This window comes from Agelaius phoeniceus, chromosome 2 (assembly GCF_051311805.1).
Source record: "Agelaius phoeniceus isolate bAgePho1 chromosome 2, bAgePho1.hap1, whole genome shotgun sequence".
NCBI classification, from domain to species: domain Eukaryota; kingdom Metazoa; phylum Chordata; class Aves; order Passeriformes; family Icteridae; genus Agelaius; species Agelaius phoeniceus.
The window spans coordinates 53,120,232-53,408,589 of record NC_135266.1 but is presented as its reverse complement, the minus strand read 5'-3'; the positions used below and the strand labels follow the sequence as shown (position 1 = coordinate 53,408,589).

General features: G+C 35.0%; 1 protein-coding gene and 1 long non-coding RNA gene across 4 annotated transcripts; one reads left to right on the top strand and one right to left on the bottom strand.

Annotated features, from left to right (window-relative positions):
* Nucleotides 1–70,880: 70,880 nt before the first annotated feature.
* Nucleotides 70,881–263,397, bottom strand: KLHL1 (kelch like family member 1). Of its 2 annotated transcripts, none has more exons than XM_077173631.1 (11): nucleotides 263,227–263,397; nucleotides 204,813–204,995; nucleotides 195,164–195,300; nucleotides 179,830–180,026; nucleotides 143,269–143,481; nucleotides 125,603–125,789; nucleotides 110,256–110,480; nucleotides 97,871–98,033; nucleotides 84,377–84,589; nucleotides 80,071–80,242; nucleotides 70,881–79,073 (listed from the first exon to the last, which is right to left on the bottom strand). In XM_077173631.1, the coding sequence occupies exons 1-11, from the start codon at nucleotides 263,280–263,282 to the stop codon at nucleotides 79,014–79,016; spliced, it is 1,806 nt and encodes a 601-aa protein (XP_077029746.1). In that variant the 5' UTR covers nucleotides 263,283–263,397; the 3' UTR covers nucleotides 70,881–79,013. The 2 variants fall into 2 exon arrangements, with proteins under 2 accessions (XP_077029746.1, XP_054484218.1); XM_054628243.2 differs by having other exon boundaries at nucleotides 262,175–263,320.
* A 13-nt stretch (nucleotides 263,398–263,410) lies between these two features.
* On the top strand, nucleotides 263,411–274,602 carry LOC143693345 (uncharacterized). 2 transcript variants are annotated; one of them, XR_013180902.1, is made up of 3 exons: nucleotides 263,411–263,540; nucleotides 269,924–269,984; nucleotides 271,105–274,602. It is a non-coding gene; the product is annotated as an uncharacterized LOC143693345 (long non-coding RNA). The 2 variants fall into 2 exon arrangements; XR_013180901.1 differs by having other exon boundaries at nucleotides 269,924–274,602.
* Nucleotides 274,603–288,358: the final 13,756 nt, after the last annotated feature.

The window sequence follows — 288,358 nt, the reverse complement described above, 5'->3', positions numbered from 1 at the left end:
CTGGCTCAGCCTTGACTGTCTGCAGATCTGTCTTGTAACTGATTGGCATTGGCTCTGTTGGATACGGGGGAAGCTTCTGGCAACTTTTTAGAGAAGCCGGTCTGCACCCCAACCCCTCTACCAAAACCTGGCCACACAAACCCAATACAAGGAAAACCCCTGACCCCAAAACCTAGTTACCAGCAGTGTGCATTAATACCGAGGCCCATGCTGCTTAACATCCTCATTAATGACCCAGAGAATAGGATGGCATGCACCCTCAGCACCCTCAGTTTACAGATGACTTAAAACCAGGAGGAGTGACTGATATTCCCAATGGTTGTGCTGCCACTCAGATGAATGGACTGGAGCCTTGGATAGATAGGAACCAGCAAAATCAAACACATATTTCCCCAGGGAAATTCCTGTGGAGGAATAAGCTCATGTACCAGTAAATGCTTCCTGCTGACCATCTGGAAAGCAGCTTTGTAAAAAAAAAAAAACTGACCTGAGGCATTGGCAGACACTGAGTTGAAAAGGAGATGTCAGTGTGACCTTGCAGTACAGAAATTTAATGGTATCCTGGGCTGCATTAGGAAAAGTGTTGACAGCAGGGAGGTGATCCTCCCCCTCACTGTGGATGAGGCCACAATTAAATAGTGCATCCAGCTCTGGGCACCTCAGTACAAGAGAGATATGGATTTATTGGAGAGAGTCAAGCAAAGGGCTACTGTCTCTTGGTTTAAGTCATTGAGTAGAGGCTGGCAGACCTGGAACTGTTCAGTTTAGAGAAGAGAAGACTCAGGGGAATCTTATGCATATGTATAGATAACTGATTTGAGCAGGGGAGGAGAGCAGTAAAGAATTTGGAGCAAGACTCTTGTCTGTGTTATCTAGTAAAAAAAAAACAGAGGTAATGGACAGAAATTATGATATAAGAAATCCAGGGAATTTTTTTATATTATTGAAATCCCCCCACTTTTTATTGTAACAGTTATCAGCCTTTGGAATAGGATGTCCAGTGAGATTGTAGAGCCTCCATTTTTTGAGATATTAAAAAATTCAATATCTTGGACTTTTGCCTGGGCAACCTCTTGTTCTTTGAGCAGGAGGCTGGACAGCACAATTTGCAGTGGCCCCTTCCAACCTCAACCATTCTGTGATTCTTTAGCTTACCATTCCAGCCATCGAGACCATTGATGTGTGCTAAGCACCTTCTACTTCTAGCCTAACCTGAGGGTTTCTTTCCTGCCATAGGGTTTCTTTAAATTTTTAGTAAGAAGACAAGCAGAAGAACCTCAGAAACAAGCATTACACTGAAGTACAGACAATGTATTTAAAGAAGGATGCTATTAGCATCAGCATCATAATCCAGTTCAGATCAAGGTTCGGAAAAAGAACATTTTCTGATAATCTTTTCCACTGGGCATTTAACAGCTATCTAATTGAATGGGATTTGAATTGCAACTTTTACAGCCACAAAAAAAAAAAAAGGTAAAAGGAGAGAAATGCTACTAGAAGTCTTTAAATGCAATTATAATATGCAAGGTGTTCAGTTTTAAGATCTTTTGAAAATATAAGCCCTTTAACTTGATCTTTTTTTATATTATTGTTTTAAACTTTATCCCTTTTCCTTGTATCCCTCTTATAATTTTCTACCATGGTTAAAAATGTGACACAAGGGATAACTAACATAAATTGAATCTGCCTTGTAATAGATGCTTTCAAAAATTGTGAAATTCCCATATCTATGGGTAAACAATATTTTTTACGTTTCCATTGCCACAAAGAGAAAGAGGAGTTAAAGGGAAAGTAATTGCATGAAAATAGCATTGCAATTTCACTTATCAGGGTGGTAAATTCAATGTCCTGCTCAGTTTCTTTCCCAGCCATCTCTGTAGGATTTTAATGTGCATGTAGATGACTCATGAACTTTTGGAGCTACCTGCACAGACACTTTTAACATACAGGAGGGGATAATTTTTGGTAACACATTGCCTGAGTGTGCTAGTTTTGTCTGGGGTAATTTCCTTCACAATGTCTGGTATGGGGCTGTGTTTTGTATTTGTGCCAAACACAGAGTTGATAATACAGAGATGTTTCTGCTATCACTGATCAGGGCTTACACAGAGCCAAGGCCTTTGCTGATCTTCCTGCTGCCATGCTGGCAAGGATTGTAGGGGTGCATGGGAGGTTGGGAGAGACAGAGCTGGAACAGTTGGCCCAAACTGGTCAAAGGGATATTCCAAACCATATGGCATCGTGCTCTGTATTTAAAGCAGAGAAAAGAAAAAGGGAAGTATGGGAGGATGTTCAAAGTGATGGTGTTTGTCTTCCCAAGTCACTGTTACATGTGATGGGGCCCTGCTGTCCTGGAGATGGCTGAACCCCTGACTGCCCATGGAAAGCAATGAATTAATTCCTTGTTTTGTTTTTCTTGCATGTGTGGCTTTTTGTTTTCCCTATTAAACTGTCTTTATTTCAACCCATGAGTTTTCTAGCTTTTATCCTTCTGATTGTCTTCCTGATCCCACTGGTGAGGGAGTGAGAAAGCAATTATGTGAGGTTTGGTTGCTGGCTGGGTTAAACCACAACGTTCATGGACATGTGGAGATACCTGCAAAGACACTTTTAATATACAGGAGGGACATCTTTTTGGTCAAGTGAGCTACATAAAAGACGATGCTAGCTACAGAGACTGCAGGCACATAAAACCAAGATAAATATGCTGTGAGTATAAGACACAAAAGAAATAATATCAAATGCTAACATTGGAGGGAAATGTGAAGCAATCTTATTTATGATCATTCAAAAAAATATGTTTGTATTTTGGATTCATTTTCCAATGAAATATATCCTCAGAGAATGCTTCCAAATGATGGACAATTCTGTAGTGCCAAAACCCTCAGATTTGAGGGTTGTGTGGTGACCAAAATTATTATATTACAATGGGAGGAAAAACAGTACAAATTTCAAATATCAGCAAAGTCTTATACATTCTGAAGCAGTCTTAGGTGCTCAAAAATTATCTCACTATCCAGAACCCTTTGAGACATAAAAGGAAAGTTAGAGGGCTTTAAGGTCCCAGGAAGGGGTAGCGCTGCTAGCAGAATCACAGCAAAGACACAGAGAGATGAATGCACATCCCTGCAGCTTTACTGAAGAAGCAAACATGCCAAAGAAGATGAAAGTGCAGTGCTGTAGAGGACTTGTAAGTGTTTTGCAAGGAGTTTACAGGAAAAGTACATCATTAAACTATGTAGGGAGGAAATCTTCTGAAGGGCATTACCTAAAAGCTGTATCTCTGCAGATTAGTGAGTTCCAGTCTCAAGCTACTCAGCAACTTACACAACGCTCTTAGTTCCAAAAACAGAACAAATGAAATTCTCAGCTTGGTACCCACCATGAATGACCTTAGCTCTGTCAAGTGTTTGCCATGCAGTAGTGAATCTAATAAAAGTCAGAATCTTCCAAATGCGAAAAATAATTGTTAGAAGAGTCTGAAATGTATTATCAGCTGGTAAGCAGGAGCAATTTCTTCTAGATAAAAATTGTATGCCTTTCTTTGCACTGTAGAAGAGATCCTCTGTTCTTGTCAGATGTTAGGGAAAGTTGAAGTTACCACAGCAGAGATGTATTCGGCTCTACATTTAGCTCCTACAAAGGAATCTTTTAAGAAAGTTTGTGCCAGCTTAAGGCAAAGCGATGAAAATATGGTTTTGTGTTAATTGTGTGAAAAAAATATTTCTACCCTGTGAAAATACTGCATTTTCAGTTGCCCCAAGAGATTTTTTAAACTAAGCAGATATCTCATTCAAACATCCTCATGGCATTAACTTGGAATATTAAATATAATATAAAATAAAATATAAAATTGACAGGGGCCCAGAAGGCAGAACTATCTGTTAGAATGAGGGTTTGAGGCTTATTAAAAGGATCAAAATATTGAAAGTCAATAAAATGAAGACAATTGATGTATAAGTTCAATATACAATCTCTTTGTACTAGGGAATACACATATCTTGGTTGGCAGAGCTGCAAAGCTTTAAAAATTCTCTGAGCCATATGCACAGTTTTCTGATTCTTGCCTACAGTTACAGATATTGGATATGCTTCAGCTCAGTGTACCCAGGAGTTAGTAGACATACTAACTTTTTAATGGCATGCTTTTATAACTTAGGATGGATTTTAGGAATATGTTAAATGGATGGGTATAGCTTCCACTGAAGTTCCACTTGCTGGTTATTTTACCTGGAGCATAATATTAACAACACCTCTGGGTGAGGAAAGCTTTTTAGAAACAAGCTAAATAAGACCAAAAATAGGCAATAAAATAAAATAAAACAAAATAAAATTTTAAAAGAGGGTTCATTTCATACTATTCATATTGCTTGAAAATTAAAAACCATGGAAAAAAAGGAGGTGATTTAGTCTAAGGCTACCTATAGGTGAAAAGTTTTTCTTAGATCTCCTGTGGAAGAGCAGAGGATTTAATAACTGCAGTTTTCTTGCACACTAAGAGTTAGATTGATGAGAAAGTTATCTAGCAGTCTCAGGACATCCAGTGTCTACATTTACAATGAACTGTTTCAGGATGGCCCACTTCCCTGGGAAGCCTTTCCCCATGCCCAATCATCCTTTCAGTGAAGAAAAATTTTCCATAGTATCCAATCTAAACATCCCCTGGTTCAGCTTGAGGCCATTTTCTCTGGTCCTGAGAGGTTAGGAGGATCTTATCAATGTATATCAATATTTGAAGGGAGGGTGTAAAGAAGACAAGGTCAGGCTCTTTAAGGTGGTCTCCACTGTCAGGACTTTTGAACATCAGGAAAACCTCTTTTACTGTCAGGGTAACTGAGCACTGCTACAATTTGCCCAGAAAGGTTGTGAAGGGTCATCTGTGGAGATTCTCAAAAGCCACCTGCACACTCTCCTCAGCAAGTGTCTCAAGGTGTCCTTGAGCAGGGTGGTTACACCAGGTGACCTCCTAAGGTCAACTCAAACATTCTGTGATACTGTGAGTGTATGATCAGGACTGTTGTGTCTCAGAAGTTCAAAAAGTAGTAAGAAAATAAAATGAAGGGTGAAAAAGTTCTCCCCAGATCTATATGGAAAGAGGATGAAAACAGAAGTTGGACCAGAGTCTGTGGAGGGAAAGATCAGAAATGATGTAAGTGTTGCTAACCTAGTAAATACATGGTCTGTTCTTGTTTCAATAAGGATAACGATGTATGTAATACCAATGGAAATGTAATCTAAAGACAATAAGAAAGAGGAATTAGAAAATCATATGTGAGCTGTAAATTTTTGTCTACTTGTAAGGATTCTATTGAATATCTGAAAAATCTATGCCCAACTACTTAAAGAACTAACATACTAAATAAGACATTAACAGATCCGGGCAATATAGTAGGAAAAAAACATGTTATTCAGATTAAAAAAAAAAAAAAGAAGAAAGCAGAATGAGATAATATAGCCAGTTACTTTATTCAAAGGATCATGTTTTGGGTTCTTTTAATAGAGTTTTTATTAAGGACATCAGTATTATCAGAGACAGAAGGAAATGAACAATGATATAAAACATAAATGGACTCATTGAAGATATATCACATTAGAGTTATTAAACATCTCCCCAAATAGATTAATTTCCAGGATAAGGTTAATTGAAAAGACTTGATATCTAAACAGCATGATACTATCATAAAAAAAGTTCAAGTTGGAAATCTTCCATCAGTTAATAAAGAATTTATTAAATGGATAAAGAGACAATTTTGGCCATTATTAAAGGCACGTTACTGAAATGAAGATTGCAGTGTTTCTAGGGTTCTGTCTTGTAATAAATATTTATTATTCTCCTAATTAGCTGTGTTTTCAAGTATAGATCCTGAAGTCCATGCAAAACACAAAGTTCAAAATTTTGACCAGCCCTCTGAAAGGAAAAAATTGCTTTGACTATTGATATCACAGAAATTGTGTTGTATTTGAAGTATATATCTCTAAATCAGGGGTTGATTTTTAGGGACCATGAAAGATGGAGAGAAACTGTGATGACAATAATCTGCTGATTTCTCAATGAAGTCTTAGAACTTCAAAATAAATAAATAAATAAATGTCTGATAATCTTGGTAATATTTTTACAGAAGGTAATGTTAGTCTACCTGTAGTTGTATTCATTTCTGGTCACATGTCATCAGGAAGCACAAATTTGAAATTGAAGAAATGAAGATGAATGGAAAATATATTTTATAATATGAGAATAAAAACCTATGGCTAGCTTAGTCTAGTAAGATAAGTATTGAAAAACACAGTTCATCTGAGTGGGAAACACAATGGGAGGAGATCTATTTAAGTACAGGATCTGTGGACATACATTGCTCATAAGCAAATTATTAGCACTTATTACAAAACTACTTCTCACTGTAAAACAACTCAGTGATCTGTCAGCTATGATAGCTAGATGCAAGGAACTCATTGCTTCACATGTCCTTAGATTCACTTCCTGTAAATGATTTTGTTATTATTAATATCCAGTATATGGGGTTTCTTCTGGTTGCTGAACAGGATTAAGAGATGCCCTACTTCTTACCTCTCATAGCATAACTTTTCTTCTCTTTCATTGCACTTTCATCACCAGCTTCTACATTAACAAGAGGGAACGACCAATACGTGGTTTCACATCACAGGTTTTTGCTCTTGGTCCATATATTCATGTGATGGTTTACAAGTAGTCTGTGTCAGCTGTATGGTTCCCAGGAATGAGTGATACATTCTAAAGAGCCAGTCTCTGGAGGACCCTTCATCTGCAGTGCTGATGGTGCACTGTAGGTGTGTCCCAGAAATGACTTTGATTATGATTCCACCAGGAAGGAAATCACTTGTGTGCACCACTCCTGTGCTCAAACACCTACTGTAAGACTATAGATAACAGGTGCAATGCAGATTCACACCTGAAAACAACCTGCCACAGATGCAGCTATTGAGGATGGAAATTTCAGAGCCTGGCCATAGCTAGAAATTAATGAATACAAAATTCAGTAATGTTATTTAGAATTACTAAGAGCATGTTTGCACACATTTTGTAGGTAGGCAGGAGTTTGCTTGACTGGCACTCAGTGTTCTGAAAACAGCTTCTGCTGTAGCTGAAAAAGTACCTTGAAAGCAGGCACAAGAGAAGTGACTGGAAAAATAAACCAGGCCTTCTGTAACTGAATGTTTTCACCATAAATCTTAGTAGTTACCATGGTTTAGCCTGACTAGCTTGAAAGAATTTTACTGCTCAGTATTGGACCTATAAAAGGCTTAGGCTCATGTCAAGAGACTTTAAGTAGATGTGCAATTGCATTTCTGAAAAAGAAAGGTTGTTTCCTTAATTGAAACCCAAATGAACTTTTTTTTTTTTTATGTTGAGTATAAGGAAATATTAAAGTATTATAAAGTGTTCTGGGAGGAGAAAGGAAACCTGTAATATAGTTATGTATGTTCTATAAACTTATAGAACATAGATGACATATATAACAAGGTATTTTCTAAAAATACTTCTGATTAAATGTGTACTTTATTCATGTCTGTAGTTACTGGGTATCATAAGACATGCAGTCTTGTCTTGTCTGATGATTCCATCTGCTACTCAGTATTAGTTATGGATTGAAGGGTTTTATTTCCAGGCTTAGAATTTAGTGATCTATACTTAGTGTGAAGTCTCTATTAGGGAAAATGAAGCCTGGTGATGTTTTATTTAAAAGAAAGAAAAATAATCTCTTTTCTTCCCATTCAAATAATAAATCCCAGAAAGCCAGTGTATTGAACACAAGTGTAACTTTAAATACATTCATAATTACTGTGAAATTACATCATTAAAGAAAAACATCTGTTTAAGTACTTGGATGAATTGTAGCCACCTTGGTCCTAAAGGGACTGTTGACAATATCTGATCTGCAGATTAAAGGTGCAAAAGTCTTTTCTGTGTTACATCAAATGACAACAATTCTCCATCATTTCCATGCAAAAGGGCAAAACTACAAATTCATTCCTGTCTAGACAGAAGAAATAATGGTTTTTTATCTAAATTGTCTTGGGCCACTGCTGGGACGTTCATGGAAAAGCTCTACTACTAATGAATAAAAAGACAATTTTTTAACAATTAATGAGTCATAGATATTTTAAGCGCTGCAATTTGAGGACAGAAAGCTATTAGATTTAGAGAAAGAATGGAAGAAAATAATGAGATCAGAGGGGTGAGCTATTTTGGTACATGAGAAAGGTTGTTATTCTAATTTAATATTTATCATGCAGTAACAACTTTAAAATGAAGAATCTAAAGTAAAGATGCTTGAATCTTGGGTACCATCTGGGAAGTTCAGCTGAAGAGAATCAGGCATAAGGAAAGTAATAACATTAGTAAGTGAAAATATGTCTGTAAACCACATTTTTTTAATTCAAAACAGGAAAAAAAAAAAACAGATGGTAGAATTTGGAAGGGAAGATTAGAAATTAACATATTAATGGCCAGATCCTGCAGTGACTGGAATAAACAGAGCTTTCCCATTGATTTTAATGAGAGTAGAATAAAGTATGTCATCAGAAGTGGTGAGAAAAGGTTGTAAACATAAAAGACCACATTCTCCAGTTGAGGCAGTTTGCTGCTTTGAAAACACAAATTGAACTTCAAGGGGCTAAACATAACCACAGACCAAGCCCTCTAGTCAGGGGACCAGTTCTCTGGAAAACAGTTAACAAAAGTACCTTCATTTCTTTGGATTTAAATGATTTTTATGAGGCAAAGTTTTGACACAAGCAGATACCCATTTGTACATAAACTAGGGCAGCCCTATACTTAGTTCTTCAACAAATCTAGGCAGCTCAAATCAGGAAGGAACAACTAGCTCCCCTATAATCCTGTGTTCTCTCTACAAAGTTCAGTTTGAACAAGATAGGAAGATACAATTACTGTTGTATTTCAGAACTCCACTGGTATATGACTATGTGTGCCACGCTCTACTCTGCATTTACAAAACACCCTCTTCTAGGACATGGAGAGATATGTCCTCTAAAGACCCCAAAGGCATAAGCTTGTATTTAAGCACCTAACAAAAGGTGTAATTTTTTATTACACAAAGGGCATGAGGAAGATTTTCTCAGATATAAACCTTATTCAGTAAAACAAACGCATTACTGAGTGGAGATGCATTTTCATATTGAATTGATCTGTTTTGCCTCTAAGGGTCATTGCACTGTGTGAGCAAAGATCAAGGGATCAAATGTTAAAGAAAATATGATTGCATAACGTAGTTTGTTATTTCAAAAAAAATGTAGCCAAATACCTTATTTACTTGTTCTTGGCTTTAATTAAAAAAAATAAAAAGGTGAATATAAATGGAGTTGGGAATACTGTGCTAATTTACATCATTGTTTAATTTCCTGAAATACAATAATTAAAGTAAACACTAATTACTAAAACTATTTTTCATTTTTAAAGTGCAAAATGTACTTATTTCTCAAGTAGCCTTATGTTTTTACAAGAGCTCTCTCTTGTGGCTATAACTGTTTCTGCATTGTAACAAGTTCAGGTATTTCAAGGACCACTTTAAAAATAATTTTTTATTGCAATTTGAGGTAGTAGGAAAAACAATACCAGAACTTGGTCTGGCTGTGCAGCAGATAGGGATAATATAACTATAAATCTGGAGAAATAATTCTTATTCACCAAAATGTAGGCTATTGAAAATAATTTCTTCTATTTTATTCTAATAGGAAGGCTTAAAATAATAGCCAGCCTAGACAAGATGGCAAAAATTATTACTGCAAAGCAAAGATAGAACAATCAAAATAAATGTAACATATGATCAGGAGTACTGGCCACACCAGACTGAAGAACTCCTTAAAAATAATGAAGGAAAATGACTAAACTGCTATTGCTTCTGCTTCTTTTGTGCAGTGGTTTAGTCTGGTTATCCTCTGCATAACAAGGATATACTTGTAGCAAGTGAGAGGTGTTCAGAAAGGGATTTGAGCCAAGTTGTTCTGTGATGTTGTGTTCAGTATTGGTCATCTTATGGCAGGTGCTCACTTAAATGAACTATGCTGAGGACCTGCTCCACACCATCTACTGACTGCATTCATGCCTGACCCCAAAACTTTTACCTGCAACTTCTTTATTCTCATAAAAGGGGACTTCTGGGAATCCCTTACTGCAGTCCTAGATGACTGAGCAACCTCCCTTTTCTTCCCAAAATGAAGGGATTTTCAGTAGTACCTCTGCTGATTAGGAGAGAACAGTGCAAAACAGCTTTGGGAAATGGTGTACTGCAGAAAAGGTACTGTGATTGCTATCAAGGATTAGACACTTCATGTTTAATGCAGAATTTGGACATTTGAATATTGGAAGGTAAATCTCTGTTAAGGGGGAAAATAGATGTCTGGAGTTTAGTACTAATGGGAGTTAAACTCACCAATGTTTGGCAAGTAGATTAATTACTCTTTACTAACATGCTCTCATCAAATGGTGACGAAATGTCTTTAGGCAGGCTATGGGATTTTTGTTTGACATGGCTTTTCTGCTTCTCAGAGGCATGTACTGATATGTAGCTGCCATAATAATAAATGATAAATCCAGCTTTCAATTTTCCCCAGCTCACTGCTATGCTACAAGGTTTTACTGACTCGCTTATTAATGTTTAGGAATACTTTGAGATCCTCAGATGGAAGATGCTGTATCAAAAAAGGTTATTGTCTCATGAAAGATATCTGAAGAAATAAAATTTAAAATATCTGCAAGCTCTTGCATGATTTTTGTATGCTTATAACTTTCCATACAGCTAATAAAGGTTTTCCTAAAAAAAGCAAAAAAATTTACCCTTGAAATCAAAAAAGCTGTTCTTGCAAATTAGTCAAACTCTTTTTAAAGTACATCAATCTTTAGTTTGTATATTACCAGAAGAACACGATGGATGAAAATCTTCAATCTCAGGAGCTAAGGCTATGTCAATAGCTATGTCAGATTAAACAGAAGTCAGAAACCTTTCTGGGCATGGGGTTAAATTGAATTACCCAAATCTATTATTAAATGCTTTTAACAACAAAAAGAGAGTGGCTACACATAAAATGCCAGCTGACATTAAGACACAGTAGCTGGAATATTCAACTTTCTAAACCATATCTATGAATTAGTTAAGAGTTTACTATTTGTCTCAGGTCAAAAATATTCCTGAGAATAGTCTAAGAGCTTAAAAATACAGACAATTGCATTGCCTGCCTGGTTCTGTTTAAGTTACCAACATAAATGCAGTCTAGAAAGTGATTGTGCATGACACAGACATAAACGCTGAGGTGACTCAAGAGTGGAAGGAATTTATGGTGAGATTTAAATATTAAAGCTTATCAAACTAACTTGAAAAAAACATGTCATTACATTCTTGGATTACAGTAATTCCTTTATCAAAGTTGGAGCGAAAAAGACAAATGGACTTAAATATAACTATTGTTGAGTTTCTCAATATTAAAAAAATGACATGCAAAACAAGTAAATTTAATGTCACAGTTCTCAAAATACACTCTGATTCAACAATAAATAATAACAAAATGTCACCAGTTTTATTTGAATGAGTAGTTTAACTGACTTCAGAGGCTAAATTCTTAGGAATTTAACATGTTAAAAAAGTAAGACTGACAAGCCTTAGCCCTAGGCTAGGTGAACTCAGCGTAAAGCCATGGCCTTGTACTACCATGGGCATGACTGTATTTACTGCACTGCAGGACAATGCTCTCAGACTCTACCCTCTGGCCCTGATCTATCACTCTACTGCACCTCCATGTGGCACCTCCTTGGTGTGGGGAAATCGTTCATGGGATGTCCTCATCTCTACAGGAGGGCAATGAATAGATCCAAGCCCCTCTCCTGGCACACACAGCTTTTCAATGATGTTCTTTATTTCCAAAAGTGTTTCTGATTCAGTTTGGAACTGGACCATAAATTGGGGAATAAGAACTGGGAAAGAGCATTTCTTGTGAAGAAATTACATAAATTTTGAAGCTTGTTTTGGTTGCTGCCAGTAGTGCTTACATTAAGTCAAGGACTTCCAGTTTCCTGTACTCCATCAGTGGCCAAATGCACAAGAAGCTGGGAAGGAGCACAGCCAGAAATCTGACCTGAACTGGACAACATTATAATCCATATACTAGGACATCATTCCCAGTATATAAACTGGAGAGAGTTGGCCATAAGGGGCTGTTCACTGCTGGGGAATGGCCAGGGCATCAGAGGGTCAGGGGAGTAATAGGCTGGTAAGCAATTGTATTGTTCATCTCCAGTGTTTCCTGGGTTTTATTCTTCTCTCTTCTTTTTCTTTCTTTTTCTTTTTCTTTTTCTTTTTCTTGCTATTATTATTATTTTAATTATTAAACTGTTCTTATTTCAATCCATGGGTTTTAGCTGTTTGCTGGTCTCTCCCACATGCCAGTGGGGGAGGTGGCAGAAGTGAGCCAGCAGCTGTGTGGTGTTTAATTGCTGGCTGGGGTTAAACCACAAAAAGTCTGCTTATAGAGAGATTGAAACACAAGGTGGGGCATGGAAGGTTGATGTAACAACAGATCTGTCAAGAGCATGTTAAAACAATTTTTTATAAGTATTCATAAGTTGAATATTTGCTGGTTATAATATTTTATTTGCTCTCAGAGTTGTGCTTGTTCTCAGAGCTGCATTCAACTTTACTTGCAGTGTGTGTTCCTTATCACACTATTGTGCTATTATCACCTCTGGGTGCTGGACTAAGGTTATCACGTTGCTGAACTTTGTAACACTGTCTTATGATATGATGGAATTACTGGTCCTGAAACCGATCTGGTGCTTGCACTCGGCATTGCTGTCAGCTCTGTACTTCGGGAGCCATCTATCGGAAATGGTCAATAATTACACCTTTTACCTGCTCGGAGAGAGTCTGTAGAGGAGACTGCCTCCCATATCTTCTTCTTCTCCTGCAGGACAATTGCAATAGTGTTTAAGAATTTTGAAATTTTTGAATTTCCTTGGGATGTTAAAGCCAACATAGTCCTGTTGCTAGGAACTATGAATGTGCTTCAGATCTTATTTATGGTTTAGCAACTTTTTGTGACTACTCCAACCCTTGTGACAAGCACTGCAGCTACACAAACCCTGTGGTTATTCAAACCCCACTTAGGGAGGGGCACTGCAGCTACTCAGACTCTGGTGATGAGTGGTGCAACTGAACCAGAGAACCAATCCGTGCCAGCATCAGTAACATCTCTCTATAAGCAGAAATGGACATGAAAGTCAGCTTGCTGCTTACTAAGGAGAGCAAAACATGGTCACTACAAGAACAGGGGGAAGGAAGAACAAGAGTTAAAACCAAAAATTGCTATCTCTGAGTGTGTTATAGGATAAGTGAAAAAACTTCAGCATGTTATCACCTGGTTTGTCTGATGCTGTGCTAGCAAGGCTGACAGGCTGCCATTAGAGGATAGAGAGGTCAAACACATGGCAACACTTGCTAGGGAAAGATGCTTTGATAAGGCAGTTGGAAAAGGGACACAAGTCCTGAGTCTCTGGAGGCAACTCCTGCCAAGTGTGAAGGAAAGGAAAGTCTTTCAAGGAAAATATTGTTTCTCACACAGATAAATGGGCCACAATAGACAGAGGTATCTAACACCTGAGGGAATTAGTTGTGATAGAGATGATCTATTATGATTTAAACAATATGCAGTCACCTGCAGATCCAGAAGTCCAATGCAGATGAACCATGTGGTGGAAATTCAAACAGAGCACACAACAGTCACAACCCAACGGCAGTAATGACCTGGAGAGACAGAGTCACCATCAATACATGAATTGTCCCTCTAAATCTGGAAATACAAATAAAACCTCTCTTCTCCCTAAAGGCTGGCATCTTGGCAATGGAAAAATTGTCCAAAAAGTGGGGAAAACTATCCCAGGGGTTCCAGCAAATCAAAAGAGGATACGTATAGTAGAGGAAATGTATTTGAATATGTGTATAGAGGCTTGCCCCGGAGGTCCCGGTTGTCCTTGATGGGCTGCAGCTGTGATGTCCTTAACTGGGCTGCAGCTGTAACCAATGAAGATAACTGGGATAAAAGGGGGCGGGTTTAGCCAGTCAGGGAGAGCTTTGGAGGAGCCCTGACCTGAGAGAAAACAGCATGCAGCAGAAGGAGTCAGTGAAGATCTGCAGCCATGAGAATACACCAAAGAGGTATAGACTATTAGAAATCTGATAATATCATTATGGGACTCTAGAGAAATAATAGAACAACAACAGATATGTCCCCCTTCCTACCTGTATGCACATGCATCTCAGCTGTGAACAGTAAGTATTTTTTCCTCCAGGGCGAGGATATAGAAGGTACACGTCATACAGTCTCCTTCCTGTGTGGCCAAAGAGACAACATAAGGAGGTGGGATGGAAAAAATACCTCTGTCTTAGAAGTGTAGGTGTGGGAATCACAGGAAAAACAATCACAAATGGGAGTCCTTCCAGGGAAGTTGCTGCTCCAGTCTCCAGTGGGCAGCAACCCAGAGAGTGTAGAACTGCTGATATTGCTCCTGATTCTATGGGAAAAGATTCTAATCTGTTTTTACAAGGGGTAAATGGAGATTCCTATGATCAGTACTAGTGAGGCCTGGCCTCTAGCCAGGTGGAAGAGAGGGACAACCAGATTTGCTGGTATGCATGGATTTGATGGCCTGACACATCAGACTCACAGAGATAAAAGGGCCCAGTTATGTACTGGTGCACAAGGTACCCTTATGCCTCGAAGCTATACAGGAACAGGACCCATTTGTATTTCCAGGGTGACAGGAGGATCTCAACAGCTAAAACTATTGGAAGCTGAAATGAGCCAAACTAGGAACGAGTGGCAAAAGTATCCAATTGTGTTGGCCCAGATGTTCCATGCATCTTTGGCATAGACTAGTTATCTCAGCAAAGGGTACTTCAAAGGCCCAAAAGTAAACCATTGGATTTTCAGTATAGCTGCCTTGGAGATGGAAGAAAATAAAAGCTGTTCTACCTTGTCTGATCTCTCCCTTTTGTTTTGGGGTTGCGGAAAGCAAAAGGACCACAGGTGCCTATCATTACTAGCACAGGGCACCAGCAACATTGTTGCACCAACTGAGACTTAACTGGAGAGCCAAGGAATGATCAGCAGGACCTGCTCACCCTATAAGTGTCCCACATGGATGGTGAAAATGTCTTACAGTGTATGGAGTTTGTCAGTTCAGCTTTTGAACAATTAATCACCTCCCTTCAAGCTTGGCTTGAGCTTGGTAGTCCATCCAGCTTTCCATTCATATCATGGTACAGCTCTCCAGTCCTTTCTGCCAGTTTGTCCCCAAAGGCTATGTGGGATGTTGTCAACTAAGCAATTATTCACTCAATTTTGACTTTTTATTTTTTTTTATTCTGGAAGTTATTCTGTTGTTTCCTTTTTCATTCTTTATTTCAGATGGATACTTGGGGGCTGAATACTTCCCCATGAGAACTGAGTCATAGAAGACACAAGATGCCTCAGCCTTTTCCACGTCATTTTCTACTATCTTGCCAGCCGTGTCCAGCAGAGGACCTACATCTTCCAAGAACTTCCACTGAATTTCTGATCACAAAATATAGCAAATAAAAATGCAAAAATAAATGAAATGTACATATTGTTGGCACTTCAGGTTTAAGAATTCATGTGTGGGTTTTTTCCCTCCATGTGCAAAATAAAATTTTCTCATTGTCTCTCTTCAAAATACCAGATGTTTATAATTTCATACTTCAAAAAATAAAACCTTTGTTTTTATTTTCAGCTGTAATCATGTAATGTGATCATAGAACAATAAATAAAGACATGGCAAATCACAACGTTGTAGTGTTAGACCAAAGCTTTTTTCTGCAATGTAATTATATGTATTATTTCACTGAAATATTCTGCTTTAGAAGATATGTAACTACATTGAATTCCTTTTCATATAAAGAAAAATCAAACAAAACAGAATAATAACAAAAAGCTACTCAAACAATAACCGCCTCTTACATTCTTCAGAATATTTGGAACAGAATTTAAAAGTAATATGCCTGAATCAAGACAGTCAAAAGACATAACATCTTTTGTAGTCAAAGATATATATTCCTTGTAATTCTTATGACTTTAAGCCAAGAATGTCAACTCTCTAAACTAACAGTATAATTGTAATTGAATTTACGCATGGAACTGTAAAAACCAGTCTTCCCTTATTGTGGAAATGGACATCAGAATTTGCCAAAAAGGAAAGGCTTGTGAGTTGAAATTCTGTAAATGGAAATTCAGGACTTTTAAAATTATAATTATATAAGCTATCTCTTAGTCTGAGCAGTATATGTCTTCAAGGATAAATAATTTATTAGGTCCTAATAATTTTGCAATCTTTATGAGATAAAACTGTCTTTAAAAAGCTGATTCTTATTGCTAAAAAGTAAAAAAATCATAACAAGTTAAGCCATTAAAAGTGATGAGATATTTTTTCCATGCTATGTAGATAAAAACAGGCTTTTTTATGTTGTATGAATATCGTGAAAGATAAAACATCATCAGAAGTTTAATGAAGGGCACACAGTGCAATAAGTGGTAAATTATCAACTCCTCTACTTCTTACATTTTCTTGTTTGTTTCCTATCAAATATTCAGTAGATATTTAAAAATTCTTAATCATTGTTTTCTTGAAGCTACATAACTTTTTTAACACCCAGCCAGCTTATATAGCTTGTCTGTTCACAGAGCAGTTTGTGAATGACATATATCATCTGTCATCCTCTAATATGAAAACATTAATGGCCTTTAAAGTACATAGGCAGCAAGTAAGGTTTTTATGCTTCATCAGTGGTGGATGTTGCACTGATTTTATCAGTGTGAAGCAGAGCATAAGAGCAAAAAAGATTGAATATTAAGTCAGAACTTTGAAGGAATGGAGGTAGAAAATGAGAAACTCAGCAGTGATAAATGGAGAACCAAAAGGAAAAATTACTTTTGAGTAAGAAACTACACAACCCCCCCACATACAGATCAGACATTCAAGAACATGCAAAATGAAATTACAGTTGCAAAAATTCACTTTGTGGATTATCTCTTTGATCTGTTGCAAGCTGAGTAGAAAAAGAAGGGGAAAAAGAAAGAGGAGAGGAGAGGAGAGGAGAGGAGAGGAGAGGAGAGGAGAGGAGAGTTGAAGGGATGTACAGCAATGCTATAGTCCAGCTGCCTGACCTGTTCAGGGCTGACTAAAAGTTGAATTATGTTCTTAAGAGAATTGTCCAAATGCCTTGTAAAGACTGACACTGTTGGGGCATTGACTACTTCTCTAGGAAGCCTGTTACAGGGTTTGGCCACCCTCTCAGCAAAGAAATATTTCCTGATATCCAGTCTGTTTCTCCCCTGGGGCAGCTTTGAACCATTCTCATGCATTCTAGCCCTGGATACCAGGAAAAGCACCTTCCTCTCCACTTCACCTCCTGAGGAAGCTGTAGAGAGCTGTAGGAGCTGTGAAGTCACCCCTCTATGGTGGAAATAGAAATCTTGACATTGAAATCTTTACTGGGGTTTTATTTTCTCCCATAGGTGTTGTTGGAAAGATGACTCAGAACTAATGCAATGAAACCCACTCTAAGTACTTTCTTTGAATGAGCATTATGGAGTTGCAGTGTTTTATTGAAATGTTTGGTCAAATGTCCACCAGATGTCAGTACATACTTGCACAATCACACAGGTTGTGGAATGAAGATGTTTTACACAAATCTGGTCCTGATACATAGTTCAGAAGTGCAGCGTCGCATATCACTGATGCTGCTGCAAAAAAAGTGAAAATTAGTGCACTTTTAGAAATCCTTATACTTTCTAAATAACAGATAAAAAAATAGAATTTTGATTCTGAATTTTTTTATATCAAGCACTGTGGCTGCTCGCTAGTTACAAGTGCTCTGAGATTTCATTTGTGAAAACAGAAACTATGTGGCAGAGAACTGCCCTGTAGATATTGTAGCCATTAATATTCTTAAATATGAGAGATTAGGACAGAAAGAAAGAGCTAGACTTATTCAATCACAATAAATGAAGATAAAGGAATAATTTTATGGTTGCCTTCAAATATCTATACTGTCTTATAGTGTGGAAGAAGCCAGACTGTTCTTGGACAAGTACAGCTATAAGGTGTAGGACAAGAGATACCAGTTGCAATAAGGAAAATCATTATTTGTCAGGAAGAACCCACAACCCACAACTGGGTCACACAATGCTTGTTGAATCTGTCTTCAGATATGAAAAAAAATCAATCAAGGAAGATAATAAGCAACTTCATCAAACTTTGAAGTTAGATCCAGCTTCAAATTTGGTGTGATAGGGTTTGGAACAGGTGAGTTCAAGAGGTCCTCTCCAGTCTAAGTTGTTTTCTGGTTTTATTTCAGTGGTATTTCAGAAGCAGGAAATTTAAAGGTACATGAAATCTCATTAGGCTCCAGTCTGTTGTCAGATTTTTTTCTTTTTTTAAGATAGTTTGTGGAAATCCTGACTACAACAGTCAGCTATATCTTTACTATCATGTGGTTGGCAGCTGCACTGAGATGCCTCAGTGATTTTCCGTATTTTTTGTATGAAGCATCTCCACGTACAAAATTCATTATCATGAAAACTCTTCTCAATGACAGTTCAGTTTTTGAATGTCATCATTTGGTTTCATATCATTATAAATCTGACAAGTTTGTTTCATTTCCTGACATAGTATTAAATACTCCACATAAGTCCAGTGATGTTTGATGACAGCTTCAGTTAGGAAGTGTTTCAGGACATAGCTTGCATTGTTGGAAGAGCTTAATAGAATGCATTGCAACATCACCAAAATAGAAAAAAAGGGGGCCTAAAAATTTAAAGAAACAGGTATTTTCTGAGTTCAATAAGAACAATTAAAAAATAATTTTAATGAGAATTACTCTCAACAATCGAATATAATCTCAGTAATTAAATGTTTTTTCCGAAAATCTATAAACATACTACAGAATAATTGCATTGAATAATTTTTCTGCAAAGCTTCTCCTAAAAATTCTTCAGATAAATTTTCAAAACACAATTACTTTCTCATAATTTTCCAAATTTTTTGAATGATAGATGCCTGTCATCCTCAACAATCTTATAGTACCTAACATAAAAACTAAGACAATTTACTTATTATGGCTTTAAAAACAGTGGCACATGTTCCAAGAAGTTTGATAACAACATTTACCTTGGTTACAGCATGATACTACAAGTGCTTAGGTTGGGTGCTTGATCCCTGTATGGGCCATTCACTGGAGAGCTGGGCTTGATGATACTTGTGGGTCCCTTCCAACTCAGAATATTCTCTGATTGTAACATTCCTATTGCTTTCAGTTTGCCTTTTGTTAATTTTTGGGAATGAATGTTTCATGCTATACTTAAAATAAAGCTGCTATTTTGCTCACAAGATTAATCAAAACCTTACACGACCTAAGACCTGATAAAGGTTAACCCCCAACTGAAATATAGAAGAAACCTAAAGTATTTTCTTCTAGAAAGAAATGGAAACTGTGTTTCATATATTATTTCTGAAATAATAATATAATTTTCTAGATTCCCTGCTTTCTGATGATCCCTAGAGGCACAAAGTGATGTCCAGAGGCCTAAGGCTGTTCAGCACAGCAGTTAAAATGTTTAATACTGGCTGACAACAGTGTGTTGTACTCCAGGCATGTATTGATATAGCATCTAAAGGCTTTTGTTGGCAGGCCTTAGGCAAAAATTAGAGGTGTGAGGATAGTGTCCTGACAAAACCAGAATCTACTTCCCCACAGGGATGGGTCCCCACTGGTGCTGTATAAGATGAGAGCCACTGTACCTCATTTATCATGTTATGCTGTTTCTCAGGATTCCAGCTAGTGCCTATCTGCTGAATAGTCAGTAGCCAAAAGAAGCATGCTTGGGTATTCATATTTTATGGTTTGGAGATAGAAAGTGTTTGGGAGTATTTTTGTTTAATTTTCTGCAGTTTTTTGGGGGGGTTGCTTTCATTTTTTGGTTGATTTTATTTTTTCATTGTTTTCAGCACCAGGATAGTTGAAATCCCACATGATTACAGTTCAGGGCACTTCATCTCTGCTTATCTGTATAAACAATCAGAGCCTGCTTCCTTATTTCACCCTACAGATAGAGCAGTTAATGTTTGAAATGCTTTTATATATTTTACTTCATCCTTTATGTCAGATCAGTTTGCTTTTAGTGTTTCCAAGAATATTCTGCCACATAATAATACTCTTATTTTATAAATTCCATCACATCTACAATATATTTATTTTCTACCAAAAGGAGGTTTCTCTGAAGAATTTTACAGCAATTACAAATATAAAAGTCTAAAGAATGAAGTATAGTTTAGGACACAGGAATATTTCTTGTTTTTCAGGGATATCTTGTACCACACAGGTATATTTCATGTGTCTTGACCAGTAATTAAAAACAAATATGTACAAATAGTGCTCAAGTGAGATGAATTAGACTTAATAAAATAGAAAATCTAGTCAAAATATTAAAATTTGATAACTTCATTTTGAGAGGTAGCATAAATAAGTCAAAGATAAACGAGTCAGTTATTATAGTAGATTGTAATATGAAGACTTCCAGAGCCACATTATGGTAAATCCCAGTTTTATTTCCTATATTATAAGAATGGGAAAATGGGTCTGCATACTAAAGTAAGAAAGAGGCATTTTTTATTGGCATGACATTTAATGTCATTCGGCGTAAAAATAAAACATATCACTGTTTTCTGACTGCTGAAACTGGTGACTGCAATGGGAGGGATTGACAGCTCAAGTGAGAAAATATGCCTATGCTTTGGACAGTATGGGGAAAAAAATATATTGTTTCACAAACATTCTGTGCTCATTAGGATTCCAGCTGTATAACAGCCGATTAACATGAGTATTTGCTTGCAAACCAAAATATCACATTTCCAGTCTTCCGGGCAGAGAGACTGTAACAACGACCAAAGTTAAGGCCTTCCCAAACACCAGTGTGTCCTCCAAAACCTCTTTGTGTGGTTTAAATTGTTTGTTCTGGTTTCCTACAGACTCCATAACATCAAGAATTAACCAAAACCTGGTAATCATTAAGGATAATGAGAGGTCACTTACTGATGCTAGTAACAACCTGTCAAAAGGACATTTTAACATCGACAGATTTCATTTCCATTTCTAAATCTATGGGAGCAGCTACGAGACAGTGCTTGTTTACTGTTTCTCATTGAAGTGATTTTAAAGCCATTTTTGTATACCACATTTTGTGTTAAAAGAATTGCGGAGTGGAGAGGATTAAGTAATAGAATTGAATAATAATCATTCTGTATGAAAAAAGGAGAAAGAAAATCATGCGCAATTACTGGAAATAAAAATAGGATTTAATAGTACCATATTGGATATAACCATAAATGGTTTAAAAAATTAAGCAAAGAATAGGAAAAAATAGCTAAAATAAAATATATACGATAAAATAATATCCTTCATTACAGATAAAATGCAACACAAACTCTAGTTTCACAAGGATTTATGTAAACAGAGACATCTGAGTTCTCACATAGAACTCTTAATTGAATTGGCACATTATCCAAAATCAGGAGTACCTGTTCATAGGGATCTGGGATTTTTCCCCTTTAACCTGGAGAAAAAAAAACCAGAAATATTATTGCAAAAGAATAATCAAAAGCTATAATCATCGAATGGTTTTCATAGAATGCAAAAACTATCTCTGTGCCGTAGTCCTTTACCATTCCTATAACTCTGTAATTCTTCTTGATGAGCCTCATACTGCTCCTGGCTGTATCTCTAGTGCCTACACAAAAATTTAGCAGTGAGTAATAGTCAGAGAACTGTATGAAGCTTGGTATGCTCTCAACAAAATCCCTGAAACATGCCCCTGTCTCAAGTAAGCAGCACACCTCTTACACATCATGTTAGCAAGTAGGTGTAGGCACACAGTTTGTGGTAATTGGGTGTGGGGCTGCAGCCAAGCCTCAAACCTAATGGGCTACAGCTGTGAAAAGCAGGTGAGCAGCATTGAAGGTAATGAGACCTGGAGTGCCCCGGTGCACTGAGCCTCATCCCCAATGGGTTACAGCTGTGCAGGGCAGGTGAGCAGCATTGGAGGTAATGACACATGCAGTGCCCAGGTGCACTGACCAATCACGAGAGAGAACAGAGGGCACACAGGTATAAAGCATGTAAGAAAAAGGTTATAAAAGGTTGGACTAAGAATGAGGAGAGGTGATGTTTGCAGCTTTCTGGTGTGGTCTGGGGTTATTCTTGTATGGGCTGAAGCCTTTTAAAGTTGTGTGGTGGTACTTGGTGTATTGTGGCTGTCTCAGCTGTAGCATATGCTGAGATGGGTAGGTGCCTCTGTGACTCTTGGAAGGCAGTTGCCTGCTACTATCACTCTAATGATAAAACTAAAATAACTCTATCTATACATTTATATAACTCCATTGATTAGTGGTTTCATTGATTATGAAACCTAGTGACAGTTCCCATACCACCAATCCTCACACACTTATCTGCTGAATGTCTTGCCTACTAACACTTTTAATTTTTTCTCTGCATGGAAACATCAGAAAAGGTTTTCACTTACCAAATTTTCATCTAACAAATTCTCAGCTTGCTTGGACTGTAAGAATATTTGATGTTGTGGAACAAGCAAAAGCTAATGAGAAATGAAACCCCAAAAGAAATATCAACCACTTTGCAATGAAAAATAACAAAAAGTTCCGAATGTAGTTTTTTGCAGGTATCATTCTTCCTCTGAACAACTGTTTTGAGACAGATCTAAAGATACTGATAAGCACGTGAAATTCCAGAGATCACATACAGGGGCATTATTTCAAAGTAATATATATGTATGTGTTAAAAAAGAAAACAGTATTTTAGAATATTGGGTGAGAAGAGAGTAAAACTTAAGATCATAATAACAATAGCATCAACAGCAATAATGATAGTAGTAATAACTACCAGTTATTTGTAGAAACAGTGAGTATTAAACTGAACGTGAAAAAAATTCCTTCAAATGAGCTTTCACAGCCAATAGAGTCTCCTGTGGGAAATGAAGTGCGTTATTTCTCTTGAACATTTAAAACTAGATCAGGCAAAACTCTATTGAAAACTTGACAAGGGATAATTATGAATCACCAGACTGATGAACCATTTGACATAATACATCTTCTCCTCTAGTTAAATTATATTATTCTGTTACTTAAATTATGTTCTTCCTCATTTCTAAGCAGAATTTTTTCTTGTAATGAGTGTTTTATTCACAATTAAGATGCCAATCATTTTTGTTTGAAATGGCAGCTTTTCTTATGAAGTCACATTTTTTCATTTATGTATTTGGACTTGACTGAAAATAGCTTTTATCAGTCTATTCATTCTGTAAGGCTCAGCAGACATGAAATTACAGTGCTGTATCATGTATGTGTTTAATAGAAGTCACTGTTAAGTACACTATTTGACAGTCATACCTGCATTTGAAGCAAAGTGTTAGATATTTGTCAGTTTAAAGGAGAATTACAAAATAAGTTTTTGTTTTTGTTGGTCCTTTTATGCATTTTACTAAATCATGAAACAGGCATTAACTATTTGTATGGTTTAGAGATAATACTAAGTCATAAAATCAAAATAGCTGCAATATGGTTTTGTTCTCACAAAATCTGTATAATATACTACTAATGTTTTTTTTAAGAAATATTCAGGTTTCAGTGAAGTAGCAAAAGTTCTTCAGGAACAAAAGTTACTCTCAATACATTGAGAACAATAAATCACTGTTGACTCACTCCACCAAAAACTGAGCTCAAATTTTTGATTTTTCTTTGCATGGATAACTTCTGAAACATGAAGTCAACGGACTAAATTAGATCTTTCTGGATGGGGATTCATCTTCCTAGAGTTAAAATATTGTCAGTGCATATTCTACATTTAAAGCAATGGCTCTTTGTCATTTTAAATTTGTCTAATCTACTTTAGGATGAGAGGACTGGTATTTAGTTTCATTGACTATAAAAATCAAGTAAGGTAATAAGTTCTAGAATTTATATTGAAAGTAGCTGAAATTTAGTGAGAAAGTAGAAAACAAGTAGTCAGAGCTAAAAATGTTCTTCCTGTATTTTTTCATAAATCTGGAACATGTATCAGGAGATTAGCCTTAGTATAACAGGCAAAAAGGGATTTAAAGAAGTTTCTGGTCCAACCTCCTGGTAACTGCAGGCCAGCTGAGAGGTTCCATCAGGTTTCTCAGGCCCCAATTTAATCACAGCTAGGAATCCTTCAAGGCTGGATACTCCACAATATTTCTGGGCAATTTATTCAATTGGGAATGGGGGAAAAGATTTTCCTTATATGCAATGTAAACCTGACTCATTCAGATTTATGCCCTTCATCTCAGCTATTCTTCTCATACACTGCTGTGAAGAGCCTGGCTCCATCCTCTTGGTAACCTCCCTGTAGGTAATGGCAGGAATTCTGTGAGGGCCCGCCACAGAGTCCCTTCTCTGAGCTGAACCAGCTTCTCTCTCACAGAATCTTCTCATGGACGAGTTTCTCACCCTGACCAACCTCCCCTCTATCTGATAAACTTGCTTTACTTTGCCGATGTCTTTCCTGGAATGGGGGGGGTCCAAAATTAGTCATAATTTTCTAAATATGGTCTGAAGGCTGAATGCAGGAAATAAGCCCCTCTGGTTATCTGCTACCTAGGCTCCTGCTAATACACTCCTGGAGACTGTGGGCTACTTCTACAGCCAGGCCACATTGCTGGCTAACATTCAGTCACTGCCTGCCAAGGATTCCCAAAAGCTTTTTCCACTATGTGGGTCACTAGCCTTTCCCCAGTCTGTGTTGATGTCAGGGGATCTTCTCCCCCAGGGATGGGACTTTCTGTGCTTGTTGAATTTCATTAATTTCTCCCTCCTCTCTGTCCTGAAAGATAGGCCTGCCCTGAAGCATATGCATCCTCCAAGATCCATGTCACATGCAGACTTGCTGATGGCACACTGTCATCCCCTGCAGGTCACTGATAGAGATGCTGAACAGGACAGGCCCTAGCACAGGCTTCTGCAGCATTCTCTGACTACTGCATCCTAGCAGAGTGCAAACCATTAATGATTATCTGCTCAGCCTAATCATCCAGCCAGGTCTTTCTGAGCTTTCCCATCCATGCTATAGCATCCTAAACATTGTGGGAGGTTGTGTTGAAAGGCTTGATTTTTCAAACTACACTTTCTCCACTCCCTTCACCCACAAATTCTGTCATTTTGTCTTAAGAGGCAATCAGGTAATTCAGACTTATCCTTGGCAAATCCATACAAATTCTTCCCAGTCATTTCCTTCTTTGTTGCCACAATGTGTGTTTGAAGAGGCCTCACTCAAAGATTCTTCCAGGAAACAAAGTGAAGCTACAGAGAGCAGTGTAAGAACCAGCAAGAGAATGGTTTTACATCTCTGTCTCTTAGATATCCCATATCTACATCTGATCTAGAAATTTTTACAGCCAAGGCCTAGAAACAGAAACTCCAGGTGATTGACCGTTTACTTTGCAACACCTTAGAAGCAGATAAACTCCTCTCCAGAGCTTTCTATTACTTTCTGTTGAATAGGAAAGGACTTTGTTGTCTGTGTAAGGCAGCTGGTGTGGGATGCAGTTCATAGACTGTCAAAAGTAAGATTGGACTTGTCTCCCTGATTATACCAAATGAAAATTTAAGAAATCAGTATAGTTTTTCTCATGAAGGGGTATTGTGACATATAAGATGCCCTAGGGTATGTGGTTATTCATAACCATGTATAAGGCAGGACTTATTTTTGTATTTGTGTCCCTCTCATGTGGCAGTTGATGGCCAAGATACCCCAAGGCATCTCAAAAAATAATAAACAACAAAGTCTAGAAAATGAAAGGAGTCACTAATCAACAATTAAAAGGTCCAGAGAGCCATTAGCTTAGTCTAAAATTGAAAATTCTATATGCAGACATTGACATTTAAATTTCTAAAGTCTGAAGATGCTTTTCCACTCTAATTTTCTCATGTCAAAGTCAAAGCAGAGGTATCTCAACTATAGAAATCCTAAGGGCCATTAATGTCCCACATCAACCCTCAATACTTCTAACCATGACCTATCACTGAAAATAATATACCATAAAATATTGATCTTGAGATAAAATTCTTCCCCTTAATTCTCCCCCATTTGAGGGATCAAACTGACAATTACCTGGATCCACTGGATGGGGAAAACCATAATTTTTTGAAATTCAAAAATGGAAGATGTCATATAAAATCACAGAGTTATAGAATATCCTGAGTTGGAAGGAACCCAGAAGGATCATCAGGTCCAACTCCTGACCTTGAACAGCACCATCCCCAAGAGTCACACCAAATACTCAGGAGTGTTATCCAAATGTTTGAACTCTGTCAGGCTTGGTGCTTGTGACCTCTTCCCAGGGGAGCCTGTTCAACCACCCTCTGGGTAAAGAACTTTGTCCTACCATACAACCTAAACGTCCCCTGACACAACTTCAGGCCATTACCTCACATTCTGTTGCTGGTAACCAGAGAAAAGAGATCAGTGCCTGCCCCTCCTCTTTCCCTCAGAAGAAAGTTGCAGATTGCAGTCAGATCTCCTCTCAGTCTCCTCTTCTCCAGACTGAAAGACCTCAGCCACTCCTCATATGGCTTCCCCTCAAGGCCCTTCACAATCTCTGTTTTGTCTGGGATGCTCTCTAATAGCTTAATGTCTTATTCTGAAAGGCCCCAGCACTCGAGGTGAGGCCACTCCAGTGCAAAGCAGAGTGGGACAGCCCCCTGCCTTGCCTGGCTGTGGTGCTGTGCCTGATGCACCCCGGGACATAGCTGGCCCTCCAGGCTTTGTGGCAGTTTACATTTGTTTACTAGAGAACTGGACAGGGGCTTAAGACTAACAAACAAGTTGAGCAAACATCAGATCATTACCCAAGTAATGCTGCTCTTAAAATGAAAAAAATAATTTTCTCCTTCATTTTGGTGTGTGCTGTAGGGGTTTTTTTGTTTGTTTGTTTGTTTTTTTTTAATTTTTTTTATTTTTTCAAATAATGCTTTTGTGTAGTCTAAATGGTGGAGTTGCTAAGAATTATTTGTAACAAGCAAAAAAATATTTCAAAAGAGAGTGTGATTTAAAAAAAAGTCATAAAATGTAGACATGAGGAGGTATGTTCCTGAGATGTTATTGTTCTCCTAGAGAGGATGGATATGAGCTTTTTTTTTTCTCTTTTTTTTTAAAGATTTGGAAAAATGATTTAACAACATATTTTCCAGCTTATTGTAGACAGCAAAATCAATTAATCATAAGGCATCCTGAACAGAAGAGATTTATGGATCAGCATTTCTTGGGCTATGGTGGCCTAGAAAAAGCTGATATGACTGATGTGGAAGAAAACCTGTTATCAGAACAGTATCAATCTTTATGAATTTAGCTCTGCATCATGGAATATATCAGTGTATTCTGAATCTTAGCTTGAGCAAGCCTAAGTCACACTTCATATCTATGACAGAAAGTATGGAAGGCTGTTCCTCTATCTTCCAGATTTCCCTGAAGTAATTAGTAAGCGTGCTGGATAGAGCCCTTACCACAAGACCTGAAGAAAACAAAGTATGATGGGGTGAAATAGAAAATTGTTCTACAATGACTAGTGAAAAGACTGGAGACAAATTTGTAGGAGTAGATAGCAAGCTTCATATTGAAAAAAATTCATCAGTGGAATGCCATGAGGATGTTTGGGTGCTGAGTATGGGCATATCTGTCAAAATATGCATTTTATAAGTAATGTTTGGGAAGAGGACTACTAAAGACAAAATTTATGTATTTTGTCAAAGGCTAAAGAGTTACTGAAGGATTTAATACTAAAGATTTATCAGAAAATAAAACGGAGACAAAACATTGTAAATATAATTCCCAAGAAATTCATATTAAAAAATATAATCCGGCTTTCTTGAACATACATTGAGGAGCTCTAAATGGGGCTTTGCGACCAAAAAAAAAAAAAAAGTTACTTTGTCCAGGAAAAAAAGAAAATAAAATGTATTAATATGGCTATGTTGGTACATAATAAAGTGTATGCAGTTCTGACCCTCTACCTTGAATAGAATCCAGAAGGTATGAAAAGATATGAAAAAATATAAAGACTAGCAAAGATGAAAACAGACTTGGAAACTCTTCTGTAAAAACAGCAATTAGAGTAGAACTCTTAACCCTGAACAGTAACAACAATTGTGGAATCCATAAAAGCCCAAACAGAATGTTGCCATTCATTTTCTTGTTAAAAGTAAAAAAAAAGATTAGTTTCTATCAAGCAGAATAAATACTGTATGCCCTGGTATTCGTTTGGGATTTATTTTAGTAGTATGGTACAGCATAGTCACACCAAACATTTGTTGCTTTCATAAAGTTGGTTTCCTAGAGTAAAAATAATTGCCTTCCATACAGCTGCACTGTCTAGTTATAGGGATGTACTTACATGCTAAGTAAAACTGATAAGAATTAATTTGGCAAGTGACAAAGGCTGAGGGAAAGGCTGAGAGAAGTTCTTTATGCCTTCTTTGCCTCAGTCTTTGCTAGCAAGACCAGCTGTTTACTGGGTACCCAGACCTCTGACTACAAGTTAGGGACGGGGGCAGAATGGAGCTCCCAACACAAATTTGGGTGGGGTTGTTGATCTGGAGGGTAGGAATGCTCTGCAGAGGGATCTGGACGAGTTGGATTTATGGGCTGAGGCAATGGTGTGAGGCTGAAAATGACAAAGCACAGATCTTACACTAGGGTCCTAACAACCCCATGCTATGGACCTAGGAATGTGTGGCTGGAGGTGGTTGAGTCACCATCCCTGGAGGTATTTAAAAGACTTGTGGATGTGGCATTTAGGGACATAGTTTAGTGGTGGTTTTGGACAATCGTTTGACGTGATCTTAAAGGTCTTTCCAACCTAAACAGTTCTTTGATTCTATGTGGCAAGGTCAGCTGCAGATATAAGAAAACACAGCAACACAGAAAGGAACAAATCAGTAACAGAATACTCCAAAATTTCCTTCTGTACAATTTTAGGTATGTATCATACACACTTCATTTCATATTTCTATCAGGGGAGATTCACCACTGACATGGATATATTACATTGCACGCAAGAGATTTACGAGGGGCACAAGAGAGCTGCTTTCTGACCCAAATATAAGGGGAATATAAGTCTCTCCTATTAAAATGTCCTCCAAAGCCATTCTCATGCTGAAAACATAAAACAAAGTCTGATATATTTTTGTCACTGAAAGTACTTTTAGAAGCTATGAGTCACTATCCTTCACTTGGAAAAAAATTTTCTTGAGTTCACATAGCTTCTATTTCATATGTTTCTTACAGAAAACTCATTATACAAATGAATAATAATTTTAAAAAGTAGCAAAAAATAATTTTCTTCTTAAAAAAAACTCTTTAAAATTGGAAAAGGGAATTGGACTCAAACTTTTCTAAATAAACGGTATATATATTTATAACAAACTGACTTTTAACATAGAGGTTTTTCTTTTGAATTCTTTACAAGACCTTTAACAGAAATATTGCTGCAAAGCAGACCTCTCAACTTATCTAAATAATGATAACAAAACCAAATTCTGTTAGAATTAATTCATGTTTTACTTGTTTGACTGAGAAAAAGTATGTAGGAGCTGATTTCTTAGAGAGAACAATTATTAAATATTCTACTAATTTGTGATTGGTCTGTATCTCTGTGTTCTCACTGTAATTATTTGTTAAAACTTAATATCTTTTTCATTTCCTTTAGAAAGTAGAATCTTAAAAAGCTCCTGAAGAAAGGGCCTCTAGTAGACCATACTATCACAACAAGAAATATTACTGCGAAATTTTCTAAAGACTGAAATGCAAATGAAGACATCTAAAAGCTTGTAATTTTCTGAATGTCTCTATTAAATAAAACAAGGCACAACAACACGATCTTCTGATAATTTTGCATTTAAAAACACACTTGCACATTGTTTAATAGTTTCACATAATTGTATTTTCCTATCTCTGATCTTGAAATTTACTTAATATTCTTTCAAAACCACGCAAAATCATACTGCAAGATGGTGAACTCCACTTCAGCTAGGTAATCCTGCAATTTACATCAACCAAGTTCTATCTATTTCTCTCCTTTGTTTGGTGGTGGTTTGGGATTTTTTTGTTTGGTTTTTTCCCCCACTTTCTTGTTATTTAAGACTACTGGATTTTTGTAATTAAAATTGGCTGTGTTGACACAGTGAAAAAAAACCTTATCCTTTCTCAAATAATAACATAAATTGTTTAGCTAGTTATTAGTGTTTCTATATATCTGAGAAATACAAGACACACAAGGCTGCAAAAGCAATTGAATAATTTAATCAGTAACATTTAATGTACTGCTTTGGCATTCTTTAAAATGAATTTATTTCCCACACAATTGCAAATTCTGATGGCTCTACAGATTGTTCAACAGTATCTGTAAAGAAAAAGTTGAATCTAAAGTAGCAGCTGCTTTTTTGTAGCCTTTGAATAATTACTAGGATATGTATGAAGCTTTTTCAAATATAGTTCACAAGACAATCCATGTCTTGTACCTAAAGGCATGCTGGATAAATCCCTAGTCCTCCAGCTAGAAAGTAATAGAATTTCTTGTGTCTGCAGTCATCAGTTAAGGTCTATCAGGGTGGACTGGCCATATTCAACTTCAAAGAACTTTCCCAGAGAGTCTCTGTACCCTCAGGAGCAATCATCACTGTTTTAGTACTTTTTCAGTTAAGTGCTATATCACAACTCACTAGGACGATATACCAAAAAATGTACATCATATATCCTGAAATGACATTTGAGAGCATGTAGTGTTTTTTCAGGGCACATAATTTGCTAATCTGCATGGTAAAGGGAATAATTTGGGACTAGTTTTTCCATTTTGTTTACATGGAGGGTAATTACATGGAGCCTGGGGAAATGAGATCTGCAGTTGTGTTGTGTCTTAAAGATAATGTGATTCTTCATTAAAAATGACAGCTTAAGAGGAAATAAGCATGCACTGCAACTGACTGGGAAATGAAAGCCCAAGAACAGACTCCAGATACACATTACCTGATGGTATGGAAACCCACAGAATATTTTAAAATTCTTTTATGAAATATTAAAGTATTAATAAATAAATAAATGTTATTTTCTTTAAACACTATGAAATTATATATAATTTCAATTAAATTATTTAGACTATTTTTATTATGTTGTATTTTCCTGTACTTTTCCAATCTTTAAGTTTCACCCTACAGAAGTAGGATATCAAAGCATCTGGAGACTAATTGATAGATTTCATAATTTATGTCAGAAAATATTTATATTTCTGGGATTAATACTCATAATTGTAGAAAGCAAGATTATATTTCTGAGTTGTGTTGAGAAAACTCAGTAAGAAAATCTCACAACGGTATATTATGAAAGTATATTTTATTTTTTAAATATGTTCAGTGAAATTTAGTAAACTTCTACATTGCAAGATTAGACATTTAGTGTTTTAATTATGTCACCATTTCCTCTGGCAATACTGTATTAAAATTTTAAATAACCAAAGGGGTTTTATCCCTTCTGTTTTCTTAAATAAACAGCCGTTGGGAATTTCTACAAGATTCATCATTATCACTTTCATTTTGTGAAGTAAAATTATTATTCAGCACAGCAGGAGATGTAGAGCAGGAAAACTTCTGAAGGCTTCTCCTCAAAGAAGGAAAAACATTCAGCATGCCTTGCAGTCACTTGATCAATTACAGTGCTAGCTACATTGTGAAATGCAATTTGAAAATAGAGAAATAGGCACCTTAGAAAGACATGACAGAAAACTTAGTGCTTAAACATGATCAGATTTCCTCTCCAACTGAAAAACCATACCTCAGACTGATAAAGGTGAAAATTAGCTTATAAATTTAGATCAGCCTGACTATTATAGATAAAACCCGCAAAAGTAGCACAGCACATAAGACAACCCTCAGAATGACTGGAAAGTATACATCAATATTTGCTCATCTGGAACTTTTGTGCACGTTTTTTGATGAAAAGGACTCTAGATAAGGACTGGAAGTTATGGTGTATGCTAAATAATATGAAAGTATTAGGTTGTAGCAGTAAGTTTACACAAATGAAATCAGAAAAGAGAGTGTCAAAAACATGACAAATCTGAGTTCATTCAAACTTTATGGTGCAACCATGAGATCTTTCTGAATTTTCTTATTCTATGCTTAGATTATACAGAGATTCAAGGATATTTTACATGCAGTGTGTCACATGTGTGTGCTTTTTTCCTAAGCACCACAGTGAAATGGACAGCATGAATGACTTGCACTCATGGAAGGAAAAAAAAACAAGCTGAAACTTAAAATGCTCTGCAGCTCTTAACCATTTTCCTTGACACCTGCAGCTGCTTGGGATTCACAGATCTGCAGGGAGCCTCTCAGAGATGCCAGGATCTTCTTCAGTGCTTTTCATTTTATCATGACAAAAGAACAGGCTGAACAGATATTGCCTGTGTATATTTAACAGACTCAATAGAAGCACAGCTTACTTTAAATGTGATGACAGAAGATTGTCTCACCCAGCTGGTGAGATGGGTATGCGCATCTGAAGGGCAGATAACTTATGCCCCTCAAAGACTGTCATTTCTGTCTTCACTGCTCTTTTGGATAAAGGGTGGCAATCTATACATCTCTAAGGTACACCTTTCTTTATTTGTTGAAATAAACTCTTTGATTGGTTAGGGATATTAATTAGTATTCCTATGCAATATTCACTATAGCTACATCTGTACTGATAAATGAAGTGAATGCAAGAGGGACACACTCCCCTCACAGTCTGGCAGATCAGAGTGGTTTCCAGACATATTTCTCAGGTAACCTCTGAATTTAGATGATCAAAGTACTGGATATTTGGCCCTGAGTCCTCTCAGCCTTGTGGCATTCCTGGAACCCTAAGGCATAACTTCTTCAGTTTAAAATGTCTAAAATAAAGTAACACATTTCCTCCCTTCCTTGCTACCTTCCTACTTTGTCTCTGTCTGCTCATCTGCCTGTCTTTCTATCCACCTGTCTTTCCTTCCATCTTTCTTGCTCTCCATCTGTTTTTCTTTCAATCATTCTTTCTTGTCTTTTTTTCTTTTTGTCTTCATCTGACTGTCTGTTACCCTTTCTTCTCTTCTTCATTTTCTCCAGCCACTTGCTTTTCCTTGCCTTCTTTCTGCACAACACTCTTACTTGAGAGGTAAATCATATATTTAGTATCCTGAGGCAGTTTCTTAGTACAAGTCCATTTGTTTATTTTCTCAATGGCTTTTCTTAATGTATGTCTAGGAAATTGTGGGTAATATTGTAGAGACAAAAGCCCCTACACCAGGTTGAATTTCTTTTTTACTGATTTTAGAGAATAATTTTTGGTGTGAACTATATCCTCAAAGTCATATTTTTGTGATTTTTTTTGTCTTGAAGAAAACTACCATGCATGCAACATGGATGATGGATTGACATCATCAAGAAAAACAATTACAATGAAGAAATTTGACAGTGAGCATATGTCTAAGTTATCCCACCTTTGTTTCCTATAAGCAGAGTGTGATGTTGTCACCTGGGGCAGTTACAATGCTAACACACTGCAATTCTGGTTTTTCCTTTCATAGAATCTGGAACAGCGGAAAGAGAAATGGAGAATGAAGATGTGGAGTCAGGACATTACCAGCCAGTGGAAACACTTAATCCCAAACACCTGGAATTCCCATTTGGTTTGGTAGTTTTTGTACCTCAAGGTGAATTTAATGCACAAAACAGATTTACAAAGGCTATACTTTTTTTTTTCTTCCTTTCTACCAATAAAATCTTTGCTAGTAAATATCAAGTTGCTGCCTGAGGTAAGTATCTGAGATTTCAGCAAATATTAGAGGACTCAGAAGTTATGGTAAACATCATTCCAACATTTCCAGCTAAGCTGTGAGGTTTTCTGAATTATTTGATTTGTCTCTGAACATATCCCACAGGTAAAGTAGGGCTCAGGCACCTCAGCAGGAAAGATAGTGTAATATATTCACCCTGGATCATTAAAACTTTGAAACAGTTTATTCTTTTACCCACTCTTGGTCAGGGATTAGAAAATATATTATCACTTCTGCAGATTCCAAGCACTGTAGCTACTGTTCTATTCATACCTTGAAGCTTTCTGTCCCTAAGGATACCTTCTTTACGGAAACTATTGATTTTTTCCTTCTGATGTACAGTCACTCACAAAGTATTCCAGTCGTCGGTTTGCCTGCATGACTTTTATGAAGGGAACCATTGATTTTATCTTTTTTTGTAATAGGTTTTTAAAATAGTTCTTTTAAAAGTTACCTTTCTTCCTCTTCTGTGTCAGTAAAAAGAAGAAAAGTAAAGAATATAGAAAGGAACTGTGTTGCCATTGAATTTATGATGCATGTGGGATCCATATATACAGACTTTATAAAGCTGTTACACAAATTGGCTGCAGTTCTCTGGAAAACAGCCTATTTTTTGAGGAAAATATTCTTTATAAATAAAACTGAAGTTAATAGTTTGCAGGTTTTCTTTTACTTTTTTTTTATTGTGTAGCTTTTATAATGGCATAAATAAAAAAATCCTTTTGTATAGTTAGGACTTGCTCACTATAAATTTCTATAAATGAAGTTTTACATCAAGATTCTTGTTAGATAAAAATCAGAACTGTAAGCTTGTGTTCAAGTTCAAGTCAGGCAAACCACAATCTTTTTTTTCTTGTGGGATTTTTTCGCAACTCTCTAGAATGCCTCTTTAGAGCCAGTGACAGCACATTTGTTCTATTGATTTTATTCTCTCCTGACACAGATTAGCATCTTCTGAAAAGAGTTTACATGTACATACTATTTTGTGTACCAAAATAAATAAAGGCTTTTAATGTAATGATTTATTAGTTACTTTCTTACTTACATGCGCATGTGTTTACATGGCTGACTTAATTTGTACGAATTACTTTTGCTGATATATACAGACCTGATAGTTTAGCAATATTTTTGGTTATGAGTGAAGAGAAAGGATGAAAAGGCAGCTGTGTCATATTTCAGAATCAAACCCCAAAGACTAATTAAGTAGGCAGATCAAGCTCCTTTTATGCTTAACTCTAAGAGTTTTTAAAAACAAAAAAGTAGAGGTTTTATATATACACATTTACAGTATTTAAAAATTGCTAGTTATATATCGTAAATCTTTGCCTATCCACTCCAAAATGCTATAATAAACTTTGAAACAAGTAAAAATATCACCATGATTTTTTTTAGAGGAGTGCAATTTTAGATTATTTAGATGAATTATTGTGCTGCAGCAGATTGCTATAATTTACAACACAAGGCACTGACACCTAATACAACATTGTATTGTAGCACAGATAATTCACATAAAGTTGCCATGAACAGTATTCTTATTTGGAATTGTACTCCTTATTCTGTTCATGACAATGAGAGTTTTCACATAATTTGCTGAGACATAAGAGTTTCATTTGGCAGTTTGAGCCGCTGCTTGTTTATCCATTGGCTATGAATGTGATCTGAAAATTTTGTTGGAGTGATGCATATGACTCAGATAGTATTTCAGTTTGTTTGTAGAAACTGGTAAGTGTTCATATCTTCTGCCCATGTCACAGTTTCAACTTTAACTGCTAAAAGAGAACTTACCTAGTCACACAGAATTGAGGATTTTTTTCATACTTACCTGACTCTTTTATATGAGAATAGAAACTCAGAAATAGATTAGGAAATCCTTTAAAGTTCCTCCAAAGATAGGGTGAAATACTAATGAATGGATAATTTAAGTACAGATATTTAGTCTGTTTAAAAAGTGCTTAACTTTCAAATGTAGCCAAAGGAAAGAGGCAGGTGTCTTTGATGGTTTTTTTAATGGAAAAACCTACCTTCCTGTTTGATTCTTACTTTTTTTTTTTCTTCTCTAGGTTAGACACTTAGGGTCAAGGGAAATGGATTTTTATAATGGAAATTGAGTTAATTACAAATTTTTATCCACATGAAGCACTATTTCAAGCCTTAAATGTTCTAACTGAAACATTTATGAGATGTCATAGTAGAAGCAGTACAATAAATGCTAGTTTTCTTCTGGGAGAAACAATTGGATTGATATGGGTATGCAGTATTTTCTCTTTTTTTTTTTTTTTTTTTTTTTTTGGTACTAATAATACATCAAGGTTAAAATATACATAATTTGTCCTGTTTGTTTCAATGAAATTGTACACAGGTTTGAATCTACTGGAGACATTTCTGGTTTTTTGACAGTTTGTCACTGCCTTTCAAAAGACTTCAAAATAGATTAATAATATCCTAGGAAGATATGAGTGAAAGAAGTGACTGAATTTGTTTTAAAAGCCATGAACTGTGGAAATTCATCTGGGAAAGACAGCTACCTGCACATTTTATAGAAGGAGGCTAAAGTAATTTGCAAAAAGGCAATCAGAAACTCTTCAGTGAAATAAGCCCTACAGAGAATTCTTCAAGCCATTAAGACAACAGTAACTTAACACAATTCAGAGTAGAAAGGCCCTGCTGTTCAAGTTATTGTCTATCTAAAGTTATTTTAAATTGTAGCCTGTGTGGACTGTAGCCTTCTTAAAGATCCAGAGTCCTAACACACTGGGAGTTCTTGTGAAAATGCACATTGCAAAAGATGCAGAAAGAGCTGTGTTTAACAAAGTTGACAAATTAGAAAAGCATATAATCAAAAAATGAAAAGAAAGAGAAAAAAATTCAGACCTCTGTTTCTACTTTATTTTATGCCTCAAAAGGCTTCAACTTCACCTGTTAGGTATCTTTTTGTAAGTGCTTTATCTGTGCTATAGGGTTATTAATCTCTTTTCACTAATGAGAATTGTTGAAGTCATTTGGTCCAAAATCTTCACTGAACTGTAGAAAGGCTTCCTTTTCACAGAATATGTTGAATGTCCATGAAAATAAACAGGTGATGAACAATTTACCTGATGATTTAAGTTAGATTAAAGAGCTGTATGCAATTCACCTGCCATGTAGATAAATGAAAAATAGGTAGATGGTTAGAACAGTAGGTCTTCTTACTCACAGTGAACATTGCATAAAAGCAGAGTTCCATCCTGAAGTTTAGGACATTCTCATCCAAATTGCTGTGATTAGGGAATCATCACACAAAAGGCTTAAATATTTGCTCAACTTTCAGTGTGAAAATATTTACTCCTGACTGCAAAAAGAAGGAGATAAATTAAATGATGAAAAGGCCATAGTAAAACAAACCTAACGACTGAGTTCTAAAAATATTTTTTTTTTCCTTAAAATTAAATTGTATTTTATTATAAAAATAGTACATACCCTTCACTATGAGAAAGACACATAACTTTCTTTTTCTTTTAACTAGATAGCTCCACTAAGTGTTTTCCACCTAAAAAGAAGGGGACATGTCTCACAACAGTTTAACAGTACTTGTCTCATTGAATAACAGCTAAAAAAGACAGAATTAAATAGATTAGATGTCTTTTTTGTAGTTTGTTTGTAGTTTGTTTCTTGTGCATTAATTTTATGTAAGATGGCTTATACCTTGTCTCTGATTCTTCATTACTTCTTTGGCTTCTTCTGCTTTGTGGGTTCAAATGAAGTTTTTTCACACTATGCTCTGCATACTTAGTGTTTTATTTGAATTTCTCAATATTTTGCAGAAAAATCCTACTTTGTGCAATTTCTTCTTTAATTCCTACTTTCCTGACTGCAAAATATACGTGCACATGGAAGAGTTTCTTCCAGCAGACTTTGTGAAGGTAGAGCTGGGATATCCTGAATGGAAATACAAGGGAATTTTTCTAGCATGATTTGTCTCTGCCAAGGAGAAAACCTGAAAACTACTATGTTCTCATCTTAATGTGATCTTTTTCTTATGTTGCATTCTTCAAATCAAATATATTGGAGTTTTTAGAGTGGATGTAGCCTTGCAAGGTGTGGTAGATTTATCATTATATTTCTATAGAAAGAAGAAAAAGCTATTTACAAAAGGTAATCAGAAACTCTCCAATTAAATAAGCACTACAGATAATTCTTTGAGCCAATAAGACAAAGAAAATTTAGCACAGTTCATGACAGAAAGACCCTACTGAGGAAATTATTGTCTATCAAAAGTAATTTTAAACTGTATCCTGTATGTACTGTAACCCTGTGAAAGATCTGGAGGCATAGCACATTGGGAGTTCAGAGCATTTTCTAGTTTTTCCATGACTGAGGATTCACTGGTGCTCCTTCATGGCATGATATGTTATTTGAGACCTTAGTGTACCCAAGGGACATAAAATTCTGTTATTAAAACTCCCAGAGAAATATTCACTTGAGGCAGTTTGAGGAGGCAGAAGGGATGGTGCAATGGCTTCAGCAGAAACTGCATAACCTACACAACCTCCTCCGTACTCTAATCTCCGGCTGTTTTCTCTCTGAAAAATTGAATTTTCTGAATTTCACTATGTTTCCATTTCTACTTCAATGCCAGGGTAGTACATGTTTTCTCCTCCCAAAGTTAGAGAAATGGTAACAGTGAAAGATTCACAGAAAGGAAACGACATATAATGCAGTACACAGACATTAAATTAATGCCCAGTTCTTTATCTGAGAGTTGGATATAAGTCAGATGATGTTTCCCTAGACTGCTGATAGATGAGAATTCTGTCCCTTTTCTAGACATATAGATGAAGATATGAAAATTGATGCTTTTAAATATCTTAGCTGTATGGAAACCAGTTTGTACATAACCGTTCTAAGTCCTTTTTCTTAGTGGCTATATCAGTGTTGTTCTCCTCAGTGGGGGTTGGACAAGAGGGCTGAAAGGGCCTGAGGAGGTCACCTTGGCCACCACTCTCTTTCCAAGAAAGTTTGCTATGTAGTTTCTCTCCAATAAATTTTGTCTTTAGTCTTTGTGACAGTGACAAATGATGGCCAGGTGTTTGCGTGAAGTCTCGCGCACACACACCGACCCTGGCCCTTCCTGCCACCTCTAATGGGAAATGTGACTCCTTCTAAGATGAGAACACCCTCTGGGGATGGCACAAAAAACTCTCTGGCCACGCTCTTGCAGGTTATTACCTCCTTGTCTTTAAAGAAGTCCTTCTGTGTCACCAAAACTTTAGACATTTCTTGCATGTCCCCAAAAGGGATTAGTTTAGATACTTTTTAAAGGTTAGTGGTCTATTTCAAATCTGCAAATGCAAGGACTCTTTAATCAGGGACAGGATTCTTTAGTAGTTCTTTATTTTCCCTTTTGAGAAAACTTTTCTCTTTTTTTGCTTTTCATTTAAATGAGTGAAATCCTGTCTTTATCTAAGTAATTTTTCCTCTTGACTGTTGAAAAAATTCAAAGCTAATATACTCTAAGTGTTCTCCAGGTATAATTGAATTTTCTATTATCTTCCAAAGGTGAAGAATCAAGTGTCCATAAAGTATAATATATTTGATATAGCATTATTTCTATTTGAATTGATACTTAACATTATGAAGACCTTTCCCTTGTGTAGCAAAAACTACTGTTTGATTATAATTGCCATCCTACTGTGAATAATCACTTCATTCACTCATAAATGCAATTAGAATATTCATATTTTATTAGATGTTTGATAAGTAGCACTGGCTTAATTTCATATTCCTTAGGACAAAATCTGATAAATCAGACAAAAAGAGTAAATTAAGCAAGTTGTATGCAAAATAGTTTAGTACAAGTGTCAAAGTTCAAACATTAGATAGTATAATAACATGCAATCTATATACTATTTTTCATAGTATATAGTATTTTTCAATCTATATACAATTTTTACAGTGTCCCTATCCAAAAATTATCCCAAAGAAACTTTTTTTCTGAGGAGTAGGTATAAATATAAATAAACCAAAAGACTAAATATTAAATACCTTTTTGTTATCTTTGTGTATTCTGTTATTTCAGAACAAAAAACAAAATGGAGGCAATGTATAGACAGCAAATAGCCATATTGACAAATAGCAGTTCAAATATGACAATACCATAGATATCACTAAACTGGGTTTAATTTGTGTAAATTCTAAGATTTATTACTTAAGTGAAAGACTTATTTCAAAGGATATTTTAGGGAAGGAAAAAATGTGTTTTTCTGCGGATTTTTTTGGGGGTTTTTTTGGCATTTTTTCTGGAGTTTTTTTTTGGTTGAATTGTTTCTTAAATTCTGATTAAATCACTGATGTTTTTCACAATCACACCAGCTGCAGTTAAGCTTTTCTCTGGGCAGATCTTATTTTTTTGAAGATAGAGTCCACCATCATCTTTAAGCAATTTCTATTTTTCTGTTTAAGGATGTCAACTCAAATAACACTTCACATTACATTTCATATGCACAGCATTTCTCATAAGAATGCCACACCTCTAAGAAGAAAGCAATCTCTCAACTTGTTCCTGAAAAATTACTTTTGTCTGAGGAAAGGTGTGTTACATGGAATTCTGTAAGAGCTAGAATTCAACTTCAGAAGCTTGATATCACTCTTCATTTCCCTTTTTGGTCACAATTGTTCCAGTCCAGAATAGCTGAGAACATTTTGTCTTCATCTTTTTCTTTAGATAAGGAAAAATAAATAATTTTCTAAAGGATTAAAAGGATAAATGTTTTGTGGTTTAACCCCACCTGGCAACTAAGTCCTGATGAGCCACCTCCCACCCCCTCCCAGGTGGGGGAGGAGAATCAGGAAAAAGGTAAAAACTCTTGGGTTGAGATAATTACAACTTAATAATTGAAAATACACCAACAAACAATAGCAGCAACAGTAATGATGAAAACAACAGCAATACTACTACTACTACTACTACTAATAATAATAATAGTAGTAATAAAGAATGAGAGAGGAATAAAACCCAAGAACAAATAATGCACAAAGGAGTTTTTCACCACCTGCTGACCAATGTCTGTCCCCAGGCACCTATTGGAAAAATTATGGAATATACCTTTGAGTTCTTCATCCAAGATATTTGTGATGATGTTGAATGACCATTGGATCTAAAAATACTTATATATAGAAACTTTATTCACTAAAATGAAAAAATACAGAAAATTAGTGCCTGATGAAATTTCTTTGACCCAGTCTAGATCTTTATATATCATCTGAAAACTAGAAAAAATATACAAATCTCTATTTTTAAGCATTTCTGCTAAGCTAATTCTCTATAAATATCCCTTTACCTTACTAATATTAAAGAGTTTAGAGTATAACTGGACTTTAGTAAAACATTTGATACTTCTTCCAACAGCATGCTCCTGGAGAAACCGGTTCATCATGGTGTAGAGAGATGTACTCTTCAATGGGTAAAAAATTGGATGGATACCTGGGCTCAGAGTGGTAGTGACTGGATATACATCCAGTTGGTGGCCAGTCACCAGTGGTGTTCCCCAGGTCTCAGAATTAAGGCCAGTCCTGTTTTACATCTATATCAACCTGAAGAGGGCATCAAGAGCACTCTCAGTCAGTTTGCAGACAACACCAAGTTGGGTGGGAGTGTTGCTTTGCTGGAGGGTAGGAAGGCTCTGCAGAGGGACCTGGACGGGCTGGATTGATGGGTCAAGGCTGGTTGGTAGAATCACTATCCCAGGAATTGTCAAAAAAATATGTGGATGTGGAACTTGGTGAAATGACTTAGTGAACATGATAGTGCTAGGTTAAAGGTCTGTCTCAATGATCTTAGAGGTTTCTTTCCAACCCTAAAGATTCAGAGTGCTACTTATCTCAGAATTCCTCATTCTGTAATTCCTGAGTGAGGCAGGGCATTATATTCCCTGTGAGTATAATGCAAATTTAGGGTCTGATTATTTCTGCAATTATAGGTTATCAATTTCTGATGAGTAAGTTTATTTTATAGATACAAGCTAGTCCTGAACTAAATTTTTCAGTTATGGGTGACATATACTACTAACCTTCTTACTATTCTGGCTTCTTCATTTTTGACTTTCTGCCAAAATTTTCTCTCCCTTTTCTATAGACAATCTTTCTGTTTTTTACTATAAAACTCTCTGCTTGGTTTTATGATGTTTGTAGAATCATAGGACACCATATTCTTCAGCTGTGTTCCACATATCCATTTATAATGATGTTATGAGAGAGATATATTCTGTTGAAGACATCCAAAGGGTGATTTAATCCATCTAAATTAGCACTTCATCTGTCAGTAAGTTGAACATGCCCAGAATTTTTTTCTGGCGCTCGGGCCAACAGCCCATATCTGTTCTATTAATCTATCTTCACCTCAGAAAAAAATCTGGCAACACCCAAACTGAATGTGGAAGATGATCCTGGCTCATATCAGCTCCTGAGCTGTGCCCAGAAATTGTCAGGCAGAATGTTACTTGTTCCATTCCAAAACTATGCTAGGGTTTGTTCCACTTTCACCTAAAATATACATGACTAAATTACATTTCCCTAAAAATGTTCCCCTCTTCTGTCGATGTACTAACAGAGCAAATATAAATTGGAAAGAACAGTGTTTGTTTGCTTGCCTGGGAGGTGACAATGTTCAGAGTCCAGTTACTTGGATGGATAGCATATATAGCTACATGTAAAGGCTTGCTCACTGGCACCTAGACTTGGGGAAATTAGTTTCATTTCTTACCAATTAAATCAGGGCAGGATAATGAGGAATAAACCAAAATACTAAAAATACTTTCCCCTCATCCCTTCTTTCTCTCCAGGCTTAACTTCACTCCTTATTTGCTCTACCCCTTCCCCTCCAGTGGTGCAGGGGGATGAGAAATGGTATTTGTAGTCAGTTCATAACACACCTCTACTGCTCCTTCCTCTACAGGTAGAGGTCTCCTCACTTCTTTTCCTCACTTTCTCTCACTTTTCCTCACTCCTTTGCCAATGTGTAGTCCCTCACACAGAAAAGTGTAATCTATTAACTTCTCCAATGTGAGTCCTTCCTGTCAGCTACACTTTAAAAACTGTTCCAGCATGGGTCCCTTCCATGGTGTGCAGCCCTACAAGACAGAGTGCTTAAGTGAGAGTTCCCCACAGGGTCACAAGTCCTGCCAGATAACCTAATATCCATTGTGGGCTCCTCTCTCCATGGGACTACAGATTCTGTCAGGAGCTTGTTCCAGTGCAAGCTTCCCACAGGGTCACAGCCTCCATCAGGCAGTCTCTCCAGCCTGTAGTCCACCATGGGCTGCAGATGGATCTCTGCTCCACTATGGACCTCCATGGGTTGCAGGGGGACAGCCTCCCTCTCCATGATCTCCACCATGGGCTGCAGGGGCATCTCTGCTCCTGTGTTGGAGCAACTCCACTGACCTTAGTGCCTACAAGGTGGTTTCTCTCATATATTTTCACTCCTCTCCCTGCTGCAATTGCATAGTTTTTTTCCATGCCTTTAAATACTTTATCCCGATGGGCTTCTCCTTGCCCAGTGGCAGGTCCATCTTGGAGCCAGCTCTGTTGGACATCTCACAGAAGCAACTTCCATAGTCCCTCTCTACCTAAGCCACAGAAATTCAATTCAACCATACAGTATTGCCCCATAGGATCCCAGGTTTTGACAAATCTGTTCTGAAATCACCAGCTAAATAAAAGTTTAGTAATTTCTCCCTCTCCCTGAAAGCAGTGCTGTTGTTAATACACAGAAGTGAGTGGCAAATGTCAACTTAAGATAGCTCATGTTTTGAGTGGCAGCAGTAACAGATAAGGCATTATTCACACTATCTGTTTTGTGTACTTAAAACATGTAACTGAGATGTGAATGCGACTCGGAAATTAGTTCTTAATTCCCTATGTAGCTAATAGAGTGAAAGAGAATTAGCAGCAGAGGTGTCAGTATATTACAACTGGATGATTAAAATTAGATGGAATGAGCCTTATGATTTCTAATAAAAGTCAGTAGAAGTCACTAACTTCTAAACTTAGGGTGAAAGAAAAAAGATTTTCTACCAACTTTTAAACACAAGCCATGTTCTGTGAGTCATACTTCACTAAAAAGATGCTTACATTGTGTAAAACATTTTTTGCAACAGTTACCACTTATGCAAAAAGTGTGAGTTAAAGAGACCTAAATGAGAAGAGGTATTAATTTGGACTGAAAGATATCTGTTGCATGGGTATATTCCATGGAGAGCCAGAAAATATTTTGGAGCGAGGGTAATGCAGGTGATTTTTCATTTAGTGATGCTGGCTAAAGCCCTACAGCTTTTGTAAATTAGCTTTTTGCTGGAGAAAGAGTAAACTGTTTCCTCAGTTGGAAACACCATCTAAGAAAAATATGGTATTAAAATATAATTAAATTTATTTTATTGAATTGAAATATACAGGATTTCTTGGTGCTTTTCCTTTGCTGGAACAGAATTGTGGGATAAGAAATGGCAACACTTTCATTATAGGTTTGTCACTCAAGTGTTTTAGGAAGATAATAACTTTATCCTGGCAAAGACTAGAGTAAAGTATGATTGCATCCCTTCCCAGCACTGGGAGGCAACCAACTCATGTTTTCACTTTATCAGTGGTCTAAATATATGATCAGAATTAGTTCTGAAACTCAGAAATAAATTGATGAATTTTCTCAGAGTTATTCAAAAGATTAAGCTACCCTTCATATAATACCATAAAAACTCACGATCAGTGGAGAAGATTTCTAGGAAGGACTAGCTGATGAATCAACAGGAATTTATGAAGAAGCAAAACAAGAAAATTTTTTAATTTACTTTTTCAGGAATTGTCTATATGAAGTACAACTTCTACAGAAGTTTTCTTTATTAAAGGTGTTTTACCTTATTAAAAGTAATTTTCTTTATTAAAGGTATTTTTCAAATTTTTCTGTGCGCATTCAACTTTTAGTGAAAATGAGAGAATTAAAACCTTTGTTCATATTCTTGGTTTAAATACTTTCTCAAACTTACTTCTTACAAGCATTACTGAAATATTGCTACTAAAAATACTACTTCATATTAAGCCTATCCATAATTGTGGTGGTCTTATGGAAAAGATTTTCCAAAATGTTAAATGACCTTTTACCAAGTCTGAACAATATTTTTTTATAAAATATTATTTTAGGTATTACTTCAGTACAGGACAGAATTTCTAGGGAAGCTCATGCACCCCATGATTGGCAAAGCTGTTAAGGTAGAAATGATGGTAAAAAAAATGGGGGGTCAATAACACAACCAAAACTCTCATGAGGGTGTCTGCCAAAGACAGGCTTTTACACATGGAAAAGAAAGATGACCAATCCACTGTTTCAAACAGTAAGCAGTAAACTACCAAGTGACTTGTCAAACAAGGAGGAAATTTGAAGAAAAATCAGAGTTCAGAGACATTGTAAGGGATGCAGTAGCAGTCAAACCTGTCTCAGCAGTGCTGGAAATCACTCTGCAGTGCCCCAGCCCTCCCCATGGAGGACAAAACAGACCTGGGGCAGTTTGAGCAGCTGCTCTCTGCTGAGTGGAGTGGCACTGGAGGGTGCATCACTCAGGGTGATACTGCTTGAATCACACCTTGAGTGTGCAAGTATGGCTAAGCATGGCTGATTTCTCAGCAATATATCAAGGTGATGATGCCAGCAGAGGTGCATTTAAAAACAGAGCATCCCTTTTCTCCCACAGGAAGGGTGTACACAGAGATAAGTTCATTTTAGTAAGCTTCATTCTTTCAACTGCATTCGTTTGCCTGGGTAAATTTGGCACAAGATGATAAAGTAGCTGAGGTCTTAGGCAGGAACCTCCCAGCCCCCTCTAACTTACCTTGAGCTGTTATATAATGGGAGGTCCTGAAGGTAATGTAAATGGGGAGATAAGGAAGCCATGATTGTGATCAGAAGCACAACCTGTCCAGATAAGAAATGGATAATGATCTGCCACAAGACAGAGATACAATTCACTAAGGCATAAAGAAGACCACAGGCCAAAACTCACCACTCAATCAATAATCACGTGTAAGGTGCATGAAGTGTCTGTGAGGATCAGTAGTACAGACTGTAAGATTATAAAGGTCCAGGAATTTCTTTGTTCTCAGCCCCTCTCTGGAGGCACCCAGTTCAAGCTGTTCCTATTTCTGTACCACTAAATTATTAATTTTTTTTTTCTGGAATCAGATGTCTGAGAGTTTGCTTTGGGAAGCCTGGGCAAATAAATTTCTTTAACAAAAGGGAACCCACCTTCTACTAGTGATTAAAATTATGGTGCCAAAAATAAGAGCAAAACAAAAGTGCTTCCATTTCTAAATATCTATTGACACATTTTGAATGGGCTTTTTTTGCCAGTAACTGAAGACAAAAAATCATTAATATTTTAATTTTAGGGTTTATTATTATTATTATTATTATTGTTGTTGTTGTTGTTGTTGTTGTTGTTGTTGTTGTTGTAAAATAATTTGTGTTGGAAAGGACCACAGAGATCATTTAGTTCCAATCTCCCTGCCATAGGCAGGTATACCTTCAACTAGGCCAGGTTGCTCAAAACCCCACTCAGTCTGGCACTGCACACTTCACAGAGACCCAGAAGGAAAATATCTGTAGTTCTTCCTTGTCCACAGATACAGTCACTCCATCATAGAAGGCCACTGAATGATTCAGGCACAAATTGCCATTTCTGAAGCCTAATCTCCTCCTTGTCTTCCATATGTTTTGACATATCTTCCAGCAAGTTCTGTACCATGATACTGCTGGGTACAGAGGGGAGTTTGTCCTATCAGTAGTTTCCAGGGGCCTCCATTTTACCCTTTTTGAAAATGGGTGTATTGTTCCCTTTTTTCCCAGTTACTGGTGACTTTGTTTTACTGCCACAACTTTTCAAATATAATGGACAGTGAATTAGCAACTGCATGAGCCAATTCCCTCAGGACTCTGGGATGCATCTCATCAGTTCCCATGGACTTATGTATGTTTATATTCGTTCAGGTGGTCTCGAACATGATCTTCACTTATGGTGGGAGAGACTTCATTCCCACTGTCCTTGCCTTGAGGTTCAGGGACTTTAGAAGTATGAGGAAAGAAACTAACACTGAAATTTGAGGAAAAAAAATGCCCCAGCCTTATCCATGTTGGTTGCTACTTGTTTTTCTGTTTTATTTACCGAGGGAAGTATATTTTATTTAATTTTCTATTTCTGACAGATGTATCTTTAGAAGCCTTTATTATTCTTTGCATCCCTTGTCAAGCTACACTTTGGCTTTCCTAATCCCATCCCTACCTATCTGGGAAATGTCCCTATATTCTTCCCAGAACAAATGTCCCTGTGTATTTCATTCTAACACCTTAGTTTGACCAAGAGGTTCTTATTCAGCCATGTTGGTCTCCTACTGTCCTTTTCCAATTTCTTACATGTGGGAATTTAGAGGTCTTTCACTCCAAGAATAATGTTCTTAAAGACCTGCCAGCTCTCTCCAGCTCATATTATGGTGAACAGGTGAAATAAGATATACTGTTAAAATAACAAGCATAAGATGACAGGATTGTTCTATTTTCTTTCAAGGTTCAAATTTGCTACGTACAGATCCTGTTCTTTGTTCAGAAATCTAGAGTTTGTTTCTGGTTTGTTTTTTTTTAAACAGAGGAGTACATAAGGATTAATCCTTTGACTTGCTTTCAAATCCGGTAGTAATACCAATAAATCCCCTTGGATTGCTTTGGAAATTTAGCATCTAAACTTATGATATTAAAAACTGAGCTATGAAATAGGTAGCATCTGTATTCAAATACTCATATTTTACAGGTTCATGGTATTACACAATATATGCTTCAAATCCTCAAATTACTCTAAGCTTGTCATTTCCCCTCTCAAAGTACAAAGGAGTGCAAGTACAAAGTACGAAGGAAGCTGAAGTGCAAGATTTTTCTTCATTTGCTGAGCAAGCCTGATCTTACGACATCTGTCACTCCAAAACATGAAGTATGCTATGAAATGTGCTCTCAGAAGCAAGCACGCAACCTAGCAAGCAAAATAAATTTTAGACAAAAGTCTCTTGATATAAACTAGCTAATGCTAGTGATAAAAAAGTGTACTTGCAGAGTTTTGGTAGGCATTGCCTAGTAACTAAGGAATGTTTGATGCATTTGCTAAGAATTCGAGCATCTAATTATGAAGAAAATATATTTTATTTTATTTTATTTTATTTTATTTTATTTTATTTTATTTTATTTTATTTTATTTTATTTTTCTGACATTTCATTTAATATCCATACTTATTAGTGTTCTGTGCTTAAAACTATAATTTTTTTTATTGCATTCTTTTATTTGGAAATAAGAAACATCTTTTAAAATAAGTAAGATAAAATTTGCGCATAAACAATTGAAATTGGACCATAAATATACTTCATGTGGATTTGCCATTTTACCTCATAATCCAGGTGCCAGCATCAGCAACAGCTCTTCTGTAATTTAGGTGGAATATTGTGATGCTAAAATATTCTACTCCAAAATACATTTTAGCACAGGTGGATTTTGCCTGTTAAAATATTCTGCTATCTTAATTTGAGAGACTTCTTGAAATATAGAGAATACTGAATTAAAATTATCTGAATGCATTCTGCATTTGACACATCTACAGATACAGAAATAACTAATTATTTTTCTGAGAGAATTGATCAAGCTTGACAGAAACAATCAATTGCAATAAATTTTGTTTCCAAATTCATGTGTTGAAGGAGGCTAATATTACCTACCTTAGTAAAAAAGCAAAATATTTCATATGTTTGGCTTAGGGTTTATCACTAGTGAGCCTACTCTAAAATAATTTCTGCACTTGAAAACCTGAAGAATAATTTTAGAAAATCTTGACACATAATCCTACTAGAACACTGAAAAAATGAAAACTATGATGGCAATTAATTACAGTATTTTCACAGGAAAATTTGGTTTTCCATATTATATTTCTACATATTGCACTTCTGTATTTTATCACTGTAAATGAAAAACTATGATGACAACATTTATATTTACTACATTGTGTATCAAATGAAAGTGTTTTGTCGCAAGATTTCATTTGCACTGCTACAGTTTGGGATTTAAGTGTTTTCATCTGTTGAAGGAAAACTTAAACCACCCATTTTTATCTTTAATTTATGGTTCTTTCACGCTACTTAAATATTTTCCTCATAGCATCTACATTGCCTGCTTGTCTCTCTGGATTGCAGTAGCTGTGGATTGCTAACTATAGTTTGGCATCACTTCTAGCTCACTGGCCTAATCATGGATGTGCAGAGAGCAATGTTTGTGTCAATACTTAATATCAGACTGAATCTGATAGACTGCAGGGCCCAGCTAGCACACATCTCAGCCCATGGACTGATAAATTGTGGTGCCTTTACCGGTAGCACATTACACTTGCACCTCACTGCCATAAGGGTGAGCAGCAGAAATGGTCTGATCTTGCTCTTGCTGCCTGTCAGATCTCACCACCCCCTGAGGCACATATACAAGTATGGATCCCATCAATGTTGCCCTGTTTTTTCAAGTTTTTCTAAGCCTTCTGATGTTTACATTCTCGTAATAAACTTTCTCACGCACTTTAAGTAAATATTATTGTTTTACATTCATTTATGGAGGAGGAGAAATTTGATGGACTGTTGGTTTGTCCAGTGGCATTGGAGAGGTGACATTGGAGAGGTGGCATTGTCACTCTCCAACCCACTGTCACTTTTGGAAATCTATAAATGTTGGAGTCAGAAACTGAAAGCTCTCTTTTTACCTTGTAGAGTTGCGTGTCCACGTCGTTTCATTTTGTATCCTATAGCGACACATCAAGTCTGGCTGTGACTTCTGGTCTGTCCCTCCAGTACCCAGCGCTCAGACTCTTGCTCTCTGTGCAGATCTGGCTTCTCAAATACCACAGACACCTCAGTTTCAGGACAATTAGTCCTCTCTTGTACATTTATGTCAGCTAACACGTGCCATCAGTTCATGCCTTTGGTGTAACAAGGAGACAATTGCTCATTTATCAATGTTACAGAGAGATCAAATTCAAATATAGGAAGAAAAATTTGTTCTCAGAAGGGTTCCTCAAATGGCTCCCAATTCCACTTGTTCTCTAAGTGGCCACAGCCATAAACATAGCCAAGCCTGTCAGCTGCTAGAGGGATCTCACTGCAGACACAAGTATCTCAGTAGAAATCCTCTTGGCCACACTACTTACTCTTCAGTCTTGGTTATGACATACTCTTCCACCAGCATTGCTTCAGATGGTGAAATTTGAGCATATTTTCTGAGCTGGTCAGCTACAGCCTGGCTTGTATGCAAAGTTACTAAAGGATCCTGGGCTGTAAAGTCCTTGTTTGTGGGAATATGCAATTTTATCACATTTCAATCTTTCAGAATCTCACAGAGCATGTTTTCATTTAACAGCTGTGCATCATGCTGCCTCTGACAATGTTATCTTCACCTGCCACATCCTTTTCCCTACCCTTTCTGTTTCCCTTGCTGCCTGTTATAATGATCTGTCTCACTGGCAGAATGGGTAGCAGAAGAGGTTAAATGTACACTGCACACTTGAGATCCTTCTTTGCCTGCTCTGCAAACGTGATGGGGAAAATCACAGTAAGGTTGACTACACAAATAATCCATGTCAAATTTATTCCATTCATTCATTATCCATTCAAGTTTATTAAAAATTTGAAATCATGCAACTTTTCCTATTTTGTGCCTTTATTTTGAGTGGGCTTGTCAAAAAAAAGGTTTTTGGTCCAGGTGGTTCTCTTTTCCCTTGCTGCTCTGTACTTCAGTCAATGTAACAGATCTCTGCTTGGGGCTCAGTGGGTTCCTCCCAAGACTCAGGAAGATCACTTTTAAATACACATTGTTAATAAAAGCATGCTTTACCACCCCTTCAGAAGCAGCTGAAGCATATTAAAGCCAGCTACTTAAACAAAATGATAGTTAAATCTTAGCTGTGCCATAGAGGATTGGCATTTCCAATGGCGATGTGTCTTCAAAAGTACTGTATGTGAAAATTTCACTTCAGGGGGTTTGAACAGACCTGGTGCTTTCCAGAGATCACTCTTCCCATCACAAATAGTAGAGATCATACTACTTTAGATACAGCAAGTTTCCATAGGAATAAAGTATGATCAAAGACTTTTTTTTCCCCTAGCTTTTATAGTCCCTTTCTCTGGCAAATAAGAAGTAAAAGTGAACTGAACATTTGGATTGCCTGAGGCAAGCTTATGAACATAGCTCGACTCTTTTGCAGCTTATATTGTCTTCTGTTTGGATTTGATAACTCTTCAACTAAGCCTTCCCTTCTCCAGTGCAACTGTGATCCTCCCTGAACCGATTCTTTTCAACAAAAGAATTGCACAAAACTGAACGTTCTTCAGAGAAGAAAGAAAAACAGTCAATTCAAAAATTGAAAAAATGTATTTTGCATTCACTCTGTTAAATTTTAGCCTCTAATAATCCCTAAGTTGCAGGAAAAAAATCATAATCTTTCATATTAATTATCATATCATTGTGCAGTCTAGAATATTTATATTTGCTACAGACTAGAATAAAAGATTGTCAGTTTAGTTTCATATAGTAAATCCTCAGCTTTTTATGGAATGCAAAAAAGGGTGTAACCTGGCTATATTTTCAAGTCGAATATAAATGCAAGTTGAGCTAAGAATGAAGTTTTAATTAATTGAGGTTGCTGAAGGAATGGAACATTGATCACAAGGGTTAGTTTTTTTGTTTAGTTTTGGTGTCATATCTTGCAAGGTGAAGAGTTGTGGAAGGGTGATCACTTTAATAAAAGAAATTACAAAGAGGAAAATAGCTGGAAAAAAAATGAGTGAAGGAACATCCTACATAAATTTCCCTTTCATTATTAAAATGCTGTATTTATAGATATACTTACAGAGATATAGATGTACGTATAGTTCAATTTCTGTTCTTATATAACTATATTTCAATAGAGAAGTGCTTACTTTAGGATGTTAACAGAAATTTTAAAATAAAAAATAGTTCATAATACTAGAAACTTAAGAGGACTTTTTGTAACATGCATTTCTATCTCAAAAGCTACATGAATCCACTAGTAAGTATTTGGCAGTTTGTACTTCACAAATACCACATCAAGTAAAGGTCTCTTCCCAGAGAAATCTTTCATATTTTGCATTTTTTTCCAAAAAAAAAGTTTCACTATATATATTCTATGCTGTGCCAAACATTTAACATTCCCATTTCTTTGTGAATTAATTTTTATCTTCAGTTCATACGCTTTCCAACATTTTGAATTTCTGTGGCATTACTTACATATAAACAGTGAGAAGTACTGATTATGGTTTATGACAGTGCTACAAGGAGAAATCCAAAGTCTTGCACCTGTGGATGAACAACCAGTATATGCTGGGGGTCACCCACCAGGAAAGCAGCTTGGTAGAAAAAGCCCTAAAGATCCTGGTGGTCACCAAGGCATACATAAACTAGGGAATTGCTTTTGCTGAAAAGAAGGTTAATGGTGTTCTGGGTTGAATTAGATTAAATATTGCCAGCAGGGAATTTATCTTAAATTATAGGGCTTTCCATTAAAGAACACCAGCTTTTATCCCTATTAGATATTTACATATATGATTGAAAATAGAGGCTGTTCCTATATACTGCAAATGTCCTTTATGTCACTGGGTCTCTATTTCAGCAACTGCTTATTTAGTTCTGAAATTGCAATGTTTTCAGATAATCTATCACTGAAGATAGGTCTTTAGTTATGACAACAGTTTTTGACAGTCAGTATAATGGGCCATAACTTATAAAACTATGAAGGAGATTTTAAAATTTATTTGATTTAAAAGATTAGTATCTCAAGGCCTACAAAAGATACGCATTAAAAGTAGCTTCTCATTTAAGATTTTGTCCCTAATATCTACCAAGTTACAATGTACTAGACTTCAATACTTTGATATTTATTAATTAAATAAATAACTTTTTACTGAAGGTAGCAATTTGCTGTGATGAATGCTTTCTCATCAGAGAGAATTTTTTTCAGCATGAAAGCAATCAGCTAGAACAATAAACTTCTCAAACAGTATTTAGAGTTGACGAAGAATCAAACACAGTATTCCTGAGGTAAGAAAAAGATTGTGACTAATGACAGCAGTTGCTTATTCACCACACTGGTAGGCCTACAACCTTATAGCTTTCATTGGTGCACTCGAAACAAGCTGGTCTGCCAAGAAACATGACGTAATAATTTTTGGTGCAAGACAATGGTTAACACTGCTATTGTCTAAAGACTATGTGGAAAGGCTATTCCTGTTTAGCCTGGACTCTGCAGAGCAGTATTCTCATTCTTAATTGTTAGGAGATGCTGCACTTTTGGACTGCTTAAACTGTGCCTGCTTAACATTCTTTGTCTCTATGCTGTTTGTATCATAATCTTGTTTAACACAAAAAATATTTATATGGCAGGCTCTTTGACTTGGCATCTTCATCATTCTATTGGTAGTCACTATTTCTGATAATTACTGTAGGAGCCAATAGTGATTTTTCTCAGCAGCTTTGCCTTGCTGGTGTGTGTGGTTTATCAGCTTTACAACAGTTCACTTGCAACATGTAAACTGAACCATGTATATGCCAAAACAATGGGATTCAACTGATGAATTAAAAATAATATTACAGAATATATAGGATAAGATGTTCTATTCTGTTTTAGTTAAAATGGTAGGAAGAAAAGATAATAGCTTGGAAAGGTATTACCCTGTGAAATATATTTAAATAAAAATATTGTAAAACAATGCTGTGAAATGTACATAATTTTATTTAATGATAAAATTTTATTATATAATGATATTTATAAAATATCATTATCAGATTTTTTGCCTAGATATAGTAAGCTTAAATGATGTAAGAAATAAAAGATTAGCCTTCTAAAACTTGGATTGCAACATATCTTGTTAAGATAGTTCAACCACTACTTTTAAATATAAATTTTGAGGAGGGGATTAAGAAGAAAATTATATAAATAAGTATGTGGAAATGAGATAAAATTTAAAAAGTCCAGACCATTATTATTAGAAATATCCCAAATTCTTTACTTCAAGGTAATCTTATTTTACAAATCCATAAAAACCCCAGTAACAACTCAAGCCTTGCAGTATTTAAGCCTGCCTCTGGTGGATGTGCCTTTCTCAGTTAGGTTCACTGGCCCTTTAGAAGTTTAGATAAGTCCCTGACAGGACACAGTCCCAAGGTGCAAATGACTGCACACAAGTATGAAATGCAACAGCACATCTTTTCACACCAGGCTTTAATATGTCTAGTACAGTAAGTTTCCTCGATTCCTCAGCCTTTGCTGCATGTGGAACTGGATTTCTCTGAAAAACTGATGACCTCCACACAACAAATGAAAAAATATTGGAGCTTTACATTTTGGTAAGCATTTCTAAAACTGTGCTATATATTTTTTTCTTTTTTTTTTTTTTTTTTTTTTTTTGTTCGGGGGGGGGTTGGGTGGGGAAGGGAGATACCTGCATCTCTATACATATATAAATAAGATTTATGGACAGTTCTATGACTACTCTTTGTAATTCATTAGCAATAATACTAACATCTATTATTACTGCTTTTTTTTTAAAATTAGGAATTTCATTTTGAAATGAAGATAAAATCCTGAGCAGAAGTATATAGCCATGGAAATGAATTCTAACAATGGCAAAAAGAGATTTTGGTAAAATAGTTAAAAGAGTCCATTTAAACACTAGATTTCCAAAGTCATTAAATATTTAGTTCCAAATTCATTAAATATTTACTTATTTAAAGTATTACTATTTCTTTTTTCCAGTTTATGAAATTTGAAATATTTGAGAAAATAAAACCTAATCTTTAGTTGTAGCCTGCTTATGTGCATTTCCAGTTCACTGCAGATGCAAAGAAGATGTATAGATTGGCCAACAAGTATCCTGAGACAAACATAATGTATATTTTAGGGAAACAAATAAGTAAACAAACAAACATAAATTTCCTATCCAAGAAAACCCAAAACAAAGCAAAAACCCCAACTCTAAGGAAACAAAAGATTATAAAGAAAAAAATCCAGATATTAAATCCAGAAAGAGAAACCCTTTCCTGCTTTGAAATCTTTAGAAAATACCCAAAGTAAATTTATAGGAAAATAAGTTTGTTGAAGATTGTATAAATATTTTAGAAACATCTCAAGCAAACATTAAATTACTTCATAGGGTCAAGAGCTTAATATACTTGAAATATCAAAATTATTGTCACGTGAAAGCTTGTGAAATTTTAATTCACTCTTTTAGGGTCATGCTTCTGCATTAAAATACAGTCATACTAAATTTACTTCTACTTTCTTCAGACAGATCTTAAGACAATCGGAGGACATGAATGGTTAGCATGGACATGAAAATTAACCATTCTATTGTTTTTGTCAAACTGACTAATGATTAACATAATTTCAAATAATTTTTCCAGTCCAAATTGTGCATAGATATTGCTCTAAAAATAAACGACAAATTTTATTCTGAATTTTTCTGTCATCACCATGTGACTAGAATCTATTCATGTATATTAACTACACTCATTTATTGTCTTGTAATAGCATTATTCCCATTTTTACAGAATGGCAAATGAGCTGCAGAAAGATTTAATTAGTGAGTTTCCACTCAATTTGGGTGAGATTTGATAGAAGATGAACATTATTTTTTCAGCACATTTGTAATTAAGTGAACAAATCAATGCTTTGGCTTTCAGCAGTTTTACCTGAGATTGCTAAGAATTCAGACTCTACCAGAAAAGGAAGATCATTATGCTACGGAAAATTGATTAAGAAGTGTCTGGAGGGGCTTACGGCATATCTGGACAAAGGAAGACAGAATACAAATTAGGCAGCAAAATATTACACATGAAAACTTGGGGACACACAAAGCTTCTCTGAGCTATCTGTTCCAATGCTTGACCATGCTTTCATTGATTTTTTTTTTTCTTCTTTTTAATGTTTTAGTGGTATCTTTTATATTTCAATGTATGCCCCTTGTTTCTTGTTGTGTTGCAGGGCGCCACTGATCTTCGCTCTGCCTTCTTTAAACTCTTTTAAACTCTCCCACTAACTATTCATGCATATTAATAAGACCTCCTGAGCCTTCTCTTCCCCAGGAGAAACAGTTTCAGCTCGCTCAGCCTCTTCTCAGGTGACAAATGACCCAGTCCTTTGATGTTCTTGGTGTCCCTTCACTAGATCTGCTCCAGTATGTCCGTGTCTGCCTTGCACTGGGGAGCCCAGGCCTGGACCCAGTGCACCAGATGTGTCTCACTATTGCAGAGGGATCACCTCCCTCATCCTTGCTGATAATGCTTCTCCTTATGCAGCCCAGGATTCTGTTGGCCTTGTGTGTTTTTGGGGCACTGCTGATGCCTTATGTCCTGGTATCACCTTGAGAAAATACCTGATTTCTTTTCAATTCAGTTGCTCCCTTTGAAACACGGACAAAATGTGGGTGTATGGTTCTCAACCTCCTTCATCTTTGCTTCAAAAAACAGGTCTGACATTTTACAGGATTTCTTATTTCCTTGAATCCCCACAGACATTAAAATATGAATGATTAGTAATATATTGATTTCTGCAGCAATTTTTAATGTTGTAAGTGGATTTTGAACATGTTAGAAATGATCTTGAATTTTAACAATATGGGATTAGGAGATAATAATGTGTATCATTCATGTACATAATCATGTACTAATGTACTTAGCTACTAAGATGTCATCGTGATCTGAGTGGTGGAGAGTGTTTACACAAATATATTTATCATTTATTCAAATTTTCCAATTACAACACAGCAACAACAACAATGACAACATTCAAAACAAAGAAACAAAAAAATCTCACCTGGCATGAATACTGCTTTGATTTAAATAAATTATGTATTTTTAATATAGTGTCAGGGTATACATGGGGTCACTACCATCATATTGCCATTTAAAAAGTAAAACTTTATTATTTTTACTTCCCTCTGTCAAAGTGGAGATAAATTTTCCCCGCTAAAAGGCATTTTCTGTCTTTTGGGAGTTTAGTATTTGTGAAGATCTGATTTATATTAGAGAAACTCTGAAGTTGCACAACTGAAATGATCTTTTTCTTTCAGTGCATGACTCTCAATGTATCTCCTTCAAACAGACCTGAAGCATGGGTGTGGGTGTATTCCTCTGTGATGAGAGGTTTCTTTTCCAGTTGCTGTGTCTGAAAGCTTTGATGCACTGTCTATTGGGAAATCCTGAGACTAACCAAACTGCATTATGGGATGATGGTCTTTTGGTGTCTGTGATTGATTAATAGGAATTTGAATAACTTTAATAATGACAGAAAAGTTGTATTTTCAGAAATATAATTAAGAAATACTTACTCAGGTAATCATTAAAATTTTCAAGATTATTTTAAAAGTTTTTTTAATTTTTATAGTGCTATAAAGAAGAGGAAAACCACTAACATCTGAAGATCCATCAAAATATCTTTTTAATAAATATCAGCCACAAAATTATAGGAACCTAAAATGAGAAAATTGCATGCAAATATTTATTTGTAATTCTGTTTGCAAATCAGCATGAATAGTTCATTTCCAGCATGCATCAGAGAAAAATGATCATGGAATCATGGAATCATAGAATGGCTTGGTTTGGAAGGGACCTTAAAGATTATGTACTCTTAACCCCTCTGCCATGGTCAGGGACATCTTACACTAAATCAAGTTGCTCAAAGCCTCATCCAACCTGATTTTAAATCTTGCCAGGGATGAGGCATTCACACTTTCTCTGAGTGAACTTTTCCAGTGACTCACCACCATTATAACGGATTCTTACTTATGTCCAATAAAAATCTATTTTAATTTAAAACCATTGCCCCTTGTCCTGTCACTACAGACCCTGGTAAAAAGTACAACCAGAATTTTGTAGACAACTACCTTGTTTACTCTGCACCTTTTTTTGAGACACCAACATGGCTGCAGTATCAATATGACAGCTAATATCTTTATTTACTCTCCTGGTGTTGCAGTCCTTAAAAGAAAGAATTAGAAAGTCAGATGGAATTCCCCTGGCTGCTCAGGGAAATTCAAGGAAATTCAGCATGCTTTGGGAAAAGGTGTTTCCTGGGGTAGTGAAAGGAGAAATGGTGACAGTTTAGCATAGAACAAAGAGTTTGCCCCTCATGCACAAAGACATTGGTTAGGAGGGAGAGAGCAGACAGAAGTGCTTTGGACTAGAACTCACAACAAACAGAAGGTGGTTTCAAAGGAACCAAGTGGAACTGTGTGGAGTCAGTTTTCATTGATGGAGCCGCTGAGAGACTAACCTTAACCCTAGAGCTTGAAAGGTAGTCTGAAAATGGTGATTTGCCTTTCCGTAATACAATGAAATGCAAATCAGACTTTCTGCTCTGGGTTTGTTTTGCTTCTTTTAATTTATGTTTTTTGGTTTTTGTTTTTTTTTGTTTTGGTTTTTTTTTTGGTGGGGAAAGGGATATTGTTGGATTTTTGTTTTGCTGGGTTTTTTGTTTGGGTTTCATTTTTTTATTTTGTGGGACTTTTTTCTATTTTTGTTTGTTTGTTTGTTTGTTTCCTTGCTTGTTTTTTTGTGGGTTTTAGTTTTTTGGTTTTTGGTTTTTTTTTTCTTGGTTGGGTTGGGTTTTGGCAGGGAGTGACTTGGATGGGTTTTTATTTATTTTGTTTTCTTGGTTTTTTGGGATTTGTTAATTTTATTTTAAAGCCTTTCTGATAATTTTGTTACTCTGGTAATACTTTCTAAGAAAGAACCTAGACAGTTCTATTTCAAATGTTTGTGTAAATAAGGATCCCATTGAAATCACTCAAGAGAGACCACTGAAGGTTGTGTTACTGTTCTGGAAGATATGAGTCTGGCCATCTGCAAAGGTTCAGAAGAAAAATTAAAATTATGACCAGAAAAAGCTCTGCTTACATGTAGTTTGGCCAATCATCTAAATGGAGTCTATAATGGATTTCAGACTTATACAGCAGGAAAAAAAAATCCAACCTCAGTTGTCTGAGATTAATAGGCAGAAGAAGAGGTCACTCAGGATAAAAAGTAAAAATCTCTGACCTACTGTAAGGGCAGATGAGATGATCAAATTCTGCTAGCAGTGGAAAGGTCTGGATAACCTTTCATAAATTTGCAGTATATTTTGCTTGGAATAAAGATAAAGGTTTCTTCAGAGCACTTCATGCAACATTTTCCTGCAAAAGAAAAAGGCACCCAGAATAAAAGTTCATGAGGCAGTATTGTCAGACATAGTAGTAAAACCCTCCGCAGGAGTATTAATCCATCCCAGAAGTCATATGTTCTTGTCAAAGTAAAATTATAATGTTTAATCCTTCTTTTGTCTCCTCAGAGAATGTCACTCCTGTGGAAATATATGTCCAGCAATGCCAAAGTCATCACAGCAGTCTATGTAGGGAAAATTTATCTTTTCAGATGTTCAGTGAACTGCAGCTGTATTAAATCCACATTTATGTGTAGGGCTATGCCCCGGACAATCAGGAACTCACGGGGACTGTATTCAGTTTTTACTCCTTATTAACAGAGAATGTGCTCCTCTACAGAGATAAAGGTTCTGAAGGACAAAGGTAATAAAATGTAAATTTAAGAAAATTTATGGCAGAGAATGAAGGGAGATGAGGACAGAGCTGCAGGCAGTCCTTCTACTGAGGTTGCACTTGTTTCACTAATTTTTACTTAAAAATATCTATTTGTGAGCTATACTCCTACTGAATTCCTTCTGAGCACTTACTAAGAATAATACATACAAGAGCAACAGAGAAATTCACAAAATTAACAAAATCATAACTGAAGATCAGGTATTAATGTTGAGAAGTATATTACTCTGGCAGTTGCCTCATTTCAACACAACTTTTGAAAGACTTGTACACACACTTCAGTGTAAGTACCATAATTTACTTTTCTCTGAGTCACAGAGAATTATAGTATTCCTATAGTATTCCTATCTGACATTAGCAAATTTTTCTTTTTTTTTTTGTGTGCATTTCCTGAGTTCATTAATCTTCAGACAATGCATGATATAGATAAACCTCTTACCTTAGGATGGTTAACAAGAAAAAAACAACAACCTCCCACCCCCCCCCCCCAAATTATTAAAAATTTTATTTATCTTATTAATTAGGAGTACAGAAACGCTGAAATTTGTGCTGCTGGTGCAAATTTGTGCATAACTATTGTATGTTATGTGTAAGTGAACCCAAAAGATTGAATTTGTGTCATTATGAAAATATGGCCAGGTATTAAGTACCTGCTGAACAAGGTATTATAGTTACTCGATGTATTTGAATTAAAGGAATTCCAAGATAATTCAAACAAATATAGCCCTGTAAATATGTGGTCTTTTTCATAGTAGATACTAATCCATCAGTTTATTTACCAAGACAAAGACCAAGAAGAAAAAGTCAATCTTTAGATGAAGCCTTGGATCATAGCATTAAATTATTTTTCCAGAAAAGCAAGATGTGGTGCTTATGGATGATCATAGAATATCTAGCAGCAAATTATGTTCATTTGGTTGTGAGTTTAAAGACTACAAAAATGAAGATTTTCCTTAAAAAATTCTTAGGACACAAACATTGACTGCAACTTGATGAAATTTGAGAAAGAAATTTTTGTAAGACACAGTACATCCTTTTTAAAATACTTATGTTGTTCTTCTGCTAGATCTTGTAATCTGTCATGGCAAATTAATCAGCACAGTTTTATTTTCAAACTTATCACATGGTTTATGTTAGTGCATGGTCACTGCCAAAAGTGAGGTAAGTAGTCATGTGAGACTAGCCTGGCAGTACAGATATATCTGTCCAAATTTCATCCAGCAACTTGGAGTATCATCCATATTTGTATTTATATATGTGTATAAAGAGTACTTCTATTCAAAACAAATGAACATATATTAAAAAAAAGTGAGTCTCATCTTACCAAGATGGAAAAATATTTATCAAATCTGAAATACTTGGAATTGCTTGAAAGTACATACATATGCTTTTTTCCTACCAACCCCTATATTCCTATTAGAAAATTATTTCTATGACCTGTGTTTGAATTCTGCAAACAAATTACTTCAATTATTTTAACATTTGGCTTTTAGAGGTTGCTTCAGCAATGTTAGCAAACCAAAAATAATCCCAAATAATATTTGTTCATATTTGTTCTGAATTTTCAGGATTTTGCAAGAGTGGTCATCTGACCAATATTTCAAGCACTTACTGAAGAAATATCCAGGAGAAGCTCCTGTATTATGTTGCACAAAACTTTCATGGTTCTAGTCTTGTGGGCCTCCATGATATTACAGCAGTGGGGAGAATGCCTGAGACTATTACAATACCATTATAGAAAATTTGTCTCTGCTTTTCAGACAGTTTCACATAAAAAACATTCTCATTTCACTATTAAGGATGAGTAGCCTTGCTTTGAACCCTTCCCCCCTGATTGTCTTAATTCTCCAAGTGAAAACTGAAACTGTGGTAACCACAGTCTAAACAAAAAATTTCAGAGAGGGTCAAAGCTATCAAACTGAAAACTTTCAGTTTCCAATCAGTGTCTTCTTCCTTGAGTAAAACAAAGTTTCATGATTCTTCAGAACCTATGTGGATCTCATGCATCTGCATCTTGTAGGTTTACACTTTAAAATCCTAGACAAAATAATTTCCTTCCTCTTTCTTCCCAATGGGATTCAGTTTTGTTCCTTGCATGAATGTCTGTATATCAATTCAGATTTTCCATGTAGCAGAGTATGACTTTTAATGTCTATCTTGCAACAAGAAAAAGGAACTTTTTCCTCCTTTCTGTAACAAAGAAATACACAACAATGTTCCTGTTTTGGAAATGTAATAATTCTATATTCTAGTTTTATTTTTAAGGTATATGTCTACTATTTTAAATACTCCATTCTCATATAATATACTTGGTTGCTATGGAAAATTTTTCATCAGGAACATTTCTTGTCCAAGTGGAGAAGATGAGCCATTCATTACTTGGAAGAGAAAACAATATCAAGGAATACTGCGTATAAATCCTGGAGGAATGAGTTTAAAAATCACTGCACAGAAATTTCCAGTAGTCATTATCTTACTGTATGAACATTTCTAGACTAATAGGATGACTGTCATTTTTCATTACTGTAAATGACTGAAATCAGAAGCTGCTCTGAGTCAAGAGATCTGCTGTCAAATTTAACAAATTTAATTATTAAAGACTGCCACTATGTTGTTTCTGAATCTGAACCTTAGGATAAAAGCTGACATTTATGCAGTATCCCTCTCACTAAAGTTTAGTTGTATGCATCACACCTCTGTTTCTGAGCTATTTAATTAGACTCCCCTTATGAACAGTTAGACTGTTCATCATAAGTCTGAACAATTAGACTTGCCCTTATGAAAGAGAAAGAGAAATTTCTAGTATCATTTCTCTTTCCCTAACTCTCTAAATTAGTTCACCTTATGCAAAAAATCAGACATCCTTGAGGCATGGCTAGATTCTATGAAATATTCTTATTACTCCTTCCTTTTCAGCCTAAGAAAGTAGTTTGCTTTGAAGAATAGTTTCCCTCCATGCCTTAGCATTAATAAGCTGAAATATAGTTGAAGAGACTTAAAGTGAAACACTATAGAATGGAATAGGAAGAGGAGGGAGGATTATTGTGGAACATAGAGTTTCAGAGGAGAATATAAGCAACAAGGAATTTGAATACGGTAACTTTTTCTGCAGTGTTAAGGGGGATCAAAGAAATGGAAGACCTAAGAACTAGGAGAGGAAAGGAGAAATCATGAAGACAAAACTGAGAAGGACTGTGAAGAGGGGTGATCTGCTGAGGAATGTTTAAAGAGTGGAGAGAAAAACAGTTATTTAATAAAATAATTTCATTTAATTTTTTAGTATAATCATTTTTCTTTTTCAATAAGACTCTCACCATAGAATTTTATAAGTGGCAAGCACACATACTAATGCAAATTTAATTTATATTTAAAGTGCTTTATTATATTTATTCCTTTAACCTTCTTTTTTGGTCTATAAAAAAACAGTATCCCATGGCTGACATATCTAAAAGGTCTTAAAAAAAGGGAATTTTTTACATATTTCAAATAACCACATTTGATAGCTCAATGACAGTTCTACACTCCTATAATGATTTCTTTACTCTCCACACTTAACACAAACGTACAAGGAGGACTCAGATAGTCTTAAGGAAACACCATGCAGGAAGAATATTGGTTTTCCTAGATTTACTATGCTTTCCACAATAAGAATAAATAACTGTTCTAATCCTAAGACTTCTATTTTATCTACCAGACACACTCTCTGAACAAAAATGTGAGATATTTTAATTTTTCTCTGTTGTAGTAGCACCAGATATATCCCTGTCTGATATCTTACTATCCATTTTAAGAAAGTGGTCTTGAAGTTTTAAAAATACAAGCTCATCTTTATGGTCTTATGAGTTTTTATGTAAGCATACTTATTGAAAAGATTATGATCAAATTTACCACATACAGCTCATTTTCATGCAGAATAAGTAGTGAGCTTGTCTTTCTCAATTTACATTTTTCTTTTCTTAGTTCAAGGCAACTGACTAAAATGAGAAGAAAATTTCATATATTGTGTATTTCATGCATCAGAAGCCTGTTCAATATTCATTATTAACTTTGATAGCAAAGGTTGTCATACCACAATATTTGTCTTGTATTAGGGTTTAAAGCCTTCAGCCGTGTATCTATTGTTGGCATATTTTTAATAATTTCTGCTTAAATTAAACAAAATTATTTCTGCTTTTTGATACAAGGGTGTATGAAACCATTGTGACCACTACAATGTTCAGTCATTTGAAAGTAACATACCTGCTATTGAAAATTTTCCTATGAAATGGTAATTCCTATTGCAAGGATTAATGCCATTAATTGACACATAAGCTTCACATGATACATTTTACATTTCTGAAAATAAAGCTTAAAAGTGAAATATGAAATACTTGAAGCCATACAATATTTTCAAATGTTTATCATACCAACTTGAAGCAAGCAGTATCTTCCTAGTGCTACTGGAGAATTTCACCCAATTGAAAGAAAAAGAAAAAGAGTAACATGGACATAAAGACTCTATTATATGACTTCACAATTTGCATCCTACTGAGGAAATCTCAGGAAATGAATATACAAATCACCTTTTCCCCCACTTTTTGTTGACATTTCTTGCATGTTTCATAGCTCATATGAAGGACTATCCATTAGTCTTGGCATTCACCAGCCCTTTGTGGCAGAAGGAGAAAATAATATTTTAATAAAAGGCTTTGCAATGGCCTAGAAATGTATTAGTGAGAAGTTGTTATGTCATATAACCATTTTTAACCAAAGTGAAGTGAAACATATTATTAAAGAAACTGCATTGGCATCTCAGTGGAAATATTTGCCACTAATCAAAACCAACTCCAAAAAATTTAAATTGTTAGGAAAAAAAGGAGATATGTGTGTAAAGTAATAGAAATATTCAACTGGTAAAAGATACAATGAAACAAAGAAAACAGAAGAGAAAAATAGAAAACCTTAATGAAGATGGCCAGAAGAAAAATTGAGGATATACTTCCTCAAACTTATTAACAGAAACAAATTTAAATTTCTCAGATTCAGAAGAATGACAAAAGAATTCACCATGTGCACAGATGATAACTTCATAAAAGAACATGCAAGAATTGTGAAAAATGTCTACATTTGTAGAAAACTGAATTATTTCAGTAGTTTACATTTCTTATGGAGGAGTCATGGAAATTTGCCACTTTGAATTTTTCCTCTACTGAGATAGAACTTTCATTAAAGACAGGTGTCACTAGAATAGACCAAGTGCTAATCAATAAAGTAAAATACTCAGATTTCCAGGAGCAAATGGTATTCACCCCAGAGTGTTAAAGGAAGCCAGATACAAAGTTGTTAAATAATAATACTGGCTTTAATTTGCCTTTGGGAATTACATATGAATAGTAATACATGAGTTAATAAGATTTGGGGACATATAAGTATCTGCATACAATTAGAAGTGAGTTTTACATAACTGTAACTGTTGGAAATTGTGGTAAAGAATAAAATTATTAGCTTAACTTAAAAAATATCAGGAAAAGTCAATATCTTTTATTTTAAAGGAAGCCATACTGGAAAAATAAATTGGAAATCATTGAAAGACTTTTTTCAATGAAGTGCACCTAGATTTCCAAAACCTTTTAAGATGATGTTGTAAATCTTATTAAAGAAACTAAGCCATCATGGGATGAATGCAAGATCACAACAGGGATAAAAAAGAAAATGTGTGAAAGATTATTACATTTGAAACTAATAAAAAATTATGCTTTACAGTAAAACCAAATCCCGAATTGAATGTTCTAATAACTTAGTAAAAAGGTAAAATTAAAGGTCAATATATATAATCCTGTGTCAAAAATTAAATTAATTAAAACAAATTGTAAACATTTATAAATTATCTATTCTTAGGGGAAGGATCTTACAAATAAATCTAATGATCTTAATAAAAAAGGATTATATAATCTTTAAAAATAAATCTACAATATCATCGTCATAAAATGCAGCCATGTGAAAGGTAAATATCTCACAACTTTCTAATAAAATAAAGAAAAAAATCTTAAACATACTGATGGCACTGAACCTCCAGGACATAAATTTTAAATATGGGATCTAGTTCAGGAACCATGATATAATAAAATTGCCTTTAAAAAAGCAGTAACAGGTTGACAAAGAACTGAAGCTACAAAGTACAGTAAAATGAAAAGAAAATAAGTCTCTTTAAGCAGAAAAAAGATGCCATGGATGAAAGATAGTGAATTATGCAAAATAATGAGGAAAGTAAAATGAAAAGATATTGAGAAAACAAGGAAAGAGAAGTCACTCTTTCTTTGTTATATTTGTTATAACACAGGAATCTTTTTTTTTTTTTGACAATACAAAAATTTTTGTTGCCTACCCAAGTTTTCAGGTAGTAAGAGAAGCTAGGCAGGAGTAGGTGACAAACTAACCCCATGAACTTGTTTTCTGAAGCTCCTGGTGATGGTCACTACTCAAAGATAAAATTAGAGAGTCAATGGATCTTTCATCAGAAATAGCACAGCCATTTCTATGTTCTTACAGGCAGGTTTTCTTGTTCTTTTTGAAACATTTCAAAATAACTCAAAGTCTATCATGATATGTTCCCAACTAATTTCCATCAGGCAACTTATGCTTTTCTTTTGATACAGCAGAAAGCCCTTCATTTGATTCTTCCTTATAGACTGGAGACACCATAAAGGAATTTTGTTATTACTTTATTTTACCAGTAAAATCATCCACAGAAGCCCCTTGATGTTTAGCCTAAACTTTTTGTTCAACACAGGCCTGAGGTACCTAATGAAATTCTAGATATCTTTCTACTCTCATACTAGGGCAATCCTGAGATATTTTAGCATCACTATTTTGTTTATCTTATACAGCCATGGGATCCATCAAACTATTCAAAGGCAGTTTCAGGCAGGCTTGAGCTTTGTATTTGTTTTTGTAATTTATCCTTCAAATGTATCTTGGTGTAATGGTACCAGGCATCAGATGAAGGCATCTGTCAGACTCTGAAGAACTCTGCCTGTGGTCAGACAGCCTCTCTTTTATATTTGCCTCTTTGATGAATATCTTTGACTTGAAATATAATACCATCAAAAAGAAAATAAAAGAGAGATAGATTAGAAAAAACTACCAATTTTGTGTTCTTTAATGTTCTGAATTAAACTAATTTTCTATATTTTAAAACCAACACCAATAAAACCTGCATGAGTGAGGTAGGTAGCTAGAGGTAGGTAACATGGGAAGTTAGGCAATATAAAACACAACAAAAATGAAAATAATTCCTACAGTTGCTAAATTCTTTGACTCGCTACAGGTTACAGGCTGCCATTGCAGACAAGTGCCACCACAGGTTTTGATAGAAAGAAATTAACATTTTCTATTTTTTTTTTTTTACCTTCTAACCAGGTTTTATAATTCAAACATTTTTCTTTGTTTTAGAGATTTACCAGCTTTCTGATCGTAGTAGTGTAGGTTAGGTGATGCAAGAAAGCATACTCACGACAATATACTCCTATCTTCTAGCTTGGATAAAGTCAAGGAAATTTATTTCCATTGATTCAAAGATACCATCTTTGTCTTCAGAAATTTACCCACAGTTTTATTTCTTTGGACCTTTAAAATTCTGAAAATTCATTTAGATTCATAGTAGGACTTCTTGTTGTTAAGCTGCCATATTTTGCTGTGCTTCTCCATTTAAGAAATTGTCTGGCTACCAAATACTATATGAACTTTAAACTTCCCATCTATAGTGAAACTGTAGGGGGACGAGAGAGGGTCTACGCAATTATTTTAAGAATAGATTTATAAAATATGTACTGGTTATAAGTGAACTTCCTCTGATGAAGGGCACATCTGTGGCACTGTGTTAAAATTACTTGGAACTTATATTAGTAAATCTCCTGGAAGTTAAATATCTGGATTTATCTTCATCAATTTGCCCTAAGTAATTTAGAGAGGTAAAGCAGGAATATAACAGTACAGAGAGTGTAAATATAAGCTCATGTACCTAAAACTGCTCAAGATCAGGAATCTAAGCTAATCTAAGCAGGGTACCTAACCAATCAACATATAAGTGATTAGAACTACCTAAATTAGATGAGAGGAATTTCTGAAAATGGGAAGATCCTGGACTACATTTCATTGATGATTATTTTGCCTCATATCTTTTTAATGTTAAAGGATCATAAACTACAAAATGTAATATATGAAACATTTTATGCAGAGCTAAACCCCAGAAATTTTGTATGATGTATGTCCAGATTAATAGATTAGAAAGTCATATTCCTTCTCACACTGGTGCTCATGCTCTCTCTGGCTCAATGAACCTCTCATTCTTTGCTGCCTAATGACACATTTGCAGCAATGTGGAGATTGTGTTCTGTGAAATCCCCTCATCATAGCTGGGGCATCAGCTGCAAGGCTGATGAGTATAGCAAATGTAAAAATTAAGCATGAGGCTACAGAGAGAGTGCAGCATCATGAATTCACAAAGTAACACTTTTTACAGTCCTTCGGCCAAAGGAAATTGTAGATCAAATACCAACGTGATTTATTTCTGCACTTTTTTCCCAGTAAAAGTAATATGCTGTTGTAAAAAAAGGACAAGAGAACTATGTGGTTGTTATTAGAAAAGCTGCTATATTATTTAGAATCTTCATTTACGTTTACAATTTTCAAGGAATGAGATCAGCTTTGGGTACCTCCTATTGCCAAACTCCTTCTTCCAAAACTTAATTTTTAAAGATGCAGAGTCCTTTCAGAACAATTTGGGACCTTGCCAAAATGTGATAAAATGATCTGATATAGGAGTCATGTAGGTAATTTAGAGTTTGTTAATTTAGTAATTTAGAGTTTATTAATCAATTTTTGAATTAACTTCTAAGCACTTTTGTTAAAAAGTAGATCCATGAATTTAGTCTTCTCCAACTTAAAATTTTTTTTTATTTTCTGTCAACATTTTTTTTCTTAACTCCTTTAAAAGTATTTTTTCCTGCCCACTCTGACTCTGTAAATAATTATTTTCTCTTTGTTGGCTGCCAATTTTTCCTGACTTCTCTTTGCAGCTAGTGGTTGTAGTTCTTAATTTCACATTTCATTGTTCTTAACAAGAATCCCTTGTAGAGTCTGAATCCCCCTGTTCAACTCCTCACAGTTTTATTGAACACAATTACCAGAGGAAAATGAACACTAATAGCTTTTTTTTACATATATGAAGTCTTTCTGGCAGGGAAATAATGCAATGTGTTGTGCAGCATGAGTATATGAAGTTATAGTAGGAAGAATGGTATGAAGAAAAACAAAGCCTTTATGTCTGAATAATTAGCAATTATTTTCTTTTTTGTAGGTCAATATTGCTAATAATTCATTCTCATAAAAATAATTTCACAATGCTTATAATAGGACAAAAGGAAAGAATTTTAAAGCATGGATGGCTGTAATATAACAATTTTCAAGACAATGCAAGCAGGACTTCTTGGTTCTGTATGTGTACACATACAGAAATAGAGGAATTTGAAGGAAAAGTACTGAGACGGAGAAGAAATCTATGAGGTCCAGCTAAAAGGAGAGAGACATAGGAGATATTGGAACCCATAATAATAGGAATCAGTAAGAAAAATTAAGTTCCCAGAGATTAGGTAGAATGCTACAATAAGAAGAAAATTGGGAAAAGAAGGGAAACACAAAATAGTAGCATTTATTAAAAGGAAGAAAATTATCATATGAATGGGACAGAAAGCTGGAATTGAGAGTAGGATGAAACATGGGTAAAAAAAAAGGAGAAAAGTATGCATAAAAGAGTAAGCAGTAAGAAAGCAGAGAAGTCATTTCTTCACAGGTCTGACATTTTCATATGGTGATTCAAAACTGAATCTTGCACCATAAAGCAATAAATAATTCAATATCTCTGTTTATTAAATAAAAACTCTCCTCCTATTAGAGAATGGTTTTTGATTCTAAGAACCTTGTTATATTATCTTGTTTATGATCTGAAATACAGTGATCAGGGCTCAAGCTCACTGTATTTCTTTTGGAAAGTTATGTTAACAGGTCAGACAGGTTTGGCCATGTTCTGTATTGGCAGAGCAAAAGTTCCATGAATTAATATGATGTAGAATGTATGGCTGCTTTTGACAACCTCCTTTTCATCAATTTGAATCATAAATAATTACCCATTGTTTGACTGTATATTACTCAAGAGAAATGTTGAGACCATAGGAAAAGTAAGTTATGTGTCAAAGGTTCATTGTATCCAAAGTTAAACTCAGCTGAACACAAAAATAATTTCTTGCTTGAATGTTTCCTAGCATCTCTTGTAAAAAAGAATTTTGACACTTCAACCCTCATCCAAAATAGGTTAAGATAAATGTTAAAGAGAAGTACATTCTCAGCAAAGTTTCTGCATTTAAACTGTCCACCATAGAAAGCCTGATATCAGTTATTCAAAATTCGTGCTTATTGGTGCACTCATGTCTAAAGTATTTGTCTCTCTAAGGAGTTTGAAATTATTTAATGGAAATTCTAGTACATGCATTCTTTACGCTTCAGGAGTCTCTACTCAAATTTGACATTGGCAGAATTTTCAGCCTATCTGTCATGCATCCCTCTGATATCTTCTTCAACATAGTTTAGTGTATCTTCTCATGAATCCTGTACATTTGAAGTATATATGTTTTATATATATTTTAAGTATGATCCATGTTTCACAGAATGAGGGAATGGATTTAAAAAACAGAACACATGATTCTCCCAAATTACACATGAAAACTGAGAAAACGATTGAATCTCAGGCAATCTGAAATGCCTACCCAGACTGTAGAGTGCAGCTGGATCTCACTCTAAGATAAATTAAGAACAAATCTGGAATCTGGAGGTAGATTGAAGAAATATTAATTACTCCAAAGTCTTATAACAGAGATTTATTTTATACCTCAGGTTAACATTTTGGAAACTAAAACATATGTGATTCAAGAAAACTCTTCAAACACATGTGACTCAAGATAGCTGTTTTGCCTGAACATGTATATTTCTTTCCATTGAAAATTTATTTTCTTATTAATCATATTAAACAGCATATAAGATTCACTTGCAGCTCATGATACTCTACTTAAATCACATATCTCTGGATGTAGACTTCTTTTTCTTTTTGAGGGAAAGAACTTCATTTGTTGTTTCCAATAAAAGGTGATCAAAAAACTTGAAACTCTTAATTTTTTAATGATTTTATTTTTCATCCCATTATAGTCTTGATAGTCTGACTTAAGAAAAGTATAAACAACAAATAATAATATTTATCAGAGTCTTAAGATTCTTGCCCTTTGGATCTACACAAGTGAAACTGTATGGGCAAGTTTAAAATATGCAAGCTGAACCCCTAATTGTGTTATCATATTCACTTAAAAGAATCATCTCTGCAACACATAAAAACAAGCATGTTTATTTTTGCACAGTGACATTTTCAATATTCAAATTTCTTAGAAACAATTTGTGTGAAACAAAGGTTAAGAGTTTAACATTGTGCTCTATTGTCTTCACTTGCATTCTATACATACATATCCAAGATATAACGGAACCATGGTAAAAGCATAACATTCAGTAAACTGCTCTGCAAATATTGCAAAACTTAGGACAGCTTAATTGAATGTATTTACAACCATATTTATACATTTTCTTAATGTATTTATTGTCTTACATTCCGAAACATTGTACACTTATTTTGCTCTGTACTCCTTTTCCATACTAAGTAAACTCATATGCCAACATCCCAACATATTTCTTCAATACTGATTTTGCTTTTGACTAAAGCTTCAAAACTTCTGGCTGGATCCATTTGATGCAAAAAATCCTATAATACATCTGCAAACAGTTGCATGCTCTTATGACAGCACTGGAAAGTTTATATTTATGACATGCTGTTAACCACATCATTCCTGCTTTAACAATGCTCCTCTTGCAATAAAGACTCAGACATCATTTTCCAGTCTCTTCCTCAAAGCAAGCAGCCATAATCTGATAGAAGCTCTTTTGCTATGCAAGGTGAAGGCAGAAGCATTTTAATTAGAGAATGAGCCATCCATTAGCATAAGTCTGCTGACAATATGTGTTCACTAGACCATTCTAGAAAAATTAGTTTTTATTTCCCCAATTAATGATGACCTGCAATCTGTGCATAACAGTTATTTCTATGTCAGTTTGGTTGCAGCGCTTGCTCTAATTCTAATTTTACAAATAATCATACATGTATGACAGTATAAATTATTAAATGGACACTGAAATTAAAAAGGACTTAGAACTTATCTGGGGTTCTTTTTTTTATTTTTTTTTTTTATTTTTTTTTTTTTTTTTTAGTTATTGTTGTTGCTTTTTAGGAGGGAAGAGGAGAATGATAGCAGTCAAGCAAGTAAAGTTTATTCTTTAAATACTTTGGACAAAAATCTTGGTTTCATTTTCTTTATAAATTTTTTAAGAACTCGGAATCAGTTTCCTAAAGTCAACTAAACATAACCAAAGATATGTTAAGCACGTGACATAGAAAATGCATTTATAAAAGTTTGTGCATTTTTTAATCTCATTCCAACAGAATCCTGACATGTATTTTTCTGCAAGGTTCCAGACACATAAACATATGTTTCATAAAAATGTCTTATGTAAAATATAGCCACAATTTTGAAAAATGGAATAAAAAAATAAGCATCTGATTTTAAAGAGCAAAGAATATGGTCTGTGATTTTAGAAGGTGCTAAACATTCACAGTTTATAATGAAATGAACAATTAATCCAGTATTTTGCACTTTGTGCAGAACTGCACAAAACTATGGACTTCCATAAAAACAAAACTTCACCTACATTAGCTCTACAATGGATGTTATTTCAAAAGTTGATTTTGATCACATAAAATGTATCTCTTTAATTCTGTATATACATAGAGCTGTCAAAGAATATGGAGTATAGTGTATGCTACTTGTGAGATAAATGATAACATGGATAAATCTATAAGCAAGTCAAGTGGATTTACAATTTCAGATAGATCATACTATTAGCATTTTTCTACACTTCATTGTTGGTATTTCTACTAGTTTATGTGACTAAATCTGGTTATTCTCATTGGCACCTTTATAGAACAAAGAGGAAAACAATGTATTTCAAGCAGGTGATTTTTCTGTATGCCTACATTTGGCTGAGATGACCCATCTGATGGGAGATGTCTGCTTTTCTCCAGTTTTTCTCTTCCCACACAAGGGCCTGTAATAATGATGCCCACTGATTACAGCAATTCTGTTTTTATATAATCATATTTCATTTTCTGAAAGTTTGTGAAGTTTAATTATATAGATATGTCTTGTAGGTTACTGTATTAAATTGCTCCCCTATCCCTCAAATACAAGATACCTAAAAGTTTAGGTAACCAGGAGCTGCAGCTGCAATTTTCTGAACACTTTTTCTCCTTCTAGGTTAACAAAGAGATATCTTTTGCTTCCTTTGCCTGTAATTTGAAAGCTCCAAATTATCCACTTTGTGAATATCATAAGCGTTTGATTTCAGAACAGGGAAATTGTTTTTTGTTCAATGCATATTTGAGTCTTGGAGTTATATTCTAAATTAAATTCCTGTCATATATATTGGAAATAAATGTTTGTGGGGCCAGTTCCTTCTAGACATTTCTCAAAGGGTAGAGATGCATCTTATCCAGCTTAAGTAATTCTGTCTGAACTAGTCATTTTAAGCACTTTTGCAGTCAATGGAGAGAAACACATTTTTAAAGTGTGATTTATTTCACCTATTAAGATGATGAATCATGTCCTGGAAATAGTGATTTTTCTACTCTGGCTATAAGAAAATCCTTTGTATGTACAATTCTGATGTGGACATTTGTGCAGTAGAACCCTCTTTATTACAACATGAATATTTATCCATTCAGCCTGCTATAGCAAGTCTTCTTTCTCTTTCACCTTTCAAGTGGAACAAATGGCCCTTTAAAATTAACTGATATCCTGGAAAAATATACAGATATACAGACAAGAGAAAACCTAAGCCAGATAATCTGTTTTCATACTATGTCTATATGTGAGATTTTCCACAATGTGACTGAAATGTGCCACCCAAACCTTCACAAAATTACACTCAGAAACATTTTACTGTTAAATAGGAAAAAAAACCCCAAAAAGTCTATATTAGGTAATAGCAACCAATGTTGGTGATTTTTTTCAATAACTGCTGAGTAAGGGTGATTTACTTCTGACTTGGTTACAGAACACATTTTTGACTGAAGTGATGAAAAAAAAGAGAATTTTCCATATAAAGAGGATCTCTACAAATTAGCATTTCCAAAATTATTAAGTATTGCCAAAATTATTAAGTATTAATATATAGCATTGCCAAAATTATTAAGTATTAATGGATATCACACCTATTCTCACTATTTGTATCATTCATTGGACAGTTGAGGTTAATATTTTCAAGCTTAAGCAACCTGAAATTAAATATTTTTAAATTCAGGCTGTCCCATCACACAGGTGGGTTGTTAGATAATAACTTCAAATAAACAGTGGCACTACTGGGTGCATATGCATACATATATATACATATACATATATATATATATATATAGATATATACATATATATATATATATATATGAGGGATCCTGGATTCTATTTGTCTACAAAAAGGTATCTAATATCATCTGGGATACTTTAGAGCCCATTCAAACTCCTGTTACCACTCCATAACTTCATCTGTGTTATATGTCCCAGCCTAGTGTGGACGACTTAGATAATTTTGGGCATCTCACATGGTATCAGATACTTATGTGGGGGTGACTAAACTGAATGCTCATCTATTTAATGGAAACCTCTCACCTTTGAAACATCATTTCTTCCTGGAGGCCATCAAAGGCACCCTCTTACAACATTTTTGTTGGGGACATTAGAAAGAGTTCACTAAAGATGTCGCCAGACTTAACACACAACCTAGGCCACCTAAGCAAAGGACCCTGAACATGAACCTGGTTCACAGACCTAATTCTGATCAGCACTAAACTTCTGCAAGAGAGGATTTTTTATCATCATTACTTTAATTTTTGTGCATTTTTTAATTGTCATGGGAAGTCTGGGAAAGTATGGGGTGATAGAAGTGTAAGCTGCTTATACCTCAGCTTTGAATACTTTTGCAACTCTTAGCAGGTGATGAATTTGGCAGCTGCACAGATTCCCCAAGGTGAAGCTGTGAATAGCCAGTGACTCGAAGCTGTATTGTTCCCTGTCACCACAATTCTTACCTGTGCTAGCAATTTTCTTTATGGCTTAATGTCTGACAGCTGTAGTCCTGCATGTGGAAATCAAGCTTATGCTGATATAATGATTTTCAGTGGTTTCTCTGTCCCAGAGTGTACCCAGTCCCCATGAACTATGAAGCAGAACTATAATGAGGGAATTTGCAATGAATTGCAAGGTTATGCCAATTTGAGCAACTTTACACTGGATTTAGAATAATGCTGAAGAATAATTATTCTGCTGAAAATTTTATGCATTCTCATTTAAGTTAGAACAGATATACTGCATGGATAATCTGTTTTTAAAGAAATATATCTGGAGTTACTTTAACATATTGAGATTCTGAGCTGGAAATGAGCCTGCATTGCCTGCTGTATGCACATTTATTTGATACAGTAAATGCAAAAATGCAATAATTTGGTATTTTAAGAATTTAATGATGGAATCTATTACTGCTATTTGAAAGAATTTACAAGAGCTTTTATGAAGCCTTTGTGGAAATGCCTTCTGTATTTATTCCTCATGAAATAACTAATGTAAATTCATAGATAACATAGGTCATAGGTCATGTTTCTTTCCCCAGCTCATTGTGGGCAAAATAATAAGGAAAGTTTTCCAGAATGTCAATTCTCTTGTGGAAAAAGTGTATTTCATTCCTAATCACAATTTACAGCTTTTCTGGTTTTTGCTCATGGACATCAAGACTGAGCCATTAAAACTTGCATATAATTTGCATAACTCAAATTTCTTTTGTGAGTTACTTTTATTGAAATAATAGAAAATGTTTAAGACATAAACATATTTAAGGGAATTTATATGGGCCTTCTAAACATACTGAAAATATCTGAATAGCCAGTGAATAGCTAGAGATAAGATTATAGATATAATAAATATATATTTCTAGATATATTTTAAGTACTTTTAAAATAACGGTCAATTGATAGCAGGTTTCTGTAGAGGAAAATGCTATCCAAGGAAATGATTCTTTGTCTATGCTAAAATGGTTCCCTTACATCAATTAATGTTAGCTTAACAGAGTAAAATTATGAGGCAGGCAACTCCCTGAAACCATCCTAATATCGTCTTAATAACTGGACAAGTTTCATATGAATAAAAAGTCTGTTCTATATGTAAAATGATTTTTTTTTAAATTTACTTCTGATTTTCAAACAATATCAGTATTTGATTGCAAGAACATATATTAAAATAATTATTGAACAATTGTAACTAAAGCCAATGAAATAATATTCATAGCTTATTTTTGACTTTGATAACAATCTAAAACTTTCCTATAAAATTGGATGTAATGTCAATACTAAAGAGCTCCACTGAAGAATAGCTATTAATTGACATTTTTAGATGTAGATATACAAGAGTTCCAACTTATTAGGAAATATCTACATTTCAAGGAATTTATTCATTGATTTCAGTAAAATTAATGTTTGTTGCAGCTCTGATTTCCCTGTGATTTTTGTACTTTGAAATCAAAGAGATCATGTGAGAGAAAATAAATCATGGTAGATGAACTAGTTCACCCGTTTTTTGAAAAGACAACGGCTTTCTTAATAATTAAACTTAACATTGTTTAGCACAATTTACTGCATCAGAAGTGATTTTAACTCTTATACATAAGAAAGTATAAGATGGTTTTAATGAAACATAGAAATCAAGATTATAATTACATAGTACTTGGATTTAAAGACATTTTCTTTGAGAAAAATGTAAAACTATAATTATTTTTAGTGAAAGTAACCATAATAGTAAAGAAAAAAGATTTAAAATTTTTCATAAATTGTCTTTAGAAGAAACTTGTAATACTTGTACAAATATGAAAGCCAATTTTGATTCTTATTGTGGCTAGATTTTACATAATCAAAATAAATACAAATTTTATTGTTTCAAAATAAGAGAAGTGGAATAGACTGAAAAAATTCACATGAGAATAATTTTGATAAAATAAAAGCAAATTGAAAAAGTAGAAAAGGAAACTGAGAATCAAAAATGAAAATAATTTTCAAGGCACTTAAAACAATTTGGCTCAGAATAAAATTAATAGGAATAATCCAACTTTGAAGATCTGTGTACAGGTAGAGCAATAATATTTCTATTATATATTAATATAATGAAATCAAAAGAAAGTTCTGGGAATAGAATTAAAATTCAATTTCTAAGTTCTTTAGCTATCTCTGTAGGAGTTCTGAATGCCAATATCTATATTTAATTACATTTATAATTTTAAAATCTTCTTCATTTGGTCTCCAAAACTTGTGCTTATGTGAAGCAAAATCTTTAGAGAGGTAACATTTTTATTCAACAGCTTGTTGTAGTTGGAGAAAAATTCATATGTTTGTCTGTGAAAGACTAATTGCAATTCAAAAGGCAACTGGCTGTGGAAAATTAATGCTGAAGTGTTTTCAGCTGATTCCAAATTAGGACAGAGAAATATTTAAAATATTTAAATCCATATACTTAGGCTTCAGAATTGCAATTCAACTTACATCAGTAACAAAGACCTCCATGCATGCTGATGCAGTTAGAAGGAAAGACACACTTTCAAATCAAATGTCCCAAGATGGAAGTCCTATGTATTTTTTCATCTCAAATGATTGCAGAGGTTTCCCCTAAGAAAACTCATTTTAGTGCAACCAGAATTTCTTCTCAAAATTGCTAGTTACAGAGGATTGTGAAGTTTTGGATTTTGGGCCATAAATTGTTTCCTATAGGATCAGCAAGGCTTTAGAGAATTATATTTGGTGCCCTGTTTCCAGAAGCTGTGCATCCCTGAATAGCAGAATTTCATATTCCAGTAGTGCCCTTAGGTTCTAACTGATTCAGCTGAGCAGACAGAAAGCATCAGCACCAAATCTACTGCCAAATCAAAAGCTCAAGCTATCATTACTGGCAGAAGTTATCAACCCTAAAAGGAAGCACAGATGACACTAGTATATTTACCATATGAAATTTATTAGATCAAATGGTCTAATTTTCCTTATTCCACTTGCATTTATTCTGATTTCCTGACTTGCAGCTATACTCAGTCATAAGTGGAAAGTCATAAATTTGCAGCTCTAAGTAGGTTAAATTGTGTATGTACAAGCATCAGAAAGAAATAAAATGTAGGATTTTTCTCCCTCTTGAAATGTTACAAGAGTATTTATAGACTGTTCCTGTCATGGTTCATCCATTAACATGATGCAGCGAAAGAAGTGGATCAATTTTCCAGCTTGTCATGAGCCTCCAACATGCAGTAGATGCATTAAATGATGAGGTTAGAGCCCACATGCTTAAACTGAATATAAGATTAAGAAAGAATTAGGTAACTGTTTCTTTGACTCCCATATTTGCAACAAAGCCCCAGTGCAGCCACAGGACTGCTTTATATTACTTGATTAAACACACAGGTTTCCCCCTCAACAGACTCATTTATACGATGCATTAACACAGGTGAGGAGGTACAACCTGAAGTTACAAAACAAGTCTACTTTTAGTTTTGTGTTTCTTCCTGCTCTAGAGTCACAGCCCAGTCATTATGAATATCCAGACCATTTGACCTCTTCCTTTCAGTAAAGTCAAACTGCTCATTTAAATGAGAAGACCATAACCCATTTGAAGACAAGACTTAACAGCAAAAAATTATATTACTACCCACTTTTCTCTTTTAAAAAACACAGTTTAAAATTGATTAAATATACTTTCATGTTTGTGCAGTTCTCTTGCAGCCATGAAAACTGTTCTCATATTCCTTTCCACTCTTTGTGTAGATTTTCCATGATTATCCAGTTCTCCAGGACACATTCATGAGAACGATACCTGAACTTACTACTCTACATTCACATATTTACGCCTACAATACTCGGGGGCTTTTTCCTTGTTCACTGACTGTGAACGGTTTTATGATTTTATAGGGCATAAATACTTAATCTTTGTCACTTCCAAACTTCTTCAAGTTTGTGATCAACAGTGTATTCACTGTTTAGATACTTGCTTTTGTGAAGTTATCATTCTTTTTGTCTCATAGAAAAATAATCATTTCACAGTCAGTAAAATCCTAAGCAGTGCTGACAAAGTCACGGTTGTTTGATGACTACAACACAGGCACCAGCCCTTCCAATATTTAAGGAAGCCATCTGCAGAAAAACAGACACAAATTAACTGAATAGGAAAAAACCATGCAAAAGATTGCCAAAGAGGAACAAGCCATGCAAAGATTGTCAAAATGCTGAGTCAAAATTAATTTTAAATGGTCAAAACTAATGGGAGTATAAATTGCTAAAAATAAACAAAACCCACATTATGCTACTATTGTAATTTAAAATTGCTTACTCGCACCTGACATCTTTCATTTGAAAGATGTGAGAAGAGGAAGCAGGAATTAATTTGAGAGTTGTCATCAATTTTGTGAACCATTGATATGCAAGGGGGTTCTGTATTCTTTAGACTGTGGCTGATGCTTCCACTCTAGTCCTTGAGGCAAGGTGAAAGCTATGAATATACAGAAATGGTTCGAGTATTCCTAAACAGGTTCAAGTGTCCTTTAGAATATTTTTGGCAATTTTAAACAGTATTCAAGACAACACAAGGATTAAAACCTTTAGGGGACTGAATCTTGCTGAAACTATCACAGTAGAGTCAGCTTATATGTATGTAACAACACACTGTAATTGGTGCAGCTGTATAAATCACAACATTGTTTACATGTCTCCAAACTACCTGTCCAATCATATTTTTAATGGTTTTTAATGTGAACTTGTGGTTTTGCAAAAAGAAAATATTCCCAAATTAATTTCGTATCTCCTACAGAGCATCATAAAAATGCTCTTCCCAGTAATTCATAGTGCATTAAAAAATGTGGCCTTCTGTACTAACTTTAAAGCATTTGTGTCTACATTCAAGCTTGTCAACAGAAGTTCCCCCTTGCAATCATAAAAAGAAGTGGGCATTCTTGAGTATAATACATCTCACCTATTTCAAATGCTTATTTTAAGATAAGATCATGATTCCAAAGCATGAACCTTTCTGCACTAGGTTTAAAGAAAGCTTGGCTAATGGCTAATTCATACATATAAGACTGTATATGCATGTGTGTGTTCACATGTGTATATATAAAATCAACTTTATAATTACCTGAGTCCACTCATTAGTTTGAGGGTCATATGCTTCCATAGTGTTCAGGTATGACTGACCATCGTAGCCACCTACTGCATATAATTTGTCACCAAGGAGGCAAACACCAACAGCATCTCGAGGCATACTCAGTGGAGCCACCATTGTCCATGTATCAGTTTTTGGGTCATACCTGAGCAAAGAAAAATGAAACTGGGTATGTGCAGAGAAGAGAAGCATCAATTCATGTTGATTTTCATTTGAATATCGTTCTTTTTTTCCTGAGGGGGGGAGGAAAACCAAACCTTTAGTATCCTACCCAAAAGAATTCTTCCTAACATCAAAAAGAAAAGATACAGATTTATTGTGTTGCCAATTCAACCCTCTAGCTGCTGATTAGAAACTTTTGCTCAGAACCATCTAGAATAAACTAAGGTATTTGTAGGATAGTGTGTCATAAAGAGATCTGATAAATAAAGATATATGACCAGAAAGAGATGAGCAATATCTGAATGGATGGCTATAACATTTTATTTATCTGTTATGTATACATTTAAAGTGGGGTATTTCCCGTAGCACATCTAAAATATTAGAAATATTATTTCTAAAATTAAATTTACTATATTTCAATTCCTGAAATTATACTGTACAACAGTAAAAATCTCCCTATGTATTCTAATGCTTAACTGCATTACAGTTAGTGTCTCCTCCTGATATTTGCTCAAGTAGATTAAGTAATACTGTTTCTTAGGCATAATCACAACAGAATTTTTAAAACTGAGGGTAAAAATCCTTTTGTATAATGATGGTAATTTAAAAATTAAATATTTAACCTAACTTTTCATTTAGATATTCATTAACACAGTAAAATTGTTAAATTTCTGAAGTCATTCCATTGTAACTCTTTTGGGCATGCATAAACGAGAAATTATTATTATTAATTATCTTTTGATAGTTTTTTACCAAGGGTGTCTGGAGTATTAGGTTACACTAGATATCTCATTTTTAGATGACAAATATTGATAAACAGAATAGTGCATCGCAGTATAACAAAATTAATTTAATCTGTCCTTAAGCAAGTTTACTATGTAATATAATCATGTGATCGGTGGAGAAAATAAGCAGTTTCAGTCCACACAGCCTCTAAAAGGTCTGACTTTATTAGTTTGCTTAAATGTGTAAGTGTTTTAGTAAGTCATATTATCAATAAGCAGTTTGGAGGGATACTGTTTGAAGTCCTACATATTTGAACAATGAAATTATATATATATATATATATATATATGTATGTATATTAATACAAGCACTGAAACAGCAATGCTAGTGTTTTGCTTGTAATAGCCTTTTGGTTCATAAATATAACTTTTTAATTGGATGATCCAAGAATTGTCTGTAACCTTGTTCATATTGCTCTTGAGACGTAAATGCATTTTAAGAAAACAATCAACTTGTGTGCTAGCCACTAATCCTGGCATTTGGGAGACTTCTCAGAAAATAAAATCTCAAATATCTAGATACATGATAAATGTCTTTCCTAACTTTAGAGGAAAATACTGCAAAATATTGCTTGAATATGTGGAAGGGAACTGACCATGTAACAAGCCAAAAAAAATATTAATAGATATTTTTGCAAAGACTCTGTGAGTTTTTCAACAACAGCATCATATGCCTCTAGCTGAAACAGTTTCGCATCCAGTAAAATGCACCAGTGTTCATTGTATCTTTGCCTACCTAAAGGTAATAAATGTTTAATAGACTCCTCCATACACTCCTCTTAAATTACAAGGACCAAGGTGAGTAGGTGCAAAAGTTAAAGCTGGAAAACAATAAAACTGACATCGTCATTTGACCTTTTCTTTTTCCTTTTTCTTCCCATAAACAGGTATGCAAGGCTAAAATGAATCCTCATAACTCAATTCTGTCAATGAAATAGAACTGCACAGGAACTTGCTGGTTTTGTAACCTCCAGGAAAATACCTGAGATTTCTTACATCCTTTTTGCTGCTAAAAAGCAACTGTATATGTCATCTTTATAATAACTAGGTATGCCCCAGGCTGAACAGGGTTATGATAAAAGCTCCCAAATGTGGAAAGAAATCAATTTTGAAATCAAGATGATAAAAGGGGGAAAAAAACTATAGGTCAAATGACTATGTTTTTAGCATCTGTCAAGTTTTGAGCAACATGTGAAAAAGAAAACCTGCTTTATAAAATCTGCCAAAATATTTTGAAAACTTTATAATTCTTATGAAGTAGTTGTTTTGCCTTTAAAAAGGAAAGGAAGATTGCACTTTGCTGACTTGTGAAGGTGAATGAAATGTAACAATTATTTCAGAATGCTTGAATCCAGACAAAATCCTTTAAAAATGCATCAACCTTAGAAGAAAGTAAACTGCAATACCTAACTACTGTTGAGCAGTACTTAAGCAGTAGCATTAAGAAAACACATATCTGCTGCCTCCACTATATTTGCACAATCTCAAAAATAAATTTTAAAATATTATGTTTGGTTTGACAGTCTTCCTGAAACAAATTGGGACTGGAATAAAGCACATCCTATCAGTCTGCATCAGAATGACAAAATGACTGAAGTAGACTCATTCCTGAAGAAGAAGAGAGTTAAAAAGCAGGCCATCAATATATTTTACAGAAATAAAAACTTTCAGAGAGACATAAAATTACTCAGATAATAGACCTCCACATCACTTACTATTCTTTGTTTTCCTAAGATATTGAGGAGCTTTTATTTTTTGGAAGTGGTGCGTTATTTTGGAATAAAAAACCAGACACACTAAATAACATTCCAGCCATCTTATAAACTAACTAATCACTGCAAGGGCGTGAGAGTGTTTTTTTTAACATTTCAGTGGAGTCCACCAGTTAACTCACATCCACTTGATGTGAGTTTATAATACAGGTTTTTGTTTGTTAGTCTCAACTTTTAGACTCAAAGCTAACTCTTGATGAACTACATCATCCACTCTTTTTGCTACCAGTGGAAAAAATATCTAGATGAGGGATCCTATATATTGTCACTCTAACACTAGTACCTAAAACAGCATAAGGATAGGTTTAGCTGATCTTTGCAGTCTCTCTTGAGAAAGGCAAATGTGATGGAGTATGGTTTGTCACCAACACCAGAAGGGTTTTCTTCTCAGAGAATGAAAAATGAAATAAAAGCTCCCTTCTGAGTACCAATAAGCAGAAGCAGTTGAAAATATATCATTAAGTCTGCCACTAGTAGACTTAATATAAATTTATTTAATTGAAAATTCTTGGTATTGCTCCTTATAAATAGAGGTCCACAAGCATAGTTCCTGTAAGTGCAGGCATCATGGGATTTCCCTGATAAACAGTCCCTCTGTTGCAGATGAGAAGAAGTTGGCAATGATGTTTGCTTACATATAGTAGACATGGCAATGAGTCTAAGATTGAGCATGATCATATGGAAAACATAAGGAGTTTTCACTTATAATTTTTCACTTAAATATTGAATACCAAGCTGGATTTAGCAAAAGAAATAACTGACATTTAATCAAGCCCTTCTGAAAAGAAATAATGAGGTAAAGCTTTCCCAGCTTATATCTTAAGATAAACCAATTACTCAAACACACCTACTTTAACTTTTGCAATCTGTGCACGTTTGAAGTGAATATTTTCCTTATTCTATTTTATAGCATTCAGAAACAGGAAAAAAAAATCAAACATTCATTAAAAATTTGAAGAATACCTTTAAACTGAATGCTTTAATGACTTCATCTGGGCTGCACTGCTCTACTAGATATATTTGGATGTGTAGAAAATCTACTTGCAAAATTCAAGGTACTGTAAGTGTATCAGACTTACATCACCACATTAGAAAGTGGCAATTTTGATAAAGGAAGGAATCCATTGTTATGTGAATATCCATCACTTAAATATTGCTTTATTTCTTCTTTGCTTAGCTATGTTTTTGGAGTTAGAAAATATTCTAAATATAATTCAATTTTGTCTTATAAAATGATTTCAAGGAAAAAAATTTATCTCTACAATTTTTAGTTGTGACACTTCAATGCATAATATAGTGTCCTAAAATTACTTAAATGGCATGTGAAAAGAGTGGATTTTTGTGTTTGTAGTAATATACAATAGTACTGTAAATAAAAAGGGAATACAATAAGATTCAAAGAGATTGTCTTTCACACACCTTTATAGAATTTTTCAAGTAAGAACTAACTAGACATTTCTAGGGTTAAGAACATCTGTTTAAACTTGCCATAACTAAGCTAAGAAAATAATGCTACCAGATATTATTTTGTATTTAAAAAATGCACGTATAATTTGATACCTTTCCACATAGTCCAGCAGTCGAGAACAGTGATTAGAAGCAGGAGCATCATGACCTCCAACTGCATAAAGAAAGCCATCACAGGTAGCCACTCCTACACCTCCTCTTCTCTTACACATAGGAGCACACATATTCCATTTATTCGTGTGAGGATCATAATATTCCATTGAACTCAAACATGAACTTCCATCCCGACCTCCAACCGAATATAACCTAAGAAAGTCCATGCAAATAAAAATGTTGACAAAACAAGAGCTCAGAATTGCAGCAAAAATAAAAACAATGAGTAACTGTTTTTTTATTTGACATCAGAAAATAGAAAAAAAGAAAATACATAATATTTGAAACCATGTGAATCTCATATAGTGAAAAAAAACATAGATGTTTTCAATATTATTACCAAACTCATGTGCTATTTAGTATTTTGTCCACCTGAAGAGGAAGGAAGATATTTCTTTCTGCTAATGAATATTTTCATTCTTTCTTTACTGCATACTCAGTGAAGAGCACCACAAATGACATGCAGGTTTGTCTCCATAGGTTTAAAAATCATGTAAGCAGGGGCACTGGCATTGCGCCAGTGTCAAACCATGACACCGCCTAAGCTCACCATCTATGAGATGAAAGTGGAAGTGCAAACTTATATCTGTTAATCCAGACAAGGAAGAAATATGCAGCCCATTTATTATCATTTCTCTGTGTTTTTGCTGTGCATCAAAGTATTAAGAAGCACAAAAAAATATAGAAAACAAGATCTGATATTAAACAAATTCCACATAAAGATCTATCAATGGGAACATATTTTCAGCATGAGTTTTAGACTTGGAATATAGTAGAGATCAAGTATGAAATGTGTTGCAGATAGGACTATCACATTATGTTTTAAAAATGGATTTAAAAAAATTACTACCTCAGTTTCAAGGCTCTTGCTTACGCTGAGGAAAATTCTTACCCACACTAACAGCAACATGTCTGCTTTGCAAGACAATTATAACCCCCAACAACAGTGCCTTGTTTTTCTTCATCAGAATGTTTTATGAGGGTAGAGTTATGTTGGAAAGTCATGAACAACTTCTGAAGAGTATTTTAAACTTGAAATTATAAAAAATGTGGTTTAACAAAAATGATGTTGTGTTGGTAAGCATCTGCAGGCATGAAACTTGTTTCGTTCTACTGTTTATAATGGGTCCCAGGAGGAAATAGTTCTGATTGTTCTTTCCCCCTAATACCATGCTATATTCATTCCACATGAACCTTTTTGCAGTCTGTTGCCTTTTATATAGTGCCTGGAGATTAACTAATAGAAACACAGGCTATTTTAAAGTCCAACCACTAAGCAATTTTGGAAGTGAAAGCTGTCTCTGTAAAGCAATTACTCATTTGGAAGCTTTTACTGTCCTAAGCACTCCATGAATTCAGAGCCATTTAAATGTGCATTTACCATTACATTTCATTGGTAAGGATGCTGATGAATAAGGAAGTGCTGTACAACCACTGAATATGTCACTGAAGCCTGAGAACATTTTGGTAGTGCCTGACAGACATAGCTGTGCTCTGACTAAAGCACCCAGGAGAATCCATACTCCTCTGTGAGAGATACTAAAGCAAATATACTTTCTTTTTCTTTGGATTCGGACCCAACATATTTAACTTTATTTATGATTATCAGATATCTACAAATGAAATCAATATTAAAGCATCTGATTCTGTTAATCTGTGGATGTCTACAGTGCCCAACTTGCTGTTACACTCAGAGTAGTCATCTGAGCCTAAAGAACAGCACAAAAAATATTTAAACATGTGGCCAAAAACATTTACGTTAATATAAATGTAAATATAAACATTTACATATAGGTGTCTGCAAGGATCTTATCTTTATTTTCAAGATGTGACTTGGTTCAGCTACCCATAGACAGTGATATTTTTTGTGACATTTAAGTTATCTTGACATTCTGTCCAGGCTGAGAGATATGGAAAATAGTACAGTACAAAACCCAGCAGAAAAAAACATGACTGCTGGCACTCTGAAGCCAGTAGACAACTACATTTCAGTAAGTGAATTGATCCCCAAAAATATAAACCGTGATTAAGATTTCTGAGATTGTCAAATGTATTTCCAAGCAGATATTTGGACAGGTAAACACTGAACACCATTTTAAGGATGCAAAGAACCAACACTTCTGCAGACTTGAGTGTGAATAATCTTGTGTACCCCTAGTCAAAATCCCCACCAATCTGATATTTCTTCTGGCATGAAAAGTTCTTATTTATTCCATCATCTTTCAACTGAAATAAATCAATAAGCTGATATTTGCACACTGAAAGTAAAATATACTCTCTCATTCCTCTATTCCAATTAAGACAGCTAATAAAATATAGCTGAAGGCATTATTGAGTTGCTAGTAAAAAGACAGCAGATGCTGTTCATAAGTAACTGATAAAAGTGATTGGGACCACCTCATCTGTCGCTAAAATGCTCTCAGCTATTCAGAAAGAAATTCATTTTCAAAATCATATCTTGGAATTAACATTTTAGAGTTTGATTATGTGTCTATTTTTTTTTGTCTAAGGAATCATTAATCTATTTTTTTTTAATTTCACAAGGATAAAATAAAAATAGTTCAGACAAGAAAAGGTTGGAAATGAAGCAATTGTTTAAAGCTCTGGTTGTGGCTGAGCTTGAACAATTCAGTCAGCTTCCAGTCAGCTTCCAGTCTTCAGTCAAATTTCCAAATCTGTGTTCACAAAGGCCCAAAAAGACTGGGGAACAGCTCTGCAACAAGCACTGAATATTCAAGATACTGAATCAGGAATCTGAAACTTTTGAAATACTTACAATTAAAGCTATTTAGTAGTCTTGCTTCCCTTTTAGAACTTAGGGTGTTATTTTATTAGATGACTTTAAGTTAAACAATTTTTTTCAGCTTTGTCCAGCTTGTCAAAAATTTGTAACAAAATTTCTATAGGGAAAAATATCATGTATTTCTCTGAATTAGCTGAATTACTCTTCATGGTATATCCTATCAAAACTAGAATCATTATAAAAATAATAATCATATATCCCTCCTTAGAGAGCAAGACCAGCAAGGAAAAGAAAGCATCCGGTACTGATCATTTTTATCTCCACAGTGAAAGTTCTGCCTGTGGAGATATTATAGATTTCTATTCCTAAATAGTCTACATTTCAGATGATTCAGACACTGTGCATAGATATGAAATTAGGCCAAGCTCAGCCTCTTCTGTCTTTTCAGGGTTTTGTCACTTCTTTTACTAAGATGGAGAGAGATCCCTGAACATTTGTATATCTAAAGCTATATGTATAATTGGCTAGAAAAATGTAGTAGAGGTTTCGAAGTAGGAAACATTAGGAGAAATCACAACCAGCTGGATTAAAAGCATTTATCTCAGTTCTGTCACTACAAACCTTTGATAACTACTCAGAAAAGACAGTTTTAAATTCAGTTTGACAAGCCAACCTCAAAAGACCAGACTGCCTTTAATGTGAGGTGGGTATGGCTTGTGAAACCAGTTGAATCATGCCCTTTCTGGATTTCTTAATGAGGTTTTCCCTTTCAAAATTCTTTCACTATGAATATCAAAAACCTTATCCATTCCTCTTCCTAGGCCCTTTTGTACTCTTTTCTGGCCTTTCACTGTGTCTGAAAGAGCAGCAGAGAATTATTCTGGCACAAAAGATATCTGCTTGGTAGGACTGAGGGCCACTAATAATTTTCATCGGTGCTGGACTACAGTATTGCTGATTCAGTCCATACCTGGCCTAGGAATCAGACTATAGAGAGAGATATTTATCCATTTTGCCTTGATTAAGCCAATGTAATTCACTGGCAGAAACTGAAAATACAATAATTTTGTGAATGGAAAGCATTAATGAAGTCTTATTTCTGTGTGTAAATTTGTAAGGTTATTTCATGCATTTGTAATGCAGTAGGGAAGTAAATTAAAAGTAGAATTTGACCCCCCAAAAATGGAAAAATAATAGTCACAGAGTGAGTTCCTGGAATTGAACTCCTACTTATTAGTAGTAGTAACTACTAATAAGTTAGATGGGGGCCCTGAGAACTTGATCTAAGGGCTGGTGTTTCTGCCCATAAAAGGAGATTTGGAACTTTATGATCATTGGGGTCCCTTCCAACCCAAGGCCTTCTATGATTCTGTGACATAAAATATTGAGAGAAAAACACCCTTTGCATGGATAATATTGTTATGAAAAAGTTTGACTTCCTACACTGGAAATTTTAGTTTCCTAACAGAAAGAACTTGTTTCAAGCAATTTTAACTGTAATCAGAATTATATGGGCTACATTCTTTATATAAGACCATTGAGTCAATGCACATTGCACCAGTTAAAAACATTCTTGACTTTATCAGGCTATAAAGTAGGTACAGCAAAATAGTCTTTGTAAATTAATCATTTACTATAGCATGTGCATGAGGACCTTTATTTACTCTATTATTAAGACACACAGAGTACCTGTCATTAAATAAGAATTTTTAGTGAATCCATTGAATTACTTTGTTCTAGACTGAGATAATGTTTATGATACTAATTTTCCTTGTGAATTTAATAATTTTAGACCATAGAGTTGTTCCATTTTTTTGTCTCAGTATCCATTTATTTAATGATTCTGACTAAAATATTTTAAAATATCTACACTTTTTTGTAGTTTCCACAGTTGAAGAAGAATAATTTCAATATGTGTCTCATTTTTCCTATAGTGGGATACAGAATAAAGAAAAAGAGTTTGATTTAAACCAGAAGTTAACAAACATAATATTTATAAAACAGCAGCAGCATAAAAACTGTCATAAAAGAACATGAAATAACTTCTCAGGATTCAAATTAAGTTATAAAACTATTTATAGGTGAAAGTACATTTAGTGTAAAACATAGTAAGAACAGAGACAAAATTTTCAACCAAAAAGATTCTAAGACTGGTAACTGGTGAGCTAGTCTTTGAAGTATGTTTGTTATTCTTCCCACTGCAAAAGACTTTCACAAAGTTCATTAATATTAGCTAATAATTTCCTAAGGCAAATTTGAGATACTGTCTGGTTAGGTAGATGATGGAGATGAAAGCAGACATGTGCCAGCATGAATTTTTTTGACAATAAAAAGCACTGCTGTAATTTAGCAGCATGCAAAATATCTGCGTCACGCTTAATATACTGATTTGCTTGTAGTCAGTGACAATATTGTGGGCAGAAAGCATGCAGTTTAAAACATTTTCTTTTCTCCTTACATGACAGTAACTGTGTATGCCAATCAGGGTATTTTTCTTAGTTTTAATGGATTAGTAAAAGAATAAGTGAATCACCAATAAGGCATAAGAGCAAAGAAAACCTCAAGCAAAAAAGCTATGAGAAAAAAAATCGCGCCGATGGGAAATGCAGTAGTTTTGGTCATACTTTCTTGTCTTGTTAGTTTGGCATGAAATTTTGAATTGTTACTTCAGCCTCAAAAACACAATTAAAGCATATTAATACTTCCTTTATTTAATAATTTTGAGCAGTTCCCTAGTCTTTGCTGAAGTATGAAAATTATCCATGCATTGCAATTGTATGGCTGACTTGCAAAAAAGTCTTAGGTCATTTAGCTTGTGATCTTCACAATGAACAAATCCTTCTCTGTTCAACAAACTCAGCCAATAATGTAAGATTTATCTGAAGCTGGTCTACTGAGTCAAAAGAAATTTCGTCTTACCCAAATATTAGTTATTAAGAAGTTAATCAAGTTTCAAATTGGAAAAATAGGAATTAAGAGTGGAGATGGCTTTGCATTCTATTCTGCTGAGTAGAGTAGGTATTTGTCAGCTGTTGTAATGCCTGTTGCCCATAAAGATGTTTAGTTGAGCATTAAATTAATATTTAGCTTTCTTTAATTTCAGTCAGACGTGTATATTTAAATATCCTCCCAGATGACACATATGTGGAAATAAGGAAGGATGTGAATACACATTATAACACACAGGAATAACATATGTACACATGTGTAGTCTAAGTTGAAGCCTACATCTGATGTGGGAGGATCTCTAGACTGCTCCAACTGCACTGCACAGGCTTCCTTCCTGTCCCAGCACCCAGGCAGCGAGAACCATGTGAGACAGGTTTGGATTCTCATACTTCATCTCCCACTACAGGTAATAATGAAAAGCTAAACTTTAGTCATAATTAACAATATAGGATATTAGTACTTTTTGCAGTCTTGACCACAAGAAAGAAAACAGTCATTACTCACTGTTTTACAAAAAATCTGTGCTTAACTGGGGAAGCTGCGCATTTGAAAAATAGGCAGTGAATTTTCCTAGGCATTATCCACACTGCTTCCTGCTGTCTAGACTGGTGCATATATTACATTTAAAAGCTTAAATTAGATGGAGCAACACCATTGCCTTTTTCTGCCATGTATTAGGACTAAGTTAACTCACTATGTCTGTCTGGCCTGAAGTACCCATGCATGTGTGGGGGAATAGAATTTAAGAAAATAAAGGTAGTGCAGAAGGTAATCTCACCCCTGAAGAGTTGCAGCTGCACTAATTAGCAAAGATTAGGAACAGGCCTGCTCTTAACAGGTCACAGCTGTGTCTAATAAGGATGAGTGATATAAAAGAGTGGGTTAGGTGGGTGAGGAGAGAGCTGGAGTTTGTTGGTGGTACCATGAAGAAGGAGTCAGTGCTGTGAGGAGCTGCTTATGAGAAATCACCAAGAAGGTATGGGACTTTTGCAATAACATGACAGCATGTATATCCAAATTAATTCATACTGTACTAGATCATATGCATATTTATGTAGAATTTATAATTCATTACAAAACTTACAGGACAAAAAAAAAAAGGAATTATGTAGTGGAGACAAATGGTTTCTTATTACAAAACCTGAATGACAGATCTAATCGCAATTTATAGTCATTCCAGCTGTACAAGAGTTAACAGCTAGCTAGTCTGAAAATTTTGCTGTGTGGGTAATGGATGAAGAGAAGGGCATCTAAAAGATGTAGATGAACAGTAAACATTCAAAATAGAAATGTGGTCCAAGCATCTGGGACCCTGGGCACAGTATAGCCAGAGAAAATAGGCTCATCAGGTTCCCACTCTGCAAGCGAGCAATGTTTTTAGCATCTCTTGTGTCTCCTACCAATGACTTATTTTCTGAAGAGGAAGGCGTCCTAGCTGCATATGCATCTGCCTTGGACTGTAGAAAAAAATAGTGGGTTTACATTAAAGATGCATGATTTCACTTTTCCCTTATAAGAGTTATATAAATTTACATAGTTTGTATCTTTTTAAGGCTAGCCTAGCCCCACAGAAAGAAAAGTAGACCTGTGCAGAGTCCCTCTCTTTACAGGCTGAATGCAAAATAACAAGTTAAATCTTGCTTGAGAAAGAGACTATAATGCACTTTGAATTAAATGGTACATTCACTGAGCTGCATAAGACCCCCATGTAGAAAATATGAATTTGTGTGCAAAAGCACAAGAGATCAGACCAGGGCACTGAATTAGTAATAAGCCTTAATGATTCTGCTAAGAGAAAATGCCACAGATAGTTTATTATATGATCTATGAAAGCCAAAGGAGCAGAACTCCTGGAAGGGGCTGTAATCAGCCATACAATCAAGTTTTGTAGGTGGTTATATGAATGTAATACATTCCTAATTCTCTCATGCCAAACACTCAACTACTATTAAGGACTTTGTGGAATTATTAACCTTCGTCTCTCCAAGGTCAGTTCAAAGCAATTATATTCCTGGTGAGTGACTAACTATAAGATGATTTTGAGAACCTTTCTTGTGCTCACATTAATTTGGTTTGAATTTTGCCATTTTTCTTAAAAATTAAGGTTTATCAGGCTAAACTTTCTGATAGTTACTTTTTAATAGTACATAATAATTGTAAGGGCCATGTTAAACTAAAGTAACTGCTATTTACAGCAGACATAATATTGATCTAAATAACACAAGTTTCATTCCAGTTTTTCTCATTAAATGGCCTGAAAACAAAACATTCCACTGTGCATATGCCAACATCTCCATTGGGCAGCTTTCTGTGTTTCCCATTCAAAATGAAACAGAGAATAGCTTGGAAAGCACTGCCAAAAAAATAATCCAATTTATGACAATCCATTACTAAATGAATCCATTATTTCAAAAGTGGTGGAACTGAATGAATGTAACTGAATATATATAGATAAATAACTATAAAAAAATCCCAAAGCTACATAGCTATTGAAGTCTCTCTACATAACTAGTAAAATTGAAAATGTAACACATTAATTTGTATGAATGTAAAGGGAAGAATAATAAATATTCATGTGTTTTTAAAAAATAACAATTAGTATATTCTATCAGTACTTAAGCAGAATTAATAGGATGTGGAATCTGATCTAAATTCTATGTTGCAGTTAAATAAGAGACAAAACTTGACATTACTAATTGATAATAAATAATTACTTAAAGGACACAACCAGAAAAGTGGGGTTTTTTTATGTTGAACTGTCTTTCAACAATAATATGAAAAAAATATCAGTGTCTCAGGCAAACAGGAAAAAGGACTTTTTTTCAACATAATTGATTGAGAGGGATGAGGCTTGCCAAACAACTCCAATTTTAAACCTGTTGGATTTGATTAAGAGGATCTATTCTTAGGGGTTTGTTCCTGTAAAGGAAAATATCTCTAGGTCAGTTAATTCATCTTGCCTGCAGTCTTGCATTGCATTTTCCTGCTAAAGATAATATATAAAGATAACCAGTCACAGGCACAGTGGCCTATGGAGGACACTACCCTGGAGTAGGAGGTTATCTCTCAAAGGACTGCAGCCTATGGAGAGCCCATGATGGAGCAAGGGAAATGTGCGAGGAAGGAGGGGTGGAGAAAAGGGTCTGAGAAACCACAATACCCATTTCCCCCCCCCCTGCACCAGTCAGGGATGGGGCTGTAATGTTATACAAGGCATAAACTGAGCCTGGGAAAGGGGGGAAGAAACGTGGCAAGTTAAAATTTGGGGTTGCTTCTCAAGAGCCAGAATCTGTTTTTATTATTAATGAATTGCATTAATTTTCCCCAACTCAAGTCTATTTTGCCTGTGACAGCAAATGGTATGCAGTCAGATGGATATTGATGGAGAATAATATTTTCTTGCAGCATTTCCCCTTGCTCTTTTACTTTCCTTCAGAGACAACAAACACCTACACAACCTTTCTTTTCCTCAAATAAATGTAAAATATTACTTAAAAGAATACTTGCACATTTGTACTTCTAAAAGTTAAGATTAAACAATTCTTTGCTTTTTGTCATCTATCATATACCAACAGTGTTCTGTGGTATTTAATAACAGCAGCAGGAGGAGATACCAAGTTCACTATAGAACATATTTGAGGATGTGGCAATCAATAAAGGTCAGGAGGGCAGGACTCCTTTTCCTTGACTCCACAAGATGTTAGCATGAGTTTGAGCTGCTTGCCACTGTGTGTCAAAGTCATGATTTTTGGCACTGCTGTGATGTTCTACCGTTCAAAGTCAGCCAGTGGATGCTGTCACCAGCTGAGCATTTTATGCTTTTGTAACATAGATTTACTGATATTCACTAAAGGGATCAAGACTAAAGAGCCAGACTTTCGTGGAAGAAAGCTACAGTTGTTTCAAAAAATATTGATAATTTTGAATATACCAGTAGAAACTAAGGAATATTTTTTGTAATGCAGTCTTTGTGGACATATAATAGAGCAATATAGAAAAACTTCAGTTATGGTAGTGACACAAAAATGTTTAGAATAACACAAATCTGTATAATGCAGAGAATGTCTTTGAGGAGTATGTATTCCTGATGAAGGTGTGTAAACTAAATTTCATTTTCACTTAGCACTACACTATTAGCATAAAATATGTTCTGAAATTCACTTAGTGGAAAGGTTTAGTGTTCTTAGGGAATGAGCAGTTTGTGTATTAGAATTTTTAATAGAAGGATAAAAAATAGCTATGGTATTAGCTAGAAATTTGGAAGCATTTACATTTTAAGTTAATGAAAGGATTAGTATTTGTTGGATTGAAGGTGTCGACTAGATTTCTGTTCTTCTTGAGTTTAAAATCAAGAAATTAAGAAACGCTTGAAATAGTTAAGTGTTAATTTCAAAAAGTTTCTGGCAAATGTAGACCTTTTCACACTTTTTGTTCCTTGGTGCTTCTAACTTATACTAAAGAGAAGTTCTATTGCTTCAGCACTATCTGCTGACAACTGTAGAATGCTGATCTTATATAGAATAACTTACACACCACTTATGTGAGCCCCAAAGAAGATTCAAATAAGTCATCCCAACTTTTGACTCGCTATCTGCATATAAAAAACACCATCCTCTACCAGTTTGTTTTCAAAGTGTAGATCTCCATCCCACATTTAGTATTTTAGACCCATATCACATTAGACCCATATGTACTGCTGATCTGAGGAAGTTCATGCACTCTTTCTCTCCCAAAATCTGCAACAGGGTTGTTAACATTAACAAGGCAGAAGGGAGGATGCTGTTTCCATATCAGAAGAAAATACTGACCATATTTCATCCCAGGAAATTCTACAGTCATGGCAAATCCTACAACACCTATATTTAACAAAATATATTAAAGACTGATAAAATTATTTTTAACTTGATGTCTTTTACATATATAGTAAGGATAACACACTCTACTCTTGTGTTACTGTTTGACTATGAGAAACAAGTGAAGACGTAGGAGATGGAATCCCCAAAGCCTCAGCAAACATTGTTAGTGGTGCCTGGAACCTATTGTTGACTTGGGAAAACAAAAATATCACAGAAGAGGAAAATTCTCAGATTCCAGTCTTTCATGTTAGATAAAACCACATAACATTACCCTTTATGTGAACCAATAAACAGGCTCTTGGAACCTGATGGGAGGTTTGTGAACATGATCTTATTGTTCCCATATTACTTTTATTTAATCTCTATTTTCCCAGCTGAATTGCAGCTATTTTGTGCATGTGTTTCTTTGCCAGCTGTATCAGTTTTGCTGCTTGTCTTTGGTATGACATGCATTCTTGATAGTCTTGGTACACATTATATAGCCTTTACAATTTCATTTGAACTGCCTTTGATACGGATGACCAGAATTCCACACACTAACACAACACAGATATTTCCAATATTAATAAAACTTAATGTATTCTTCAGTAGCATTTCCTTTTATTCCCCCAGTTTTCTTCTTCTGTTCTTTTTCTGTGCTAACAACATACAAAGCTTTTTTCACCTCTTCATTTACTTCTTAACATTAATTTTCTTCAAACACAAGGCTTGTTAATTCACATGTAAACTGCTAAATATACTATTTGTGTTGCTTCTTAAGATCATCCAGATTTATGTGGCCAACATGAATTTGGCCATTTGGCCATCACGTATTCATGTGGCCAACATGAACCATATGATGTTATTCCCTTTGCTGCCACTTGGTTTAGTAATTTAACTAGCTTGCTCCTGCTGTTATACTCTTTTAACCCAGGACAGATCTATAAAGAATTCAAGGGGTTACTGTGACATCCTAGTTATTGAATAGAGTTCTATTCTTCTTCAAATCCTTGTACTACTCACTTTTTTTATCTTAATTATTTATTCATATGTAGCACCAGATAAATTGCTCTGTTGAAATTCTGGTAAATAAATTTGTCATGTGTCTTTCTTTTATCTTGAAAAACACCTTTACCTTTTATTAGTTGTTCTAGCTCTCCTTACAACTAGGACATTTAAGAAAATTAATATTGTCTGTGCTCCTCACTGAAGGATAGTAACTATTATATCCTATTACTCTGGGAAATCTGGAGGTAACAACCAGGTGACCTTTGTGTAGGGAGGGCAAGATACTCCATTAAGCCTTCCTGGGTGAAATAGTACTGCAACTTCTAAATGTAATAAGCTTACATAAGTACAGAAAAGAACCCTGGCAAATGGACTAAGTTTAAAATTTAAAAAAAATCCCAAACTTCAGATAGTTATCTTTCTAAATTTCTGAGAAATTCAGTAGGATTTTATTGCTTCAATATTTAAATATTTTTCAAATTAGTTTATGATGCACATGTTGACACAATCCTTTTCATATTTTAGGAAAGATGTTGATATAATAATTTCAGTTTAAATTTAAAAATGTATTTCAGTGAAAAAGCGTTCATTTCTATGCACCCTGTTTTGCCAAATTTAGATAGTATTGCTTTCAATTTGAGCAGCAAAATAATTGATAATTTACTTGCATGATCTACACAAGTGAGCTTCTGAAACACTTCAATACATCAGGAACTAATAAGAGGTTACTTACAAATCAATCTCCTCACTCAGAACCTGATGAGATCAGAATATGAAAGCTTTAAGTTTTTTATTTATTTCCATCATAAGCCAATAGAAAAATGCAATTTTCATGTTTCCACTTTAAATTAATTTAAATGGAAAACAATTTCAGCCAACTATAGGGCGATGGAAGATCACAAATGGAATAGTTTCTCACATTAAAACACAATCTTTTGTGTTTTAATGTGAGAACACAAGTGGCTATACTTTTTCAAGTCTTTTAAGAAACTCCCATTTGAAATATTTAGTACCCAGTATCCATTTTATGTAAAGTGCCCAAAGCAGTGTGAGAGATACACATGCAGAATAGTTTGTAGCACTCTCACTTCAACAAGCATCCGATGCATTTCATTTATTTCCTATTTAATTCACTGCTGAAGAAAGAAATCATAATGAATAACCAAGAAAAAATTCCTCAGAACTTCCATACTGAAATGGAAAATCTTTTTTCCTTTGCTGAATGTTAAACCCAACATTGTGTTTCTCAATGAGATATCCATTTCCAATATCCTGAGGAATGCAGCACATGTCAGTTGTGTGGAACAGCAATGTAGCAAGAATATCGCTGGGAATTTGAAAGGTTCTTAAATAGGTTTTCAAGTTGCAGTTCATGGCATATTGGGTATTTTTTAAAGATGGGTACTCAGATAAAAGGAATAAAAATCAATGGCATATTTCTGCTTGTTGCAGTGAGACCACTGCTTTTCAGTTTTCAGTGTGTCCATCCTACCTTTCTTGGACACAGAAACATCTTTTTTTAACTTAAAGGTGTTTGATATAAGTCATGAAAAATTCAATTGAGTATCTGTTAACTGGGAAGCATTAAATATATGGTCAGCTGTGCAAGAGAAACAAAGCTGGAATATATATGTGTAATCATATGCTGTTCTTCATGACTTTAGATCAATTTTTCCAGGTTTTTTCTCTAGATGTGGCTTCTGCTAGTCTGCTGCATGGCTTGTGCACCACCAAAACCAGTTTCTTGCAGAGTAAGAGGGCTATTAGAGCAGCTTTGACCATTTGATCTTCTCTGGAACAATTCAATGCCACTGCAACTTAATAAGTGAAAGCAATGACAATTAAGCTTCATTGGTTTTCAAAAGAAGTGTTTCAATTGTGTAAGCACACCCTACTCACTTGCCATTTAATGCTGCTACTCCAACAGTGCTTCTGGCAATTGACATACTTGCCACAAATGTCCACTGCTGACTTTGAGGGTCCCACCTCTCAACTGTGTTCAAATAACTCCAGCCATCATGTCCTCCCACTGCATAAATAGGCCCTTCAAGCACTGTAACTCCTAAAATGAAGGAGAAAGTGAGAGAAGATAAAAGTGTGTTTCCTCTATCAGTAGTAAAAAATAAAAAAGTTTTCCAAAACACAACCAACAAATGAACTTTTATATTCAAAATGAAAATACCAATTTGAGATTTGATTAAGAATCAGCAAACAGGAATGAAATTAATGCCACTCCACATGGCTCTATGAAAAACAGGTCTTGTCAAACAAACTTAATTTCATTTCTTGACAAGAGTGTTTGCTTCAGAGGATAACCTGTCAAGGATGTGATCCTCTTAGATTTCTCTATTCCCTTTGGTTTCTCATAACATTCTGATCATGAATTAGCTCTTTAGAATAGCAGTAAAGCACACAATAAAGTAGGGACTGGATACCTGGTAGATCTCTGGTTATTGTCAACCTAAGGGGGATTTCACTGAATGGAATTGCTTCTAGAGGGGTTAAAGTCTGTTTTTGCACTGTTTTTGTCAATCACATAGAAGAAAATGAACAATTCTTCAGTAGCAGGAAGATTGATGGACTGATACAGAATCAAAAAAGACATTTGAAGGCTTGAGCAAGTAATTAGACTGAGAAATTTAAGCTGCTTCCTCAGTTTCATTCTATCAAAAAAGAAAAATAAATAGCCACACACCTTCACAGTAAAATAATGTTGGATATAGGAGTATTCTCTTATCTACTGAAAAAAAATAACATGTAATGTGTGAAACCTGAAGTTGAACATATTTCAATAAGAAACAATTTTTTAACTGTGAACAGTTTGAATCACCCAGTCAAAGGAATTGATGAATTCTCTATCTCACAGTCTCTTCAGTTAAGCTTAGAAGGCTCTGGAAGATAAGTTATAGCTAAGCACCGTTTGTTACAAGACAGTGAACTCAGTAATTCCATTCTATGAATCCATGATCCCAAATAACCATCGCTCTGAAAAATCTCAGGTGAAATCCAGTCCTGTTTCTAAGTCAATGTCTTTTTTTATCCTCACTACATTTCACACGATTTGAACTCATCAAAAAGTCAGAAAACAATAGATCATTAAAGTTACAGAGAACAGAGAATGGCTTTGTTTTTTTCTTGCAGGAAAGTCTATCTTTAATTTTCAACCATGTGAAGTCTCCCTTTTCTGTGTGGGAATGTTTTGTCTTATTTCAGAAAACTAATTCATTAAAAGCTTATTTTACTTTAAAACTATATTTATCAATGAGTTTGAATATGTTTCATGTCAGTGTTCACAGAAAATGTTCCTGCACTTTGGATGTTGATTTTTGTTTGTCAATATTTTTTAACTTAAAAAAAGAAAATAATTTTAAAAAGCCTACTAACCCTTAGAAAAATGTTCCTCCAAATGAAGGTTGAACCTTTTTCTATAGAACTCATTCTCCAATTGTTTTCATTGCCTTGCCTAGAAATTCTTTCTTTTCAATCACATGTTCCAGTTACAATTTCTCCAGAATATTAAAGTGGGTATTAATCTGAAGTAATGATCCATATAGCTCAATATTTAATCTCAGAACATGACCAGTATGTGGGAAAATGTGTCAGTGGTCACATAAAAATTATGGAATTATATGCTAAAATATGTAGTTTGGGTGTGGTTTTTTGTTTACTCTAGTATCTAATATTTTAAATATTCTTAAATCCTGAACAAAGAGGTTTATATTGTAAAAAAGTATTTACTATGACTTGCTATAAAAAACATGGTTTCCCTTAGCTTTTTCATCTATATACTCTTCATTAAATGTAAAGTTAAATAGAAAATCAAGTTCTTTTTGGGATTAAAAAATGAATCATATTCAAAGGAAGTTCAGAGGGATAAACGTTTTTGTACACATACATGTACACATTCTTGTTGTCTAGACAAAAACACAAACCCTGTCTCACCTTCAAACATAAACATTGTTATATTATTATGCAGTGAATTTCACAAGGAATCTATGATGCACATAAAAATTACATCTCTTCAGTTTTGAAATTTCCAGCTTTTATTTCCTGAGATAACTTATTTGCACTTTCACTAGGATAGAAAATGTTTTCCTCAATTACTCTTTTTATCTCCTTCAGTATTTGATTTCTTTTATGTCAAGTCCTTCATATTTGAGCTTTATTCTCATCTATTTCCTGCTGGAAATTAAGCCATTACAATTATTTAATTCACTTTTTGTAGGAAATTTGATTTCCTCTTAATCAAAATACCATTCTTCCTGCATTTTCATGGAGCTTTAATTTTTTTTTTTAACGACAATAAAAAAAGATAAGCTCATTGCATTAATATAATGTTACTTTCTCTCTGCATTTCTTGTTACAAAGAGAGAAAAGTAACATTGAGTAACTGCACTTTATACAGAAAATAGTCTTCAATGTCTTCTGTGTTCTTCTCATCAGAACTTTTCTGAGTTTACACAATGCAGATAAAACCCTGTGAGATGCACAGCTCCTACTGATTTTTTACCCCTTGTGGAAACCAATATACTGCCCTCAGTAGTTTCTGCTGCCCTTTTGTGGAAGCTGCTGCACAAACTGTTGCATCTGCTGGGTTGCATCTCTATTTACCTGTGTTTAGACCCACCTATCTATGAAACCCCACATTTGATTCTTATGTTTTCTAAGAAAACAGGTTGGCAGTGTTCTAAGCTACACAGAAGTACTTTCTTTCCCCATTAGGCAGTGCTTGAATCATATGTTTCAAAATATTCTAATGAGTAGTAATGATAATGTAATCATCTTGCCCAAGTAAGTATAGAAATACACATTTTATATTAGAGGGACTGTGTCTTATATGAAAAATTCAATATTCAAGCATTGAATTCAAGCACTTGGATTCATTCTAAGCTTAGATGCCAGAATGTCTATGTGATTTTTATATCACACATATGGACTAAAAGGTATTCCCAAAGGTATTGCTTGTAGCCTCCTTATCATGCAGGATGGATTGCAGTGCACCTCTTCTCTGACTGAAATTACTGAACACTCCATGATAACAGCTAATGGCAACACCACAATCAAAATCTTAAGGGACACATTCCCCAAGATCACAAAGCAAAATATTTTCCAGTAAAACTGATGAAGCAAGACTATTCTCTATTCTGAATGTTCCAGGTCATTTGTTTTAATAGAAGAAAAAAATTAAATTCATTGTAAGTAGTCTGTGTTGAAATGTCAGGGTTCCAATACTATTACCACACTGTAGAATTCCTCCTCCTTAAAGAGCAAAGGTACTGAACTCTATATACCTTTTATTTTTTTTAAATGGTGCAGCCAATTTCTGCTTGGTCTCTTGAGATGAGATTTTTCATCTTTTTGTAGTCAAGATACTGAACAGTGTGTTAGAAGATCAAAGTTCATTTCAACTTCGTGAGACAGGTTTTCATGTTCTTTGTATATCCTAGTATAGTGATGTCAGAGTACATAATTTGGTTTTCTGTCATCTCTGTCCACAAAATAATATACATCCACCTATATTTACACTCAGAATGTAGATATTGAAAAATATCTACAGGAATGAGGTTTTCCTGTTCCTAAATGAGAAAATAACTATTTCCAGCTGACACTTGAACTCTTACTGGTCATTAAGCAAATTGCACAGAAGAATAATGATGTTGGCTCTTTCAGGAGACTTTGCTAAGAGAAGAGAAAGGACAGAAGGCCCTCATATATTTTCTTCCTGTATGTCATCTTCAACAATTTGGTGAAACCAGTTTAAGCCACAAGAAAAGAAAAAATCCTCTTGGATTTAATTTTTTACATGATATTAGTGCTTTGTTGTTTTCTGACAAAAGTAATAAAACATTCAGAAAGGGAGTATTTTACTGTAAGGGAATTACCTTAAATAAAAAAGCTATTATTTATCTGAACAAAGAAACTGAAAATTGGAGGAATCAGATATTACCTTTTTAATTTGTAGAAAATAATAATTCTGGCGCTGAGGGAGTAATTTGTTCTACCCATCTTTTGATTGATTACTTTCATTTAACTAACACTGAATAGTTTGGCTTTCCTAGTTCTCATACAGTTGCAGAGCTGAACCCTCTATGAACATCCCTTTTAAGAAAGGAAGCAACTTATTTTCTTAAGAGGAGATATGTTTTCAGCAATATCTTGAGTAATTAAGTGCTGTAAGTACAGGGCAGAGAAACCTTAATGTTTTCCTGAACAAAAAAGTACCTGGAAAATAATTCTTCTAAGCATTTTGACCTAGGAATTTATAAAAGCAAACAGTATTCTTTCTAAACTAAATAGATCTAAAAAATTAATTGTCTAGTTTGCAATGGCAGGCATTTTTCTTTTGATTGCCTTCACAAAGCTATGCAGCAAAAAACCCTATTATGCCTAATTAGGTGCTCAATCTGTACAATTCCAATTATTTATACTTGAAGACTGGAATGGGATTTTAAATGGCTTTTCTGTAATGTTATAAAATAAAGGAGCACTGCCTATAATTTTAATTCTGCAGTTCCTTATCTGCCTGATGGACCTAATTTTACAGAGTGAAATTTTAAAAATTATATTTGTTAAAATAAAATAATTGTAAATATAGTTTCATACTGACATTTGGATACAAAATGTCAAAGAAAAATTATCTGTGGTCCCAGCTTTACTGTAGTCTCTGCATTTTGATACTTGCAGAGATGTGAAATTTTAACTGGCAAGGATATACTTGTATCCAACAACTTTAAATAAGGACATTACCTTTCAAGAAGATAACAGACATACAGTATATCATGACATTGAAGGTGAGAAGACAAATCAGTAGTTTGCTATTCAATTATGAAACTTGATCCAATAACATCCAGACTTTATTCTACCCTTTTTAGGCTCTGTATTTATTTTATGTCCAGGTAGGAGCACATTTTTTAACAAACTCCTTTCTCACCCATACCGACAGAAGCATATTTATACAATTTTGTATTAATTGTAATTAATATTTTTGCTTTTTGTTACCCTGTTTTTTCTCTATTTAAGTCTTAAACCACTTTTCTTGCATAGTAGTGGTATCAAAGAAAGTAAAGTCCAATTTTATTTAAATTATACATCATTAATTAAATGATGAAATAATTCTCGTATTTAGTTCTCAAAGCCATAATATTCACTAAGGGGGGAATACAAATACTGTTCTTTGGATGCTGCATATAGGACTGCCATCGGCCAATCTGGGAATTTAGTGTGTCATTAATTGGAGAATTGGACCTGACCTACATTCCTTAGAGAATATTCAGTGACTCAATGTTGAAAGTACCTATTCCTATGTAAATTCACTAGTATCAAGGATGGTTTAAAGAATTATAGCAATATCACTGCCCTCTTGGGCCAGAAGATATTACATTAACTTGCTAATATAATGCAAATTTATAGAAGCAAAGATCTGCCTGTCGACCCTCTGTTTACATTCAGTTTTGTAGATAAGACACTAGGTTCTCAATTCTGCTACACTATTATCCTGAGAACATGACTCAGAAATTATTATGAGTGTTACTGTTATGATATGTAACTCTTTATTGAATTGGGTCATGATCTACTACTTAGTAAAGGTGCAAAGTACAAAGAAGAGATACTTAATAACTCAGGGAAAAAAATCCATCTGATGTTCCCCATGATTAGGAGAAAAATCCAAAGCAGAAATCTAATATACATGCAAATCAATATTCCAGAGAAAATACGTTAAAATGTTCAGCCCTTATTGCAACTCACTGTGAAAGCAGTCATTTTTCCTGAGATTTCCACATGGAAAAAAAATAATAATTTCACTACATGGAAGCATGTAGTACTGGTCAATGTTGCCTAAAAGAAAGATTCTCAAACCAATCTCTTAGCAGCTGCTTCTTGGGTAAAGAAAACATCTATATCAGAAGATTGCTGTGCTCTGGTAAGGCAGTCTGTTGTGCAACTCTTCCACTCAATGCTTAGGTAGTGATAGGTTTTGGTGGTTTTGTTTGTTGTGTTTTTTGGGTTGTGGGTTTTCTGTGCATAGAAATCACCACATAAAGATGGAGAACACACATCTTAACTATAGCATTGCTTTTATGAGGTGCTGATGTACCCAGAAAGATTTAACATTGCAGAAAAATAAGATATTTACAATAGGATCTCGAGTTGAACTTTTATGGGACATGAATCTTTCTCAGCTGACCAAAATGATATGATATGGCATCAAAAAGATATCAAAATTATACTGGATGGCATCATGCTCTGGAAATCTGGACTATCACTGCCCAGCTCAGTAGAATTTGGTCAGTATCATATATATGATAGCAGGAAGTGCTGTAATATTTTCAGTTGTCTGCATGCTCTAAGAAACTACTATCTGGAAAAGTTTCCTTTATCCAGCTGTTCGGCACTGTAACAAACATTATGCAAAAATATGATTATATAATTCAATAATTCTTTTATATATAAATAGTTGCTCCACAATATTGGGAAATCAATTAGTCATAAGTAATTACAGTTTTATCATATTAATAAGGTATGACCTAATCTGTTGGTTTCAATGCTAATTCAATTCTCTTCATTTTACTGACATTTCTTTCTTCCTGCCTTTCATCTCCGGCCTCCAGGTTCACATATGCCCTGACATCCAGAATGGAATCTCAGATTCTCATGTATCTGTCTCTGCACCTCTGCACTTTTTAATCTCCACAGAGTGTTTGTTTTTTACATACAGAAAACATAAAAAAAAATCTGTATTCATAATGTTGTAAAATTAAAAATATAGAAAATCAAAACCTCAAAAAAAAAATTACTTATTTTTGTTGTATATTAATAAAAGATGTAAATTTGCCATTTTTGGCTCTTTAGTAGCCCAGGAATGGTGATACATAAAAAGAAGAAGCTATCATGAAAGATAGCAGAGAAAGAAAAACAAAGATCCCTTTTATCTTCAACATTTTTATAGTTTATTTACAGCTACCATGAATGGGTGTGTTAAGGCTTTTATTTATATTCCTAGTCTATTTTAATGGTATCTACTCTTCGAGAATGCTTTCTGACAGACTGTAACTCCACAGACAAACATGTTTTTATTGGGGCTTAGCACTTTCTAAAATAACACCATTGCTTAACTGCCATAGCAAAAGTTTTTAAAATTGTGGATGAAAGTCCAGCTCTCACTGACTTCAAAATTATCTTTCAAACTAGGTCTTAAAAGAGGTCTCATTCATCATTAAATTTTCAGTGTTGAGTAAGTAATAATCTATCTTATATTATGGTTCATGAAAGAGGTAAAACTCAGCCTGTACAGTTAATAATTTTGGTACTTTGCTGTGTATCTGATCTACTCTGCTCATGAATCCTACAGCCCACATTTTCCTGGTGGAACTGTTTTAAAAAATCTGTTAGTAGCACTGATTCTTCAAAGGCTTTGTTTCCTAACAAAATATTTGGCATAAAATAAATTAGAGGTGATTACTTTCCATATTCGTCTCATAAAATGCATCTTTAATATATATAATTTTATTACAATGACCTGATCATTTTAAATTTTTTTGTATCAAATATGTGTTACCTATGTGTTTCTATTTCACTTGTTTCAGTGCAATCCAATACTCATTTTACTATTATGGATCTATTAAGGTTTCTAGTATCTGATACTTTTTCTGATATTGCACTGCAGGCTTATTTTAAGAAACTATTGAAATTTTACAAATTTATTGTCAGAAATTATTTACTTCACCAAGGGAGAACAACAGGATTAAAAATATCTGCTTTATGTCAATATTTATATAGAGAAATGTGATACAGAATATTTTTTTTTCAACTTACTGCTTTATGAAGGAATAATTTCACCAGAAGTTACTAACCCGGTAAACTGTTTCATTGATGCTACATTGTTACTGCTTGCCCTTTAAGACATTATGTACTTCATCACTATCCTAACCTTATTTAAATAGAAGTGTCCATAAAAATTTACTGTATTTTTTTTTGTTTAGTTTTTTTGTCTTCAATAGTTTCTCTAGAATCAATATTTTTGACATCTCTCAAATCATACACACATACAGGCATAAATACCCAATAAAACACTGTTGGCTTTCTTTATAAAAGTGCCAGTGCAACTAGAATCTAAGTTATTTTTGCATTACCAGATTCTCAGTTTCCAGTCTACTCAATAGTATTTGTTGTACTTTGAGAAGCAGGAACTGTTACCAAGCCACAAATAATTTAATTCTAAACATGCTACATTTCTTATTCCCATGGAAATCAGATTATGCCATCACAGTTGCTCTACTCCATTGTACAATATACCTACTTAGGCTGCTGAATCCTACACAAATTCTTAGACCTCTAAAACTGCAGTTGCATTTATGCTCTAAGCTTTCACACAATGCAAAATTATTTCATAAACAATAATTCCTTTTGAAAATACAAACATTAATTCTAAAGAAATTCACTAATTTTGAATCAATGAAGTAGTCAACACTTGAATACTTTTAAAATTAGATAAAATATTTTCTAAATTATCATTTACTGATTTAAAAACTATACAGCCTGATAATAAGTAATTTATATGTCTATATTTTTATATTTTTATATTATTTTTATTACCTATATTTATAAATGTATTTTAGTTCTGAGATTTACTATGTAATACTGATAATTCAGTTTCTCCACAATCTTTCCGTCTATTAGCATTTCTCATTACTACTTGAAAGGTTCAGAGCATCCCTGTATTTTTCCCAAGTAATTTTTTTCCCTTCCCTCTGACTCATGAGTTGGACTCCAGAGCAGAAAGCATGAAAGTTGAGAATCAGGCTGGGTCTAAGAAGCACAGTGGGTGTTCCCTCTCAGTGAAATATAGAAATTTGCCTTCATGCAAACCCAGAGTGCAATTTGATATTTTGTCAGCACCATCTGAGATATTCTGAGAGTCTTCATCTTGTTACTCCCTAACTACATGTATTCTCTTTCCCCTTCTGAATTTTGAACTTAGTCTTTTAGATATTCATTCCTGCACGTACCAGTTTCATGACAACTGCTTTATAAGCAAGTATTCACTTGAATTTCTGGCATAAACCTCAGGTCCTTTAAAATGCATTTACATTACATATTTAGGTTTTCAGAACAATAGGTTGAAGCTTAACCCACTGTATAAACTGAGAATTGGAAATTCTTTAGGTCTTCTGTGACCATTCACTCTGGGTAGAGTGAATTCCATCCACCCTAGGCCGATATCCTATGTAAATAAATCTAAGGCCTTCTCATCAGCTATTAATATTCTTATAGCATTTTCACTCAGAAAATGCAACTGGCAATATTCTCTCTTCCAAGAGGGGAGGAGGAAAAATATATGTAACTTGCCTCCATTCTAAGCTGCACAGGATTTTAAGAGGTAAATACCATGTCCTGTCAGCCTCCTTCCATGCTGATTATCTTGCAAATAGGTGTTTAACTATGGGTAGTGACATCAGTATATTTTCAAAGCCAAAACCTAAAACAGAAGCTTAGACACACTTTATATAGTTCATCAAAAGGACAGTTTTGAACACTTTCCTGAAAAGACTGCTGTTCTGCCCTAGTTATACTGGAAGCCTAATTTTCTCACTGTGGCACTTAAATTGTTTCTTTTGTAAAGATAAGTCAAATACCAGTTTTTTCTAGCTTTTTGTTTTTTTTAGTTTTTTTTTTTAATCACAGTTTCATTGGATTTGATATCTAAAATCATAATTAGTCTATCATTGGTTCCATATTTCCCTTCTCTCCCCTCTTCTACACAGACTATTAAGCTCAGCATGGAAATTGAAAAAGTGGAGACAGTGTTGCTTCATAAAACTGCTGAATTAATAAACCAGAATCGGTTTCACATCTTTGTCCTTTCAGTCTCTTTCTTCCTTTCCTATATGGATTTTGATTTGGTCTTCTTGTTTGTCAGGTTTCACCTTTCCCATATTTCATTTTTGCCTTTCACACCACCTTTCTGGTATCTTATTGCTCTTTCATACTCCATTCTGTTTTATGGACTACTCAACAGGGATATTAGAATCACTATTACTTTAAATAATAGTTTTGGATCCCACAGTCTGCCCTTTCTTTTTTGTACTTTAGTACCACTTATTTCAAACACTGCCATTAAAAGAGCTTTCACTCATCTTCAATTGGCAGCTTTAAAATGGCCTAACATATGACTTCCTACACTATGGACTTGTACTACAGGGCCTGTCAACTTTTATTTCCTCATTTCTACATGTATCAACTTCTATACATATGCTTCTTTTGAAGAGTATATGAATACAGGATAAAGTAAATTGTATTACCTGGTTGTGGCCTTGGTTACAATGGGCTACATCTGACAATTTTTTTGCTGTATCAACAAAAATACATCCATGTAAATGATGGGTACTTATTTCTATCCTGTACACAAAACCCTATTCAAACTGCTCTAGCATTATTACTACATGGATATAACATAACATAGTTTAGAAAAAAAAAAATTAAAAATATTACTTCAGTTTAACTTTCATTACAAAAGGCATTTACTAAAACAACTTTATAGGTTATTTGAAAAAATTAAAATAAAACTAATTAAATTCTATTAACTAAGCTTCTAATAATATGATTAGTACATAATTCCAGATAAAGAACACCTTTCCAATGCCTCCCAAACAACTGCATTTAATCATCCCAACTTAGACTTCTTTTCTCATTTTACATGTTTTTTGCAAAAGCCTGAATTACTTCAATATAAAAATTCAAAAATTATTTTATATTAAGGAAAAAACTCCTCAAATGGTCAAATGCCTAGTTTGGTTCTTTTTTTCTAGTATTGAAAGCATACCAGTTTTTCTCCAGTCATAGTTACAATATTCCTCAACTTAAACTACAATTTTTTAATTCTGTTGACCAAAATCATCTGTAAAATTATAGTCCAGAATTATTTTTTTAACTGATTACCAACGGTTTTCAATCATAGATTCACCTCTTTTGTCACTGAGACAAATATTTTCTCTATTCAGCATACCCTACTTTTGTATTATTACTTTCCTGTAGTTACAGCTGAAGTCATTGCATTTTTACTGCCCTGGGGACCAGCACTGATTCTATGAAATTCTCGAACACTGGCAGAGAAGACATGATGTATTTTTGCATGTAATTAGTGTATTTTCTCATGTATTTTCTAATTTACAATTAAATTTAAACTTAGGAAACAGTTTTAAATCAGTGAGATATTCAGTGCCATGATGCCATCTGATATAGATTCCCATCGCTATTTTCTATTGTAAGACTTGTTAGACAGCAACAGTGCCTATGGACATTGCAGGTGTCCAATGACATGAGCGAAGAGCAGGAAAGCATGGTCATTTTCTGAGGTATTGATGCAATAGTACAACAAAGGACTTGCTGATTGCAGCTCAGGGAATGGACAGGATAACATCGTGTGTTTCATGAGTCAGCACAGGCAGGCAGGCAGAATAACCACAAAACCACTGCTGAAATGCAAAGAGTAACTTTGTTTCCTATTTATTACCTTCCAAACCAGGGGATGCCAAAGCAACACCCAGGCAGAGACAGACACAGGCAGGAGGAACACAATCCCAGCAGGTGGCTGGGCTGCTGCTTGCAGCCATTTATCAAGCACCCACTCTTGCACAGTTTACCAATGTGCTGGGATCTCCTCTGGGCTTTTTATGACTTCTGTCCCAAAACAGGGAGCTCAAACATGTCCATAAGCCTCTCCAAACACCTATGTTATCTCTACACAGAAATTTTACTTTTCAAAACAGAGATAAACAGCAGTAGGCATAATATATATATGGGGCTCCCACACTGTTATTCTTCAGGCCTTGGCATTCCAGGCTGAAAGGTCACTTGAGCAAATCTGCCATGTTCCTTGCCATTCTCCCGCTTTTAACACTTTCATCCTCACACGTGTCTGTGGGAGTCTGAGATGTTAATGGGTCAAACATTTGCCCATTTGTAGAGGTGCTAGGGTGCTTTGCTAGACCAGGGTTTGCACCCTACAAATGTGCACCCTCCCAAGAGTGAGGAGGTGAAATTTTGAGTGGGTGATGGTGAAGCCTCTGGTCCGCATAAATCAGAGGGAGTGACCACCCACCACCGGAGGCCAACAAGAAGCAGACCTTGTGGAGGCAGGATAGTTCTTTTATCATGCTGCAAAGCCTAGTTATTGTTACTGGTAGGAATGCTACTAGAGCTTAAAAGTACCGAGTTTTCTATTAAAAGTTACATAACAAAAAAAAAAAAAAAAAAAAAGTGGTATGTTTAAATATCTTTTCCTTACCTAAGCCATGCCTGTGCGTTGACATAGGTGGTAACACAGTCCAAGCCTTGGTCTTTGGATTGTAACATTCAACAGTGTTTAATGTCTTTAAACCATCCCGGCCTCCAATGACAAACAGCTTGTCATCGATGACAGCAACACCAAACTGAAGCCTCCTGCCATTCATTACTCCAGCCTGAATCCATATGTTTGTTCTGAGATCATACTTTTCAATAGTTGTAGCTCCTGATGAGACATAAAAGCAGAACTACAAATATCAAAATTATAGATGCATTTAAATTAATTCTTAAGAGAATAGTCTAATGATTAATCTGAAATGTAAGCAGTGCTTTACTTTAACATACACATAACAGTGCTTCACTTTCAAAATTTAAATATCCAACAGAAAAAAAAATCAACATAATTATGAAGCATTACTCTTTGGAACTAACCCTTTGTTAGTTTATGATTATAATAAAATATTATAATTCCATGGAAAATAATTCTGTCAGGATTTATTCATTATGTGGAACCAACAAGCAATGAACCAAGTTCAAATAAACATCATGAAAGCAATAGGTTTGTTAACTGGACTAAAAAAGACATAAGTTAAATTCAATTTGTATATAAGTGTAGCAGAGGAACAACAACGTAGGATACAACTGTATGTATTAAATTCCCTTCCAGTTTTATTAAGCCACAAGATACATGAATCAAATTTTGCATTCAATTTAGAGAGAGATCTTTTTGATCCTAGTTTAAAATAAAGAGCTGTAAATTCATTAATACTTAGGTTTGAAAGAACAAAATATACAGTTTATTTGATACAGTTTCTTGGAGGTGGTGCAGGGAATATTATAATGATGCATATTCATAAAGTTATAATGTTTTATATGTTGAATTTATTTGTGTTAAAAGCTAGACCTGCAGCACATGAATTCTGTAAAGCTGTTTACTTCAATGGAAAAAAGTACAATTTAAAAGTTTTCTCATTCTGATTTCAGAAAATTGTACTTGTATAACAGGCTGAATTATGCTCAGCTACATATTTTCTAATATTCACTAAGTCTGGGTTGCCACAATATTTTATTATATTACATACTGAGAACCTAACCCAGGAGTTCCTGGACTGCTTAAATTCTGTTTATCCAATAAGGTGCCTTGCTAATTTCTAATGATGATTAGGATGAGGATGATAGAATAATATAATACTAACAATAGAAATGGGAATGAGAATAATGACAAAAATCACCCACACAAAGTGAATGAGGTGTCGTTCCTATAAAATCATTATTCTCGGGAACATGAATATAATACATTCTAGACTGCAATTCAGACAAGAAAAGAAGACCTCTCAAATAACAGTAATTCTTTTGATGGCAATGACTCTGCATTGGTAACACTCAAAATAGAAAAATCTTTAAACAGAAAGGTGGTGGAACAACTGAAAGGTATCATCAGCAGAGATTTTAGGATATCTTTAATTGCAGATTTTTGAGAATTTCTTTTTTATAATATTTAGACTGTGCTTCATTCCCATACATATGGTCATATATTCACACAACTTAGACACTAAAAGAGAATAAACTTCTACCTTTCCTAGGAAGAAAACTGGGTATTTCTGACAAAGGAATAGGTTTCTTTTCTTAACTCAATTGTTTTGATCTTGAAAGTAAAAAGATTTTCTGCACCTAGGAGAGGAGGCCAAGTCTTGATACCAATAGGATTTTACTAGACAAATTAGTTTAGCTATTTAAGAGTCAAGTCCTCCGGTTTATATAAAACCAATACCATATTGAAATATTGACTTTTCATCTATCATATATTTTATGGCTTGAATATATTTGCATATAGTCTAGAATGGAAGTACTATTACAATGCCAAATGTTGACATCACAAATTTGCTCTGCAACAGAATAAAAGCAGAAGCTCTAAAGTATCCAGGGGTGCATCAAACACAGAACAAACAAGGCCATTGCTTTATCTCGACAATACCTTTGAGCTACTTTTGCTAAAATCTCCTGTCACTAAGTGGACTACAAAATATCTGTTTTCCCATTTTTTAGGAATCTTAATTCAAAAGGACAGCAATGTCATTCTTAGATTCTCTCACAGCCTTTTCTGCTAATTCTATATTGAGAAAAATTTGTATTATGATAAGGCTACTAGAGCTAAGAAATTCATAAACATTAAGGTTTTGGGGAAATTTCTTGGAAATCTGTTTTAGCATTTAAGTAACTGATTATATTTTATGACTTTGCATAGAAGTTCTGTCATTGTCAGAAGTCTAAGTGGATCATAGAATTGTCAAATTGCAGAATCATTTAGGTTGGAAAAGACCTTTAAAATCATTCGCCCTTTAACCCAGCACTGTCAAATCCTCTACTAAACCCCAAGCACCACATCTACATTTCTATTAAATACTTCCCTGGGCATCACTTCCCTGGGCAATTCCATTAACACTTGATAACACTTTCAGTGAAGCTATTTTTCCAATCTAAACCTCCTCTGGTGCAATTTGAGGCCATTTCCTGTTGTCCTATCACTTGTTACTTGGGATAAGAGACTGACACCCACCTTGCCACAACGTCCTTCCAGGACATTGTAGAGACTGATAAGCTCTTCCTTGAGCCTTCTTTTTTTTTTCCAGGCTAAAGCACCTCAGCTCCCTCAACCACTCCTCACAAGACTTATACCCATACCCTTCACCAGTTCCACTGCCCTTCTCTGGACACACTCTGGGATCTCAATGTCCTTCTTGCAGTGAGGGGCCCAGAACTGGACACAGGATTTGAGGTTCAGCCTCACCAGTGCTGAGCACAGTGAATTTATAATCAATAGTTACATTGCAGGATGATGAGTAGCTGCCAGATCTGGAAAGAATACAGAGTACCCCACATGGAACTACCAGAGAGAGGGACAGAACCCTATCTCCACTCACTTTCATCACCTGTAAGGTGAGATCATTATCTAGTTTGTTAAGCCATCATGCTGTGGTGCAGTGGAGGAACAGTCACTCACCCAGATGCTGGCTCCAGTGACTAGCAAAAATTGGTAGCATCACACGACAGCTGAGATAAGAAAGTCCTCTCCTCTCTACCATAGCTAGTGGGTGGCAGTCAACCAAGCCAACTCCTAACAGAAGCAACTTCCAAACTGTGCAAACTCAAAGAAATGAGCTGTGTTGGTTAATACTGCCAGCCTCAGTCTGTATGGGCTGTGAAAGGATGTCTTAGCAATGACAGAAATCTGTAGACAAGGACTTTTGTCTAATCCCCATGAACAAACCAGAGTAATTCTGATTACATGTTTCAGAACATCAGAAAATCCAATTTCCCAAGAACATGAGGATGGTAGGAAGCAACTGGGAAGTGACTGATATATATATTTATGGAAATTGAAGATACAGGCTAATGTGAAGATATGAATAAAATAAATAAAGGAAAAATTCATTATTCATTTTGAGCTGAAGCATATCTGCTGATTATGCAGAGATAGACACATTTTCCAACAAAACAAAACAGATGGAATACCACAGAATAAATAACACACACATAGATCCAAATAAAAATACAAACAATATTAAAAAGTACATGAAATTAAATGTTACAATTTATTCAATTATTGTTTCCTTCACTGATGTATCACTAGTGCTTTTTGAGTGGTCTAATGGTAATGAGGAAATAAATTACTTCCTAGATCATCTTTAAGATAGTGGGTATGAAATCGTAAAGATGAAAGAAAAATACACAGAATATTGAAGATTTTACAATAAAAGTACTGCACACCCAGAGAATTCCTCTATACACATACAAATTCCTATTTTTCAGATGGACAGAACTCTAGAACTGACTAATTTCAGGATGTAGCACTGAAGAGAGAATATATGAAAAAGACATAGTGAGGTGAAACAGAATTAATTTAATAGCTATTTGCATGATAAAGAAAATTGTGTAGTAAATTAAAAAAACTATTCCATGACTGTGGCAGCACAAATAATTTCTGCTAAGAACATAATAATGTTTCTTGATGTTCTAGGCACATTTTAAGTTTTTTTTTTCTAAGTTAAATTCTACTTAGGATCCAGTTGGGCATTGAATTAAATTAGTTCTGTGTATTGTGCATATGGGCATTATAAACCCTGATTAATCAAGGTCTATGAAGTAATGAGAGTCCTACAGACAAAGACACCTTCAGAAATGAAATGCCATAGATGATCAGGTTAATTTTGTATTAATGTCCAACTGCTGCTGACAATTCCTCTGTGTATGCAGAAGGGATGAAGACAATCCTACCACTCCATGTTTCTGATGAAACATTAAGGTACTAGCTCTCATGATTTCATCTTTATCTACAAAGCAGGACACCATTGCACTAAATACAAATTTCTATTTCTTTAGTTTTGTTGCTATTTTGAAGCACATGAATGTGTGAAATTGTTTTGGTGAAACCCTTCAAATGATACTCTAATTATCTTCTCTTAAACTTTGTCTATTTCTAAAATTAAGTATATTTCAGTTCCTTGCTAATGACTTATAAATCAAGATTTTTGTAGAAACCTTACTGACATTCTCACATATTTTGCAGTTTTGATGACTGAAGACTAATAATACAGCAAGGTCAATGAGTGAAAAAGAATAATTTGGATACCAATATTATTTGCAAGTCAATATTTTAAGTCAAACACAGAAATACCTAGAAACTTGTCCTTCAAAGATATTTTTAAGTATTTTTGAACAAGCTGACATTGGCTACATGAAGTAATGAAGATTGTCTGAGGCTATGAATGCAACATATTTATTTTAGCTGGGTATAAATGCAGGACTTTTCATATAAGCAAAGTGAAAATTGTTTCAGAAGCAGATGAAAATGCCAAACATATTCCACTTGTTCAACTGTCTTTGTATTCGGTGTAAACATTTCCACATAAAATACCCTATTTTCCCCCCTTATTGGTAGAGTGATTTAGTATTTAAACCCCTGAAGAAGGGTAGGAGTTCTACATTTATCATCAGAAAAATTCTACTTCTTTTTTTTTTTTCTCTGTAAGACTTTCTGCTGATTTTGCTATAACTAAAGCTGTTGCTGACATGTACTCTGATCATTTTGTCCAAGATTTAGAGATGCTGCTGTGAGTAGGCACAAAATGATGACCTTGATCTAGTGATCTGCAACATTACATTTTGAACTGAAAAGATGGTGACTGAAGTGGAACGAACATGACCTAAGGAGGTTACTGATGCAGATACCATGGAGATTATTTTGGTAAAGAAACAGCTACACAGAAAATGGTAGCATAGGGTAGCAGTTCATTACTCTATAATAAGACTGCTATAAATTCCTTTAAGCACTCCAAAAATGTATAACACATACACAAAAAGAATCTCACTTTTGTTTTTAGTGAAAACATGTATTAAAATGTCAGAAGGATTTTCCATATAGTGATATGAAATCAGCGAACCTCTTGGCATTTTTAATTATTCTACACGAGCAGAATTCTCTAAAACCAATACAAGTTTTTCCCACAAATCTTTATATTTCCAAGAGTATCAGAACTGACAGCTTTTCAACAGTGATTTTAGGCAATGTCTTTGACATTATGCACTTTGTTTTACAATATAGTGTTATGTATTATTACAGAAAACATTCATGATTTATTTTATATTTTTATGTAGTCTAAAACTTACAAAAGCTCCTTTTATTAATGATTTATGCCATGCAGTATGATAGTCTACCTTTGCTCAGCAACAACTTCATGCCTCTTCTTTTAAAACAGTTCTGTTCCCACTGAAAATTCTGCAAATAATGTGGTAACAATAATAACAAAAGTTCCACATGTGGACAAATGCAAATTCTAGGGGAACTACATACTCTGCAGGAGGGGTGTGCACCCACTGGAGCTCTCACCAGTGTGGAGCAGGTGAGGGTGACCTACACAAGCTGTGTATCTATGTTTGTGTGTCTATGTACATGTAGGTCTGCAACTAGAACCTTGAGGGATTTGGTCACAAAGAACATTAAGTAATTTAAAGACGTAATATTTTGCAAGTGTCTAGTATTGCAATTTATCTACTGCATGATTGATACTGATTCTAAGCACATGGTTCATCTGGTTGGGAGTTCATTATGTGCCATACTAAATCAATAAGCTTCTTTGATCATGATTTGGTTAAATAATGTGAACTGAGCAGTTTGGTGCTGCAACAGTACCAGTTTCCCATAACTCTCAGCTTTCTTTCATTATTTTGCATTATAGATGTAGAGATGCTCATCCACACTGCTTAGCCCTTAGCTCAGCTCATGGGAGATTCTGTTTTGATGCAATTACTCCCCTTTAAGGTAAACCCACTGCACAGGGTGCTATTCCTAATCTTTACAGGTGTGACCCAGATAATGCTGCTTGGATTCTATATGGTGCCATCTGTAGTTTAAAAAGATAATTGTGTTTATTTGGTCTTCCAGTTCAGAGTATTAAAAGTAAGGTGAAAGCTCTACTGAAGCTTACTTGGATGTTCTTGTGCTTGACAATAGAGGCTTCTGGAGCATTTCCTAGAATTCGACAAGGAGATTTGTGAGGTGGCTGAAGGTGCAAGATAGAGCTGGAGGACTACATTGGGAGATGCCAGCAATTTTCAAGCCGTACCCACAATGGCTGTTGAGGGTTCTGGATCTGAGCTATTTACAGAGCAAGATTCAGAATTTGTGGTGGTTTACTCTAAAGCCAATACCAGTAGTGACAACCATTAATGAAACTTTGGCCATCAGGGTACAGAAATTGGCTAGTGTACAGAAAAAGCTAAGGTTTCTGATAGTATAGAAGTTCTCTAAGTTATCCATCTGCCAGGCATGTGTCTTCTCTAGCTCACACACAAAGGTGGGATTTTTCATTTTTTTTTTGCTTTGGTTTGTTTTTTTTGGGGGGGGGTTGTTTTGGTTATTTTTTTAGGTGATAAGATATCTGCACTGGAAATTTCAGACAATAGAGTAAGTTGCAGGGAAGTAATTAGGAGGAACACAGGGCTGTTCTTGGGATAATAATCCCCCTTACAAACCCATGATGCACAACCCTCTTGCACTGTCTGCATAATCCCATAGTTTGTACCAACAGGTGTGAATTCCAGGGCAACAGATTGACAAGGTAAAAAGTTTGTGGGATTATAAAATTTATCTTCTGTGTGATAACTTTTGCTCTTCTCTCACATTTGAAGCCATGGAGGCTCCAGAATAAGTCACTTCACGATCTTCTTTATGTTTCAAACTATAAATGAATCAGCAGTTTCAGAAGATAATTACACTGAAAAAAAAACCCAGAAATTTAGTGGTGTTAAATAAGTACTGAAAAAGTACCAGATGGTGTTAAAATATGGATGGGTTTTTTTGGTTTTTTTTTTTTGTTTTTTTTTTTTATTCTGAAATGCTCTGCTAAATCAGAGTACTTAAACTGCTAATTAACCAATGAGACTGAATGTTTTGGAACATATTGAAAATCATAGGAGTGAAAAGAAGGAAGTAATCATGTTAATACTTATAAGAACTGGACGAGAAGAGAATTTTAGTGTGATTTATACATTTAATTATCTCATTAGTGATTAGCCAGTGTATTTTATATTCCTCTGGTGAAGTAATTAGCCAGGCTCTACTTTTACTCTACAATTACACTAACATGTTGCAGAGTCGCAGAACGGTTGAGGCTGGAAGGGACCTCTGGAGGTCATCTCTTCTCTAGGCTGAGCAGTCCCAAATCTCTCAGCCTTTCTTCACAGGAGAGAGGCTCCTGTCCTTTCATCACCTGTCTGAGATGCTCTTAAAGGACTGACCAGTATTTCCAGTGAGATATGACCAGAGTGAGGAAGAGGTAAGCAATTTGATGACTGAAAAGAGAAGGGATAGAGGGTGATTTAAACCTCATATACTGGTATTTTACCCATCTTTTTTTTCCGATAACTACCTAGGAAAAGACTGTTTCCTTATTCTTGATGTAGCTCAGTTCTCAAAGAGATGCAGAGCATTGTCTTAGTAGTGAGGCATGTAAAGTGACCTCTTGTGGTACCACCTGCTGGGGGTAAATTCTCTGGAAACAATTCTCACCTCTGCAGTGAGTATTGAGGCATATCTTTCTCGGTGTCTTAAAGAGAAACCAAAAGCAAATGAAAATGGAAAAAAATTCCCCTCATATCTTCCTCTTTCATTGCAGCACACGCTTTAAAATTCTCATGCAAGGGCTCCCAGGGAGCAGAGAGTGGATGGAGAGGGTGGCTGCTCTGTACAGCTTCCTCTGCTGAAGAGATCCCTAGATCTCTTCCCAGGGATCAAATCTGCAGGTGCAATTTTGCTGTTTCCAAATATCTGAACAATTGTTAGGAAGATGTTTGGGGCAAAATGATCTCAGGCACTTTTCTGCCAAGCTGCTGTCCAGCTGGGTGGCCCTCAAATTACACTGGTTCCAGGGGTTGTTCCTATCAGGAACAGACATAGGACTTTGTGCTTCTCCGTATTGAACCTCATGAGGTTAATTCCTGCTGTTTCATTAATTATGGTTTCTCTCTCCAGGATGTTTTGTTGCTAGCTAAATATAAGATATAAATAGACAGACAGACAGATAGATAGATAGATTGATTGATATTTCTTGAAACAGTTCATTTTCTGTTTAGTATTGTGTGAATCACACTAAAAATCAGACTCTCTTTTACTTTATCAAGCATATATTCAATAATGAACTCCTGGGCTATATTAAAAAGTATGCATTTCTGCAAAAGATAAACCAATTCTCCCAAAATCCATTGTCTGGTTTTCTGTTTTAAAAAGTAGTGGATTTTTCTTTTCCCCACAGCTAAATAACATCTTTTCTGCTTAAGGAACATATAAGGAAAAGTCAGTTTCAAGGCATATTTGCAGTACAGGCACTGAAAATTTTACTTATTCATTCTGCATGGCCTGCTTGCCACTTATTCTGGTATTCTAATTTTCTCATGAAAATCCACCATGATGATATTACTATGCTATCTTGATTTCTCCAACAAGAGTATACTTCTCTGTGTTGTTCTTTCTGTTTATATGTTCCATTATCATTTTCCTGTTGAGTCTTCCAGAAAGCACGAAAAAGGAAAACAGGTCATTGGTACAATGTTGACCTAAAGCTACGGGAATGTTACTTGTTTATTAGTGCATTTTAGATTTAAGGTAAATTGCTTTCCATTTCCAACGTCTTCCATATCTAACTAGAGAATGTCTAGGAAAACACTGGATTATGCCAACACACATTTTTATATTTAAAAAAAACCCTTTAAATGGGTCAATATTTTGAAAGATGAATTCCAGAAACTATAAGAAAGAATCGTGAAGTATACTACGTGGAACTGAGCAAACACAAAACCATAGACTCATTTTGGTTGGAAAAGATTGCCAGCCCTTAACCCAGCACTGCTGAGTGAACCACAAAACCTTGTCGTTCTGTGCTGCATCTAGATAGCTTTCAAATACCTCCAGGGATGGAGACTCAACCATTTCACTGGGCAGCCTGTTCCAATCTTGTCAACTCTTTCACCACAAAAAATTTTTCCTAATGTCCAGTCATAGCCTCTGCTGGTGATATTTGGTGTAATTACCTCCTGCTGTATTGCTTGTTACTGGGGAAAAGACACTGACTCCCACCTTGCACAAACTCCTTTCAGGTAGTGGTACAGAGTGATAATATCTCTCCAGAGCCTCCTTTTCTGCAGCCTTAACAACCCCAGTACCCTTCACTGCTCCTTCACATCTATCTCAGCAAAATTGCTCACTTCTGATACTTGAAAACACTGCAGTTGTTAGCTGACATAGAACTGCTGCTTAAAGAGAGCAGACAAGATTTCAGAGAAAAACTGTAGGTGTCTAAATAAAAAAGTGGTATACTGACAGCTGCTTGGAATGTCAGAGGCACAATTTATTTTGGCTTATTGTGCTTTTGAGGTATTTTAAGGCTATGAATACATTCTTTAAGATTCTTTAAGATAAGAAATGTCCTCATGGAAAACACCGGTGAAAACAAATTAGCACCAAAGTCAGAAGAAACTCATACAGAGGAGTGGTAATGACATATATGTGATGTTATCAATAAAAAGAGTAGGATTGCAAGAAGGACCATCAAGTTCTCCCTTCTCAGTTCTTTTGTGAACATCTGTTTATGCAGTGGGTAACAACAGAATGTTTGTTTATGTCCCTGCTTGACAGGGGCTGCTCCTGGAGTCAGACCAGGGCTGATATATGCACATACATAAGTATACTTACAAAGTATGCATAGTTATATAAAACTTTTCAAAAAGCACATCAAGGAGAAATATTCAGAAATAAACACTTTAGACTTTTCTTTCTTTTAAAGGAAAATAGTCTTCATAAGTAGATTTTGCTGTTTGTGTATTATACAAATACAGGACTTTAGGCACCCACATTCTGAAAATTAAACACAGTTACTGTACGTTGCATATTTAGAATGAAAATGCAAGTAAGATGAAGATAAGATGTTTACTCAAGATAGTTTTGTGCATCAAATGGATAGATAATGAATGCTGTCAAAAGTTTTATGTATGTGAAGACAAAGGGGTTTGTAGCAATTTTTACAACGTGCAAAATGTCATATAACAATCTTGGTAAATTTCATTTTCTTCTTCTTAATGTTTTTTTTTATTCTATTTTTAACAAATTCCTACTAAACTGAAGAGGAAGAAGGCAGATTCAAGTCACAGACAACTCATACACATATCTCAAGAAGCTGGAAGAACTACCTAAGAGGAAACACATGATCTTTCCCTATTTTTGCCCCTTTTTTACAGTATTTACAATAGGTTTTTGAATATTTCTTTCAGCATTTAAAAAAATATGCCTATATGAGAATGAAAAAATATAAATTTAAAATAAAGTTTAAATGAAATCTGTTTTGAGAAATGTTCTTGCTAGAAACAAAATGAAACAAAACAACAAAACAAAAATCAAAACTAAAAAAGTCCAGAAAAACACGGACATCTCCAAAATTCACTAGAACAAGAGTAACTTCATATAGCTATGCTAGATGGCATTCCTGTGAAATAATTATATATATATATATATATATATATATATATATATATATATATACGTGTGTGTGTGTGTGTGGGTAATAAACAACATTTGATAAATTGTAATTGTGGAGCAAAGAGGATTATTGCAATGATTTAAAATACATTAAAGAAAAGGAAAAATATACAACATGGGTGTATAAAGAAGAATGACTGGAGGCCTCAATTTCATGTTTCAAAAGGTTCATTTTTTTAATATATCTGCAGCAATAGAAGAGATCTTTTTAAAAGGTATATATAAAATAATAAAAGAACTTTTATTATTGCTTGATACAGCTTAATGATGAACATTACCTGTTTACCACCAGGGTACTTTTGGCAGCAGGTTTTATGTCTAGTCTTAAGATTAATGCAAAACACATATATAATATCAGTGCTTCAGTAAATTGACTATTCCATCACTTTTTAAAATGACTTACTACATTTTTATGGAAGAGTTTCTTGCTCATGCAACTTTTCATTACTTTTTCCCTTGTATTTATTTAAAGATTGGGATTCAGTAAACAAATAACTAATCTAGGGCTTTGAGGAACTAGTCTAGGGCTATTCCAAAAGTAATGCATACTAGTGTTTTGGATAATGGTTACTGTAACACCTTTATTTTCTTTTTCTGCAAGTTCTCCTTTTCCCTTATTATTCCAACTACTACCTAGAGTGAGACAGGTTAAAATACCTCAGGAGAAATTAATCAGCATTCTGACATCATTGCAACATTGCTTGATTACTGATACCAATCTCCACTTGCTGCATATTTTCCTGCTCAAAATCCATAGCACCATCTAACATAGACCATATACATCATGTTCTACCATTTGGCTTCTGCTCTATATTTGGGTTTCCAGTATGGTTGTAGGAAGTCAAAGCTTAATCATTCCTAAAAATTGCTGTATGTCCACTTCTTGCAATTACTCATTTATTTCAGTCAATCATCCTCCTCTATTTGTGGACTTCTGTATACAATTACATGATTAAATATTGCTAATCCAAATTTGAGAAGTCAGTGTGATGATCTTAATGGGTAAAGTAAATGGAACATTGTCAGCAGCACATACCCACAATCTATTAATGCATCCCATTCCATTAATGCAGACATACTGAGAAAATGTGTTTCTTATATGTGCCCTTAAAATTAAATTAAGAAATAAGTCAAGGTGTGTGGAAAAAGAGATTTAAATTCTTTTAGTTTGTCTAGGAAATGAAAATTACAAATCCATCTAACTTTGATGCTTTCCTTTCTATCCATTTAGTACTATGCTGCATTAATTTCTCACATCAGGCAAAATTCCAGTTGCTGTTTGCTGGAGTTTAATTATCACTTCATTTTTATGGAAAGGAAGATAATTATAGAAGAGGCTTCAAAACAAACTTAGTATGCTAGGCTACTTTTTATGTGATGAGCCATATAACCTTCAAATGCTTTCATAATATTTGCACTTAGCCACTATTTTATATGCTAGTTAATAAATTACTAATTTGTCTAACTCAGCCAATTATTTGCAACAGTTTCACATTTGGTAGCAAACATGAGGAAGTATTAAAAATACATCATTGTGAATTTCAACCATCCATATCAGTCTTTCAGTGAAGAAAATTGTGGTGGAAAAAACAAATTACTAATTCTTTAGGAGAGATAATACAGTATCAGCATCATCTCCCAGCCCAGGCTCACTTTATGAACTCAGTGCCTCTTCAAAGCAGGCAAAGAGCACTCAGGTCTCCTAAATGGATGTGTGGAATCAAGATTCACTGGGCATAAAAGCTAGTCAAGAACACAGCAGGATCACAAGAGGGATGAGCTGAACAGATGCAAGCTGAGACAGCACAGCTGCAGAGCCTGGGTTGCTGGGAATACATATTGCATCAGCTGTAACACAGGCTCCTGCTATGCAGATGCTCCTCTGCCATACCAGCCCATTCTCAAAGCAGTTTTTATCTGCTGTAAATGAGTAAAAGTCCTGCTAGTTTTCAGTCAGAGATTGCAGCAACAGAGGGCTGAACCTCTGTTGCTGTGTGTTTTCTCCTGCTGCTACAGAAATTAACTGCCTCTGCCTGACCTGAATCTGCAAAACAGGCTGTGTCTTGATGTGGTAATGGGGCTTTGCCTCGTGCTGTCATCCTAAATATCTCTGTATTTTTATTGAGAAACAGATATTAATAGTAAATGAGAACAAATACAGCTGCACCCAAATTGGATTTATTATTGGGTCATTTCCTACCTGAATCCTTGTGTTTATTGTAATTTGTGGTAAGTAAGAGGAAACAGTCTTTGTATTTTATCATCCAAAGACAATGTTCTCTGCACATCCATGACTAACATTTAGCTACACAATTTTTTATAACTGTTAAAAGGACAAAAATAATCTGCAGCTACTTTAAGAATATATATATATATATATATATATATATATATATATATATGTATTGGTTCTTTCATCAACAATTTCTTATTGCCATAGAATCATTGAACAGTTTGGGATTGAAGGGACCTTCAAACACAAAAGAGCATCTAGTTCCAACCCCTGAGCCACGATATGGATACTTTTCTCAAAGCCTTATCTAGCCTGGCCTTGAACACTTCCAGGCATGGGACAACTTCTCTGGGCAACATGCACCAGTATCTCACCACCACCCTCAGTAACCAATTACTTCCTAATGTCTGATCTGAACCTACAACCTCAGTTTAAAGTCATTGTCCCTTAAACTGTCACTAGCTCTCTTGTTGGCTCTTTTAGGTATTGGAAGGTGGGATATTATAAGGTCTCCCTGGAGCCCTTTTTTTCTCTGTGCTGAACAGTCCCAGGTCTCTCAGCCTGCCTTCACAGGAGAGGTGCTCCAGTGCTCTGATCAACTTTGTGGCCCTCCTCAAGACTCACTGCAGAAGGGTGTCATTATGGGATCCCAGAAATAGACTCTATTCCATGGGGGGGCCTCAAGAAAATGGGGTTGAAGGGCAGAAGCACAGTCACAGAGTCACATAGCTACAGAATAAGCTGAGTTGGAAGGGCCCCACAAGGACCATCCAGTCCAACTCCTGGCCCTGCACAGGAGACATCCCCAGAAATCACACCATGTGACTGAGAGCATTTTCCAAACACTTTTCCAACTCAGACAGACTTTGTGATGTAACCACTTCCCTGGGAAGGCCCAATCACCCTTTGGGTGAAGAATCTTTTCCTGGTATCTAAGCTAAACCTCCCCTGGCACAACTTAATTTCAAAAGCATGAAGCTGCCTCAACTTGCTTGTCATATTTCTCTTGATGCTACCCATTTATTTGCACACAGGCACAGATGTCATACATTCTAATCACTGGTACAACTTTATGGGAAAAACACATGCCATGGAATTTTGCAAACAATATTGTCACAGCTATTTAGTGAAACAACTTTAACAACAGCACCTAGACTGAGATTTGGGAAATACTAAAGATATAATTTTATACTATACTTTTTAAAAGTACAGTTTATTCTTTGTTCCTGAAGGTATAGTCTTCAGTCTAAATATGGACATGAAAATTTAAATGCTGCAGAATTGTTAGTGAATATCACCAAAAAAAAAAATAAAGCCTTTTTGAGTATATAAACTTGTAATATAGCTAGCTTTTAGTTCAAGTATTTTGTTTCACTCCATTCAAGAAAACAGTGGATTAAATTTACCAGAAATGAAAGCACAACCTATCATCATAACTCTTATTCCAAACAAATGATTACAAAATGCTTTAATAAATTTTCCACTTTTTCCTACTTCATAGAAAAATGGGTACAATTTTATCTTCCTTTATCTGCTGACAAACTAGCAATCTAGCTGAAGGTAGTTATCTTTTCTCTCTAGAAGGCTTAAAAATTTCTGCATTGGAAGACACATGAATCATCATTAATATCCCAGACAATCACATGAGGATCAAATACACCGCATATCAAGCTGCCTTTTATCAAAGGTTAGAAAAACTGAGAGAAGTTTTGGACTTAAAAAGGAAAAACAAATTCTAGAAAACTATAATAAGGTATACTACTACTATTCTAGCTTTTTTGTTAAATTTCTTTCTGAAAATTATAATAATTTTGAACAAAGAATGAACTCAAAACTCAGTTTCTTTTCTCTAACTGTATTATGCTTGTCCTTAAATATCAGGAGATTTTCACTGGACCAAAATCTTGGCAACATTTCTTGATTGATTTAGACATCTCCCCACCAATCTTGCAATAGAAAGTTATGTCACCATTTTCTGACAAAGAAAATATGAAGTATAACTCATAAAGCAACAAATATCCTATAATACCTTTGTTGTTATCCATTCCTCCAACAGCGTAAAGTGTTCCAACTGTAGATTTTCTAGGCTTAGTTCTTGGACTTTGCATAAGAGTTCTTCTTTCTGGTAAAAGATGATATTTCATGGCTTCCAGAATAAGCTTCTGACATTCTAGGTCATCCTTAAAAAGTGCATGGTTTTCCAGGTCAGCCAATATCTGTGAATGACAGTAAGTGAATAAAACAGCCTAGAAATTCCTAGAAAAGCAATACTATCAATGAGACACAAATACAAATGGATGTCACAAGTATATTTCTTCATTCTAGAACACACAGTTTTACAGGGCTATGTTTTCTTGGAACACAGAGAGAAAATGAAGTAGTTGATTCTTAAAGGATTTTAAGGCCAGTGTTTCACCAGCCCTTAAGACTACAGTCTTACTAATCTTTTACTGAAGGCTTTGAAAAAAACTAAATAGTGTCTTGTAGGTTGACTTATTTTTAATGGTTTCCAGCGCAACACTGAAAGAACACAGAAGGCATCTCTTTGCAGGAACATTCCTTATTTTTAAAACCAAACTAAAACAATGTTCCCACCTGAACAATGCTCAGTTCATACAGGTGCAAGGATAGTCTATTGTGATTCCAAAGAAGGAGGCTGCAAGTTGTAAATGTTGTGTTTGATTCACTTGCCTACATACATGTATCTACCAGCTTTTGAGATGTTGTAGATTACTATGTAAGTTTTCAAGATCCCATTGAATTATACAATCTAGGTTAACCTCACAAGTGACCTAGCTCTGAGCAGGAGTTGGACTGTAGCACTCCCGAGGCCTGCTCCCACCTGAATGATTCTCTGATTCTGTGATCTCACTGATGTCAGGCCAGAAGAGTGCAACGCTCATCCAGATTTTGTGCCATATCTGCCAGACCCATATTGGCATATCAGACAACCTAAGACATCCAAATTAGAGCAGGATTTAATTGCATATAAGAGCATATCTGTACAGTGCAGTAAATTTCTAGATATCATAGAACATTTATCTGAGAGATCAAATAATATTCAGAGAAGCAGCTAAAGGCCAGCAAGCAGAAGAAGCTCATTCCTGGAGTCTAATGATGTCTTCCCTCAGACATATATATGCAATCATATGCAAATTGTTTTGCAGTTGCCTAAAGAGAGGAAGCTAGATTCCTTTTAAGAGCTCTCAGCTATTTCATCTGGACTTCAATGGCTGCAGAAGAAGCTTGAATGTCCTTTGTCAATCTGTCAGCCTTTGGCAGATAACACATTTTCTGTGACATCTGAAATATTAACAGCTGGCACATGTAGACAGCTGTTGTCTGCTTCTGATTTTAGGCATTAGTCATGAAATGAGTTGATGGCTGAAAGAAAGGCAATAGATAGATGTTACAGCCCCCAGTATCAACACAGGATGGGGGATGAACAGCTCAAGACCAGCCCTGCCCAGAAGGACTTGGGGGTGCTGGTGACTGAGAGGCTGAGCATGACCCAGCCATGGGCACTCATGGCCCAGAGAGCCAAACGTGTCCTGGGCTGCATCCAAAGCAGTGTGGGCAGCAGGGACAGGGAGGGGATTCTGCCCCTCTGCTCTGCTCTGACCCCACCTGCAGGGCTGCATCAGCTTGGACATGGACCTGTGGGAGACAGTCCAGCGGAGAGCCACCAAGATGATTAGAGGGATGGAACAGCTCTCCTGTGAGGAAAGACTGAGAGAATTAGGATGGTTCAGCCTGGAAAAGAGAAGGCTTAGGAATGACCTAATTGCAGCCTTCCAGTATCTCAAGTGAATTTACAGGAATGATGAAGCAAGACTATTTACAAGAGCATGCAGTGACATGACTAGAGGGAATGGTTTCAAATTAAGAGAGTAGCTTTAAATTTGATATAAGGAGAATTTTTTTTTTTTCTCTGAGGGTGGTGAGGCACTGGAAGAGGTTGTCCAGAGAAATTGTGGATGCCACACCCCTGGAGGTGTAAAAATGCAGGAGTTGGGAAGGAGTGGCTTGTGTCCCCTAACTCAGGGCATGCCTCGTAGGGTCCCCACAGAGGTGTTCAAGACCAGGCTGAATGGGGCTTTGAGCTACCTGATCTAGTGGAAGGTGCACCTGCCCTTGGTAGGGAGGCTGGAACAAGATGATCTTCAAGGGTCCTGACCACTCTATGATTCTTTGATAAAGGTTTCTGTGTATTTGTGTGTGCCTGTTCTGGTTATTATTCAATTAATATTACTAAATAAGAATATTAAAAGTATGTTTATAAAAAGGCATGATAGGTATATTTCATAACACTAGGTTATTTTTTATCTCATAATCTTAAGATTTTTCATATATTCATTTTTTGATTTTTTTCCTTTACAGTGTTCAGCACACTGCTCAATAGACTAGAAAATCAAAGATCTGAAGACAAATCATGTCCAGATTTTAGGTAGGATGACTGCAAAATGATTTAACACACATTTAGGACTACAGAACCAAACAGAGTAAGTACTGTGTCAACATTAACTAAATAGAATACAGGCACAAGAGAAGTAAGAAATCAAATTACCAGTTTTCTCTGAACGAATTTCAGGTACTATTAAGTTACATAGACTTTCTAATGCTTAATGGAATTAATTAAATTGATGGCCAAGGTTTTTATGGCAAGCTTATTATATCAGTCAGGATCAAAATCAAACAATAATATCAGTGATTTCTTTTTAGACCATTACTCCTTTACCCAGAAAGGCTTAGGCTCTTAAAGCAAATATTTATCTTTGAAATCTTTCAACTGAGTTGCCAGGTGTTTCAAATAAAGAAGAAATAATCTGTGAACACTGTTCTGTCCCAAAATTCTGAGGCTTAATTCACCAACCACAAATAAAAGCTGAATCTCTTTTTCTTTCAAGTTAAAAATTCACCTTAAAATTAATAGAAAATGGGAAAAAAACCAGAAAAAATTCAAATTAAAACTTAAAAGTGGACAGAAACATTTGTTCATGTCCCTTAAAAAAATTAATCATTCCTTCTATTAAATTTTTTAGAACATGGGCTAACTTGTGATAAACACTGTATTTCTGAATCCTCTAAAGACTAGAAGTTGTGAATAACAAAAAAAAAAAATCAACCAAAAAAACAAAAAAACCACAAAACCTAAATTGAAGCTACTGTTTAGAAATCAGAAGTTATATAAAGCTGTTTCCTGTTGTCTAAATTTCAGTAATCTGCGTCAAAGTTTTTTTCTCCATAGTTATCTTTCCTGATTATGTCACAACAATCAATATATTTTTATTAAATCAGGATGCACTTGATCAGGAAATTCAGTTAATAAGGATGTTTCCCTGGAAACCATATTATGTTCAGCTTGCTCTTCCATGTCTATGACATAAATCATTAGGAGAGAATTGTATCTAATACTAACTGAATATTGCTGGGCTTTGTAATGTGGAAATTCACAGAGCTGTAGCTTCTCAAAAGACTACAGTATCAGTGCCAGCATAGTTAACTTTACCATTGCTAGAACTTCTCAGACTAGCAATATCCTGAAAATTTTTTCCCACTTTGTGTGATCACATTTCTCATTTTTTCCCAATTAAAACCCCCAAAAAGTCCTTTCTTAGATGTACTTCCAAATGACTTCTAGCACCACGCTGCAGAGAGCAGGCATGTTTCAACTCAGTAAAGCACATTCAGTTTGAGATCTAGAGTGAAAAGCACTCAAGTATTGCCAAAGGAAAATGTCTAATGAGAAAAAAGGAGTAGTTGGGTACTGGTTCAGTGACCGACTCTGGGTGCACCACAGGACAGCACCGATTGCTGCCTACCTTGCTCTTACCTTCAGCTGCCTCCTTCTTTCCTTCCTTCCTTGATGAGCAGTTCTGCATTTGTTGCTTCCTGACAGATCTCCCCCAGCCTCTGTGTTATCCCAGTGATTTGCAGCTATGATTGTGGGAATCTGAATACTTGATTTGAATGACCTTAAGCAAAGTCACACATATTCTACATAATCGATCATCTGAGAGATGGAACTGGTCCCTTTCTACCCTGTGTCATCTAGGATGAAATTCAGCCACCACTAGGGAAACAGTTTCCACCTACCTGGAAAGAAAAAGACCACTTTTTTCCTTTACTCCACTCTTGGGAGAGACTATAAGGCAATGGAAGAAGCAAAGAGCTGCCTCACCAAAGATTCTGTAATGACCTTATACTTTTGAAGTGGCAAAGAACACCCCCTGGTTATTTAGATAAAACTTTCTATCTAGTGAAAAGTGCAAGGCGTGACAATATTCACTCAGTCAGGATGAACTAACCTCAGATTCCACCTTGATATGTGCCTCAGACACACTAATTGTCCAAAAGGGGATATGACAAAACACTATCGGGTTCCTACCACTAAAGTGAAAAAAACATGGGTAATTCCTCCAGGACAGAAATCAGGGCTATAAAAGTGAACAAAGTGAGAAAGTACTCCCTGCGTGCCAAAATTAAATACTCAGCACATGCAAAAGTTTTAATCTGTAATCCAAGAGATAGATATTTCCAAAAGAGGGACAGCATCATTCAAAATTATGCATTATGTGGTCTGTATCTGCCCAAGAGTGTTTATTATGATTTCGAATCTTGAATAGTCCTTAAAAACATATAATTACTCTGTACACCACTGATTAGGATTAAATTTCATACCCAAACATATTAATTTTTTCACAGGTAGAAAGCAACTTCCAGTTCTCTAAAAATTATCCCAGTTTCTATTATTGCATTTTCCCTCTGAAAAACCCTAAAGAGTTCTGTGCCCTTAGAAACTTACATGCCAATGTCACACAGAATAGAGGATTAGAATTATCTTAATAGTATTAATAATTATAACAGAAGAACAAAAAGTTAAATGTCCTCTAAATGCATTGTGAATAAATGAAATGTGGATTTTCATGGCACATTTCATTTTAAAAAAGTCCACAAGTCTCTTCCTTGATCCAAAATATATCCCAAGTCACTTGACAACCTTGAGTCAGAGAATCACATTACCATATGAAACAAAATCCTGAAGAATTAATGACCTAAAGTTTGCATTTTGAATGTTTTTCAAGAGAGAAGTTTGATTAGCCATCATTGTCCTTTTATGAGTCTTCTTCCACGTACAGATTTGTTACAGCTGGTTATTGTTGATGATCACAGTAATGCTGCTGCTAGGAAAGAATAGAATTCTGAAATGTAAGGTCATGATTGTTCTTTGTACAGATTAAAAAGAAAAGCAAATAAAGGTTTTATATGAGTTTCTGGAAAGAATAAAAATACTGCTTTGAAACTTTCTACAGAAATAGTTGTCAGTATACTTTCAAAGTCTTACCATGCTCAAGCTGCTCAAGATGTTAGGAAATGCTGTATTTCTATGGACAAAGCTTCAATTTGAAGAATTTTTATCTGTCTAGAGCTGCTAGAGGTCATGATTCCTACATCAAAATATTACCATATGAATACAAGCATTTCTATTGATTAATGTGGTGAAAGGAATAAATTTGCTGACACTTTGTGTTTTCTGACTCTAAGACAGTTGAAGGAAATGCCTGTAATATTATTGCAACTGCAAGTTTCAACTTAATTAATTGCCATTCTGATTACAGTTTTATATAAACATACCCATTTTAAGAAAAATCAGGCTATTTATGTTTCACTGCAAACATGAATGAAAAAAAAGTCCCCCAAGAAGTGCTAATTCTTTCTTTACATAAGGAATAAACTCTTAGCTACTTCAATTGGATAGCACTTTTTTTGGTATAAAGACTATTTTTTAATCTATTTGAACTTCCTCATTAAAAACCTTTGAATTAATGGGATGGGCTTAATAGTGACCTAAGCAACTACAGTTGAAAATTTCAGTTGAAAATTTACAGCATGTTTTCTTACCAATTTGATGGTCTTGCCTGGGATGAGGTTATGAAAATTAATCACAGGTACTGGGGAATAGAATTAAAGTATGGTTTGCTTCTTTCAATATCTGATTAATTATTGCTATTTCAATATTAACTAAATATTCTGCCTAACATTAATCATTGAAAAGAACAGATTTTAGTAAGAGATCATTATGACTGTCTTGACAATGTAAGGTATTAATTTACATGCTTACACTAGAAATGTAAGTGATGTCCACTAGTAATATTATTAACTATTCAGAAAAATAAAGTAAAAAAATAGTAAAGAAAAGTAAAATCAGCAAGATATTTTAGTCATCAATAATACTTTCAAAAGGAAAAATATACAGCAAATCTTATTTTTATACATACTAAATTAGGTATTCATGAACAAAAATCCTAAGGAAACGGGAGTGAGAAGAGCAGCACATTTGCACTGTTTATGAGAGAAAAGAATTGGGACTGTTTATTAAACATTAACATTGTTACAATGTTTAAGAATTATACTCAGAGAACAAGAATAAATTTAAAAACCTTTAAAAGTTCAGACTAAAATTTTTAATTGTCATCATAAAAACCATCAAAAATTATGGAAAATTGGGACAGTTTTGTACACAAAAAACCCTTTGCTTTTCATAACAGAAGGTACAATATCAAGAATTGTATAATTGTGAATTTACTGCAAAGATATATATCACTTAACTCTTTCTTTTAAATTACTATATCTTGAACGTAAAATGCACTTCAGTCATAGAATTTTCTGTGAATTTTTGCATTCTGAGATATTATCAATAGTGTCATTTATTATACAGACCCTCATTTGCAATTAGATTTTATATAAAGAAAATGAAAACACTTAAACAATCCCTCAGGCTGCCCTTTAGGTTTTAAACAATGAAAAAACTATAAAATTTGTTAACTTTTTTGGGGACTTCTAAACATAGAAAACACAAGGTCTCAAACTGATCCTGTATGTACCTGAAGTTTCAACTCCATTATATATTCCATTTGATCCATAGGAACCTTTGCAACATTAACAAACAACCTTTTTGTTTTGCTAGGAATTGAATGTATTGAGCTAAATCCAACATAACCATCTGCTTTACTCACTTGACTTGTAATCAGGAGCCTTATATTGAATTTTTTTTAAAAGCTTATTTCTAATTTTTCATTTGAGGTTTTGCTAGCTTTTAAAACAGTAATTTCAATATTTTGTCTTAGAAAAAAAAATAATGAAAAATATCTGCTTTTAATAATACCTCAAATTTATCACATCTCATTTTGTTTTCTACCATCTTTTTTCAGCTCATCGAACATTCTGGATCTCTTTTAAATTCTTTTTTTTTCTTATTCATGTTTAATTAATGATTTCAGTAAAGTTTTTAGCACAGAGATTTCCAGGCATTTTTCTGTAGTACAACAAATATTCAGTATATGAAATTCAATATTTGTCTTGCTTATGGACTAAATTATTCATGATGTGTTAGTCAAGCCAGCTGCTCAACCAACTCAGGAAGAAAGACTATACTAAATCCCTCAGATTTCTGTATCCTCAAAGATTATTTTCTTCTCAGCAATAAGATGCAGCAGACTAAGGATCTTTAAGACCAGTTTTTTCCTAGAAACATGTCGCTAATCATTTCTATTACAAATAATCTACATCAGGATTTACTGCTTAGACACCACAGATCTCAATGCAAGTCTGTGATCTCTGCATGCATGCAGGTGATAATATATTTCATAGAGATCAGTCACATATCAATAATAATGATAAGTCTCAGACTGGAATTTTGGAAAAAAGATCCAATTGTGTTTTCTCTTTGAAATCCAAATTCTGACATCTACTAAGCTTGCATTTTTGATGACCATTGTCATAGTCACTGGCAGAGGACATCTGTTCAGTATTCATTTGATTTGCAATTCCTTTTCCCCAACACATAAAATATTATTCCATATTCAGAAGAAATTTTAAACTATCTTTCTACCCTTCAGTTATAACCAAGTCCTCCCTATTCCTCCCCCACATCAGGGTACAAAATCCAAACCAAAAAATTAATATAGCATAGTTGAAGCTTGTTTTCTTTAACTTACCATTAGATTACCCTAAGGAATTTACTAGTGAAAGCTTCAACCATGTAAACACACATTCCCTGAGGCTGTACATTTGATACAGAAATAAAGAAACTGTCTTTTTCCCCCTTCCTCTCAAATAAACTACGTAATGGAATTGGAACATTCATTGGTAGCATCTGTGGCAAGTAATTAAACCGTGGTAGTGAAATCACTTTCACAACATTAACTCTTCTCCAAAGCTTATGGTTTAGCAATCTCATTTATTATAATCTTCAGTACTATTTTCTATAAGAAAACCCATGTTGTCTTTTACGACATTGTTAAAATTTTAATTTAATTTATAAATATGCCCACAGTTTTTTGGCACACATATTGCCTTTTGTTGAATTCCTTGTTCAACCAGGTCTGTCTTTGAAACTGGTACTAATTTGACCAATTGACTTATCAACTGGATGTATTATTGATTCAAATGTTATTCACTTTAGGAAAAGAGAAATTGTTTTAAACCCTCCCACCCCAGCTTCTGCCTCCAGTGGCATCTTTTCATGACAATTTTATCAATCTATGTATTTTACAGAGAGACTGAAATAACGAGGGCAAAATCTAAGATGCAAGCTTACTACACAATTCTACTGATGCCCAGATCTACATTTTACTTCATCACGGTATGCTTATTCTACAGAAAATGAAGAAAAATATCTTTATTTCAAGATAAATTGCTTCTGAAAGTAAATATTAAGTTTCTAGATAAAGTTAGGTAAGATTAATGTCTTGTAGAGCACCTGCAGGTTTTCTTCTCTACTCCTTGAGGAAAAAATTAAGTTCATAATTCCGAGAGCTATGTATATTTTGCCATACTACATAAGAAATAATAAAATGTCAGATTGCATTCAAAAGGTCACATTTCATTCAAAAGAAGGTGAAACAAAACTTAATAAAACACAAATCACATTTAAAATAAGAGAAAATATAAAAAATGCCCCAACACTAGAAGCAACAAAAAGGTTGGCCTTTGACAAAATGTTGTCTGGTCTCCTTTTGTTTGAAGACAGATGTCTTTATTTGAAGTTCTTCTGCATTGAATTCTTTTTTTTTTTTTCTTCTAAAAGTGATAAATATGAGATTAGATAAAAGCACGACAGATGCTAACAAATGGAATACAAACATTATTCAGTCAATAACAACTAACAGCCCATATTTGAAAATTACTGGCTTTTTATTTTTTTACTGTAGTTACCTCTTAACTGCAGTAAGCTGTGGTCTACCAGAATTGATGTAATTTTAATAAAATTCTAATATGAGAATAAGTACAAAGAAATGGAACATAAAAGAAGCTTTTTTTCCCCATAAATAATGCTCTCCTGATTCAAATACAGTCTTCAGTCTTAGAAGCAGGCAAAAAAGATGGATAAGAAAACATCACAGAAGGGGGACTGTATTTAAACAACTTTTCCAGACAGTATATTTAATGTTTAAATATTAAAAATATTGAATAGGAAGAATTCTTTTAAGACATTCACAATCTCTGAAATGTTGATGACTCAAATAAAAAAAAATAGAAACGAAAATGTGTGTTATATTGTGCTTGTCTATTATGCTGAATCAATCTAAGGGACAAGGAAGAAAGCAGAAAAGAGCACTACACTACAAAAAATAGGGACTTAACATTACAGAGGGTACATTCCTTCCTTCTTCACTTAAGAGCGATGAAGATGAATTTCAATGACATCAACAGCAATAATGGTTTTTGCTTCTAAAACTCCCTGTTAACAATTGCTGAAATCGGTGACTGATCTTTGTCCAAATTACGTTCAATTAGTTATAGTTGCATGACCTCTGGAAGCATGGTTCATGGAACATCAACAACTAACAGCAAAACTTGTCTCAATTCATGAGCCTTGCATAATACTTCCTCTCCCCTGTCCAGTTTTGGAGGGGAGGGTAGAGTGGCATCCAGCCAGGGGCAACCCATGACAATATGACTGTCAATCTGACAATCAGTAAGAGAGAAAAAGATATAAACCTGCCAAAAAATGACTACAGATCATATGACCTTGTAAAAACATAAGCAAAAGGCAAAACATGTCTTCTCCAAATGGAAGACATCATTTTATGTAAATGTAACTGTATTATGAATGTAACTCATTTAAGAATGATGCTATTTCAAAGGTCAAGGAAAGATATTCTCTTATTTATATGACCAGAGCTTCTAATTGATTATTTAGTTAATATAGTCTAATTTATTCATAAATATGTGTTTTCACATGGACACAGTCTATACATTCTAGTGGGGATATGTATGAAACATACTTTATAAAATTATTGTTCTAAATATTTCACAAAACAGAATAAATTTAAGTGACACAAGTTTGCATTTTATGACCATGTGAAGATGTGATTTAATTAGTGGAAATCCAGTCTTCCATTAAATAAATTTACCCTAAAATATTTAGTAGCGAACCATATGCTCAGTATATCATGAGAAACTGAATAAAAAGCGAGGTAAGTTGCCTGTGTTGCATAAAGAAATAGTATTACAGAATTATGTTGCCACACTCTTTTATTTGAACAGCACCTTGTGACAACTTCAAAGCATTTACTAAAACTTTACTGATATTTACCGGTATTTACCAAACTGATAATAAAATGTATTTGGAAATGAAGTTGAGCAGTTATCATTTTCACTATTTACAAATGTTCACATGTCATTTATTTACACAAAAAAAAAAAAAAATCCCAGCTATGTTGACAGGACTTTTTGACAATTTTAGAACTATCTAAAAGGCACAACAAAAAATCCTTCAGACTGTATCTTGCACACTGCATTGAAGTATCCTCTTTATTCAGGTAAAGTATCAGCTGACAAGCTACATCCACTGCCAGAGAAGCTGCTATAATAAAGTTTAAAAGCTAGCTTTACTATATGATCTATATAAGAAAAGTAAAAACATAACAGCTTATCTTGTTTCTACTGGCTATACTCAAGTAATTGTCATTATGCAGGCAACTGAAATTTCAAGCCCAAATTTTTATTGCATTGATAACTTAAGAGAGGAATATGGAGATCATCCTAGAAGCTTGCCAGAATTTTTTTTTGAGGGCTGGGAAGTTATTAATTCTTAAGGTAATTAATTTATCTTTGTTTGCTTTAAATTAACAAAAATATTTCTTTGAAAATATTGCTTGGTTTAATTGGCTTAGGCCACTTGCACAAAACCAAGCATTTAGCACCATTTCAGATGCCACAGGGTGTCTAAGAATCCACACAGAGACAGTAAATATAGAACTGGATTTAGAAGGGAATGTTTCAAGAAAAATTGCTTGGAGCCAGGCAGCATGATAATCCATGGAACTTGTCAAATCAGCACACAGTTTTGCTCCTATGTGTTGGGAAGTGCACCAGATCTTTATTGCCTATAGTGAGAGGTTAGGAATCCAGCTGATGTGGAGAAGCCTGCACACATAGGTGAACAAGAAACTGAATCATACCTTCAGACTTTTCAGATTCAAGTTATAATCTCCTGGTATTCAATTATTTAGAAATGGTTGAAAGAATTTACAAAATGTTGCAGAGACTGACAGAGTTTACAGACACCCTTAGGATTTACCCCAGACCAGTAGGTTTGAACCAACCTTAAAAGCCTAGAACTCTACTCAAGTGTGAGTTCTTATCAGCTGCACTTGTTTAGTGACACTGGCAACAGAGAACCGGTCTCAAAGACAAATTTAAAGATTGACTGACATAGAATGATATCCTCCATAGAATGATATCCTCCTTTTTTGCTAAGCAAAGGAACCTTCAATTGTTTTCTCTAGCTCAATATATATTGAAAAGGTCAAAACTTAAGGAACCTGTCTGACAACTGCTTGGTTAATTGGGTTTTTTTAGTAGCACAAAGAAATACTTCTTTGCCACATGCCAGCTGCATTGTGGAAGGAATTTACAAGTTTACATAATCATCAGTTATCTAAGCTAAGATTTAAAGGGTTTCTACTCAATTATTACATGCAAATTCATATGCATTTTTAAGATCATGTACAGTCAGATGTAATGTGTGAATTCTAAGGGGATTTTAGAGGCTCAGTGCTTCCTACAGTTTACCTACAACATCTCTGTAGAAATAAGAGAACTCATGGGGATCTGTGCACTTTCTCTCCAGTGGCTTACACGGTATTTAAGTACTTCATTTTATAAGGACTGCATTGTTTCTGCTCCTGGGCAAGAAATCTAATTTAGATACCTATAACAGATTCACTGGATCTGAGCCACAGTGTATTTAATACCCAGAGACTATGCATTATCCTACTGATGTGATTTGCAAGCCTCTGCAAGTGATATTATTAAAAGGGTTACAGAGGAAAAGACAGTAATACCTCTGCTTTATGCTGTTTTTTAGCTTTCCTAGTTAATCCAGTGATCTACTGTTACAGGCAGATGCAAATAACAGCCTTTATAAACCCAGGACACCGGTGGAATACAAATTAGCTTTAACTTAAGCATTTCTATAAGGAAATATTTGTGCTCTTTTCATCATGCACATCTTCGCTTAAAAACACTAAACATCGTCATCTTTACTGTCATGCTATTCTAGGTACTCAGTATTGTGTTAACTTCCCTTGCTTGCAAATTTCTTCAGCTGCCCAGGTATCATTAGCAACTTCTCACACTCTTAAAAAACACCATAAAAATAATGTTTAGCCCAACAGAAGCTGCACACATTCTTGGCTCATGCTGCAGCATCAACATTATCAGATACATTACACTGTGTACAAACAAAAAGCAGAAACCAGGTTTTCGTCTCAGTAAATGAGATTACATCATTAGTAATCAAAACAGGCAGAGGCTCAACTATGCTGCTGCATTGCATTGAATGTTTCACAGTACAGCTTGAGTCAGGGAACAGGAGATACAAACATAGAATAAATTATTGTCATTTGTGAAATGTAGAGAGAAAGAAAAGGAGAGTTTAGTGTCATCGATATAATCTCTTCTATGCTTCTTAACTTCATGGTCAGAAGTTAATGTTTCAGCTTCACCTGCAGACAAGGTTAGACTTTTGTCTATGCACAATTAGTGAGGTTTTAGATGAACTGTTTTGCTCCCTGAGGGGTGGGAATGGCAATCACTATATCACATGTCATCAGGGAACAATGTAAGAACACCTTCAGCTGTTCTAATCATACTTTATTGTATATATCTTTCCACAACTATAGGTTTTCACTTCTAAGAAAAGGGTTCCTTCTACATTCTACTATAAAAGAATTAAATAAATTCCTATGTATATTTGTGTATCCATGCATATGTGCATGTGTAATGCACATTCATGCACTAATAGATGCCGTGGGGCACCCAGCCAGAAAGCAGCTTGGCAGAACAGGAGCCAGCACCGTGCCCTTGCCTCAGAAGGCAGGTGGTATCTGGAGCTGCACTATCTGCAATACACAAAGTATTGTCAGTAAGTCAAGGAGAATGATTCTTCCCCTAGAGTGAGTACTGGAGAGGTCAAATCAGGAGAGCTGTGTCCAATTCTAGACTCCTCAGTACAAGAGAGACATGAACATACCACAGAGAATACAATGAAGGCTCACAAAGATGATGAAGGCACTGGAGCAACTCTCCTATAAGGGAATGCTGAGAGAGCTGGGTCAGTTTATCCCAGAAAAGAGGAGCCTTTGGGAAATCTTATTAATGTAAGATTCATAAATACCTGAAGAGAAGGTGCATAAAGGAGAGATCCAGACTTTTTTTCAGTGGTGCCCGGGGGATGAGAGTCAATGGGCACAAACTGAAACACAGGAGGTTTCCTCTGAACATCAGGGAACACTTTAATACTGTTAGGGTGACTAAGCACTGGGAAAATCCTTGGAATTATTTAAAACTGTTTAGACAGAGTCCTGTGCAAATGGCTCTAGGTTATCTCTGCTTGAACAGAAGTTTTGGAACAGAGGTTATTCAGAGGTCTCTTCTAACCTTAGGCATTCTGTCTTTTGATTCTGTGATTGTGTATATGTTTATCACATAATGTAAAAAAATAGATACACACACAAACACACAGACACCTGTATATAAATTATCTGTAGTGTTTCTGTTTTGTTTTACATGTACTAATTTTGTTAGGGTTTTTTAACATTAAAAGGGTTTTATTTAAAATGCATTCAAAAATTGAAAATTGAGGACAACAGTGGCACCATTCAGGCACAAAAGTAGTTTCTTATACTTTTTTGACGAACTGAAAAAAGGTCCTCTTAAATACAGTTTTTGCTTGTTTCTTAATTTGCTTGTTAAGTTACTCTCTGTAAAAAATGCTATCAAAAGTCACAGGAAAAATATTTGATAAGCTTGAATTAACAATTCAAATAAATGATCTAAAATACTTCAGCATTAACAAGGTATAAGTATGCCACCACATTTTTACTCTTCCAAAATCCCTTAAGAATAAAAATGAGCATAAATTATGTTTTCTGTACTGATGAACATTAAATATCTGGAACACCTTTTGAAAAGTGTTTTATTGTATTATCTATTATATAATACTGCTTATTACATATATTATTACCTATTATAACATGAAATAAGTTCTTATGTCGGCCAAGCCACCAGTCTTTCTTTTTTGACTTGAATGAAGAGATAAGAATCATTTTAGTTTAGAAGATGGTTCCAAGAAAATCAAAGAAACAAAAAAGTTTCTATGGCAACATTGCAGATTCTATTATTTAATTTTCAGCTTCATGATAGTTTCCTTTTAACAAGTTAACACTGGCTTGCCTTCTCCTAAATTTATCTACTGGATTATGAATTACAATGTTTAATATTGTACTGCTTAAGTCTGACTACATTGCCAATATAATTACTGTGCCTTGAGAGTGAAATGAAGTATCATGGAAACTCAGACTATAAATTTAAACCTTCATTTTAAGTGGATCTCAGTACAATCTTTCCAGTCTGTCAATAACTTCTGTAGTCTTTGACTTCCTCTTTATAAAGTTAATTTAAAAGTAAGGAATGAAAACAGTTGTTTTTTGTTTTTTTTTTTCCAAAGGTCCAATGATGAGCTGCTAATTTTGATCTGGCTTCTTTCCAGAGAAATCTTTGGCTAATTTTCAGTGCAATGAAAATGACAGAGGGTTTTATTTGATACATATTTAAGTATAAACCACAGCAGAAAAAAAAAACCAAAAACCCTTTTGGTAATAAAAAAAGTAAAATTTCACTTTCAGTTCTCAATAATTTTTGTTGAAATTCTGTTATGTCTTAATTCTAATTTTGAAAAAGACCTTACTTTTTTAGCATTACAATTGATATATTTATGATGCAGTTCTCAATTACAGAGCAGCACCAGTGTATAAGACTCAATTTCTAGATTAAATTGAACAGAAAGTTCAAGAGAATTGCCAGTATTGCACTGTAAAACATTTATTTCTAAATTTCTTCATAAAGAGTTTTTAAACCTTTTTCTTTTCATGTACCCAGCTCCCTAGTCACCTACCTCCTTGCTATATAAAGGCAGCTCAGCAATAGCCAAAATGTGTTACCAGCACTGTGTAAGAGACTGAAATGGTTGATGGCTTAACCATTGCTAAAATCATTGGAGGACTTTTGCCCACTATAGAAAACTGCAAAGATCCAGCTGTTCATCTGTGACCATCAAAACCCACATCTCCCTAAATATGCCTACTAATTGGAATTTGGACTGTGAGGGGAACGTGAGATGAGATAAAGGGGGCACCCCAGAAGTGACACTGGAAGAGAGATTGGAATGCTGATGGCTCAAACAATCAGGGACAAGCTGCTGATGTGCAAAGTAACCTCCCAGGTTCAGTGGGAGAGCACAGCTGACACCTCAGGCTACAGCTGGTGTTGAACCAGATAAGGACAGAGGCAAATCCTGCAAGGCACACTGCTGTCTCTTTGTCCTTACTCAAGTGACTCAGCTGTGATAACTCCCCTTTGGAGAAGTACTGGGGCATTCACACCTAGCCTTGAAGGTATCAATCTCTGCTGATGGGCCATAATGGGTCTTAAGGGACTCAAATTCATTGATGTCATAGGCATCTGTATCTTAGAAGGTGTCAAAAACTCCAGAAGTGTCCCATGATCCACATTACCTCATCCAGTTGAAATTCCCCACTCCAAGCGAGGTACCTGGGCTTTCCTACCTGAACTGAATATAAACCAAATAGCTTCCCTGTGCTGTGGATTTCATTGGGATTTCCTCCATCAACTGGTCTGAAGCTGTCACTTTGACCAAGATGGTGACCATCACTTCAACAGACATCAAAATTGCCCCAAACAAGTCTTGTCTTGAGGCCTGTGGGTGGTAAGGTCTTTCCAATCTGATGCCTTCCTTCTCTTTCTTAAACATTTTCTTAAGTGATATTTTTATGCTTTTATATTGTAACTAGTTATATAACTGTTTTTCTGTGCAATCAAATTGTTCTACAATAAAGCCTACATGTGTGCTTTTAAAAACAACAGTCATTCAGAGTTGTTTCACTCCCCAAGGGATCTGTTAACAGGATGGGTTACTCTCACCTTCTGTTTTATCAATAAGTGCAAAGTACAGCACATTACCAGCTGTCATGAAGAAAGTTAACTCTACTCCAGCCAGGACTAGTACACTAACTGAAAGTGAGTGTATGGAATTATGGAAAAGAATTGCTACTTAGTTCCCTGGGAAAAGGAAAAAAAAAAAAAAAAAAAAAAAAAAAAAAAAAAAAAAAAAAAAGGAGAAAAGGAGCTGCTGAAGCATGGAGATCCAAATGACTGCCAGTGGTCAACTAGGTAACTAGGCTGCTCACTCACTCAAATCACAGCTTCTGCCAACACTGGATTTAGTGATCTGGTCTAGCTAATTCAGGAAAACCTTCAATGAAGAAGGTCACTTGGCCTTTGAAAAAACTGCTGCATTTGTTCACTGCATTCCATGTGATTCCTCCCCAAGCCAATGTCCAACCTGAACTGTCCATGCTACAAGTTAGTTTGTCTCACATTTTGTGATGTGCTTAGGATTGTTGTTCTATGATCTTACCTTAAGGTCTTAAGCTGCTATTAGGTCATTGCTTAGCCTCCTTTTAACTAGTTTGAACAAGCAAACTTCTTCTTCTTCTTTCTAGACATACCATCTTGGTAGCTCACCCCTGAATCTTCTCCAATTTGTTCCTATGCCTTTCAAATCACGGGGTACAAAATTGGAAACAATTGTGTAGGTGCAGCCTCAGCAGCACCAGGTATTATGAGAATAATAACTTTATGGAAATAAAAACTTCATATTGCCTGGTGACAGAATTTTTTGTGTTGTAAAACAATACAGAGTTTTCTTAATTCATACTGTTGACTCATCCTCAGCCTGCTATCTGTATAAATCCCATGTATTTGGGGTTTTTTTATTGTTGGTTTGTTTGTTCTGTTTTGTTGGTTTTTCAGAAAATATTTATTATTCTACCTGTTTTTTCTTAGCATGTTAAAAAATCTGCAGTTACTCCTCTTCAGTTTCACAACTCTGCCCTTCTTGTGGATGTATTGGTCCAATCCTCAAGTTTATTGAGATCACCCTGTGTAAAAGGTTACCACTAATTTTTTCTGATTCTGAACAGGTTTGGTTTTAAACACTCAGAGTATTCAGAAGTTGCAGATTATAAACTGAGAGAGTTTTCACAAGGACACAATAACATTCTTTTTGTTATTATGATCATGGTTACATAATTTTAAAAATACCTGAGGTGGAAGGAGTGGTAATCTGATATAAGCAAGCAGCATACTTAGGTCATTGCATCGCCTCTGCATATCATATTTCACCCACATCATTAAGGCATGGAAAATGGTCTCTTCATCAGGAACATTCACATCATCACTGGCAAGAAGTTTATGGAGTTCTTCAGCAGGTAGAAGTAAAAATTCTTGATTTCGTATAACTTCCATTATATTCTCCTGAGAAAAGAAAAGTATTTCAGATTCAGTAATACTGCAAGAAAATTAAAAACCATGTTAAAGCTAATAAACCATAGGATTAGTCAATATCTGCCATACCCAGATATGGCTATGCTTTGCCATATCCTTGCAGCTCATATGAGAAAAAAAAACCATAAATTATTAGAGTTCAACAGCTATAGTTGCAATTCTTATATAAATATATTTCAAAAACAATATGATTATATGATAATATCATAATTAAAATTTGTCAGAATTAGTAAAGGCTATTGTTTGATTTTTTTATAAACTCAGTTGTAATTGAGTTTATATTGTAAGTCTTTACATACTCATACTATGAATATGTAATATATATTGTAAGTCTTTACATACTCATACTACATTTTCCTGGATATTTTCACTGTACTTCTTTCACTATTTCTTAAATAACTTGTCAGTCATGTAGTTGTATTATGAATATCTAGACTTCTGTCTACACATATGACAAGGCTGAGGGAGGGGACCATCAACATAATGAATTAAAGGTTATTTTTTGACATTGTTCAGAACAGATTTTTAATATCTAGTTATCATACAAATAGTTTACAGCAATTAAGATCTCACAGTATTGAAAACTATTGTACTGTTGTGGTTTAGGAACTGTACTCCCCAGTTCAGTGCCCCCACTGAGACTCTCCAAACCACTGACACTCTCTTGCTCTCCTGCTTTTCCCCTCACCCTTCCACATTGCAGTGGGCTGGAGAGGAAAATTGGAGGCACAAAAGTTAAAGCTCACTGGTTGAGATAGGAACAATTTACAGGAAACAGCAATGAGGTAAGGAAACAAGGAGTAACAGCAACTATACTAATGACAGAGACAAGAAAGGAAACGATTCCCACAGAACCACAGCCCTCACACCCACTCCCCCCATCCCCAACAGACACCACCAGATGGATCCCTCTGTTGCATTTACTCAACCAGAAAGAACCCTTTTCCCTTGGAAGAGGCCTTTCTCCCTGCTTCCATCAATGACATCAGGTTTTACAGACTAGCCTCTGTGTCCTAGTTATGCCTCACTCCTGGCTACCTCAAAAAAAATTGGACAGAACCAGGACAAATAAAAATAGGAATAACTAAAAACCTTTTAAAAAATCCCTGTAAACTACATAAAAAAACCTAAAAACAAACAAAAAACAACAAACAAACCCCAAAAAAGTGTTGCATTTAGTTGTCTGAATCCTAAGGAGTGAATTAAACCCTCCTTGAACTACCTACTCTACATCAACAGGACACAGTAGAATCACAATTCTACAGATATTTTTTGTCCAAATATTTCTTTTAGGGTGCTTTATCACCATGGAGAAATTGTAAGTGTGTTTTCATATTCTCAATTTAGAGACGGAAAAAAAGTGAAGTAATTGAAGACTGGAGGCACAAAAAAAAAAGAAAAACTAAATCTTTATGTAAACTGAAAATGTAAAAAGCAGTATTGGGAACAGTAAGTTGCAACATCTAATTTATGAAAAATAATAATGAATTTTGTTATGCTGCTTTGGATAGAATTTTTAAGATGAGAAGTGGGAAAGAATGACAAAACATCAGTCAAGGAGGACTTAAATGTAAGAATATCAAAACTGAGGGAAATTGATTATTCCACTGTTATACCCTTTAAATTCAGTTTTTAGCATATCAAAATCCAACCAATGTTGCCTATAATTGCTTGATTGTGTCTCAACCAGGGGAAAGACTGACTGGTCATCAAAACTGAAATAGAAGGCATTATAACAAATACAAGAAAATAACGTGCAAGACTTACAACAATAGAAGCATACTCCGACTCTAGTATGTCACATGCTGTCCTTCCCTGATTTATTCAATAGAAGGATTCTCCAAATTCATACTTTTAGAAATGAACTGTTTAAACATATTTATTAAAAATTAACTGCATATTATTTTATATATGGCAGCAGAAATGAATATTGCAGACATAGACATGACAAAATCATTAGAAGAAGTTTCTTGAAATTTGTAATGTAATTACAGATAAAATACATAAGCACAGATAGAATAAATTTGACAAAGTTGAAAATGATGTTTATCATTATAACTGTGAATGGTTTGATATGTACAACTTAACTCAATGTGTTGCTTTTTAACTCAAAATTTATAGGATGCTGACACAACAGAAAATGAAAGATGTATATGTGGTCATGACCTATATTGACCATGGTGGTATGCTACCTTAACATAATTGATAATTGGATCAAAACATGACTCAATTATTTTTAAAATTACTACATTAAATGTCAATTGGTCCCTAAAAATGTAGATTTTTCTGGAATGAATTTTTAAACCATTACCTCCTGATAAAGTTTAAATTTGTGTCTCGAACATTTTAGAATTGCTTGGAAATGTAAGGGAACTAGTTTGCAGGGAGGCACTTAACCACAAGCTGGCTTAATTAATTTTAATTAAAAAGTCATAAAACTCACAAGATTTCATTGCACTTCTCAATAAAATGATTTATAAGACAAAGTTTAATTAAGCCTGGTTCAACTGACATTAAATCCCATTATAAAAAAAAAGAAATAACTCTACCTCTTAATAGGAACCAACAGCAAGCTTTGCAATAGCATATTAATCCAAAGACCTAATATTATAAAGTAGCACTGTGATGATGGAACACATTCCACGATCCCACAGAAGTTAATTTATTAAGAGTAACATTCCAAGCAGGAGTTTTAACTTCAGAACAATAATTTTAGATTTGATTAAGGTTTCTTTTGGACATCTTAAATTGTATTTTATCTGCATACATGCTTAAAGAGAACTTATTCCAGCCTCTGTACTGATTGCAGAATCAAACAAAGTTTTCAGACAAAACATATAAACTCAAATCTCTTTCTCTAAACATCTGGACTTACATAAATTTCATGTTATGTGGGCATGAGCATTTCAGAAAATAACAAATATAGATTATGTTTTATACCTATAATATGCCATATATATTATAAATATACCATATGTATTCTTATTTATAATATAAATGTAATATATATAATTCTGATTTATATATAGAATCCAGGTTTTTGATCTTCTGAGGTAAAAACTCTCTCCTTCAACTGATTAGCATTTCCTGAACTGACTAATGAATTTTAAATCTTCCTAGATAATGTTTTAACTCCTTGAGGTTCATTTCATCTGGAGCAGCAAAGCATATTTCAATGGCTAGCTGTTCTATCACAATAATTTCTCATATGCTAATTGTGGAAAAATATCCACCTTTTTTTTTTTTTTTTTTTAAATATGACTAGTCTTCTTGTTTGCACTTTAGGGAACATGATTCAACAGATATATGTGATATCTTTTCAGGATATATTAAATAAATTTTAAATTCTCCTGAGATTAAGATGCAAGGTAGGAATTGAGGTACACAGTTATGCAATCACAGATTCATTACAGCTGGAAAAGACTTAAGATCATCCAGGTCAATCATTAATCTAACACTGGCATCTTTGCCACTAAACCATGTCCCAGGTACCAAATCTAGATGTTTTTTGAATACTTCCAGGGATGGTGATTCCACACTATGATTCCACTTCCCTTTCAGTGAAGAAATTTTTCCTAATATCCAATGGCATTTTCCCTTGGAACTAGTGGAGGCCATTTCCTCTCATTCTGCTCTAGTGAAGTACTTTCAGGAATGCCTAGGGCCTCATGGGAAGATAAACCTTTATTATGGGAACCAGGGTACTGAACCTTTAAGCATGCCAAAGATTATGTGACAGAGTTGGATGAGTCTCCAGGACCTGTAATTTTTGACTCTAATACTTTAAGAGGCTTTGTGGATCGGTATTCACCATCTCATAAGTCTTATAAAATGCACTGGATCTGCTCTGCATGCATCATTCACGTAGCCTTTCCATGTTTTAATTAAGTGGAGTGGTAGATTTCTGTTTTTAATTCAGAAAATATAACTTGGAGTAGAAAGTATGACAGTCTCTAAACCCACCTGGACAAAGCTCTGTCACTTGATTGCTCTTCCACTTTCTAAAAATGACCATGCAGTAACAATTGCTGTGGAGTTATAGCATTTCAATGGTAGAGCTGCTTCACTTTTAAACCTTTTTAGCAGTACACAAGGTCAGCCTTAAATAAGCATAAAATACTAGAACAGCAGAGCCATGTAAAAAAAACCCATATCTGTTTAATGGTAGATAGGCAATCGTGCAAGTATCTAATAGATTGTGCATCATAGGAACATTAAGGTGCTAATAAAATTAAACTATTACTAAATGGAATTTAATGCCATATATATTTATAATGATGACACCAACACAATTAAATTAGATTTTTTTTTAATCTTAACTTGTAATGATTATTATTCCACATGGAATCAAATTATCTTGCAAAAGCTAGTTTTCATTGATGGTTATGTCATTGATTTCACTAATCAGCATGTATCAGTTATAATTAAGAACCTGAAAAATATTAAATAATTTCATTTGTTGACAAAGAATGTCATATTCTGAGAGTGCTATTCAGAACCTGCTACATCAGATTTACCAAGGAAGTAAAACGCTTAGCTGGTGTTTTGTTTTTGGATGTAGGGGTCTTATTTAAAATGTTTTATATTTTTTTGATATGGATGCTGTGACCTTAACAATTAAAAAATTAAAATCACATAAACTCATGCCAAAAAGTAGATATCCATATACTAGGCTTTCATTTATTACATACCTAATGTCTATAATATTTTAAGCTCATACTACTTTTAGTTTAGAACTTAAGTTTTCATGAGAATATTTAAATAAATTAATAAATAGTGCATCTGATTTTCATATTAAACCATACTGGCAGTATACTTTCTGAAGTGATAAGACATGAAAGAAAATTTTGATTTCGGTCAATTCCCAAATTATTTCAGTCTGGAATTATTGCTGCTGTGCTACACTGAATTCACACCTCTTGTTCTTATGCCGCATTTTCTGTATCAGGTGTGTTTCATATAAGACTACACTTCCTTTACAATACTGTGTAACTTCTTCCCTAAGGAGAATGGACTTTTCAGTCCATTATGAACTCCCATTAGACAATGGGACCAGTACTTAGTAATATGCTTATGGTCTGGCTCTCCAGCCTAATCCCAGATTCCATCTGGAAACCTGAACCTGGGATCCTGAATCTCTAACCAAATCTCAGACTTCATCTGAGAGTGAGCTCCATCTGACCTATGTAATCCAAAGAGCTATGTTTCTTCCAGCACCAGATGCCAGCCTGGTATCATCATTACAAAAGGGGTACTAAGGCTGGGTTTGTTCAAAGGACAGTGGAAAGAGATCCTATGTATCTGTGTAACCTCCTCCTTCAACTTCGCCAGTGGGAAGAGAGATAACCAAGTGCTGCATTTGGGGAGAGGAGACAGCAAGTTCAGGATAGAAGAGACTGTGACTATGGATGCAATCTCATATAGCATACTGAAATCTTAATATGAGACTTCTAGATAACTAAGTTAGACTTTCACAATCTAAAAAAATTTCTTTTTTACTTGCATCTTTTGATTTAATTAAAAAAATAATCGTAGAGTTTAGGGTATGAGGCTGCAGAATTAGCCATATTATAGTCTAATTCATTGTGAATATGATATGGCATTCCGGGATTTCACACTCTAAGGATAGCTCACAATCAGTTGCTCATAGACATTAGCTGATATGCTGGTTTATTATGATAAACTGTCTGAAACTTTCAAGCTATGTCAGAATGATTAACATTTTTTCCTGTATTGGGGAAGGATATTGTCTCACACTCTGCATATATTCTTTTTCACATCCAAGAAGATTCAAGAAGCCTAAACCTGTACACAAAACAAGCACAATTGGCTAGATGGATGAGGACATGTACACATCTTGCTCCCCCTGACTTAAAAAATCTTTCAACACTATCCTGGAAGGTCCTGCATCCTACAAACCCTGGAACTTCTTGGGATTAAGTCTTTATGTATGCATGACATTTTCTTTTTACTATGGTATCTAGGAAAGCCAAAATTCTAGCAGCCTGTAAACCAATTCATTATTAATTACTTCATCTTTCTTTCTTTCTTTCTTTCTTTCTTTCTTTCTTTCTTTCTTTCTTTCTTTCTTTCTTTCTTTCTTTCTTTCTTTCTTTCTTTCTTTCTTTCTTTCTTTCTTTCTTTCTTTCTTTCTTTCTTTCTTTCTTTCTTTCTTTCTTTCTTTCTTTCTTTCTTTCTTCTTTCCCGTTTTTTGGGGGTCTTTATTATTGCTTGTTTACCTTTCCAAAATAAAGTTAGTAGAATGAGGGAGCACAGCTTTGGGACCTAAAAATTACTGATAGCAAGAGGCAGATCCATCAGGTCAATGCACTGCTCTGAGGTTGGTGAAGCAGAAAAATCTGGGGGTTGTAGCCCCCAGTGATGGGATAATCTACTCAACACTTTGTCTATTGACATCTGATGAGTCTACTGACACCTTTGGCCCAGTCCCAGGGATTTGACATCAAGTGAAACCTGTTGGGATGAGTGCTGTGACTGGAGTGCCCTGTTGGACATTTCCAGGCTCTTCAGGAATGAAAAGCAGGGCAGAAGAGACAGAGCAGTGACACTGTGTGTAACAGAAGGGTTAGAATGTATGGAGCTCACAGCTGGCAACAGCACAGTTGAAAGCCTCTAGGGAAGAATCAAGGGGAAAACAGATACTTCAGATGTCACCATAGGAGTCTATTGCAGACCTCCTAGCCAGGATGATGATGCTGATGGATTATCCTTTGAGAACTTAAGGGACATTTCCAAGTCAACTACCCTAGACTTCAACTTGCCACAATTAACTGGGTGCATCACACAGCGGTATAATCCAGGCAAGAAGGTTCCTAAAATGCCTGGATGAGGACTTTATGGAACAGGTGAACAGGTCCTAGGGGAGCTTACTTGAAAAGATGTTATCTTTGACATCAGACTGATGACCTGTTTCTAGTAGGGCTCCATCTTAGGCCATGTACTCTTCCACTTCTTCAAAAATTACTTGGACACTGGACTGGGAGGGACATTAAGCAAGTTCACAGATGATACAAAACTGGGAGGACCTGTTGACTCCCTCAAAGGCAGAGAAGCCCTGCAGAGAGACCTTGCCCAGAGGACTGGGCAATCACCAATTGCATGAAGTTCAACAAGAGGAAGTGCCTGTTCCTGGGATGGGGTAACTCTGGATGTACAGACAGACAGGGGAATTAGAAGCTGGAGAGCAGTGACATGGAAAGGACCTGGGGGTCCTGGTCAATGGCAAGTTGAATGTCAGCAGTGCCCTGGCAGCCAGAAGGGCCAATCCTGGGGTGCATCGGGCACAGCATGGCCCGGCAGGCAAGGGAGAGGATTGTCCCACTCTGCTCTGCACTGGGGTGGCCTCACTTCAAGTGCTGAGGACAGTTTTGGGCATCACTATATAAGATATTAAGCTGTTAGAGAGCATCCAGAGGAGGATAATAAGGATGGTGATTGAGGGAAAGGCTGTATGAGGACTGGCTGAGGTCACTTGGTCTGTTCAGCCTGGAGGAGACTGAGAGGAGACATCATTGCAGTTACAACTTCCCCATGAATGGAAGAGGAGGGGCTGGCACTGTGCCAGTGACAGGACCTGAAGGAACAGCCAGAAATTGCATTGGGGAGGTTTAGGTTGGAGAGTAGGAAAAGATTCTCCACCTAGATGGTGTTTGGGCAGTGGAACAGGCTCCCCAGGGTAATGGTGAAAACACTAAACCTGACAGAGTTCAAGAAGATCTTAGATACATGGTGTGACTCTTGGGAACTGTCCTGTGCAGTTGTACTAAATGATCCCTGAGACTCCCTTTCAATTTTAATATATTCTGTGATTCTGTTCACTAACTTGAATTGGCCCAAATTGATTTATTTGTCATCAGAAAGGTTCACAGCACAATTTCAAGTAAATAGCAGAAGAGATCAGTACTGTGAATCATCCAGAGGCACTTTGGATTTCAAAGGCTGCAAGTAGCAAAAATACAGAATCACAGTGCAAATTGTGACAATGGTGCAGTATTGTATAGTCTGGGTACATACTGGTACTGACTCTGGTGATTGTCTGGTTTTGCTGTTACTTGTCTAAGATTTACCCCTAGCACTTCCCAAGTATGGAAAATATGAGCTGTTTAAATTGTGCTGTTTCCACAGCAGGAATGCAACCCTTCTCATGTAGATAACAGAATGACAATTTTCTGGGTTTAAATTATAACACTTCAGGAAAGTAGTCACCATGACAATCTCAGTTTCTTACTTTCCTAGCACAACATTTCGTTCTTTCCTACTGTACTGCTTTTGGCTGTGATGGAGCTCATTTTCTTAGCTGATGCAGTGCTGCTTTTTGCACTCAGTATGAGAATAATGTTGATAACATGTTGATTTATGATAATGTTGATTTATGTAAAAGGTGAGCATATTTATGTCCTAATAGAGCCCCTTCTTGTTTATACTGATTACAGACAAGAAGAGGAAAACAAGGAAAATGGAGGGTAACAAGTCTAACAGGAAACTCACATAAATTAAATCTGATTAAAAGAAAACTGTGAAAAATCAGAAAAATCAGAAATCAGAAAAAAAAAATATTCCTTGCTGCTAAAGCATTCAGCTCTGGAACAGATTTCCAGAGGATAGGATGGGAACATGTCTGTTAGAACCAGTGCAATAACATAGGATGCAGTTTACAAAAGGGAAACCTCTCTGGTCAAGCAGGGTTATCCTAGAGCATATTTCACAGGATCTTGTCCATATGGTTCTTAAATATCTCCAATGAGGGAGACTCCGCAAGCTCTCTGGACAAACTCCTCGAATGTGTCGTCATCTGCACAGTAAGGAAGTTCTTTCTCATATTTGGGGAACTTTTTGCTAATCAGTTTCTGTCCATTGCCTCTTGTCCTATTGTTTGACACCATATCACTGACTCTCCCTTATCATATTTATATACATTGATGAGGTCCTCTTTCAGCTGTCTCTTCCCCAAAGCTGAACAGGCCCAACTCCTTAACCTTTCCTTATAACAGAGATGTTCATCATCTTCAGAGCCCTCTGCCCTCTGGACTTGTTCCTGGAGCTCCATGTCTCTCTTGTAATGAGAAGCCCAGACTGGAATCAGCACTCCAGTGTGGCTTCACCAGGGCTGAGTAGAGGAGAAGCATCACTTCCCTTGACCTGCTTGCAATGCTCTTCCTAATGCATCCCAGGATTCTGTTAGCTTTCTTGGCCACAAGAGCTCACTGCCAGCTCATGGACAGCTTGTTGTCCATCAGGATCCCCAGGTGCTCTTCATGTCCTGAGAGTTGCTTTCCAGCAAGTCAGTCCCCAGCCTGTATTGGTGCACAAAGTTATTACCATACAGGTGCAGGACCCTGTTTTGCCCTTGATGAATTTCAGACAGTTCCTCTCTCCAGCCTGTCCAGGTCCTTCTGAAGGGCTGCACAGCTCTCTAGAGTGTCAGCAATTCCTTTCAGCTTTGTGTTAAAACAGTTTCTCAAAGCAGGAAGCTGCCTTGAAACCCCTTTCAGTTTTTCTTTCAACCCAGTTACCCTTCTGTTGAGCCTAATAATATCTGATTCACTGAAGATTTCTTCCTATAAAGGCATCAACTCAAACACATGCGGAGATGGATAATTTGCCATTTTCACAGCAGCTTTCAGAAGCAATCATTCTGAACATTAAAATGTATGTCTAATACCCCATTTGAACTTGTCTGTCTTCTACTCATACATACTGGTTCTTATTATGAATTTCTCAGTCTGATTAATGAGCCCATTAGCACCAAAACTTAAAAGCCACAAAATAATCTCTTGGGTCTTTAATAACTCAAAGGGGCTGAGTGGTTATGGCCTTGGTTTTACAATTCATTCACAGTCTGTAACTGTTGTAATGTTCAGGAGTGAAAACAGGATATTTAATCATTAGCACTATTCTTTGTGCTAGCACCTAAAAATATACTTGTAATCTCATAATCATCTATTGACCTATTCTGACCCTACTTAGCCTTGAAATGTGATGGAATACAGCAAAAAGCAAGGGCTGAAGGCATATGCAAGATCTTGTCCATAAAAAAAGCCTCAACTCTAATAAAAGATTATTAAATACAGTAATTACGATAGTATTTCAAAAGGTATTTGGAACATAAGTCAGCACTGGAGTGATTTTTTTTTTTTGTATTCCTGTTCTTCAGACTTGAATTAAAAACAGGTAGCCATTAAAATCAAAATGTATTCATGGGTAATTGCAAGATCATACAGGAAAAATGCTTTTCTCTGTGACTCTCCACACCATAAAAGTTTGCAACAATACTGTTTCTTTTATCTTCACTATGCATCTCAAAGCTTATGTGTTTTGTGTCATGTCATGTAAATGATTTCTGGAGAATGTTTCAGTTAAAGTTTTGTTTGAGGAGTGAAATATTTACAAATGGTAGTTTATGTTAGTATTTCTTATACGATAGTCATTTTAACTGAAATCTAATATTTAAAATATCATCTCAGAGACACATGAAAATGTTAGCATTTCTATTAATTTATAGTAAATCACTCTAATGAAAATACATATACCAGCCAAGAGCATTCTAGGAAACAAAAAAACCCATTGCAGGGAAAAGACAAAGTTCAGGAAAGGCCTGAGTTATGTGCCTGAATCATTCCCTGATATGCTTTCTTTTCTGATGTTGAATTCTGATTCACCTTTCAACTAGCATCCAGCATAAACTGAAGCATTCCTGAGAATTTTAGTATGGAAAAAGAGAATATATTTCAAATTAAACAAACATCAGGATGCAAACATGATTCCGGGAAAGAACCGCTGTAAGGGGTCTGGAAGGGGACTTTCAGCTGAAAGGGGACTTCCAAAGATTTTCACACTATAAGCAATTTTAAGAAACTTATATGGTAATCATTTTCTGACAGCACTTACAACCTTCAAGAACATTATTAAATACAGGAAAATGCTCAAGAATCAGTATCATGATACAAATTCAATTAAGATAGGCCCTCTTTTAGATGACGGAAATTTTTATACTCCACAATATTTCACAAAATCGACTGATTCACATAAAGATGTCTGACCATTAACAATGGAATTTCCACACTCATTCCAACAAAATAATGGTATATAATGTAAAACAAGCACTGTATTTAAGTGACTGTCAAGATATGACGCTGCTGAAAACTTGTCACATTAGGTTGTTTGATAAAACACTTTAAAAACTATTAAATGAATGCTGAAAATATATTAATCTACTGTGTAAATCTCAAAAGACAAATTTCAGACTGAAATTAAATTGTAAAAATTTGTCACCCTGCACATAATATTGATTATACTGACAGTTATTCTTGTTTTATTGCTGCTTTGAAAATTACGAATTTGGAGGGAACAGACATTATGTTTCACTCCTTCCAGGAGTGTAAGTTAACATCAAATAATCTCATGCTGTCAACTAACTGTAATGCACATTAATTTCTTAGTGTAAGTTCTTTATTTGTAAAGGGAAGGAGACAAAGAGAACTTTATAGCTGTGGCTTGCTGTTGATTTTTTAGGAGTTTTTTTCATTAGCCTGTGTTCAAGTTCATAGAAATAAAGAATCACTAAGGTTTGAAAAGTTCTGTAAAATTATTGAATCCAACCCAGCACCACTGTGTTCACCACTAACCAAATCCCCAAGAGCCATATCCTTGCACCATTTGAACACTTCCAGGGTTGATGATTCCATCACTTACCTGGGTAGCTTATTTCAATGTTTGAGCACTCTTTCAGTGAAGAATGTTTTCCTAATATTTGATGTAAACCTCCCCTCGTGCAACTTGAGGCTACTTTCTCTTGTTACTTTGGAAAGAGATGAATGCCCTCCTCACAGCAACCTCTTTTCAGGTGAGCTGTAGAGTGTGCTAAGGTATCCCCAAGCCTCCTTTATTACAGGAACCCTGGATCTCTCAGACACTACTCATAAGATTTGTGCTCCAGACCCTTTATCAGCTCCTTCCCTGGACATGCCTCAGGTCCTCAGTGTCCTTCTTGTAGTGAGGCGCCCAAAACTGAACATGGCATTTAAAGTGGGGCCTCACCAAGTACAGTGGGGCAATCCCTGCCCTGGTCCTGCTGGCCAGGATACAAGCCAGGATGCCACTGGCGTTCTCAGCCACCTGGGCAGACACTGGAGCATGTTCAGCTGCCTGTTGACCAGCAGGCCCAGGTTCTTTTCTGCTGAGCAGCTTTCCAGCCACTCTTCCTCAAGACAGTAGTGCTAAGTGAGATTGTTACAACCCAAGTGCAGGACCTGACACAAATATACACATAATTTTTTTCTGGAAATAAACAGAAACTATTACATGATTTTTACATCTGAAATTATGCTACCTAACACAGCCGAATAGAAATAGAAACATTCTTTAAAATGAAGAATTTGAAATTACATGAGGTTTTGTTAAGTTTTTAGTAGTGGATCTTCTGATTCTCTTATGCTTTAGAAGATACCCATTATATTTAAAATTGTATTTATTCAGATGAACTTATTGATAGCTGATAAATTCTTGCACAGAATTGATGTATCTAGGTGATACAGAGTGTTTAAATGCTCATGGGACATAAAAAGGGCTGCATGGGGTTAGAGCAAGAGATACATTTGTGGCCAGTGACCAAATGTAATTTTGAAAATAATTAGAAGGAGTTTAAATGGTGAATATTCTTTCTTCTCCATGTATCACAGATGTTGAAAAATTGTGATTGCAGTGTTTTCCTGTATGAGATGCTTAGAAGATCTTTGGGATGTTCTCTTCAATTTAAGGACATGCTCATAAAAGCAAAATATTCCTTTTTTTGTTGTTTTTTACTTTTAAACCTGTGGCTGAAATAGATTAGATGAAATCTCCATTCTTGACTTGAGGGAAACAATATCCTATTCTCTCTTTCAAGGTCACTTGTGTCTTAAGTGCCTCTAAAAGTCTCTCCAGTAAATTTTTTTGTTCTTACTAAGAAAGATACTGCAAAGCAAGTACAACCTTATTTCAGCTAACTTTGAATTTTACTGAAAACTTGGAAGTGTTGATAAACTCTGGAAGTTCTTGCCTCTTCTCAATTTTAGTTAAACATAAAACCAGACAGCAGTAGATACTATTCTGCAGTTCTGCTTCATCGTATAGCAACATTCTGAATGAAAACAAATCAACATATCTGTATTTTCACACATACACACTTTCTCCAGCAGATACTTGACAAAACTCTTTAATAAGAGGTACTGAATTATGTAGTGCATTTCCAAAATATATTTTGGATTTCACTTCTTAAAAGGAAGAGGTTTTTACCAAGCATACAATACATAAGGCAGTTGCAGTACATCTCAGCATGTCCTGATGCATATAACAGATTAAGAATGTTAAGACTTAAGAACATATGTTTAGAACATATGTTATTCAAATGCAATTTAGCTACCAATATGTTAAAAAAAAAAGGTGGATTTTAATTCAGAAATTTATTCTACAGAATTCATTAATCTATGCTGATATGGATAACATTTGCAATGAAAAAAACACAAGTGTTTAAAAACCAGATTGAAAAATCCTTTATGTGGCTGTACATTGTGATAACTTTAATGAGGAAGCCAAAGCAATACATTTCTAAGATTCACTGCAAACAGCTAAACTATCAGGTGTACTTCTGAATAAATTCTTAAGAGAATATATTTTTTAAATTGTTATCAAATCCTAATTAACATAAGTTTATTTTTTCCCCTAGGAATTTCACAACTCTAGCTCAGATTTTGTCTAAACCTATGCCAAGCTGTTAACAACCATCATACTCTGAACTTTGTATAGGTTTTACAGCTGAATTAAACTGGTTTAAGGAAAAGTTTGGATGACTCTAAAATATGGATCCTCAGAAGAGTAGAAGAAAAGTTTAGCAGTACTTTTAGTTCTTGCTCTGTGTGTCAGTACATGGCTCATGTCTTCAGAATCAGAACAATCAGTATGTTCAATCTCATGAAAAGCACAACTGACGGAAAATTGATTGGGTTTGGATACAATCTTGTCACAGGTCCAATTCCAAGTAGAAGGAGATATTTCATTACAGCTAGTGATTTCCACAGTTTTGACAATTTTTCCTTATGTGAAGTGATTGCATGTACAAGTTGTTATTTTCTAAATATGTAGCATAATTTCTGTGTGAAACACTAATTATTAACTCCATAGTAAGCCCATGACAGGATACAATAAAATTTACAGTTACACTCCTAGGCTGATAGTTTTTGCTTTTTGAGCCACAGATATAGCTTTTATTTCTCTGGCCACAAATATGTCTACAGAATGTGCTTAGTTTATAGCATCACCTGTCTAGAGGCTATTATTTAGTAATAATTTACAAGAATTACCATATTTCTTTTAAATTATGTTGATTTCAATTATGAGTAGCATGTCCATAATTATGGGTATTATCGATTAAATGTTGTTTTTCATAATTGGAACTTGGTCAGCAATGCCTCAAATATATAAATATAATACAAATGCACGTGCATATGGGTATGTGCATGTATAAACATACACTTATATAAGACACTCCACCACAGGCTTTTGAATCTGATCTGAATCATAGCTCTAACTTCATGAAATTTCTCCTGAAAATTGAAAATTGCATAATGCCACAAATAAGTACATCTGAGTGTTATGTGAAAATTACATTTTCCCCTAATTGCACAGCAATGGAATGTAGGAAATTCAGACTTAAATGCATCAGGTTGACTGATGAAACAGGATGCTCATAGCCTTGTTGAATCTAGCTTGGAATATTTCCAAGCACAGAGATTCCACAGCCTCTCAGAGAAAACGGCTACAATGAGTACTACTCTCCCTTTGAAGATGCGTTTTTCTCTTGGAAACTGCAACTTAGGACTGGTGCCCAACGTCCCCTCATTGCGCACCTTCAAGAAAAAAATGATTTTATACCATAACCCCTGATAGGGTGCTGAGAATACCATCTCTCTTTGCTTTCTTCATGAATGCCCTCTCAGCTTCTCTTCATATATTGTGTGCTTCCTGTTTCAGCTTCATAGCTGGTTCAATTTGCTCATCAATTGAAATGCCACCAGCTGGAAAATGCATTCCATTTTGGCATCATGAGTAGAGGGGAGTAATAATTTCTTTCAATCCTCTGGCTAATGCAACTGAGTATATGCTTGGTCTTCATACAGATGCAGCACACACCTACATCAGCAGAGAATATTTTAATAATTTCAGTAGAGAGTCCACACGTTAAAAATTGATAATGTTGACTTTAGCTGCATGTCATTCAGATGGTCTGTGGACTGTGTGTTGCTCTCCATTCAGCAAGCCAAAGACTTGTATAATAACTTTTTAAAAATAAAATCTTAGAGAAAAATTGTTCATGTAAGAATAGACCAAGATAAATCCAAGATATTCTGGTATGTTTTACATGTGAAGCAAGAACACTGATTAACCTTTAGGAACCAGAAAATACAAAGCACCCTAGATGAAAGCACAAAAAGAACAAACTTCCCCCACCCCTGCAAACAACAGCAAAGCCAACAATAAACAACATAAGGCATCTGAGATATAATAAAACAGCTTTGACTCAGCTTGAATTTATCCATAGCAAACTATAATATTACTACATGCCAACTAAGAGGCCTTCTGTATAAATTAAATATGTGGGGAGATGAGGTATCATCACCTTCTTAACACATACTGGCAGTTTAACAAAATGAAAAGGATATATGTCTGAGAAACAGCTTTTAACTTTTAACTAAAGTCCTAAAAACCTAGTTCAATGCAGAATACAGAAGAAGGGAATTAGACTACACTACCTTTAGGAAAGTCTTTAATGAAACACAAGTGAAACAATTAATTCTCATTAACCTTTGTATTTTGAAGAAAAGCAATTTCCTTTCCTGCCTGGCTGCGATAGCAGCATCCTCAGGCTTTACTGTATTTTGTTTAACCCTACTGTAAACAGTAGCTACACTGGCCAGATATAACCCTGCTGAAATGGTTTGAAGGGAGGGATGTTTCTTTAGTTAATGTTAGTGGTGCACAGGACTTCATCTTCTAAAAATTATATTACTGTTAAGCACAAAACACTGCTCTTACAACAATAAAAAAATTTGACAGATCTAGACCTATTTAAGATTTTGCACTAGGCTATACTGAACTCCCAGTGCCACTGGAAAATTTGGTTTTGTGAAACTGCAGATTTAAACAAATACATTTTGCCAATTTACATAACTTATTTTTTTTTAATTTAACTAGCATAAACAGAAATCACAATTCAACTCCTTAACTGCAATAGGAATTGGTACATAAAAAGCCCAGATGTAGCTTAGTTTTACAAATGGAAAAGATTCTCTGCAATTCTCTGCAATCATCAGTACACAAGAACAGCAGTATTTATGCCAAAGGGTACAGTATGCCTGTCAAACTTTGTATTTAGAAAGATCAATTTAAATCATAAGAAGTTTAAAATAACATCTCAGAAATGACTTTAGCTCAAAATAATATAATGAAAATAGGTGAAAAATATTGTTATTTTTAATATCATGTCTTTTCAGTAGGATCTATTTTATAAATCACATCAGATTAATTTCTTGAGCAGCCTTGTCTAGGCAACTCATTGCTAGCAGGGAAGACTATAGAATTCTAACACAGATGTAAAAAAATAAAACATGACAGACATTGATGGAAATGTGCTGATGAGAGAAGGTTCAGACAGATGAGTTTCATAGACATTTTCATAATTAATATATCAAGATATACAAGCCTAATTAACTAATTGCTGAGCTAAAATAAAAATATTAATAAAAATAAATTTTGTGATCTTCCAAAGAGTAGTTTTTAAAATTAATAATTTAATTAAGATGCAGTCACAGAATAAGGTGGTAGAACTTAAGAGTCCTTATTCATTATTGACTCTAATGATGATAAAGTATTCCAGTGGACACAAAAGCTTAAGCTTTCCTCCAAGACCATAGATTGTTTCCATAACATAAATAATTAGTTAAATGAAAAAAAAATTGAACAGCATTCCAGCATTCCTTTACTTACAAAGAACCACCTTTAATCTTGCACAGAATACTCCACATATCTGATTACATTAAAATTTCATTTGGTGTAAATTTAGAAATGAAAATTAAACACTGGGCAAAGTAAAAATAAAATGTTTTGCTAGTGCCATCACATTAAAGCAGCACCACCTAGAACAGATCACAATCTAAAAGATGAGAAAGAAAATTATGAAACACTAGGAAATAAGTTCTTGTTCACATTTATCTATTAAATCTACATTAACATGAATTAGTGAACAGTGTTTTGTATCTTGCATTCAGTAGCTAAATAAACCTGTATGTCTCCTTCTTAAAGGTTTCTCAGCCTAGGCACCTCTAATCTCAGCAGGCTAGAAACCTGTCAGATAAAGTTTGCATAATTATAAAGCACATAACATTTGTCATACTAAAAAAAGAAGATATAGGCTAACTAAATACAAATGTTAGACAATGGCAAGACTAAAACAAATCTGAAAGATGTGCAATTATTTTATGTTTCTTATTAACAAGACTGTGTTGCATTAAGATATATAGGGACATATAATGAAAATGAAATGGAAAAGAAAAGGATATTTTTTATTCTAAGCTTAATCAATGAAGAAAATGTATTATACATGACAATGTTTATCTCTCACTTTTCTTAAATCAATCCACAATAGTTTTCCTATTATGAAAGGAATGGATGAATGAAATTACAACCTGCTCCCTAACAAAACAAATAAATGTGCTGAATAAATATTAAATCACTATAGCAAATAAGAAATCACTGCTTATTCAACTAATGAAAATGGAGTAACTATCCTTGTTTATGTGGAATTGTATACACCACTAGAATGTAATGTCTTTGTTTGAAAGGATGACCTTTTCCACTGAAATCTGAAAGCAACAGAAGTAATTTAAATACTTTGGCAACTTCTTAAGTATCTGGTCTCTGCAGCACAATTCAGGAGCTTATCTTTGATGTTTAGGACATTTCTACATTTTCAAAATTATCTAAACAGTGAAATTTGAATATTGTAGCAATGAGGCTACATCTGGCTGATGACTGGTTACATATCCCTGATCTGGGTGCAGGAGTTGAATGAACTACGAGGAAGGAACAAGTTCTTCTCACTCGTCTCCATAAATGAGGATGTGGAAAATACATTTTATATAATCATTAGAAAGAATTGTTTCATATTTGATCTTTAAGTAGCTACTATTACTGTGAGATTGAAAACAGAGGATATTTAAACATCCTTTGCAGAACCTTCTGTTTCTCCACTGATGACAGAAGAGGCCTGGAAACCAAGCTTAGACCAGACAACCAAGTTTAACATGACCAAGTCATGCAAGCTAACTCTGGCTTTTTATTTATATTCTGAATTTTAAAAGGTGAACAATAAGTGTGCACTGGTGTAAGTATGAATTCATGGATGTACTAATACTTTTTTTTAATTGGGATAAGACTATTCATTACTGACGATTATGTTTGCAAAGAAAACTGAAAATTAGATGTGGGTTGTATGCATTTTTTACTGCCATGTCATTTATTTAAACGTATTAGAAGTATCAGGAAATTTTGGTGGTCTAATGTTGTCTCATTTTCTACAGTGTTTTCAGCTCCAGATACAAGAGTCTAAGGACATTATTAGAAGCAAAACACACAAAATAAGAATCATCATTGTTTCTACTAGTTTAATAATAAGCCAATTTTACCATCTGAATTCCGTAAAAGGATTGAAGTTTTGTTTAAATGATGCTGCATGTTGTACACATTTAACCTGTCTGTATTTTCAGATGGAAAGATAAATTCCCAAGTATGCAAGAAAAAAAAGAAGTTTTAGGTATTCTTAGAGCAAATCCCCTGGGTGCATTGTCTTTTACAAATTCTCCCTACAAAAAATTTACTGTAAACAAATCTCAGTATTCTTTCTTAAATGGAAAGGAAAATCTTCTGTATTATCACTGGGATACAATGGCAGCAGTTAGAAGTATTGCATCTTATGTAAACTAGTAATCATCTGAATTTAAACCTGGATAGTTGCTAATGTGTAACATGTAAGTAGCTCATTTCTCCAGTATCAGAAAGACTGACATTTTACTTATAGAAATCAATCCTTCATTCCCTGGATAGCCAACATCCCTATGGGAATTTACACGAATTCACATATTTCTGTTCAGTTTTTTTTATTCCATATATTAAATTATTTTTCAAACTAAGATATTTAGTCTATTTAAGTTTATTTAAGACTATGTGAGTTATGTGTGCATGTCATACCCTCATGACCCTTGACAATGAAGGTTTCAAAAGAATAGTTAGATATTAGGATAGGCTCCAGAATCACTGGAGCACTGAGGTTAAATTCCTTGCATCTTTCCCCTAGTGGACACACTGCAACCAACTATTACTCCTGTTTACTGAACTATAACATATTTCTGTGCTGCAACAAATTCTGTGTATCTCCTGCAAGAAGTCTTCTCTGTGGTGACAAGGACAGGACCCAGGGAATGGTCTGAAGGTGTGTCAGGGGAGGTTCAGGTTGGATTTCAGGAAAAGGTTCTTCCCCCCAGAGGGTGGCTGGGCCCTGGAACAGCTCCCCAGGGAAGGGGTCACAGCACCAGCCTGGCAGAGTTCAAGAGAGCCTTTGGACAGTGCTCTCAGGGACATGGTGTAACTCCTGGGAATGGTGCTTTGAAGTGATGGGAGTTGGACTTAATGAGTCTTGTGGGTCCCTTCTGACTCAGAATATTCTGGGATGCCCTGAAAGAAATCCACTGCCTCTAAGCTTTATCTTTCTCCTGAGCTAAGGAATTTCCTATCTTCTCTGCGGATTCCTTGCTTAGCAAATTTTCTCTAATGACATTCTAAACTTCTACAATGTTCCCCCTGCTGAGCAACCTGTTAAAGAGAACTTGGCCTTTGTCCCACACAGTTTCCCTTCACTCAGTTTCACTATTCATGACAACAAAATAGGAGCCTGCTCCTCTGTTGCACCTTTCTAGCAGGAAATATCAAGCACTAACAACGAAAAAAAACAGATTAGCATGACACAGATATTTACAATTAAAGGCAGGAAAACAAGTTAGGTCATTAATCTGGGGGTTTTTTTGTATATCAAATATATTCTGCATATGCAGTCTACCAATTACTCTGTGACTAAGAATAATTTCTGCTTTATCTCAATTTTATTCAAACATATTCAATCCTGAGATGAAAATACCTAGAGATGGAGAATTCAATGCTTTTCTCTGCAGTTATCCCAGTTCGTTACAGTGTTTAAGCAATCTTGTTGATGGAAAAGTACTTTATTTCCAATTAATCTAAACTGAATTGGCTCTTACTAAGATTTCTCAACTAGATTAAAGAGCTCTTTAGTTCTCACTAGTTTCTCCCTGTGGAGATACACTGTCATCAAGAACCCTGTCTTCTTTTCTTTTTAATAAGCTGAAACAGCCTGAGCACTCTAAGATATTTATTGCAAGACATTTTCTCTTGTCCTGTAATCCTATATATCTCCCCACTTCACACCCTCCAAATGTCAAGTGCTATTTAAAAATGGTAATATGAGAATTATACAAAATATTACAAAATCCACCACTGCATCCAGAGATTAGCTTGTGGTTTTTTTTTTCCCCACACCACCAGACTGACATAGAAAGGAGTTCTTTATCTATTCCATATAGATATACACATATATATATTTATAAATATGATATTTGAGTATATATCTATATATCTATAGATATGTATAGATATATAGAAATATATGTATGTACATAAACACATATATGTACATGTATCATTAGCATATATTTTGAAGTTTTACCAAGTTTTACCTTGATTTTTATTGTGGTAAATTTCCCTTCAAGAACTTCAGTTTTCATTGAAGCACATCCTGCTCTGGTCTACACGTGGGAAACTAGTGTAATTATTATAAGCAAATTCATGTTTCTGTTAAGTTTCATGACATTTATACAATTAGTGGTAGATACACTCACTATCTCACTCTAATTACATTGTTATTTTCTTGATTTAGCAATTAAAATCTGATATTTTTTTCCTTGCATTTGTTGAAAAGAAATGCTCTTGGCACTTTATACTGTATGTCTGTATTTTCTCATTTCTAGTTTTTCTGCACTGATTTTTTTCATTACTTATATGTTCTTAGCTCATTTTTAAATTTTTTTTGTGGGTTTGTGTTTGAGGAAATTATTTATTTGGTTAGAATCCTCTGTGCAAGCATTTCGCCTCTCTATGGGAATCTAAAATCTCAGTAGTTCTATACCTAATTTTATATTATACCTTTGATTTCAAAGATCTTGATCTCCTCACCGTCTTGGTTTTAGGAACTATTTGGCCAAGTTGACTAATAAATTATAATATTTTTTTTACTTTTGCAATCAAGACTGTTAAGTGCTACTCATTTTTTGTTTATCCTTCTTTTTATGTAAAGTAATCACATGAATCAATTTTATCTTTGAGAACCAATGTTTCAGTGATGCTCTCAAACCATGAGGTCATGCATTTGCTTTGGCTTATAATAGTAATTACTTGGTAAAGAAACTTGGCAACTACTATCTCTGGAAATGCCTGGCTCCTACTTTTATTAGCAATATTTACCTACTACATTTTTTACATCTCCAGATCTTCCATAATGACAATCCCTCGTAAAATCTCTCACTTCTACAACTTGAAAGACAACAAAATTTATTTACAAGTCTAGTTCTACAGGTCTCCAACAGACACTATTCACTATGTTATTATTCTTACACTTTCAATTTATCAGAATTTCTTTGATAATTGCTAATTCTTATTATTTACCTACCTGCCACTCCATTTACCATTACTACTTTTCACTTTCTTCCTTTAATGAATGAGCCATATGGTATCATAGTTGTGGAAAACATTCACAATAATCAACTTGTTGCTATCTGTATAAAATCCAGTTTCACACATTAAATAAAGACTTCTCCAGTTACCTGCTCTGTCTTAACCTGAGTACATAAATAATTACATATCCCTATGATATTTCTTGTCCCTTATGGTTTCCTGTGCTCTAGCATTCTTCTCTTGGTCCTTCTTACTTAGAGTATAATTTCAAATTCAGACCCTTCATTTTTTTTTTCCTACGGTATGTAACTAACTCACTTGTGGGCACATTAAAAATAATATTAGTGTTAAGTAACCAGACCAGGCAATTCTTCATGGCTGGTATTTCTCATGAATGACCTGACAATCCTTTTATCTTTGACAGATTTTAGTCTGTTCTACTTATTGGAACTTGGTTTTATTTGTGTTTGGGGTTTTTTAATATACTCTCCTTTTTATGCTAGAGGACACCCACATTATAGACAAGCAAAAACCTCAGAGATTCTCTGAGAATTAATATCAACCTAAGTAATACATATATAGCTACTATCAAGATAAATAAAGCATATACTAATAAAATGGTAACTGAAATAGTCTTAGTACTGAAAATTGTAAAATTAGCCTCTAGAGGCATATTCTTTAGAGTTTGTTTATATTTTACATAACCCACCAGGGGGAGTTCTAAGAATGAAATAGAAATATTGACAACAAACATGAACTCTTGGAAAAAAAGAATTTAAATACCCAATTGCCATGACTTACAATTTCTGTTGAGCATTAAATTTTCAGTCAAGCCTATGACAAGTAATGAGAGCTCAGTAACTATGAATTCATATTGACGTTGAAAATTCTAGTGTTCCAAGACAATGACTTAGGAGAGAATGAAACACAGCTGCTTCATATTAGGTCTAATCTTCAGTGGCTTGAGTATTTTTGAGTAATTATTGATGTAAATTATATTTAACCTTGAGTCAACTGTCAGTCTTTTATTAAGGGCACTTCAACCATACAGAATATTCTTTTAAGTTCATTTTTTTAACAACATTGGTGTTAAGTGATAGATTTTCCAACTTTTTCATCCCATAGAAATGCCCCAATAAATAGTCGCACAATTCTCTACACCCTGTTCTTAATAATGTTTCCTTATGGAGGACACTCAGATTATACCATATTATTATATGCTCAACCCTCTAAAATACACTGGTAAACAGGTTTACATCAGGTATGATATTAATATGGCACCATTATGAACAAATAATTCCAGGGGTTGCAAGTAAAGAAACAATATAAAGAGAGTCATGAAGGTTTATGCAATACCCTTAAAAAAATTTGAAACAATTGTAATAGGGCGATTCTAGAAGTATATGTTTGCCAGCTGGTATCAACAAGCTTTAATGACTCTAATGAAATTATGTCTGTTTAAATTACATTATTTTTTGCTACTCAAAATACTTTTTAAAGTGCTAGATGTGATAATGATCTCAAAATCAAGTAAGGCTCTTTCCTTCTAAGAACCAACTGATTCATCTTCTTTTGAAGCATGTTTTAATTTTTGAAGTAATCCAGAAGCAGTCATCTTCAGAAAGGCTTTTGGAACTGCAATTCCAAAAGATTAGAAGTTATTTAAAGGAATCACTCAAACAAAGAGGTTTTTTTCTTCTTCCCATCTTTCTTACTTTCTTTCCTTTAATTTTTGAGCCATTCATCTTATTCTATAGAACAGTTGCTCTCCGCTGCTAGGCTGCAAGTACACTGGATGTCACAAAAGTGGGGTTACATACAAGGGGGATCATTAAGTAGTAAGACAAGCCTGATCATGAAAAAAGAAAAAGAATCTCCAGATTCCAAATCCTCATGGGACTAAGGATCAGCTATAATTGTTAATTGAAAAAAGTCTTCTCTACCTAGGGGAATGCTGAATTGATAGAAGCTTCCCATTCCCTAGAAAATATCAACACTTGCAACAATAATTACTGCTTTCATTCCATGTCAGCATTGGTTACATTTTCAGAATATTTGGGAAACATTTTTATGATTTTTGCATTTATACTGAAAGCAACATTGATAACACAGGGATGTTTTTGCTATTGCTGAGAAGTGCTTACACAGTATCAAGGCCTTCATAATTAAAATTACATTACATTGAACCTGACAACCATAATTATATATAATATGGCTTATGTGTTATAAATGTACATAAATACATATTTATATAATATATATACATACTTATAAATAAACAGCATACCTGAACACTGAAGCTAACATATATTATCATAATCCTTTTGAATTTCTCAATATTTACTGCCTTTCCAGCTTAATTTCCAAGGTTTTCATTATGTATTCTCAGTGTGGAAGAGAATTACTACTGACAAGTATTAAGGGTGTGTCTGCTTTAAGTGACCAAGAGGTGGAACCCATCATGGATGGAAAGAGAGTAAAGCATGGAAATCAAAGAGGAGGGAAGGAGGAAGGAAAGAAGGAAGGAAAGCAAGCAGCAAGCAGAGAGGACATGAAGGCAGGAAAGCAGGAAGAGAAAGAGGGAGGAGAAGAAAAGGCCATAGGGGAGGTGGAAGGAGGAGGGAGAGACAGTGGAAGGAACAGAGGAAGGAAGGAGAGGAGAAGGACACAGGGAAAATGAAAGAAATTAATGATATTGTGAAAGACAGGGAGAGGTAAAAAAGGAAATTATGTAATTCATTATGTACAGCTATATTTCCAGGCCTAGTCTCCTGCATTTCACATGTCAGTCATATAAAAATCACATCTTATTGTTGCTGTATAGTTTTGTTGGTTTCTTTTCAGAACAGGTTGTGAGAAAAAAAGCAGATCCAATGTGGCTGATGAGCTTTTCTATAAAGATTTAATTGCACTTTTTATAATTTTTAGATAAACGTAGATACATATTTGGTTTTGAATATATATATATATATATATATGATTCTTTTATAGGTAGCTATCATGTATTACAATGTCTTTAAAACCTCTAAGTCTAAATGAGTTACAAAAATGTAATAGTTTTTAAGTTCTATGTTTCCATTAAGAAAAAAAAAGTATTTCTGGTAAGAATGTTTTCTAATCAATATGAGATAATCTGTTATTTCTTGGTGCCAAGAAAAAAAATTCACCATGAACAGTTGTCAAGGAGGAGGGGGCAGGGAGAAAGAGCACCAGACAGTGTGATGCCGCAAAGTTCTATTTAATAATTGAACCAAAGAAGTGGGTAAGCTGTGTCAGGAAAAACTTCACACTCCTACACATACAGCCCACACACAGTTCCAGCTACCAAAGCTGGCCCTAAATGTGAGCTGACACAGTGGAGCCTGGGGAAATGCAGTAATTTCTGCAGCTCAGGGTTGGATGCCTGCATAACAATATGCCCCTTCCCTTGCCCTTCTGGTCCCAATCCCTGTTACTGAGGTGTCACACAGGCCACACATAAATCAGTCCATGATGATATGATGTAACTTTCTGGCAGCTTCAGGTTTTGCTTTTTCTCTTGCTTGCTGACCCACAGCCTGTACCAAGGCTTATCATACTCTGTCTCTGTTAGAGTGAGTTGTATTGTCATTGTGTTATCAGCTATGGCTCATTGTATCCAGTCACCCAAGTCTTTATTAAGGCCAAGGTTGTGATGTTTCCACAACAGAAAAAAACTTTCTGAAAGTTTGCAATACCACAAGAAATTTTCTGAATGTGAATAAAATGAAATACTTTATGGAACAGCATATAAAAAGTCTCAGGATGGAGTAACATGCTAATGAAATGGAAAGACCAAAGTCTTGTCTATTAATAAGATTTTCTTTCTTTAAATACCAATGGTGTTAAGTGAGAACATACACTCTTTTGTTCCCCTGCCTCCAGTCTAGGAAGAAACACTTGCAGGTGATATTATTTTCTCAATATCTCTGTATGAAGATTTTCTAACATCTGTCATTATTGTATTGAAGGGTTCCTGTACATTGACAGAACACTTCAAAGCCTGAGTTTCTTATACTGCTCCAGGAAAGACCAAGGCTAACCTCTACTCTGAAGTGCTATCTTTTTTTTCCCCAGTACTGGAAGTATCAAAAAACATAGCATTCCTTGAGATTTCATTGATTTTATTTCTGTATGACTGCAAATTCTTTCTTAGTCAACAGAGAAACAGGAGGTCTGTCCTGCATTGTACTGAACACATTTTAGCCAGATAAGATCAGACTGAATATTTTCAAGACATTTTAACAATATAAGCTACTGATGATTTCAGAAAACAGAGCAATGAACAGGGAAAAGAATTTTGGTAATGGAGTTTCTACAGAGTAAAATTTCTACTGGTCATATACTGTTTGTTTGCTTCAACAATAGTCCAAAGACTAAGATTCTCTGTTCTATCGTGTCTCATTCCTGTGTCTTTCCTTTTGTTTTTCCTACCAGAGTTCCCCATACTAGTATCAATTCAATCACCCTGTCCAATGTTAGCTCTTTTTCACCTCCCACCAGCTACATATTCCAGTTAGACTATATTCTTAGTTGTCTGAGATGCCCATGGAAAGCAATAATGAGTCTTCTTTCTACCCTAAAGGACCACTTCTCAATGCTAAACTCTTGGGAGGAGCAGAGAGGAAATGCACTTCAAGCTTATGTCATGTTTTCTTGGTACTCCTGAACTGGAAATTCAATACATACTACATTTTCAGAGAATTTAGACATCAACTGATTTTCTACACACACAGTCTAAGAACTCATGTTGGGCTTTTATTTACCCCCCCTTGAACACTTTCATGAAAACAAAGAAAGAATGCTTATCCCTAGTACTGGGACACATCCTTTAACTTTACCAAAGGCATGCAAAAATGCCAGGTATTTGATTCTACACTGCTATGCAGACTCAAAGGTTTGAATTTACAGCTACAAAATTCAGCTACCTTGTTTCTCATCTTCTTTTTTCTATGAATGGCAAGAAAGTCCTCCAAGATTCACTGTCTTTGGAGTGCTCTTTTAGCTTGATGTTTGCAGTTCTGTACATACGGGAACAAATTCATTCTGATTTTAGGCACTCACCAATGCTTGTTAGGTTAAGTCTGCTTGCCCTAAGATACCTCTAAGAGCAGTAGTTTATTGCTGCCTACAGTTCAGTCAGATAAAGCAGGATTTATAAATTGATATATTCTTCACTTGAGAGATTGAGATGTAGATCTGCTGACCTCACAGACAATTACCTTATGAAGAAGAAGGGACCTATCAGAGTACCCTTAGTATGCAAATATATGCCTAAAGCATAGAAGGTATTAGTTCAATGGGATATTAACATTGCTGCTGAATATTCAGTTTTCTGGAACTAGAATAAACTTGAAAAACAAATTAAAGCTATATGAACAGTTGATACATGTGTATAATATAAAAACATTATTTAGCTGGGAACACTGCTTTTCAGAGCAGCCCTCTCTAGGAATAATATAGAATTCTGCCATACTAACCTTTTTAATATAGCATCTAGGCAGCTAAATTGAAGTTCCTGGTGATTGTGAAGCCATCAAATTGTGATTAAAGCATTATAGACTATTTCCTTAACTATTTTCCTGCAGATTTCACAGTATTTTTCTACCAGCAGTTGTCTTTTCTATTTTCTATTAATTATGTTGCTGTCCATATGCTAGTTCTTGAAACACTCTTACCTTCCTCTTCTCCAACTGTGTCTTGATGGAGTGGTACTGTAATGTGCTATGTCACAGCTGTACTAAGGAGAACTTAAAATGAAAGCAGCACACTGAGCTAAGTGCTGATTATTGCTTTCAAACAAGAATCTTAAAAACACTGAAAGTGTGAAAGGTGATCTATAAAGTACAATTTCTTCTCAAAAAATAAAAGAAAAAAGTAATTGGGAGTAGGAGTCATAATAATAGCAATAATAGCTTATATTTAAAAAAAGCTACTGAAATATTTTAAGAAAGTCGTCAAGAGAAATAAAAGATCAAATTTTGTGGTTCAATTTAAAATGGCAAGGATTCTGTCACTCTTGCTTGTGTTTGCACTGCTGCATTTGGCAATTGTTCATTTTTGTGGATCACTAGTACGGCTTTAAAGGGGCAAAATAGAGAAAATTCTGAACCTCCAAAAATATCGGTCAGGCAAAATTGATATTGGATTGTAAGTTCCAAAATGTTTTTAATTTCTTATCTCTGGTAGTATTATTTATTTCAATTATTCTTGTGGCTTTGGAGTAATTTCAATTTTTAATTTTTCTTGTCCAAGGGATGCTAGAGAGAGGAAGGACATTATAAAGAACCAACCTTTAAAAAGAGTATAAGAATAACAGCTTTAAAAATCAGAATTTACCTAGTCAAGTAAAAGGACCTGTTTTCTTTAAAATTAGCATTCTATGTAGATCAAGGAAGCATTTTAAATAGAGTATAATTAAACTTTTTACTCCAAGCTAGTACTCTGAGCATAAGAAACAGAAAATTGCAGAATGTTTTAAAATATCAGTGTGTTACTATTAACTTGTTGCTAACATCCTACCAATAGCTTACTGCTAATAAAAGTCAATTAAATGCTAGCTCCGGGAAACCCATCTGTTGCACATTGCTTGAAAAGTAAAATTAAAAAAAAAAAAATCTGAACTTTTGTTTCATGTCATCCCTGGATACATAGCTCAGATCTACCACTAAAAACATACAGGAAGTATATTTAATAGCCTTATAGAATAATTTTTCTTCAAAGTCACCTCATGTAGTCACAGTCCCTGTTCAGTACATGTCTTAGCTAGGTCATGTTACTTAGCAACATTTTCAGTCATGTCTTGAATACCTACCAGAACAGATCCCAAAAATTCCAGTGATTGTTACTTTCCTAGTATTTAATTACTCTCAATGTTCTAAAACGATAATCTTAATATTCAATTAGGATTTCTACATCCTAATTTATGTCTGTTGCCTATTAATCTGTACCCTCAACAACAGTCTGGACCCTTTTCTGTATCCCCCGTCATGCAGATGCAGAGAACAGTAATGTCTCCCTCAGTACACCAGGTTCATCAAGCCCAGCTTCCTCAGACTTCCAGCATCCAACCAGCACGGTGATCTCCCCTGGACTAACTCCATTATATCCATGTCTCTCTTCTACTGAGGAATACAAAAGGAGACACAACACTTTGTATTTGCTCTCATGGGTGCCAAATAGGAAGGATCACCTTCTTCAAATTTCTCACTCTCACTGATACACCCCAGGATGCTGATGGCCTGCTTGCAGAAAGGGTACATTGCTGATTTACTCTCAACCTGGTGTCCTTTTCTGCAGAGCTGTTTACGAGACAGTTGCTCCCCAGCCTGTGGCAGTTCATGGGGTTATTTGTCCCTAGATTGCAGGGCTTTGCATTTCCCTTTGCTGAACTTCAGGACTAGGCCTTTTTAATACCTTTATTGGTGATCTGGATGAGGAAATCAAGTGCATCCTGAGTAAGTTTGCAGGAAACAAAATGTTGGGCAGGAATGTCATCTGCTGAAGGGTAGAAAAGCTCCGTAGAGGGATTGGAAAGGCTGGATTGATGGGCCAAGGCCAGTCGTGTGAGGCTCAACATGGCAAAGTGCAGGTGCTGCACGCAGGTCACAACAACCCCATGCAGCACTGCAGGCTTGGGGATGAGTGGCCATAATGCAAAAAAGCTAGTAAAGGGTGTGGAACAAAAATCCTCTTAGGGTGACTGGAGTTACTGGGGTGGTTTAGCCTGGTGAAAAGAAGGTTCAGGAGAGACTTTATTGCTCTCTGCAACTACTTGAATGGAGCTTGTGTTGAAGTGGGGTTTGGCATCTTCTCCCAGGCAACTAGAGGAGGACAAGTAGAGGGAAAGTGCCTCAAGTTTCATGAAGGGAGGCTCAGAATACCAGGAAAAATTTCTTCACTGAAAGAGTTTTGAAGCATTGGAACAAGTTCTCCAATAAACTGGTGAAATCACTATTCCTGGAGATATTAAAAAAAAATAAGTACAAGTGGCACTTTGAGTTTAGTGGGTATGGTGGTATTTATTCAAAGGCAGGACTTCATCTTGGAGGTCATTTCCAACCTTAATGATTCGTGACTTTAGCCGATTTCTTCAGCATGCCCTCTAAATAACAGCCTTGTTCTCAAACATATCAATCACCTTCTTCTGCCAGTTTGATGACATCTGCAAACTTGCTGAGAGAGAACTCCATCCTATCATATAATAATTACTGAAGTTGCTAGACAGTGCTGGACCCCAAAATTATCCTTGAGGAACTTTACTATTTGATGGTCACCACGTGGACTTTTTACTACACACCACAGATCTCTGGGCCTCTGTCTAGTCAGCTTTCCATCCATCTCATTGTCTGTTTATCCATAAGTCACCAATGTGGTGGTGAAGAGGTCAAAATGGTCAAAACAAAATACAATTTGAAGTTAAAAAAACGTTTTATCTGATCAGTATCTATTGAGCAGCATGTGGTCAGCTATGTTAAACAGTAGAAAGAAACCTTACGACCCTGTATATAATACGACGTTAATCAGCTGGGGCAGGGTTCAGCCAGGACAGGGTTAATTGTTGCAGCAGCCAAGAGGAGGGGTAGCAAGGACCTATAGGTTATTCTATACCACCTTATACCATTTTCCAGGGACTTGGGAAAAGCTCCCTTCCAGGTCAGCTAGTGTAGTAGATGAAGCAGTTGAGTATTGCTGTGGGGGAAACCCATGGTGAACATGTGAATCATTTGCCTCCTTCTTGTACACTTTGCCATTTGTATACTATTGTTGCTGCTACTGTTCCTTTTCCTGTCTCATTGCTGTTTCCTGTAAATTGCTCTTATCTCAGCCTATGATCTTTACCTTTTGTGCCTCCAGTTCTGTCCAGTCCTTCTGCGGGGGGGGGGGGGAAGAGAAAAGGGGCAGGGAGCAAGCAGTGCATGGTTTGGAGTGATTGAGTGGGAACACTAAATTGAGGAATACTACTCCTTCCCATGACTCTAAAGAACTATTATTTTTAACTTACAATACTAGAGAGTTTTCTTGCCTCACTTGTTATCTTGCTTCACTTAAAGCTATACTAAAACTAACAGTAACAGTGAAATAAACTCTGATGTCTAAATGTACAATTATAACTCATTAATGACTGTTATGACCATTTATCAATATATCAATAATATTTTTTAAATTTGAATATGGAGTAAGGTTACAATATTTCATTATGCTTCAGGATAAAATGTAGTAAATGAAAAGGAAAGGTTTTCCATATCACTCCTCCCCCACTCCAGCCCAACAGATTTTTTTTCACCTGTTGTGAAATTTTGTAACCTAGATAATAAACATAACTAATAAAATGATCACTGAAGCTCTTCACCATAAAAGATCATTAAAAATTTGCATAAGGCATACACTTCAACTAAATGAAATGGCTTCTCCATCTGCAGTACAATCAGAATTCTCAGTAAATTAAAGAGCCCATATAGAGTCAGCACATGTCACTGAGATACGTGCTCATAATTAAGTATGAATAATGTTTTGTTGTGCTGGGACTAATGACCCTTGCAGTGCAAAGCACAGAACTGCATCTCTGAGAAGCTAAACACCTCTTACCACTTCACTCAAAGGCACTTGCAAGCATTCTGCGTCTCCCAGGCTTGGAACATATGTTAGGGTTGTTTTTATTGCTAACATTATGAGTGGGTTACAGACACATCAATCACTTTATTCATTCATGTTCTTCTGGTCAAGGAAATTTTATTTATGCCCATTCTTCTGCTCAGTGCATCAAAGTAATTTGAAGATTTTACAAGTTTATGCTTAGCAATTAGTTTTGAAATGATGAAATAAAAATAGGGAAGAAACTCTATCATTTCAACTTTCAAACTGCAGTTTCAAGAACAAAAATGATCACTGAGGTTTAAGCGAAGTTTCCTAAGAGGTGAAGCACTGAGAGATTAAATAGCTATATCTATGAGGTATTTCAATTTTCAGTTTGAAGTAATCAGGTTTAAGTAAAATGGCATGCTAATGAGATGAAGAATCTGGTACTCTGTCTTGGAAGGTAACACTCTCAATTTCTAATCATTACCTGTACATTGTAACACAAGCAGGACCATGGCCTTTACTGGGGAAAAAAAACCAACTCTTGTATTCAAAACCATACCCGGTATGAGTATTTTTTAAAATAATTTTCCAGGCTTTAAAACCAAACTGCAATTATCTTTTTAGGGAAAAATATGACATACTTTTCCTCTTTCAATATTTACCAATGCACCAAAGTAGTTGTTGTAAGAAGGGCTAATGGTACACTGAAGCCACAGAGTTTATTAATCTAGTATGGTCTATTACAAACCTTCACCAATAAACACACAATGGTTCAAATTAGAGCATATTTGAAAACATTTTCTACTCTAACAATAATTGCATCCCAATGAAGCATCACAATTTCAAATTACACTTAAGTCTGTTTTCTAAAGAGACAGATAAGTCCACACAGTATGACTGAAATTTCTGACAAGTATGACAAGCTGATAAATTTTAGACTTCAGAGGTTAGCTTCCCTATATATGAAGCCCCTTATAACTAGACTAAAGAACTGTCACTAAAAATGCTTGCTTGAAGAAATCATTTGCTTCAGCTTATTAATAAGTTTCATTTTGCTGCTTTTATGGTTGTTTTTTTTAAAGACATCACACATGCATTTCATTCTACAATCATCTAACTTAACTGGCAATAAACTAGGAATTTAAACTTATCAGACATATGGTTCTGCAGATTGAAAGCTTTCAGAAACTGACAAGCTAGTAACAACCCAGATTGCAATTAAGAAGTACAGAAGTCTTAAATCAAGAGACTTGGATATTTGTGCTGCCATTTTAATTAGCAGATCCATTAAAAATAATTTAAAAAAATAAAATATCACACCATAAAACACTCTTAGGGTATGTTCATACATCAGAAATAAAACAAACTACATTAAATCCGATGTGTCTAAAAAAGAAACCAATTACAATTTACATTTTTTCTCTTATAAATTTCTTCCTTGTAAAGCTTTCATTTAAAATGCTGCCATCCAAGTTCCATTTCTAATAAGTACAGGGAACACAAACAAAGAAATCTCCAACATTCATTGTTCACCAAATTTTTATGAAATCTACCTTCCTCTTTTCTTCCACTAATCTCATATTTTTCTATTTTCTAGGATTTTTCCAATGTTAACTGGTTTTCTTCCACTGCTTTTTGTCTCTTCATTTCCTCACTTTCTCCCCTCTTATATGATCAAATTTGCTCTTCTTTGCTTAGATTTTGAATTTCAAATTAATAATTTTATAATTGATACTTAAGGCTAAATATCCCAGTAAACACCAGGGATATTATACCTCTGCTCGTGGAAAGGTATATATAACTTTATAGTTAACAAATTTTATTTACATAGTTAGGACATACCTGCAAGCCCTATACAAATAAAAGTTTGTATTCTTTGTTTCCACAGATTTCATGGTTAGGGAAATAGAAGTTATTCAATGTGACAGAAAACATGTCTGAAATTATATATCTTCTGCCAACAGGATTCTTAAATTATTGGTCTGCCCTTCAGGAGCTTTTTCTTCTTCAGTATAAAGAAGTTTATGAGCTCAAATGTCTTGCCCTCAGAACATGTTATGTGAAAGCACAAAGAGACTTATATAACAACAGTGTAATTTAGAACTTATATCAAGTAGGAAACTAGGCAAGTAGATTTCTTTGAAAAATGAAGACTAAAACATTTATGGAGACTCAATGAAGCAAAATATTTCTTGAAAATATATTGATTTTCATTAGAATGCTATTGTGAAGACAATTGTGACTTTCTACTTAAAAATAATTGGTGGAGAAAAGCTGTATAACATTTGCCAGGTATAATTCAGGCAGAGAGCTATTGTTTTATTACTTGTTTTTTTTCAAATGAATAAATGAATATTTAATTTCAACTATGTAATTAGCAAAGAAGCAGAATTATTCAAAGATTAGATTTAACTTGAGTCATATCTCAAAATTATTACACAATCATATCAGCCATGCCTATAAAACTATTTTTGCAAGATTATTTGAAAAACTTTGTCTTGTTCCCCATTCCTACACCAGTATAGAACTATTGTTTCTTTGAGGTTTTTATCTCAAGAAAACAACTGCACAAGATTCCAGAGTTAAGGGAATACTTTTACTTCCCATTCATAATAAGCTTTTGCAATAACACTATGGAAGAAGATTCACAGAGCAAGAATTTGAGCTACACCATTTGAACTCTTAAAAAAAGCACCCCAAAAAGCCTTAAAGAAAGGACCTTGAAGTTCTCTAGAAAACAAGAGAAGTATTTTTTAAGGAAACACTGAATTTTCCATCATTTTTTTAGCCAGCACTTCCCCTCAAGTCCTCTGCGTAAGACTGGAGGAGTTTGTTAACAAACTCCCTCTTGCCCTACTTTAATTTAATTTACAAACTTTAATTTAATACTACAATCCTGAAGTCTGAAGGAAAGAATAATTCTTTCTGTCACCTCAGAGACAATTCATCTGCTCTTTGCCTGCGCTCCTCACTTTCCTTCCCTTCATATTCCCAGTCTCTGATGTTCCTCCATCACACTCCTCAGGGTATCTTCCTTGAACGTGTAAGTTTTCCCTGGTTATGCAGCCATGTAGAAGAACTAATCACTTTTCTCTTATCTAGATTCTCTTTGATTGAAAGTGCTGTACTGAAGATTGGCAATAAGGCTATTCCCCACTCACAACTGGTCTTCCACACACGTTAACACAAAACAGTAAGTCAAATAGATGTGAGCTGACTCACACCTAAACAAAGTAACACAAAGTCTGTGAAAATATCACACACCATGAAGCTTATCTTTTTAGGGTTATGTTTTCACTGGGTCAGAAAAAAAATATTGTCATTTCATGGTGATTATCTTTTTTCTTGCAAAGAGAAAGCATGACTTGTGCATGCTTGCAAATGCCCTTGAAGATAAATTATAACTGGCTTATTAATAACAACTGACTTCCTTTATAGTCTGCTTTTTTTTTTTGTGATTTTCCCATTACACATAATTGAGATTTTAGATGTCAGCATTAAAATATTAATAAATCATATACGCAATATCTGAGACAAGGCACAGATCTTTGTGAACTTTGTGAAACATTACATATGTATTAGTCACAAGTCTTCAAATGAACTATAATGAGTAATTTCATTCACCTAAAAACATTTCAATAATTTCTTTTAAAGAATCGTAAACAGTTTTAAAAATTTTTGAAATCAATTTTTTTCTCTATTTTTATCATGTTCATACAACAAAACAAACTGAAAAATAATACACAAATCTAAGAAATATATTGATAAAAAGGTTAGATTTTTTCAAAACACATCTGTTCAGTCCTTCATTCAAAAGAAGATCATATGAATTTTGCTCTGACAGCTTATTTCTCTCTACTGACATACCAAGGTTTACCTGACTAGCTTGGACCTGCAATATAGAGAAATCTCAAAACCTGCTCCAGAAGTGTACCATGGGTATAACTACCTGAACTGTAGTGGTAAAAAAACCCCACAGTTAAAACTGGGAATTGTAATGTGTTATTAGTTATAGAAAAGAGTAAATAAAATAAGAACGTAAATGCTGAAGAGAAAGAGATTCATTGAAATGTGCTCTATTACTTCAATAATAATTTCAGTAGAGACGTAAAGGGACCATTATTTCTCATAAATTATATATAATCTACTCTTTATGTAAGCTTAATTTCATGAGCCAGATGTTTTTAGTCTTGTCAAACTATGAAAAATCAAATGGTTACCAATATGATTTAATTTCTGAATAAGTAGTATATTTCTGCTTCATTAATTCTGGTTAAATTTTGACATTAATTCCATACCTGTTCTGTCAGATGAATCTAGAAAAATATTAAATATTGCCAGATAAAATTTCTTATTTCTAAAACTTCCTGTCTTAATCTACTTCACAGATGACTAAAAGGATGACTAAAATTCTTGACAAAAAACCCCAAACCACCTACCCAACAAAACTTCCCTTCATAGTGTTTCCATGCAGAACAATGACAATTACAAAGCTTCCCTAATGCTAAACGACAGTGATTAGGGTTAAACTACAGTGATTAGAGTATTATAATGATTTACAAACACTTTACTATTATCACCTGTATGAGAGCATGCATCTAAATAAGTTATATACCATTCTGACCCAGCAAACAGTGCACCCATCATAGAAGGCCAATTGTCATAACTTCACTGAAGTTCTTAGGAATCAGCACTATAATGGTTTCACTTATGAAATGAAGTTCCATAGAAATACCAAATATAATACAGAATAATTTCAATCCAAAGCCTAACACAGTATTTTTACTTGTAGAGGATAGACCCTACAAGAGGAGTCTCTTATAGGACTCAAAATATTCAAATTTAGATATTCCAAAACTGCCTTACCATGGTGTAGTTGTGAGCCACCTTCATAAGCTCTGTGCACCCTTGTGCATCTGCAAATGCTCGTATTCCCAAACAGTTGGATGGGTGCAAAAGCTTCATTAGAAAATGGCAGCAAACCTCTACTACTTGGGGGAGCTGGAGAAGGCAGGCAGCTGCTAGAAGGTTTTCAATGGTGTCTTCTTTTAATTCCAGGCAGCCTAGAAAAAGAAGTATTGATAACAAAGTCAAACTTATTTACTTTAGTATTTACAAAACATACAGTATTGAAACACATTTTTATAAATAATTGTAGCTCTATATAAATAACTCTACAGAAAAAATTAAGAAAGGAAGGATTAATCTCCCTGACTGAACACCCCAGAGACCTGAACTTAAAGTATTAGAAAAATTGCTTTTTAAACTAATATTAATTCAACTATATAATAGGCATAAAAAGAGAGACTGTACTGTATCAAATGGAATAGAAGACTTGGAATATCTCGATATCAACCAGGCTGTGGATGGTTTTTTGTTGGGTTTCTTTCCTTATTTTCACTGAAATCCATGATAAAACTTGTGTTATCTTCAGTGGCACAGAGCAAACCTCACAGCCATTTACTTCCCTGAAAAGAATGAAATAACTGCCTAGTATAGTATGAATAAACCCATAAATACATCTTCAAAACAAGGCTTAACAGTCCTCAAACATTGTGTTGCTTATTTGTAATGTGACTTTAGGATTAATGCTATCTGAGTAACATATGGCAGGCTTCTCGTAACACATAGTTCCTCTAAAATAATTTATACTGGGGAAAAGAGCCATTAATTAATACTTATATTGCACTTAATTCTGTAATTTTACAAGTTGTTATCTTTACCTTGCAGACTGACCCACTTTTTAATAAATAAAAGGTAAAAAAGAATAAAATAAACTTTAAAAAGAATTTATTTTAGGCTGGAATAAGTAATTCTTGTTATAATGCTCCTCCCAACCATAATATTAAATTTTATTTTTACATTAGAATCTTATAAATCTCTTATATTAATAACATAAAATCTTCAAACTAAAGATTACAAGGATATTTTGGAGAACTGAAAAAAAAGAATAAGAAAATAAAATGTGCAAATTTAATACAAATTGTCAAAAAATACTTCTGATTGTATCGTGCTGTGCTCAGAAAAAATAATTTCTGACTATAAGAGGATTAAGTGCATATTGAGCTTTCTCTTAAAAGTATTATGGTTCAACACCTAGATAAACTCACTCTTTTCTGCACAAAAGCGTGGTATTTGCTGTCACATTAGAAAAAAAATCTATAAATCTTAATAATTCTATTGCATGGCACTAAGGAGTTCTAAAATCCTCAATTTCACAACAGCATGCCATTGGAAAGAGAAGACACTTTATATTGCAATACCAAACCCAAAATACAGTAATATTAACACTGCACATCTGATCTTTTCTTCTTTCACTATATCTGGAGCTTTTAATACAAGAGGGAAACTGTGAAGTTATACTTTACTGGATTTAGTTATAATACATCCTTTTGCAAAGGTCAGAACATCAGATCAAGCGCACAGCCTAATTTAAGTGGGTTTCCTCTCCTTATTTTCATTCTTTTATTAATGTCGCATGAGATTTTTTTTATATTATCTAACCTTTTCTCACAATTTCTGTACACCCCATCTTTATGCAGTGTGGTCAGAAGGCACACTCAGCAGCAGATCCTTGGCTGACCCATATATTCATCAATGACACCCCCACATTTGCTGCATGCCTGCAGGTAATGGCTGGCTCAACACAATTCTGGAAGACAGTTCCACTGTGTAAAGTGGAAGCACTCAAAAGATAGTTGTTTCCAGGTTAAAACTGACCATCCTGATAACAGAAGTAAAAAAATTAAAAATGTGCAAAACACCCTTGAAAACTGGATGAACTGAGAAATGGAAACAAAAAAAAAAAAAAAGGAATTCTAAATCTCCTTTTCTTACCTGATATTTATTTTTCAACAATGAGCTCAAAAAAGTCTTCAGCCCTACAAAATTCATCCAGGCAACATTTCCAAAGTGAAGTAAGTATAGAATGAATCACGTTCAATATGCTAACTTTATGAGGAAAGGTAACACCCTCATGGCTTGGCCTTTTTTATGGCTAAAGGTAGCTACACTTAGGAGAAGAACCCAAAGGAATCAGTTGAAACCACATCAATCTATTTTTTTTCAAATTGAGGTATTTTCTGTTTACTTTAAGGTACACTAGTCCTGGTACATTATTAGTTGGGAAACAATAGGATTAAAATAAGTTTAAATGAATAAAACATATCTGGTTTATGAATAACTTATTTATGTATTTCTTTATGTAACTAACATGGAAATTTTGAAGAAGATGATTCACATTTTTATAGAGGAGTGTGAACACATTTCTGCTTTACACTTTAATAGAGGAAGTAAATATACAACCACTTCTGGGATATCTAGGGATACGAATATATTATAGCTTTACTTATTTTTAACTAAATTCAGAAATACTAATTTACTACTTAATAGATCTATGATAAATGCTAGAAAAATACACTCAGTATGAGTTAAAAAGTTGATTTTTCTTCATTCTTTTAAATTCAATGATAGATAGGTTTTTAATCCATCTAAATGTCTTCTAAATCTTGATTATCTTCTTTTTTAAACATCAAGACACTTTCATAAATTTGTTCACAGGGTCTATATTCCCGTTTTCAGAAGAGTGCTGTGACATTTTTATGCAAATTCCTCTGGGATATCAAGTGTTTAGCATGGTCAGATTTTGAAAAAAGAAAGCTGTTAAGGGGCTTTGTATATAAAATATGAAATCTTCACACAGTTTTATATTGGCAATTAGAAGATCCAAGCATCTATTTAAAAATGTTTAATGGGACATTCAAGGGGCATTAATATTACTGCTTCTCCAATTCACCTCCCCCTCATATTTTTATGCAATAAAAGCTTGCACAAGTGCCTTAGTCTGAGAAAAACAAATTAACTAGAGCTTAAAATCTCCCTTTGTATTACATTAATTAAGATGAAAAAATATGAGGAAAAAAACAATCAAAAGAACTTTAATGAATTCTAATTGTTATTCTAAATTATAGCTGTATTTGTGAAAAATTTTATATGCATTGCTTATGCAGAAATTAAAATGCCTGTCTTTATCATGCATTCTCATAACGACTACATAAATTTTATTACCTCATTACAAAATGTGAAGCAGAGATAATATAAGAATTCTCTGATATTCTTGTTCTGTTGCTAAACTATTTCCCAAGTTCAGGGACAGTTATGCCTTGGAGTTGGTTTGTGGGGTTTTGTTTGTTGTTGGTTTTTTATTTTGTTGTTGTTGTTTTTGGGGTTCTTCTGTTTGTTTTTGTTTGTTTGTTTGTTTTGGGTTGTTTTTTTTTCTTTTTTATTCTCTCTTCTACACTATTGACTATACTTTAGAGCTATTTTGGTTTACAGGGAATCACTGCACCTTTGCCCACCTTTGTATGATGTTAAATAAGGTCAGTTTATATAATAGGAATAGTCTCCCACATGTATTGATCAACAGATTGGACCTGTGGTGGGATAACTCAGTAGGTACAGGTCATTTGCTCTGTGTATAAGCAATGAATTTTAACCTAAATTTGTAACACATCATAATATCATTTTACATCATGTTCACAGTAGTTTTTTTTTCTCTTTTGTAATTACACACTTACCCACAAGACTCCTCAACATTCTTAAGAGTGTTTTGTGTACAAGGGAAATCATGGGAAGTGTCAAGGAATTAGAAACAAAGGCTAAAACCAATTCCTTGAAATCAGGTATTTGTCTTTTTAACCTTACTATTTCATGTGTCTTGACCAGCTGTGTGGCAGTTTTGAAATGTTGTTGAATGAAATTATTTCTGGAGGGTAATCCATTTTAGGAGGCTAATCCATTTTTAAAATTTAAAAAAAAAATAATTATTCTTTAAAAGGCAGTAATCGGTATCAAGATAATATTCAGTCATCTTATGCATAGTAGATTAACTGACTACAATAAGAAATTGGTTTCTTGAAAAATCATCTAATTCAATTGAAGACTTGAAAAACCTTATTAAAAAGGTTCTATGCCTCACACACTGCTGTAATAAACCTTTTTGCCATTGCTTATCTTAATCATTCAAAATCTTTGGTACTCTGAGGTAACCACCTGACCTAATCACCCAAGATCTCCTTTTACAGTTCACAGAGAGAAATAGGAAGCCTTAGAGCAGTTTTCACCTGCTCTGTTTCAGTCATGTACTGCAGAATGAGATGAATCACTCCCTGAATGGCTATTTCTTGATTTCAGCTACAAAATGAGCACCTTCATTTGAGTTACTGAGACACTACTGATATTCATATTTGTTGACATGAATTCAGTTGCTCTGCTCTCAAATACAACACTGGAATCATTAGAGGCATCAGGTTTCAGGTGACGAAACACTCTTTGGGTTCAATTCTGATGATCACTTCCCTCTGTTATGGTCAATTTCTGGTAGTGACATAGTGTGTAAAATCACCTCTTAAGTCTATCCACAAACACCAGTCAATGAAGAATGCTATAAAAAGTATTGTCTGTGTAGCAGAACATCTTTTAGTCTCCAGTTTGACCTATGCCTTAAAAGATAAATTCTATATTGTATTGTCTTCCATACTTATTATAAAGGTGAAGATGTTTTCAGAAAAGAGAACAGGACACAATATATTCACTTAGCAGAGGGGTCTTCTGATCAAACTGTGTTTCATTTTCTATTAATTATTTGCTGCAGACCACATTCATCAGTTGTACTTGAGGAAGAAGCCACTCTATGGCTAATTGTGTTTATTTAGAATCACAGAATGGTTTGGGTTGGAAGGGACCATAAAGATCATCTACGGGACAACAAATGGGGAACAGAACAGAGAGCACAGAGCAGTTTATGGAATGGGTTGTTCTGGATTTGGTGGGATATAGACCCTGGGAAATGAGACCACAGATATGAAAAAGAAATGGGAAAAGAACTGTATTTGTAACTATCAAGGTGTTTGAAATTATGTAGTTTTTTAAGGCTGCCAAGTTATGTGAACAATAGGCTATCTGCAGCTAGCAGAAAATTTTTGCTAAAAGCTGAAGCTGCCTGGAGCTGAAACAGTATAAAACTGCCCTGTGAGAACAATACTGAGACTTCAATAAACTACTTCAATGACTTCAACTCCAGCTTCAACTTCTTTTTGCTTGGGCTTTGGCTTCTTGCTTGGACTACGTTTTGCACCCCTCCTTTGAAGTCCCGTCTCTCAGTCGCACGGCAATCATCTACTTCCAGCCTTCCTGCCATGGGCAGGGACATGTTCCACTAGACCAGGTTTCCTCCACCCAACCTGGCCTTGAAAACATCCAGGGTAGGGCATCTCCCACTTCTCTGGGCAATCTGCTGCTGTACCACACCACCCTCACAGTAAAAAATTTCTTCTTCTTATCCAGTCAAAACTTACTGTACTTCAGTTTGAAGCCTTTGTTGTGTCTCTATGTGCTCTTGTATATACTCCCACTCAACCTCTCTTATAGGCTCTGTTCATTTAAGTATTATGATATATGAAATAATTTAATAAATTATTCCAGAGACATAAATATGCAGCTTGTAAAAGATGAAAAAACCACTATCACAGTAATATCAGAATTCTTATAAATTAACTAGATTCACTCATTTAAAATACTGTACAATTATTTGCACCTTAATGCCATATCTTTTGAGTAAGTGGACTAAACTGCCTTAATCATCTGACCTTCGTCAGTACTGCCAGTCCTCTTTATTTAAATAGCATGGAAAATAACTCCATTGCAGAGTGATAAGGAAATGCTATTAACAAATTAAAATCCCCTTGAGCAGGAAACTTCTCGCAAATGTCTGGCTAAAGATCAGAAAACTATATTAACCAAAATAATCCACAATGTGTTACCTTTTCATCTCCTGTTCTGAAAAAAACCTCTCAAAGCTACAAACCAAAACACCTCTGTTGTATAACTGAAATGTCAAGTATTAAAGAAAATTTGTCCACTGACTCGTACAAATCAGCTTTTTAGAGAGAGACATTAAAATGTTATTTTCTCCCTACACCGTTCACATGCCTTAGCTCATTTATAGACTTGAACTTAGTCACCTGTAAGATGTACATACAAGTAAAGAACTAAAAGCAGCAAATCATTTTAGCCATGAACCTCATCATAATAAAACCTTTTTATCTACTGTGAAGAAAGATATGTTAGTACTCTGAGATACAAGATATGTTTTTCCATTAGTTATAGAAATATTGTTAAAATATGAACATCATTCTTGGGATTTTATGCTAAATATTACTAGTTTCTACTTGCACAGATGACCATTATGTTAGCAATTTTGTCACCAGTAATTCGGCTAATATACAGGCATTGCATTTGGAATTATATATATAAATATGGAATTATGTATATAAATAGAGGAATAAAAACACAGTTTAGAACCAAGAAAAAAAACCCCAAGATAAAAGTTACCTCAAAAAATACATAAATATAAACAACATTTACTAATTAAATTTCAAGCAGCACAAATTTTGCACCCATTCACAAAATAAGCTGGGAGATGACAAGAATTATTTCAAAAACCTCATTTACTCTATAAGGCCTTAGTTTCTCTTAACTGCTTTTAGTCAATGGACTTCAGTACTTATGTTTGTTTCCAGACTGCATGTCTGCTCATCATGCTGCACATACCAAAAGGCACTCCAGGAATTTATGTTTGTAAACAAAAGCAAACTTCAGCTTGAGAAGGGGGGGAAGTTTCATTCCACAAGACTTGTACCAAATATTGAGTACTTCTTGCAGAGATACAACCTTTCTATTACACTGAACACAATCAAGATTTAGCCTCTGGTGGAAAAAAAAAAAAGAAAAAGAAAAAAAAAGTCTCAAGGACAAAGGAGCTCAGCTTTCAGGTTTGAAGGAGCAGTATTTTATTTTCCACACCTGAAGCTAGCTCAGAAGCAGGAACACTCACCTCTGCCAGATAAGCTTCTTCTCAGGCAATGATTTGGCAGCTTGTGCTACAGCACAGAGCAGTTCAAATCCATGCTTAGAGAACAAAAAGTTACAGAAATGGAGGCATTAATTGTCAAGAAAAGATTTTTGCTTATGAGTCTACCTTACAGCCTAATGAAATCTACTTTTCTTTGGGCTGGCACTGCTGGAAAATGTGAGCACTCCAGTCACATCCTGCTCGGAGGCTACATTTCATCACAGGTGCTGTCAGATGGACACAGAGCAGAAAGGCAGTGAAGGTGTTTTACAATGCAGGAGCAGGAGTAAACACCTGAAAGGTGAGGACCTCTTTCACAAACTATCATTGCAATTTTCATGATTCTTTTTCGTTTGTTTTGGAACTGGAGATACACAGCTGAGCTCAGGAGCGTGGATACAGGTACATATCTCCAGTGTAGGAGCTCCAGAAAGAAACACATTAAAGAGGCAGACCATCCTACAGCAGCCTGTCCAATCACTTCACTGATGCCATTTAAGTAACAGGCTGGCATGTGCCAGATGGCAGCATAGAGGGATGCTACTCCATTCAAAGGAACACTCATTTTCCAGCCATGTCCTGTATTAATGTTCAGTGCTCGTTTTAATCTCTCTTTGGAGATGAAGAACTTTGAGCCTAGCAAGAGACAGCTTTAAATATGCACCCTGAAATGCACCCAGTTATGTGCTCTTCCCCTTCATACTCATTGCTTCCCTGCGTCTGCCTGAATTTATTTTTATTGACTTCTCTGGAATAGCAGATTGCATCATAGTACGAGGAAACATAGTCACTATCTATCTCCCATAATATTCTAGATAATTCTGAATACTCAAAATTTATGGATAACCAATTCAGAGCTCTTTCCTAAGCGATTCTCAGATACTTTGCCAAAAGAATGAGACAACAGCTGGTTCCTGGTACATAATTGCCAATTCTGTCCGTTAATGAAGTATCCTGGGTAAAAGGAAGAATAACAATTCATTGGAGTGTAGTGTAGAGCTCCAGGAATGAGCAAGGACTTTGCGTTTCAGTGACAGGAATGGAAAATATCTGCTCCAGATGGAAACAAAATCCTCAGAGACTGGCTAAAAAAAAAAAAAAATAAAATTGAGGGGGCAGTCAGTCTCTGCAGTTCTTTACGATAAATGGGTCTCTGAAGTTCTTTCCTACAGACCTGAATTATGTGAAAGGCCACAGCTTGTTTTAGGATCAGAAAAATATTCTGTGAAGGAAGGTATTTTTATCCAAGCAGGCTGACATTCACAGAGGACAGAAGACAACAATCTGAACCTACAGTTACATTAAGGAATTTTGAAAGATTCTTGCATTGTACACATGGACAGTATAGCTGAGAATTTAATTCTGATGCATAAATAAGGATCTTATGAGGAACACTATATATGAAAATGTCAATCTGAAATGTAACTGGAGCAAAGGTACATATGAACTTTGAAGTGTAGTCAGTGTGAAACATCCATGGACAGATAATCTGAATTATGGCTCTACAGATTGTGCCATCACTACCACTTCCTACTTCCTAAACTGGAGCAACCCTGATAAAGAAGGTTTCTTGGATAACTCTCTTTGCAACACCCTCTTTATTGACTCCTGAAAAGTATGACATGTATCATGACAAGTATCTGCTTCTAGAAGAGAGTTTCACAGGGGATCCTCCATATCCAGAAGTTAAGTTTATTCAATGTCTATGAGCACCTAATATGATATGTGACCATTTTTCCGTACTCTCCGTTATACAACAGCTGACAAAGTCTTTCAGATCAATTCACTTACCTTAATTTGTCCTTTTATCACTCATCCCAGATTTCCTGGAACAAATGATATTCCAGCCAAAATTAATGGAAATTTAAGGGCCTATTCTCTGCAAGTGCAAAGTCAACCATCAAATACATGGCAGAGAAAACGCAGTGGGACAGCAGCAGTAGTCTCCTAGTAGTAGTCTCCTTCAAAAAATGCTACTTAGACATGGTCCACCTTTTGAGGGATCTCTAACATGATACTACAGAACAAATAACTCTTGAACAAGCTCAACATGACACAGAGGTAGAGGCAAAGACCTTTATAATATCAGGGTAGCTCCACTTCTCAATGTGATCAATATATACTGAGATAGTGAAGAGTAACCTGAAACACTGTAAAAATGCCACCAGTACCTAAAATCCAGGCACTACTAATCTTAAAATCTTAGCACAAGCTTTTAATAAAACACTCTACATTGTATCCATTGAGTTAAGCTTGTCTGGGACTTCCCTCTAGCACTGAGGTAAAAGGGAATGAAATGGCCTCAGTTTTACTCCAAACACTGCCATCCTCAAACAATGGCAGTCACATTCAAACAGCATGTTGTAGCACAATCCAGTAGCTCTGATAACCCCTGGACTCTTGACACTATTAATTGGCACAAGCCAAAAGTACTGATGAATTGTCTACAATGTTTGTTCACATAGACAACTGGCTTTCACCAATTAAAAAAAAATTTAAAAAAAGTCCCCAAACCAAAACCAAGAAAAAAATCTCCTTGAGATATATAATTAATATCATTTCTCTGCTGCAAGAACCTAAGGGTCCTTGTGCTTAAAGGCAAGTTCCTACTTGCTACATCCCTGCTGTCTGCCCTGTGTGTGCTATTAGGTATAACACTGACAAAGGCACTTGACAGTACTTTAATTAAAGACTCTCCCAAATAAAGTTTAATTAAAAGCTATACAGTAGGGCTTGAACCTCCTCCATGTATGAAATAATCTCTATTTTTTTTTCAGAGGTGTATAAACAAATCAAGGATTTTTAGTTTTCTATTGCTTAAATGGGTTTTGCTTTTCCAGTTTCATTAACAGTATGAAAGCACCAACCTACTCTTCTGATCATTGTTGTGAATGCATGCTAATTAGATATTCCGATGCTAATTAGATTTCCCGATATAGGAAATCTATAGTAACTTCACAGCTCTTTCGTATCTTCAAAGGAGGTCTCCCACAGTCACCAATAGCAGAAAAACAACAGAATATCAATGTATAGTTTCAGTCTTCTCTGAACTATTGAAGTAAAAATGAAAATAATGAAAACTCAAGTTTTAAGATCAAGAAAGAAGCATTACCTAAGAAAACAAGGTGAAGAAACACTCATCTGTGTAACTGCTACATTGAATTCTTAAAAGATCAAAGATTACACATCCATCTATCCCAGGGCACTAAGATCTCAATCATAGATTTTTTTGCTATCAATCATCTTGCTGCTTGAAAAATGAAACATACTTTCTGCATAGCCATTGCAGCTGTCTGTGTTGGCTTCTGATTTCATCAGTTGGCTCACAAGGAGTAGATATGCAAAAGAGGGAGGTTTGTTTCCTATTAAGTTACAGTTCTACTCTATCACAGACAAAACATACTTTGTCTATTTGAATAAACCAAAAAAATGCAGCAAAGTGTGGATAGATTAATGAAGTCACATATTTTTGACTGGTCAAATATATCCATTACAAACAACAGTGGTAAAGCTGTTTTGATCTATCCTTGTGATCATATGTATAGAACAAGAAGCATATAATTTTGATAGAGTGTTTTTTCTAATAAATTCACATCATCTACATAATTTGAATTACACAAGCCATAATTACATTATAATGTAGCTATGTCATTAGAAAACTTTGTGCATATTTCAGATAAAACAAAATGTAGTTACTACATTATTAATTTGTTTACAAAAAATGCAAGTTAAATATATATATATATACAAATCCTAAAACACTTCCAAAACAACCCCAAGACTGTCCTAACATGGAGTTTATAGAATATATTTTAATACATGCCAATTTTTTCAGCTTTAATAAAATTCTGCTTTACAGGTACATTAATCACATAACTTTAAAATTACATAATTATTCACATTGAACCTTCACAGAAACTTCAACATCCTTTATTATCTTTAAATCAGTACTTTTGGTTGTCTAATTTTCTGTCTTCCTGTTAGTACTCTTAGATTGGCAGATGCCTTCACTCAGGAGCTGCTCTAATCAAGGCTGTACAAGACTTAATGCTCTCCTGGTCACCTTGTAATTCTACCTCACCAATTATTTAGAAATCTATTTGTGTACAGAACCACAGAATCACAGAGTAAGCTGAGTTGGAAGGGACCCTCAGGGATCTCTGAGTTCAGCTCTAAGCCCTGCACAAGACCAACCCCAAGAGACACACCATGTGCCTGAGTGCACTGTCCAAATGCTTCTTGAACTCTGTCAGTCTTGATGCTGTGGCCACTTCCCTGGGGAGCCTCTCCCAGTGCCCAATCTCCTCTGAGTGAAGAACTTTTTTCTAACATTCAGTCTGTATGTCCCCTAAAACAGCTGTGGGCCATTCCCTTGGGTTCTGTACTGGGCACCACAGAGAAGGGATCATTGCCTGCCCCTCCTCTTCCCCTCATGAGGAAGTTGTAGATTGCAATGTGGTCTATGTGGTCTTCCCCTCAGTCTGCTCAAGGCTGAACAGACCAAGTGAACTCAGCTGCTCCTCAAGCCCCTTCACAAATCTCGTGGCCCTCCTTTGAACACTCTGTAATAATTTAATGTTTTTCTTAATATTGTGGTGCCCAAAACCACACGCAGGACCCTAGGTGGGGCCACCCCAGTGCAGAGCAGAGAAGGACAATCCCCTCCCATGCTCAGCTGGTGATGCTGTGCCTGATGCACCCCAGAACTACTTTTCTTCATGTGTCTGGTGTAAAAAATCTCCCTTTTGATGAACTTTAATTCTGATATTTTGCAACTGTATTAGATCTTATATTAGATTATTGGTGGAGGGTCTGATATCAGTTTAAGATATCTTCACCAATAATAATGCTTTTCATAGATGCATATATTTTATCCTTCTTTACCTCCTGCTTAGTATGTATGATTCACAGGTAAAAATGCAATCATTTCACTAGATTATAAAAAAATATAAACTTGACTGAATTACAGATAACAAGATGTGGAAACGGTTCCATCTTTTAAATCACATCTAGACATATTTGCACTGTAATATTCTTAACTTCTACATTTTTGCAAACAAGTCCATGTTCATCTGTGTTTTTTCTGATTTGTTCAGTTTTCCCCAGGGAAAACCTCCTCTATAACAGCAGCAACTATCAGTGATTTTTTTTCTTAAGCTCCTTGAGTCAGGAAGGTAGTGACAGGAAAAAGAAAATAGGAGTAAATAACTGCCCATTTCTCAAAATTGTTTTCTATTCCTGAAGTAAAACAATAAAGAGCTAAACTGGTTACAGACATGAGTTGCTGAAAACTTTATCACACATGCAATCAGTAATTGGAATTTGGCAGCCAGATTCTCCTGATATTCTGCCTAAGTCTAGACAGGTGTATGCTCCCAACTAGAGATCAAAAGTCTGAAAGGGAATTTCTGTTGGCTTCTGTGCTTCTGGATATCGAAACACTGGCTGTTTTCTTAAATTTCCACTTGTCCACATCCATGCAGCACAAGACTGTTGTAAATAAGGAATCAGAGTGCAAGAAAGGAGATAAGAAACTATGAATATAGATAAATCATATGAGATGGTGGAAACAAAATGAGAAAAAAAAGGGTTTTGCTCTGGGAAGGTCAAGGGAAAACAGAGTGATTAACTGAGAAGCCTAGACTATATTTAATTTCAATAAACTGAATAAGTTCGGGACTATTTTCTAGGAATTCACAAATCACGTGAATTATCACTAAATTCTCCATAGCACTTTTGAATGCCCTTACCCTCTGTGCAAGGTTAGCCACATTAATGATAAACTCTGTATCCAAGGTATACCCACCATATGTTAGAGAGACTACTATTTGGATTTGGCCACAACTTCCAGGATCAATAGAGACAATTGTGTTCCAGTGCCTGCAAGCCTTCCCCAGTGTTGTTTAATTTATTAGGATAATTGTAGCTACAAAATTTAGGTGTCTGCTAAGATATCTGATGCAGAGAAAAGGAATACAGAAAGAAATAATGCCACATGAACTCCAGAAGACAAGGACACAAGCTAAGAATAAATAAGGATAAATAAGAATAAATCAGGATAAAGAACCTGATGGAAGAGAAATGCAAGACAGAGTAATCAAACCCAGAATTATCTACGGTATCCAATATATTTAATCTTTTAGCATGTAAAATTGTCTCACGTTTCCCAACCCTCATCACTCTTCTATTGTTATTAAGTATTTGTGAAACTTGCAAGTGTAAACTTAAGGCATTTTAAAGTCTTATTTGGTCTCCAAAATGAGTTAGAAAAAAAGAATAATGGTGTTTTACCACTGCTAGTGAAAGACATTAGAGATCTTGGTTATCCTCTTAAGTTTCTATTTCTTCAAGGTGATGTTACAATAGTACATAATGTTGCCATTTCTGAGGCAGTTTGGACTGTGTGACTGTTTGAATGAATATTACAGATGCAGATTCATATGAGGCAAATTAGAAAACATGCAAATTATACTCGCTGTGGAGTTCCCTTTTCATTCATTTGTGAAAGCTGGCCCTTATTTACCTTACACCAAAAAGAAGCTTTTTAGTTTTACATCTCATATAATGACCCAAGTACATCACATTGCAAAGAGAATGAAGGAACATAAAGGAGCTGAAAATTTTAAACATTTTTGGTAAACAGAAGTTTGCTTCTTCTATGTTTTCATTGCTTCATCCAGTCTCCAAAGTTCTCAAAGATAACCATAAAGTTCTTATATAGCTTCATTCATCTTGAAAGTGTTTATCTTTTTTCACCACCTTTCTTTTGAATCTCCTTCTTTCCCTAATCTACACCTACACACTATCTCTTGCTGTCAACAACTCTTTTGTATCTTTCCAGGTGATATATTTTAGTGAAAACTGAAGCAAAAGAACAATACAGTACTTCAGGATTTTCACAATTTTCTTTTCAGGGGAACAACACTGTCCCTTCTCTTACCTCCTCTATCTTTAACCTCCCTCCTACAAAACAATTTAACATTACCCATAGTCTTTTTGCTGTTCTGTGCCAAGGTAGTCTTGATTTTGCCCCAGAATTCCTGTGCCATTCACTCACCAAGGAATCAGATTTTATCCTTCTTATTGAACTATTTCATTTCATGGATCCCTAGCTTGAAACCCTCGAGACGATGCACATTCCTCAGTGGCAAAGCCACAGCTGAAGGGAGTTGGCATTACCCTTTTAACATGTAGAGTACTACCTAAATCACTGTCTTACACTCCTAGAACATTTATTTCTCTAAAATTATTCTCCAAAAGAGTATTTTTAGCTTAAATTATGCTTATTTGCCGTTTCTGTTTTCTATTAAGATGGTAAAGCTATTATGTCATAAAAACCCCAGAACATATCCTGATTAACTACAAAGCGAACAGCAACTTGTGATTAAATTATTATATGTGTTTTTAAAACAGATTAAAACTTCAGGGTTTGGGGTATCTATTTAAAATTGAATCTAAATCAAATATACAATAGAATAATCATTATAAAGTATGGCTAATTTAAACAATATAAGGATATCTTTTAGGAAACAAATAGAAAATAGTATATATTTTATACTCATGTGATTCAAGGCAAATCTTATAGGCAGTTCCACTCTTTTAATTACCTTATTTTGTAATATTAGCATTCTTTCTTTCAGATTAATGCACTTCAGTTAAAATGTGCATAACAAGTTGTTTAAGAAGTATAAATCCCAAATCTATAATGCATTAAAATATAAAAACTATTCAGAAGAGAGCTTTGAGTTATTAACTCTGTATTGTGAGTTATTCATAAGTTTACACTTCAAAACAGAGTACCAGCATATGAAGGGAAATGAAAGTGAAAATATCTGGCTCATAATAAAACCTTTTAAAACATTTTCTTATTCAAACTTCAATTTTTCTTTCTTTCAAAATTTTAAAGATTTATGCAACTATTTATACTGAGATTTGATTAAAAAAGCAATACAGGATTATTCTTAAAAAAGTACAACTGTTCCTTCAGTGATCTTACATAACTTGATTTATGAGGGTATGAGGCACTCCTTTTAAGTATTTGAAAACCAAGAAAAGTATATAATTTTCTTGACTATCCTATTGAACTTGACAAGTCTGAAATATTGAACAGTTTGGAGATAAGAGATAATATTTTGAATTCATCCCTAGAAATAGTAATTAAACATTTTTGGATTATTATGTTTAAAAATAAAAATATTTATAAAAAAATATAGTTGATTGGAAAGTAGCAAACAAAAATATCAACATCTGCCTCTATAGGAAGTATATGTAATGTATGCATCACAATACCTGTATATGCAAACTGAACAAGGTCCCACAGCGCATTGGGGTCTATGCCTTCCATTTTGATCTCTTCTTGCTTGGCTTCACAAACATCACTTGTAAACATGGCAGCAAAGTAGTCAGAGACAGAACTGAGGACAAGTCTGCAGAAAAAGTAAGAAAGTGGTGTAATTTGCTTGGATATATATATGATAAATGTCAGATATTTATAAACTTCTTTAAAAATTATTAGGAGGAATGTATTATTATTGCACATTGGAAGCAAAATACAGAATGACATTTGATTCTAATGTGGTTTTGCCTCCTGTGATATGAAGCAAGTGATACTTTAGCATATGACTATAAAACAGACATAGAAATTAGCACTCAGTCTTTCTAATAATCTTCCAATCATGCAGATGTCCCAACTGTTAACAAGATAATCTCTCAGTATCAAATCATCAATTTCATAATGACAGGCATTTCATAATCCAGAGGTACTTTTCTTTGTTCCTAAAGGCTTATTTGTTATAAACTTTTTAATAATAGCACGTGACTTTAGACAATCTATAAACTTACTAAATATAATCTACTAAACTGTTAGTAGCTTAACATGCTACTCACTAAAAATATGTAATAAAATCACTGTGTAATACAATGTTTTTGTTAATAAACATGTCCAAGGAAAGTATTTTGAAAATATTTTGAAAATATTCTGAAAATATCTACAAAATGCTCGTAGCTTGTTGTTTAGGAATCTGATACAGATAAATCAATACCACAGCAGTATCAAGTACGACTTTAATTACTGGGGCTTTAAGTTAAGGTATTCTTCCAAATACCATCTACAGTGAAATTTTTATTTTTTTAGGACTGAATATTCACAGATGATCTTGAGATTAGAAGTGTGGTACAGCCATAAATAGTGTACCATGTGCTTCCATAAAGATGGTCACATTTCTGGATTAATTTGAAAACATGATATACAAACATATTAAAAAAAAAACATTACCATCACAACTGGAGAACTTGGAAACCAAGAGAACAACAATTAGCCTTTTGTATATTGTTAGCCAGTTTGCTCAGGGCAAATTATTATTTTAAAAAAATAGGGAAGATAAACAAGTTAATTCTTATCAGCCACCATGGTAATTGATTGCCTTTGCTCTCTTAGCTCACCCCAATAGCTAAGTAAAATATACGAAGCTTGAATTCACTTCATAACTTTACAGTGCTTTATGCTGCTACATTTTACCAGCAAGTAGGGCAGACTGAAGACATATATATGATCTATGCCTCTAATGATGAGTGTGTCTCTGTCCCTCTGCGAGCCTCTCAGGAGTCCTTGGCCAGTCCCGAGTCGGCAGACACCGGGGGGCAGCCCCGACACGGCCGACAGCGGGGAGACACTGTCTGTGTGTGCCCCGAGGGTACTGAGGGCACCTGGGCTGGCAGGGAGACACTGTCTGTGTGTGCCCCGAGGGTACTGAGGGCACCTGGGCTGGCAGGGAGACACTGTCTGTGCCCCAAGGGTGCTGAGGGCACCTGGGCTGGCAGGGAGACACTGTCTGTGTGTGCCCCGAGGGTACTGAGGGCACCTGGGCTGACAGGGAGACACTGTCTGTGTGTGCCCCGAGGGTACTGAGGGCACCTGGGCTGGCAGGGAGACACTGTCTGTGTGTGCCCCGAGGGTACTGAGGGCACCTGGGCTGGCAGGGAGACACTGTCTGTGTGTGCCCCGAGGGTACTGAGGGCACCTGGGCTGACAGCAGGGAGACGCTGTCTGTGTGTGCCCCGAGGGTGCTGAGGGCACCAGGGCTGGCAGGGAGACACTGTCTGTGTGTGCCCCGAGGGTGCTGAGGGCACCTGGGCTGGGGGGAGACACTCTCTGTGTGTGCCCCGAGGGTGCTGAGGGCACCTGGGCTGGCAGGGAGACACTGTCTGTGTGTGCCCCGAGGGTGCTGAGGGCACCTGGGCTGGCAGGGAGACACTGTCTGTGTGTGCCCCGAGGGTGCTGAGGGCACCTGGGCTGGGCGCCTGTGCAGCACAAGAGACACCAGAGACATCGGTAGAAGAGAAAGGGCCGACTCTTAGCAGGGGTTAATCCAAGGTTTTATTAGGAGTCCCAAAGGAGCTCCTGCACCTCAGGGGCCTCCTGCCGAGAGCCCCGGGAGATGTGCCAAGCTCACATTTAAAGGGAGGTGGAAACCAAAAGTAGATAACATTTTACCAACCAATGAGTGACCCTAAGGGATGGGTGCTGGGGGATAGACATATAGGACAGCGTATGGGGCAAGGCCTGGGGGGCTGACCCCTGGCCTCTGGCTGATCACTCAACGACCTGGACCGAAACTTCTGGATGGAGGGGATGGGATCTGAGTGATTGACAGAGAGCCAGGGTGGGGGTTTGGGGATGATCTCATACCGGGAGAGGGATAACACAGGTAAAGGGAGGGGGGTATAGTCTAGGATAAACCATTTGGGAAAAATATGGGAATACAAAACAAAACTACTTCAAAGTATTACAAAATATAGAAATACACTACAACAGTTGGGGAATTAATAAATAGGTATAGCACTTTTATCACTTTTCATGTTGTGCTCAAATCCAGCAATCATGAATTTTAGAAGCAAACATCCTAATTCATAAACAATTCACATTTATATTTATGCAATGACTAAATGTCAATGGATGACTACAAAAACATGAACTTAGAAATAGACTTTGGTGCTGCCACTAGAAACTTCTAATTTACTATTTTTTCATCATTGAGGAACGTTTACTTCTACATTTGCTTATTTATTCTATCTCATTTATATATTATATCTGTAAATCTTCTTCTAGTACTTTTTCTGACCACTTATAAGTAACTTTATTGTTCATTGATGCTTCAATAAAAGCATCACAAAAATCACAGAAAGGAAAAATGTGATGATTGTATATGAGATAAAAATTCTCACAGATAGCAGAAATGTAATTTAGGTATATGATGGAGATTTTCATTTCAGACCATTTCATTCATGGAGATTTAATTTAATTTTATTTTGCATTAGCTGTTGCTTCAGATTTACCAGCCATCATTTACATTTAGCTATGGATATTCAATTTGATCACTTGTCAAAAGCAAGACCAAAACCCTTGGCTGCATCAAAAAAAAAAAAAGAAAGGACAAATGAATGAACAGAAATTTTAATACACCAGTTAATGATCAATGTGGAAATATTTTCAAATGGTAATATCTTGTATTTTAGATTCACATGATTTATGTTCAGCAGTTACCTATTATATAATCTTACTGTATATATATGGTCAAATTTAAAACAAACAAAAAACAACAGAGGGAGGGCAGAAAATAAATAACAGAAGTATTAAATCTCTTTCACAAATTTCTATAAAAATACGTGATTTTCCACAGTTTGTGTGAGGAAAATAAAAGATGTTATCTAATGGATTTCAGCTGCAAAGGAGCATTCAGTCCACAGGAACACACAAGAGCCAGTCCAAAGTGGGAAAAAAAATTAAAAGAAATAAGTCACATGTCAGGTACTCAGCACTACCCATTTTTCTTAGAGGTTTATCCCTACTGGTTTGTACCACCTATCAAAGAAGATGGCTTAAATGAGCAGAAAGGTTCTGTGATGTAGCAGCTCACCTACAGAATCAAGACAAGCTTTTGAACATAGTGATAAAAAAAAACAGGATTACTTTTTTAAGTGTCTTATATTAATCAATATTAACAGAAATACTGAGTCAGCTATTTCATCAACTTACTATAACCAAAAGATGAAGTTTCACAACACTAAGTTTTACCTTGGGAAGTGCTCTGCAAGTTGAACTGAAGAGAGAGGAACTTGCTAATTACACTTAATTCTGAAAGGTGACACCTTTTGTAACTCTTTATTGTATTCCAGGGTTGAGATGGAAGATCAAAAGTGAGAAATCAAAGAGATCAATTAATTTGTAATGATCTGCTGCTTTTTGTAGATTAGAAGACTCCAAACAGCCTTAAATCCTGGTTTAAAGGCATGTTGACCTATTAATCAAGAAAGGTCAGGTGGCTGAGGATGTCACCTTTTCAACTTTGGATCTGGCAGTGAGAATACATAATAAACTCTTTCATCCTTGAGACTCACAGCAGGTAACTCATGGCTTAAAATGAGTTTGTGTACCCAGAAAGGTTTTTTCCAGATTAAGAGACATCTTTCTCTTTACAACTAATTTCAGCCTGATCAATTTGTGGTTTCTTTTACAAGTAACCCATTGGACTGATTAGGGTTGTGACCTTTTTTCCCAGGATATCGGGTTTTATTTTAGTTTATTATAGAATATTTCTTTGCTACTTTCACAACTGTTTTCATGTACGCTTTTGATAGAGAATTGCCTAACCACTGATGATGCATTTAATTAAAAGAAGCAGACAAACCTTGATCACTTAAAATCTTTAAGAAAACTCTTACAATATTTTACTGCCAACTGAGTAGAATATCAGATGTTATTTGAACTAAAAAATCATAGTCAAGACACTATTTTTTCTCCCTGCATATTATGCTAATACACATAGGAGCTGAATATTCTTGAGAACTGTGTCCATGAGGATCTCATGAGGTTTAACTGGACCAAGTGCAGCTGCTGCACCTGGGTTAGGGCAACCCCCAGTATCAATCCAGGCTGAGGGATGAATGGACAGAGAGCAGCCCTGCTGAGACTGTCTCGGTGATGCTTCTGGATGAGAGGCTGGAATGTGCACTCACAGCCCAGAAAGCCAAACATGTTCTGGGCTGCATCAAAGCAGTGGTGACCAGCAGGGCAAGAGAGGAGATTTTGCCCCTCTACTCTGCTTTGGTGAGACCCCACCTGGAGTACTGCACGCAAACAGCTTTCATTTACAAAGATTCTAGGGGAAAAATGATAATATCTGGAATTTTTCCACACTACATTTTAATTTTCATTTAACTTTTGACAGATGGCATTGTGAAAGTATGCATATATATATATAGAGACATATATATGCATTCATAAGTATTATTTATTTTAAAAAACTGAAATTTTAAGCTCTGAGTTCTGAAAGGAAGAAAATCTCACATTCAATAAATATTGGCATAATTCACAGCATAGGAAGGACATCTACCTCTTAGAGAGAGTCACCAAAATAGTGGTCACCAAAATGATTAGGGGGATGGAGCACCTCTCCCATAGGAAAAGACTGAGGGAATTTGGCTTTTTCAGCCTAGAAAAGAGAAGATTTAGGGATTACTTAATTGCTGCCTTCCAGTACCTGAAGGAGCCTTTAAAAAAAATGGAGAGGGACTCTTCATATGGTAATGTAGTGATAAGACAAGGGAGAATGGTTTCAAAGTAAAACAGTAGGTTCTTTCACCCTTCAAAGTCCATTTCAGTTACTGCACCTTTTTCCAGTCCATAAAGTAATAGCATTAGTATTCTGGTTTAATACAGTAATAAAATATCTCTAGCTGGAAAGGACCCTTAAGGCTCCTAAAACAAAAATAAACCATGTGATTAAGCACATGATTAGACGCTCCTTGAACTCTTACCACTTCCCTGGGAAGACTGTTGCTCCTTACAACAGCAACTTACCATCCTTCTGCTGAAGAACCTTTCCCTAATATCCAATCTGAACTTCCCCTGACTTCATTCCATTTCCTTGGGTCCTGTCCCTGGTCACCAGACAGATGAGATCACCACCTCCCCCTCTGCCGCTCCCCTCAAGGAAGCTGTAGACTGTGATGAGGTTATCCCTCAGCCTTCTTTTCTGTAGGATGAACAAGCTCAGTGACCTCAGCTGCTCTCCTTATCCATTTTTCCTTCAAAACCTTTCACCACCTTGGATGCCCTCCTCTGGACATGCTCCAACAGCGTGATGTCCATATATTGTGGCTCCCAGAAATGCACACAATACTCAAGGTGAGGCTGTACCAGCCCAGAGAAGAGACAGTCAATCACCCCTTGATGGGCTGGTGATGTTGTGCCTGATGCTTCCCAGGGCATGGTTGGCCCTTTGCTGCCAGGGCACTGCTGACTCCCATTTAACTTGCCAGCAACCCAAACCCTCGTATCAAGATTATCGATCAAGGTTAAAATTAAAAGCTCATCTAAATTGCCTTGCTGCTCCTCTGATAGCAGGAATTTTTGCTGTTGTTGTTCTTTCCCAACCATATTACTTGAATGAATTGTTTTTAAACTCACAGACTGTGGGTTGTGTTAAACAACTCTGTCCAGATGAGTTCAGATGATATGGGAAGTTCCTCAAACCTTACAGACATCTGGGAATAACATAGAGCGGCTGTACTGCTTTTAATCAATGTTTTCCATGTGGATCTGTTAGTGACTAGTGACAGAAAACTGGTCTTCAGAATATAATGTGCATCTTCAGACTAATGTGCATTTTTCTTCTTTTACTCCCTGCTTCTAGGCTTTCCTTCCTTCTCTGCCTGGCTCTCCTTTCTTTTCTGCCTGGTTCTTTATTCTTTCATCTTGCTTTCAGCTAAACTTTCTCCATTAATTTTTTCCTCATTTTACTACTACTGTTTTTTTTTAACTTTGTCCCTCTGCAGTAGCACTCAAAAGGCATTGAAAAAAGTTGTTACCACCCAGAGCACTGAAACAGACAATGCTAACTGCATTTTGTTGAAGGAGTTTTATTAAATTTATCTTCACATGTCATTCAAATACTAGTAGAAAGATTTGAGTAACCTTACTAAAGTATTTATTTGTTTCATATGTTATTGGTAATTTTCCAAGAGTTCTGTACTACCTTTTCTGCCATGGTGGGAGTCCCCCATGATCCTTTTCTTAAGTATTGGAAAGAAAAAAAAAACACTCTGATATTAAGAGACAACAGAAGATAAAAACTTGTATTTCTCATTATACACTCAAATATACTGGACTATATTATAACAACAACAAAAGTAGATTTCTTGGTTTCTCAACAAGGGCAATGGAAGTAAGAACTGTAAGCTGAGGACGTAACTCCCCTTCTACATCTTCTTTGCATTTTCCAGTTTTACTGAATTTTCTGTTTTATTGAATCGAGTCTCTGTTATATGGGAGTGTTTTAATTGTATAGGAGTAGGTGAACTTTAGCCTTATATAATATTTGTTGGTTTTTTTTTTCCTTCAGCATAGAGTTCCTATCTTGTTTTGTGCAGCATTCCTAATCAAAATGTCTTAAACTACAGTCTGAGTTTAGAGATGCTCTAACATTTCTGCAGTCCTAGATGGAAGTTTTAATGAACTCTCCAGCACAAATATTAAGGTTCATTTATCATTTGCAGTGACTTTAGCTCTTCTCTTCACAGGATTTTTGATGTTTCTTCAGCAGCTGTAGAATACAGCATTTCAAACACAGTTATTTAAAACCAGTGCAATTCACGTAAATTGCCTTCACTCAAAACAACCAAATCATTGATGGCAAACACATACTCTTAATTTTATGTTGACCCATGTGATTATTGCTTGATTAACAATTTTCATTCACTCTGATAATGCCACTATAGTTCTGAACAATATTTACTTCCCAAATGCACAACAGAAGTTCATGGAAAATGAAAGCAGAGATGAATGATGTGGGAGAAATATAGAAACATTGTGTCAATGTAAAAAAATGGAATTAGAGAGGCCCAAAGATCAGGCAGAGATGAAGACAGCAAAGGATTTGATAGTAAAGAAGGGTTTCTGTAAATACCTTGGAAGCAAATGTAAGACTTTTGAAAGATTTTGTGCACTGCTCAAAAAAGCTTCATTTGGCACAGTCTTTTTTTTTTTTTTAATTTATTATGTTGTGTTTTGAGGACAAGTTTAAAGTACTCTTCCAGTACTTCAAATACTGGAGGAAGCTCTACAATATTACTGAAGGACCACTCTCTCCTATCTGTAATGGATCATGATAATTGCAGGAGGTTTCTAAGGACTGGAAAAGTCAATTTCCATGTAAATCCCTAAGAAGGATGTAGGTACCTATAGACTTGTTTGCCTCACCAAGATCATGGAGCAAATTTGCCTGGATGACACATCCCGCACCACAAAAATCAGGGAGGATAATAAAAACTGGAACAGGCTAACAAGAGAGGAACGTCCAGAAGAGATAATAATTAAAAATTAACTGTGTATGACCGCAATGGTCTAACCTTGCAGTTGACCCTGCTTTGAGCAGGGAAAGTCAAATCTGTAATTTCTAGGATTGTAATGACTACAGTAAAAGAAATGGCTCACTGTGCTTGTCCAGACACACCTGTCTAAACAAACATAGAATAAACACTACCAAAACTTTTCCAGTTATTTGAGATTTGGAATTTTGACTGCAGACCACAGAGAAGTAGAAAATCACATGTAAAGGTATCCAAAGGTTTATTAGAAAATCTAAATAGGTTATGGGTATTATTTCATGGTTAATCTTATTAGGGCATGGTTTCAGCTCAGGATTTATGAACACTGTAGAATTGAAATGACAAATGTGAAATTAAATTTACTACTAAAAGGTATGCATCCAAACATGAACAGCTGTATTAAAAATAATAGGGGAAATGAAAGAAACTAATTAACAAAACCCTATTATTTAAATATAATACTGAAGTTTCTGTCTGATTTTACTTAGCATTTGGAAAATAACTTTAGCTCTGCAGTCTTGTATATTGCATGTTTCTTTCTTTTACTTACTGTTGTAGGAGTTGGAATATAGACTATTCAGCTTCTTTTGTTTAACAGGAATAGTCTCTGTGTCCATATTCACTCAGGGCAAAAGGAACTTGGTAAGGTCCAAGTTGTTAAGATGCCCTTAGAGTATTCTTCTGCACCAGGAAGTTAATTTCTGAGTTCAGAAATGCACTGGCTGTTTTTATGACTTCCTGCTGGGGAACCATAATCCTGCTCTGAATTTAGTATCTCACCAGAGAAATCAGGACACAGGCAGGAAACAGATTACCCTTGGTTTGCAGCCTTATGCAGAGTTCAGATGCAGAAATACTTGCTCACCTGGAAATTCTGAATTATTATCTGTATTTTAATCTAAACTCTAGGACCATATTTTTATTTTTATGCATTAAATGAAAACCTATTTCTGAGACCAAAAATCTCAATGAAGAATAACTATTTTAAGTTTAATTTTTATCCAAAACCAAGTTTCATAAATACCAGCTGCTTTAATACCAGATAATCTTACAGAATTTTAGAAATTAGAGTGTTCAATAATTTTTATAATAATTATAAGTAAATAAGTATTTTTTAGTTCATTGAAAGGCACAGTTCATAGCAAGAAAGTATTCAGTATTCTACTATAAGTGTCTGAGAGACTCTGTACAATAGACTTATCACAGGATCAGGATCTTAAACTAGAAATAATGCTGTTCAGTGTAGCTGTACAGCATCCCATTTCAGAAATTCACATTCTCTTCACATAAGAATAGCATCACAGCAGGGAGAATTGTTAGTCATACTCACCATCAGTTTGCTAGTTGAGTGCTACTTGAACTTTTGAAAGCTGTACAAAAAATCCTTACGTTCAAAGACCCAACCTTCAAACCCACCTTTTCCAGTCACTTACATTTGTGTTTAAAGAAAGAGGAAGTAATCATAAGGGGCAACAGGAAAAACTGTTCTAAGAAATACACATACCTAAAACATGAACTTTTGTAATTTCAATGCTTTATGGCTATCTCCTACCTGTGCGCAGGTATCTTGCGATCCCCAGCAATCAGGATAACATCACAGAGCTGCTGCTGCTTCAAGTAGCTCTCCATTTTCCTGAAGGTTTGCTCTGCGTGGTGAACAGCCTGGTAGAATTCCTCAGAGCTACAGGAATCCATGTCACAGTGGGGTGGCAAGGGGTGGCTGGCTCCTGACAGTCTGTAAACAACCAGAAAAGCTCCAGATTGGTAAGATGTGACCAAGTGGTGACTCCATCACAGCTTCTAGAATCTGACATATGTAAATCAATGCATCCTTTCCCTGTACTCATCTCTGGAAGTACAAGATAGAAAAATCTTATTGCATTGGGAGAGAAATGGAAAAAGCAATCCTATCTTTCCACTGGCTGTGTGCACCTACTCTAGTTCACTTTCTCAAATTCACATTTATTTTTCTTTCCAAAGGGGAGCAAAGTCAATTGGAGTTTCATTTAATTTCTAATGAATCCTGATAATTTTCACAATGAAAAATTACATACCTAATTTTAATCCAAAATATTTAGTCATTAAACTGAATTTAGCCTGCAAAGATAATGGTGTTTATATTTCAAAGGGGAAAAAACCAGAAAAATAAACAGGAGAAAAATATTTTGTTTTGTTTTTCACTCTATAGCCATCTATTCCTAGTTTGAAGTTATTCAGTTCAGTGTTGCAGTGGAAAAATCAAAGTGTAAGGAAGCACTAGTCCTTGAAGAAACTAGGAAACTATGCTAGAATTTCTCAATAGTTCTCAATATAGATGATACCCTCTTCTTTTAAAAATAAGTAATGAGATCGAGTCAATTGAAAGCCTTAAGATTATATGTATGACTTGTAGTGCTGTAAATGAAGGATTTAACAGATGAAGCTAATCTTTTATTCTTCAATAGATATATACAAAAGATTTACATAATCAATAGAAGAGCAATAGACAACTTATCTTAGTCCAGCATATGAAACAATATTATAAATTAATTCAAAACAATCTCATTTTATATATTCTATTGAAATAGAAATATAAAAGAACACATAAAAAACATTTTTTATTTACAACAATAATACAACAGTTTCCTTATTCAAGGTTTGAATTCAGTAGGTATAACATTAAAAACATATATTGAAAGATGTGTAAGAAAATGCAGTCTACATTCCTGGTGCTGGGAAAAAAAATTGAAAAGTGCATAAAAATAATAATTCTTAAAGATCGGAATGAAATGCAGTTATAAAATATAAATAATAAAAAACCCTAAATTATTGAGACATGCTAGTGGTTTGCTTCTGAATTATGTTTTGTACAAAAGTGTTCCACATAGTCTCCTACAGTCACTGTACAGGGCTCAGCAGGTTTAAGGAGGAAGGGCTGGTCCATCTTTCTGTCATAGGAATCACTAGGCTTCACAACACTCCTTAAAAATAGCTGGAATTCTGCATAACTGAAGGTGACATGGAGGTAATTTCCCAGGGAACAAACACAGCTTCTTCTGTATCTCACTCCCCCACCACCTATTCTGTGCCACGTACAGGTACTAACTTAACAGAATCAGTTATGATTTAAAATTAAGTACAGTGAAGTTAACTTAAAATTCATTTAAAATAAGTAAATTCACTTTTGTAACATTAAGTTGGATAGCAAAAAATTTTCAGTTGGTTTAAATTAATTAATATTTTTATTTTTATGCTGCAAAGGTCTAATATGCCTGAGCCTGTATATAGGAAATTGAACTGGCAAAATGTTATTAAATGTGATTCTTCAATAGAAAAAGTTACAAAATGGTGATTTAGAAAGAAACACCAGCTCAATTCTTTTACAGGTCATATTGTTATGCTGTCAAGTACTGAATGCCAGATATTTCCTCCTGGATAAAACAAACACATTCATTCTGTGAGTGTCAAAATTTGCATATGCATTCCTATCTAATCTGGATCCCAACCATGTTGATCAGAAATCCAAGTTTATTTTCACATCTTTGGTTGATCAACTGATGCTTTCCCACAAAACTCTACTGACAGACCTAAGCTCATTAGAATGGGCAGATATTTCAGCTTTTTTTTTCTTTTTATTTTCCATTTTGTGTTTGTAGCCATACACAGATTTCTTTAGTTTTATTGCCAGAGAACTAGAATGTCAAGTAATTTACAAGAAATAAATTAATGCCTAATAAATTACATTGATAGTTTTAAACAGACATGTTTCTTCTTCTCTTCTGGGGAATTTAGAAGTGACAACAGCAGTTCTGAGAAAGGAAAGTAACAGGAATGAGCAGATCTTAATGGGTTCATACTGTTTGTTAGTTCAGGAGGTAGGTCTAGGTCAGCTTAAATTTGAACAGATAGGATGCTAGTCCTGAATCTTTTTCGCTATTCAAAATGCTGTCTTTTCCAGGTCAGAAGAAGAGAACGATCCTGATTGAATTTATGCTGGTCCTGTGAAGTAAGATTGCACTGTAATAAGCTTAGTCTATCTTGCTCTTGAATTGCTAGGCAGTGCTTGCCACAAATTTTGCTCTTTCCTGCTAACCATTTATAAGCAACACTTTCTACCCATTAACTCAGTGTATCTGTCACTTAGCAAGTCAATAAATGACTGCTCAAAAGCAAGCCATCAACAACCAAAGCATATTTTAAATATTATCAGGAAAAATAGCAAGCAATAAGCTCGGTAGAAGACAATAAGTTAATCTTTTATTTATTTTCTAAGAAAGCCCAGATAAAAAGCCTGCTACTTATCCTATTCAGGAGCTATCTCTGTTTCCTTATAAATGCTCTGTCTGCATAATCAATGCTTTAAATTCAGATAACAACTTGTTAAAGCAGGAATTAGTTAAAGCAAATATCATTTATAACCAATTACCAGTTTGTGAAAGGCATATATAGATGCTCAGGGCCAATTAGCAATATGACAATATGAAAATCACATTTTCTCTTTGCATATATTGCTCTTGTTTAGGTGCAAGCAAATCAAACCACAAATGGAGTGAGAGGCTTTGTGATTGCATTCAGCAGCAACTCCAACACAAATTTGACTGAAAATTTCCTAAATCTTTCAAAACCCTTTTTAGCATTTGTGTGCCTCAAAATCCTCTAATTAGTGAACTGGACAGACTCCAGGTGGACTTTTTCAATAATCTTCCTCAGCTGGCAAGTGCAAAGCCTGAACTCAGTGTGTAAATTTCAAACATTTGGGAGTTGTCCAGCCTAAAACACTTTAAATGACTTAGTTAATAGCACAGAAATAAGGAAATGCAATGGTACTGAAGGGTGACTGCAGCATGAGAATACTAAAAGGTTCACAAAAATTATCAACATTGCAAATAACCAATAATCTTAAAAGTTGTTTTGTTTTTTAATGAAATAGCAAACCAGAGTGCATATTGCATAATAATTAAAAAAAAAAAAAAGGAAAAAAATCCACCTTAGCAAATTTGTTCAGATTATTTTCAGTGCTAAGAACAGCATCCTGCTCTTAGAAGAGAAATGATTAAAGAGCCTGAAGGTGTAGAGAAAAATCCAATCTTTGAGCCATCACGGATATTAAAACAGTGTAAACAGAAATAAAAACTAGAGAATCGAAAACATCTGACTCCAAAATTGTCCTCTTTTACAAGAAAAAAAACCACTGATTTGAAGAATGCAGAAATGAAAACCTTTAAGCTAAAGTAGTATTGTCAAGGATTTAAAGAGAAAATGCCAGGGAAAAAGGAACTTCACACACAGATTTAGCTTCCTACAACTTTCTTGTTAAGTAGTTAGTAAAACCAGTAGTTAAACCATATTCTGAACAAAAGAACAACAAGAAGTACTTTGAAATAATTAATTTACATGACTTGAAATTATTCCACTTTTCTCTGTGTAAACAGAGGCTTAGATTTAGAAATGTCTCCATTCTGGAAATTATATTCACAGAGGTGCAGAAAACAACAGATTCATATCACTGTGTATAGCAGAAAACTTTACCGAGTACTTAGGTATCTTAAATACTCAATTTGAATACTTTTTTTCTTCATTCCACTGAAGGCCCTGGCCCCAAATAAAGAACTCTTTAACCAGAAAATGTCATATAATTTCATCATTACTGCAATATTAAATCCTGTTGTATTTAACAGGTTTTTTTCAGTTTTCACTCATGCAGGATTGATCACACAAACTTATCCAGAACCTGTTCAATTTAATTTAGTGTCTATTATTGGGCACATATCCAAAATACATAGCCAAGAAACAAAATATATCCAGTTCTTCAGTGAAAGAAACATTGCTTTGCTATTTATAACTTGCATAGCCAGAAGTATTCCATATGTAAGAGTGAAAAAAAAACTTCACACAATTGGTTCTCTAAAAATTACTTATTGAATGCTCAAAAATCAATAGCCTGTGGAATTGCACCATCTAAGATGGACTGTCAGAAGTCACGGCTCTTATTAGTGATCACTTGCATAAAGGCAAGAGGGAGTTTCATAAGGACTTTAAGATTTCTTACTGCAACAGCAAGGCTAAAGTTTTGTTTGTGAACAAAAGCTATTCTTTTCATACTGCTACCAGGAATCATATCTGCAACTACAGGATCTGCCCAGAGTTTCAGCAGGTAAAAGTGCCAGATAAAAAAATAATCAGAATATCAAATAGGACTTTTTAATTTTACCAGATTTGCTCAGAGATGTATTGGTCCGGTCTCAGAGATCCCTTTTCTATGTAAAAAAAAATAAAATTAAAGAAGCCAGTGATTATTGTAAGCTCATTCTATAGATAAACCTGCATAATGTATACTCTACAATGGTATCTCCTCCTAAAAGCAATTTGTGAGTCAAGATACTTGTAACTCCTTTTTGAACACCGTAAGGCAAAAGACAGTCATAGGACATCTGTGTGCCCAGCAAAAGTGCAGCTGAATCCCCTACTGTTCTGCTGAATCCCCTACTGTTCTGCATTTCCATATCTCTTAAGAGTATTACCAGACACAACAAAATACTAGCTACCAGTTTATTGTGCTGGACAAATTGTTTGAGGAGCTCTTCAGAAACATGGGAAGGACAATGAGAAGGGACTACTGTATCACATCAAACCACTTCTATGGAGAAGAAATAGTTCCCTTGTTTGGGAGCTGTATTGGATTTGCGTGGCCAGGCTTTATTAGTGTGGGTGGGGTACAGGGCTGGCTTCTGTTAGAAGCTGCTGGAATTTCTTCCATGCCCAGCAAAGCCAATTCCAGGCAACTTTAAGATGGACGTGCTGCTGGCCAAGGCTGGGCAAATCAGAAATAATATTAACACCTGCAGTCAGTGGAGAAGGAGGGGGAGAATGTGCTCCAGGCTCTGGAGCTGAGTCCCCTGCAGCCTGTGGTGCAGACCATGGTGAGGCAGCTGCACCCCTGCAGCCCATGGAGGATCATGGGGATGCAGAGATCCATCTGCTGCCCATGGAGGAGCCCAACACCACAGCAGGTGGGCACATGAGAAGAGGCTGTGAACTTGTGGGAGCCCTGTGGCACTGGCAGGGATCTGCAGGCCTGTGGAGAGATGAGCCCATGCTGGAGCAGATTTTGTTTCATAGGATTTGTGACCTTCTGGGGGACTCACACTGGAGCACCCCATGCCTGAAGGACTGCAGCCTGTGGAAGAGTGACCTGCTGGCAGCAGCTCTTGAAGAACTGCTGCCTGTAGGATGGACTTATGGTGGAGAATTTCATGGAGACCTCTCTCCAGGGAAAAGGAGTATCAGTTCAAAATACTCCCAGTCAGCTTTTTTCTTATCTATGATCCTTCACCACATAATGACGCAACGTAAGCTACAAGCATAGACTTCTCTATTGCCAGGGGTGGTTAACCAACACATAAAACTTCCATAGCCTCCTGAAATACCAGGGTTTTTAGATTTCAGTTCTTTTTATAAAATGTCTTATTTTTGATTTTTTTATTGTAAAAATAAAATGTCAAATAAAATTAATTAATGAAAAATTACTAAAAAATAAATTGTTCTGAAAGCAATTACTTACAGAATTCAATAACAAATGCTTTAACTTCCCTCAGTCTTCCCCCATTTTTTCCAGATTTTATTATTTTCATTGATGAAATGAGTTTGTTCCATGTCCTATGCCTTAAGAACCACTTAAACTGTTAGGATGTTTGGTTCATTCTTAAAGTATTCAATTGATCCTTTCTGCATATTTTTTCATCTTTTATTCTCCACAGTCTTCTAAACAACTACTTCAAGCTTCCTATTTCCTCTCCTTTCTCCACAGTCCAGTGCCCAGTGTTAAAAATAGCATAAGCCCTTGCTCACCTGTACTAGTACTCCTACCAATATTCTGCTCTACTTTCTGTCAATATTACTTTCAGCATGTCTCTCCAATACTTACAGCTCCCAGCAATTTCAATTCCATGGATGAACAACTAAATGGGCTCAGCAGTCCAACACAGCTTAGACTGATATTCAAAATATGGAATTTCCAAATGAAGACAGAGTGAGCATCAACAATTATCAATAGAATGATTTCAAACTTTGAAAAAAAATTAAAATATCATGATATAATACTTGCAGAAAAATTGAGTATATGTAAAATTTGAAGTTTGTTGGTTTGGTGGTTTTAAATTAAGTCAAAGGTTGGGGGGTTGGGATGATGGGGCCTTTTTCCTTAAAAGATAGAAAAATGACACATTATAATGCTTTTATTTGGCAAGGTTAAAAAAGTTTCATTTTGATATTGTTTTACATTACAACTATAAATTGTCTTCAAAGACATATCAAAATACTTATCTCATAAGGATAGCTTTTATCAATTTTATTCACTTATGAATTTTCAGGAAGAAATAATACATAAAAGTACTCTGATATGGAAGTTTCCAACTGAAAATTTACAGCTCTCTGCTACCAATGGAGATATTTACTTTCCAATTTATGTATTCTGAGAGGTAAAATGAAAGATAGCCCAGATAGAAATGGTGCCATTACTGAGAAAATATCCATTTTAGATAACCTTTCCAGTCAAAAAAATTACTAGCAACTGTTTTGCTGAAGTTATGTAAAATTCCCCAAAGTATGCTTTTAGTAAAGAGCAAGTTTGGGGAACTGACTTAATTTAGTTCCACGTATGATAATTTATTCAATTTGGTCTTTTAACATTACTTTTGTATTTTGGAAGAGGTTTTAGTTTGCTTTGTATGTGTGTGTGTTTTTGTTTTGTTTTAATTCAGAATTTCAGATCTCATATTAACAGCATTTGAGACACCTAATTTATGACTCTAAAGATCACTCAAAAATCACAATCACAGGCAAAAACCAGTTAACTTGGTGAAATTAATTTAATTTACTAATAATCAGAACAGGGGGATAATGAGAAATAAAACATATCTTAAAACACCTTCTCCAATCACTCCCTTTTTCTGGGCTCAACTTTACTCACAATTTCTCCACCTTCTCCCCCTCAGAAGCACAGGGAGATGGAGAATGGGGGTTGTGGTAAGTTCATCACACTTTGCCACTCTTTCCTCCTCAGGGGAGGACTCCTTACACAGAATTCACAGAATCACTGGGTTGGAAGAGACCTTAAAGATCATCGAGTCCAACCCACGCCCCAACACCTCAACTAAACCATGGCACCGAGTCCAGTCTTTTTTTAAACACATCCAGGGATGGTGATTCCACCATCTTCCTGGGCAGACAACTCCAGAACTTTATCACCCTTTCTGTAAAAAACTTTTTCCTAACATCCAACCTATATTTCCCTTGATGCAGCTTGAGACTGTGTCCTGTGGTTCTGTCAATTGCCGCCCAGTGAAAGAGACCAACCCCCATCTGAGTACAGCCACCTTTCAGGGAGTTGTAGAGAGTGATAAGGTCACACTCTTGCCCTGCTCCAGTGTGGGTCCCTTCCATAGGGTGCAGTCCTTCAAGAACTTTCAGCATGCGTCCCCCAGGGTCACAAGTCCTACCAGGAAATCTGCTCCAGTGTGGGTCCCTCTCTCCATGGGTCCACAGGTCCTGCCAGGAGCCTGCTCCTGCACAGGCTTCCCATAGAGACAGTGTCCTTCAGGGATCCACCTGCTCTAGCCTGAGGTTCTCCACCAGCAGCAGGTGGATCTCTGCTGCATCATGAACCTCCATGGTCTGCACCACATGCTGCAGGGAAATCCCAACTCCAGGGCCTGGAGCACATCCTCCCACACCTGCACTAACCTTGGCATCTGCAGGGCTGTTTCTCTCACATGTTCTCACTTTTTATTCTTTTCCCTGAAAATCCAAAATATCTAAATCGTTACTAATAAATACAAATAAAAACTAAACTAAAGGTTTTTCTTTCCTGATTGACAGCAGAGTTGCCTGATAGGATCTAAGACATTGAATATTTTGCTCTGTTTTCTTCTGTTCTGCACAATATCCACCAATCAAAGGAATATTTTATTTTTTTGAATACTTTTTCAAATCTACTCATTGCTTCTTACAGTATCTTTGAAACGTAACTAAGATCTCATAGTGTTTCTCTCACCATGTAAAAATACAACAATTTACTGTAGTGTAGCACAGCAGAAAATTCATACCTAAAATCATTCTCACCCTTTCTGAAACTCATTTCAACACAAAAATGATCATTTTATAAACTCTATTTCAAGTTCCAAGCACTTCTTAAAATCCAGAGAAAAGTGTTGAAGGAAAGCTGATTTTTCACATTTCATCATACTGGTTGTGCCAGGCACCTGACAGCTATAGTAATAATCGTACCACTACAAACCTCTGTCACAAGTTAGCAGCCATCACACTTCCTTGACAAATCACACTTTCTGCCCTCCACCCCATATCTTCAACCTATTCTGCCTCTAAATAGTCTTTCTATGCAACAGAAAAAGATGCTGGTTGGACTGCTCTCTCCCACACACAGCTAATGCTTCATTCACTGCTTTTTCAGCTTTGCATGCCCAAATAAAGGGAGCAGTTTGTTCCAGCTGTTCCTGGAAAACCAATCATTAAGTTGAACAGAGTTCTCCTAGCTACACACAGCCACATTTTAATGACTGGGACACATACTGATATGTATTACACATTCACATTGCTGACAGATATTTCTATTATATTGGATCTTGCTGTATGAATTTATTTTTTGTATCATGGAGAATACAGGAAAAAAAAGAGCCTACAAGTATAAAAGCCCCACAAACAGATACCAGGTGCATATAAACCTACACTATTGAAAAGTTACAGGTCTGTACTACTAATGGGGACATTTCCTTTCCAATTTACATATTCTGAAAGGGGAAAATGAAAGACAGCCCAGGCAGAAATGGTTCCATTACTGAGAAAATATCCATTTTATATAACCCTTCCAGTTGAAAAAGGTTTTAGCAACTGTTTTGCTCATGCTGTGCAAAATTCCCCAAAGCATGCTTTTAGTAAAATGCAAGTTCAGTAAAAGGCAACTTGCTTCCTGAAAGGAGGCAACCCATTCTTCCTGAAAACACAATACAGAAAAAACTACACAGGAAATCTCAATTTTTAAATACATACACTGTTTGAGAACAATCAAGAAGCACAACCACCTTTTCTTAAGTTGCTGACAATAATATTTCTCTGTTTCTATCTCAAGATTTAAGTGAGCCTGCTTCATCAGACTACCACTCAGCTGCTCTGCTTTCCTTCCCTCTTACCTTTTACTATCATAGCAGTAGACAAAATTCCTGTTGAAAGGAAACAACTTTATAACAGGAATAAGCTTCTTTTAGAAGTAAGGTTCCTTCTTTAGATAGGCATTCTTTCTCCATTATTCCCCAATCCCATCAAAATCATTGCCCTCATTCACCATGTTCAGTTAATGAAGATTTTGACTGAGTTGAAAACATAAATAAATAAAACTGCACCCCTGTAAACATGAAATCCCTTATATTTTATGAGACCATTTGCTTCTCATTAAAAAAAAACCCAAAAAACCAAATTTATTGTCTTCTTAAATCACAAATTTATTGTGATTTATTGTCTTCCAAGCCTCTTATGCTCTTATGGCAAATAAATACATAGAACAGAAAAGTGTCTGGCATCCATCACAGGCATCAAGTAGCCACAATGCATTCATGCATATTTTAATTACTCAGTTGTTAATACAATGGGGATACATCAGCTCCATTATGAAGACAGACTGACACCATAAAACTTTTTTAACACTCTGGTTAAATATTTTCTAGCATTTTATGATTCCCCATTTCTACCAACCAAAAGCTGAATGAAAAGAATTATTAGGACTCAGAAATTCAGAACTTAATTTAACCTAACCTCTAATTCCCTACAGAAGTGGAAGTCCTCCCAGTGGGAGTTATCATCTGGGAAGTTTGAGACAAAGGGTAAAGCCTATTGTACAGGAGGCTAATATTACTGGCTTGAGCAGTTAAACGCCTGACAAGCAGAGGAAGAAAACCAAGCAGTAGGTGCCATAGTGAAAATTAGAAAAATTCCTTTTCCTTTCTTAATAGCTCAAGAAATTAATGGAAATGTATTGCGTACCACTGTGCACTATCAGCGGAGCAGCGCTAGCAAAACCACAGGCTTCACGCCCTCACAAAGCACAGACTTTCAGTTTCTTTGATGCCCAGTTGTTAATACATCTTATTCCAGGTGACAAACTGCACTGAGCCTTTGTGGTTTACTTAAGTGGTCAAACATAACACAACAAAGTAGTTTTCCTACATCATTTAAGTATCACCACCCAGCATTTATGGAAATACTTCCAAAGAGAATGAGATTTTTACAAACATATACACTAAAAATTCAGAAACTGATGAAACCAACACTACACACAGAAGAGTTTTCTAATATATTATGGAGGAAAACTCCCATATCTTTCAGGCAGCTCTGGCTATAATTCCATTAGCAGCTGCTATCAGTAGTGTGTAATTCCTCAAGAACTGCTACTTTAAAACTTCATAAAAATCAGTGCCACTGACATAAAATCTCATCTATTGCATGCTATTTAGAATAATCCAATTTCAGATTATAAAAGAGCAGAACTAGATTTACTAGTGAGACCCCTAAGATAAAGCTGCTTTTGCTTCCTTCTGCAACAGTGCCCTATTTTCTGAATGGATGGCCTGCATTATGCCTAAGAGAGATGCTTGTGTCATGTGTTAACTATCTAGTCATTATGAATGGCCATATGTATATGGATACACTAAGTAAATTAGCTGACACAGTTACTCCTTCAGAGTGGGCACTAATACATACAAGGATGCAGATCTCCTTTTTATCAAAAGACATTTTCCTCCATTTAATTTGTGACATAGGGACTTTACATAAACAGAAGTTATAGATGTGAGTGATGGTAATGACATTCCAAAAAGGATAAACTAGTATTTTATGAATAGTGAGCTTCGGATACATTTCAATAAAATTTCATTGTGCTACTATTTTATGTGCTGATATTCCACAGCATAGGTAGCATGTCAAAGCTTAAAACACATTATGACTGCAATGGAAATCATGTCAAAGACCACTGGAGGCTGAATCTTTAAAATTCCCAGATTAAAATTCTAGTTTAGCTAAGTACTGCACTTGGTGAGGTGGGAGATCTCAACACACCTGCCCTTCAGTAAACTGTATGAATGATTCAGCCCATGTCCTGTTGCAAGACAAGCTTTTATAGAGCTTGCAGCATTCAGTGGGAAGCAGCATACAATCTCTTCCTGCTATTTGTTACAGATCTATCAAGTGTCATATTTTTTGGTGACTCTCACAAATTTCACAGCACCTGTAAATCAGTGAGAAAGATATGTCTGAAATACAAAATAAATTGTAGGTGATTTCACTCTGCTGTTTTGAAGTGTCAGTACATTTTTTTGCTAATCCTGAAAACACCAATTAAAATTGACAATTTGGTGAATCCTGTCTAAGATGAATTTGATGGTTTCAGTTTCTACACTGCAGGATCACTACAACACTATGAATTTAACTCACAAGCAATTAAATTCTACATATTGCATAATAGCTACCACTCATTAACCCAGCACAAACCCAAGCTGTGTTCTTCATCCTATGATCAATATGAAAAAGGTCTAATGAATTTTTCATATGCATGCATGGTAGCACAAACACCTAGCCATTAATGCTGCTTTTGTCTACTGCAGTCTTTGTAAAATTACTATCTAGAGACACTCAAAACAGGCAATAAGAGTGATATGCTAGACTGAACCAAATAAAAAGGTAAGTACACATACATCCACATTAAATACTGCCCTTAATTTGAAAACTTGTAGGTATGAAATCTCCAGTTAAAGTCTCAATATCATGGACAGTTACAGAGAGCTACAGAGCAGCCTGTGGCATAATTAATGATCACTTCACAGAACTGAAAAAAAACCCAGTGTTATTTTTTCCACATCATGGATTGTGATTTAATTTTTTTTTTTGATGCAAAATGTGACACAAACATAAGAACAAAACTTAGAATTCTAAGTTTTTTCCATTAAAGCAAAGGTATTTCTTTTCACCCCTCTGCCTTTCACTTAATTTTTCTTGAAAGATGAAGTAGCTGAAATACTTTCACTCTCTCCTTCACAGATCAGTCTGTAAAACCCAAAGTAAGACCTTTCCCTGGAGAAGGAATCAAGAGCAGAGCATTAGTGCTCTGACCACAGATTTAATTGCAAATAGCACAAAGAAGCCAGACCTTAGTGATCAGGAATTTTGCACTTTTTTTCCTCATATCTTTGGAGAGATACAGATATGAGATGGTTCTGCCTGCTAGTCTGACACAGGTGGAGGTACTTCCAGGCATACACATGAGAAAAAAGCAAGATACAAACAAAGGTATATTTTTTTTTTCACCTGCCCTAAATTAGCTAGTTTATGAGGACTAACTGTGATGGCTTTCACAGATCTCCATTTTGTGGTATTTAGACTTTTGCATTAAACATTTAAGGAACCCAAGAATCTTTTTTCATTATGGGTACTCATCCTTAGGCTTTCAGTACCTAACATTGCAGCAACAGTCTCCTTTGGAAGCTGAGCTCCAGTGATGACAAAAGGAATGTCTAGATTTCCAAATAACTACATTTCTACCCACATTCTATATAGTGCAACACTGGTGTAAGTGAAAAGAAGTGTCCAGGAGTATTTTGTAATAATACTGCTTATGCGTCCCATTTTTTTCTTAGGCTATTACACCACAATTGTTTTGAGGCTATTCTCTTTCTTTTTCTTTCCCACTTTATATTTAGATAGAGAACAAGAGTAACAAGCTGCAAGTCATATACAAAGAGATAAAACCTATTCACATCTTTTGTGAATCTTCTGTCACATCTTCTGTCTCAGGACAGCTTTAACGCATGGTAGCAATGATTATTTAGCTATATTTTTCCTTTAATCCACATGGAATATTCATGGACTTGTCAAGTGTTTTAAAAATAGCCACTTGTGTTACAAAATATGTAATCCTCTAACTTCTCGGGCCTACGGAATTGTAAGCATTCATTCCTAACTCACTTCAGTGAACCCCACACCATCTCAAAATTAAGAACCACTGATTAGAATAATATTTATTCTAATCACATTCATTATAAACCAGGCTAATTTGTACTGCAACTGTTTGCATCTCAAAAAGTGCCTGCCTAGTCAAGTCTACTTTGTTTTTTCTTGCATGTACTCACTTTTGCTTTCTGAATATGTGCTTTCAAATGTCAACCTAATTTTAGTGCATATGGAATATTTTGCAGGGCCTTCCATTCCCTGACTGTCTGAATCAAACTTCCTCTACATAGAATTGTATATCTGTGAATTATAGTACTATTCAAATAGTAGTTAAGACCTGTGACTGATAGTTTTTTTTATACTTATTTCTTTAACTTTTCGATAAAATAAAATTCTAGCTCAAGTATATTTGAAAAGAAAAAAATTAAAGTTCATACCATTCATTAAGAATTAAAAATAATACATCTTTAAGAACCCCTACAACCTTTATAAAGCTATCAAACAGCATCAAGAAATTAATGACAAAGTCAAATTTGGAACAATTTTTCAAGCTTCTGAGATCATTCCTAAATGAATTAAATGGTTTTGTTATGGGATATTCATTCAACATCATTAATGTGATATCCATCAGATCCAGTATCTCTGGAAGCACACTTAAAAATGACCACTGATTGTAGAATATAACTTTACTTAGTTCTATAGTTACACAATTTATTAAAAGGAAAATATCTGAAATTGTGCAAAAATATCTTAGAATTTAACTCATGAATGTTCTCTTCATCACAATACTAGGTATTAAAATACATTGCATTGATAATATTCTATTATAAAAATATTATAATGTTATAAATATTAAAATGTTACAAAATATGGCAGAACATTTCAATATTATAACTTATTAATCCTTCTTGAGCCATTCAGAAGAAATGAGAAGATTAATACAAAAACAGAGAACAGAAATGTGCTTCTAATCAATCCACTTTAAAAATGTCCATAAAACTGTTTATGTCTGTACCCAAGATTAGAAAGAAAGCTAGATTTTCACTGATTTGTCATTTTTTGGATGAAATGCAAATACAATAGAACACATTGGAGTGCCTTAAAAACAAATAAATGAATAAATAAATGCAAACTTAATTTTTTTTTAAACTAGAAAGAATCAAAACATTACCCAAATTCACTAATAAATGACATTTTAAAACCTATTTAGATGAAAGTAATCCTTCTTAGACAAAAAAAGCTCTAAAAATGCATTTAGTGCTGTTCCTTCTTATGACTCAGAAGATATAGAAAGTCCTGTCTACTGCAAAGAGCATGTTTCTTCTGCTTCAGACTTGAGCAAGCTACTACCAATGTCCCTCTGGGATTAAACAACCAAAGATCATGAAGATGGTAATCAAGTAGGTACCACAGCCTTTTAAATTAATATTTAGAATGCTGGGGTTTTTTTATTACATTAATTCAAATGGAAGTTCTGTCTATATATATTTACACACACACAGAGTCTTCACCTGTTTTCTAGTACACTTTCAAAATTGTCAAATTAAATGAAATCAAAAATTTAAAATATTAAAACAAATTAAATATCCAAAAAGTGAAAAGCTGCCGTTGCACAAAGATATATAGATTTATATAAAATTTGCTTTTTCAACAAATCAAATCCAGTAATATATAGAACAAAACATAGAGGCTCAACTAATATTCTTCTTCAACCACTTTAAATCCAGTCAAGCTACAGACATACTAGTATAACAATAGTGACTTAATTACAATTAATTCACATTGGTGCAACAAAACCAGTCTTGTTTCATGTCATGTTTCATGTAGAGCCCAATTGAATATGCTAGCACAGGGTATCTCTGAGAAACCTTTTTGTCTGTAAGGTTTTTGGGACTGTTCACTTCTGTCCTCAAATTTGAATAGCTCTAGGACAATCTCATGTCAGCAAAAGGGACATGGTAGGTTTATCTCCTCAGGGTTTGTTGCTATTTGGCAAAATTCTTGCTACCAGAGTATTCCTCCATATCAGAAGTCTGAGGGGGAAGGAAGAAGTAAATTAACAGGAAATGCTGCTCTTAGTTTAAAAAATTAAATAAAATTTTAAAAAGAAAATTAAATAACCAGACCAAAATCCCCACTTTTAAGTAATAGATCACATCTGAAACATTTTAAATAGCTCTATGATTTGTACTGACTGTCTAGTTGTGTGCATTGCCCTGATAGGTTCATTATTTATTCAATTCAACAGCTAATATTCATTAGCTATACATTACATTATCTGCTGCCATATCCATTTATTTGCTTGAGATTATTTTGCTGAAAAGTCATTTCCAGTCATGACTGAATGTTGCCATATTTTTGGCAGCTGTAAGACAAAAGAGGAGGCATTAATGCTGTAATTAGTAGCCTACCTCTAAGAATGATCATAGATATGACAATTTTTCAGTACTGAAACTGATACCTGAGATGAGTAATTTACAAAGTGCATAGTTAAAGAGCCCTAATTGTGGAATTCATTTCATTTAGTTGTCACTTAAAAACCCAACTTGTTTGAAAGGGTTTTATCAGCGGAACACATCAAACTATCATAGACATGCTTAAGGGCAGAATGTGACAACTTGGCAGTGTTATAGCTCAGTCTCTTGGCCAGAGATGTCTGTAGGCTATGAGAGCTTTGCTGACAGCTTTCTTCCCATACCTGAGCAACTTGCATTCACAAACTCAGCAGACAAATCAATCCCTGTAAGCACGACCCACGTTTCATTAGGAGTGCTGTAAAACAAACACAAAGGTTTCTGCCAATCTTCTTATTCTGAAGCAAAGATAAATTGTCTACCACTTCACACCACGCAATGTTTTCTTTTAACAGGAAGTAACGTTAACTATAATTTCTTTAACAATAATGTATTGATTATGCATTTCTTTCATGGCTTATCAAAAAAGACACTGACACCTCCAGTTTAAAAGTCAAGGAACTTTATAGCACATCAGTAAATTCCCAACTAGACACAGGGCTTTTTTTTTTTGGGTTTTTTAGAAGAGAGGACTTAGCTTCTCACTAAGGAAAGATTAGGCAGTACACTTGTATTTTTTATGCATGTTATGATGGAGTACAATTTCTTTATTTCCAAATTATTTTGACAATCCCAATAATCATTATCATCACATTTTAATAGCCAGAAACTAAAACAAGAGTTACTATTAAACAGAGCAACAAGCCAGTATATCTTCTCTGTAGACTGTGTGGCCATAATATAGCAGTTACTAATAAATGTTTGTTGGATAATTGCAATCATTGCATACTATATATAAAGAAATTAGGTAAAATTGTGTATGAGACTGGCTCTTATTAATGAAATACACCTGCTAATGATTTTGATGTCTGCCAAGATTTGCTGTGATGGAGAATTCAATTTAAAATATTGATGTGTGCAAGCCCACTAATTTTTGGGCTTCTCAGCTGTTGTATTTGGGCATCTGTCAAGGATGCATTATTGCACTATCGGCAGGCACAGATTTCCAGGATTCATATTTCATTGAAACTTTTCCAGTGTGCTTGACGTGATCTTTTATTCTCACTGTCAAAAAGAGCGATTCATTCATCCTGTAATGATATGAAATCTCTCAATCATAACATGAAATTGCGACAGATTGTAAAATACTGGTCATTCTTTCTGGACAGACCTTCCTGATTTAAAATGCCACCACTGACAAGGCATCAACAGAAGTTATTTGAAAAGTACATGCAATGCTGGGGGGAAAAAAGCCCCACAAAACAGAACAAGTAAACCAACTCTGTGAGTTTTCTTCCAAAACTGTGCTTATTCAAGATTCTACTTGCGCATATATGGAAGAATCTCATCCCTAAAACATCACCAGAACATCTAAACACTCAAAAAGCCTAACTTGCAATCATTATATGCTGCCTCTGTAAAAAAACTCTTGAAATGACATTTCATTATCACTTTTCTTGCTTTCAGAATAGTATGCTCACCTTCCTTAAGCAATTAATGATGACTTTATCATTATGGGTTTAATTTAACACAAATTCATTACTAAATGATATATGTGCATGGCTAACACAAGTACATAATTTAAAAATTTCATGCACAATATCATTCTATTTACAATAAAGCACAGCAAAATAAACTTTTGCTATGTTTTATTTATTCACTTTTTTCCCTTGGCAGTATCTTTTCTGATGATTTAAAACCACTGAGTTTAACAGAAATTAAGAAAAATCAATTTAGTACCTAATTTCTCAAGCATCTCAGATTATAAAAGTATTTAGGAAATAATTTAACACATTAGTTTATTTAGCAAGTTGATTATACATGACAGAACTCCTAATTCTGTTGAAAACCTGCACTGTTGCTGAAATGAAAAATAAGTTTAAACTAACATTGAACTCAAAGGTGTATCCATTCCATGTTCTTGTGTTACAAATCACACATCACAAATTTACCTTAATACCAAAATGCTTTCATTGAAGGGCTTGTCAATTACAATGCTGTGTTGCTATATTTAGGATACAACTGCAATATTTGAAAACACTTTGGGTCTAATAGAAATTCAAAGTGCTGGAATGCACACTGCTGTGTCACCTTAAGCTCACTCCCCACCACACTCTGCTCCCCAGTGGGATGGGGAGGAGGATCAGAAAAAGGCAAAAGATGTCGGTTGAGATAAGTTTAATAATATTATTATCAATAATTATAACATAGTCATTAAAAGAAAAGACAGCATAACAAAACCCAAGAGAAAGAAGTTATGCACAATGCAGCTTCTGGATGTCTCCAGCAACTGAGCTCAGACACCCCAACTGCCCAGTCCCTGGCACTTGGATATACCATGGTCAAAAACCACTCTGCTTGCTGGCACAGCCCCCTCATTCTTTATCTCACACCACAAAGAACCTTGATTTTGTTCACTAATTCAAAGTACTTTAATGTAAGATACATTAAAAAGTTATGGAAAAAATGTTAACAGCAATTAGTGGAAAAATAACCAAAAGAACATATCTCCTTCATGTAAAAAAGCAGTAATCCTCAGGTTATGCAAGATTTCCTCACATGAGCATCATCTAAGGCTCCTCAAGCAGTAAAGGACAAGAAACACAAACTTAGCATTATCACTTTTCTTACAATCCTTCAGTGGTATCTTGAGACACAGAAACTGGAGGGTACATTTTCTTAAAAGAAAAGTAAAACCTAGCCTTTTACCTTTCATTTTCCACACTCCAGAAAAACTACTGCATGGAGAGAGGGAACAGACCATTCAGGCATCTGATGTGCCAGAACATTTTCTCTTCAGGGTTTTCCTTTGACTTTAATCTATTAGGCATTTATATATTTATCTATTTTTGTGCATAATACATTCTGTATGCATGAGTTTTCATACATATATATATGTGCATGTATGTGTATACACACATATTTACATATTCACTCATGAAGAGCTTTGGCATATCACATTTAGCTTTTAGTTTAACACAAAAAATAATCAGTGCAATTCAAAAGAAGGAGTGAAAACAAAATTGTATCAAGCACTGTTAGCAGTATTACCGAGCTACACATGTAGGAAGAATTCAATAAGGTCAGGAATCATTTGTGAATTTTCAAGTGGTTCACTGTGAAGTTCATCTATTTCACATGCATTTTGCACAATAATTATGACCATAGCTCTCAGACCAGAGCATGGCTTTTTGACCTCCTCTAGCCTGGATAGCTGTAATTAGTTATTCTTAACAATGCTTTGAAAGGAAAAAAAGAAAGAAACTTCCAAGGATGCATTGTGACCTGACCACATGGTAAGCTGCATCATCTGCCTATTAAATTCCAGGTACAGTTCAAGATGGTGTTATAGATCTCAAGGATCCTATGGTTAAGACATTAGTTCTCAAAAGACACCAGTAACGGACTGTACATCAGTTCAGCCAAGTTCAGTTAATGAACTCATGGCAGCATTATCTCAATTGGATTTTATATCAAACTATTCTCAATGAGAGATCTTTTGCTCACCTAATTTTGAAAAATGAAAAAATAAATTTCTTACAATGCCTTTTCATATGTGATACACTTAGGAAAGGCATAAATACATAAGCAACTGACTGCTTTAGAGTTCTTACATTCAAAATGAAAACAGATTAAAAGATTAACACTAATGTAGCAAATTATGACTTTATATGACCCCTCATATTAATTTACTCTTACCAACCTAATATTTCTATTAAACTCAAATATTATCTAGATAAGGTCTGCACATTCAACATCATTGTTCTTAAAAAAATTTCTGTCATTATAACTGCATTTTATTAGTGGAGAAGCTGTGTCATCAACACATTAATTGGTATTTGAAAAAATCCTGGCCAATAAAAAAATGAAGCAATAAATGACAGAATTAACCAGATCATGTTTGTAGCTTACCAAAATGCTCTGTTTTCTGTAAATAACGTAATGTAGGCAACCAAATGTAATAAATTTAAATAGCTGCACAAATATTAGTAAACAAAATTATCAGAAACTGTGCCTTGCAATAGTTAAAACCGAGTCACAAAATTAATTACATTGGAAAAGACACTTAGGATCATTCAGTAGATTTCTTCTTTGTGCTCCATCATGGCTTCAGAGGAGAAGCAACAGGGTTTAGTATTTTGACAGCAGGATGGATCATATTTTGAAAGTTCTTGGAGGATTTTTTACAGAAAGAAAAAGGATTTGTCTCAATTGTCATGTCATGTATTCTTGAAAGCCTATGTGTTCAAACATACCAGCAGATTATTCTGGGCTACAGACAAACTAGCTTCAAAGCCCACAAGCAGCTAGCTTAAGTAGATTAAACCAAGGAGCCAGTTTAAGGAACAATAATATAAATAATGTATAGAAAATAACATTTAGAAACCAAAGCATTTAAATAATATTAAAAGACTTAATGTATTTAGGTAAAAATAGCCACACACTTGAATGTTCACACATCTTTACAAGCACTCTGCCATTCTTCACCCAGAGAGCCTCTCTAAGAAAGGGGAAAAGAGAATGCTAATTATTAACAAAGGGAAAGGAAGGACTCCTAACTTCTCAGAGTTTGTAACACTAATCTTCCTAGTAAGGTTCTCCTTTACAGCCCAATATGCACTTTTCACTGTCAGTGCTTACTCAATAGCATATGTATTAGTTAATGAACTATGTGGAATAATTTAAAATAGGCAGACTAATAATAGATATTTGCATAACTATAGTATCAACACACAAGAAAATTGCTATGTGAGAGCTGCAAATCTAGTAGGACAACTTCTGGGATACATAAAGTTTTATACTATAATGAAGTAAATTTTACTTTTAAAATTAATTTACTTTGTAGCCTTGGAAAAAGCTTCTACTTGATTTTAAAAGGATAATACAGTTATTTAATCTATTTAAAGGTTTTGGCATGAAAAAACAATTATACACCAAACATTTCTACCCTCAGATGAAATAGATATGCATTTAAATGTTGGTAGCTCTTACAATAAAAATTTAATTGGAAATACAAGCTATTGTTGCTAAAGAAAAAAAGGTAATTAAAAAAACTCAACTGAAATCTCATCCTTATCCTTCCCAATTAAAAATCAACCCCAAACCTGCCTATTATTAAAAGGTTCTTATTGTCCTAACAATGTTTTGATAACGTACACATATTAATCATTGTATAGTACTTATCCTTACATACTTAACCAACTGTTCTACTCTTGGAACCAAATGAAACAGAAGAGCAAATTTATATTATGTTGTAAAATGACCTTTACACCTTAATTCAATTCAAGCTCTCATTGATAAACTAATAATTCCAAATTATTGTACTGTAGAGTTTTAAAACCTTTAAACCTAAGACACAACAACAGAGCCAATATAGCCTTCCCATCAAGCTTTATTATGCTGCCTAAAAGTATACTAATTCACAGCTGAAACATGTTACATGAAATGACCCCAATGAACTTAACAGCTGTTTGTTGCCATGCCCTGTCAATGGCTGAAACAAACATAAGTTTACCCTTTCTCTTTACTTCTGGAAATACCATCTCAGCAGTGACCTGCCTCTTTACAAATGGTGCAACTGAAGGGCTGGCCTGGCCTGTAAGACCAGAGATCTAGCAGATTTTAAGAACCAAGATAGCAGATACTGTAACCTTGCATCAGTTCATCCTTGATTGACCAAAGAGGGCTAAGCTGATAATAAAATAATGCCAGGTAAAATCTGCTGCAGGATGAACAAAATCCAAAGCATTTAAGCCTAAATTATAGTTCACTACACTCATAGATGTAATGAGATGTTGTCTTCTTATTACAAAAGCTCCCATACCTTCTCAGTGATTTCTCATAGCAGCTCCTCACAGCACTGACTCCTCCACAGCACAGCCAACAAACTCCAACTCTCCCCTCACCCAGCTCACCCACCCTTTTGTAGCACTCGTCTTCTTATTGGACACAGCTGTGGCCTATTAAGGGCAGGCCTGTTCCTAATCTTTGGTGATTAGTACAGCTGCAACTCCTGAGGTGTGAGACTACCTTCTGCACTATTCTCTTACATTCTATCCCTCCATAATGAGATGCTAACAGTATGCTTATTACTTCCAGAAATGAAACTAATAAGTGCACCTACAGGTAGAATTGTAGAAGACAGAAAAACTTGTTTGTTTCATAGCAAGTTCAGATAATCAGAAGTTGGAGCACCTAATTGAGCCAGCATAGAATACCAGCAAAAGAAACAAGATTGAATTTCGTTATGTTGTAGGATTGGAAAAGACAGTCATAGAGCATGTCTTCTCTCTCATAGAGAGTCCCTCACGACTCCAGACTAGTATAAATATAAAACAGAGATGAAGAGACACATAACCATTCTGGACTTACTAATCATACAACTTAGGTTGGAAAGGACCTTTAACATTATTCAGTCCACCTGTTAAGAGTAAGTCTGTAATGGCTCAGAGTAAGAGGAATCTCCTCAGACAGTGGGAGATATGGGTCTTATGCCCAGAACTATGGGTTCTGTGTCTGCCAGCCCAGGAAAGCTTTTGTTCATGTGATTAGACACAATTCTGTACTGGAAGCCCTCTCTAGACAACACAGACCACTGAGACATTGATTATATTACATCATGCAACTGAAACATGTTATTTATGGCTCTGGAGAAGATCATGTAGAAGGAATTTAATTTAGGAACTTGATATGTTCTTAAGCTTGAAATACAGTATTATGCATAAGTGGTATTACATCTCTCTGAACAAAAATGAGACAGCATCTCTTCTTCTGTGGAATGATATTATACTGCTGCGCATCATAGTTCTCCCACTTGATACATGGACATAAAACCAAAAGCCTATTTCAGAGCACTTCACACTACTTTTGCTCACTACATATTTCCAAACCATAGTCACTTGAAATTGAGTCACCACAAATTCTACTTCTTAAACGTAAAATTGTTACTAGACTGCACTTTCACAACTCTGCCTTTATAATTCATCTTGAGATTTTAATGTATATAATGCCAAGTTAAATGTTGGCTGAGGAAAAAAAAAAATTACAATAACATGTCATTTTGGGATGCTTCGTTTCAAGAGCAAGGACCAGAAACAGTGTGCTTTCCCCAGCCTCCCCACACTACTTTTAAGCTTTGTAAAAATAATGTCTTAGCCATCAATTGACTGAGTTATTCCCTCCAAGCTTTTAATGTGTTTTTAAAAGATTTTTCCTTACCACATACATTTTATATATTTTCATAAGATATATATTCTAAAGGATTCAAACTGGCATTCATAATTAATCTCTGAAAGCTATTTAAGCTGTTTTGTACCATCTTGTCAATAGCAAACACATCTGTGACAGAAACAATTAATCCAACTCCTTTTACAAATGTTGGAAAGACACAGTTATTGTTTAATATACTGCACATATTTAAATACACTTTAATCCTTTTAATCATAATCACTTTTTTCCCAATTATTTTTCTTCAAAGCTATCTGCCCTTCAGATATGTCTTTAGTATTCACTTTTCAGCTCAACTGAATCACCTCACTATTTTTCCCTTTCTTTAAAACCGCTTCACATCACCTGCTTACTACTTAAAATTAACCATTTCAAAACCTTAAGGTTTCTTGGCAGAATGCAACTAATTGAAATTTCTGTTTTAATACATAAGTGGATACTCTAAATAGACAATTATGCTTTGGCATAAATGTTGGATGACACGGCTTAAAATAACTGTATCTCCTCTCTTCATGATCTTTATGCATGTTTGATTTTATGCCTTTCTAAAGCACTCTTATTCAGATCAAGAAACACTGCTCCTTGGAGAAAGTGAGGTTTGAGCAGTGTTCCCCATTGATTGAAATGTGTCTTCTTAGATTAAAAATTCGTTTTGTAAACCCAAACCATAAACCAAAAATACCTTAGATTTTTTTGGTTTTTTTTAATCCTTTAACAAAAGAAATAAAAATTTAGATGATGAACAGGAGTTATAAATAGTCTACACTTGCAAGCATTGATCTTCATCCAAGTACATTACTTAATTCCTCAAGAATATGCCCCACTGCCAATATCCTTCCAGTATGTTTTGGTGGATCTCTTATTGCTCTCTCTTGTTTCTCCAGTATGAGTAAAGAAGCAGTTTATGTGCCATCAGTTTTATTCTTTTCTTTCTTTCTTTTGTTTAGGGCAAATATTAACTAGACAAATGCATGTAAAACACTGCCAAAAGCAGTTAAAAATTATGACAATGTATCCTTCAGTTATATTTAACCACAGACTTCATTTTCACTTGTACCACTTTTATTCTGTCATATTTGAAGATTTTAGTTTGCTGATTTGTTTATATGTTAGAAAGAATAATGAAAAAAAAAATATGTTGAAAAGAATAACAAAAAAATCAAATATTTAAAAGATTACCTATTGTAATTTAAACATAACTTTTTGGGGAGAAGATGCTTTTGGCTGCACAATTACTTGATATCCTCAGTGTTAAGTCTTTTATCAGAATTAACATTTTTAAGGTAGCACATACAAACCACAATGCTACTATTTCCATTCACCCCTAGAACTGTCCCAGGCCCGGTTGAATGGGACTCTGAGCAACCCAAAAGGTGGAAGGTGCTCCTGCTTATGGCAGAGGGTTGGAACTAAAGAATCCTTAAGGTCCCTTCCATCCCAAATCATTCCATGATTCTATGATCTTATGGATTCAGGTTCTTCCTGTGTTTAAAACAAGTTTTAACAGACTAGCTGTAGAAGAAACAAGAATGCCTAAATGTGTCTACACATCAGCATTCATAGCTGTATCCTAAGAAAATCCTCTGATATGAAAAGAATGATCTATCAGACAGATTTCTTCTAATTCTTAAATACCAATTATTTTATAGTAACTTTTTTGCCTCTTTATTTTTAATCTTTAAGTTATAGGGAAGCTTACCAAAATGTAAAGAGTTTACAAAGTTGTAGAATTATATCTTTTACAATATTTCACACAAAAAAATATTTTCAAGAAGCTTAATATCGCATGTTATTAGAATAAGACTACCCTTCAAGCCTAATATAAAGAAAAATGAGGGTATCTTTATATTATATATTTATATCTTTATATAATATATTTTATATAATTTTATATATATCTTTATATCATATCTTCTTGTGGAAGGTTTGCGATTAAGTGACTTGTCCACAAAATTACATTGAAGGCTTGAAGTAAAGCCAAAAGCTAACTTAAATCTCCTGTACATTAATACTGTGTTTCAACAACAGAACCATCCTTTCTTTTCATGTAAATCTTGTATTTCACAAAGCTAATGATAACCAAGTAAAAACAAAAAAGCCTAGCTAAATATTTTTCTAGAATCACTGAAGTAAAACCCTTTACGGTGGCTTGACATCCATGCTTTTCATTAGAAAAATGGTCTCTCAGTTAAGGTATAATGAGAATCAGAGATAAGTACTCTATTTTTTCTTCTGTCCTTTTACACATTCAATGTTTCTCTGGAGACAAAGTAGAACTGGATAATATTAATAAACCTCAGAGCCCATACTTCCACCAGTCAGTGTAATTATGTTATTTAAGGGATTCTACATAAGAAATTCCCGGCTTTCTCTAAAAAAGACTGTAGCTCAACAGTGACAACACAAATATGGAGCAGGGGGAGTTGGAGGGGAAAGAAAAACATGTGCTCTTTTCACACTTAATACATTTTATTAGATTTGAGATAATATTTCCTTTCAATATACATGGAATTTGTTGGCATCAGAAACACAAAACCAAAACAACTGAAATGTTGCCACAATATGCAAAGAAAAGAATGGAAAAAATACTACTATCTCCAAATATATATTAATCCACAGCTTCTTTATTTATTGTGTGAACATTTTCAGGAGTTTCCAAGCTGATTGAGACCAGCCTCCTTGATTATGTCTCCTTGAATGCTTTCTAGAGTCCAAACTGTTACTAATGTCACTGGAAGAAACAATTTACTAAGTCAAAGGTAGAGTAACTGTTATTAAATGCATATTTACCAACATGCCTGAGAGCAACAGACAGCAAGAGCCCCAGCATACAGGAAAATGAGTGCAGCCATACACATGGGAACACATTACATGATGGAGAAGGGAATGATGCAGCAGCTTAGTACTGAATTCCCCACAGCCATCTGGAAAAACACAACTGAGTTCAGTAGAAATATACACATGCTTCAAGTGAGTAATATTCCTACTTTTTTTGCTTGCCCAGAAAGGATTCAGGATTTACAAGACAACTCAAATACCAGTTCTGAAATCCAGAAAGTCAGAAATCACATGGTGATGCTTTTGCTTTACAAAGACTAGGGTACACAAGAAATGCTTTCCTGTGTACACATACTTGAGTCACGATCAAATTCTTTGTAAATCCTCTTTTCCAGTCAAGAAAATATTACCCTCCTTATTAATTTTCTCTAATGCATAATTATCAGATCATTCTTCCTTTTTTTTTTTCTAAAGTTTTTTGCTTTGTTTTGTTTGGTTTTCAGATCCATGCTCTCTTCAAAATGCCTACCAGCACGGCATGTGTAGCTCTTGTGATGCCATTACCATTGCCATATATTTTCTTGCTTAATCTTTCCTTCTTTTTTGCATTCAAAATTTGTTGATCCTCTCTTTACATTATTTTTATCATCCAGGATGCTATTTCCTATTATAGGAATATATTTTTATATTCTTAGCAGATATACATTGGTACCTTGAAATAGCTTGTATTCAAAAGATTCCCTTTGCATTATTCCATTACTAGCATGGATGCTAGACCCTACTATTTTGTAATTATTATGTAAGATTCTATAATTTCAGAATCATCTGAAGATTGCATCAATAAATTTATATATTATCTTTAAAATAATTATATATTTATGCATGTTGACAGCATAAAGTCTAGAGCAGAGAAAATTAATGAACTCAATGCAAGTCACACTTCATTTATCTGGTAAAAAACCCCCATACCCAACTATTTTCTTTTAAATTAGAATCTTATGAAAGATTAATATAAAACCTTACAGGTGTCAAAATGTATTATTAGTGTGTTACAAAACTGTATCCATTTTTTCTTTTGAAGAAAGATAATTAATTGAGTTGATAAAACTTATCTTTCATGAAGCTCTTTTGTTTTGAATTACTTTATTCATAGTGCATACGGGATCAACTTCTCTAATATTTTCTTAGGATTAAAATGGGACTAATTTGTCAGTAACATGTAACTGGCCTTTTGAACTATTAGAAGAAACAAACTTTTCCTTGGACATCGACGTATGCTCCAACATTCTGTTTGGTTTTTTTAAAAGATTAATTCAAGGATTTTATGAAGACTTTCACTTTTAATAAACATGTTGTTACTGTGTATGCTGTCTATTATGTACTCTTAATAGTTCAATATTAACATCTCACAAATTAAAACCAGATCATATAGCATTTCAACGAATGCACCATATCAGGCATATGATTGCTGTATTTTCGGTATACCCTGCCTACCAGGTTCTGATGTCAGCAAAGTAAATTTCTTCCTAATATTGAAAATATTGTTCCCTTTGTTTCTTAGTCCTGCTCAGAATTTTCCATGGATATGTTTAACTTCCTTTATATGCCTATATATATATATATATATATATATATATATATATATATATATATATATATATATATATCTTGACTGCATATTTCTAATGTCTTGAACTACATCTATATTGAAGGACCCACAAGAACCTTAAGACTGTTTCCATGTAGGAATAAAAACTGGAAGGCCGCACTCTTCCTTCTAATGTCTACAGAAAATGGTGGTCATATAGGCTTGATTGAAGTTTTCTGAGTTATTGCTGATTTTGCAGGCATGCAGGAATATAGTTCATATTTTAAATAATGAAAGAGGAAACTGATTCATTTCAGAAGTAAAACTCCACTGCTGTCTATACTGTAGTTTTGTCTCCATGTCTTTCTGTGTCCTTGTCTCCTTATAGTCTTGTTCCCCCTGAAGCACTCTGGCTGTGGCTCCTTTTTTGCTGTGTTGGGGTTAGCAACAGACTGAGTGACAAGCCCTGGTCTCTGTCAGTTGTGTTCAGATCCTTTAGGGCTGTACCCCATCATTGTCCATGTTGCGGTCACCCTCTGCTCACTCTCCCCTACACAGCAGTCCTTGGCCTCCCCTCTCCCAAAAATATGAGATACACTTTTGCAACAAAACCATTTGTGAGGACCCAGTCTTGAAATTAAGGAAGGTGAAAATTTTAAGGTACTCCATCGGTTGTTTTCTGTTTGAATTAAAAGGCAGCTCTACAAAAATGTTTTGTAAATTTTATTTTTTCCTTCCTATTCTACTCCCTCCCTGTTCTCTATTGCTTTTTCATAGGGAATTTCATGCACTTAAATTATGCTTTGACCATGAGAAATTACTACTTTTAGTAAAATGGCAACTGAAAGCTGGAGCTTGTTTTCCAGAGCTTGTTTACTGCATGTCCTGTGAGCTTGTTCTCATTACTTTTCTATATGAAAATTTCAGTTGTGGGGGTTGGAAAGGGAATAGATATGAAGATGGCCTTTTGGGAGAATTTTTCATATTTCTGATGAGGGAGAGGGATGAAAGACTCTGCAGTAATGAGTTTGATGAGGACAAGCAGTAGCATAAATTACTTATTACTATCTACATTTGTTAATATGAGCTAGCTGTAAAATTATAATCTCTTTTAAAATAAAACTGCATTTATGTCACATGAAACTCAGTTTCTGGTTGGCATGTGCATTCTTAACTTGTGGCAATCATCCAGCATAGATCTAACAACAGCAAAAGCAAAAATACAGGATTGCTTAGCTGCAATTGATTTTTTCCAGAAAAAAAAAACCTTTAAGCTTCTGTGAAATTCATTGCTGACTACATAAAACTATATGGATTGTCATTTCCTTCTGATAGATTTGGCCACAGTTAAGCATTAGCTGCAGTAGCCTACTTACCAATGGCCAAAATAACAACAAATAGAAGGGCTTTGAAGTACTGGTTCATCAAGTTCTGTTATGGCAGGAATCATGCTGAATCCTGGGAAAATACGCTGAACTGAGAAAACACATGATCCACATATTGATTGTTTACTTTGCTATCTAGCTGTATCTTAAAAAGTAGAAACCTATATGCTTATTAAAGGATTGCCTCTTGCAAAGATATCAGAAACCTGCATTAATAAAAAAACCCCCCACAAATAAGAACACTCTAATAAAGCTGAAAAATATAAATAAATAAGAAAAAGATAAGCACAAAAATTGTTTACTCTTGAAAAATAAGTTCTATCATCACTGTCTGTATGGAATGAGAGAGCAGATGAGCAGAGGAATTTATTTACTGTCACAATTGCAGCAGAGGTTTTTCACTGTGTGGTAAATAACTTTGTCAGAGTGCTCTGAACTCTTAAAGAAAAAAAAAAAAAACCAAACATCTAATTCCAGGTTTCCTTTTTCCTTCTTTATAAAAAATTCATAACAGTGCAGACCTCATCCAGATGTAGACAACAATTTTTGCCAAGACTGTTTGCACTGCACTTGCACTGCACAAATATCTCTTGTGTGTACATATACACACATGCATATGTGCAGAACTGCACCCTAAATTGGAAGAGAGGATAGTCTTACAAGTGCAGTTTCTGAGGGACAATTAATTTTCTTTTCTTGAGCTTCGATGTGGAAGTATCTTAGCTTGGCAATAACAATACCACATATTTTTCTACCATTTTTTCCCTTTCCAGCTGGTTCCAGTGTCTGGGGTCCTGCTCAGTAAGGTGAGCTATTGCTTCTTTTCCTGCAGTTAATGGCAAGTGCACGTAGAAACCTAGAGTTACTGAAGGGGACAACTGAGTGGCTACATGCAATCCTTAGAAGCAGACAGGCAGGCAGGGAGAAAGGTGAGCCTGCAGGACAGTTACTGACCTATCAGAAGGGATGATGGCTCATAAAAAAAAATGACAGCTGTGAGTTTGACACCTGTGGATAAGTTGTGAAATGTTCACAGCACCAAATTACTGAACTAGCACATAGTGTGACTGGGGATATAGAGATGAGAAAAGACACACCAGCGGGAGACTGCTATTGTGCTCTCAAAAGAAGCTACAGTAAGATACTAATTTGTTCTGCCAACCTCATTTCTTTATTTTCTCACATGCAGTACCGCTGCAGTGTATTTCTTTGTACAATGATACTGTCAGTAAGCAGAACAATTCTAAATTGACCTGAGATTACTCAGGAGATGTACATGCACATTAGCTGCGCACCAGGAGGTGCCACTTCAGAGGTACACCACTCACAGTGTCCTTGGACAGCAGGTCATGAAGGCTAATGGAAGGCACAGGAAGAGTAAACAAGTCATAGCAGGTTGCTTAGGAGACCTGGAATCAGCTTCCTGGGGAAGGCTGAGCACTTTGTGTCTCTCAGATAGCACTGGTATCCAGACAGCATTTGTGCACACACATCACTTAGGAACACAAGGCAGATTAGTTCAACTGCACAGTAAATAGTCTGATAAATTCAGAACATGGGTGGCAGGGGTGACACTCTTGTTCCTGGTCTTCCTGGTGCATTCTGTAAATTACATGAGGGTGCATTCCTCAGGGTGAGTCAGAAGGGTTCTGCTGAACAGTGCTCATCATTTGGATGCATTTGGCTGAGCAAGAGACACGAGAAATGCTCATTATATGAACTGTACTAGGAAGAGATATGATTCCGACATAGTGGCCAAAAAGCTAAAATAAAAGTGATTTAAATATTAATTTTTTTTTTTGTTAATTAACCATTTGCCTAGTAAGAATTACACAAACCTAGAAAATTGCTAAAAGATATCTGGATAATTCTCAAAAATCAAAACTTCTTAGTGAATGAGATTAGAGGTAGCTGTAATAATCATTTTCAGTGTTTATATCTCAGGCTAAATATGTTCCCAAAAGAAAGCACATATCAGCTGACCAAAATTTCAGTTCTTAGCCGTAGACACTAGAAACATGGAATAGCTTATCACTGTTGCAAGAGAAATATGTTAATACAAATTACCTTGAATTTGTTGTGGGATATACACACTTGTGATTAGTAAAACAGTACCCATGGGTAATTTGTTTGTGTGTGTGAGACTTGTGTTTCAAAATCTAGATTGCTCCTATCTTTTTCCTTTTTCTTTCCAAATGGTTTAAAATCAGTGGGAGATCAGACCTCTATATTTGAAATATTTTTTTTTAAATCTCTTTTGTCTTTCACCAACAGATTGTATTAATTTTTATTTTATTATTCAAGCTATTAGAATAATGGATGAAACTAGATTCCGAACATAACTGTAATAAATGTCCTTTTAGATAACAAGAAGTCTTTAATAACTATCCTGTGATTGATTTTTAAGCAGTTGAACACTTACCAGAGGCAGATTACACCTACATCATATGTCAATAGTTCATTTATCAGTTAGCTTAAGTGCCAAAATCTTTCTGGGGTTTTAATTAATTGAGAAAGTCAATCTAACAAAGAGAGTGGTTTGACATGATTTATTCAAATACTGGTGATAGGAAGATAGGTTTTATCTCTTGACCACAATCTTATAAGATCAGTGATATATCACAGATCTTATAAGATCAGTGTTTATTTGTTGAGAATAAAAGTACTTCAGCGAAATTCTGTCTATGGGCTCCATGTGTCTTAAGCCTATACAATCATCCCCTCTTGATTTGTTATAAATCTATCACTTTTTTACTTTCAAACTCCTGGAGTAAAAGACAGTATTTCTTTCAAGCAACATAGTCAATGATTATCCCATTAAATAAACCTTTGTAGTAGAGTGTCTCTTGAAAGTGAAATAGTCTACCAAAATTTTTCCCTAGATTTGAAATTTCAAGGCATCTGAAGTGAGTATATAACATGAATAACTTCAGGATGGAGGGACCAATTTAAGTGAAGAACATATGTAAAGAAACACAGCAAAAATTAATAATGTGTCTGTTCTCTATTTTAGAATATAGGCGAGAAAATAATAAATGGAAAGGTGTGATATATGAATCTTAAATATTTTCAGTAAGCTTTTTGTTTTTTCTTTTCATGACCACAATTGACACCTTTTATTCCTGTATTGGAACATTGCTTTTTCAATACTATAGTTGTGCTGTGTCATCATAAATCACAGTATGATGGGGCTCATAACTGTGGGATTTTTTTTTCCAGAAAATAAATTACAATAGTCAAAACCAAATTGCAGTACAGTCTATCTCCTCTTTGATGTGTTGGAGGTCTTTTGTTTGTTTGTTTTTTTATATTAGAAACAAAGGCTGCTGTATGTGTATATTAATAACAAATGAGTATTCTGTAACATGTTAATTATCACCTTATTATGCTGTTTTAAAATAGAAAAATTAGTAAAATGTGTAATATTACATGTGGGATTATGAAATTATCCTTTCTGTAGTACACTTGTTCACCAAGTAAACACAACACAAAAGTGTATATTTAAAATTATTACTTCTTACTGACAAAAGTCTTAATGCCTTAACTCTGGCACTCTTTATGCTGTTTCAGTACAGCCGCTCACATTCCAGCATTTTGAAGCAATCTGAGACGCTTTCACATCTTGTCTGGTTTTCAGATGGCATCACATAAAGAACAGTCCCCTCTAGATACAGTGTAGTACCTGTCAACCCCATTGAACATATCTCAGACATCTTAAGGCATGTCAAATGGCACTAGATATCTACACAGAGGGAACTGAACTCAGCTGTTAGTGGAGCTTAGAGCAGTATTCATCTGGACATTTACTGACATTTCCTTTAGCAAGGATATTATGAGGTCTCTGAATACATTATTTGGCTTTTCTTTTAACAACGTGGGTTTAATTTCTTGACCACATTCAAATGTCTACATCACAGGAACTGAAGTAAAATAAAATGACTGGCTTTTCCAATTCTGTTTGGTTCAGCGATCAGAAGTTGCAAGTAAAATTTTATTGTTCCTGAAAAGACAGTAAAAAGATTTAAAATTGCATAAAGAAGGAACTGGAGCAGGCATTGTTTTGACTGTTAAATGTAAACCAAAACATTTTTTTTTAATATTACTTGAGTTTAATAATTACATTGCTACTGTTCATTCTTTATAATAAATAAAATTAGAAAACTCCAACAGCATTTCTGTGGATAAGTACCTACAGCCAGCTATGCAAATAGAATTATAAATAATGAAATATAAGCTCTGAGCTTTGGATTTGTGTAAAGCCTGCAAAAAGGAATCCCTGACTTCATTAACTATGGACACTGCTTAGGGCTCAAAAAGCCAGATAGGGTAGTCAATGGACAAATATTCTCCTAACTGCTGATATGTCATGAATGTTCTTTAAGACATTCTGTTGAAGCTGAGAGGGTCCCACCAAAGCTGCTAGGTGGGAGTACCACAGCTGTCATCCTCAGCAGCTATTTCTATATAGCTGGTAGACGGTGGCACACGAACCATCAGCTGTCTTGTATAACAAGCACATGACAATATTATGATTTCCCATGCATCACTTCATGGGAGTGATAAACAAATGAGTATTTCTGAAGTATATTCTCTGTGTCAGAATCGTAAAGTGCATTCTCCTGCTCTAAAAAAATAACATGAAATAAAAGAGTAGTGATAAAAATTTAAGCATTTTATTGTCTTAAATGAAATCTTAGCAATGCTATTTCAGAAGTGTCTTAGTAGAGCTGTTTGAAGAGACTTAGGCGGATCAATGCCTGACTGACATGTTGACATTTAGCTGCCTAAGTACAACTGTGTGCAATTCTAGCTTAATGCCTAAGGATAACAAGCATAGCTACAAACTTTATTCTGAGGGGGTATCTTTAATACTTGATTGATAGATCAACAATCCTTAAGGCAAACAAAACAGTAAAAGGGAAGGGAGAGTTCATTTGCTTCAATCTATGCATAAAAAATGTTAAGACATTAATGGACAGCCCTAATTCAAGGATTTCCAACATGTGCCAGTTTAGATTTACTTTAGATTTATTAACTCAGTAACATGTAAGTGTTCACAGGCCCGCTGTTCAGTTTATAAATACTTATTTTTTTTGCCAGTCCATTTTTAAACAAGAAAGAACCATTGCAACATTTCAGTACCTCTCCAAAGAGTGCCTTTTTAGAGTGCTGTGCCTTGGAATGCTTTACTTATGCTCGTGCATGAGGACATCAATTTGCTTTTATATTTTTATTCCTGCTTATGTTAGGCACACTGACTCAGTTTATCCTAGTAATATGCTAAGAAAAAGCATCTTAATGGATGACAGCTTTGCAGTATTGAACCCGTACGCATGCAGAACACTCTCAATTAAATGTGGCTGACACACTAAATTTGTTCAGTTTAATTAGTAGAAAAATACAAGATTGTTTCTGAGTTTCTAAAAACATTTTTCAAAATGGTATTTGAAATTGCAACAATCAGTGACAGTAACAGTCTCATTAAAGGGCAGGAGATTTACGGTCTTAGAATGTAGAAATCTATACCTATTTGGATTTTTGTCTGTAATAAAAACAAAGCTGTTTCTAAATGTCACTTCATCAGCCTGATATTGAATTCTATATGCATCTTCCTTTAATGTTCATGTCATAGGCTCGTGTGAAGGTAGAACATAGGAAAGATGGCAAGACTACAAGAAATTTAATTCCACAGCAAATCTAATTTTATAGAATAATCTTGGACTCATGAAAGTATGCATCTATGCTTCCTTCAAGCTGGAATCCACATTTCATGGCCTAATACTGACCTGAGAGCAATTGTTTAGAGCAAATAGACTAGGAGGGGTCTGCTGGGAGCAATTTCTCAGTCTCCCCTGACCTCCACAGAGACTGATTCCATACCTTTTACAGCACTACCATATGTTCCCTTATTTTTCTCTTGCCTCCCTTTGAAGGAGTCACAAAGCTGAAGGTGATAATGAGGAGAGGCTCCTCTTATCACGCTGTGTAATGGACCGAAAATGTGCTAGATTACCTGGAAATACTTTTAGTTTTTCTAGTACCACTAAGTCATGTTCTTGTATTCCTCACTTTTATGCCTCAACTAGATGCCTAAAGCCAGGCTTAGGCAAGGCCAAGGGCCATTATGGGCTCTTCTGTGAACATAGTAGGGAGATAGGAGGGAAACATCTTTTGCTCTCACTTCCCTATTTAGCAGTATAGGGAAAACCACAATGCTTTTGGTCCTTGAACACACACACGTTTTACCCTACTTATGGACAACAGTAAGAACTTTAAACAGCTGTACATACTTTATAGAATAAGGACTCCAACTGGTCTTTTATGAGACCTTTCTGGTGACTCCTTATTCTGGTTTTGTTTACAAAGCATTCTGAACATTAGGAGCTATTTAAAAAGTTAAACTCTCAATTATTTGTTCCCTTTTTTAACTCTACTGTTGTGTAAAGCTTCTATGAAGGAAGAGGACAGGCTTCTTCAATTCTGTTTTGTTCAGTAGTCAAAAGCTGCAAATAAAATTTTCAAGAATGAAAACATTATCACTGTTTTGTAAGAATCTTAGAAAGAATCACAGATTCTTCAGTGTTAGTTTTTTCCTATGTATTGAAGAGCAACTGTAATGAAGATACTGTTTATGAAAGATCTCATTAAAGAAAGCAAATACATTCTTATTTAAATTTCTCCAGTTAATATAGAATCAATAATATAATTAAGAACAATTTTAAAACTTCAACTATCATAGACTTAGCATAATGCTTTTTAGATTAAAGTCAAGATGGTACTTTCAATAGCATTGCAGAGTTGGCTTAAGTTTATGAAATAGTATCTTCCTGAAAGTCAAAACAATGGGCATGTTATTTCCAAATATTTTGATTTATTATTTAATTTAAATAACAATTATTAAAAAGGTCATAAATTCTTAATAATATAATTATTTTAAAGTATTTTCATATATTCAGTAAACCAGATTGATATCTAGTACTGCACAACAACCAAAAAACCCCACATTTTCCAATATCTTATTCTTAAAATAAAATTTTAACACATTGAATTTATTTTGAAATAACAACACATGCTCTATTTTGAAATAAGTAAGGCTTTCTAGAGATGAGTTCTTTATTCAAAGTCTGTGAGGCTCATGGGAATTTTTGCAGTGAATGTCATAGTCTTTTTATCAATTATAGAAATAATTTACAGTACTATTGTACTGCATAGTTTTAAAAAATATTTTTTACTAAAACTGATTTGTTTTTTTCTAGTTATGCATCATGGGATATGCTTGAACTTTTCCGGTATTCTCTACAGGACAGGATGGGGTTATTTAATCTCCTCTTCCTCAGTCTTTCAGCCCTCTGTGATGAGGGAGGAATGATTGTTAGTGTCCAGAAGTGAATGGTTACTGTAACAACATCCAAGCCTATTCCCATACAGAGTTTCCACTGAACAAAAAGATATATTTTGATCATAGAGACACATATGTATGTGTGTATCTATATGCATACATATCTGTATATAACTAACCCCCCAAAAAATTTATGTTAACAAGATTTGCCTGTGCTTCATGTTAGCTGTTGTAAGTTACTTTAAATTTTTCCTAGTAGGTGCATTTAAAAGTGAGCAGGAAATGAGGTGTGATTACATAATTCCCTAATTATGCTTTTAAACTAGCTTATTAAGTTTATGAAGACCTTTATAATCCTTTAGTCAGCACAAATAATTTTTTTTTAAAACCCTTTAAAGAATAAAGACAATCTTTCACAAATGATTCAGAGATATGCTCAAACTTTTCTAAAAAAGGAAATAAAATTACAATGTAGGTGACTGCATTTTATGGAAGAATTATTTTTGACTTCTATTTGCCTAAAATTTTCACAGGAAAATTTTGGGCACAGAATTCATTAGCAGCATAATTCACCATCATATTTCAAGTTCTTGTAATTCTGAAATTTTATTTATCAGTTACAGTACTGTCCAAACATAGACATGGAAAATTTAATAAACAAACTACTTGAACTAATTTCTTCAAAATGGAGAAAGTCTTTCTCATACTATTTTTCTGCATTATCAGAATACTTCAAGAATACTCAATAGGTAATATGGTTATATAGTAGTATTTATCAGAATTTCAGCATTAAAGCAGGGTACTTTCTGCTAAGTGACTTAGAAGTTAAATAAATAAAACCCAACCAACCAAAAGTCCCAGAACCCAGAGAGTTTAGACACCCAGCCTAGTCAGGAACAGGCATGCAAATGTTCTGATGCATGTCCTGGCCTTGGACTGTCTCCTGAACTTTGAACTTTATCTTAGGCCATATATACTTCAGGAGAACTTTCATGCAGAGAATAACCAAATGCTGAGGACATTTAGAAAGCATTTAAATGACTCCTGTTTTCCTTCCTTCAGCTCTTCCTTCCCAAGGATGCTTTGTTATATATGAGAAATGTAATGAGGAAGCTAATCCTCTTCCCAAACAAAGGGTGAAAGTTAAGTAGCTCAAATGAGCTTCACTGAGCATCAAATGATCTATGTGTGAGATGTCATATTATCTCCTTGTACTCACAGAGCCAGAAGGCTCTTTGCTGAACTTTAAACAGTCATTACTAAACATCTGATAACAGAAATTAAATATAATTCATTTCATAATTATGCATTTCTACAAAAAATTACTATTTGGATTAACTTTTTATTAAAAATTAAGTATTTATCTTATCTCTAACTTTGCCTTGCATACTGAAAAATTATAGAAAATTGTAGAAAAAAAGAGGAAATAAATTATTCCTTCCCATTCTATTTTTCTGTTATAATGAACTCATATTTTTGATGCGTTTTTCAAAAAGCTTGACAGAATGACAGCTCTAAAATCGAACAATCTTTTAGTTTCATATTCTTAGATGCCTGTTGCTTTTTTTTTTTTTGAGACTCTCTTGAAATGAAGATGATAGCTCTAGCAAAGAACAAGAAATGGATAGCAGAAATATTGCAGTATCACACACTGAAAGAGTGAATCATACCTGGAAGGAAGCTGCATAAAAATATGCAACTTTCAAGGTTTTAAAAATATGAAAAGCCCTATGCTTCATTCAGTTTTGTTTTGGTTTTTTCACGTATCTTTTCTAATTTGCTATTTACAATAGAATTCAGTCACAGAGGGACACATAGGTTCTCTGACCAGATGTCTTCTTTTTATTGGAAACAATATTTGACAAGTAGTCACAAAATGAAATTGCTAAAGAAAAGGACTTATGAAATAGAAAACAATAAATTGTCTGAATAATTCACTGTTCATCCACAAATCTTCTGTGAAATATACAGCAATATGCTGTGGTTTAAGCCATTTCTTCATCAGACAAATGTTATCAGAATAATGGCAGAATTTATTAGTGTGACATCAACTGCAAGAAAATGTCTAGTCGTTGTCTTACCTCTATTACAAGGAAATCAGTATAAAAATAAAATAAGAATAATGATTCATATACACATGAATACATAAGTTACAGTTTCATACTGGGTTACAAGGAAGAAACCCTGAGCTTACAAGATTTAGTATGTAAATGGATCAGCAATTATATGAACATGATATGGACAATATATTCTTTTTTTCAATAAAACTGAGGTTAAGTCATCCCCTCAGCACCTTTGAAAGAACCTATCCTGTTTTAAAGGAAGAAGAAGATCTTTAATGAATTAATTATCAGCTAAAAGATTGGAATTGAGAAGAATTTAAACAAAGGGTCATTTTTCATACTGACTAGATCTCCACAGAAACATCCCTGAATAATCTGTGTGCTGGGTTTGTTGTTAATTATTTACCCAAGAAAAATGAGTATATCAAATATTTTATTTGAATTATTAAAGATAATCACATCTAAACAGACCATAGAGGCATAAGAAAGATCTCATGCTTCTAAATGACTGAGTAATACATTTGAATGTTACCAAAAGTAGATTAAATTCAGTGTTGATAACTGCAGAACCAAGGAGACTGGGGAACAATCACCACATATGGGAAACAATAGGCTCTAAATTGGCTATAATTTGGCTATTACCACTTAGACAATAACTCTGGATTCACTGTCAATAATTTTGTTTTCTTAATAAATATAGAATACCATTTGATCCTCTTTCCTTATGCTAATATAAGCTCAGCAGCCAATTACTAAGTCAGATGTTGGAATCTTTGATCTGACAGTGAGTTTTTGTCTTTAACTTCTCAAAAAGGTGATATGACAGTAATTTAATTTTAATCCTCTTTTAGTATTCTCATAATAAAGACCATTCTTTTCTTAATATTTTGAAATACAGGCACAGTTTCATTTTGAGAGATTTTCACTATCTTTATTCTGTGGGAATGGAAATTTCATCTGTTTGTGTATGTGTCTATATGTGATCTAGACTGCATAATGTACCACCACAGTCATATTATTTAAAATAAATATTTCTCATAACCATGTCTTAAATCAGATACCATACATTTAAGATGATATGGCACAGGCACCTTGGTGAGCATCAGTTATTGGAAATGTCTCTAAAGTCCACACTTTCCAGATGTAAAATGAAGAGTCAATTTTATATCATTTTATTAAACCAAACCTTCTCAAAGTCCCCATGGAAGTTTGCATGCAATGAAGTTGGGAACAAAACCTGATAAAAGAAAAACCAGTACACAGAATCTGCACAAGGTTTCAGAAATCTGGGAAGCTTTTGCCTCCACAGAAAATGCAGAGTAGAGACTTTATGAATACTCTTAAAGAAGAAGACAATTCATTGTTATCTGATTTACTTCTGGTTAAAAATTGGTGGGTTAGTTCCTGCAGAGGCTATACTCCAATTCCTCAGTACAGCACAGTACATACTGCAGCCATTACATGGACTTAATAGGAAAGACTGACTTGAGTCATTTGTCATGACCAGCAATTTTATTATGTTTGCAGTTTACAAAGTAGTATTTTCACAGGGCTATGACAGCAATACAGCTCAATGCTGAGGAATGCAAAGAAAAAAACAGGAGGAAAAAAGGGTGAGAGAAAAGAAGAAGAAGAAGAAAAGATAATTTGAGAAGCTATTTCCTTTATTCTGAATAAAACTCTCCTTCACATTAATGCTTGTCACAACTTGTGTAGTCAGTGATAAGGTGACCCATATTTGACAGTGCTGTAAAATACAGAGCAACTGGGGCATGGAAAGGAAGCAAAGAAATGACAGCTCAAAACAAAATGTCCCTCATTTCAGTCCTTGAAGCTATTTCTGAGTTGAGGATAGGAAACACAAAAACATTGGATACCCATCAATCATACTAGTTAGCCAATAATTTATTAATATAGTGCCACCACATATAGCTTTAAGCAACCTACTTGTGGCTGGAAGAACTTGGCATAAATGGACTACCCCATCCAGCTGTGATCAAATACTCTTGATCTCAGGCATGATTCTTTAGGTGGACTTTCTTAAATTCTGTTGTTATCATTCATTACTTCTGTTTCTAATATTAGAGGAACCAATGAAGCAAAGAAAATGGTATAGTCAGTCAGACCTGAAAATTCAAATGTCACTGTTAAACTCCTACAATAAAATGGGGCCTGCAGACTTCATTCTGAAATACATATCAATAATTTCCCCCTTATTTGTTTTCCTTTAATATACTTTCTGAAGGATAAAGCTTTTGCCAATGTTTATTTCAAAATGCATTTTTCCCTGAGTGCTATTCTTAATTGACATCAGAAACAGACATACTAAAAACACAAAGGCTTGCAAACATTTCATGTGCTTCCCTGCTTGGTATTAATAAAGTAACCTTTTCCAAAGGTTATAACTAACCTTTTGGTGGAAATTTTTTCTCAAATAAATGAAGGTTGACATTGAAGCTGGTTCTTAAAACATGAAATATTCACAATTACTTCAGTGCTTTTTTCTTTGTGCTAAAGAACCCCTTCCAAAACATTCTTATTCAGCATCTTCTGCTATCTATAAAAATTTTATATCTGAGTTAAAGTTTTATAAGGCTTAGGGTTATGAAATATTAAGACAAGAGTTAGGCTTGTGATAATTTCTGTTTAAAAGACAGCAAATGTATCTACCAGAAAGTAAAAAAATACAGATTTTTTTGTGTTGCTGCTTTATGGATATGCTTTTCTGATACTCCTTTCTCATGAGATATTTATTTTTGGTCAATGCATAACAGAAAAAAAGAAAAAGGAAAATAACCATTGGGATCCAATAAAATTAAATTGTTACAAATTTTCTTTCAAAACTTTCAATTATTTTGTCTTGACTAATCACAAAATTTGATCAGGAACTACTAGTCACCAGACACCAAAAAGATTTTATTTGATACCAGTAGCACTGTCAATAGCTCAGGAGCTCGTTAAAGTTGAGCCTCAATCTGAATAAATTCTGTTTGAATTCAAAAACTTTCATCCAGTATCTCTGAACAGTATCTCTGTATGAAATTCTTACATACAGCTCTTAAGCAGATTTGAAAATAATTCGAATAGATGGCTCAGCAGGTGGTTCAGTAATGTTAAAAAGTTGCAGGTTTTCTTACTTCTCTACAGGTGAAAAATATGTGCTTTGGACTGAAAATAACACTTTCAATTGCAAGAGTAACTTAACTTCTGAAATTTTCATTTTGCATTTGTTTTTCTAATTTGTAAAATTTTCATTATAAAGTAGTTTATGTAATTTTTTTTAGCAGCACTGTGCAATTCTTGTCTTGTATCTCTTTAGAACCTTATGAGTTACTAATGTACTATCTTTTTATCTTAATGTCTTCTTTTATAGAATATTAGATGTAATTTGAAGTAACTCCATCTATCTATGAAAGGGAGCAGCTAAACATTGTTCTTTATTTCTACCTTTAAAGGAATATTTATTCCCTTTTCATTCATTCTTTTTATCATTTTAGGTTAAGATGATCAAGCTTGGGCTGCCTTCCCAGAAACTTAAGCTCATTAGAAGAGTAAAATTCAGATTCTGCCTTGCCCCAGTTTATTCTTCATTATTCTATTCATGGACAATCTTTGTGGAAATGTAGAATGGGTAGTTCAGAAATCTAAGCATTTCTTAAACACAATCCAATCCATACTACCATAGATATCTGATGTATGTCAGCTGAGCCATGGCTTAAAGTATGTCTTCTTCTCCACTTTCTATAGAATATAGGAAGATACACCAAAATGTGTAACCTAAATTTAAATAGCTAAAATGCATTGAAATACTCTACCTCAATAATGATCTCACTCAAGAACTGTGATCCTGCTTCCCTCTCATCACACAGAGGACTCATCTTGTGCAGAATATTTACATATTTTTTAAGACAAGCTATATTCAAATACCAAGTATATTGACTAGATGACTATGGAACTAGATGTCTTTCTGTTAGATGAGTAAAATTAAATTGAAGAAACTAATGTATCACCTGAAAAACAAGGCTGAAAGAGGTTCACCAAAGCTTAGAGTTTTAGCAAAGAAAATTTGGAAAAGTTGTTAAACTTTTTTGACCTAGTAATCCAATACACAAAAGTAAGAGTAAGAAAAGTTACAGTAGTCAGAGGAGGTTTACTAAAAATCTAAAAATACTGTAACTAAAGTTACAGTAGTCAGAGGAGGTTTACTAAAAATCTAGTTCCTCTGATTTGTATGCCATTTCTCCTAAATTTTCTAATTATAAACCCTAAGTAATGTTGCTTTTATCTCAGAATACCATGTGGAGAATTAAAATTAAATGCCATTTGAAAAGGCCATAAAGCAAGAACAATGCATAGCATGTGACAAAAGGTTTAGCAGAAGAATAATACTGCTTTTTTTTTTTTTGCCCCTATTATGCTTTTAGCAAATATATTATTTCCTATCTGTAAGATCGCTATGGCTCATTTCCTTTTGACACTACATCATACTGAGTAGCTATCAGCAGTAATGGAAAATAAGACTGAAATATTATGCTGAGAGTAAATTATAAACTTTAATATAAGACTAATTTAGCATATTAGACTATTTAGCATATTTTCTTCAAAAGGCATAAAATACTGTGAAGTTCATCCATCTAAAAGTTATTACTGTTCTTGAAACCTTTATCCATTCTCAATTATATAGCAAGTCTATATAAACATAAGAGACTCTAAAACCCAAAAGATTACTTAAGCCAGAGAACTGTTCACAGGGAAGAACATATGTGCTCAGAAAGAAGTATGCAATTTAAAAGCTTTCATGGGGTGGCCAAACGCCCCAAAATAGGATCTGTGACCATATGTGATCTGTGAGAATTAATAATAAAATATATTTTCCTTATTCATCCATTAAATTTGAAATCACCTCTTGAACTATTTGATGAGATTTTGAGATAAATGATTTTCCATAATTCTAGCAATGCAATCAGAACTTTGATGATTTCATGAACCAGAATGCAAAAATTACAAAACAAAAATCCTTATCAGCTCAATCCAACATATAATTTGAATAATTTAGTACCAGTTCTTGACATAGTCTTTAGGCTTTTTAGCTAATTATGATCTGTGATTTTTTTTCCTAACGAGACTGGGATTTTTTTTTTATATGCCATATAGGAAGCTTCAGTAACTCTGAAAATCTTAATTATTTATTTTAATCAATAAATGGTATCAGGGAACAACACCTTCCCACTATTTTTTATAAAACAGTATTTTATCACAAAAATATTTTCATGGAAAAGTCATGTTAATCCCTGCTTTGCGTACAAAAAAGAAGCATCAGATCTTTTTTGACTGACCCTTCCATTCACAGTGAATTGAATTAAAATAGAATGATCAAATTGTACACACAAGGATTATTTATTCCTACTTTTAACACACTTTGGTTTCCATTAATTTTCAAACAAGCCTAAAGAAATTGCTACATGGACCATTTTAGTATAATCATTAGTGCAATCAGACAGTCTTATATGAATTAGCATGAGATAAAGGAAATTAGAGATTAGAAGACAAAGGTTATGGCAAAAATATGCATAACCTTGCAAGATTTTCTGAAATACCACATAGCAAAGACAAGGCCTGCAATATATTTACATGAATAGTCATTAGGAATACCTGGTTTTGATAGATAATTTATCTTTAAATTATGTCACTTTAGATTGAGTTTTGCTATTCTAAAAATTGTCTACTGTACATGACATAAAGCTTGTGTTTGTTTGGTGCATATTTTTAGACATTTTTAGACAAAGCTCTGTTCCTGAAGAGAAAAACCTTTACAAAAGTGGAGAGAGAGTAATTACATCTGCTGCTTACTCTGATATGATGCTAGATTTTGTTTTCTAACAGAATGATTGCCTTTTATGGTAATGGAAAGGAATCTTAGATAAATTAAATTTCACCTGCACACAAAAGGGAGAATTGCATTTCTCTGTGTTCCATCACACTCTCCTCCAATGTAGTGGGTGTTTTTCAAAAGATAAAAAAGCCAGTATTACTATCTCTGTATTCTCCAGGAAAGTTTGGACTAAATAATGAAAAATATATATTAAAAGAATCAATACAAATCAGTGAGGAAAGTGAGATCCATCTACTTGTTATTTCAATATGCTCAAACATACAGAGAGAAAAGTTTCATTACAGTGTTGTGGCTCTGACAGCAAAGTTTGCAATAGATAGTCAAAACATGACATTTGCAAAGAGAGGTAGCAATACTTCCAGAAATTAGCATTTTTCTGATTTGTCTTACTATATCTAAATATCAAATATCTATATTCTGTATATCACAGAAGCATATGTGTACAACTGTACATATGTTGAAATATGTAGACTTCTCACCATCTAACATGATTTTTAAAAAAAGACATTGACATTTTTCTGAGCAATTTAGGCCATAATCATACTTTCTTGAAAACTTTGAGCAGACAATGCATACACTAGAGAGTGAATCTATCATCTGCTTGTAGCAGAATGCACAAACCATCTGTTGGATTGGGTTGGTTTTTTTTGACTTCTGTTTTCATATGCTAACATAAAAAGTCAAGCTAAGAAAAGATCCTGAAGTATATTGAGCTTTTCCTACAGTACAATAATCATGGGTGGCTCTGTTTAGACTACACAAAAAGCCAAGAGGAAAAAACAAGCCCCTGAAGAGAGATGTTATTTGACTTCACCTTGCAAAATAACATATGCCTAGACACATCTCTGTTGTAAAAGAACACTAAGATGGGGCGGGGGTGGGGAAGAAAAAAAGGGTACTTTCCAAATTTCATTTGAGATTAATTAATCTCACAATTTTTTTAGGTTTTTGTATCTTTATTTTTTTTTTTAACTGATCTTTTCAAAATGTTTTTGTGTCATCCCCAAAGGAATTAATTTCAACAGCAGACCAAAGATTTAAGAAACATCTGTATCATTTCTTAATCGCCAAAATTTGGAAAGAAACCTTCCAATGAATTTCTCCTTCTGAAGTAAGCCTCTTATATTGGAATTCATAAGATAATCACATTCCTTCCTTTCCTAGTTACTCACTTCCTCTTTTTTTGCTACATTTCCAGTCACCATTACAAAAGAAATGGGACACTTCAGACAGAAATCTCCTTTATTAGACAACCACGTTTCATTCTATGCATTACACTCTTAATGATGTATACTCTTTTATTATGAGAGGATTAAGAGTCGTACACATAAAAAGGTCTTATTTCAACTCTCAGTTTTAGTAATGCTTGAAGCCTGTCATGAAAACAGTATCACCTGAAGAAAAATCAACCTTTCAACTTTCATGGTGGTGAGAGAAATGGCACTAGCCATTACTTAGGGAACCATACAAAATGGTTTTAAGTTTTTATTTTGTATCTAATTCACTATCTGGAAGCAAGAAACTTCATTATATTTTCCACAATATTTTTAAGATAATGTAATGAGAAATATGACATAGAGTGGGATAGTTAGGGGGGATAACAACAAAGCTTGTGCACAGAAAGGAACACATTAAATTTCACATACTTAAAGAGTTACAGTTTGATGAACTAAATACAAAAGTTGTCATTATGTACTTAGGCTTCTTTTTTATGAGTACTGTGTATCTGTGGATAAATTTATTTTACTGTAACATTTACTTGATGGAGACTTAAGATCTTGCCTTTAAGGACTCAGACTCAAAATAGCTAGTTTCAGTTCATAAATTTCCCCATGCAATTAATTTATTTTTGCTTCAGTGTTCTGTCTTAGAAAACAAACAGACAAAAAAACCCAAACATAGTAAACAAATACACAAAACAAATTGCCCACAAATAATAGTACTGGCATTCACTTTCAATAAGTGGAATTTCTTTAAACACTAAGCTTTTTAAGATATCAGTCTGTGCATTATGTTAAATGTCTAAATGAGGGGGCCTGATTTTGGTTATGCATAGTCATGAGATCTGGCACACCACAGTACTCCAACAGAAGAGCAAATCAGACGAACTCATAAAACTTAAAGAGAGGATGTACTTAAATTCTAAAAGATATATTCAATGACTGTTGTAAAAAGTGAATGATAAAACACTTTGAGTCCTCATACAAAAGGTTAGATTTTTTTTAATCTGTGTCAGTATCCGCAGGCAACCTATTCATAGAAAGATACTTAGTGACAGTTTGTGAGATATTATTGAATATTCTTCTTTCTTCAAGGCAAAAAGACTGTCATGTCTAAACATGTCACGGTTGACAGAAGTTTGTCTAGTTTACTATAATATTATAATCCAAGATATTAAAGAGTCCACACCACTACCAGTAAACTTGTTTGGTATTTAAAAAATGCAGTAACATTTCTTTCCTGTGATAACCTTTCCTTGGTACAACATGTTTTCTAAAATGATAGCAACCTTTTTACCTGGAATTTCTTCGAACAATCCAAGCATTTCTTGATTGTTCTGGACAATACAGTAGAGCTGAGGCTGTACCCAAACAGACCAGAAAATAGAAATTCCTTTTTTCACAGGCTATGTGTCTGTTCATCTACTCCTATGATTAAATTTTAGCAGCAGTATGGAATACTTGATTCATATTTTACTTGCTTTGTACTAAGTGCAACACTTCTGCAGAATGCTATCTAGACATTTGATCCTACTTCACATCTCTGCTGATTATGGTTGTGACAGGATAGCAAGTTGCACTATTCCATATTCATTTTCTCAGATGTCTTTTACTTTTTTCAAGATTATTGTGTGTATTTTAATTCTCTCCCATAACATATGGGTGAATCATTTAAAAATATTTTCATTTTTATTTTTAAAAAGCATATGCTTTACTTCATTATTTAGTCCTTATTGACTAAAATGAAAGTACTGAGTGCAAAAGAAACATCTGAATTCCTACTGATACAACTACTGTTCCTAATTTTGTCAAGGCTTTCCTCTTCAATCCCTTTTATAGCAGTTTTCATAGATTCCATTTACATCTCCAATGAACAGTGTAGAGAAGCATTCACTTTCATCTAAATTTCTATCCTCTCAAAGACTATTACTTTTCAAACAAAAATCATTAATCTTCTAAATTAAATACCAGAGTCAAGATACGCAAAAACTTAACTCAGGAGGATTAATTATCATCAAATATGTTGGTGAAGGCATTGTTGATTAACAAACAATTATTAATTGAAGCTTTTGCTATTAAAAAACAACTTCTTAGATGTGACTGTAGTTTGAAGTCCTTATGCTTATGAATAGAAGACTAAAAATAGTTTAAAAAACTGTTCCCACTAACTGAAAATATGGAGTTGTTTATTTTATATTGTTTACTTTCTCTCTTCCATTCTTTCTCCTTTTTCCTTCCCTATTTCTGATGTCTCGTTTACTTTGGAGTTACTCTTACTATTGCTACTTTGAAGGGGTATTTTTGTTCTGAACTTCAGATAATTGATATAAAATGTGATTATCTTTGTGGATAAGTTAATAGCAAAAATTATGATGAAACAACTGACAGAAGAGAATTCAATAAATAAATAGAGCATAAATAAGAGCCACCAGACATTACACACAGGAGGTTTGCATTTAGCCTGATGATTATTATTACAAAACTCTGTAACAGAAATAACTTTATAAATTTAATCTTTTGGACATTCATAAACTATTATCATTTGACTGCATGAATAAAAATATAGCAATGCACGTGGAAATTAGTAGTGGATGGAGGTACACCAATTTATAAGCAGAGAAAAAACAAGGAATATGAGAAAATCAGTGAAGCAGATTGGCTTGGACAGGTGATGCACCTGACTGGCCTACAACATGAAAAGAAGTTATATCTCTGTAGGCAATCAGAAGTCCATCCAAAAGCTGAGTATCTGAAGTACCATATATTCCTGCAAATACATATGCAGTGGTTTTTATAATGTTTTCTCCATCCTTGCTGAAGGTAAAACAACTTCTACACTCTGAAAGAACCTATTCCCAGCTAGAATATAAAATAATCTTAGAACCTATAGTTTAAAACAAAAACATAGAGCACATCAGAATTTGGCCTGAAGTATGTATCCTGTACTTTCTTCTTCTTACATAATTCAACACTATTTTCAGGTATGGATCACTTAAACCATTGAAGAATCTCTAGAAATAATTAGGAGGCCGAATAGTATTCAGTCCTAGGACTTTATTCAGCAAAGATGCTGCATGTGATTATAAGATTCGAGGATCTTTTGTGATTTTTAAAATTTAATTTGGTTTTGTTTTCCTTCATGAGTTTTGCACAAAGCAAACCTACGTAGCAGCAAAAAGACACCAAGGTCAAAACAGTGCTGTTTTTTCCATATGGTAAGAGTGGGACGAAGGATGAAAACAGATGACAGGAAAATACAAATGTTACAAAAGGTTGAATATTTTAATGTTGATGAAATATAGTCAAACAGAAAACTTGACTGATACAGTTAAAAAAAGAATGAACTGCAGATGATGTGTTCCATGAATTTCACCCAGCTACTTATTAAAGAATAAGAAAATCATTGCCTTATTAAACCCATAAAATCAATCCTGTGTGATAGAGATTGCTGGTTAAATTCAAAAATAATTTTTAAGTTTTGAGAAAGACATTTCCATCTCTCAAATACATTTTGAGATAATGGCAAACACTAAAATATAAAAGCTCTTATTTTCAATTTTACATAATCTTACATGTTTTATGTCTAACATTCCATTTTAATATAATAAGTTGAAGTCCAAACTTTGGAATACACACAACATTTAACCAAGTCTTAATTCTCTCTGTGTTTTTCTGTTAGCTCATTTCTGAGAATTAAACACCCATAATTTATTTTCAATTTTATCTCATTAATTAAAGTCAATATTTTCCATGAGTCAAGAAGAACAGATGAAATTCCACATACAGTAGTGAAAATGGAAATCAAGAGATAAGATGTGCCTGAGTAAGTGAAAGAATGGATTGAGGATTCTAATTGATAGGAAAGGTCTGAGTGACAGCCAAAATGTGGCAGGGAGAGATGTAGTAAAGGACTGAAGAGTAAAGAAATAGGAGATATGATTACAAATGTGGTTTGGAAAACCAGGCTACTCAGGACAATCACCTCTGATGCCTTGAATATATATCATTAGGACTACAGAACTGTAACACTGGCCTAAACTAACAGTAATCCTCAGCATAGCCAGTACAAATATTCAAGACTTCAGCTGGAAATAGAAGATATGGAAAGAACAATGTGATATAAACTTGAAGTATGTATTGAAACTTCCAGCTAAATTTTAACATGAATTTTGGAGAAACTTTCTTTCTTTTATTTTGAAGAAAAAAGTTTTCACTTAAAAGACTATTTTTTAAGTATAAATTATGATAATGTTTCAACCTAATATTACAGTTAAAAGTAACATTTTCAAAAATTTAGAAATAAAATATTTAAATTACTAATAGAAAAGCATCTAAACAAAGTTATAACCTTAACTTAGACTCTTACTAAAAAGTCATAATAGTTTAATATTATGGATCTATGTTCATCTCAAATTATTGGTAAGTTATGACTTTTTGAAATAAAAATCAGAAATTTTAGATACTGCTGGAATTAAATTTTTGGTAAAGTTGAGGTTTGGGGATTTGAGTTGGTTTTGGTTTTTTTTAGTATTATTAGGGATTATTACACAGTTACTTGTCTTTCTGAGGAAGTTGCAGCAGTTCTCAACTGTTTTACAAGATAAATTTCCTTTTTTGAAACTTTTAATAACATCTAGTTCTTTCCCTAGTGTAAATAGTTTATTTTAGATCATCAATTCTGTATTCTAAAAAATTGTTCTAACAACACCAGGAAATATGTATGCTAGAAAATTCTGCCAAAACATCATAGCATAACATTTACAGAGCAATTTTCACCTAAAAAATGCAAGCTTGAGATGTAAAAAGAAAGTGCAAATTCTTAAACTGCTTCCAACAGGATATAAAAAAAAATGTGTCACAAGGATAAGAAGTAGCTGCTGGAAAGCAATGATCATGTGTTAAGAGTATGTTTATCTGTATGTATCAGCAGCATTCTTATGAATTTAACAGATTCCAACAATATTCTCTATTTTTTTTTCATGTACAATTATTTAAATGAACTTCACTGTTCACAAAAATATTATATAGGAATGAACTCTGATTTATTTCTTAAGAACTATATAAATTATATACATATGTGCACTTTTATATATGTAAATCTTATCATGTTTATATTAAGAGAGAAATGCAGATGGTACATATTTATTCGAGCATATATAGACTTATATAGGTCCCTACTGTTATTATTCCAGAAATTATTTTATTGAGGGAAAAAAAATTATATTCAAGCCAACAGCACTTTTGCAGACTTATCTATAATGATTCACCATCAATTGGATTTTAAAGATGGCTATTCTCTGTTCTTTCTTTTACTTTGACTATGAAAAGGTTGAAAAGCATTTCCCTTTTGTAATGTTCTTTGATGTTACCCTTAAGAGGTCCATAGTTTTAGAGGTATTTCTCTGGTTCAGTCACTCCCTGTGCAACTGATATTTTCACTGCCAAATCTTTTCTTAATGTTGCATTTTTTAAAAATATTCCTCCAAAACAGTGCAATTTAGTCCAGAGGAAAAAACAATGGTTGGTTTTGTCAATGTTGAAAGTACATGAGTAACAACAGCCAAAAAACTGGCCAAGTCCTTTGCTTCATAGTGTGTTTAATGGGCTCATGTTTTCTAGCAGCATCCACACTTTTATTGAGATGAGTGAAATGCTTTTTACTAACACTGTGAAAATATAATAGGTTCAATTAATTCTATCCATTTATTCTATCTTTTTAGAACAGTGTGAATTTGCAATGCAGACTTCAAATGGTGTTCTTTTTACCAAATTTAATTGAACATTAAACATTTAAATCAAACATTTGAACCTAAACTAGCCACTTTAGACTATTGTAACACTCAATGAAGAGAAATAGGACATCTGAAAGATAATTCACCTTCTTCAAAAATGTGCATCTAAGATAAAGATGAGATGAGATGAGATGAGATGAGATGAGATGAGATGAGATGAGACAATATAAGATAAAGCCCCATCATGGACTGAACAAGTTACTCAAACTAAAATGTCTTGCTGACCCATTAAACACAGCAAATACCACCATCAGCTTGGCAGCCAGTGAGAAAACAGATCAGAGAACAAAGTAAAATGGGGAGCTGAGGTAAAAACATAGGAATAAGTAAAATGGGGAGCTGAGGTAAAAACATAGGAAAGGAATTCTATAAGGATTTTCTTAAAAAATGGCTAAGGAGATAAGGGAGGGCTTAAATGATACTGAAATTCAAAGATTGCAAAATACTTAGGGACAAACAGAAAAATGAGAGGTTCAAGAAGCTGTTAATGAACATGGGGAAATCTGACTTTATTTTTGGAAGCATCTAGGACAAGGTACAGGCAAGACTGGACAGAAAGTAACCTGGTTAGTAAATCAGTGAAGCAGATGGTAAGAAAAGTTGGTAAAACCAAGTAATGATTTCTGGGTAAGGAACCTAGGACTTGAAGAAGGCAGTTGGGAATCCTTTGAGACCATGGAAAGCAGGAAAAAAAAAAAAGCAAGAATAAGGTACAGGACAATATATATTCAATTAAAAAAAAAAAAAGAAAAAAAACACAAAAAAGCAAAGCAAATGTAACAAAAGACAGTAAGTTCCAGAGCACCAGGAAGAAAGATATATGAATCTGCTTGTCACAAAAATTCCAAATGCAGGGGAAGACTCTAAAGACTTACAATATCTTCCACTGTGGAAGTCCTCAATCTTTCTGCAGAGAAAGTACACAATCACCATTGTAATTACCAATTTTAAAATTATGGACTTTCTTTTGATGTCAGTTATTCTATCAGTTCAAGTGGCAATGGGATACACAGCGAATCCTCAAGTTTCAGTTCTGCATTCAAGTGATGGACAAAAGAAGTGCCAGTACATAAAGTGACTTGTGTGCTCTTCTGCTTCTTTTGTTAAAAAACAAACCAAAACAAACAGCCAAGCTTTAGAAATGCTGTTATACAAGTACCAAAGCCAGTTTTTAAAGTTAGGAAATTCTAGACCTAGATTCTCTTTGTAACTTATCTAATTCCATACACGTATATATATATACAGTCTTTAGCTATGTGATCTTGCACTATTTTTATCACCTGATTCTTCTGCATCCCATGCACGAAGCATAGACCCTCTGAGAATGAATAAGAACTTTGGAGGAGAAAGGTCTGTGGCCTGTGTTGTGTAGAAACCCTGATTCTTTTGTTGTGAAAGTTAAAAGTATAAATATAAAAGCCTACAAGTTATATAACCATTTTTAGAAGTTTCATAATAAAGTTGAAAAACTGGCTCATGACAAAAACAAATGGACTATCCTCTTCTGATTCCATAACCTAGAATGCAGAATTTTGTGATCTATATTCCACCCCAATAATTAAATTACCTTCTTAACAAAGCAGTTTATATGAGATAATAAAAAAACATAAGCAGCTATTAATTTGACTTCTTCAGGATCTAATTTTAGGATCTGGTTATCACAGGAGAAGGAAGGTATGGTTCAAATATGGATAACACCTCGGAAAGGCCACATGATCAGCTGTGAAAATACTTGAAGTTGTGAGAGCTCACAGGGCAGACTAAGGCATAGGAGCTCACAGGGCAGATTAAGGCATAGGAAGGTATCTTGATTCTCCTCTTCTTTTAAGTTCAGGTACCAAGATGAAAGCTGTAAACAGGAAGCTCCATTTACTTAGAAACCAGGGACCAGAATCTTCTCCTAAGACTAGACAAAGTTACAGCAGTACAGGAAGTAGTCAAGTAGCATATTTTATGACAGTTTTATCCACATTTTCTAAAATGGACAAAATATTTTCTCATTAAATTAGAAAGCTGCATTGGGAATGTTGCTCATCCTGATAGGTTTCAAATTCATAACTTTCTACAGCAGCATGCCAACCACAAGATTGTAGGTTGCTAGGAGAAAAGGAAGAAAACTTGGAAGTGGAGACTAATGGGCAAAGGCATCAAAATGCAGGATTTGTGGGCTCAGAACAGAAAAATACAAAAGAAATGCTTATACAAAAGCCTTGGTCATATAGTTTAACCATGCACATTTTTATGTTCCTGATTCTTCACTGATCACAACGATTTAATTTAAATAAATAGTTTTGACCAGAGAGACTTGCAAGCTAAATTTCTCAGTTAATGTTTGAATTAGAAAATCATTCTCTCACTTATTAACCTTTTGGATTCCCATTAATACTGAATTTTTTACTTCCCATTGACAAAACTTGACAGAAACACAGTAAAATACCTTCCTCATTACTTTTCCAGTGACTCAACATTTGAGCAGGAAACTCTGTTGTGTGAGGAAGGCACAGTATTCAGTCCTTTTGCTTCTTTCTTTACATTACACTATTAAAAAGTATCTAATGGTGGGAGGATTTGCCATCTTCTTTCAGAAGCTGTATTTTTGAATTCTTGTATGTTTTATGAAAGACTTCTGTATTGTCAGTGCTTGCTTTATGTGGGTTAGGCATATCTGGCATATTCTTCTTGGAAGTGTCTCTTAAACCAAATGTTAATTGAATTCTGTGTTCTACACTTCTCTCACACACAACCAGAGGAGTCTGGGACTGGTTTGCAGATGGGCTCATCATTTATGGGTGCAACTGAGAACAGAGAAAGTAGTGGGAGAAAAGTGCTATATGCGCTGAAACCAATCAATTCAATTTTTTTTTTCTTTTATCTCTCTTTCTGGCTTGCCCTCCTCTGTAAAATAGGGCTGTTGTAAAAATAAACCTGTTACTAGTTTGTGAGGAACATACTGAGTGTAGTGGTGAACAGTGCCAAGGGCTCATGAGGAATTACATCTTCATAGGATTTGAATAGTGTGAGGCAAGGAAAACATGCTACCATCCATTCAGGAAGGAGGAATTAAAATACTAACTCTTTTCCTATTAAGTGAATCCCATTCATGTTGAGGGTTGATTAACAACTCACCTGAAAAGAGCCATCATGAGCATGTAAAATCTCCATTATAAACTTTGAGGCTCTGATGGATGCATCACAAATCTTTGCACTGGTCTTTTCCAAGCATTTTGAGGCTGATTTGTAAATTTTAATTAAAAATTTGTATTATAGATTTTTTTTCCTAACAGTTTTGTCTTAGGAAATGAAGATCAAAAAAGAAAGAATCTTTAAATACCCACTGCATCTATTGACAATTTTGTCATGCCAGCTCTAAACCAATTTGATATGCATGTTTCCAAGCAATTTCAAGCAATCAGACCATGTTCTAACACTAATTGTTAACTGTAAAACATTTTTTTTCTTTTTACAGATACAGTATAGAAAGTAGAACAATTAGGCAAGTACTTTATAACATGCCCTACCTAACCCTTCACAGTCTTCTTAATGCCAGTAGGACTATCCATGTTTATTCCTTACTTAAGCATAGATATACTGTACAATTGTCATGACAGGATGTTCTTCAGAAACATGCAAAAACCCCAAATTAGTAAAGTAGAATGTATTTATTATCACACAACCATATTCTCTCATTAAATAAATCCCACAATATCTAACAGAACATTAAAACCAAGAATTCAAGATCGTCCAGCTTTGTGTTTAGCTTAGATGTAGAAACAGTAACTAAAACTCCACTGAAAAACAAATCCAGCTGAGCTGAAAAAGGATACCAGTACAAAATTCATCTACCAAGCTGAGGAGACTAAATGAGAAAAAAAATTAATACAAAGAAACTAACAAACAAAAACCCCAAACAAGCATACAACCAGCACTATTTTGGAGATTCAATGATACTAAATAGGCACTAAAAATAAAAAACAAAAAGCAATTTTCACTTCTACATATATGTCAATAGCAGAAAAAACATTTATAAAAATACTTATGTCTACAGAATGAGTGAGACATAACTTTCCAGGGCATTAGAAGACTGTTGGATCAAAGAACTTTCAAGCACAGAACTGTCATTTTTGCAGCACTTGACCACCTCTCGACATAACATACAAAGTTCATAGAGGGAAATGAAAGGTTCCTTAATAAGAAACAGAAAGTCAAGTCTTAGACCCTAAAACTATCTTAAACATTTTCATACCTCGAAAGGTGGCATTTTCATCAATAATGATATCACATCTCCTGAAGCAGTTATTTTAAATCTGAACAAATTCAAGCATATTTCTTCAACAGGATTATGAGCTACTGATGACTAGATGAGTTGTTTCAGAAACAATGAATGAAGAACATGAAATAAATGGATTATGAAAATCGAGAGCAGTAATCAGATACATAGTGTCACACAGTACATACATTCTATCAAGTCAAATCTTATGTACAAATCAAGTGGTGCCACTCAGTAAATTTCTGTTAGTATGCAGATCTCTACAGAATCTCACATCAGTGACACACCTAAATGAAAAGTCCAAAGAATGAAATTATATTTGTTATAGTTTTTAACCTCTCCCATTCCCTCTTAAAAAACCTTGAAGATATAATTTTAGGGTTGGTGTATTACCTGTCTTTGTAGTGTATCTGATAACAATTTGAATTGAATCCTTCTTGTTGCTCAGAACAACTTCCAGTGTTCATAAAAACTTCAGTATTGCTTGTGCTTTAAAAATATACCCTAACTCACTTAGCAGCTATTTCACATGTTTAAAAGTATGTAGCTCCTTTGAAATCAACTATGCTGACAAAACAATAATAGATTCAAGGAGAGAATATATGCTTTAGAGCTCTCTGAAAAGGTGTAACATACTCAAAGTTACACACCCATATGTTTCTCTACAGCTATACTAATCCAAACATAAGCACACTGCTATCCCTTCATGTCATAAAATATTTAATACTATATATTTAACTTTTAATATGAAAAAAAGAACAAGAAAACAAATAATTTATTTTATTTCTTTTCATGTTTAGAAACTGAACAGTACATTTCTTTCCATAGGGGAAAAAAAAAAACCAAACAAAAACCAAGGGAAATGAAAATGAAGTAATCTTAACTGTGGAGAGGCAGGAGCAAGCAGAGTTAAAGTAATGAGTCATTTTATGCTTAGGACTATCAGAGTTTTTCTGAAAGGTCTCTGTCAGCTACTTTTCCTTCTTCAAAAGGTTTTAATTTCTGTTTCAGCTGGGCATGAGGAGGGCAGGGAATGGGAAGGAAAAGCAATTCAACATTAACGCATTTGTATGAAACATAAGAATCTGGATGTGTCTTTCTTGCTCTTACATTCTCTCATGTGTCACTCGGTTGATGACTCATAAAATTCTTAGAAGTCTTATTTTTCTCTGAGGTAGGCTGTAACACCACCGAGTTTCAAGAAAGTGGAAGCCTTTACTTCCGAGCTTTCACCTGTCATCCCAGTACCCAGAACAACACCACCTCCCGCTAGCGTTTTAATAAACTTCTGAGAAAGTTGGGTAGCGACGATCCCCAGCGCGGAGCGCCGGCTTTCCCAGGAGCCTATTCTCGGGCCAGCCCCATGGGCACGGGCAGCCCAGGTGCGGGGGCGGAGGTGCGGACAGGGACAGGACAGGGACAGGGACAGGACAGGGACAAGGACAAGGACAGGGACAGGGACAGGGACAGGGACAGGTCAGGGACAAGGACAAGGACAGGGACAGGGACAGGGACAGGGACAGGTCAGGGGCAGCCGCAGGCCAGGAGCAGGGGCACGGCCGGGGACAGGCCAAGGGCAGCATCCCTGGTCCGCGGCACCTTGACCGTGAGGCTGGTCGGTCTCTCCCGGGACCCTGCGCAGCCCTCCAGCCGCCCTTCCCTTCGCCTCCAAACCCTGCCAGTTCAAACTGTAGGAATCGTCCCGCGCCCAGACCCGCACCCTCCCGCACCAAGGCCAGCACACCGGCCCGGCTGCGCCCCCGCCCCGCCACTGCCCCGGGGCCGCACAGCCCCGCGATGGCCCCGCGGACCCGGCCGCGCCCGCCGCGCAGGTGGCGCCGGAGCGGCCGCGCTGCCCTACCTGTGCCCGCCTCCGTCACCTGTTGCCCGGCTGCCTCCATCGGCGCAGCCCCCCGGCGCCTCCTCCCGCTCCGGCGCCGCCAGGGGCTTCTCGGGCTCGCGGGCCACCTCCATCCCGCCGGGCACCGCCTCCTCCTCCTCCTCCTCCTCCAGGGACTCCACGTAGAAGACGGTGCGGGGCGGCGGCGGTCCCGGGCCGTGCCCCGTGGCCGGCCGGCCGCCGGCGGGCAGCAGCGTCCCGTTGGGCGGGCTGGCCGTGGTGGCCGCCGAGGAGGAGGCGGAGGAGGTGGATTTCTTCCAGAAGACGCCGTTGCCTCTTTCTTGGCTCTTCAGCAGGCGGCTCTGGCTCGGTCCCCAGTGCTCGAAGCTGCTGTCGGGCGGCAGGCAGCCTCCCCCCGCCGGGCCGCCCGCCGGCGAGGGGTGGCTGAACAGTTTCCAGCGGAGGCGCAGGATGTGCTTCACGTCGAAGTCTTTCCTGCCGGAGCCGGACATGGTGCCGCGGCGGGCGGGGGACGGGCGCGGGCTGAGGCGGGACTCACGGCGGCCAGGCAGGGCCAGGCGGCGGCGGCGGCAGCGCGGGGCGGCCCCGCTCCGGCAGCGGCGGCGGCGGCGGCGGCTCCTCCGGGCAGCGCTGGGCTTGTAGGGCGAGGGGTGGCAGCCGCCGGGCGGAGAGAGATGCGCGCACACACCAGTGCGGAGAGAGAGGGAGGATGGATGGAGCGATGCACAGAGCCAAGAGGAGGTAGAGACACCCAGCAGGAAAGGGAGAAAGAGAGAGGGAGAGATGCCCAGAGCTGACGAGGACTGCACGGTGATCAGTGGAAAGGGGAGGAGAGAGAGGCAGAATTGAGAGACATCTCTCAGGGGAGACGGACACTTGCGAGGGAAGAGCGGGTGAGGGAGGCTGCTAGGACGCGCTAATCTGATTAACGAGGGAGCGAGCTAGAGCCCGGAGAGGAGCGGCGGCGGCAGCAGCCACAGCGGGAGGCAGGTGGCACCTCCTCAGTCTCTTAGAGCTCCGTGACCGAGTGCAGGCAGAGAGGAAAAAGTCACCTGGAAGCCTCTCTCCACCTCCCGCCTTCCCATCCCGTTTCTCTGGGGAGTCCCATGCCTGCCGTTATCTGGGATGGCAAAGCCTGAGAGCTGGCACTGGAAGAAATCGGGGCTCCTTTATATGCACTGTACGTAGGAGGGGAAAAAAAAATCCCGCCCGTGAGGCTGTCAAGGTCCTCAGTATACAATTTTCTGTCTATCTCGGCGCCTCTCACCAAGCCGCCCCCTCCCTTGCATGTGACGCAGATGTGCTCTGGGGCCGTCAGTGAGAAGAGACAGAGGGAAAAAGAGATGCTGCAAGCTTCGTCGTGCAAGTAAGTCGGCAGGTCACCAACTGCCCCTCACAGCCTCCTCCTCTTCTCCCTCCAGTGTTGGTCTACTCACCTTGGTATTTTGGTTCTGAGACAGCTGTATATTACTGTGAGCAAAATAAAGTACAACAGCAAATGCATCAGCAGCAGTAAACAGAAAAATGTGAATAATAGGAGTACTGACTTAATAGACTGCATGGAGACTGGATGAGGTTGCAGGTTAACAATGTATTCTGCAGGCTCCATTCATTAGCCTGTTGGCTCAGTGTTGCTGTACCAGTAGAAAACATTGGCTGGAGGTACAGTGTGTCAAACAGAAATAGCACGATGCATCTGCTTCTTACCTTTCATACCTGCTCTTAATGCAGTCTGACAGTGCTAAACCCAAGGGAGATTCCTTTCACAACATAAGAGATCTGCTTAGGAACATCTGCCCACTTGGGAGGGGTGTCACAGAGTACACTGCATCGGGGACATAATTACAGAATTAAAAGCTTTATGGTGAAATGTAGGAGAGGGATATGGCAGCAAAATTGCCTATTGTCACCTGGCTCATAAACCCCACGCATGAGAAGTTGGTGTCAATAAGATGATACACAGAATACCTGCAATTCACCTGTACCTTACTAAGTAACATTTTAGAAGAAGATTTATCCCTAGGAAAGTGATGAAACATTGTATTTTCAACCAGGAATCTTTGCATTGGCCAGCTTTACCCATGCACTCATGAGCTCTCAAAAGTTTGTTGTTCTAACTCTGTGAAATCAAGAAATAAGGTTGAAGGAGTTATTTCCCTCAAGCTGGAATGTTTTAACTCCTAATTCATAAAGTATTATAGCTTGAAAATTCCTCCAGGGAAGCACAAAAATCAAACACAAATTAAAAATTTTATTACTGTTATATTTACTTGATGACTGAAGTATATTACTGTTTTGTTTAGTTTGTCAGTGGAGTAGTGCTTCTGGATAAAAACCAATATTAGGGTTTGTGTTTAACACTGATAAAGTCTTGGATTTAACAGTAACAGAATTCGGGGCACAGTCCTACTTTCAAAGGAAGAAAAATCACCACTGTGCATTTTAAATATTGATCTATGCCACAACAGCTGGACTGAAAACTCCCTGGTGCCTCAACTTTTTTCTCAGTATTCAGAGATAAAAAAGAGACAAAAACTATTCTAAATCAAACAGAAGACACAGTTCATTTTTATCCAGCAACTGATCTGAGTATGTGCTGCTTAGGAGAGCAGTGGGAAGAAATGCCTAGAAATCTTCATCTAGAATAGGACAGATGAAACTTCAGTAATTTCTGAGAGTCTAGAAATGCATCACTTATGATGAAATATATGAAATAATCTATAGTGAATACTGGCTACTTAGTGTCTAGTTACATGCTCTAAAAGATGGGTGTATTTTCATATAAAACAGTTTTAATCAAGTAATATATAGATAGATAGAATGCTGTCCCTTCTGTGTTTAATACTTCTTAACTGATTAGGCCTATTCAGATATTCTGATTTGAGGAGAATTGCATAATTTCTTGCCATGTTATAAATCAATAATTTTTAAATCTGCATTAATATTTAAATTGATAATTTGATGTGAACCATTGATAAGTTAGATATTCTATCTTTACTTCACCTAAATAGATAAATATAAATGACAGTACATTCCAAAAAACTATATTTTCTAATTATACTTCAGAGGTCACTCAATGAGTATATATTATAGTGCAGCCCAAGAAAGTGATTTAGGCTTTTTTTATCACCTGTCCATGTAGTACAAGCTATCAAGCAATTATAAGGAAAAAAGTTAGAAAATGCTTTAGGTTATTTGTTATTCATATGTTTTTATTTCAGTTATGTCACTGAAATAAAGTCTTGGATTTTTTTAATAATTAAGATCTGGGCTCTTCAATATATCATGTATAGGCATTGACATACTTAACATTACTTGAACCCATGTATAGGCATTGACATACTTAACATTACTTCAACCTTTCATATTTTGGTACATAAGTAATTTTTTTGCAGTAAGAGATGCATTAATTTGGCATGTATGCCAACTTTTTTTCCTGCATGAAGATGTATGAACACTTTGAGTATCATAAAATGAAATCTGGAAAACTGTCTTGATTATCTTAGTTCATATCATGATCACAATTATTTTATCAATTTACAGAAAAGAAGAGCTACCCCCCAAAAAAAGCTATATTGAAGAAGCAGTCATTGTCAGTATTTATAGTTAATTAATAAATTTCTGAGCATGAAGTAGAAGAATTAAACAGGTTGCTTTAGTTAGGTTTTCACAGAATCTTGTCTTCATATTTCCCAGTGAATGTTTTTGACATATGCCGGGGAGGCAAAGAACATATTCTGGATTATCACATGAGAGAAAAAAAAATACATTTGAGTTTCAGTTAAAACTTCTGGTACATAAAAAAATATTAACTCTGTAATTTGTCTAGGCTTGCTTCTCCATCGAGAAGAACAAAAAGTAGTTCTACTGGAGTTCTAGGGACCATACTCATGGGAATTACATTAAAATAATTAACTTACTAGTCAAATATGTCTTAGTCTACTGATATGAGATTGACATAGACATATGAACAGAACTATGAAATTACACTTATTTTTTAGGTTGTCAAAGGGAAAAATTTTGATGTCTTGCAGCCTTCCATCCGTATCTTATGTGTTCCATGAAATATAGCCAAAATAATAATGATCACAGGTAAACTTTCCTGTCTGTTGGTTGCACACTGTGTATCACATTGTATTTTTGTTTATTAAACAGCATTTCTCAACCTCCACCCTTGATGTAGTTTCCCTGGATTATTCATTGCCGCTCAAATCTTGAATAACTTTACAGACTTTGCTTGAAAGTATTCAAGGCTCTTTTTTCTTTATCTATTAGTCAGGCAAACAGATGAAAGTGGTTAATCTTTATGTTCCTGTTATGAGTCAGATTCCTGACACTTTCTCTTTGTGTTTTTGCCTTTCTAATGCTCTTCAAATGAAATAAATTCACATAGTCATGTCCCTAAGGAAGTCTCATGCTCATGTTTTATAGGAAAAATAGCCTAGGGATATATATCCTTTTAATAAATCTTTCAAGTAGTAAAAAGCACTTCAAAAGAAAAAAAGCTTGAAGTAGGTGTCCAAATTAGTAAGATTTTAACCCTCCTTTTTCCTTCTTTCTATTGCAAAGGTTTGGAGTACTGTTTATTTTTAGGCACATGATTTATATCAAGCTATTTGCATGTTCTACCCCAGGGAGAACTGGTGGATTAGGACTGAAGTTGAGTTTTAGTTGATTATTGATTGATAAAACAAGCAACAGAGGAGCCATCATGCAAAGAAACCCCTTAGGGTTAAGAGTAGTCTTAGTTTATGTGAGTCTCTGCATGACATAAAGTCAAAAGATACAGCAAGTGAGTCTGAGAGTGATGAGCTTATAAGTGTACTGGGGAATGGCAGTTACTAATAAGAGAAGGGATATACCTCTCAACAAACTATAAGGACAAGGCGTAATTTTGTTACTGAATTTTATCCTGTCGCATAATTTAATCCAGAAGACGCTAAATTTTAATGAGAATAAGCACAAAACCAAAACAAACAAACAGACAAAAAAAAAAAAACAACCCAAAAAACAAAAACAAAAAAACCCAAGCAAAAATAAAAAAGAGAGCTCTGTGCTTTGGGTAAGGATGATACTAGAATGGATAGTTTTACAACAATTCTCACTTTAATGTGGGAGTTCTCACACGAATGAATGAACATGCACTTCAGCTATAAAGATGCTTATTTGGTGGGTGGTTAATTACACATTCAGAAGCTAGAGAGTGTTAAAAAGATGCTGTGAAACAGAACTATAGCATACTCAAGCTAAAGAAAGTGGAGAAAGAAATTGATGGGATGGGAGATCCGTTGAGAGATCTGTCACCCTGTTCTTCTAAGTTCTTCTAAGTCTTCTGATGTTAACATTCTTGTAATGAACTTTGTCATGTGCTTTTCTCTAAATAATTATTGTTTTGCATTCTTTTCTGGAGGAGGAGAAATTTGATGGACTTTTGGTTTGTCCAGTGTCATTGGAGAGGTGGCACTGTCACCCTCCAATCCGCTGTCACATTTGAAAATCTATAAATGTTGGAGTCAGAAATTAAGCATCCTTCTTTTTACTTTGGAGATTCCAGTGTCCCCGTTATTTTCTTTCATATCCTATAGCAACAGAGATCAAATCTCAGTGCAGAAAATGTCAGTGTGCTAAGTGATTTAAGCAAATAAGTAATGCTTTAGAATTATTATTTAAACTTTTGGTGTGTACAAAGCCTTTGAACAATTTTTATGATATGTAGATATATTCTGAATCTATTTTGGTAAGTAAACTGAGAAACCCTGGGAATAGGTGGTAGTTGGGAGAAATTAAACTCTTATGTTGTTTATAATGCATACACATAATGCCATGGTATTCCTCTGAGTCAAGTTGTTGAGTTGATTTTCCTCCCATAATAGTATGCAAAGTCATATTTAAAATACTATAGATATGCCTACACTTATTTACTATCATTGTTTTCTAATGGCAAAAAAGGAATAACAAAACCAGACAAAAAGAAAACCAGAGCTGATTCATTTGTCAGTACTTCTGTATGGTTTTTTGTAGTGAGTTTTCAACCGAGATTGAATTTTTGAGAATGATTTTGCCTTCAATAAATTAACAGTCAAATGGTGTGTTTTCTCAAAATTAAAAGTGAGCTAGCACAGCACAGGTTAGGTTTCTGAAAGTGTGGTGACACGACCAACTGCACTTATTTCAGATTTTTAAAATATTTCTTCACAGTTGTTTATGAGTGTCTCCCTAGTAATGCCAGATTAAAAAATGATATATGAATTGCCCCTAGTGGTGACTTGAACAAATACATTTTATTTGGCATTGCAGTAGCCTAGAAGAGCAGTTGCTTATCTTATATAAGCTTGAGGGACAGCAATTTCTTAATCCATTTCACCAGGATCACAAGCAATTGTATAAACACACCCTAAAGCAGTTTTTAAATGGTCAGAGAATTTCATTTAAGAAGTGCAAATGCTACAGGATTTGTTGTGGGTAGATTCACAAGTAAACTAAGGCTAGAGAAAATGAAATTATGACCATAATTATTTTCAAAAAGTAGGGAAGTTAAAGAATATTAAAGTTCTTAAATTCCTAAATCATTTCCCACAGTTCCTCTGGTTGTAGCAGTTATCAGTTCTCTTGTGAAATACATATTTTTTACCCACAGTTCCCAAGTTGCCTATTAATCACCCTTATTTGAAGAAAATGTCCTGTCTTCTGTCCTAAGTTATGGTCAAGAGAAACAGCTGAACTCCATCTACTACAGATTTGGCAGAGCACACATCTCTCTGCTCCTATGCCACACTCCACCTAATATCCTTAGACCTTAGCATTTGGAGGCCAGTCGTCCATACCACTTGCTGATTTACAGAGACAATATTACTAGATATTTTAAGTGCTAGAATATATTATAAAAATCACTATGTTGTTTTGTTTTGATCTAAAACTAACACTTCTAGTGGTGTTTTTATGAATGACATCAATCTCTGGTGATGCAAAGAAAATAGGGTGTTTTTTCTTTTCTAGATTCAATAATAGTTGCTGTCATTTTTCTGCGATTCAGAATCTTCTTAGAACCAATTTGCTTTCATGTTCTGTTCAAAAAATATGCAGTTTCCTGTTGATCTTTTATTCAATGTTTATTTTTAATCTGATTTGAATACTTTCAAATATATGTTGGCAAATCACAGGAATAGAGACACCAATGGTTTGCAACATAGTCTCTATAAAAAGGGAACTGCTAACATTTTGCAACTACGTATGTAGTATTAAATTATATTTGACTTAGTTAAGTTAAACAGAGCCAATGTAACTGGCATAAGATGCTCAATACTGATAAGGCATCACAGTCTTAAAATTATTTTTGGTTGTACAAACCAGCATCTTGCAACCTCATTCAGAAGTTAGCATAATTCAGGGAATATACTCAGTAGGGTCTTTGAATACAGCTAGAATTTTGGAGGAAAAGAGCATTTAGCCATATGGAGGTAAATGGTGCCATGCCATTTGGCCTGGGTCCAGTGGCTGAACAGAGCAGAGAATAGGCACAGGGACATTTTGTTTACTGTTCTAGACATGACTTTACAATGGTTATAGTTCAGCTCACAGGTTCTTTTGAAGTAAAAAAAAAAAAAGAAATGATTTTGGGGTAATTTTACCATTGAAAACCTTTTATGAGATATTTTTTAAGGATCGTCTGTGAACAGGTTGTTTTAAAAGAAACCTTGGAGGTTTTTTTAATAAGTCTGACATGATTTTCTTTCTTATTTTATTTTATAGGAAAATATATTATACACACACTAACAGGAGAAGCATTTCCCTATTTTCCCTATCTCTCATGGTATGTAAGACCCCTATCAGAGGTATATTCTTTCACTTGACTTATTATTTTGCATCAAACTTTTAGTACCTCATCCTTCCTCTATTTTCTAGTCTCAGTAGACAGATTCCCAGACTCTGAAAAATTGTGTATTTCCAGATTAGGAAGCTACTGTTTTTTTCTCCATGATATTAAACTTTCTAGTTGCAGTCGAGGTATTTGTTGCTTATATCAAGTGCCTTGTTGTCACATGAATAAGAGTAGTTTAAAGTTTTATATTGCCTTAGAGATTTTTTCTGTTGTTTTCATGGAATGGTGGATGTCTGGACAACTTCTGACTTCATGGTCTTTCTGGGAATCCCAACAAGAAAATACACATGTAGTTATGCTCTTGAGGATCTCTGACTGCCATTTTAATTTTAAAGTAACTTAAATGACAATGAAATCTTTATTTACAATGCATTTCATTCTTTCACATCTCCTATCACAATCAGATAATGCATTAAAAAGAAGCGAGCAAGAAGTTACACTTTTTTTTCAGAAATATATTATTTCTTAAAAAGAATTCTTCAGCACTGAATATAAGGCAATAAAACAAACTCTTGTCACTTCTGTCCTTCCTTTTGAAAAGGAAAGATGGGGCTTTGTCTATGATTATGTGTACAAATGGTCTTTTGATTGTTTACATTCAGTGTCTGACCAAATTAAAAAAACAAATATTTGAGAATGGTTTTTTAATCTGCCTATTCACACTTCCATTTGAACTGAGTGTCCCAAAGTGTATATTGTTGGGGCTTTTTCCCTTGGAAAAAAATACTATTTGATTCAGATTAGAGTATTGTAATTGTTGGAACAACTTGATAGTTTTCCATCCAAATGTCATGACACTTACAGTAATAACTGTTAACATAACAATTTAATATCAAAAATTGCTTGAAAATTCCTGGCTTTAGGTTCATAGTACAAAAGCAGAAAGATTTGATTCTATGGTTAAGGACATTCTAAATTTTTTTTTTACATTAGTTTATATATAAAGTTTCACATAATTATAATTATTTCTGTTTGCAGAATTTTTTTCCTACTGCATTTTCTCTGATTTTGCCTAACAAACTATGCCATATTTTTAATCCCTTGCTCACAGATTTTTTTAAAGGTAGAATGTTGTGAGAACTTAAAGAATGCAGTTGCATTTCTCAAAACACTGTTAAAGAAGAAAGTCCCTGTAAGATAAGCCACCACATCAGGAACTTGAGATAAGCACAAGTGGCAAAACAGGAAGGCCTTAATTCCACGTCTAACAAAGGTGAAGACTTGCAAGTAGCACACCAGAGCATGCAGACTATGGGAACTTGAGATAAGACTTATCCAAACAAAAAAAAATTTATATGGTCACAAACTGTGGGGAAGGATACACATGCCAACCCAGGCTGTGGGAGTGGCATTTCTGCCCTGTGGATACCTGGGACTTGGACTGTACAGAAGTGTTTTTGTACAGAAGAATGAATCTGGGACTCCCCCACAGAAGACCAGGGTGAAGAAGGACCAGCAGGATGCCACAAAAAACTATGTGGTGCTGATATCTTTCTACTTAATCTCTCTCTTACTCTCCTTTTCTCCCCTTCTCCTCAAATTTCTCCTCAAAGCTGAATGAATTATAACCAACAGATATTTTTCTGATTTTTAAAAAAATGCTTTTAATGCAAAGTCAATATTTTTTTCCACTTTATTCCAGTAGGTTTTAGCAGTTCCATAAGATTACATATAAATTAAATTTAAATGTAAAACCCAGACACAACTTTGTTTGTAGCTGCAAGTGTGTAAATAAGGACTGAAATATTTTTTCATTATTTTGTTCTAATCTGAGCTTGGTGGTTTGATTGCTACAGCATATAACAAATAAGAAAGCATAATTAACAAAGAAGGTCGCTAATTAGGATACTATTGATGATGATCAGAACATGTGTTACCTGTCCAGTAGAATTTACATGGGCAGTACAAAGCACTGCTACCTAGAAAACCTAAAATGAGAAGGCTTATTATTTATGATAATCTAAAGAAGAGGACTGAAGAAAATACCAAGTAATAGAATAACTATGGTAAAGTTTTGGGCAATTTTCTTATTTGCCCCAAATATTCATATGTGCAGTTTGACTGTCAGGATGTAGTTTTTAAGTGAGGACAATGGCTATCTTTCCTATTCTTTTAAGCTAAAAATGTATTATTATTAGCAAACATTCAGTCTGCAGTTTTTTTGGAAGATAAACAACTTCAGTTTCTCAAGTCTCTTTGAATTTTAGTATGGTCTCCAAAGCCTAGTCCAGTCTGAAGTCTGCAAATTGAATAATGAACTCTATTTGCTGTTATAAAATGATAAATGTATTAAACAGTAGTTAAGGAAAGACAAATACATATGTAAACATGCACAACATTTTTTTCTTGTACTACTGCGTGCAATGAATAACATCCAAGTACATTTTCCCAACCATTTATATTCTTACCTTGCGGCAGATTTTCTTTACTGTAATTTTCTAGGCCATTTAAGAAAATAGTACAAGGCACTGTCTGAAATACCCTAATATTTCAAACATACTAATGAGATGAGGTATCTGGTTGAATGAAATTTGTTAGGGCATAATGTACTGGTCAACAGTAAACACCTGTTGATATTCCATACTTTTATACTAACACATTCTTCCTCAATGGGACCCAGTTTTTTAGGGAAATTTTCCTTCCCTTAAAAAAAAAAAATTGATTTTGCTCTTTTTAATACTTTGGAAGATCATTTATTCTCTTTCCTTAGTTACTTTTCTAAATCTCCTGTAGAAAAGTTCACCAACTTGATGAAATTTTATCTGACTTATACCTAAGTAACTTTTTTTCCTTATTTTGTCTTAGTGTGATGTCCATTAATCCCTAACCTCTTTGATGAAAGCTGAAGCAGAAGTGTAGACACTTCATCCTTCCCAGCATCAATGTTTGGTGCCCCTTAAGTAATGACTCAGCTCTTTCTTGCTTATCCTTTTGCATCTGATAAACTGACAGTATGTATTCCCTCCCTTGCCATGGCTATCTTGGGTACTGTTAACTTACTGAGGACAGGGAAATGATCAGTAGCCCAGTGACCAAATAGAGAATGGCTGCTGAAACTTTGCCTTTTTAACGACAAATTATTCTTGAAGATGACTAGTGACAGATTTGCAAAAAGGAGCCAAAAGTAATTTAGCAGTTAAGCATTGCAGAAAAACACAAGAGAAAAATATTTCACTTGTTTAAATTGGAGAGAAATGGATTTGACAGGTGGACTGTTAGATGAATGAGGAGTCAGTTGGAAAGTTGCATCCAGAGAGAAGTGGTCAATGACTCGGAGTCCCTGTGGAGAGGAGTGGTGTCCCTCAAGAGTCTATACTGGAACCAGTTTTATTTAATACTTTCATCACTGATGTAGGCAGTGAGATCAGGTTCACCCTCAGCAAATTTGCAGAGGACGCTAAGCTAAGGGGTGCTGTTGACACACCTGAAGGAGGGAATGCCATCTGGAGGAACCAGAACAAGCTTGACAAGTGGGCCCATGGGAATGTCGTAAGGTTCAATAAGATCAAGTGCAAGGTGCTGCAGCTGGGTTGGGTGAATCCCCAGTATCAGTGAGGGCTGGGGTGAACTGATGGAGAGCAGGGCGAGTGAGAAGGACTTGGGGGTGGTGGTGGTGGATGAGAGATGAGAAATGAACCAACAACATCCACTTAGACCGGGAAGCTATGGATACCATGGTCTGCATCAAAAGCAAGTCAAGAGAGGTGATTCTGTCTTCTACTCCTCTCTGGTGAGACCCTACCTGGAGTGCTGCATCCAGCTCTGCAGTCCCCAGTACAGGAAAAACTTTGACCCATTGGAGCGAATCCAGAGATCCACCTCTGGATGCAAGAGGAGAGCCAAGATGATTAGAGGGATGGAGCATCTCTCCTACAAGGAAGGGCTGACAGAACTTTTAGTTTGTTCAGCCTGGAAGAGAGAAGAATTCAGGGTGACCTAATTGTGGTCTTCCAGCACCAGAACTGAGCCTACAAGAAAAATGGAGGGGGACTTTTTGCAAGAGCATGTAGTGACAAGACAAAGAGGGAATGGGTTCAAACTGAAATAGGGATGGTTTAATTAGATATTAAAAAAAATTTTTTTGCTGAGAAGGTGGCAAAGCACTAGAGCAGATTGGCCAGAGATGTTGTGAATGCTCTATTTTTGGAAGTGTGGATGGAGCTCTGAGCAACTTGGTGTAATGAAATGTTCCCCATCCATGGCAAAGAGATTAGAAAAAGATCATAATCCATTCCAACCAAAACCATTCTATGGTTCTATGTGGATTTCAGGTTCAATAGTTATCTGAAATTTGTCTTCAGATTATTAATATTGGTATACTTCATAATTTTTTAAAGGAATAACTCATCCTCCAAAAAAAAAATTAAATAAATTTCTCAGTGTTAAATATGCTTTTTTTAAATTAGTGTATATATTTCTTTGTATCTTTAACAATAGCTGGTCACTGATATCTGACTCACAAAGCACATAACATTTAATCATAAATTAAATCTCTTTGTTAACTAGATTGTATTACATTCTCAAATAAACTAGCTTTTATGCCTCTTGATATGGATTTAGTAAAATGTGTGTAAAAAACAAAATTGAATTTTAGATCTATCTTAAACTTTGTTGAACACCACTTATCTCTTGGCAATAGAAGAACACATTCATTTTAATTGGAAATTTATGTGAAATACTGTCCTGATTAAATCTAAATTACTATTCATTAACATTTGGCAGTAAACAATTCTTGGAAAATATCCCAATATAGCATCTATTTTTATTAACCTAAACTCTATGGGAAGTAATAGTATGTTGTATTTGACTCATGTTTTCTATCTCAATACAATTGGTTAGCAAAGCACTGAGGACACAAAAAAGAAATTTTATAAGCCTTAGTACTGCAGCTACATCAGGTGTGCAGATCCAGCAAGTTTTAAGGTTAAATTACCATCTTAGTTACATCTGCAGTATATATAAAGGTATCATATGGTTGAAAATATTAAGAATCCTGATGACCAGGATACCTAAAGACAATAGAAATACAAAATAACAGCTAAGAAAAGGATTTACCTGAAAGTGTTGTCCACAGGATTTGAGGTAGATCTAGACGGACATGAGTTAGGCATCTTCATGAAAGAGTTTCAGAGCTGAAAGCCCCACCATAAGTTTTTGGCTAAATTACAGTAGACTTAACAGTGCAACATTTTTTTAAACTGTCATAAACTGTCTAGGTTATTTCTTTTAATAAGAATACAAATGCAAAATTTGATGGAATATGCTGAAAGAAATGAAAAGTCATTATCTGCATTTAAGCTCATGTCTTTTTTGATTGATTTCTGGGTTTTCCCACTTTTTTTCCACTTTTTGTTTTTTTCCAGAAATGTAAGGTAGAGTGTTTCACAAGGCGCTCTTGCAAGGAGAAGAATTAATTTGTGAAGTATTTCCTGCTTCTGAGTTCCAAAGTCATTGCCACCATTTCTGTGCTCATCCATGTCTCCATCAGTTGACTGTAGAGTGCTGTTGAGGCTGTAACTTCCATGGCATCTTAACAACAGAAGGGACTATTTCAAAGATACATTTGAAAACCGTCTCTGAATGTCAGAGTTGCTGAAGTATGAAAATTTTAATGAATATGACTCATGCTAACTTGGAAAAAGAAACCAATAATGGACAGCTAAGTGGGGGCTTTGCCTACATATTTAAAACTGAAACCATACCAGATTATACAGAGTTTTCTTTTTTAAATCTGTCTGCATATAAACTCTTCCTTCTGTATCTCTTAAAATAATTAAATGGCATCCTATAATTTGGTCACATAGTAACCTTTTTTTAATCTGGCCTATACTGTATGAAATTTTAAATACTTCATGGTTTGATAAGCTTGCTTTTTTATTGAATGCACTAAGGTGCTATAGAACAAAATCCTTATTGGAATCCATAATGTTACAAATGAAGGATAAATCTATAGAAAGTGAGATGGGAGCTTTCATTTCTTTAGATCTATATTTAATTGTTTCTAATCAAGAAAAGAAATTATCATTACTGCAGTAGACTTCTGCTTCTTTCTGAAAGTTTATGTTTTTCCTGCTTGGAGTTCATCATGTGTTGCTACTTATGTGGAGGTATAAATCTAAGATAAATGAAGTGAAAATATTTTTGTTTAATAAAAAATTATGAAAAAGTCATTTTGCAAAGAAAGTATAAGATATAGAGATGGATGAACAGAAGGGTGGCAAAATTAAGTTCTGTTAAAATTTACTTGATAAAAAAGGTAATGTATATTTAGTCTTCTTGAAGCAATGGATTCTCTAACATGTAGCACTTGATTCTCAGCTCAGTAAATTACATTTTTTGCAGTTTATTCCATATTTTGTTAAAAGTAGGCAATGAATATTTAAAGCTATTGTTTTGATCATAAAGGCTCCATGAAAAAAAAGCAAACTGAATAAAGAATTTAACAAATACTTCTGAAAAGAATTGTGTTTCTTCTCCCTAGTGTGTTTCATGGACTTAAGTTTTATAGCTTTCTTGCTGACACCATTTAAGAGTGTTGCAGTCCAGCAATATTGTATATGTGTGCATGCACTGCCAACTATTAAGGTGAGTAGGTGCCATTTAATTGCAACAAATTCAAGATACTAATTCAAGTTCTTCCTCGGGTACAGGAAACCAAGTGTCTCAGATCTCAAGCAAAGTTTTCCTAGCAGTTTAATCTATCCCATGTGTGTGCACAGTCTTTGTTGTCTACCTCTTACTTTTTTCCATTCTCCATCTTTTTGCAAGTCAAAAAAGAAGCATTGTGGTACTATTGAAAGTAAAACTTGTTAATTGTGCTTGGATGAATCCCAAACTATGAATACTAAAAATTAAAAAAAAATAAGAAAAGTATTGCTTTGACCTCACAAAATAATTAAATGTTGATATCATATTTCCAGTGAATACAGTATTCTTATTTCAAATTATATCTGCAGCTGAAAGATCCAAAATATGAATTGCATGAACTGTATGGAAATGTTTGTGTCAAAATTTTGTTCTTGTTGGAAGTGATGGGCAGATGTGGATGTTGTCAGGAACAAGACCTCACGTCAAGACACTGTTGGTTTGGTTTTACAGGTGTGTTCCTCTAAGGTGTCTTTCCTGCAGGGCTGACTCCTGTGTTATGCTCAGAGGAACAGGTTTTGTCTACAGTCCTGATTTAGGCTGCAATGGTCAAGTGCAAGACTGCCCAGAAGGAACACCCAGGCAGCATGAATTTCAACATTAACATACCTTATTACTTCTTTTCCTTTATCTTGACTCTCTTTTTGCCACCTCCTTTTCTATGCCCCGATCTCCTCCTAATTGACCTCAATTACTTCTTCCCTATTGATCCTTGTTTTGCTGCATCCTTATCCCAACTGTTTATTTCTGTGACCATTCCTCATGTTGCCTCAGCCTCAGTGTAGGTCATTGCTGACATGATTGCCTTGTCACTGCTTGCTGGTGAGAAGCTGCTATCCTGAAGGTCCCAAGTTATGCCTCCAATTAGCTGTGAAATTTGGCCATTTCTTGGATAATTCTGCCTTAACCACCTCTGCACCCCACGCCATGCCTCATGGTGCTCTCTGTAATTTATTTCAGCTTCTCGTACTGTTATCTGTCGCATCCAGCCATTTCCTATGCCGTGCTGTGTCCAGCTCAGTTAACTTTATCTCAGGGCACGGTTATAGCCAACAGCATAGCCGTGGGCTTGCAACCATAACAAGATTCCACCCTTTATGTAAGTTCACCGCTGTTTAAAGCCAATCTTCATGTCCATGGACACTTAGGTACAGACTTTTTACTGTACTATTAACACAGGCAACTAAGGGGACTAAAATGCCAATGATAGAAGTTCAAATTTTTATGGCACAGATAGACATAAATGCCCATCACTTTTGTGCCCCTCTTCCTAACATACCTGTGGTCAGTTAACTTTTCCAGTAATACCACTAAAAATATTTGGCATTGAGAGATGTCAGATAACTATTAGAACCATCTGGCTTTGATTCCTTTTCTCAAACATTCTAGCCCTCCATAAAATTTTACTTCTATGCTATTACCATATTTATATATCATCACTTTATGTCATGTTTTACTAGTTGCTTGTTTCTTTATCAACTTTGACATCATCTTCTCACTGAAATTATCCATACTGTAAAAACATGCTTTAACATCTCTTATTAGGGAAAAAAAATTCTCTTCTAGACTTTTAGTGTAAATGATCCTTACAAAGTTTGAACAAGGAAAAAAGTTACAAAGCTGTGGCTGAGAATTTGGCAGTCCATTGTATTTATGTTTTCTGTATGAAGATTTGTCATCAAGTATGAGAATGAAAAATTTTAGCTAATTAAAAAAATAGTCTATATTTGTGAACACTGCAAACAATATATTTCATTATGTTAAAATGTTATTAAAAGCAAACTGTGATTTAAGAAGTTAATTAAAAAATGCACTCAAAGTCAATTTTGCTTTCAGAGGTATTGATTATTCCTTCAGTGCTGTTCATTTTAGCTATAAAGAAAATTACCACCAATTGCTGGAGTTTTACTTTGAAAACTTAAAATTATTATTGCTATTTTAGATATGTATTGCATTTTATTATTTCTTTATGAAAGAAAATGTAGCTGAAACATACCTATTAGTTATTACAATTTTGTACACTAAACTCCACAAGATATTTGTATATTTTCCTAGCGTGGAAATAGACCATCAGTGAATCTGGTTTTCTGAACGCATATTGTCTGGAACTTGACCCTTTTCTGAGTGTTTCTAACAATTAAAGTGGTTTTGAGTTTACTGCTAATAAACAGAGAAAATGCAAAGTTTATAATCTCTAGTTCCCCTGCACTGTCTTCAGATCCTTTTTCAGGTATAGTTTAGGTTTTAAGGCAGATTTTAAATGATAATTATGTGGCCAGAAGACAGAAATTGGTAAGAACATAGGACAGAGTAAGCTTAAGGTCATGCAAGTTGCAAATGAGTTCCAGACAGCACACACTAAAAATCTGTTGTGCTCAGATATCACATGTGGTTTTGAAAGTTAAATCTGTGCTTTGCATTATAGTCAATGGTAAGATTTGGCACCATCAGTTGCCTTGCCATTCAAAGTGATGTGACAGATATAACACAGTTCCTGTGCCCTCCTTCTCTCCTTCAAATTACAGCTGTGTGAGGCACTTAAAGACATGTCTTCTACTGATGATATTTTTTTAAATATTTGTCATATTTCATTTACTAGTTAGTGCCTATTTGTTAGGAATTTTTTCGCAGTGTTTTAGGTATTTTTTGCTATGGTGTATTCAAACCTTGTAGAAGTCTCTGATTTTCCTTTGCATTGTGTTCTGTTTAGACAACAGAAATTCTTTAATCCTGTATTAGCTCTTAACCAAGTGTATTATATGGACAGATAGAAATATGATGTCTGAGTCTCAGATGTGCTTGAAAGTTGGATGGCACCGCAGCCACAATGTTCTCTTGTCAGTACTTCCTTACTTGTAATTTATTAAACTGTTTATTTGGATTTATATAGATGCTAGAAAGAATAACTGGTCAAAAAACTCAAATTCAATGAAGTTAGTGTCCAACAGAAATGACTGAAGCACAGACTAACCTCATTAGACTTCCATGTCATATTATTCCTCCTTGATAGAAAGCTACCTGTGTGGATAAAAGTCTAACTTGGTAATGTGCCCTGCAGTGCATCGTGTATGGAATAGTTTTAGCCAAGTGAGACTGAGAAGTAAAAGTCCTCTGTGACTGAAAAGTGATGCTACAGAAATGGCCATATAAATGATGAAATAAAAAATGGTTAAGAAGGGAAATTAAAACCAAAACAAAATAAAAAAATAAGCAAATAAACACTTCTCTTGCACTTGATTTGGCAATTGTTATGTTCCTTCTGTTGCTCTAAAGGTTTTTTGATCTTCATGCACTTTTTGGCAACAGTATTTTGGCAACATGATGGAAGGAACTGGAAGAAACTAAGGTGTCAGAAGACATGACAGAAGAAATCTTTTCATGAAACATATGTCTTCTGTTAGAGTTGGGCATAAGTTCACTAATAAAGATCTACAGAATCTTTCTTCCTCCTCTTTTATTGTAATTTGTATGGTTTATTTTGCATTTAAAAAATCTATGCAGAAGGTTTTTGAAGTATTTTTCAGGATTTTATTTTCATTGAAAACAGAGAATAATGGTTTGTAATGTGTTAGCCTGCATTTAATAAGATAACTCAAAATCATAAAAAAGTACAGAACTATGTTGTTTTTTTTTTAATTCTTGTTTGAGCTGCCCAAATAGCTGCTTGTATAGAAATTTGAATCAATAACACAACATGTAATAAAAATAATATATTTTTCTGTCAAACAAGCATCTCCCATTATGATCCTCAGATATAATTTATCCAGAACTGTATAGTCCAGAAAACTCAAGACTGCCTTCTGAGTTGTCTAAGAGCTCAAATCCCTTTGTTTTTGCTCCCATCTAGATAAGTCATATTTGTTAGGTATCTCTGCTCACTTTCACCAGACCACTTGGGCAGAAAAGGAATTATTTTTGCTTGATTATTTGGTTTGATTTCTGTTTGTTTGCTTACTTTTGCAGAAGCAATTATAGCTGTGTACTCCAAAATATATCAATTCAATTTCATGACAAAAACTAATTCAATTATGTTAAAAGCAAAATCTCTTCTCTTGTAGTTCCAAAATTGTTTCATCTAATTACTCTCAATATACTTTGTTTATGAATTGCTCATTTGGAAACAGTAAAAAAAAATCATTTACAAAGCATTGCTATAACAAACATGTTTCCAGCATGATTAACATTCTCCATTAATAGAAAGAAACTAACTGAAAGTGTTGTAAGAAATTAATTTGAGTTGAAATTTGGAAAGGAATTTAGGCACTGCAGCATATTATTGTTCCTCATTTTTAAGTCTATTTTGAAGATATGTTCATTGTAGACTGAAATCCCAGTCAATTTTGGTGGACTATTAGCTTCCTAAATGAAGTGACATATTTGAGACTGACTAGAGTGCTGAATGATGAGCCAATGGTTAGCCAGTAGTGAGAAGTATCTGTTCAGTGCCATTCTCTTCAGACAATACCAGTCCCCAGGGAGGCTGTTTTCTCCATGCATGATTAACAGTCCTTCTTCTGAAGACACAGAGCACATCAAGAACAGTTTTGTTTCCCTTTCAAGAGAAGTTTATTTTGATATAGTAGCTGTAGATTCAGTTTTAAACATACTTTTTTCTGGTGGGTTTAGTTTTGTTTGGGTTTGTTTGTTTGTCGTATGCCCTGTCCTCCAGTCAATAGATGTTGTGGGATAAATATGCAATTTGAAAAGAGAAATTTAAACTATTTCTTTGTCTTGATAAAAAGAGACAAGCATACATAATCTACTGAATTATCTCATCTATCCACATATAAATTAATTCTGTCCTTTGTAACATCTTAATTTGTTTGGTATAAGAGTTATAAAGATTTAGCTCTCTTCCTGCACATGAAAATGTATTTAATCAGACAGGTTTACTTTGCAATCCATATATCAATATACTTTTAGACAAAATATCATGTGGTTTTGCTAAAAATTCATGGGATTCTTTATGCAACCTCTTTTGTTCTTGTTTATTTATGCATGTGCCATAGCTTCTCCCACAATCCTTTTGATTTCAGATAAATCCGTTGCAGAGCCCTTTCCAGAGAAGATTCTGCTGTGAGAACTGACCCCTTATGTCAATTTAATAGATTGAGGTACACACAATCAAGTAATTTGAAAATATTTACCATTTAATAAGCAGATTGGACGTTGTAACTTTTGAATGGAGAGGTCTATATAATAGAATTGTGGCCAATATTTTTATATTACCTGAGAACAAGAAAAACATGTAGAACAGTCTTCAAAGGTTAAAATTATGCTTAATTTCTTCTTGATTGTAATATGCTCAGTATTTCACCTATAATTAATCTCTTTTTTTACATCCAGATCTCCAAGAACTTACTAGAAATTGTTCTTACAACTGTTAGTTTTCTATTTGAACCAGTTAACCCATCTTAGGTCAAATAATTTTTTTCTTAGTGAAGTAATTGGAGTGTCTACTTGACCTATTGTTGAGTTCTGAAATTAAAATAGGCTGATAGTTTATTTAGCTGTGTCTACATAATAATACCAAAAACATTCTGGGGGAAAATGTCTTTTATCTAGTGCCCCTAAATGCAAGATGAGTGCTTACAAGGTGTGTACATGACCTTGACAGATTTAAGGTTCTTGAATTTTGTTGTTGCTGAGAAGAATCAGTAATATAGAATTAGACATTATTTTAATGATTATTTATCCAGAGAGTGGTCAGCACTGCAACACAAAATGAATTAAGGTACTTCATCTGCTGTTGGACTTTATCTCCAGCTTCTGTAATGAAAATAATTAGGGCTATCTTTCCACAATGTGTAAGCTTTTAATTTCCTTTTTGGTGGTATTTTAATTCTTAAAAACTTCTTGGATACTGAAAAGAATATTTTTTTTTAATTTTTAATGCTACTGATACATGTTATCAAGATAAATTTATGTTCATTACAACATATGGACCAAAATAATATTGATTACCTTTGATAGATGGAAGTTATTAAATTGTGAAATTATTAACCTCTGACATGAATGAGAGCTAAATGTGAATGCTATATTTCAAAGGGCACTGTAAGTTCACTTGTTGAACTTAATAGCTCATTACCTAAGAAATATTGGGCTAGTTATTCTTACCAAGAACTACACATAAATAGATGCAATATGAAACATGACAAAATTAATACCTCGCATAAATCATTGCTATATTGGAACAATATTACTGGAGAATAACTCAAGCCCACTATCCCTACAGTAATTCACATTCAATAAAACAATGCAATATTCATAAATTGGATTTCTAAGTTACAAGAGAGTCAAAGAAAACAGGAGCTCTGATAACGATGTTGGCTGACTGTCTTGCTCATTTAATTACAATGCAGTAATAATTTATCATAAGATTAATAAAATATGACAACTGGTGTGTTTTTTCTGGTGGCACTGCTGGTTCTGCAAATGCCATATGTTATTTGAATTTTATACTATGTTGTGTACTTGTAACCATAAACAGCATTTGTGTGTTATAATTAATCCTGATAAACAAACATCCACATTAGATTATAGTTAGATAATTTTAATTACGTAGATATATTTTCTCTGCATTACAGTGGCACAGATAATTGTCTTGTTATGTTCTCATCCATTCACATCTTCTGATATAGAACACACTTTGATTATGCTTCCCAAAATCTACTGTGGAAATAAGCTACAGTGTGCAGCCTTAGAAGTCTTGCTGGCATACAGATTTGACTGTTACAAGCTGATGCACGATCCATGTATCCAGGATGGAAAATAGCCGTTTTCTGGAAGCCTTTCTGAAGTAGTAACTGCATGAGTAACTGATTGATGCAACCTGAAACAAATGCTTCCCCTGAAATCTGATTACAGGCATGACACAATGGGATACTTTGCAGTCTTAATTTGGCATTTATAAATTTGGCTTTGCCCAAACCCAAAATCTGGATTTGGCATGTAGTGTCAGAAAATCTATTTCTATCCCTTTTTGACTTTAAATCACTAGTATCCCTGTGCTTTGTTTATGTACAGGCTTGCAGGGAGTCTCATTTTGATCCATTTGCAGAACCAATCTCTCTAACCTCGAAGTTGTGTACTGAATCCAATGTCTTCTGAATGGCCATACAGAAATCTCAAACCACAATTAATAAAGTTTGCCACCTGTTTGTCCCTCATAAACTCTAATAAACACGCTCAAAAAATATTATCAGTACATTACTAGTAAAGTAATCCACAATAATAGTGCAGCAGTTGAAAAGCTGAGAGGAATTAAAAATTTAGCATTCATTTATCCCACCCATTTCAGAATTTCAAAGTCATATTTGAAATGAGGATTGAGAGGATATAGGAGTTATTTTCATACTGGTGGTATGTCTTCTAATACATTTAATATTATTTTTCTTATTGCATAAAAGCACCACTTCAAAAGAAGCGGTTTTCTTCTTCAAAAGAAGAAACCAAGAGAATTCATCTGCTTTAACCCAACATCTTTTAATGTAATCTCTAAGGCTTTTTCCTGGGAAGTCCAGGATCTTCCTTTTACCCTGTTGATGTAAAGAGTGGAGTGAACAAAGCTGTTTGACAGCCTGGGCTACTCCTCTGGCTGCAAAGAAATCATGTAAAATAAATAAAAGGTAACAGTTTATCTCCCAGCAGTTATGTAAAATTCAAAAAGTCACAAGTCTTGTCAATAGCTTGGAAATAACACTGCAATCATACTTTTTTAAGTCTGTGGGATGCACGTGCTGGTTTCCTGAAAGGTTCCCAAGGAGGTCACACCAGGGTACTTCTGTGGAAATTCAGAGCTAGGAAGGCACATAGTGAGTTTAGATGATCTATTCACAGCACTTGTGAATCGTAAGGTTTGTACATATTTTAAAATCTAGATTCACTAGATGGTTATCCATAGTCTGTAGTAAATGGGAACACTATGCCTGCACATAACAATTTGAGACCTGTGACATAGCCATGGTTCATAAAACATGATTCTGCTAGAAGTGGTTGTGGCTGGATGAAAGTCAGTAACTCAAAAGAACCAGCAGTAGCCAGGTGGAGAACACACGCTGACAAACTCTGCTGTACATTTCAAGTGTTTGAAAGAGGTTCTGCTCAAGATACCTCTTTGATTGTACCTGTTGCGTTCCAGCTACTTGCAGATCTTTATTTCTGTCACATTTTCTAAGTGTCTCTTTCCTCTTAGGGTAGTAGTTTTTTTGTGTATTTTTTTGAAGGGACGTAAGATGCAACTTTCTGAGAAATCATAATGGAAAAAGACAAGAAAGGTTGAAATTAAGTGAAAATTAAGTGAAAGTCATTACTTCTAAGGATCCCTTTATTCTGTAAAAAAACATATTGACTGGCCTATAAATCAGGCAGGTACTCTTTCTCATAACTGGAATTAATATTCTCAGGACATATATATATATATATATATATATATATATATATATATATAAAATAAATGGTTATTTCTTCTTTATATATTCCAGCTATGTTTTCAGTGAAATATGCCGGAAGTATAAATATATTATGAACCATCCAAATATTGTCATTTTGGGCCTTATTTGCAAGTCAAAATTATCTGAAAATTTGATAAAGGATCTGCTTTTATATTCAGTTTTCTAACAATAGAAAGAAATAATAAAAAGTTCCAGAAATTTAAATTTGCAGATTCCAGTAAGTTTTGTTTTGAGTATATATACATACTTACCTTCTTAGAAATATTAAAATGATAATGATTTACATCAGTATTGTACAGCTGGAAATGACTGCATGATCAAGAGCACTATAGAATTGAATCCCTATCTCTTTTACGAATATATTTTTGCAGGCTGTACGTTGATTTCTAAGCATTTTCAAGTACTCTGCTTTTGTTTAACAGAGGTCTTTCAACTCTTAATGAGTTCTCATATCCTCCTTGATAGTTCTTAAAAACAAATTTCCATTTTTAGATATAGTCTTCTATATGATGACAAGTTTGATTTTAATAATTGAGAGCAGATGCAATGATATGAAAATGATAATACATTTTCTTGATAGAATTGCCTCTTTTTTTTCCCCTCTTTATTAATATTAATGGTGTTAATAATGTATTAGTAGTAGAAGACCAAAATCTATTACAAAAAAACTTGGAACACTTCACCAAATTTTGTAGGACTATACACAATAAAGCTGTCTAAGAAATGATGCAGTTTCTAGTTGAATCTGTTTTTTGAAAAATGCAATCTTAACATTTACATTAAATAAAAATTATTTTATTTTCTTTGTATTTCATTATCATTTTTTCAACCTCATTCCTCTTATATGTTATTTCTAAAAATAATTCATGACTAAGGAAGGAATGTACCTCTGAGGCTGTCAAAAACTGGATGAACTTCTCCTTGATGCAAGTATCTAGTTTTCTATAATTCTAAAGACTGCAAAGTTTCATGAAGAGTTGTTGTACTTCCTGCATTTTCATTTATGATAATAAATATAATATGTAAATTTTTCCCCTCGGCTTTTATTTATCCTTTTAGAGTACTTACATTTAAAATTAGTCCTCTGCATTATTGTGCTAGATTTGCATACCACTTATCTGATTTTAGAAGATGTATTCCCCATTGACTTAGAGTGGTTTTGTGAAGTAAAGACCTCTTTTTGCCAGAACATTTACAGTAATTTATGTTTTAAAATGTAAGAATGTATTGTTATTTTAAGGACATCTATGTCATCTTTGGAGAAAAAAAATAGAAGAGAATTAGGAAAACCATAGTATTGTATTATGCCTGAATGTAGTTTCTCTTGTGATTCTATCAGATATCCTTGCTACAATTTACTGTACTTAATGATCTTAAAGGTTTCTAACCTAAAGGGTTCTATGGGCCTGTGATTGTGTGTGAATCCATATGCATACATGTAGTTATACATATATAAACATTAAAAAATTAAAAGAACATATCATTAGTGGTGAATCTTTGTATTAACTAGTTTTCAGTCTTAATATTTATCTGGAAATGCTTGATTCTTTTTAAGTAAGCCTTTTGCATTAGCAGTAAAATTTACGAATCACTGACTGAGAAGCATAGCTACTCAAATCTCTGCTCATCTCTAGGCATTGTTTGTTCTCAAGTAGTAAAAGGATGAGTGATAAGAATGACATTTCTGTAGGACTAGTCAGGCTAGTAAGGCTGGGGTCCTTATTCAAGATCTTTTGGAGGTCTGAGCTTTAAATATGTGACAGCTGTCTGTATGGCTCCAGGGTGCAGTCATTTAGAATTTACATAAGCATTGTAAATTTTGCAGTAAATGAGCTTCCATACTGATACTCCAGAAATGGTCTTCATTTGTAATTAAATAGAGTGTTGAAAATTTGCCATAGAAATGCAGTTTAATTTGAATAATTAAATGGTGCTTGAAAAATAAACCAATTAACAAAATCTCAGAATATCTTTTTCTAAATTCTTTCAGCAAAATTTCATGTTATGTATAAGTTAGTAAAAGAAGTTAAAAAATAAATATCAAGAACGAAAAGGGTTAAGGCCTTTTTTATTCTCTGATATGTCCTTCTAGTTGCTCTTCGTGTTTGTAAGAGAACACTAAAATTGGTCTGGAATCAATTTAAATTATTTATTATAATTAACAAAATGCAGGAGGGACACAGAAATTTTCCTCTTTTCTGCATAAAATGGATATACATGTCTAATTTCCATTGTAAGTGATCAAGAATGGAATCAAAATAATTATTTCAACTTAATGTTTTCGGCCAAATTTAAGAGCCGCTCTCATTTAAAATCAATAATAATGTTTCCAGGTTAACACTGTACTCATTTAATATACTGAGTCCCCAGGGGTAGGGGACATTTACATGGCAGCTCTTGAGTGATTTCACTTGCTAATTCTGCCAGTAAAATCAGATGATCTCCCAAATGGGGAGAACTAATTAAAAATTAGATGTCTTCCTGCCTTTTTCACTTAGAGTAAAACCCCAGAACTAGAATGTCACAGTCATTCTGTAGGGAGGATTTGTCAAATCTCTTTTCTTTAGGGCTGGTGAGCTTCTGGAAATGTAAAATTAACATCTTCAATTCATAGTTTAAATCCTCATGATATAAATAAGGTTTTTGCACAAAGATGAAGAAAAGTCCATGTGCTCATGTGTCTTAAGACATTCTAGGAAACAGGTAAGTCAGAAAGACAGGAATCAGAGAGTAAAGCACTGCAAAACTGCTTCACACAGAACACTTCAATTTTTCTTTAATAGATAGACATCTTTATACAATGCATATGAAGCTGCATCTGATAGTAAGTGTTTCTTGAACTTTTTGGCAGCTGCAGAATATTTGTTGGCTGTTTAATTGACTTTATACATAATCTCTGTAGAAGGTGGCCTTCAATGCTAAGAAGGCATTTTATATTTCTTGGTTTTGTTCACTATCATGGCCTCAAGCTAATTCATACATAAAGTCCCAGCTGGAATCTAAATAAATGTAAAAAGAACCTGTCAGCCATTTACAGCTTCTCTAAGCCAAACATGAAAAAGTAAAGAAAGACAGGTATCATGATAGAACAAACCCAACCGTTAAGAGCAAGAAAGGGCACTTTTGAGAATTTCACATCCTGCTTGCTTTATTTTCATTTTTTTTGAGTTTGATGTTCACAGAATTATCACCAAGAAACTCATAAAA

Excerpts from the sequence above, each read along its gene's own strand:
- KLHL1 (XM_054628243.2), bottom strand. The coding sequence starts at position 262,665 with ATGTCCGGCTCCGGCAGGAAAGACTTCGACGTGAAGCACATCCTGCGC. Across the intron at positions 204,996-262,174 it reads GGTGACGGAGGCGGGCACAG|ACTGTCAGGAGCCAGCCACC; the intron begins GTAGGGCAGCGC and ends GGTTGTTTACAG. Across the intron at positions 79,074-80,070 it reads AAACTAATGAGTGGACTCAG|ATGGCTTCCTTAAATATTGG; the intron begins GTAATTATAAAG and ends GTTTTTCTGCAG.